Below are 288,358 nucleotides of genomic sequence, written 5' to 3' on the forward strand. Positions count from 1 at the left end.
TACCCCAAGATCTTACCCTCAAGGACCTCCTTACCAGTACCTGCCCCCAAGAACCTGCTCCCTAGTTCCTACTTCCATTGACCTTGGAACAAGAACCTGCTCCAGTGGACCTGCACACAGGTACCTGCCCACAGGATCCTTTCCCCAAGGAAAGGATCTGCCCCAAGTACCTGCCCCTGAGGACTGCCCATGATTACCTACCCAAAGGACCTGCCCTGAGGACCAACTCCCAAGGACCTGCTTTCAAGGACATTCCCTGAGGATTTGCCCACAGACCTGACCACAATGACTTGTCCCAAGCAACTGTCCCCAATTACCTGCCCACAAGGACCTGCCCCCAAGGCCTGTCCCCAAGGACCTGCCCAAAAGAACCTGCCCCCAAGGACCTGCCCAAAAGAACTGACTCCAAGAACCTCCCCACAAAGGCCTGGACCTACCTCCAAAGACCTTCCCACATGGACCTGTCCCTAAGAAATTGCCCCATGATTTTACCCAAGAGGACCTGCCCTCAATGACCTATCCTAAGGACCTGCCTTCAAGTACCTCCCCACAAGGACCTGCCCCTGTAGACCTGCCCACAAGGACCTGCCTCCTCAGACTTGCCCTTGGGAATCTGCACTTGAGGACCTGCTTACAAAGATTTTTCCCAACGACCTGCCCCCAAAGACCTGCCCCCAAGAACCTGCCTCCAAGAAACTTCCCCGAGTTTTTGCCCACAAGGATGTGCCCTCAATGACCTGTCTCAAGGATGTGTCTCAACGACCTGACCACAATGACTTCTTGAAAAGAACCTGCCTCCAAGGACCTGCCCTCAAGGACCTGACCACAAGGAGCTGCCTCCCAGGACCTGCCCACAGTGACCTACCCCTAAGCACCTGTCCTAAGGACCTGCCCACAAGACCTGCCCACAAGGACCTGTTTCAAGAACCTGCCTCCTAAGACCTGATCACAAGTACCCATGAACAAGGACCTGCCCCTGAGGACCTGCCCAAAATGACCTGCCCACAAGGACCTGCCCTGAGGAACTGCTCCAAGGATGTGCCCCAAGTATCTGCCCACAAGACCTGCCTCTAAGGACCTGCCCACAAGGGCTTGCCCACAAGAACCTCCTCAAAAGAACCTGCCTCCAAGGACCTGCCCCCAGGACCTTCTGCTGTGGACCTGCCCACAAGGATCTGTCCACAAGAACCCGCCTCCATGGACCCGCGAACAAGAACCTGCCCCTAAGGACCTGCCCACAAGTTCCTGTCCCCAAAGACCTGCCCAAAAGAGCTGACTCCATGGGTCTGCCCACAAGGACCTGCCCCCAAGAAACTGCCCCGAGGTTTTACCTACAAGGACCTGCCTCATTGACTTGTCCTAAGGATGTGCCCCAAGGACCTGCCCACAAGGACCTGCCCCAGAACCTGCCCAAAAGCCCTGACCCCAAGGACCTGCCCACAAGGACCTTTCTCAAGGATCTGTCCCAAGGATCTTCCAACAAGGACTTGCCCCGAGGTCCTTCACTAGAAGACCTGCCCCAAGTATCTGCCCACAAAACCTGCCCCCTAGAACATGTTTATAAAGACCTGCCTTCAAGGACCTGCTTCCCTGGATCTGCCAACAAGGACTTGCCTTGAGAATTTGCCCATAAGAACCTGCCCCCGAGAACTTGCCTTCAAGGACTTTCCCACAAAGACCTGCCCCAAGGATTTGCCCACAAGAACCTGCTCTCAATGACCTGTCCCAAAGACCTGTTCCAAGGACCTTCCCCCAAGGACCTGCCTACAAGGACCTGCCCACATGACCTGCTTCCCTGTCCTTGTGCGCAGGTTCTCGGGGATGAGGATGCAGGTCCTTGTGGAAAGTCCTTAGTGTCAGGTCCTTATAGACAGGTCCTAGAGGTAGGTCCTTCGGGGCAGGTCCTTAGTGGAAGGTCCTTGTGGATAGGTCCTAGTGGGCAGGTCCTTGTGGGGAGGTCCTTGGGTTCAATTCCTTGGGAAAAGTCCTGCCCCCAAGGACTTGCCCATAAGATCTGCCTCCAAGACCTGCTCAAAAGGACCTGGCACAAGGACCTTCCCCCTTGGGGCTGCCCCCAAAGGACCTACCCACAAGACCTGCCCACAAAGACCTACCCCAAGGATTTGCCCCCTGAGGACCTTCACCAAGGACCTGCCTGAAAGACCTAACCACAAGACCTACCTTCAAGGACCTGCCCACAATTACCTGCCCACCAGGACCTGCCCACAAGGACCTATCCCAAGGACCTGCCCCCGAAGAACTTCCCACAAGACCTGCCTTCAAGGACCTGCTCACAATCATATGCCCATGAGGACCTGCCCCTGAGGACCTGCCCCACACCTACCACCAAGGACCTGCCCAAAAGAACTGACTCCAAGAACCTCCCCACAAGAACCTGTCCCAAGGACCTGCCCCCAAAGACTTGCTCACAAGGACCTGCCCCCAAGAAATTGCCCCCAAGGTTATGCCCAAGAGAATCTGCCCTCAATGAACTGTCCCAAGGACCTGCCTTCATGTTCCTCCCAACAAGGACCTGCCCCCCAAGGACCTGCCTTAAGGCCCTGCCCCTTGGAACCTGCTTCCCATGAGGACCTTCCCACAAGGACCTGCCCACAATACCTGTTTCCATCAACCTGCCCACAAGGACCTGCCCATGAGGACCTTCCCCCGAGGACCTACCCACAAGACCTGCCTTCGAGAACCTGGCCATGAGGACCTGACCACAAGGACCTTCCCCCAAGGACCTTCCCATGAGTACCTGCACACAGGTTCCCTCAGGTTTCCTGAGGACCTTCCCCGGAGGACTTGCCCTGGAGGACCTGCTCTTAGGACCTTTCCCAAAACCTGCCCCCAAAGACCTGTCCATAAGGACCTACCTTCTTCAGCTAGGCTCCCATTTCCAAAGTTTCCAGAATCTCCCCCAAAGAGTTCTATATGGGAACTACACACACACACACACACACACACACACATACACACACACACACACAGGAACAGAGAGAGAGAGACAAACAGAGGGAAACAGACAGATGGGGAAGGGAGGGATGTAAGATGTGTAAATGTGTTTATATGCTGTGTGTTCACATGCTTGTGTGTGTGAATGTGGGCACATGCATCCCTGGGATGGACTCTACCCTCCAACTGTGGGAGCTGCTCCCTCCTTGATGAATTAGCACATGTGCTGATGAACATTCGTGGAGATGAGAGGACAGCCTTAGATGTTGGTCCTTACCCTCTGCCTTGGGTCTCTCTGCTTCTTTGTGTGCCAGGCTGTCTGGCCTATGAGCTCCTAGAGACTCCGCCTCCCATCTTAAGGTAGGGACACTGGGAAGATAGACCCACAGTCTCATGGCTGGTTTTACTTGGGTGCTGGGGATCTCAGGTTCTCACACTTGTTTTACTCACTTAGCCACCTCCCCATTCCAAAAATCAACCAACCAACCAACCCACCAGCCAACCACCCACCCACCCACCCACCAACCAACCAACCAACCACCAACCAACCAACCAACCACCCACCCACCCACCCAGCCAGTCAGCCAACCACCCACCCACCCACCCAGCCAGCCAGCCAGCCAGCCAACCACCCACCCACCCACTCACCCACCCACCCACCAAACAACCAAACAGCCAGCCAGCCAACCAACCAACCACCCACCCACCCACTCACTCAGTCTTTCATAGCACAATTTAAGTTTCAGGATGTGACTGCTTCCAAGGCCACATAACTGTCTGTGGAGCTGTGAGAAACTTAGCTAAGGTTTCACAATGCTTAATTGCTAATTCAGAATTAAATGCAAAGTAGATCTGATTCGTGTTTAGCAGCCTCCCCCACGTTGGCTGTATCATTCCACCACACTGTTCCCTGGGTTCTGAACGCCTGTGCTGTCACCCCCTGCATGACGGGCTCAGACTCTAGACTATCATACGCTGTCAACTGCAGTAGCTTTACTGTGCATACACAATGTTTTCTGCTCTTGTAGAAACAACATAATTGGGTTATGGAATATGGCAACCTTTAATATTGCTCTTAATGTTACTTCTCTGCATATAATTATGAAATGATTGTATCTTTAGATCATATGGTGTTAGAATGACTGACTTGAGATTGCTAAAATAAAAAACCTTTTTGAATCAGTTTTGGCTTGGAATTCAGACAGAATTAAAAAAAAATAGAAATTGTCCTCAACATAACTGCCATTTTGTCCTACATATGTAAGCGAAACAGTGTTCTTAGGACTGATGACTATAAAATCAAAGTGTCATCAATGCAGACAAATATGAGACACTCTGTGTTCAGCAGTACCAACTATTCAATCAAAAATTAATTCTTTATGTAAAAGTAAACAATCCACTTCATCTGTATGCAAATTTGCTTTTACCTTTGCCAAATAAAATTATATGCATACCAAAGCCTTGTTTTTAAATTGGATAATTTATGATTTATTAACAGTAAATGTTTGACACCACCATAGGTAAAAGTTGGGAGTGTCTATGAGAGTGTTTGCGGAGAGGTTCAGGGACTGTGGCTCTGTGCCCTGGTCTGAGGTCTTGGGTTGAACAAAGGCGGGGTTGGGGACTGAGGGAGCATTGCAGCTGAGAGCTGGCACCCCTGATTTCTGCTCTGTCTAGATGTGAGGAGGTAAGTGGCCCCAGCGGAGAGCTGTCCCCCTCCCCCCCCGTGATAGACTGTACCCTCAAGCTGTGGGAGCTGCTCCCCCTGTGATGAACTGAACCTTTAAACTGTGGAAGCTGTTTCCCTCAGGATGGGCTGTACCTTCAAATTGTGAGAGATGCTCCCTCCCCTGGGATAGACTGCACCAACTGTGAACCAAAGAAAATGCTTCCCCTGCAAGCTTGCCCAGCGTTTGATCACAGCATTGAGATGAGTAACTAGTTACAGTATCCTGTAAATACAAGATGTATGTTATAACTAAAGACCAATGGGAAGCGTACATGCTTTAGAAGAACCGTCTTCAGAGCCTGAAGGTCTTCCGGAGGTGGAGACTATAGTGACTGTCAACTCACGGTTTCAGAGCCTGGTAAGCACGTAAGCCTGGGAGCAGAAACACTTTGATCAAGGAGAGAAGTTGGTTGGTTTTGGAAAGCTGCCTGGTCCATGTCTGTGGACTTTGGGGCTTTCATCTAACTTAGGGGGAAAGATGTCCCCTTCTACATCCATCCTAAGAAGGCCCAATCTTCGCTGTTTGGAGGCACCTTGAGAAACTCTGAGGTCACCACACCGCTTTTTCCACACACTTGACTGTAAAGCAAGAGATTCTGGGCCATGTCTTTCAGCAAGAACAGGAATTTGGATGGGTAGAAACAAGTCTGTGCTTGCTTGGAATTAAACTGGGTAACACTTTTCTGACAAAGCAACTTGAAGGAAGAAATGTTTATCTTGGCTCGTGGTTTGATGGCGCACAGTCTTCAACGCAGGGCCAGGTGGAGCGAGGGAAGTGTGAGAGCCATCGTGGTCACATGGCATTCACGGTCAGGGTGCAGGTGTTCAGCTCACGTTCTCCTCGAGAAATAGATTTCTTGTATTATTTTAATATGTGTGGGTGTTTTGCTTGCATGTTGTATATGTAGGACATCTGTCCTTGGGGCCAAGGAAGATCAGAAGGACGCATCAGAGCTCCTGAAACTTGAGTTACAAATGATTGGGAACTGCCTTGTCTGGTGCTGGGGACCAAGCATGGGTCCTCTGCAAGAATATCACGTGCTCCTACCTGCTGAGACACCCCTCCAGTCCTCCTTCCTTCCTTCCCTCCTTCCTTCCTTCCCTCCTTCCCTCCCTCCCTCCTTCCCTCCTTCCCTTCTCCCTTCCTTCCCTCCCTCCCTCCCTTCCTCCTTCCCTTCCTTCCCTCCTCCCTTCCTTCCCTCCCTCCTCCCTTCCTTCCTTCCCTCCCTCCCTTCCTCCTTCCCTTCCTTCCCTCCTCCCTTCCTTCCCTCCCTCCTCCCTTCCTTCCTTCCCTCCCTCCTCCCTTCCTTCCTTCCTTCCTCCCTTCCTTCCTTCCCTCCTCCCTTCCTTCCTTCCCTCCTCCCCTCCTTCCTTCCCTCCTCTCTTCCTTCCCTCCTCCCTTCCTTCCTTCTCTCCTCCCTTCCTTCCTTCCCTCCTCCCTTCCTTCCCTCCTTCCTTCCCTCCTCCCTTCCTTCCCTCCTTCCTTCCCTCCTCCCTTCCTTCCTTCTCTCCTCCCTTCCTTCCCTCCTTCCCTCCCTCCTCCCTTCCTTCCTTCCCTCCTCCCTTCCTTCCCTCCCTCCTCCTTCCCTTCCTTCCTTCCCTCATCCCTTCCTTTCTTCCTTCCTTCCCTTCTCCCTTCCTTCCCTCCTCCCTCCCTCCCTTCCCTTCTTCCTTCCTTCCCTCCTCCCTCCCTTCCTTCCTCCCTTCCTTCCTTCCCTCCCTCCTCCCTTCCTTCCTTCCCTCCTCCCTTCCTTCCTTCCCTCCTCCCTTCCTTCCTTCCCTCCTCCCTTCCTTCCTTCCCTCCTCCCTTCCTTCCCTCCTTCCTTCCCTCCTCCCTTCTTTCCCTCCTCCCTTCCCTCCTCCCTTCCTTCCCTCCTTCCTTCTTTCTTTCCTTCCTTCCCTTCCCTTCCCCTCCCTTCCCTTCCCTTCCTTCTTTTCCTCCCTCTCTTCCTTCCTTTCCTTCTCCCTTCCTTCCCTCCTCCCTCCCTCCCTTCCTTCCTTCCTTTCTTCCTTCCCTTCTTCCTTTCTTCCCTCCTCCCTCCCTTCCTTCCTCCCTTCCTTCCTTCCCTCCCTCCTCCCTTCCTTCCTTCCCTCCTCCCTTCCTTCCTTCCCTCCTCCCTTCCTTCCTTCCCCCCCTTCTCTGCCTCCCCCCCCATTTGTGCCATCACACTCAGGATTTTCGCTCTTTATTTGAATCTTTCTGCACACACCCTTTAGACACACCCAGAGCTGTGTCTACTGTTTGGTCAAGTTTCAGGTGAAGATCAACTGCCACAGACGCTTAGTTAACTTCTTTCTTGGGTAGTTCAGATGTGTTGGTTTGTGCTGAAAGTTTCAATCTTCCTCTTTTAATAAGTAGCCCAGGTCTGGGGATGTAGCTCAGCATAAAGCCCTTACCTAGCCTTGTGTGGCAGATGCCTGGCCTCCATCTCCAGCACCTATGGAAAAGAAAATAGTGGCCTGTGTGAGAGTTTTATTATTGGAGGAAGTTTAGGAAGGCAGCCTCGGACAAAAGGGCAGCTCTCTCGCCTGTGCAGAAGGAAGCTGATGTAATATTTAACCACCGAAGAGGGGCAGTTGCTTGGACAAAGTCTATCCAGGAAAAGAACAAGACCAGAGTTACTGTTCACTGGAGGGAGAAGTTCACGGGTCTGTTTGGATATTGTATAGTCAGTCATAAAAGACAGATAATATCATTGGTGATCAGGCTGTCTTCTTTACACTAGTCTGGTTTGGTTGTGAAACAGGGTAGGTTCAGAGAGACAGTGTTTGCCTCACCTCGGAGACTAGGAACTGTGCAGTCACCAGAGACAGGACCCAGGCAACATCTCACCATATCTGATGCTCACACCGTCAGATGTGCACCAGCAGGGCGGCACACAGAAACTGCTCCCAGGGTGTGGTCTCCTTCCCAGCACTGACATGTCCCACAGATGCAGAGAACTAGGAAAACATGTGCCCCAGGCCAGGGCATAGCAGAGCCTCAGGGCTGTGGAGAGAGCTGACATTAGGATTAAGTGTTGCTGTGGCTTGAGTGTGACTCCACAGCTGTGAGTTACTCGTCCCCTGAATTCACGCATCAATGGTATTTGAAGGTCAGGCCTTTAGGACACAATTGGGGACAGATGAGGTAGGTAGTCAGGGTGGGACTCATGATAGCATTAGTGTCTTTCTGAGAGGAAGAGAGATGTGGTCTGGTAGACTATAGTGTTCTTATATTGTGTCTGGGGATGGGACAGAAGGAAGGTCTTTACTAGATGTTAGCATGTTGATATTGGCTCTAGAAACCTCTGGAACTGTGAAAAAAATAAGTCTTTTCTGTGTAAAGAACTTAGTCTGTGGTTTCCTGTTAGCAAATGACCTAAGCGGTTCATCATCTGAAATGGAGAGTCTTTATATGGTTAGACTAAAAATAGTGTGTGGACCTGTTTCTATCCTAGCAACTTGAAGCCATCCTAGCAAAGTCGGGCTTCAAGCAGGTGGTAGCTATGCCAAGACTCCCTCCATATTTTGGGCAGTGCTGCCCTTTGCACAAACCTTGTTTTGGTAGGACAGAAACAGGACCACAGTGCAGTGTCATGTGTGACTATAGAAAAGCAGCTCCCCACATGACCGTGGCTTGAGAAGTGTGGACGTCGCTGTCATCATCATCATCATCATCATCATCATCATCATCATCATCATCATCTTCGGTCTGGAAGAATGAACCTAAAATAGAAAGACAGCTTGTTATTGTTCCATTAAATAGAGACTTCTACTTTCTGGAAACCTACAACCAAACTGCAGGCTTCATTTCTTGGACCTTTATTCTTCTAAACAAAGTTCAGCCCTGTGTATGTTATACTCTGTTAAGCACGGAAGCCCAAAGGTCCTTCTCTAACTAACCCGAGCCTGCATTCCCTACACTCACAGGCTGTTTCCTCTCATGTGGGACAGTCGTGTGAGGAGCCATGGAGCACAGCAGTAATCGCCCAGAGGACTTTCCGCTTAACGTGTTCTCTGTCACTCCGTACACACCCAGTACCGCCGACATCCAGGTGTCCGACGACGACAAGGCGGGGGCCACTTTGCTTTTCTCGGGCATCTTTCTAGGTCTCGTGGGGATCACGTTCACTGTCATGGGCTGGATCAAGTACCAGGGCGTCTCCCACTTTGAATGGACCCAGCTCCTCGGACCCATCCTTCTGTCGGTCGGAGTGACGTTCATCCTGATCGCTGTGTGCAAATTCAAAATGCTCTCCTGTCAGTTGTGTTCAGATAACGAGGAAAGGGTCCCGGACTCGGAGCAGACTTCCGGAGGACAGTCGTTCGTTTTCACCGGCATCAACCAGCCCATCACCTTCCACGGGGCCACGGTGGTGCAGTATATCCCCCCTCCCTATGGTTCTCAGGAGCCCCTGGGAATGAACGCCACCTACCTGCAGCCCATGATGAACCCTTGCGGTCTTGTACCTCCTAGCGGAGCAGCGCCTACCACGCCAAGCCCCCCTCAGTACTACACCATCTACCCTCAAGACAACGCTGCGTTTGTGGAGAGCGAGGGCTTCTCTCGGTTCGTGGGCTCTGGATATGACAGGTATGCTGGGCCCTGCGACGCTCCCCTCCCCCTCCCGTTCTGCATCACAATTGTGGTCTACGGCTATGTCTGGACTTTCCAGGCAGGCCCTAGGGACCGTAGATCTTTGTGCAGTCTGCCACCGCAGGGTGGTGGCAATGGATCGTGGCAAGTACACCTGTCCTTTGTGCTCATGTTTCAGGCCCGGCTCGGATGCTGACCAGCCTGAAGGGACGGAGATGGAAGAGGAGGACTGTGTATGCTTTTCTCCTCCCCCCTATGAGGAGATATACTCCCTACCTCGCTAGAGCCTGCAAAGCTGGCGAACGGACCTTTAAGCCCTGTGACATGATACTTGGAGAGTTTTATACTGTGATCCACAGAAGTTAGACGCCAAAGCAGCTCAGGCGCGATCTTAACAGATGTCATTCAAGGTGGGAAAGAAGTGTCCTGAGATTGCTAAATTGAGCTGCCCTGGGTAAATTCCCCTGTGCTCCAGTTTTGAATTTCTGCTAAGAAATCCTCTGCAGCTGGAAAGTCGCTCTGTGGTAGAGTGATTTCGTAGGATGCTAAATGCCTTGGGTTTGATCTCTAGAGCCAAAACAGGAACCAAAACAAACAAAAACAAAACAAGACCTCTCTACATAAAGTGAAGGAGGAAAATGCACCCGTTTCCCCATCCCCCATCAGATAGCAGTTTGAAGACCTTAGTGTCTTAGTTTTAATCCCAGCAGTCATGGCAGCTTTCAGACCGGTGAAGGGGGGCCTGGCGAGCAAGCAGGGAAGATAGAGCAGGCTCAGGTAGAAGTTTCCCTGCACCATGCTGGACCTTCCACAGCGGAATGACTTATCCTCTCTCCCTTGAAGCCTTTGGATCTTGAAGAGTATGTAAAGGAAATAACAAAATCCATTAAGAAATAAATGAATAAATGAGTCTCATGTTAGAATAGCGTTGGATGGATGCCGAGGCAACTGTGGAAGAGGTAACAGGATTTATAATGAATAAATCCATAGGCTGTCACCAAGTTACAGTGACCCGGTTCCTGATGTTTTTCTTCTGCAAGGCTGAAGTTCAAGGTGTAATGTACACGGGTGAGCGCCTGCTCCCCCCTCCCCCACCCGCCCCCAGGCTCTGGTTCCCAGGCATGAGCTAGCTTAGCCCAAGCGGCTCACCGAACACAGGTTGGCCTCTGTTCAGGTCCACAGAGCCACACTGCCTTGTAGCTGCCTTGCAGCTGCGCATGCGCAGTCACAAACCAGGGAGACAGAGACGCTCAGTCTCCACTGTGAGTGGCACTCACCCTCATTTGAACAAAGAATAGCTGGCAGCCTCCGGCTTCCTAAGTCTGAGCTGTGTCTTCAACCACATAACAAAGCTGCAGACTTTAGGAGGTGTCTAAAGAGTTAGAAGGAGAAAAGAGTTTTATAAAGATAAAAGGCCACGTAAGGTAAAGGTGGCCGCCCCCAAGAATGACACAGGAATGAGCAGGCCTTGAAGGCTTTGGTACTGTGCTTACGGGTGAGGTTTCTATGAGAAGAGCCCAGTTTTGGTTCTGTGCTTACAGGTGAGGTTTCTATGAGAAGAGCCCAGTTTTTTCAAGGATATAAGTAAAACAATCTTGGTTTATTATTGTGATTCATATTAAGCCTCGGGGACATTTCACATGGATGATAACTAGTTTAAAAAAAAACCTAGACATCGCTATACTCAGTATATTGAGTCTCCATCCAATGTGCTCATGAAACCCTGGATACTCACTCTATAGACTGTCTTGGAATTCACTATGTAACCATGTAGACTAGGCTGGCCTCAAAATCCCCAATCCTTAGCTAAGGGTATCTTAGCTAAAGGCCACTGACCTTGGGGAGGAAGTTAGGACACAAGGGCATGGTAGAGCGTCATCCTTAAAGGCATGCCGACTGACAAACGACACAGCCCTTCCTCCCTCACCCCTTCTCTTCCCATCCACACCTCCATTTATATTCATGACTTCAGCCATAATGCGCACCAAAAGGGAAATGTCAGAACAGGGCATGTGCCCCAAGCTGGCTCAGACAAGACAGACAGTTGTTTTGGTGTTGCTGAGAGTCATCTCTTCAGGAGTGGCACCTCTGGGGATCTTAGCTCCAGGCAGCAGATTATCCAACAGCACTATTGCAGACGCTGTGCCAAGATGTCATTTATGCCTCTAAAGATGCTGCCTCGGGACGAATGTCCTCTGGGCTTCAAGGTGCATGTGAGGTTTGCAGTAGTTGGGGGATCAGACGGCTGGGATTTGGGAGTCAGGGATGACACTCAGTTGATGTAATGCTTTGGCATGCCCAGAGCCCTGGGTTTGACCACCATCGCCACATATGCTGGGCATAGTGGTCCAAGCCTGTGACGCAAGCACTCTGGGGCAGAAGCAGAAGGGTCAGAAGTTCAAGGTTATTCTCTGCTAGAGACCAAGTCTGAGCCCAGCCTGATATACCCAGACTCTACTGCCAAAGAAAGATAAGGGTGGGAATTTGTTTTTACAAGCCGTGCTTACTGGCTAAGCATCCATTTTGTGTTGATGTGACAGCCAAGAAGCCAGGAGACACTCGAGAAAAAGCAAATCAAGAAAAGGGCAGATACAACTCTGCTCTCGGATCGATTCCAGGCTAGTGGGGGAAGTACACAGTGCTGGCTTTTCTCTATTATGTATATCTTGATTATTCTCAGATTCTATGAGGGATCCTAGAGAAGTCAAGTCAGGACTGTTGCCTTGGGTGACCCTGGGGGGCGCTGTTCACCAGTCAGGCTACTGGTATTGGTCAGGGGACGAGGAGGACTACGCAGAAACCCAAGGGAGCATTCGTATTCGCTAGAAAAGGAAGAGGGGTGGCACAGAGAGAGAAGCCTGGGAAAGCGGCAGAGGAGGCAGCAGGGGAGGCACCGTGTGGGCTGGGGAACCGGTCTCATCTGCTCCAGCCTTTAAAGGGAACGTCCCTAATCTTCCTGTGAGAATCCCACTCTGTTTTTGTATTTGGGAATGGCTGAGGCGAAATACGGGAAACTCACGGAGGGACACGGAGCCTGTGACCCCCAGCTCCTTGTCTGGACTCCTGGTCCACCAGGATATGTTCCCAACCGTTTCTGGTTGCTGTCTCCATCACCTTTGATCTCTCCCTGTCTTATCAAGGGTGACAGTGAGACTGGTCTGGGCACAGGGGACTGGAGCCACTCTCTTGTTTTGCTGTCTCCTCTTAGGATGATCTGTTGGGAAGGCAGGCAGCCTGGCTCCTGGCAGACAGTGAGGAGTCCAGTGTCCAGCTTGCCAAGGATTTAGGCTGTGTGTGAAAACACATGGGAAGACAGGAATATTTCATTTGTATCTTTTTGGAAGAAAACCACTTTATTCTAATGAACTCACAAATAATAGCTTTAAACGGTTTAAGGAGGCACTTGGTTTTCCAGACCGGTTTAACTTGTAGCTTGCATCCTATACTTTCATCAATGATCACATTTTTTGAGATGAAATAACTTGGTGGTTAGGGACAATTTTCCATTTCTTCAATTTGAACCTAAAAAAAAAGTTACCCTCTCTTATTGCCTTCCCACAGTGCCACTGAAATCCTCTTTCCCACCAAGTATGTCTCCTACTGTGTGTGTGTGTGTGTATTGCATGTGTGTGTTGTGTGTATTGTATATATGTGTTGTGTGTATTGTATGTATGTGTTGTATGTGTGTGTTTTGTACTGTATGTGTGTATTATATGTGTGTATTGTATGTGTGTATTGTATGTATGTGTGTGTTGTATGTGTATATTGTATGTGTGTATTATATGTGCATGTTGTATGTATGTGTGGTATATGTGTGTTGTATGAACGTGTGTTGCATGTATGTGTTATATTTGTGTTGTATGTGTGTATTGCATGTATATGTGTGTTGTATGTATGTGTTATGTGTGTTTTTTCTATGTATGTATGTGTTGTATGTGTGTATTATATGTGTGTATTGTATATATGTGTTGTATGTCTGTGTGTGTCATATGTTTGGCCTGTTGAGTTTCATTAGAGTCATTTGTATGAACACCGGGGTGAACTCAGTTACACCAATTCATTTGCAATCTGACATGGATGGGTTCAGCACCTAACTAAAACCATCACTGACCAGGACTCAAAAATTATCTTAGCTCATAAAAGCAAGGACTGCCATGCTGCTCCTTCCCGAGGCTCCTGATGAGAGGGGCATCAGCTTCCGAGGTCTCAGCATTTATCCCTCCACTTCAGCAACTGCGCTGGCCCGTGGGTGGCCCTCTAGCCACACTGGCTGTAATGGCTATGATGTAGGCCATGGGACCTGGCTGCTGTGTGTAGCGTCGGGAGCCAGCTGAGAGGGGGGCTGCTGGAGGCGGCAGAGCAGTAGGGTCTGGCCTGAGGACTCTCATAGCATCAGGGGCCGTGTGGGAACTGCATCATGGGCATCCCAAGCGTGGAGTGACACAGCAACCAGAAATGCAGGATTCCGTGGGAGTGTTTTAAAGAAGAGGGAATTGTGACCTGTTAGGCCAAGACCCAGAAGGCCTATTAGGGTGCAGTGACCTTGCTGGTGCAGTTCGAAGCCAAGTGGTCAGAACACCGTGAGCCAGCCATCCCTCCTCCAGTGGGGTTATGTGGGTGGACCACCTACAAAGAATTCAAAATATTGTTGAAAAGGCTTTTGAGTTATAGGGGAATTGTGGGCTTTTTATTTTGTTTTGTAGATTACTTTATTAGTTGTTATAATCCCACACAGATAAAACTTTCAACTTCATAGTGTTAATTCTGTACAACTAGAAAAAGTAAGTTCAACATTCTTTTTTTTTAAATTTTATATATGTATTGTAGATGTTTACAGACACACCAGAAGAGGGCATCAGATCCCTTTACAGATGGTTGTGAGCCACCATGTGGTTGATGGGAATTGAACTCAGGACCCCTGGAAGAGGCTTCAGTGCTCTTAACTGCTGAGCCATCTCTCTAGACCCCATAAGTTCAACATTTTTAATAAAGCTGTTAATTCCTGTACCTGTGAACTCAACATGGTAAACTTTTTTTCTAAAGTTGGCAACACAGTTAGCTTCTAAAAATTCAACATATATGTTTATGTCTAAATGTATCTATGTATTAAAAGACCAGTAGCAGCAGTTATAGAAACATCCAGAACACTTCACTGAAAAGCACATAGGTCACACCTCACGGTGCAGGTAGGCAGAGGACACCCAGAGGCCCACCAAGCACATGGTCTGCCTGCAGCTGGACCCATTACAATGTGCAAGCGTGTGGTGAGCAGATGGGAGAGAAAGAGAAGCAGACCAGTTTGAGCATTGTGAAGGGAGGTGGACCTGGAACCATGGAGAGGAACAGCCTGCTGTGAGTATCCCGCCCTGCCACCTGAGGCTGTGGTGAAGTCACAGCCCTTGCTGCCGCCGAGGGCCGTTGTCTGGTCCAGGACTTTACAGCAGTGGGCTTGGTGTTGATGTCCACGGTTCATGTTCCCACTAAAGACCACGTGGACATCTCTGGTCTGGGCTGCCGCCTGGGACCACATAGATGTTCAAGAGCTGTGCAGAGCTGGCCCTGCCTCTCATGAGCTGTGACACTCTGGAGAGCGGTCACCTACCTCTCACCCGCAGCAGCACCTGGGAAAGAGATGCACTTGCGGGGTGGGGGGAGGTGGGGGGCATCACCGTGCAGCCGCCATTGGGGTGGAGATAGTGGGAGAACCATCTTTTCACCGCTTGTCCCCTGCAGGAGAGCTGGACTCCTGGTCATGAGAGCTGCCCCTTGACAGCCGTGGCACTTGAGAGAGCAGGCCCTGCGCCTCGCTTGGGCAGTACAGTAGAACTGGCTCTAGTGGCATGGGTGCAGGCGAGCGGGTCCTGAGGGCACGAGAGCGGGAGAGCCGACCCTGCCTCTTGTCAGCCCCGGGTGAACTGGCTGAGGCAGTGCGGGAGAGCTCGCCTGGTGGGGTGGGTGCTGGAGATGCAGTGGGCTGACCAGCTCGGCTACTGTCCAGGCCCAGGTCCAGCGCTCTGAGCTGGCCCGCCCCAGCACCCACTTCATCTATAAACTGCTAGAACATGTGAAGGAACCGGTCCTGCTGATCCAAACCTCAGGGTCTTTACGACACGGGGCGGCAACAGGATAACAGCGAGAAGTATCCAGTGTTGCTGGGGCAGCAGAAGCCAGAGGCCTCCACCAGACCTCAAACTATTGTAATGGCCATTTGCAAATAAAGATGTGTGGACAAAAGGCTATAGTGTGGGACACACTGTCACACTCTGCAGCCTCCACGATGAGATGTTTTTAATGCTTTGTTTTGTTTTGTTTAATTTTGATTTTTGATTTTTTATTTTTCATTGGGGGGGAAGGTTGCAAGGGTAGAGGGTGGATACAAAGGGATGGGGAGATGAGTGGGGGCTGGGGTGCATGAGGTGAAACAAGGAATCAATAAAACGTTATTTTTAAAAGAGTTAAAAGAAAACCCCAAAATACCTAGAAAAGAACATAACCGTAAGGGAACAGAATCAGCTCAAGACCCCAATACCAGAGGAGAGTTATTTGCCCCAGAGGGACAGAGGTCAGGGGTAAGAGACAAAGACAGGAGACAGAGGACAAGGGAGAAGAGAAAGGGTACAAGGGAGAGGGGTAAGGGTTATTTATCTCAGAGGACAAAGGCAGACCTGGCCCATAGGAAAATGGCGATTAATAAAGGTACAAGGGGAAACCGCATGTTAGGATGAGGTGTTTAATTTTGATTGGCATGTTATTTAGCTGAGCCAGTGGGGGCTTTTGATTACTGGACTTCAATATTCTGATATCTGGACCTTGGTAGTCAGCCTTAGGAAGAGGAAGTGACCAAATAAAGCAATAGACCTGGGGGAGAGTGTGAGGAATGTAATGTTAGGCAATTTATTTTTTAGCAAGGCAGAGGGAATTGGGGGTGGGGGAGACCAAGGCCCGCCAGAGCCATGTTCACCACATTCAGGCTGGCTAGAGCCCTTCAACAGTTCTACTGACGTGAGGCCTACACCATTTCTTTCTTATTGCTTCTCAATTATCATCTGGACAGAGAACATTCCGGTAGCACGGCTGAGAACAGTGCTAAGACCCATCACTTCTGTACATGGTAGGGCAGGTCTAGGCTGTTTTATAGGCACAGAGGAAAGGCTCTGGCCTTTGTCTACAGTAATGGGGAGACACAACTCGATGGGGACTGTTAAAGACTTGAGCCTAATTTCCCAGCAGAGGGCCCAAGGATAGCATGAAGAAAAGGCTTGTGAATGAAGCAAGTGCGTTACTGAAGGACTTCCTAGGTGAGCATGGGGCTCTCTCCTGGAGCCTCAACACTTGGGGTGGGGGTGGGGCATTGAGGCAGGGGGATCCCCACAAGTTCAAACCTGGGCTACATAGGGAGTTTTAAGCTGGCCTAGGCTAGGTCTCAAAACAACAAAAAAGGAAGTTAACATTATCCGGAAGCATCGGAAGCAGATGTGGGCTGGGTCTTCTGGTGGCAAAGCTGAGAGCTGTTGGTGCCTTCGGTGAGACAGGCCCGAGCTGCCATGGCAGGTGCTTCCATGAGCCCTTAGGACGCATCCTTTCTCCCCCTAGCCTGGGTGGGTCAGGTCCCTCCTGCAATGTGGGGCCAGTACTTCTGCAGGTGCAGGTCCCCTGAGGTGAGGGGTAGGGATGGGAGGGTGGAGGACCAGTCACCTTCCCTGTCACCATCCTCTAACCTATTCCCCCACACCTCTCCTTTCTCCCATTGAGCCAGGTATGCAGCGACTTTCCAAAGTCACCTTGTGTTTTTCCCCCCACAAAAACAGCCCTTTCATCTTTCTCCTGCCTTTTCTTGATTCAGTAGAAAATAAAGCCTCTACTGTGTGGAGTTCTGACCTTGGGTGTCTGCTTTCAGCCTTCAGTCCTGTGGGATTCCCTTCTGCCTTGTTTATTGTTAGATCAGTGGCATAAGGTTTCACCACGCACCTCAATACCATGGGGTGGCTGTATCCCAGATAGGTGCCCCTCTCCGCAGGCAGGACATGGAAACCTTCTCTCACCCATGAGCTGAGAGCTCCCAGCGTTCATCAGATATGATCTGGACTAGATCCCAGCATTGCCCACACCTGTCACAAACAGCCTGCATGCTATCGCTGTCTGAATGAACACGGACCAGCATGGTCCACAGAGGCCCCCCTCACCAGCCCTGCATGTTGTTGCCAAGGTTCTGTCCTTGTTTAGTAGCAGGTGTGAGGTAAGTGTCTGCAAAAGGCAGAGCATCGTGTTCGAGTCACGTGACACCCCCCCCCCCCTTTTAGCATTGTATTAGATATAACTACAGTAGACACCCTCATGTCTGGCTTCTGGAGTTATGTCTTGTGTGTGCCTGCACATGCATGTGTATGTCTACAGAGGTCAGAGGTCAATCTCTGATATTGTTCCTCAATTGGCATCTGCCATATTTTTTAAAGCAGGGTCTCTCCTTGGCCTGGATCTCACTAAGTAGGCTAGGCTAGGTGGCCAGCAAACCCCAAGTGTGCACCCGTCCTTCCCTCTCTGGGATTAAAAACAGCTATACGGCCAAGCCAGCCTTTAAAACATTGGTTCCGGGGCTTAAGGCTCAAACCCAGGGCTTCAGGCTTGTGTGGCAAGCACGTTCTCAGCTGACTTTTCTACTTCCTTTTCTTTCTTTTTTAAAAACAGGTTTTTATAATGTAGTCATATTGTCCTCAAATTCACGATCCCTCTGCCTCAGCCTTCAGAGTGCTGGGATTATATGTACGCACCACCTTGTCTGGTCTGTTCATTTTTTTAAAACATGATTAACATCTTCAAACAACCAGAAGAGTGGTGATAATAATTTATGAAATTCATGTGGCCATGACCCAACCTCCATGATTATCAGCTTACAGCACCATGCATGGTCACCTGGATATTTAAAAAAATTTTTTTTGACAAATTATTTCATCTAAATATTTCATTAAGCTGGGTGGGGGTGGGTGGGTGGGTGTGGGTGTGCACACCTTTAATCCCAGCACTCTAGAGATAAAGACAGCTGATCTCTGAGCTCAAGGCTAGCCTGGTCTACAGAGTTTCAGGACAGCCAGGGCCTCACATAGAAACCCTGTTTTGAAAAACTACAAAAAAAAAATTTAGTAATTTTTATTGTGTATCTTCAAAGAACAGACTCATAAACTATCACAGCACTGTAACACCCCTCCCCACACTTTAGATGCGTAACTGCCTCAGATCATCAGACATCTAGTCCTTAAGCTATTGCTCCTCGTTTCTCTCTAATTCTTACACTTTCCTGGATTTGCATGCACCCCAATACAATGAGATACTTTTACTCATTACCTACCCACCTAAACCTCTCCTCTAGCCTTTTAGACTTCATCTTGGGTGGCAGTGGGGGCAAACACATTTTACTTTCCAAACACAAATGGTTTTTGGTTTTCCCATTTCATATCTCTCTGTCAGCCTTCCGGAACTGTAGGGTTTCTATGGAATCTGTAGATTTGGACCCTACCTTAAATACATTACTGGATTCCCTGGCTCAACAGAGCCCTACAAGATCCATGATGAGAGAAGGGATCTGGGTGTTGGAGAATTATCCTCCACAGAATAGTTTGGGGAACATCTGAACCCCTGGACAAGCTTCAACATTTTTTGACCTGGTCAATACAATGCTTTTTCTTTAAAAACCTGTCTGGGAACCATGCAAACTCCTTTGAACACCTCGAAAACATGAGCTAAGCCTCTTGCCCACTCATTCACCCTTTATTAAAATATTGCCCTGTGTGTTTGCACTCTCAGGGTGCGCACACATCCATCCACCTGTATTCTCTTATTATGCCGTCTGATTGATAGATTTCTTCCCCACATACTGCTTGTAAATCATCAGAATTTTTTATGTCCCAAGCAGTCAGCAGTTGGCCATAAAATCAACAGAAGGCTGCAGTAAATAAAACTTTGCTGTGGAAAAACCGAGGACAAACCAGAAGGCAGCAATGCCTCGGGACCGTTCTCACCCACGCCCGGAAGCCGCAGAGGTCTCAGACTAGGAATTTTGTTTGTCTTGAGCGTTTAAGAAGATAAATGACCAGATGAACTGGTAAGGAAATCCGTTCCCTGGGTTTCTGAAGTTTTCCTCTAACAAGGAATCTGCCCTGTATTGCAAAACCTACCCGGCTGTAAATCACAGCCTCAAACAAGAATGTGCTCCCCAAGTCCACGTTCATACATGAGGTAGAAGGAGAGGAGAATTTACCCAGTCCAGCGCTCATACCTTAGTTTAAAAGAATAACATTTTCAAAATGGACCCAAGAGTGATGCATGCAGGCCATCTCAGTGCTGAGAAGGCACAGGCAAGTTTTAAGCCATGGAAGCTAGGCCTACACAGAGACACCCTGCCTCAAAGGTACGTAATGGCACACTCCAGTAGATATGTTGAAGATGCAGAGGCAGGAGGATCATGAGTTCTCAGCTATCTCCCCTTGTGAGTAAAAAACCCAATACATACATATACATACATACATACTACATACATACTACATATATACCTGCATACACAAATATATATGCACAAATACATACATACATAGTATGACAATATACTTTTGTATGCTTAATATTTTTATACACGGGAAAAATCTCTTAAACCATATACAAAAACTGATGATTGTTTCTGGGGTGGAAAATGGAAGATTTATTTTTCACATTACTCCAGTGTGACTGCTGACTTTTTAAAATCACATTCATCCAACATCTATTTATAGTCATCTTTAAGATAGAAGAGGAGGGCCAGCGAGCTGACTCAGTGGGTGAAAGTGATTGCTGTGGAAGGTTGTGGACCTGAGTTCAATCCCCAGAGCCCACATAAAGATGGAAAGAGAGAACCAACTCCAGGATGCTGCCCCTGGCCTCCACATGCACACCAGGACATGCGCGAATCCACACACATTTATCCAGTTAGGTGTGTGTTGCTGTGAAAACCACCGTGACCGAAGGCAACTGGAGGAGGAAATGGTTTGTCTGGCTTTCATGCCCATTGCTGGGGGAAGTCAGGGCAAGAACTCAAGTAGAAGCAGCGGCAGGAACACAGACACTGCTTACTGGCTTGTTCTTAGGGCTTACTCTGTTTGCTTTTTTATTTTAGATTTAGTTTTATTCCTAATTGTGTGTGTGTGTGTGTGTGTAAGTGAATGTTGAGTGTGTCAGGTCCCCCTGGCACTAGAGTTACAGGAGTTTGTAAGCCTCCATGTGGGTACTAGGAATTGAACTCAGGTCCTCTTCAAGAAACAGTGCCTCCTCTTAACCACACAGCCATTTCTCCAGCTATTAGTTTTCTTTTCTATGCAGCCCAAGGCCATCCACCTAGGGATGATACCCCCGATAGTGAGCTGGGCCCTCCCATGTCAACCACTAATCAAGAAAATGCTTCCACAGATGCAATCACAGTCTTGCTCCCAGGAAGCATCTTCTCAGTTGAGATAACCTCTTCTCAGATAACTCTAGTGTATGTTGAGTTGGCAAAAAGCTAACCAGTGCAAATAGTAAATAATTTTTTTTCATTTTTTTATTGGTTATTTTTATTTATTTACATTTCAAATTTTAAATAAAGACAGAAGAAGAGAAAGAACGGTACCTCTCTGCAAATACCCAGTGTTGACCTGTGGCTTCCGTCTGGCTGCTGGAGTGTGTGAACTTTGCTTGGGCAGATGAAACAGGAGGGTACTGGGCTACATTCCATCCTCGCCACCAAGGGTTGTGGGGTAGTAGGACCCAGCCTAAGATGGAGGCCCCCAGCTCCTCACAGGGACATCAGACCTTAGCCCCTGAAACCTGTCACCTTTAACTTGTTTGGGAAAGGAGTCTAAGCAGATATGGTGGCTCTAAAGTCCTCAAGACTGGAATATTATTTATCCTGGGTCTCCAGTGTGAGTCCTACCACAGGTTTCCTTATACAAAAGAGACAGAGGGAGATTTTCTCAGCCAGAGAAAAGGCCAACTTGTAATGCTGGCAGAGATTGGAGAGGTGTGGCTATCAGCCAAGGAATACCAGCAGCCACCAGGGATTGAAAGAGGAAAGAACAGACTATATCCCTGGAATTTCCAGATGAAGAGGGCCCTACCGCCATCTTGATTCCAGACTGTTAAAGAATAAGTTTTTGCTGTTTTAAGTCTCCCAGTTTGTGGTAGTTAGCAATAGTAAACGCAGGAAAGTAATGAGTATCACATTGCTAAGCAGTAGCTATATTCTTAACCAAGCGTGTTGGTACACACCTGTAATTCTAGCACCTCAGAGGAAAAGGCAGGAATACTGTTAAGTTTAAGGCCAGTCTGGGTTATATGTGGGTCTGGGGGAGCCACGGAGTCATGTAGAGCAGGTTTGGAACAAGAATAGGATTGAGGCATGTCCAAACTCTGAAAATCTCTTCCTGAGACTGGCAGGAGTAGGACTCCTCATTTCCTGCCCTGGGCCTGGCATGTCCCACACATGTAAACCCGTGTCCCCACCTTTGCCCCACCAGAGGAGGTCAGTAAGCCTGGTAACCCTGTTAAACTTCCTTTTCTCTTATAAGATGATATCCAGCATACCTGAAATTCCTCCTTATGCAAGTGAGGCCCCCAGCCAAGGACCAGACTCAACTTGGAGAGGGGTTTTGAAAAAAGGGTTGAGAGCAGAGAAACAAATGACTGGAAGTCAAATCGTGCATTCACACTGAGAGTCTATGTTCTGCTTCAGACAGCTTTCCAGAGATGATGCTCTCTCTCTCTCTCTCTCTCTCTCTCTCTCTCTCTCTCTCTCTTTCTCTCTCTGTGTGTGTGTGTGTGTTCTACACAGCTTTTTAGACTGCTCTCTGTGTTCTTCTCTGCTCGAGACAGCCATTTCTTGGTAATCTAAAAACTCTCTGGATAGCTCATCTCTTACAGATCAAAAACCCAGTCTTTTATTTACATATCAATTGAGTCATTACCTCAGGTTTCCTTTTAATTATCTCATGAATCAGCAACCCGTGATCCCAGCCCCTAGATTCTTAGGAGACAGCCAGCACACATTTTTTTTTTAATTGCAAAAGAATTCAAAGATCTGTCTGCCTTTGTTAAGCACAGATGACTAGTTAGCTGGGTGGGAGGCCCCCCTGAAATGACTATTTTTTACCTTGCCTAGATCTGTACCTGAATTCCCTCTGTCCCAGATTGACTTGGAACTGAGGAATCTGTCTGCCTTTACAAGCATAAAAATCTTAGCTGAATACAATCTCCTGAGACCACCACTCCCTAAATCTCTTTATCTTCTTCCTTAGTATCTTTCTGACAAATTAGCTCACAGCACAGTTGCTTTTGTTCCTTTAGATTCATGAAGCTCCTCAAATAATTCATATTGCATCCTTATATTTTGCATGCTTGAGAAATGATATAGTTTTGAACTCATGCTTTCAGAGTTCTTTCTCACAGCCTTAAGGGCTATTCTGAAAGTCCCAGCATTTACCGTTTTCCTGAGATGTTAGACACACCCTTGCCTCTTGGACTTATATTTTCTGACTATTGTGGAGTCATTAATGTTAGCAGTAAGGACATTCCTTGAAGGAATGTAAAGATGTACATTATTATGCAAACAAGCCTTAGCCCAGAGTAGCCACTGATACTCACGGAGGCCCATGCCTGCTGGCCCTGTCCCAGGGGTAGGAGCCATGTCATTCCATTTCTATGAAGGCCATGCTGGTCCTGGCAGCATCCCCAACATCCTGGCTTGGACCACTGATATACACTCACCTCATAGCTCCTACTTCCCACAAGAGGTTTAAATAACCTGCCTCCTGAGAAGTCTGTTTCTTGTGCTCACAGTGACCTGAAATCTCCATCACCCTTGGCCACATCTCGCAGTTCCTCTCAGGCCACTGATGACAGGCAAGCAAGCTGTTAAGAGAAGGGGAGCAGGTGGGAACCACAGTTATGCATTAAGACCTTGTCTCAAAACCCAAATAAACTAACTAAATTACAATAAAAAATTTAAAAATAGCTATCTTCTTTACCAGCTCTTACAGTAAATACAAAGAAAAACTAAACCTGGCCTGTACTCAACTCACAAAGTTGAGACAGAAGGACTAAAAGTTCAAGATCTGTTAGTAAGAACCTGCCTGACAATATAAAGTTTAAGAAAAGCATTGGAGGTCCAACTGGGTAGTACGGTTGTGTGCACATGACTGCCTTAGAGTCAATCCCCAGTGAAGAGGGATCCAAAAGGTAGCTTCACTACAAAATGCCTTACTGAAAGGGTTAGCTATCAAGAACATATCTTTTTAGTAGTCTGGGAGAAGGCAAACACACACGATACACTTCTGTTGCATGTCACTCTGAGTCAACAGAGTCTCTCTGGAGGGGCATTTGGACTTAAAGAATGTTGACTGGGGTGTGTCAGCTCATGTTTGTAATTCCAAAACTCAGAAGGAAGAGGCACAAGGATCAAGGGCTCAAGTCCAGTCTGGTCTGTGTGGTAAAAGCTAGTTTTAAAAATAAATGCAGCTCCTAGTGACTCAGACTTGTGCTTGGAGACACTATGAGCAACGAATTTGTTCCTTCAAGTGAAATACCTGTCAATGTGTGTGACTAATCACAGTTCCACCTTTCCATGAGAACAAGAATGTCAAAAAGTCATGCTTGCCATCAGCTTGACAGCATCCCCAGGCCTGTCTTTGAAGATCAGTAGTGACTTTTTAAATGTGATTTAAGAAATAGTATACCATGAAATGTGTCTGTTCTGAAATATAATATAGTGAAGGGGTACCTGGTGGCCCTGTACCAAAGGGTGATTCTTAGTAATCATGCCATGCAACAGATCTGAAATAAAGTGGGTTTATTAGAGAAGGGGGAGGAAAGGGGAGTGAGGACCTGGAGAAGGGATAGAGGTAGATGAATAGACATGTAGACAGACAGACAGACAGATGGGGCAGAGCCATGGGGGTGGCAGAGAAGGACATAAAGTAGGAGAGAGAGACTGCCAGGTACACACATACACACACACATACACACACACACACACACACACACACACACACAGAGAGAGAGAGAGAGAGAGAGAGAGAGAGAGAGAGAGAGAACAGGGAGGGAGGGAGGGAGGGAGCCCACACCAGACACACCTGGTGGTGTCAGGTGATGACATAACCTGTTGCTAGGTCTCTGGGAGAAGCCTGGTAGAATAGCCAATAAGCTAACATTCATCTCTTTTTGTTTAATTAAAAATGAGGAACTCAGAAGGGGTGATGGTGGGGCAGGAGTGAGGGTGTTCTGTTCTTTAGACTGCTTCCTGCTGTCTTGGGTGACGTCATCTTTGGGAACCCTAAGAAAACTTGAATGCTGGCCAAATGCTGGGAGAGCGGGCTGCTTCACTGCTGCCCAGGACCTGTGACCGCAGACCAGCATCTGTGGCTAGGAAAGTGCAGGCCCAGTTGAAGCGCCTGTGAGGGCAGACTGGACCACCTGTGGGCAGCTGCTGCTCTGGAGCCTTCCTGGATGCTGAACTGGAGGAAGCCCCTGGACTTGGCAGGATACTGGAATATATATGGAATATGTGCATCAGGCCTATGGTCTTGGTAGACAGAGGAGGGAAACTCAGGCTGTTGATTGACAGGAGCACTTATCTGGAGTCCATTTGACCCATGAGATGGGAATCTGAGTAGATTCCTGAAGCTTACAAGAATCTTTTTAAGTTTACAAAAAGAGAAACATTTTAGACACCTTAGCATTACCATTGTTTGTAATATGTACTGAAAACCACTTTGTACAAAAAGGCAGTAGCATCTTTGTGTCATAGTAAAGATCAGACACCATGACCAGGCAACTCTTTTAAGGACATTTAATTGTGGCTGGCTTTCAGGTTCAGAGGTTCAGTCCATTATCATTAAGGTGGGAGCATGGCAGCATCCAGGCAGGTATGGTATAGGAGGAGCTGAGAGTTCTACATCTTCTTCTGAAGGCTGCTAGTGGAAGATTGACTTCCAGGCAGCTAGGATGAGGGTCTCAAAGCCCACGCCCACAGTGACACACCCATTCCAACAAAGTCACATCTCCTAATAGTGCCACTCCCTGGGCCATAGACAAATAAAGGAAATTTGAAATCTCAAGCTTGTGACTATGAAAGTGGAAGGCTTTACCAGAGTTAGACTAATAATTTACCAGAATTTCATTGATCAGTGTTAAAGCTCTGAACTTTTGAAGTCCTAATATAATATTAACACAGCAAGGAGAAGAAATCTGAAGCATTTTTCATCTTTTTACCCCAAAATACTTTTTTTTAATCATGCTTTATGTTTTCATTTACATACCAACCTTAAAGCACCCTTTAGACCCTAAAACACTTTCTTAGATCCTGGTAACTTAAGGTTCTGAATCCTCACAGTTTGCATAAACTTTACATGTTTTCCTATCCAATTATTTATCATGAGACATGGGAGGTTGATTATTGGGAATGGTCACTGTAAAGTGAGTTCCTTTAGATAAAGGAATAGTAAAAAGTTACATTTGAAACCTGTTCATCTTTTAACATGAAATCTGTGAGCAAGGTTAAAAAGCTTGTTTGCCTTTTGAATAAGAGTTCTAAAAGTTTTAACCAGTAATGACTTGATTAATGAACTAACATGGTGGTGGATTACCTTGAAGTAAGGAGCTAGCTACCTGCTGTTCTCTAACTGTTAAGCTGTAGTCTTCTTAGCTCATCAATATGATCAGAGACTTGTAGAGCACAAATTACAATCTAATGTCCTATATGTAGGAGTGGTTCTGATACTAAGGTCCTGTTCCCTGATTGGTTCTTGACTTGTCAATAAAGAAGTCATGGGCCAGTGGATTTGAGAGCAGCTGCAGCAGCAGAACATGGGTGTGTGCCTGTGTATGAGAGTGTGCATGCCTGTGTGTGCATGTGTGTGTGCCTGTGTGCCTGTGTGTGTGCCTGTGTGTGTGTGTGTGTTACAGTCCCTGGTCCCACCTGGTCCTGACCTGTTGCAACTTACAGACAAGATGTTTAAGCAGCAAGGGAAGAACCAGACAGAGAGAAATGGCTTGGAGAAAAGAGAAATAGGGAATCCCCTCTATTTCCTCATTAATTATAGTATTTTAGAGGGAGAGGGAGAGAGAGAAGGAAAGGGAGAGGGAGAGGGACAGAGGAACACCAGCACCAGGAGAGCCTACTGAGTCTCTCCATCAATGTTCTAAAATATAATGGGGTGAGGGGATACCTCTCAGGCCCATGCTAAGGTGCCCTCCTGAGAAATTATGCCATGCAACAGATCTGGTATAAAGGGGGTTTATACCAGACATGACACTGTACGTGCAGGAGAACACTGATTCAATGTGTAAATGCATTTTAATGTAGTGAGCGCCAGAGGGAGAGGGAAAGGAAGAGGGAGGGAGAGGGGGATGGGGATGTGGAGGGAGAGGGGAGGAGAGGGGAGGGGAGGGGGAGGAGAGAGGGAGAAGAGAAGGGGAAGGAGAGGAAGAGGGGAGGGGGAGAGGAGGGGGAGGGAGAGGGAGAGAGGGGGAAGGGGAGGGGGAAGGAGAGGAAGAGGGAGAGGGAGAAAAGAATGTGGGAAGAGAAAAAACCCATGGGAACAGAGATCGAGTGGGCTGGGATGGTGGGCAGTCCTTCTATATGCAGTCCACATCTGGTGAGCCCGGCAGCGGCAGATGCTGATGTAATCTGTTGCTAGGTCCCTGGTAGGAGCCTAGTGGACTCACCTGTAACCTAACAGCGTCAGGATTTGAAAGATCTGCACAGCTTGAAGTACAAATATTTTCCACATGACTGAGACATGACATTGTACATGCAGGAGAACACTGATTCAATGTGTAAGTGCATTTTAATATAGTGAACGCCAGTATTTTGGTGTCAAATTAAAAAAAGAAAAAGAAAAAAGTTCCATATTATCTAAACAAACAAACAAACAAAAAAACCCAAAACAAACAAAAAAAAATGGTAGCCTTGGATGTCCTAAAACTCTTTCTGTAGACCCAGGCTGACCTTGAACTCAGTAACCCGCCAGCCTATGACTTGGAGTTCTGGGACAAAGGCATCGGACACCATAGCCCAGCTACAAAAAGGCTTAAAAAAAAAAAAAAACACTTCCCACTGAGGCCCAGCCTGGCAGTTTCGGGTAGTGGGAAGGAGATCCAGTGGCAGGAAACAGACTAAGAGAGTCCCCCTACACTTGTTGGGGGACCCACATGAAGACTAATATTTGAGACTAAATGCCCCAGTGTGGGGTAGAACCCAAGGGGAGTTCCCCTTCTCTGAGGAGAAGAGGAGGGGATAATGGGAGAGGGATTTGTAAGGGTGGGATAGGAAGGAGGGGGAGGGGGCTCTGATTGAGATGTAAGGTGAATAAAAAAAAATAAACAAATTATTGGGAAAAAAACCACTTCCCTGTTTTCCAACTATATATCTACAAGAGGTCTGAGTTTATTAATATAATTTAACCAATACAGCATCGCAACAGATTAAAGGTAGAAACAGATGTAAGGGTCTTTGACTCCTGTTAAGTCAAACATTAAATAATTTTTTCCCCTTCCCTTTCTCCCTCTTGCTCCGGCCCCGCTCACTCTGGGCCCCATAAATTTTCATTTTAAAAATAACTACTTTCTCTCTTTTTTTATTTTTTGTTCTAAGTTCTGATATGATAAATACTAGAAGGTTATTACAAGTAAAACCTCTTGGAAGTCCCCAATAACTTTTAAAATATTTCTAAGACCAAAAGATTATGGATAGGAGACAGGCAAGAATGTGTCAGGTTAAAGACAACATTTCCTGCTGAGTGGTGGTGGTACACCCCTTTAACCCAGCCCTTAGGAGGCAGAGGTAGGCAGATCTCTGAGTTTGAGGCCAGTCTGATCTACAAAGTGAGTTCCAGAACAGCCTGGGCTACACAGAGAAACCCTGTCTTGGAAAAACAAACAAACAAAGAAACAAACAAACAAATGGACTACATTTCCCAAACACCTTTGCAGCTGCACTTGGCTCTTTAGATTAGTTCTGGCATCTTCAGATACAAGGTGAAATGTGGGGAAGAGAGTTCTTGAATGCCCATCTAAAGAGCTGAGAAATTTTGCTTTTGCTGAAGAATACAGGGCTTGCACGTGACTACCTGTAGCCAAGTGACTATTGCTAAGCCCCAAAAGGAAGAAAAATAAACACCCTTTACCTCAATGGTATTGACTGTGCCCGATAGCCTATCTCAGGCTTCTGATGAGTTAAAGAAATACAGGCTTGTTTATGCAGTAACTCTTGTTTAAGCTGCCGTCATTTTATTCTTTACGCTGCACTCAGTGGAGCTCAGTTGCACTGTTTCCCTTGAATGTGCAAATGTGCTCAGACCAACTGCACACGACCTAGTTATTTTTCTGTTAGATCCCCTCCTCCTCCTCCTCCTCCTCCTCCTCCTCCTCCTCCTCCTCCTCCTCCTCATTCTTCTCCTCCTCAATTAGTGAGTGTTTCTTCTGCATGTATGCTTGTGCACCACATGTGTGACTGGTGTCTGCAGAGGTCAGAAGAGGGCATGAACCTGGAACTGAAGTTATAGAAGGTTGTGAATCACCATGTGGGTGCTGGGAACTGAACACAGGCCCTTTATAAGAACAACAAGTGCTCTTAACCACTGAGCCATCTCTTCAGCTCCGGGACTCAGCTTTATATGGTCTGTGTAGCTGTTTCTTATGCATTTTTAAGATTGGATTTTATTTCCATAGGAACCACCCAGAAAGTCAAATTCTCCAAGCAAGTGTGAAATTGTGTGGAAGCTCCGTGGCCTCATATAAAATATTTAAACCTATCTCCATCTAACTTTAAATAAATAAGATTCAACTATGATATTTATTTAATAGGCTCTGTGCAATTACTGTGGAATTATCCCTAAACAAAATCAATGCTAGTCTAGCTACTGGCTCAACTGTGCTCCCCAAATACTTGCTGTTTGCAAGTCTCTGAGTTATTTCTGCTCCAGGAGTCTGTTGTCCTGGGGAGGCATATCATTCTGGCACCTGCCATTAGTTCATCACAACTCAGAGGCCTACTCTTCTCCAGTCTTCTCCGTGCTCCCTCTCTCTCTCTTCCTCCTCCTCATGGTGCCTACCTGTGACCTCAGCCTAGTAACTCAAACTCCACCTCTCTCTATTCCCCCCTCCCCAGTAACTGGCTGTTACCAGTTTTAATTAATAGTTTTAACCTTGGGAGCAAGGTTTATATAGTATCACCTGGTATATATGAGGATCTGCTCTTTGGAGGCAACCAGAGCTTGGGAGCTAAGACTTAGCATTTAAATACAAGCAGCACCGGACCAACCCCTACAGCCTCATCACTTCTGATTCATAGGAGCTGCTACTAATGAATCAGGGCATTGTCTTAGTTACTGTTGCTGTGATGAAACACCATGACCTAAAGCAAATTGGGGAGGAAAGGGTTTCTTTGGCTTACCCTTCAATATCAGTCCATTATTGAAGGAAGTCAGGCAGGAACTCAAACAGGACAGGAACCTAAAGACAGGAACCAATGCAGAGGCCATGGAGAAGTGCTGCTTATAGATAGCTCCTCATGGATTGCTCAGTCTGCTTTCTTATAGAACCTAGGACTCAGGGGATGACACTGCCCACAGTGGGCTGGACACTCCCTGACTGGTCACTAATTAAAATGCCCTACAGGCTTGCTTGTATTTTCTTAACCTGTATAGACCAATCCATTTGGTGGTTTCATATCAGCTATGTATATTACAATTCATATCAGTAACAAAATTACAGTTATGGCACAGCAACAAAATAACTTTATGGTTGGGGGGTCACCACAGCATGAGGAACTGCATTAAGGGGGTCTCAGCATTAGGAAGGCTGAGAACCACTGCTCAGAAGGCATTTTCCCCCTTGAGGTTCTCTCCTCTCAGATGACTCTGTGGCAGGTTGACGTAAAAACCAGGCAGCATGGGCCCCATTGGTGAGAACTAGAAGAAGAGATGCCCGAGAGTCTGGTTCAGACCCGGGAGGGAGATCTTTGAAAACAACCAACCAAACCCATAAAATATCTATTCGCTGCTTTAAATTTGTATGGGTTTAGGGTGACTCTAACCATTACACACAGTCTCATGAGAACTAAACATGATAGTAGGCGTTTGTGGAACCGGGAAAGGTAGCCTTGTTCCTGGTTGAGCTAAAGCTTGAAACCCCGATGACCCTAAAGGGACTGTAGGCGGTTTACCTGTTTCCCGGGCACCATGCCCCTGTCACTAGCAGCAACCCTCCATAGATTTGTGGCCATCAGTCACATAAGGGCAATGTCCCAAGTCCCTCCACAGGTAGAGGATGTGACTTGTGGTCAGGTAGGCTCAAGACAGATCTTCATTTTAATGAGGTACCTAAAGGCCTGGAGGCTTAGCCAATAAGATTTCCTTCCAGGACACTCCTCCCTGCAAAAGGTATTTACTCTCAGGCCCACCGTGAGAAAGGGGGTGTGGTTTTACACATCCACTTTCTGCCAGGACAATAAATGCCTTAAAACCATGGGTCTTTTCATTGGGATCCAACGTGGGAGCCACGGAGGTCTTCACCTATAGAGCTGCTGTCTAGTCTCCCATAGAAGGCCTCTCTGCACTCCCAGCCATGACCATCACCTGGCCAAACACAAGCCAAAGACTCCCGCACACACATCCCCTGCCGTGTGAGACCAGCTGGAGTTCTCCCCCTTTTCCTCCTTCAGCCTCAGGCTAGATCCAGCCTGTGGGTCCCCACTCTGTTCTCAGCTGTCTGGGAGACAGCTCCCAGTGGTGTCTGGATGTCCAAGAGCCTGAGAACCAGAGGGCACCGGCCTCCTTGCAGGCTCAGGGATCCCTGAGCCAGCTGTCCCCAGCACCTCAGACTGTGCTACCACACCCGTGGAGAGGTGTCCCTGGGCTTCCTTCCCATCAACCATAACATCTGCCTGGTGACAGCATGGGGTAAGTGTGATCAAACTCGCCAGTGGCCCACCTCCATAGTGGCCTGCCCTGTGGTGGAGTGGATGCAGGACCCCATGACCCTACATGTGTTCACTAAAAACTCAACTTCCTCGGGGCTATATATATGCATGTCAGCTGCAGTTATCCATGCTTTTAAGTAAAATTCAAGCAAATGCATAGGATGAATTATAGTTTAGCTGTTTCTCTCTTTAACTGGGTGACTTTAAGCAAGTCTTACTGAACACGAGAAATAATTGTGTGCGTGAGTTTAAAGAAGCCTGTTCATTCTAGCTGACCCAAGTAGAAATATATAAGAGATGGCTTTAAAAAAAAAACACATGCATATTTTTAATTGAAATAGAATTACCTCACTCCCCCTCCCTTTTCCTCTCTAGCCCCTCCCATGCTCTCCACTATCTCTTATCTATCTATCTATCTATCTATCTATCTATCTATCTATCTATCTATCTGTCTATCGTCTATCTATCCACCTATCTATCTATCTATCTATCATCTATCTATTTATCTATCTACCTATCATACACATACATATGCACAAATATATATATACTCCCTGTTGAGTCTGTTTTTGTTGTCTGTGGGTTTGTGGTCTTAGGGCTGGCCACTTTATGTTGGACCATCAATTTGGGGGCTCATCCTTGGGAGAGGCTATTCTTCTCCCAGCAATCATTAGCTGCCTACGCTTCTTTGTATCAGTATAGAGTTCCACAGAGCTTTCCCCCTTCCACACTGGTATGTCCCTTGATATTGCCAGTGTTCCGGCCTTGTTTATGTAGCCAATTCTAGATTCTAGGAGAGGCAGTTTCATAGGAGACTTCCTGGTTTTCTAGCTTTTACAATCTTTCTGCCCTCTCTTCCTTGTGGTCCCTAAGCCATAGATGCAGGGACTGTGATGTAGATACATCCTTTGGGGCTGGGCTCCCCAGGATCTGTTGATCTCTGCACTGTATCCAGTTGTGGTTTTACGCAACAGTCTGCATTTGCTGTGAAGAGACATTTCTTTGAGAAGTCGTAGCTACATTTATCTGTGGGTATAAGATTTAGGATGGAGTAAGAAGGGTCCCTGCTCTAGCAAAGTGGCAGCAACAGATTCTCCACTAGGATTTGTGTTCTCACTGGCCCTGGGGAAGGTGGCTAGGTTTTTCAGTACCGGGCATCATTTCCCTCCTGTTGAGAGGACCTAAGTCTGGTCAGATAGCTGTTGGTCATCTTACCTTATGTGAGCCTCTTATTGAACCTTTACAGATATCTTGCCATGCTGGTCCTTGTGGTCCATACATGCCGCAGCTGGGTCGGAATATTGTCTGCTTCCTTCTGTTGGCAGCTTGCATAGTATTCTCTGGTACTGTGGAAATTTGAATGCAGGAAGGATGCCTTCAGGTCAGTTCTAGCTCCCAGCCTGGGTCCGGAGTATTGGGTGTCCTCAGCAACAGGAACCCACCCTCAACCCGAGAGGCCAGCAAGGACCACAAAAATAGCGTGTATTGTTTTGGGAGTCATTTGGCTTACCCTGATCAACCATACAAAAGGAGATTTCTTATGCCCCTTACTGTGGTTTTGCTAGCCTGTATATAATCTGTCTAAATCGATCCTCTCTCTCTCTCTCTCTCTCTCTCTCTCTCTCTCTATATATATATATATATATATATATATATATATATATATGTGTGTGTGTGTGTGTGTGTGTGTGTGTGTATGTATATGTATATATATGTATATATATACATATGTGTGTTTGTGTATGTGAATGTGAATGTGTATGTGAATGTATATGTGAATTTGAATGTGTATGTGAACGTGAATGTGTATGTGAATATGTATGTGTATGTATTGTGTATAATTTTAGGTAAATATAAAATAATAAGACTTTTTTTAAAAATAAAATTTACCCTAAAGTATCATTTGGAATTTGACGTTTGTTTGTTTGTTTTTGGTACTAGGGATCAAATCCAAGCTCCGTGCATGCCAGGCAAGTACTCTCCAACAGAGTCACACACCAGGCCCTCAGGTTTTTAATGCAACTAAAAGCCTCAGATAACTTTAAGTGAGAAGACTTCATTTTTCTGTCACATGTAAGAAGTCAGAGAAACACATCACGAGTTGGCTCTTCTGTCGCCGGTGGCTCAGGCTCCTGTTTCTTTTCTACATCCTCATTCAGCATATGGCTTTCCTCTTCAAAGCAACTTGGTGGTCTGAAACAGATGCTGAAGTCCCATTTTAAGTTATTGATGAGGAAAAGGGTGGGCCTTAGAGCTGAGTCAACTCTGACAGAACGTTTCTGAACGTTCCACACTATAGATGTGCTCTATGTGTCTGTCAGTGCTATAACCCTTGAACCAATCACAGCTTATGAATATGTTTTAACTGTATTCCTCGTGATCATGGGCTGTTTGTCTTGCTATTGTTCTCTAAACATGTCAGTAACTGTATATGTAGGGTGTATGTCCTAGACAGTATAAGTAATATGAGGTGATTTCAAGTATGAGAGCAGAGAGTAGTTGTAGGTAAGGCTGTGCTATGGAAAATAGGAGGCCTGAGCATCTGTGGATTTTGACAATCATATGGTGTCCTGGAATCAGTCCTCTCTGATACTAAGGAATGATTACACTGGGTTTGGAGAAACAGCTCAGTAGTGAGGACCACTTGCAGAGGACTAAGTTTCAGAACCCATATGGTTGCTTATAAACACTTGTAACCACAATTTCAGGAATCCAGAACTTTCTTCTAAGTGCTTAAGGCACCAGGCAGTACACAGAGCACATACATACATACATACATACATACATACATACATACATGCAGGCAAAATATTTATAGATATAAAATTAAAAAGAAACAACACCTCTTTCTCTTTTTCAAGAGTAATTGTACTTTCATTTTCATTATTGATAGAGCTGGACCATATTAAGCTGCAAGGGAGTCTGGAAAAACAGTGTCTTGTTACTGTTCTGCTAAAAAAAGTTGATTGGGTAGGTGTTGAATAGTCTCTCTCATTCTTAGCATTCTCTCTTCTTCCCCATCTCTGTGTCTCTTCACCTTCAGTCTGGATTCAAATATCTGCTCCAGGATTTGGAACTTAAAATGCTTGTTTTTAATACCACCACTGAACCGAAAACAGTGGTTGAGATGCCAAATATAAACAGACATGCCAGATGCGGAGGCTTTAGCAGAGAAGGTTCACCTTGTACTTTCTGAATGACAGCTTCACCGACCAGCTTAAGGACATTAGTGAGTGACAGAGAAATAAACTAAAATGCCAGCTCTTGACTCAGCACAACACTGAGGACTTGTTTGTGTCACGTATTTGTCTTGTTTTGCTGAATTCTTGTGGGATTTTGGTCTCCTCCACCTGCCCATTCGAAGGCCATTAGCATCCCTGTGGTAGCATCCGATGATAGACACATACAAAGACCATTCCAATGGCTGAGATCCAATGGGCTCTGATTTTCCAGAGTTTAACTCCCTCCTTGGGTTGGGGAGGTGACAGGATCTAAGGGCAGGAGATCAGACACCTTGGGGAAGCTGCCAGGACTTCACCAGAGCTTTAGGACTGTGTTTGGTGCAATTAAATTGCTAATTCAGTTTAAAAAAAAAAAGACACAGTTCCCTCGTGGCCTGAGAGGAAAATGCAGCCGCTAAAGTGGCTGATTTACAATGACCTGAGTACCAGGGGAAATGAGCCAGATTCTTCCCAGAGCCTAAATCACTCTCGGCCAAGAAATCAAAGCAGCATGTTCACCCTGGGCAGACCATTGGAACTGGGCCACCTCCAACATGAGGCCGGAAACGATCCCGGGTTTTTAGCAGCCTTTGACCCTCACCTGCCTCCCTGTTGTCAGAAGGGAGCAGGAAGCAGAGGAGAGCCTCTGAGGATGAGGATCCAGAGCTACACTGTCTTCAACCCCAACTCCAACTCCAGCCCAAGGGGAGAGACAGGGAGACCAGTCTATGATCTCAGGCATTCAACCTGTGATCTCCTAAGTCACTGGGGATTGTACAAAGTCAAGGGGGTGGGCAGGGACAACTTGAAGGACTGCACAGGTCACATACTTCACATCTCAAGGGCGTGTCTCTCATAACATAGCTGGTTGTTGACCACATGACCCCAGTGGGTGCCATTCATAACATTGCTTGGCTCCGTGATTCTCAACTGTGACTGATCGTTAGAACAATCCAGTCAGCTTTAAAAAAACATCCAACCAGAGTGTATCTTAGATCCACAAAATTTCACTATACGGAGGGGATGCCAGAACACTAATAATGCTTGAGGGCACCCTATATTTCCTACCTGCAGCTTTGAATTCACAGAACCAATCTTCGAATTCACAAGGACCCTGGTCTACTTTCTGCTAGACAGCTGTGTAGTTCTGAATTTGGGGTAAAGAAGCAAAGAGTTGGCAGATGACGGTAGGAGAAAGAGACACCTTCTAGAAAGAAAATAAATCGAGAAGAAACCCAGAAGTTGGGACTTGATCAATATCCTCTGATGAGGGCTGCCTATAGAGTAACTGACTGAAAGATCTAAGCCCTGGACAGACACATGGTTTGAGTTCTGCGGTTTGCATGATTTCAACTTTCTTCACTCTGAAACTTCTCCCATTGTATGTGTGTGTGTGTGTGTTTGTGTGCATGTGTGTCTGTCTGTGTTTATTTATGTGTGCTTCTCTGTATGTGTATCTGTGTTTGTATTCTCTCTCTTGTGTCTGTCTGTCTGTCTGTCTGTCTGTCTCTCTTTGTGTGTGTGTGTTTAAAGATAGATAATTTATATAATTGGTGGACTGTGGATATGACTTACTTGGTAAAGTACCTACTGTGCTAAGCATGAGGACCTGAGTTCAGACCCCCGGCATCCATGTAAACAGCTGTAAACAGCTGGATGCTGTGGTACTGCTCTGTAATCCTGGCACTGGAGAGGCAAAGATGGGCAGATGATGGATCTCTGGAACCCAGCTTAGCCTAATCGAATGTGTGAGCTCCAGGTTCAGGGAGAGACAGCCTCAAAAACAAACAGCAAATGGACAGCACAATACGGAAGAAATCACATAAGATAGAAAGCAACCGGGGAAGACACACGACCTCAAACCCTGGCCTCCACGTACACACACACAACACTCCAACCCCCAACTGTGTCCTCTCTGTAACTGAAACAATAGCCAGGGCTCAAGCCTCCCTCCAGAGTCTGTACAGCATTTTCATGTCCATTATCTTCACAGGGTTGTTCAGCTGGCAAAGCCCTTGTCCCAGCCATGGAGCCAGACACCGTCAAAACCGAGGTTTTCCATGACTGTCTACACAGAGCTTTCTCCTTGGCATCTACGGAGATTTTTTTTTTCTCTTTCTTTGAATCTCCAGTTCCTAGGGGAAGACTTGGAGGAGGGGAACAAGGATGAAGTGAACATCTGTGATGTGGTCTCGCTCTTGAACTGCACCATCAAGGAACCCAACAAAGGCTTTGAGTGTGTCACAATGGGACACTCAACAATGCTCAGTGGAGCTGATACAGAGTGAATAGTGCATTAGGAAAACACACTGGGAGGTGGCGGGCAGAAAGATGATTCCAGGGACTGAGAGAGACTTTGGCCATGAGAAGATCTGAACACATGATGCTTGTGAAGTTTTGAGTCTCTCTTCCCCTACTCTCTCTGTGCTGGGGATGCAACCCTGGGATTTATGCATGCTGGGTTCCATCACTAAACTCCAGCCCTGTGTGTTTCTATGGTTGATTCAGTAGAAGTTCTTTGGCCTGCCTCCAACTTATCCAAAGCCAGTGGAAGGGCCCCTGGTGGATGTGGATGTGGCCTCACACTCAGCTGCAGCCACTGTGTACACATCTGTCTTTATGCAGTGGAGCAGGGGAGACAGCACATGGCTGCTGGTAGCCAAGAGAGTCTGCTCCGTGCTAGTCAAATGATCTGAAACATGTCCTTGGAAAGAGTCACATGTTGGCTTCTGTGATCTATCTGCCAAGGGGAGTCAATAGTTGCAGCCTAGAGCCCAGGTAGGTGAACCAGAGAGAAGCAATGGTGTGACCTCGAATTTTATTGCCACCACATTTGAAAACAGAGCCTGGTCGCTGGTTGCCTGGGTGCCTGATCTGATGGGCCCTCTGACACCAGGCCATGTTGTGAGATGATTGTGACATTTGATCACTTATCTCCCCACATGTAGCTGATAGAATCAGGGCTGTGGAAATGGCTCAGTTGGTGAAGAGTTTGTTGTGCGACTGTGAGGACTGGAATTCATATTACATACAAGCCACATGGCATGGTGGTCTGCCTTTGATCTTACCTTGTAAGACAGGAATCTCCAGACCAAGCTGGCAAGCTAAAGTAGTCTAATACAGCAAGCTTCAAGTTCAGCAAGATGGAGAATGGTAGAGTTAACCGTGGGCCTGCCCACACACAAGCACACAAGTATGCCTGCACATACACCTACACATAGATGAACACATATATATACATGCATAAACACCTCATATTTACACATGCAAGAAGTAAATTAACAAAAAATTTTAATGCTGGAAGCATTTCAAGTTATATTTCTGCTCTGAAGTGGAAATTTCTGGTTCTGCTGGAGACTCAGTTGTGTCATGTGATGTTTTTGTCTGGAAACTGTCTTATGGGAGGATGTTTTGCTGAAGCAGACATGTGAGAGGTTATTTTTGCTAAGAACAGACAGGTGGTGTTTCTCTGGAAGCTGGCATGTGATGTTTTGCTGGAGCAGATTCTTGGGAGGACACCTGATGTTTGGAAAGGGTATAAGTATAACCAAACAGACAGTGGTCAATGCTGTGGCATTGGTTCACCTTGCCACTCTTTACTGGCCTTTGTTGGGTTTTGCTGACACTGGTCTTCACTGATGACGCCGTGGAATTGGTTTACCTCACCGTCTTCACTGATCATCACTTGCCGTGACTTCGTAGAAACACACTAAAGAACTTGTGATAGTCTGGCAGCTTCTTGCTGCTTCTGCACAGACTTGGGCCGATTGGCAGAGCCTTGAGGTTTCTTCTGGATTGAAGTGCCACTGTTGCTGATTTGTGAATGGAGTTTGCGAGTGAGTCGAGCTACCAATGCTGATTTATGTGAACTAAACAGCCAATATCCTGACAACGCAGATTAGAATTGCCCCAAAGAACTATTTCTAAACAGGTCCACATCCCCCTTTGCCAGATTAACCTTTCCTTTCCATTACCACTGTTGGGTGGTGGGATAGAAGGGAGGTCAAAGCATTTAAGAACCCTTATTAAAGTAGGTTTTGAAAAATCTAAGCCTACACTGCTCTGTTCCCATGTCCACAGGGGTAAATTGTGTCTTATTTGGGCCCATACACTCATTCCATGCTGCTTCTGCTACTTAAACACACATTTCCTCCTAAGCAAGCCGTCCTGCAGACTGCCGGACTATGTCATCCAAAACACAAAGCTTGCAAGGGGTGACCCACACAGCTGGCACCTCCTAGACCCAATAATAACTTGCGCCCTGTGGGATGAACTATTCTGTGTTTATTCATGGCCTGAGCCCCACCCAAATCCATTTGACATCAATGTTTCCATGGCAAATAATAATCTTCAGATGTAGTAGAGCAGGGGCTGCGGTCGCACAGAGCACAGCCAGATGAGATGAACATGTTGCTTAAGTGGCGGGCACAGTGGTGCCGAGCGGCCGGCAGCCTGTGTGTTCGTGTCCCAGCGGGTTCACATCACAGCCCCGAGGTTGCTCCACTAATGAGGAATGAATAAAATGTGTAGCTCTGCACACTTGACGATGCGCCGCGACATCCCACGTCCGGTGGGAGTGTGTATTTATATGGCGAGGCGGGACTGTCTCGCTAAGACATATGGATGCAGCCCCGCATCTGGAGCATGTGTTCACCTTCCGCGTTTCAAAGTCATCATTTGGGCCGCAGTTCTGTACAGAATTTAAAATAGACTCTGGAGTCTTGCTCTCTGTTGTCTGCAACCCTCACTTAACACCCAGGTCTGGCTTTGTGTAGGCGTCTGTACTCGAATGTTAACATGTCAAATACAAAACTCCATAAAACCAGGGACCCCATGCTATGATAACAAAAGCCATGATTTTGGAGAAGCACCAGAGGAGAGAGGACCAGACACACTGAAGTAGGGGGTTCTTGTCTCCCGAGGGACGGGCAACGTGCTACCCAACAGGGACAAAAGTCCAGAAGAAAAGTTACTACATTTGAACAGGCTCAAGGGTACATTATTCCTGGAAATGCTGAAAGGACGTCTAGGTATCATGGTCCTCGTGTCTCCAAGTGCCCTGCTGACCTGCAGCTGGTATCACCCAGAGCTTGTTGGGAACACAATCTCAGCCTCCTTCCCAGACCTTTTGAATCAGTGTCTGAATTTTAACAAGGTCCTTAGGTCATTCACACACACACACACACACACACACACACACACACACACACACACACACACGAGTGCTGGTTTCTCTGCAGCACCGTGGTGTGGAGTAGATAATTGAAACTGGTGTGCAGGAAGGAAGAGGAGAGAGGCAGAGGATGAAAGAGAGGTGGGGAGAAAAGAAAAAGAATGACAAGAGAAGAGGGGAGAGGAGGAAACAGAGGGTGCAGAGGAAGACGGAAGGGAGAACAAATAATGATGGTTGACATTTGTTGTGTTTGTTGCAGCAGGTGCTTCCTGACCCCTGAGTCCTAGGTAAAGCCTGTGAGGTATGAACTACCACATTTCACTTTGACCAGCCGGCAGCATGGAAATGCATTCAGACTACAGGACACGCGCTTGTCATACATGCTTGGAGCTGCTGAAATCTCGCGGAGATCACCGTTTCTTTAATGGTTGTGGGAATCAGAACTCGCTGTCAGGTATCTTTGGTACATGAAGCATCACTCACATCAGGTCGACTCTGGGCGACCTTCATTCTTCATCCTTTAAAGGAAGTGTTGCAGGAGTGCAGGCTCACTTCAGAGCTGTTGGAAAGCACGGGCGAGCTGTTGGTGATTGTCAGCAAGGTTGCCGATGGCAGCCAAGGAAGCTTGAGTGCAGGTCTGGTGAGTGGTGGATGGTACCTCTGTTTACTCTAGGAAAAAAAAGAGTCTGGAGTTGTGTGTGGTGGGGGAGAGTGAGTGTTGGCGGCATAGCAGCAACTGTGTGTGTTGGGAGGAATGCCCCAGCCTCTTGCTTCCTGGTCCCACTGTTACCTAAGTCCCCACGCCTGGATGCACCAGCTGGTACTCAGGTGCACGCAAGACCTATACACCTCCAGAGACCTCACACTGCAGCGACACGAGCGTCCCAACATGGAAAGAAGTATTCCCACTTGTGTAAGAGCCCAGGAACAAGCGGCGCAGACACCATAACCATCTGGACCTTCAAAAGGAAATTATTCAGTCCCAAATATGTACAAAGACTTCAGACTGACTCACAACTCCTACAGATCTGGGCAGATGAAAGACCACAGAACAAGATGGTGCTGTCACTGCTGGGGAAGCACCCCAGTGCTGTGCATGCTGGGTAAGGGCTGTTGCTGGAAGAAGATCAGGCATGCTGTGATGCTCACGGACCTCTCAGGGCTCCTTGGCACTTTTAGAGTTCTTGTTACTGGATTGTACCCAAAAGTGGCCTCAGGAACAGCTTTGTTTCCAACTAGGTCACTTTTCACTGTGCACTACCATGTGATTTGTTCTTAACATTTCGTTATTGACCACTATGAACAATAGTGACTTATGGAAAAGAGTTTAGCTGGGGTAACGGCTCCAGAGCGATAAGATTCCATCTGGTCGGGACAGCATAGGAGCCAGTGGCAGGCGTGGCTGCAGGAGCAGAAAGCTGAAGGCTCACACCCCAACCTTAGGAACTAAGCTGGAAAGGCCAACAAGTGAGGTGAGCCTATAAACTCTCAGAGCTCCCTGCCCTACCCCAGTGACACGTCTCCTCCAGAAAAGTCACCATGTCACCCCTCTGAAACAGCACCACACTGGAAACCAGAGGTTCAAACACCTGAGCCTGTGCAGGACAATTTTCATCCAAAATGCCACATTCTTCAAACTTAATTTCATAACACATATTGCTTTATATTTTGCTCCATTTTTGTGGGAAAAATGTATTCAGTACCCTCTGGGTGACAAAGCTTTTTTCAAATACAATATTTAGTCATGTTGTTGTTACTATAACAAAATACAAGTCAGCTTTAGGACTGAAAGGTTCATTTGGTGAAGAAGGAACAGGAAGGCACCTGTTAATACAATAATAAAGATCCTTCTTTATTAGTAAAGATGCCTGCAGCCAAGCCTCATGCTCTGAGTTCAATCCTTAGGACCCACATAATGGAAGGAGAGAGCTGCATCCCTCCCTCTGGTTGTCCTCCAAGCTCCAATCATATGCCATGACTGTGTTCTCCCTACACACAAATAAAATATAAAAGAGGACAGAGCCTATGATGGCAGAGAAGGTCTGGTGACAGGTGTATGAGACAGCTGGTTTCATCGTGTCTGCAGCCAGGAGCTAGGGAGGGGGATGCTGGTGATCTGTGGAGGGTGTGTGTGCTGGTGCTCCGTGGGGGGGGGGTGCTGGTGCTCCATACATGTGTGTGTGTGGGGGGGGGTGCTGGTGCTCTGTATATGTGGGATGCTGGTGCTCTGTTTGTGGGGGGATGCTGGTACTCTGTGTGGAGGGATGCTGGTGCTCCATGGAGAGTGCTAGTGTTCCTTGTGTGGAAGGATGCTGGTGCTCCATGGGGGGTGCTGGTGTTCCCTGTGTGGGGGATGCTGGTGCTCCCTGTGTGTGTGTGGGGGGGGTGCTGGTGCTCTGTATGTGTGGGACGCTGGTGCTCTGTGTGTGTGGGGTGCTGGTGCTCCATGGAGGGTACTGGTGTTCCCTGTGTGGGGGATGCTGGCACTCCCTGTGTGTGTGTGTGTGTGTGTGTGTGTGTATGTGTGTGTGTGTGTGTGTGATGCTGGTGCTCTGTCTCTGTGTGTGGGGGGGTACTGGTGCTCTGTATGTGTGGGACACTGGTGCTCCATGTGTGGGGTGTGCTGGTGCTCCATGGGGGATGCTGGTGCTCCATGTGTGTGTGGGGGGGATACTGGTGCTCCTTGGGGGGATGCTGGTGCTTCATGGAGGGTGCTGGTGCTCCCTGTGTGGGGGTGCTGGTGCTTCCTGTGTATGGAGGGTGTTGGTGCTCTATATGTGTGGGACGCTGGTGTTCCGTGTGTGTGGGGTGCTGGTGCTCCCTGTGTATGTGTGTGTGTGCTGGTGCTGTGTGTGTGTGTGTGTTGCTGGTGCTCTGTATGTGTGGGATGCTGGTGCTCCGTTTATTTTCTCATTTTTGTGCAATCCTGGATGCCAGCCTGTGGGTTGGTGATGTTCATGCTCATTCTGGGTCTCTTCTCCTGGGACAAAGCTCTTTGGAAACAACCTCACAGATGCGCCCAGAGGTCGTGATAAGGATTAGTGGTCACACATAGCTTGAGCCATCCCAGGCAAGCTTGTTTGTGAAGAGTGCTGTGGACTTAGCACCTCCACGCACATGCACAACAAAACTGAGGTGCCTGTTCAGACGCAACGAAAGCTTCAAGATGGAGCCGAGCACAAAGCTCTTCTGAGTGTGATGACGTGAGTCTGACGGCCATGCAGTCAGCTCTACCTACCGAACCACACAGCCAAGTTCTAGAACTACCAAGCTGCCTTACATTTACAAAACAAAATCTAGCCTGGGGCTGGTGAGCTGGCTCAGGGCTCTGGTGTGGGCACACCCTTCTCACAATAAACAAAAACAAATAAATATCTTTTAAAAATCATTGAAGAAAGGAAAGAGTACTGCGCCACCATGTACAAGAAATTATAAATAAGTGAAACGTAATTAAATATTTATGAAAGGTCAGCTTGGAGCTGGTGAGGGGGTTCAGCAGATAAGAGTGCGTGTTCTTGCAGAGGACCCAAGTTTGGTTCCCAGCAGCCACAAGGCAGCTCATGACCATTTCTGGTTCCAATTCTGTGGATCTAACAAGCTCGTCTGGCCTCCTTGGGAACTCTAAATGCAGACGGTACACATACACGCATACAGGCAAAACACCCATAGAAGACGATTTAGCCTGAAAAGAACTGGGTCACTCTCTCCACTGTCCTGGGAGCCTGCTGGGTATGTAGTGCTTTGTGTCCCTGGTTGGGTGACTGTCATGGTTTGGATGTGATTTGTTCTTAAAGGATTTACATACTGGAGGCTTTATTCCCATGCTGTCATAGAACCTTTAAGGAAGAATTACTGCTGATATTATGGAGTGAATGACTTGTTGCAAGAATGAGCGTTTGCCATAGAGAGAATTTGGTTCTTGAATTCTCTGCTTCCTGTTTCAGACTTTCAGGTCCCCACACTGTGGGTTAAATAAACCTCTTAATCCAGTGTCTAGCTTCAGGCAACATAAAATGGACTAACACATTGTGCTGGCTAGTTTTACATCAGCTCGATATAGACTAGAGTCACTTGAGAGATGGGAACCTCATGGAGAAAATGTCTCCATAAGACAGGCATGTAGGGTGTTTTCTTAATTAGTGATTGATGGGGGAGGACCCAGCTCATTGTGGGTGGGGCCATCCCTGGTCTGGTGGTTCTGAGCTCTATAAGAAAGCAGGCTGAGCATGCCATGATGCAAACTAGTAAGCAGCACCCCTCCATGGCCTCTGCATCCGCTCCCCAGGCTCCTGCCTTGTTTGGTTCCTGTCCTGACTTCCTTTGATGATGAACTATGAGGTGGAAGTGTGAGCCACATGAACTCTTTTCTTCCCAAGCTGCTTTGGTCATGGCATTTCGACATATCAATAGCAACCCTAACCAGGGCATGCATGCTCCTTGGGCTGGGTGAAGTTTCAGGTGGCACTGGACCTCATATCTTCTATCTTGGATATCCCACTGGGCTCAGACAGGTCCTCAAAGCTCTTTTCCCACATTGAATGCAGCGTTGGCATTCAGTGATGGCCTGCCATCTTTGCCTTTTCACGTCCTCTGACTCTTTATCCCCTCTTCAGATGTAGGAAGACTCAGAGCCTTCCCCTAGGACCTGGCTGCTACTTTCCATCAAGGCCACTCCCTCATCTTCATCCTTCTGTCATTGTCTCCATGGTGACTCCCCTGCTCCATCCCGAACAGGGCCTTCAGGAGGATTCTGCTGCAATGTCTTTTGAGATGGGAGATAGAAGGTAGATGTCCACATCAGAAGAACAGATGTTTTCTATACATGTTTCTACTGCATTCACCCAGCTTTTGGTGACGATGGAGTGTCATGCTTCCTGCATGTTCAAACCCTCTGTGATCTTTGGATTCCACAGAAGATGGGGGCAGGGAGCACATCCAGGTGGAAGATAGGCTGTGTGGAAGGGAACTAAGTTATGTAGAAGAACCAGAGGCTTTCTTGAACTCCACCATCATGGCCCTCTGAAGCTCTGACCTTATGCAAACCGTGGCTGCCCTTGTGTCCCAGGAGAGTTGAGATGAGTTCAGATCTAGCACGCAGGACACTCGTCTAGACTCGTTAACCACTTCTCTCGTCCCTTCCTCTCAGCTTCAAACATAGAAGAAACTCCAATGCAAAGTAAACACAGGTTTCATAGTCTTAGAGGACTGTGTCCCATGTTCCTCACATATACCACTGGGCAAAAACGAAGATTGGAGTGTAGCAGAGACGGACTCCATGTATGGGACACACTCCCGGCCACTCCCATCAGGGATGCTTGGAAGGCGATTATGGTTGTGCTAAGTGACTCTCAACTCTTTGTTCCTTCGGGAATTGTTTTGTGATGAATATGGTATTTTGACCAAAAAAGACCTTACTGATTAAAAGTGTTGTAAACTACAATCATCTGGGACGAGTGTGGCTACAAGTGTGGGACGCTTTCCATGAGGGAAAGGCCACGGGATCAAAATGTGAGTACACACAGGAGCTTTTTTAATTAATTAATTAATTAATTAATTAATAATTAAAGAGAGCCAGGCGTGGTGGCACACACTTTTTTTTAAAAAGTTATATTTATTATATATAAGTATACTGCAACTATCTTCAAACACCCCAGAAGAGGGAATCAGATCTCTTTATGGATGGTTGTGAGCCACCATATGGTTACTAGGATTTGAACTCAGGATCTTCAGAAGAGCAGTCAGTGCTCTTAACCGCTGAGCCATCTCTCTAGCCCCACATAGGAGCTTTCAAATAGCTTTCTAGCAGTAAACACTGGTCTGGCTCTTTAAGAGCTGTATGACAGAGGTATATGGAGGGCTTGGAGGGAGGACAGGGAAAGGAGAAATCATGCAGTTATAATCTCAAAAATAAAGTTATTTTTAAAGAAGAATCCCATGACAGCATCAAGGAAAACCAAACGTCCTTATTCCTTATACCCGAACAGTCCATCTCTATTGCTCCGGTTCGTTCCTAGAGCAGCCCTTTGCCCAGGTGTCTGAAAGGTATCACCTCCAGCACTGAGCCTATGAGAACTGGAGGCAATGGCGCCCTCTACAGGTATAAAGATGGTAAATGTGCTACATCCTTGGGATGGGCTGATCACAGTGAAACTGAAATACGCGTAGCCACATATCCTGTGGGAGATCTTAACATTTAATACTGAGCCAGCACTAATTAGCAACTGTGCCTGGGTAGGAAAGAGCACAATGAGGACTCAGTGGGAGCACTCCTCCACATCCCGTTACCCCTGAGGACTCAGTGGGAGCACTCCTCCACATCCTGTTACCCCAGGGCACAAGAGTAGGGTCACTTCTGGACACTAACAGTAGGTTAGTGTTGCTGGGAAATGGGGAATACTCTGAGATCATAACATTTTATTTAATTTCTCAAAAGGGATGGGCGGAAAGCTGGGTGAGGTGGCTCATGCTGTAAACCCAGCACTGAGGAGGCCAGGGCAGGGGGAATCACAGCAGGCTCAAGGCTAACTGGATCTGTACAGTGAGTTCCAGCCAACGATGTCGCAAACCAAGCCAAACAAAAGGTTCACTTTTAAGCAAGCAAACGGTGGGGACGGTTCACAATTGTGGGTGGTAGAGCTGGAGTGTTGATGGATTTGTTGTTATTGTTGCTATTTTGAAGGTGTATGCGTGTGTGTTGTTTTGCATTTTGCATTTAAAAGCACGGAGAGGAAGAAGAAATAGCAGAATACCGTGTCTAACAATAGACACACGCCCACATGGCGTCATAGGGCCACAGACCTCTTGGCTCCAGCAGAAAAAGTCACCTGTGTTGAAAAAATTATTAGGGGCTGATAACTTACCTGAGCAAACCAATTGTCATCTTCTGGAACATTCCAGAAGTTCTGCAATCTCCGCATCAAATGCCTGCATCTGGACTGGCTGGCCTTGTTTTTCTGATGAGCAACCATTCCTATGTTGGATACAGAGTAGAGTATCAAAAGGAAAGTTACATAAAACAGCTTTTTGAGAAGCCCAGTGGGGATCTGGCAGAGAAGTTACCTGTGCCTTGATGTGACTGCCACCCATACATCTTGCTTCAAAGCTCCCATGCTCTGTTGGCATTTGAACCTGCGTTAGATCTAAGTTGTGATTCTCATAGCTCAAAGCCCCTTAGTGTCAGCGGGCTAAAAGCTCCTCTTGGTTTTGGAGTGGCAGACACTGTTTCAAATGCTTAGTGATGCAGTTATGGTATGACCCAGACCCTACCTCCGTCAACAGAAGACAAACGCCAATGACCCTGTCATGCTCGAATCTGGCTCTTTTTCACCAGTCTACATGATTGACAAAAGTGGTGGTCCAAGTGTGGGCTCTGAAGGTTTCCCGAGCCCACCATTTACTGACTCAGTGACTTTATGCACGAGCCTCAGTTTCTTCATCTGTAGTTAGTTTAATATTGTTAGCTCAAACTTTTTAGATAAGTTAATTTGTTAATTATTAGTAACCATTCGCAAATTTATACACACACACACATATATAATTTCATTTATATTCTCCTTTTATTTTTTCTTTCTTAATTATTTTTTTTGCCAACTTAAGGTTTTGTTTGAGGATGAAATAAGTTAACACACAATGTGGCAATGTTGGGGTTGATAGAGCCCGCCCTGTACACCGACTGCGGTGATCTCAGATTATAAGGGACTGGAAGATTCCTGTTCCCAGTAGTAACATAGCCATCATGCCAAGGAACTCATTGTTAGCATTTTCTTAGTGGTGTGGTGCTGGCATATAAAATACAGCACATGTAATTATATCCAGCCCATAATACTTCACAATGATAGGAAACATCTATGTTGCTGATATATGTATTTATTATACTTGATTTTGTTTTTTTTTTATTTTTCCTTTTTGTTTGTTTTTGAGATGTGCTTTTAATGTGTAGCCTTGGCTATCCTGGGACTTTAAATGTATGTCAGGCTGGCCTTAGACTCACATAGACACACACCTGCTTCTGTCTCCTGAGTGCTGGGATTTGAGGCTTGTTGTCTACCATGCCTATTCATGGCCGTTCCACTACAGTTTGCTTGTTACAGAGGTTGATGCAGCCCTTCAAACTCATATCAGAGGAGGACATTGAATTCCAGACCCTCCTTGCCCTCAGTCACACACCATGCCAGGTTTCTGGGTGTGTGCCACCACACCCAGCCACTCCACCACAGACCTTTAGTTGTTATTCAAGCATGTCGCCCCACTTACATTTTTGAAAGTGGATTGTAAAGCAGTGTGCTTTGTCCTCCCAACAGCAGCTCCGTACACCTCGTGATTACCAAATCTCTTGATTGTACCAGGAGCCCATGTCTCATGAGTGACCTGTGCCTTCTAGGTTGTATAAGTGCATCCCATGATGTTTGCCGAGTGATGAAATTACCCAATGATTCAGAATGATCCCAATCCCTGTCGTTAGGTGACTCGTGACAGTGCATCATTTAGGACCGTGACTGACAGACCAGAAAAAGCTCAGAGTTGAGACTGCAGTGATTCCTGCAGACTAGAGCATGGCTCTGGTTGATGAGGAAAACACATCCATCTGTATTTGACCATCCGTATTCCGATTGATTCAGAGGAGACAGTAGGAAACTGGATTCTTTTCACCAGTGGATACAAAAGCATATAATTAAAACCTCCTCCTGCTTTGGGGCACTAAGAGATGTCCATGCAAAGCAGAGAATGAAATCCAGCAATAGAATCTCATGAATGAAGACAACAGCGCCCTTTTGAATGGGAACAAAGCTAAGTGAACTTCTACTGCTTCTGTGCTTGAAACGTGGTCATGTGTGGCTTTGTCTAAACAGGGAATCATATTTGTGGTGTGTTTCCCATTGTTTTAAAAGGGCTATAGAACCTTGTAATAACTCTGGGTCTGTTTAATAAGCTCATTGGCATGCAAAGACAGTACATTCTGAACATGAAACTTTTTTTTTTTTTTGCCTAAGAAATTGGTTTTCTTCCAGACAGTGATGATATACATTTACGGCGCTCCTAACTGACCTGGACCAGTATGGGATCTTTACATCTGATCCCACACTTCCTCATTGCTGTCCTGCTGGGGAAGTTCCTTCGAGTCCCCCAAAGTCCATGCCTATTCTAGGCAGGATTTTTCCCTATTTTTTCCAACATCTACCATGACAAGTTCAGCCTTCTTTTTTTTTTTTTTTCTTTTTTTCTTTTCGATTTGGTTTTTTCGAGACAGGGTTTCTCTGTGTAGCCCTGGCCGTCCTGGAACTCACTCTGTAGACCAGGCTGGCCTCAAACTCAGAAATCCACCTGTCCTGCCTCCCAGAGTGCAGGGTTTACAGGCGAGCGCCACCACTGCCCGGCAACCTTCTTTATTTTTAAGTTAACTTTCATGGGTTGCACATTGTTCAGAGCACTGCATATATCTGTAAGAACACTTGCCTTGGGTCATGGAAACTCCCTGCCTCCTTCAATCCGGAAGCTTCACATCATAGTGCCAGGTTCTGCTCACAGCCAAGGATGTACTTGTACAGCTGAAGAGAGCAGATACGAGTCTGAGTCTGAATACCTCTCAGAGTGGCAGTGCCAGCCGGACTGTGGCCTCTCCTTACAGCATGGGTGCCCAACACCATGCAGATGCCCCATTCCATATGACTCTTTGGAGCCTATTGTATGTCATGAGACCCTCTAAATTATATTGCCTCAGCCACGCTCCAACAAAGCTCCGGTCCTGCTCACCCAAGCTCTCTCTGGCTCCTGGGTCTGGATAGACCTTCACCAGGCTCTGCTCTCCCTTGGCCCTTGGCCCTTGGCCCTTGGCCCCTCCTCTGGTCCTCTGGGTGTCTTTCCTGGCTGGTCTCCCAGCAGAGTTTATTCCCTATTCTCCACCCTGGAAAGACTCAGAGACAGATCTCAAAACTGTAGTGGCTCCCCCACAGGATAGAAGAGGGAATTCTTAGGGTCCTAGAGCCCTCTCAAGAGGGACTGACACACACACACACACACACACACACACACACACACACACAACACTTGCACAGACTTCTAGCTGCTCTATAGTGGGTATATGTTGGGATGAAGGAACAGAGGCGTGCAGTGTTCACCTCAGATCCCACTCCTGAAAACCACTGCAAGTTTAGGCTTCTGCTGTCATCAGCAAGCAAGAGAATCGACAAGTGCACCAACTGGAAAATGCATGCACGTACACACACGCACGCAGGCACACATGCACGCAGCACCAGAGCGCAAAAAGTCTACATTAATTATCTACCCCAGTTGCTCTCCACCTTATTTTCTGAGATAGATTCCACTAGAGTCGCTGAGGACCAAGCCCTAGAAATGAGCACACCCCCCACCCCCAGTCTGGTGTCCTTGCTTCTGGGAAAACAGGCCCGCGCTACCACATCTAGTTTTTATGCTTTAGCACTGGAGACCAAACAGAGGCCTTCATGCCTATCGGTAAGCACTCCGGTTTGGACAAGAAGCACTTTGCCATCTGAGTCATCTGTCCAGACCCTCACCTTTCATCATTGTTAGGATTTCCATTGCTGTGATGAAGACCATGACCCAAAGCAACTTGGGAAGGGAAGGGTTTATTTAGCTTATAGTTCTACATCGCAGTCCATCAGCTAAGGAAGTTAGAAGAAGAACTCAATCAGAGAGGGGGCGTCTGGAGTCAGGAGCTGACGCAGAGGCCACGGAGGGGTCTGCTCACTGACTTGCTCCTCACAGCTTGCTCGGCCTACTTTCTTATAGAACCCAGGACCACCAGCCCAGGGGTAGCCCCACCCACAGAGAGTTGGGCCACCTCCCATCAATCAGAAATCAAGAACATGCTCAATGGACTTGCCTACAGACCGATCTTAGGAACATTTTCTCAATTAAGACACCCTCTTCCTAGATATGACTAGGTTCAGTCAAGTTGATGAAAACTAACCGGAAATTTCTTCCTTGTATTTCTCCATAGTTTGTAGTTTGTTTTTGTGTGTTTGTTTGTTTTTGTTTTATGGACTTCTTCCATAAAGTGCAAGTTTTTGTTTTTTGGGTTGTTTTATTTTTAAGGTTTTTACTCATTTTATGTATATGAGTTTTCTATCTACACATACACCTGAGTGCCAGAAGAGGGCATCAGACCCCACTTTAGATGATGAACCACCATGTGTTTGCTGGGAATTGAACTCAGGACCTCTGGAAGAGCAGCCAGTGCTCTTAACCACTAAGCCATCTCTCCAGCCCGAGTACCACGTTAAGAGGTTGCTACCAGAGTCCTCTCTGCTGTACTGAACTCAAGTGAAGCTTGGCTCATCCCCATCTCTCAGTCCATGCCCCCCTCCCCCCTCCTCCCTGCCCTTCCCCCCCCCCAGCACATTGCCAACCCTTGCTGTTCAGGTCTTGAGATAAATGCCTGGGCCTCCCCTCATCTTCCCCTCCGGCGTCTGTAGCAGTTCTCAGGTGCTCTGCATACAGGAAGTGTTCAAAAGCTCCAAGTCAGGCAGTTGTGTATGGACACCCCAAAGGCCTGTCCTCCAGAATGGTCATTCTCACTCTGAAGGCCTCGAGAGGGCTTAGGGGGGCTCTGCAAACCCTCTGAATTGTGCAAAATCTTTGACACGCACAATTTTATGGTAAAAGGCTTTAAAGATTTCTTTCATCTCCAATGAGCCTATGACCTAAAAACCGTGGAGAAGCCCTGACCCCTGGATCTGCTGGAGTATGACAGATAAGCAAATGAAAGCCCAATTGTCTCAAATGCCTGATGACAGGCCCTTGCTTGTGCGCATGCTCAGTAAACGGTCATCATTGCTTTAGTGTCCCTGTCCTGGTTTCAGAAATACTCACACTCTTGGCCCCTGGTCCTAGGTCCGGGGGCGGGGGGGGTGTCCAAACTGTCCCAGGGAAACTCCTTTTAATTTATTTACTTAGTGTGTGTGGGCGGTGTGCCAGAGCATATGTGTGAAGGTCTAAAAACAACTTGCAGTAAGTAGCCAGTTTTCCCATCCTGCCACATGGGTCCCAGGACCTAACTCAGGTTGTTAGGTTTGGCAGCCAAGCCCCTGTACTCAGTGAGCCATCTGGATGGCCCTGGAGAACGTTAGAACATGCAGATCCCTGGGTCCCATTTCAAGGACAAAAGGACAGAATGACCAGGAGAGGGCCCAATTCTCAGCCCCTTTATCATGTGTCCTTAGATGGTTCCAGAAAGCAGCAAGGCCTGGGGGTCATCATTTCGGGGTCCTTGTGAGCTCACAGGTCACAGCGTCCACATGAACGGTCATGCTCACCCCATCCTTCGTGCTCCGGGAGGTACCTACTCTGAGAGTTGAGGCAAATTGCCGAAGCCTTTGAGGGACTGTGGGCTGCAAAATCTTTCCGAACAAAGGATGAAGTATCTTCATAATTATATCCAGGCCTAGATTTAGGCTACGGCTCATGTGGCCTCTTGAACTTTAAATAAATACCTATTCTGTTCCTTGTTTAAACAGGTGTAAGAGCATCGGCGCAGACTGGATTCATCTGGGCAGGAAGGCAGCTCTCGCAGCTGTCAGAAGCACGCTGCCCTTTCATTTCTTACCAGAGAGGAAGCTAATTATACTGTCACTGAGAAAAATAAATGTACAATTCCTACTGAAACTCAATGAGCAGGGAGATAAACCTTCTGTGGGGTGCTCGGTGGCATGCCTCGGTGGCTCAGTGTCAACTTAGGTGGCCACGGGGACTTTGAGGTCACTGCAGTGGAGAGACTGTGGGCTGGCAAGACTGTCCCCAGAATCAATTAATTCTCTCTCTCTCTCTCTCTCTCTCTCTCTCTCTCTCTCTCTCTCTGTCTCTGCCTTTGTGTCTCTGTCTCAGTGTCTGTCTGTCATTCTCTCTCTCTCTCTCTCATACACACACACACACACACACACACCCATTCATATCCATCACTGTCATGTATGTGCACACACATATAGACATTCTCACATTCTACAGTGTAACTCACACATACCATCAACACACATGCCTTTCTCAAACACACTCTCACGCATGCGCGCATGGAGAACTCATCCACATCCACATAAATACACGCCCCTGCCCACCTCTGATCCCAGAGTGCCTTCAAACGCAACCAAGTTTTTCTTCCCATGGGCTTCTGTTTTGTAGTTCCCTATTAAAATGCCTGGACAGTTCCAAGCTTTAGCATTTACAAGCCTCTGACTGCTCAGAGGGGCACTGGGGAACTCCACCACCATGGCTACTAGGTCAATGCATTTCTTCACCCCACAGTCGGGACCCACCTCCTGGGGAGACTGAACAGGGCTGGATGCCTGGGCTTCACCAGGCTTCATTGGCTGCGGTAGACCCTGGCCACTGACACATGCTTCTGTGGTGGTTGCGGGGGGGGGGGGGGGGGGGGCGGGGCTGAAAGTCACTGAATAGAGCAAAGGGTCCGTGAATGAGGTCCTTTCCTGGGGACTTCCTTTCCCTTTGAAGAGGTGCCTTCCCATAGCAACACAAGGACCTCTACCATGTCACAGCAAGGAGAAATTTCCCCATCCTGGCCTTTGAAGTGGAGGAAAACTAGCAACCACACACAGACCTGTCCATTAAGAGAGCAGTTCAATGTGTCAGTAATTTCCCATGATGCCACTGGCCTAGAAACTTCCAACGGAAACCTTGTTTGCAGCCTAAAGCAGTTTTTATAAGCAGCAGTAGGCAGGCTGTCTCCATAGAGGACTCAATCCCCAGGGAAAGGGACCCTTCTGACTGGGAGTGGACTGGGTGACTAGGACTTCCTGTGGGTGGCCTGGGGGTGCTGCTGAATGTGTGCGCTGCTCTCTGAGAAAGGAGATGGAGACCCGCTGAGGAGGCACGTGTGTCTGAGGGTGCAGCTTCAAGGGAGCCGGTTAACCATTGTAAGTCTCAGCTTCCTCCTCCACATGAAGTTCCTCACCATAGGTCCTCAAACAGATCTCAGTGACGAAATGGCAGAACTCTTCACGGAAGGGAATAGCTGGGGACACGGTTTTGTTCTTCATGTTGTACCAGTGTCCCCTTCAGATCCAAAACAAGGATGGTAGTTTTTTTTCCTCAAGCTGTGTTAACAAGTTAACAGACATTGTGACTTCTTACTATTAAAAAAGCAGCTACCAACTCCAGTGGCTTAAAATAATGCAGATTTATTAGCATACGGTGCCAGAGGTCAGAAGTCTGAAATGGGTCTCACTGGATTCAAATCAAGATGTTGGCGAGGCTCCTGCAGGAGCCTCTCAGGGAGAATCCATCTTTTTGACTTTTCCAGCTTCTAGAGGCTTCCTGCATTCCTTGGCCCTCAGCCTCTCCCTTCATCAAAACTAGCAATTTGGCATCTTCAAGTTTTTCTGTCTGTCACTCTCCTGCCTTCCTCCTGCACTCACAAAGGCCCTTGTGATTACATGGGGTCCACACAGATCATTCAGGAAAACGTCCCCATCTCAAGATCCTTGACATAGACACACCTGCCAGCCTTCTTTGCCAGCAAAGGTAGCAGCCACTGCTCTTCATTCGAATGTGGACCTGCTTGCTGGGGACGCCTACTTTGTCAGAGAGTGGAGAATTTAAAGGTTTTACTCTTTCGACCCGGGACTTGCTCAGTAACAGATGCTGGTAGAGGGCGAAAGAAAATATTCAATAAATACACTTGACCAGGAGATTCACAAACTGCCAGGTGGGGAATTTGGTCATTTCCCTCCCAGAGACAGGAAGGTGTGAATCTGTTTTACTTGTGGCTGTGATTTTACAGCTCTTGACACAACAAGGTCGTAGTTTTTGCTTGCTTGTAAAAAACCATGCCTAGCATATTTGAGAGGGACTGATGGTCTCCATGGCAACCTGAGGTGATGACTAACTTCGCAGGTAGTTTAATCTCTGGGGAGTCTAAGCCCTGGGGGTTAAAACCTGACTGAGACTTGGTCCTCCTCTGAGACAAGGGCAAACAGGGAAGAGAAGACTGCTATGCAACTCACTTCAGAATATGTGACTTTTAAAATGCTTTTCCAAACCAGTCGAGAGCTCAGATGTGGAGTTTGGACTGGGAACTGGAACTCAGTGGGAGGTCTGTGAGGGTGGAGGATGGGGGTGCTCCCGGCTTCCACAACACAAAACAGGTGGTTTCAGCAGTGTGTTGGTGGGGAGGGTGGGGAGGCAGGAGGGAAGAGGGGAGGGGTAAATACTAAGTGGGGGTGCTTCTGGGAGGAGGGGACCCAGCCTCCTAGACCTGCTCTGGACAACACAGAGTAACAGATGAGACTGTGAACCTTCCCGGGTGTTGCTGGGGACAGCACAGGACTGACCAGAGGCCCAGGGAGGAACCCAGAAGATGGTCTGGCAAAGGCATCTCTGTAGGGGCGAACCAAAGCATATAGTGCAGAGGCTTTGGAATGAAAGACACACGCACAGAAAGGGAAGTCTAGCCAAGCAGGAACTTCCCCCAGAGAAGACCAGCAAGTCCAGTGGTAAATCTTCCCTCCTCGACTGTGATGTGGAGTCCAGCCACGGGCAGGGCCAGCCGAGCCTGTGACCGGCTTTAATTATTTTAGGGTAAGAAATGTGTGCTTTGTGAACACGCCAGATGTCTTTCTTTTGTTTATTTTAATTTTTTGTTTGTTTTACTTTTTGTTGTCGTGGATGTTGTTGTTTTAGTAGAACTTTAAATATGGAATGGGTAACAGGGTCCTTATCCTTCTTTGGGAAGGCGCAGCTGGAGACTCAAAGAATCTTTTTTTTTTTACAGCTCAAGACTCTGGAGCGGTAAATCATGAAAATGTGATAAATCAGGATCCCAGAAGTGGCTGTTCTGGGGTCCCCTGGGGGGGGCTCTTAATAACCTCAACACATTGTGTGGATGGGGGAGACATTGGGGTTGTGGAGTATAGAGGGGAAGCACCCCTGTTAGTCATCAAAACGGACAAATGACCCAAGCTACACCTTCTCTCACAGGCCCAACACCAACCTGGTTACAGAGCTTCCTGGGCAACAGGAAGTTGCTCGTGGCTCTCCCAATGCTGGAGTTGACCAATCCCCCTTTCCACCAAGAACACAACAAATCTAAGTCTGTAGTCTCTGCAGCAGAACTGCCTGGCATCAATTAGCACCAACTTCTGTCAAGTGGCAACCCTTACCCAAGCATGGAGACGTTCTCAGTGCGAGTATTTAACATGATCTATAAACGAGCAGCCATGACTTGCCCTCACGAGGCAACGAGACAAGAGGCAAACTGTGACCCTGTTACCCGGGGATAAGCCTGTGACCAGAATCAAGTCCAAGGGTCCCATCTCCCTCAAACTTTCCAGCCAGCCACACAAAAATAGATTTCCCAGGACTCACAATTGACAGATTACATCCAACTGCTCTTGTTCAAAGATGTCTTCATAAACAAACAACAAACAAACACCAACCAAACAAACAAACAAAACCCCATGACTTCCCTGTTCAGAGTGGAGGAGAAGCTGAGGGTGTGGAAGTAGAGGGGGTGGGGAATTTATTCAGGAGCTGGGAAGCTGAGAAACAGATTTGAAGACAAATACTTCAAAGCCCTCTAGAGAACTCACATAAAACACAAACCATCGAGCGAATGAGTCAAGCCCACTTGGAGTTTCTAGGGAGGGGAGTTTACCAGCACCACGAATAATTTTTCATCTGTCACGAGATCCTGAACCAGCAGAAACCTGGATGGCCACAGGGAAATGGGTCTCCATCTGATCTTTGCTTCCCAAGCCATATTTGTCAGGGGGCAGCAAAGACAGGAAGTCCGCGCTCTTCATTCCGTTTTGACCTGTATGACAAACGGAGAATAGTATATATATTTTTTTAGGCAGCTGGAACCCAGAGGGCTGATGTAACCACGAGAAAGACCACACACCCACACTGGACTGGATGTGGAAGTCCTTTACAGGCAGTAACCTTAGACACCTTCTTGCGCCTGGCCCTGCTAAAGGGCAGCCAGGCTGGTTCACCTGGGTAGAAACTACGCCCCTGTCCATCTCCTAGTTCCATACTGCAGATCCACTGTCCTCCCACAGAAATAACGTGACTGCCCAGAAAGCCAGCCAGGTCAACTGCCTTAGATGGCCAACTATGGAGGACCTTTCTCTCAGAGCTCACCGGGTCTCCGTACCTTAGCGTCACCCACCCACATCGACAGTTTTTCTGCGCGGTGATGCCCCGCCCTGCACTGACTCAAGTGTCTCCCATTCGAAATGCAGCAGAGGCAGCACTGGCCAGAGGTGACCGAGAGATTCACGCGGTTTTCCCTGAATGGCCACGAGGGGGCAGGAAAGAGGCCAGAAGCCACGGGTCAACCGGCTTGCTGGTGGCGCAAAGAGGCGCGGAGCAGCGACAGCGCTGGCGGCCAGGAGGCGGCGGGGGTCCCCGGGAGTCTCTGGAGGACAGTGAAGAGACGCAGCTGGGTCCGCACCCACGCCAGCCGCCCTGCGATTGGTCCGGGCACCCGGGTTCTGCTGGCACGGTGACTCGACACCGGAGTTCTACAAGTGCTCGCCCGGGGGCTCGTGGCTCTGAGTTGGGAGGAAGAAAGGTCCCTTCATCCCTCACGCGGACATTACATCCTGGGAAAAAGGATGTACTTCCATTTCTTCCCGCCTTCCCTTCTGCCTCTGGGAACCTACCTGCCCCGATCCTGGTGACACTGGTACCCTTCCACCGCGCCCCCACCCCCGACCCCGACCCCACTATATTTTTTGTATACACCGAGTGCAGAGTCGCTGACATTAGCCGATTAGTCTTTGTGACTCAGGAGCCAGCTTTTGATAATGAATTTGATGGGCCACTTCCTTATTTCCCCGTTCCACACCGGCTCTGTCAGCTCTTAGGACTGATTTCCACACGTGTCGGTCTCCCTACCCCAAGAAGATGCCACTCAACGGGTTCTCCTCTCTTTGCCAGCCTCTGTCCATTTTCCTTCTCCCAGATTCTGAATCCTTGGAACAGGAGTTAACCAATGGATCTGGTCCAGCAGGGTCAACAAAATTTAAAAACATATCGATCAACTTTCAGTGGAATCTTTACGAATTGTGTGTTTTGAGTGGATATTTTATTCTTTAGTAAAAATATTTTCCCAGTTTTCTCTCTTAAGGAGAAAGAAAACTCTCGGCTTTAAGAATATTTGACAGTGCTTTGTTTCCCAGATGATAATTATTTTGAATATCTAATAAGATTATGTACCTAATAATATCCAATTAATATCTAATAAGATTATGTACCTAATAATATCCAATTAATATCTAATAAAATCATGTAGAAATTTTATTGTTTTTTTCAAATAGACCTGGCTCGGGGAGATTTGGGAACTGTTCTGATGCTAATAAACAATCGAGTAAGAAAAAGATTTTAAAAGCCTTAACAGCAAATCCGAAGAAAGCCTGCTTTCCTCCTCGGGGCCTAGCTATCTGAAGGTGTGCTCAGTGGGGTCGGGAGCAGGTGGGCCCCTCCCAGGGTTTCAGGTTCCACTCTCTCCCACCCCCTCCAGGAGGAAGCTAGTCCAACTTGACAGAGAGCAATGACCTCAGTGTACCAGCATCTAAACGAGGGACAGCGACAGCGAGGCTCCCTCACGACACTGTCGCCCAGGGCTCCTAAGATCTGCGCATGTGGTTTGCTTGTTTTGGGCCAGGGCTGTGGCCTTCTGTTACTCAGCGTCTAGTTCCCCAGCAGGGCCGTGGCCCAGGATTTTCCGCGCTCTCTTCCTCTCTCTTTGGCTGATTTTCGCCCTCCAGCCCTCGGGAATTCCGCCATTTGTTCGCATCTCCAGCAGAGGGTAGGCAGGAGAAAGAAATGCTGAACAACAAGGCAGTCTTGGGTTTCTGAGTTGACTCTTCCAAGGTTGATGGGAAAAGAGCCATGCTGTTGGCTAAAATGGGATTTGGGGATTATCAGTGGACTTAATCTGGTTTCACATCTACCATCTCCGCAAATAATTAGAGATTACTAGTCACATTCAGAAGTTGCATTAACCTCAAAGAATTCACAGAAAATCTCAATAGGCTTAAATTCCATCCTGGGATCCAGAATGCGAAGTGCGTGTTACCGCTCCAGATAATTAACATTATAGGCTCTCCCCCCCTCACCCGGGGGCGGAGCTACAACACCTAGGTGGGTGAAAAGACTTGAAATACAGTATGAAGGGGAGAATAGCCCATGTAGGAAGAGGAGAGGCTGTGCAACATTGTTTCCTTCCCTGGTCTCCATGGGAATATTCTGATTCCGGAGGTCTTAGAAGAGCCTTGTTTTTAGCACGCGTTGGAGGCCACCAGGCAGAGGTTGATTCATGAAGACCGTTCTGGACACAGAGGCTCCCCGTGGGGTCAGAGAAGGGGAAAATAGAGAGCTTTAGTCCAGAGTTCCTGTGAGAGCCCTGCATTGGCAGTCAGCCGAGAACGCTGTTGGTCCTACAGGGTGCTTAAGGGGAGAGATTCGAAAACCAAGAACAGAGCAGAATTGGGATCTCAACCTGATGACCCTTCCCTTCACCTGACATCCGATTTTATAACACACTAACTTCTTATTAGGCTTCATTTTCATCCTTGCTGTACGTTGTTTTTTTGTTTGTTTGTTTGTTTGTTTTTGTTTTTTTAAATGGCCACTACCCTAAAATGAGCTCGCTTATACTTGTTTAACTACATCAATTCTACTCACGAAAAGGAAGTCAGTGCCACATAAACATTGTCTCTCCTTTGGAATTCAATCCCACGCCTTCACTTGTACCCGTTGACTGAGTTTCCCCACTTAATAATCAGCAAGGCTTAGTCTAAGCGTGTGGGGCAGTTCCCAAGGGACTGATGAAATGCCACCCAGAAGCCACCTTATTCTCTAGGGCTTCCGTTCTATGCCTGGAATTTGAGTGGAGACTGGGGATTCTCCAAAGAAAGGATGAAGCTTACCCAAGGCTCCCCAGGCATCAATAAAATATTTAGTGTGTAATAGCTTCAAATTGTTACGTCCGTTCATAGTTTTAGAAAGATTGGTTTTTTAAAAAAAAGTACTCTGACATACCTCACAAGCTGATCCACGCTTAAAAAAAAAGTCAGAACCAATCAACACCGTTCATACAGTTGTGGTGTAGAGACCTCCCAAAAGTGTTTCCTTCAACTTCTGCCAGCCTGGAGGTGGGGGTAAGGAACGACAATATTATTATATAAATATCTGCAATGAGTTCTTGGATAGAATTGCATGATGACCATATATGGTGAAAGATACACCCCCCACCCCAGACGTTGCTGGTGGAATATGTTAAAATGCACATGTCTCCGTTCTGCTCCCAAGAAGCTGGTGTGCAGATGTGAGGGGCTGTGGTTGTGGAAGCGCTGCTGTCTACAGCTTACATGTTGTCTACCAGGCCTCCAGACTATGTTTAAAAGGCGCTGTGCAGAATGAGGCCTGGACCTTCTTTGACGTAATTGTCTTTCTTTGGAGAGACATCTTGAAGGAAAAGATGAAGATTTGAAAAGGGAACTGATTTTCTCAGAGAGATTTGTAACTTTCCCTGTACTTCATAGGAATTCTTTAAACACAACAATAACCACAGCAAAGTCCTCTCTTTGTGGGTTCCTACCTGAACGGTTCCTGCTTACGGGCTGGACATCCCTCTCTGGTTTCTGACCCCACCAAACAAGTTCAGTCTAAGCTGGAATGGAGAATAGAAGCCCAAATTGAGAGTTTGTTCTGGAGTCTCCATTATAAAATCTGTGCTTGGGTAGCCTGCCATAATTCAAATATAATTTCCCCTCTATTTTCTGTGCTCAATGGGCTGTAACTAGCACAATGCATTTTGAAATGTGGTACGGTGAGGTGAGGAGGGGAGGAAGTTCAGGGGATTTTAAAAGATCCGGGCTCTTGGTACGTAGGCCGGACAGATGTCACAGCGGTTAATAGGTTTGTACCTATCTTCTAAATGCAATAATCTCTAACCACCGCTTGATCGTTACAGATTTACAGTCGCTATAATTTATGTTAACTTATATCTGGGATTCTTCTCCCCCTCCAGTGTTTGTGGCCAGCTGCTGGGGGAGTGGCATGCTTCCCATTAGTCAGCAGACTTCTTAAATCATTCCTGTGAAGTGATTTATGGCGGATTACAGATTCCTAGATGGCATTTTAAGTTAATGATTAGGCAGAGAGATATATCAAAAGTGTGGCTGGTCATGTTATGTATCTGACTTGTGTGGCTCAAACTCTGTGTGTGCGGCCTAAGAATTGCATTAAAAAAAAAAAAGACATTTTGGGGCTTATGTACTTCTCCAGTGAAAGACAAAATATTTTTAAAGGAAAGCGGAAGAAAGATGGGCACATTCTTCTAGGCTCTCCCCTCTAACGAAACACTCGTAAAATTATTTTTTACTTCATGAGAGCCGTTTGTAAGAACTGTTGAGCAGCGTAAGCTCACAAGAGATCATGGAAGCAATCTGCTGCTCTCTATTTAAGGTCCAGTGTATAAAAAATTGTTTAAAAGATGAGATTTTTATTGATGATAATAAAAATGTCTCCCACAGAAAAGGAGTTGCTAATGAGACAACAGGCTCCTAACACAAGAAGCGAGATAGAACTCCTTCTTCCACACTCCCTTTATCCTTTCCCTTTATCCGAGGTGTGAAGCCTCTCTGTGTCCAGTGTCATTTATTACCCAGGAAAGACATACCCTGGAAGGGCGCCCCCGAGGGCTTCCCTACTATTTTGCCTCTGTGAAAGGGACGCCGTAGAACCTCTTTGCATCAGAGGCACATATTTCCTTCTTTTCTCCTTCTCGGCTTTCCTTTGGCTTTAACACAAGTATTTATGATTCATTTCATGAAGGGCTGTTTTCTCTGTGGCCCTAAAATGTCTTAAAGTTGTTTTAGAGACAGGCAGCAACAAGGACCCATCTCTTCATGCCATAAAACAAAGTCATTGTCAATCGTCTACAGCCTGCAATAAACTATTAAAAAAAGGAATTTATGATGGCTGGCCATTATCCTCCTGAAGAAACTTGTTCTGAGCGTGCTCTTGTTGGCCATCCACTGGAGTTGTGTGTTGAACCGCAAACAAAGAGAGCGGTCTGCACCCACACAGGGTCTCAGGCAAATTGCCCAGGGAAGGCTTTGTCTGATAGTTCCTTATGCCCTTACTCCCCATCTCAAAACCAGGAAATAATAGCTACAGACATACTTTGTACTGATTGCCTGAAAAAGCACCAGTTTGCCAGGAAGAAAGTAGGTTGAGAACTAGCAAATGATTTGCATAGTTGGTGGCAATGGGTGGTGTGGAAGGCCTGGAGGGAGAGGGTGGCAGATATGATCCTGCTTTATGTCCGGAGAGGCTCTCTCCTGTCTTCTCATTACTTGCACTTTGATGACGCTGTATCTACTGCTGAAACTATTGGGGAGTGGAGAAGGAAGGGGTGGGGCTTGCGGCGGTGAAAGACTGAATCCTGTGGCTTTAAGACAAAACAACCGAAGGTCTACTCATCTTAGAGACCCCTGGAGTCAGAGGGGTCACCTCAAAGCAGATGTTATGAACAGTGACTTCCAGGGAAGGGCAACTAAAGTGCATTTGGTAGAGTGGAGAGTAAATGGACTTGCAGGAGACGGCCGGGCAGGAAGAAGCGGGTGTCTGAAGAGGACCAAAGACCTGGCTTTCTTGGATTCCAAAGACTGAAGATGTAAAAATCCCTTCATAAAATCACATCTTCAGTTCCCAAAGGTTTCCTAAGTGCTGTGTCTAATGGAAAACCTGATTTCCACTTAGTAGTAGAATTTCGAAGTGAAAGGCAATACAGAGACATACAACGAAACAATAAATGCCCAACCAATGCAAACTTATATTAATATGTTTAGCTTGTGGAATTCCAGAGCAGGTCTTCTATATTTACCTTTATAAAGCGAATGCTCAGTTTTCAGAGAAAGTTACAGAATCTCACTGGCAAACTGATAGTTTTCCTTATTAAGAAGAAAATACACGTTGTGTGTTTGCCCGTGTGTGCTACAGGGGGTGGGGTGGGGCTCCTCGAGACTTAAACGGACACTGCTTAACTCTGCATGTGAAAACAATGGAAACTGATTTTAAAATGAGACTAAAAATGGCAAGTCCTACTCTTTTACTCCTTGGCTATTAATTTAAACCCTGTTGTGTGTGACTGGCTTCAGAAAGGTGTCCCTGGTATCAGTGGGCTGTGGCTTTGAAAATCGGACTGTAACGCCTGCTGGTAGTTCCCATGTGAAACTGTGTGTATACTCACTTAAGCCCATTGTCTTTGAATCTTAGAAAAGACTTGATATCACCTGGAATATTCGTGTAAGGATTTCAAGTGGAAGACAAAAGAAATACACGTAATAAAATAATAAAATATGGCCTTCCAATAATGGTAATTTAGGTGAGCTGTTTTGTTGTTGAGACAGGCTCTCATTGTGTAGCTCTGTTGCAAGATCTTTCCTATCCATTCACATTGAGGCAGTGAGAGGCTAGTGATTGGAGGGGAGAAAAGGGGAGGAGCTAAGGGAAGGGAGGGGCGGGGGGGGGAGAGAGAGAGAGAGAGAGACAGAGAGAGAGAGAGAGAGAGAGAGAGAGAGAGAGAGAGAGAGAGAGAGTCCAGACAAGCGGCACAGAGTGGAGCCGCTTATCCAGATGGCTTCAGACATATTTCTGGTGTTTTGGAGAGGTTAGAAATGCTGGGATAAGACTTTATCATTGTAAATTGGCATTATGTAATTGGGAGTTTTGCATACATAAATATATTTGGTTAACTATTCAAGTTTAAGAGTCATGCTTTACCAGATACTTAGAAGGAGTGGTACAGAGGCCTGGCAGGGTGGTACTCTTATTAATTATTACCCACTACATAGCCCTGGCTGGCCTAGAACCCACTAAGGAGATGAAGCTGAGACTCACTGAGATCAGAGATCTGCCTACCTCTGCCTCCCAAGTGCTTGGATTAAAGGCCTCCACCAACGATCAGCTAGGTAGCTTTTTATACAAAGATTCAGAGCATTGTCTATGCCCTAGTATTTAGGGAAAGTTAGCCAGTGTTACCACCCCGCCCCGTCTACATCACACGCACAGTCCACGTTAGAATGCTTTCCACAGCTTTTATCAAGAGTCATTTTCAAAAGATTGAAACTATCAATGGCAGCCTTTTAATGAACTGTCTACTCTTGACCAAATGTTGACTTAAAAGTTACCTCACTGAAGTGGCATGGATTATACCTGCAATTATGTTGTCAAAACAAAATGCATTTAAGATATGCAAAGAAGAGATTTTTTTTTGTTTGTTTGTTTTTTGGTTTTTTGGATTTGGTTTTTTCGAGACAGGGTTTCTCTGTATAGCCCTGGCTGTCCTGGAACTCACTCTGTAGACCAGGCTGGCCTCGAACTCAGAAATCCACCTGCCTCTGCCTCCCAGAGTGCTGGGATTACAGGTGTGCGCCACCACTGCCCGGCTAAGAAGAGAATTTTTAAATTAGATTTTAGCAAAAACAAAACAAAAAACAACGCTAGACAATGGTCACTTTCGTGAGACCGCCTATTACTTGGTATTCTATAAATAAGCAGAGCAAAAGAGGCCTGAGCCAGCAGTTCTCTGGTCAAATGATGGAGAATCTGATCTGTTTCACTATTGAAAACTTACCAGAACTTGTCACTGTGCCAGAAAAATAAAAATCCAATAGAATATGGTTTTTCTAAAATATTTTTCCAATTATCACCTTGGCGTTCTGTGGTTCTGCAAATACAAATAAGTAAAAAGTGAAGTCCTTCATTTCTTCCCAGTTCTGAATGTAGCTCAAACAGCACTGAATGAAAACACAGCTTTCTGGAGCTCTAAGATGTCAGTCTATGGAACAACAGCCACACCAAGGCTTCTGGGGAGGCTGTGGGGGCTGCAGGGCAGGTGGGGAACAATTTTGGGTGTGCGGGACAAAGCCAGTGTTTCCATTTCTCCCCCACCCCCAGATGCATTTGCAGCGGTTGGTAAAGGGCCATTTTTGTGATGTGGCCCGGCATACAGTGTTTATTATCAAAAGAAACGCTGTAGCCATTATGACCAGGGTTACCATAGCCACCTGGTAGCAAGGAAGTGCGGAATCAATCAGAAGATGTTGAGTGACTGGAAGACACATTGAAAGAGGCTTCTGGGAGCAGGGCTTAGTCAGTGATGTGGTACTTGTCTAGCCTGTGCAAAGTCCTGCACTCCATTTCTAGCATTAGAAAAAGGGAAAGAGAGAAAGCAATCTTTCTGGGTACAATTTTCACCTCACAATGGGACACTCATAAAAATGCAGTGATTGAGTATCAATTCACAGCTGTTTAAAATGTCATCAATAGGTGAAACATTGTAACATCCATTGTGAGATTTGTATAGAAATATTTAATTAATTAATTAATTAATTAATTAATTGTATTATAAAGTTGATACCAGCTCCCCAGAATCTCAAATTAAGCTTGTGTCACTTTTCCCCCCCTATCTAAACCACAGACACTAGTGCTGTTCAATAGAGACACACACAGTGGGCCAGCTATAGACTTTAAAACTTTCTTACAACCCCATTTTTAAAAACTAAAAAGAAACAGGCAAAATCAGTTTTACCCTTGACTTTAGCCAAAGGCTGAGAAGTGCCTCAAAATAAACCCTTAGAAATAGCACATTCCTTATATGATGCTCCAACAATTTATTTCAAAACTTCTCTATAAAGCCTTCACGGTTTGCCTGTGAGTTAGCCACGCCTGAGTGTCTGAGCTTGGCAGTCCTGGCTCAGGGGTTCACCTAAGTCTGCAGTCACACTGCGGGCTCAGTGACAGCCTTCGAAGCACTGGCCAGGACATGAGCGTCCTTTTGCAAAAACCTCCCTCCCTCTTATGAAATCTCACTCCCATGGCATAGCCCTGCTGCTGGCTCTCTACGAAAGTGCCTTGTTTCTCTTCCACGTGGCCTTCAGCACACAGAATTTTAGGTGGCAATCCAAAGCAGTGCCCTCTCCGTCTGGCATCTTCAGCATGGCATTTCTTTCTGGGTGACTGGGATAGAAAGATAAATAGAGAAGGACCCGAGGTAAAACTGCAAGAAAGAAAATCCAAAATGGCCACACCCTCTTTATAATCTGAGCTTGGAAATGATAGGCCATAAATTGCACCTTGTTCTATACTAAGATGGCGCTACTCCACAATCCAAGAGTAGTGACTCAGCACTTGATAGGCTGAGGCCAGAGGATGGCTGTTGTGTTCGAAGCTAGCCTAGCGTACACAGTGAGTCTGGACTCCATCTCAAAATTATGAAAATAAATAGGAGATGACAGTCAGAGGAGACCCCTTAGATGTTACCAGCCACAGGTTTATTTTATCTAGCTAATACATCAAGGAATTATTTAATATAAAATTATTGAAATACATTATAATTTTTCTCACTGTCCTTGCCATGGACTGTATGTCTCCCCTTCCGTACTTCTGTTCACATGTTGAAGCTCTAATCCCTAATACTAAGTGAGTCATTTGGAGGCAGTTAAGTAGACACAGACCGAGTGGTGGAGCCCTCAAGATGAGATAAGAGCATTCTGGTATGCTAATCTTGGACTTCTGAACTTCAGGCTTCTGAGTATCAATATTTGTGGCTGAGGCACCCAACCTGTGGTAAATATGTTAGAGGATTCCAAACTGACTAGCCCAGGCCACAGTTCCACTTACACCCATAGCATGGCCTATTGCACAGGCAAGGGGTGTGCTGGGCACATACAGGCGTTACAGAATGTGGCAGTGGAGATGACCCCCTGATCCCAGGAGGATCCAATCACTGTCCTGATCCACTCCAGTCTGCTCCTCTGACCTATTCTCTCACTAGGTTCTTTCTGGCTTCCCTTAAGTTCCAGGAAGTGTGCGCCCTGCAGGCTTATCCACAATGACAGAAACCAATTTCTTCAGGCACCAGTGGGGCCCATAGAACCAGAACTGTGCCATACAAACCAGACTGCACTTGACCCAAAGCCCTGGACTCTGGGTGTCTATTTCTCCTCTCAGCGTTTTGCTTCCTTTGTATAACCACAAAGATCTAGAAAGCTCCTTGAAGACAGGCCTTGGGATGTGGGTACCCCATTTCTTCTACAGAAGGTCTTCTGTAATGAATGACCTTCCTTCTTGGTTCACCCATCAACTCATCTTTCTGATTGGATGGACCACGTGTAGTCTGTGGAGACCCCGAGAGTTAGGCCTTTTACCTTAGACCCCAGTAGTAATATTGTTGCCTGTATGTTCCAAAGGGACTCAGATCAAAACGTTACCTTCTGATTCTAGATCAGCAATGCAGCGAGACCCCAGAGAGCTCTAATCTGGAGTGCATTCTAGAATGAAGCAAAGGTCGGTCCCTCCTCTCTCCTTGACCCCACAATCCGCCTGGCCCATTTGGAGCCTTTGCTTGTGACTGTACACATCAGTCACTCCTGGACCTGACCTGAGTCATGTGCTCTCGCCCTGAACTGAAGCCCATATGTCGCCCTGAAAGCTGATTTGCCTTGGATGTGGAACAAGTGAAATATTTGCTTAACTGAGTACATTGTACGCTATACGCTTTTTTTTTCCACAGGCAAGGCTTGTGCAGAAGGCCTCTCTCAGGGTTCCCTCCACCCTTTCAGGCTTTTTCTAATGCACTGGAGGAGACTACAGAAATAGGAGGACATGTCACGTTGCGCCAAGCTTCAAACCCACGATGAAACTAATGTGGGAAAAATGCCATTAATTATGTCACCAGCTACAAACGGCTTCGGCAAGAGATGTGACTGTCAAATTGATGGCCTTTGCTTTGACAGAATGTGACAACGTATTTGACTTGTATCTTTTCTCACAGCCTGTGTTCTGAGTGGTATTTACAGAGAATTATAATCACTATCAAAGTCTAGCTGTGTAGCCAGCATGCCCAGGACCCAGCTGAGAACATGCTTCCTTCCCAAAAGCATTTAAATGCTACTCACACCCCTAGCAGTCCTGTTAAAGAGTTCTCGAGTTTCATGCGAGGAAAACACAATATCCTTTACATTAGAAGGGGAGTGGAGTCGCTTTCCTAGTGTCTTCCCCTCGATGTAAACGGTAGCCATTTATTTAAAGTCAGAGGAAGCACCGTGCCTGTCAAATGGGAAGACATTTATTTCATTCATGTGGTGTCTGGAGAAATGGTCTCAGAACCTTCTTTATGAACTTTTGTCCTTACAAAAACACGGTTTGTAAAGAGGTAACGCAAACGCGAAGACAATGTCAAGTAGAAGACTACAAAGAAAACAACCAGTCTTTCTGACATGTAGAACTGGCTCCAGGATTTTTATTTTATCTTACAGTCACACACAGTTCCACCAGTGTTGCGGCTGCTGTCTTTAAGAGACAACATCTGGGCCCCACCATGTGGACACAGCTTTAAAAAAACACATGACGACACACATCTCATTTCTGTGTGACATTTGGGCTCCTCTAGACCTGGGCTTAGCCACATAACTTGGAAAAACACTCAAGAGGGGTCCGGAACATGGAAAGCTCCCCAAAGTTGCCTGCTTGGAATGCCAGGGGTGAGAGGAGGGCTTCTGTTCTGTGTGAATCTGTCCAGATTTATGTTCTACAGAACCAGGCAACTTGGTGCCAAGCCCTGGCTCTGCCCACAAGCCCCCTGCCCTGAAGTCAGGTTCCATAAAGACAGAAGTGAATTTCCAGCATTCCACTCTGGATACAATTTATGTCTGTCGTGAGTGGCTTCACTCTGTCATAAAGTTTGCTATTGCTCTAGAGGCCCTATAAGAACGATAGTCAAGGAGCAGTTTAAGGATCCCAGACACTGTCAATTTAGGCATGCACAGTCATGACATCAAATATCTTTCAGTGTATCAACTTCTTCTTGAGGCGTTTTAGAATGTAAATTTAAAACTACAGCCCATATTTCACATATACACCTGCATCTATCCTTATACACATAGATAATACTTGATTCGTTTATAGATACATAGGGTCACATCTCTCTAGGCATCCACTTCCGTACAGACCCTGGGAAAACCCGAGTCTCTCTTTTATAATTCGTTTCTATCATTTGGCATCTCATGCAGAAGACCCACAGCCCGAGAGTGAAGCAGCCTCCGTGATGGGAGAGTGTGCAGTTCTCTGAATGGAGAGCGAGACTCCAGAGCCAGCTTTGTCTAGCCGTGTTTTGCATTGCTTCTTAAAAGGAATGTGCTTGAGGTTTGTCGTGATTGCGATTTCATTGGGAAGGCTGAGGCAGGAGAAAGAAGAGCTCAAGGTCAGCTCAGACTCAAGAATGGTCTGTGTCTCAACACAAAACCTGGGACAGCCTCCAGGAGTGAAAGCCCAGCTCCTCTGCAGACATCAGAGCCTGCAATTCGCTCTAGAATTTAATGTCCTCCATTTGTGGGGGGCAGGTGGCTGCCAGCAGTCCCCCAAGGCCTCTAACTCCTCCTCGGCGGGTATTAATCTGGTTTTAGCCTGGTTCTAAGCCATGAGGGTTTCCCTGTCCCAAGGTCTTGTTTGAACTTTCTTTCTAAATCTGGTACCCTGCTTGCCTTATGAAGCCAGAGAGATGCATGCTGGGTAACAGGCAGTGACTCTCTCAGGAGGCTGGTCTTGGAGTTGGGACCTGGGGGAGGGGTGTGGCGGGCAGACTTCTCCCACCCCCATCAGGCCACCTTTGTCTACAACTCTGGAGCTGCTGCTGGTGGTTGGGGAGGCTGCCTCCCCCAATCCCTCTATTGCCAAGATTCAGCAGCTCCTGGTTGCAGGGGGTGGGGACTAAGGCCTAGAAAGGGACCTTAAGTCCCGTAATTCCTGGGACATTTGTAATGATGCTTAGTGTTTTTCATTTCAAGGCCAACACGTGTCCACTCCTAGAACCACCAGGCTTCCTTTGCCAGAGGGGGCAGTTCAGGGCCACCCTAAAGCAAACTTGCAGACAAAACCCAATAATACCATTTTCTAAACAAGGAAAGGTGACCCAGGCCTGTTAGTCTGCATTTGACAGACAGGGAGAAGAATCAAGAGTTCCTGCACAGTCTGTGAGACACGCCCACCCCGGTTTAAAAAACAAAACCAAAGGAAACAGACAAGACAAGCTAAGTTTAAAACTCTGAGCTAATTTATCTCCAACTTCACGAAGCCTTATTTCCCCACGCCTCACTTCCCAGAACCCTGGCAGTTTTGGAATGACAGTATTCAAAAGGCTGGCCAGGCCCTCCATTGTGGCCTCTCAGGCTCTGTGGGCCCACCTCCTGGACACATCCTAAGATCCATACTGGGAACGGCTGCGCTCCTACCCAGCATTCCTTGGTGACCAGTCAGGTAGAGGTGCGGCCTAAGGGCTGTGGAGTAACCCCGGCACACCAAGCTTACTTTTGGCAGGGCACAGATCTTGCATCTTGTTTACCCCTTCCTGTGGAACTGGCGCACCAGGACCTGGCCCACACAGCAGCTTAAGTAAAAATGTTATAAATCTGATTTGGTATATGTTCTATGGGAGTTCTTGCTACTTAATGCACTCAAGATACACACACACACATACACACACACACACACACACAATGACATAATAAAGAATTCCATCTCTTAGCCAAAGCTCTGGAAATGAATATTACATTTTCATCTCTTGGGCCAACACTCTAAAATTGAATGTTAAATTCCATGGCTTTTAAAAGCTGTTGAAGCCAGCGTGGCGTGATGAAATATATGTAGTATTAAATCTCAGAAACAAAACAAACCCAAAAACCCAAACCGAAGCCCTCTCTTCAGTACAGCCTGATTAAGGCAGCTGGAGAAAGAAGGGAGCTGGCTGTGGAGTCAGGACAAGGGAGTGAGGAGGTCTCTCTTGCTGTCATCAGAGTCTTCTGCCTACCCCCCAACCCCAGAACAAATAAATAGAGCACTGATTGTCTCTAAGCATGAGCTAACCCCAGGAAACGGGAACCGTGCCCGCCCACCCTGCAGCCTCAGTACTGCCCATTTCTCCACAAGGAAACTCTCTCAAGATTTTGAAAATAAGCAATTTATAATTTCCTGAATTTTACTTTTCCTGGACAAATTACATTTTTTCTCATCTAAAAACAAGATCTTTTCTTCTTTCAGATCTTCCCAATTATTCTAAAGAAACCAGGAACCTACAATTTAAAAAGTAAAACCAAAGGAGAAAAGGAAAAAAAAATCCATCTACAATTATACACTTTATACTGTATTTTAATTTGTAACTGCATTTCAATCTCCAACGGGATGAGTGTATTTTAATAAATGCTGCTGATTAGAGCTATGAAAAGATATATTCAGAAAATACGATTTTCTTTCTATTCTTGGTAACCAACCATGCTACCCTAACTGGTTATTGTTGTTGTTGTTTTAAACCCATGGGTGGGACTACAGAGGGGGAAAGAAGCAGACACGTGGGCATTTGGCTGGATATCTTTGTCTTGACCGCGGACCCCCCTCTGGGGGAATGCAAGCTGTCTTTGCTCAGTACAGGAATCTTGGCTATGTTCTGTTGATCCTCAATACAGCCAGTGCAGTGACAGTAGCAACTGATCCCAGTGAACTGGGATCTGGTATCTATAGGCAGCCAGTAGCAGGCTCGGGATCACCCCAGTCCCAGGCCGCCTTGGAAAAATTCGAAAGCTAGAGTTTATTGAAAGCCAGAAAGCCTGGTCCCCTCCGCCGGCCAGGAGGCCCTAGGGTGCGTTCACGACAGAATGGGGTGGGCCTGGCGTCAGCTAGCTGATCTGTCTGGGACACAGCTGCAGGGACGGGAGCCCTTCTCGGACTCGGCTCCTTTCAGAAAACATTTCCCCCCCTCGGATGTGGTTTTCCGTTAATTAATCACTCATGGCCCCGCGTCCGCGGAGCCGCTTTCCCACTCATCCTCAGGCATCGCTACAATCATCGTTTGGAAAGGGAGAATTGGCTCATTTCTTAGGGGTGGCTGGGCTGAGGATTCTAACAAGGATCTGCTCTGTGGCTACTGTCTGCACATTGCCAAATGACCTTCTAGAAGGTCCTCTTCCCTCTCCAGATCTTCCAGTCTGTATGCCGTACTAGTCTTGAGCCTTCTCAGGTCTAGTCTGGGGCCTGGGTGGTTCAGGTGCTCAGGGTGGTCTTTGCCCAGCACCGTTCGCCTGTTCCGCCCCTCCCCTGTCTTCCTCTGAGGACCTCTCAGAGCCTGTCTTGGCCTCGGGCACTAGAACATGCTGAACTAGGCAAGACAAACTAGCCAGGCTGCTGACTGTTGGGTACCCGGAGGCTGTCTTCCCCTGGCCTTGGCTGTGTGATGTCCTCTTGGGAAAGCCTGATCTAGGCCCCAGCATTCTGCAGGACGGTGTTGGAGAGTCCCCACACAGTGGGAGAACGTTAACTCTGTTCTCTATTTGTGTTTTAATGCTCTCGCCGCTTCCGACCCACGAACAGAAGCCTCCTACGCGGGCCTCAGCTTTAAGAACGCATCCAGATGTGGCTGGGACCACCCTGTGCCTCGGGTGTCTCCAAATGTGGCGCAGGCCACCCCACGTCGAGCGAGGTGGGATCGGATATTCCCGTGTGTGGGTGTTGGTGGAGATTTTGGGCTGCTGGGCCTGTGAACTTGACTAGTCTAAACGCAGGGTCTGCGGCCGTAGGAAACCTCTGCGCTGGCCGCAGGCTGCCACGCACAGCCTGCCTGGTGGCGCAGTGCTAGCTCGGGGTCCTTGCACTGCAGCGGGATTCCCTGGCCGCAGTCCCTGGACGACAACACCCGCAGTTTTTGCAATCGCGGGATGGGCGAAGCGCGCTTACGAATGTCGTGCGTGCGCGGACACGTCCCGCGCCCATCCCGGAGGGTCTTCTGCCCGCCCGCAGCCCGGCTCTGCGCGGTTCCCACCAGCCAGGGCTAGCGCTTCCTCTCTCGGTCAGCGATCCAAGCCGCTGGTCCAGCTGTCAAAACAGGGGGTGTCTCTTTCATTCTGGCTCACAAAGTCCCAAAGGGGAACAAGGGGCCCTTAATGCTTGTGTTTGGACACAAGCAATTATCCCTAATTATTCTTTTTCTTTTGAGCCTGCCCGTCCTGCGGGCGAGCCCGCCGAGGAACAGGCCCCGTAATCCTCCCCGGCCGGCGGAGCTCAGTGGGTTCTGTGCGGCCCGAGGCCCGAGCGCTTTCATGTCATTGCGGGTTTAGAGCTGATTCAAACTCATTGCGATGGGGGAATTAACCCCGAGGCCCTGGCTTTCAGGGGCCTCTGATAAGAGATTATACGTGTTGATGGCAAGCTTTTCCTGGCAAAATGTTTTCAAAGGACTTGGAGTTGTTAAATCAAAGCGCTATTGAATTGCTTCAGGGGCCGCCCCCTCCCCCTCCCCCCCGCCCTTCCCCCAACTCCATCTCTTTCCTCTTCATCTGTCCGCCGCCCTCGTCACAGCCCAGGACTGCCCACAGTGAGCAGCCCAGCCTCCGCAGAGCTGTACACCACCTTCTTTAGACAGTTTCCCTCCGTGTCTCACCCAGGGAGGGTTGTTTTTGTAGGTGCAAACACCCCTCTCTCTTGAGGTTCCCCCACACAGGCGCAAAGCTCTCTGGCTAAGAAAGCCTGCCTCAAGGGAAGAACGTTTCTCCCCAAACGTGTGTTTTGTAGAAAACGGAGGTGACAGGGTGGGATGACAGGAGAAAGGAAGGGAAATTTTCTTCTCCCAACCTCTACCAAAGGTCAGAGGAGTCAGAGGGGAGCTGCGGGGTTAAAATGTGCTGTGAGCAGAGTTCACACGTCCCAGGGAATCTCCTGGTCTTTTTAGGAATGGGTGGCAGCTGATGACAGAGGGCTAGGGTTGGAGGACTTTGTGGATGTGGATTCTGACCTGGAGTAAGTCCATCAGCGAATCTGTTCCAACCGTAATATACAAAGGGTTGATTTGTACTTTGCAGCTTCGCAAACTACAAATTGCAGTGTTCTGGGAGATAAAAAAAAAAAAAAAAAGCCTTCCAGGGGCTCAAAAAGTGCTACAGAGACCAGATAACTGTACCTTTGAAAAGGAAGTACTTTAAAATGTCTATATTTAAATACGTAAATATCTACTTAGGTTTATTTACTTTGTGGTATGAGTGTTTTGCCTGCATGTATGTATATGCGCCACATGTGTGCTTGGTACACACAGAGCTCAGAAGAATGCTTTGGGTCCTCTGGAACTGGAGTTGCAGATGGTTTTGAGTCACCGTGTGGGTGTTGGAAATCAAACCTGGGTCATCTGCATAGGTAACAGGGCTCTTGGCTGCAGTGCCCCAACAAAGCAATTTTCAGGGCCAGATCTGACATTGTCTCTCTGCCCACAGCCCCATCAGTCAGGACTCTCAGCTCTGGTCTCCACTGGCTGTGTACATCCACTAACCTAGTGCAAGGCTTACCTTGTGAAAGGCTTGCTGCCTGCGTGCTCCCTGTTGGTGCTCCACCCACTCCCTTCCTGTTTACTTTCTTCCTGGAACTCTTCACCACTCACACTCACTATGCCTGCGCATGCGCTGGCCCAAGTTATTACGAGGTTTGGTGTTGACCTGGCACCCATTGTCTCTGGCAGCTTCCAGAAGAGCAAACGGATTCCTTGGTAGTGTTTGCCTGCTTAAGTTGATGGCCTTTGATGGGCCCTATAGGAAGCAAATTTCAGTTGGGGTTTTTTGTTTTACACTGCTACCGGGTTTTTGGCGGTTCTCCTCCTAGCAGCTGGGGTGTCCTCCTTCCTCCAGTCCCTCCTCATCTTCTTTCTCCTCCTCCCCATTTGTGTTATTTCTAAGGAAAACATTTTTGTAATTTTGATCTATTTAAATAATGTTTAAAATTTTGCATCGCACAGGCCCCCAAACAGGCGAGTAGGGTTGTGTCAGACTGAAGAGCTTCTGCACAGCAAAGGAAATCAACAACAGTGAAGAGATAACACGTCAAATGAGGGGAAATATTTCTAAAGCACTCGTCATAATATGGGAGTGATAGCCAAAATACACAAGGAATACAAAATACTCAATAATAAGAAAACAAATAATACAGTCAAAAAAGATGGTCAATGGCCTAAAAAAAAAAAAACCCCATTTTTTTCAAAGAAGATATATAAATGAATGGTCAACAGATACATTGTTAGGGTTCTGTCTAAGCTCCACCCCACAATTACCTGGTAACAGCCAGGTATGCCCCTCCCCACAATTGCCTGGCAACAGCCAGGTAGGCCTGGCCTATAAAAGAGGGTGCTAGGCCTCTCCTCTCTCTCTTACCTCTTGCTCTCTCTTACTCTCCTCTTATCTCTCTGCCCTCTTGGGTTCTCCTCCTCTCCCCCCTCTCTCCACATGGTCATGGCCGGCCTCTACTTCTCTACTCTCTCCCTCTCTCTGCCTTTCTCTGTCTCCACTGCCCCATTAACTCCCATCCTCTGCCCTGAATAAACTCTATTCTATACCATGTCTGTGTGTGTATGGTCCCTGGGGGGTGGGGAGGAAGGGATGCCTGGGCCTGGGCCGGCTTAGGCACCCCCTTCCCCCACACCGCTGTATGCCACATTCTCCTAAACTTCTTTCTCTTTTTATAATCACAGCGTTGGTGCTGAAACCATAGCATATATGAAAAAAATGAAAATTAAGCTTATACTGTGAGACCTTCCATTCTGAAACTCTGTCCTCAGTTCCAGCACACAGGAGGAGCCAGCCTGGGCTACATAAGGAGTCTCCAAAAACCCAGAAAACAAGCAAACAAACAAAAAGATGGTAAATCAGTGTCCATGGGGCATGGAGAAGAGGGGACAGTATACACATTCATATTGTAAAATTGGTGCAGATGCTGTGAGGAATAATATGAAGATGCCTCAAATAACCAAAAACAGGGTTACCATGAGATCCAGCCAACCTATTTCTGAAGTTCCATCTAAAGGATTTGAAACTGCTGTGTCAAAGTGATGACCGGGCTCTTATGTCCATCTGTAGCTGCCTTATTCACAATGCCAACTACAGAAACAGTTGAAATGTTTGCTCAGGGCTGGGAGTAGGGAATCTGAAAGAAATGGGAGTGGATGATTACAAAGAGGTTTCTTTTAGAGACAACACTGTGTTCTAAAATGGATTATGGTCGTGGATGCACAAGCCAGGGAAGATATTAAAAAGGCGTTGAATCTAGTGCTCCATGGATGAACTGCATGGCATTGGGTTGTCTTAGTTTGTTTTGTGTTGCAACAACATTTGAGATCTGTACAACTGTGTAGAGCCTTCTTTGGTCATCGTCTAGAGGACAGGAGGTCCTGGGACTTGGTTGCATAGCATCTGGTGCAGGCCGGCCTTCATTTCTGATTAAGCTCTTGCATAACAAGCCCCACAGGCATCTGCAAAGGAATGCCACAGGTAGAGGAAGCAGCCACAGCTCTGGGTACCCGTTGCATAGCTTGTCTGGCATGAATGGACTAAATTGATGGAGAAGGAGGGAATTGTAGCAGAAGACAGAGCTTAATGAGGAATGAAGGATGGAGGTTGAAGAGGGGATGCGATGAGCTTTCTACCCAGTGAGGTACAGTAGAGGAACGCCATGTCACAACTTCTTTTAAAGACCCTCTAGCAGGGTACAGTGTTACACGTATGTGCAAATGTCACAAAAACTGCGTTATTTTGCATGCTCACTTAATTAATAATAACAGCTCTCAGAGAAGCGAGACAGGGAGACCAATCATGAGGCTGTTGCTGGAATCCAGTCAAGAAACAAACACTAAGAGAAAAACACAACAAATGAACCTACCGTATTTTAAATTTCCTGATGCGATTGGCAGGGTGTGGAACATAGGAGAAAGAGAGGGGTAGTAGAAGGGATAATTTAGTTTGGGATGTGTCAAATTGGCGGTCTCTATTAGCCAACCAAGTAGAGATAACTATCAGTCAGTTGGATGGGTGAATCCAGAGCACAGGGTAGAGGTGTGGACTAGAGAAGTGTACTGGCTGGTTTTGTGTGTCAACTTGACATAGGCTGGAGTTATCACAGAGAAAGGAGCTTCAGTTGGGGAAGTGCCTCCATGAGATCCAGCTGTGAGGCATTTTCTCAGTTAGTGATCAAGGGGGGAGGCCCATTGTGGGTGTTGCCATCCCTGGGCTGGAGAGCAAACTGAGCAAGCCAGAGGAAACAAGCCAGTAAGGAACATCCCTCCATGGCCTCTGCATCAGCTCCTGCTTCCTGACCTGCTTGAGTTCCAGTCCTGACTTCCTTTAGTGATGAACAGCAGTGTGGAAAGTGTTAAGCTGAGTAAACCCTTTCCTCTCCAACTTGCTTCTTGGTCCTGATGTTTGTGCAGGAATAGAAACCCTGACTATGATAAGGTGGAGACTTGGATACTGTTGCAGGTTAATTAGCAGCGATGTGAAGTCATGAATGTCTACATAAGAAAAGAGGCAGCAAGTGCAAGTGGAGGAGGGTTGAAGCATGGAGTACTGAGCGTACTGTAGCTCCGAGAACTCAGAGAAGAAGCTCCAGCCAAGGGACTGGGCACGAAGGTGGACATCAGGAAGAAGAAGAAGAACTGGGGTAAAGAGTTATCGCTGACACAGAAACAGAGTCAGCGGGAAGGAGCCCTTTGGAGGGACTTGAAACGGAGGTTAGGGGTGAGGTGCAGGTGAGTTACATCACAAGCAGAATGAGTGGCAAGGACAACTGATGATTCTAGACCATTCTTTCAAGGAACTTTGCCATAAAGATTAGCAAAGAAATTGAGTGGGACAGTCAAATGGCTTAGAGAGTGAAGGTGCTTGCTGCCAAGCCCTATGACCTGAGTTCAATCCCCAGGACCTACATGATGGAAGGAGAGCACCGACTCTGGCAAGTTATTGGCTCTGATCTCCGCAAGTGTGCCACGACATACCCATACATGTTCTCTCACATGCAGTAAGTAAAATAAAGAGTAAATATAAATAAAGTGAATGTAATACTAAATTGTGTGGAATATCAGAAAAGTGTGTTGAACCAGGCACAGACAAATACTTCATGTTGTCCCTGACATATGGAAGCTAAACGCTGACCTTACAGTTCAATAGTGGTTACCAGAGGCTGAACAGAGTCTGGGGAGGCAAGGGTGGGTAGTGGGTACCAGGGTGCAGGTGGGAAGAGTGACTCTGTGTTGTAAGTCCCAGTAGCATAACACAGACACAAGAGCGGATGGTACATTTGAAGCTTCTCACCCTGAACTTAAAGTCAGCCAGTTAGATTAGCTGTGGGATTTTTCTTCTGCAGGTTCAAAATCAGTGGAAATTTGGATTTAAACGCAATCCTTGTGTGGTCAGGAGCCTCCGGCTAAGGTAAAGGGGACAGAGATGTTGGAGAACTGAAGAGGAACTTCAAGTGAGGGCAAAGAGCACTGGGCTTTGAGGGGTGGTGGGGAAGTAGGGGGAGGAATGGAGCAAGGGCTCTGATAGGCAAGAGCGTTCCCTGAGCCCAGAGCAGGAGGAAGAAGGAAATGGGAAGGTCAGAGCAATGGCGGAGGAGCGAAGGGCGGAAGGGCGATTGCTGAGGGCTCCCGTTAGAAGCAGATGAGAGCAGAAGGGATGTAGGAGAGGAACTAGGGAACAAGCGTTTACTGCATTGGAAGGGGTCTAATGGCTTGGAATCACTAGGATTTAGGAGAAATATTTAAGAATATTCCCATTCATCATGGCACACCTGGAGATGTCTTTATTTTGAAATACACTTTGATTTTTGAAACCATTACTGCCTTTTATAACTTTTAAAAAAACTTTTCATCTATTGTCTTGTTTGTACAAAATAACTTTTTGTGCACATATGTGTGTATGTCCACGCTGAGGCCAGAGACTGAATCAGGTGTCCTTCCTCACGCATTGTCTCCCTTGATCTTTGAGTTTGCATCTCTCACTGGCCTAGCACTTGCTGCTGATTAAGATGGTTGTTCATCATTTTATTGACCGAATTCCACCTCATCCCCTTCCTAAGCTTTCGATTGAGATGTATGTCACATTCCATAAACTTTAAGCATATATATTCATACCAATGACCTTAGGATGTTCATAGTCACATGACCATCACCTCCCAGTGTCTTGGAATATTGTTTACCCACCATCTATTTTTAAAGGTTTTATTAGGTTTTTAAATTTTTTATTACCTTTAAAAACTAGTGTGTGTGTGTGTGCATGCATACATGCATGTAGAAGTCAGTAGACAACTTTTAGGAGTTGGTTTTTTCCTTCTACCAGGTGGGTCCCAAGGATCAAATTAAGAGGAATTTTAATCTAACAACATGGCTGCTCTTGCAAGACATCACACCCAAAGAACTTCTAGGTCTGTGCGAGCTGGCTGGAATACAGATATTTCTTTAATCCCAGGAGTCAGAGTCAAACAGATCTCTGAATTTAAGGCCAGTCTGGTACAGAACAAGTTTCAGGTAAAGAAAATCTTAGGTCCAGGCATGGTGGTACACACCTTCAATCCCAGCACTCAGAAGATAGAGACATGCAGATCTGAGTTATTTTCAGTCAGTTGGGTTGCAACCGTGAATTATAAGGCAGTGAATTACAGTGCAGTGGAGTGGAGTCTGTGGCATTTCAGTTCGTGGAGTTGAGAGGCAGTTTCTACAGTGCCAGTTGTACTGAGATAGGTTGCAGAGACAACAAGCTAGACACAGTTGAAGACAGAATGAGCCAGAGAATGAGAAGGAGCCAGAGAATGAGAAGGAGCCAGAGAATGAGAAGGAGCCAGAAGGTTAGAACAAATTGCCAGAGTTAGTTTGAGGCCAAGCAGAGCAATTTAGCCAGAAGCTGAGAGATACCAGATTGGAACAGTCAGCTCAGAGAGGTGTTGGGCCAGAACAGCTGAGTCAAACCAGTCAAACAGAGTTCAGAAACAGGAAGGATGAGCTTATTCAGCAGTAAACCTCTGAGAGTACAATTAAACCAGGAGAATAAATGTTACTTTTCCAATCAGGGTTGGTTGCCGGCCTCTTTACCTACTAAGCCACCTCACTGGGCCTCCATGATCTATTTTATTCTGACTCTGGCGTCCCGTTAAAGTGTGTGCTACATTCTTGGGATTTGAGGGAGCCTACCATATAACACCCTTTCCCTGCACTGAAAGTCAGAATTAATTAAGTTTGTTAGGCAAGGAAATTAGACAGATGGAAATAAAAAGAACAGTTTTATAGCTAATAAATGCAGGATTTGAGGATGTGGCTTGGATGTGTGGCAACCACGGGTTTCTCACAAACTAAAGCTTAGTTAGAATTACCCATGCTCTCTGCCACAGACAGCACGGAATTGCCACATGCTCTCCATATGGAGGTGCCTATGTAGCTGTATGGCTGAGTTGTAAGTTGGGAAGCATGTTCTGTGTGGGTAGGCTGGCTTCCAGGAGGAGGTGAGGAAACGTGGGCCTGCTTTACCACAGCTCACCAATAAGGCAAGTCACAGTGACAATGAAGAGTTCACACTGATAATGTCACCCCTATTCCCCCGTGTATCGAAGCTGGTCAGAATAATCTATGAAGCAAGCATAATTCTGACACTAAGTCTAATAAATGCAAACAAAATATCATATTATTTCATGATTTCATAAAAATACCTATAATACATATCTTTGTATGCATGTATATAGTTTAAATGAAGTTATGCTATTCATTACAATGTTCCACTCAGAAGCAATAGACTAGTTAATAAAAATCTCCAGAAGCAGGGATAAGAAACCTCTTTTCAAGCTGTTGGTCAGGGGAGCATACACAATATTAATGTCACCCTTGGTTGACTCACTCCTGGGAACTGAAAATAAGTCCCAATTGCTGAAGACACCGTATATCTCAGACACAAGACTTCCTGGAATCCATTTGGATCTGAGCTTTGAAAACAATAGTTTTCATAATACCAGAAAATGGTATGTAAATTGCCAAGGGAGAAAAGCCTTTGGTAGTTCTACCCAGCTGTGACCCTGTAAACCACGATGATCAGCATGGCAAGACATATAGACGTGCAACAGTGGCGCCTCTGCCTTGGTGATAACTAACAGCTGTCTCATTGGACGTAAGGCCTGGTTAGCAGGAAGGAAACCATGTCTGCTACTGGAAACTTGCCTTTCATCCATAGCCAGCCAGCCCTTACAGATATCCATGGAGAGGCTACTACTGCCACCTTCCTAAACCAGCACAGCTCCTCCTTACTACACTCTAAATGCTTGCGCTTATATGCATGGGCAAGTGCAGTCTCACTACTCATCAAAATTGTTCTTGTTTTCTTCAGCAGACAGAGACCACTACAGAGAGCCACAGGTAATCAAAATGCAGAGAACACCTGACTGTTCTAATTAATATTCTACAACACAACCCCCACACCCAAGGCTCAGGGAACGTCCTGGGAGAGGGGACAGAGAGACTGTTAGAGCCAGAGGACCAGGTGACTACACAAGAGGGTGTCTTTTAGATAGGACAGGAACTTAGAGAAAGCACAACAAATGAACCTAGTGGCTGTTATTTTTAGTTTCCTGATGGGCAAGATGAGGAACACAGGTGAAAAAGAGGGATGGTAGACGCTTGTCTTTGCTGGAGATGGGCACTGTTATGGTCATCTAATGCAAACTGGTCAGCCCTAAAAAGTATACACACAAGCAGCACTAAGTGAATCCAGCAGGCTCCTGGATTACACACACACACACACACACACACACACACATGCACTCACAAACACTGACACACATATGCACTCATATACATTCATACACACATGCACTCACACACTCACTCACACACATATGCACTCACACATACTCACACAGACACACACACATGCATTCACACACACACTGACACATATATGCACCCATATACACACTTACACACACATGCACTCACACACACTCACACACAACACCTACACATGCACTCACACACACATTCATGCATATGCACTCATACACAGATGCACTCACACACTTATACTCACAGATACTCTCACACATGCACACACTCACATACTACACATACTCCCTCTCTCTCTCTCTCTCTCTCTCTCTCTCTCTCTCTCTCTCTCTCACACACACACACACACACACACACACACACAGCAGTTTTTTAACTGGCCGGGCCCCATGTAATTTTCCACATCCACACTGACAAGTCAACTTGGTCTTATCATTGCCCAGGTCCTATTTAAGCATCCATATTGTTGAGATTTCGAGTGTAGCTTTCCTGTCACATCTAGAAGACGTGTGTGTGTGTGTGTGTGTGTGTGTGTGTGTGTCTGTGTAAAAACAATAAAGAATAAAAGGTCATAGATTTGAAAGGGAGCTGGCAGGAGGGGAGAAGGGGGAGGAGGTAATTAAATTTTAATTAAATAATAAAAGGGGGAGGGGAAGAAACTGTAAAGTCTGGGGAAGGAGACCAGGGAGGCAGAGGCAGAGAGGTGGTAGAGGACTTTCCCAGCAGAATGAGGCCTTAGACTCCACCCTCAACACGGAACCAAAGCAAAAACAAACCAAGTCAGTAGAAAACAGAAGACTATCATATGTTGATTATAAAAGCCGGTTACATAAAATATATAAAAAGTTCAAGGATATTCCAACTTAGATATATGAAGATATAAATAAATAAAAAGGTGGGTGTATTTGTTTTGTATTGGGTTGGTTTTTTGTGTTGGGGATAAATCCCAGGGTCTTGCGCATGTTGAACATGAACTCTACCACTGAATTAAATCCCTAGCTATCAAAGCTGTACATTAGTGTCACTAAGGGACACTATGACAATGTCAGCATATATTTAAATTAAAACTCACAGAGGCAACAGAAGAGGAGGATATTTCCTTGGGCCAATATCTAAAATTATCCTGCAGTACATTCAACACAGTTCCTTAAAAGTCTACAATGACCTTGACCTCGATAATGTTAAGATTATTGAAACATTTTGAATAATGCAAGATAAGTAATACAACTGAGATAAGTAAAGTCATCAATCAAAATATCATTTATGGTAGATGATTGTGTACCAAGAAAAAACTAAGGAAGTAACAAGAAACCACTTCGTAGAAGAGTCAACAGAATAAATGTCAATTATCCCAAAATTAATATGTAGTTTCAGCACAATTCTAGTTTTAAAAAAATCCATACTTTCCTAATACTGTGTGAACTTTTAGCAAATTTGGTGAAAACATAAATGGGTTAGAAAATCAAGCCATTTTTATTTTATTTATTTGCTTGTTTATTTAGAGACAGGATCCCACTATAGTTAGTCTCAAACTTACTATGTAGACCAGGTTAGCCTCAAACTCACAGAGAGCTGCCTGTCTTTGATTCCTGCGTGCTGAGATTAAAAGTATGAGCCACCACAACCCTGCTCAAATCATATCTTAAAAAGAGGAGCTCTGGACATATATTACTGAAACAATAATAATGAAAATAAGACCCAAATATGGAAGTAAGACTAAACACAGTTTTCAGTTAAACAGAACAGAATGCTCCCAAATAAATCTTAGCATCCCTTGCAATGTGTAAAAGAGGTAACAAAACAGAACAAAACAAAACAAAAAACAAAAACCCCACACAATGGTTTAACAGAGCAAACCCTTTTGAAAACAGATTGCAAACTGTAGGGGAAACTGTGCTCCACTACCCTGCCTGTGGTGTTAAGTGTTAGGTAAAGAAGTGGGGTAAAAAGAAAATCAGAGATCAAAAAAAAATCATATGCATGATGGAGTGCATACCCAGCTCCTTGGGAATTTGAATATGTTACCTGCTTTGAAGGAACTGAAGAAATCACAGAGACAATGAATGGATTTAATTTTACTAACAAGCTTACAGTTCTGCAAAAAAAAAAAACAAATAAAACAAACAAACAATGGAAATGAGAAGACACAGTGACATACATTGCTTCACAAGCGTGCTTACTCAACCCTGGCCAGAAATAGAGTTAATATGTAACCCTCCAGAGGGTTCCCTCAGAGGGGAAAAATAACTTGTGGTGTGTGCATATAGTAGGCTTCGATTTGGCTATCCCAGTGAACAAACTGCATCTCACAGTTTGTCAAAAATATATACTTCCGAGTCTGAAAAGAGCTGGGAATTCTAAGTTTAGAAAATGATCAGGCAGCCGGGTGGTAGTGGTGGATGCCTTTAATCCCAGGACTTGGGAGGCAGAGGCAGGCAGATTTCTGAGTTTGAGGCCAGCCTGGTCTACAGAGTGAGTTCCAGGACAGCCGGGGCTACACAGAGAAACCCTGTCTCGAAAGAAACAAAAAAAAAAAACAAAAAACAAACAAACAAACAAAAAAGGAAAAGAAAATGATCAGGCATATGAAAATGGAGAAATCTCAGATCAGTACTTTAGTGTGTGTGTGTGTGTGTGTGTGTGTGAGAGAGAGAGAGAGAGAGAGAGAGAGAGAGAGAGAGAGAGAGAGAGAGAGACTAAATGTAGAAATATTACATTTACAAAATACTTAGGAGCACTGGAGGGTGGAGCTTAGGGATGGTATTTGCCTATCCTGAAATTTTAAAAACCAGGTGGCACATGTGTAATCCTAGCATTCTGGAGTTGATAAAAGGAAGAAGTTGTTCAGGGCTAGAGAGATGGCTGTGTGGTTAAGAGCACTGGCTGATCTTTCAGAGGACCCAGGCTTGGTTTCCAGTGCCCACATCAGTGGCTGCTAACTCTTGTTCCAGAGTGACCAAAACCTTCTTTTGGTCTTCTTGAGCACTTCATGAATCTGGTGCATATATTTATGCTCAGACACAATAAATAAACAAACAAAGAAAGAAACTTAAACATTAAGAAGTTTGCAGTCATACTATGTTATCTGGTGAGTTTAGAATCAGCCCCGTAAGATACATGAGATCCTGTCTCAAAAAATATATACTTATAAATTTCAAAAACAAGCAAATCAACCTCACAAAACCATCCAAATTGTGTATGTGATGGTCCCAAAAGCAACCCGTGAAAAGGAAATACACACATAGAAAAGATTTATAACCTTTCCAGCTATCAAAAATTATGATTAAAAGGAATACAAATAACTTCTAGTAAGTTAATAAAGAAATGCATTTCTCAAATGGTTTAGAAATCAGTATGGTCCTTTAAAAGATGTATGTGGCATGTGGAATCTTTAAATTTTGGAGATCCCATGTGGCTGGCCAGAGCAAGACATCAAGTGAGCCGCAGTTAGGGGTGTGAGTCCTATGTGTGTCCTGTAGTGTCCCTCTCCAGTCCTGTCCAGTTCTCCCCACACCCACTTAAGTCCTTACTCATCACAAGTCTTAAATCTCAGGAGCGAACTTCTCTTTGAAAGAGCTTCAGACTTCAAAACAAAGGAGATGGGTGAGAAGCGGCTGAGAATGGAGTTTGGTCCTTAATGTTTCCCAAATAATCAGCTCTTAATCCGTAAATGCCCCTCAAATAAAACTTCTAATTCTCAAATAGCTTCCAAATCCTTAAACTTCCCTCAAAACATTCAAGACAATTCGCAGTCCTACAAATCAAATCCAGACTTTTGTTGAGCTCCAACTCCAGTTCATCCATTAGCATGTGGGGCATGCGCATTAAGTGTGTACATGTGTGCGTGGACACACACACACACACACACACACACACACGTTTACTTGTGGCTTTTTTTTCTTATTATTTGTAAGGACTTGTCAGTCAAGACAGAATTCGTCTTTTGTGAACAAGCAGGCCTGTTCTAACACCAGGGGCCACCCCTCCCCCGCTGCAGTCCCCAGCGACTGTCATCACAGTTAGCTTTTCCCATTTGTTTTCAAAGAGAGTGGTGGGGGGCATCCGCTGGGAAGGAGATGTGGGAGCAGCCGCACGCATTCTTATTTTTGTTTTTGTGTTTTCACAAGGGAGCCCTAAACATATTGAATTTCTGACTCACCTCAGTTCCTACAGGGCTTCTTCTTCGGGGACCCCAGTCTTCTATGGGGTTCTTTAAGGAGAACCCTGCAAAGGGAGAGGGGTTCTTTATCACCTACCCTTCCAAGGTGCCTAAAAGGAGAACCCGGAGATCGTTGAGTGTCCTTTCAAAGTCTAAATGTTTGAGTTCATGAGTAAACCGTCAGGTTTGAGCGGCAGGTCGCACCAATTGACGCAGAGTGGTGTTTTCCTGTGAAACTTAAGGGGAGGCTGGCAGATTCAGGTTCAAAGATGTCGGAGAGAGCTCTCAGGGTCTATTTACTATACACTGATGTACTGGGAGGCCGAGGGTGCCACAGGGCAGCAAGGCTTAGCTGGAGCTAAGGCAGGCTGAACTTCTGTCAGCAGTTCAAAGCAGGTGCTTAAGGCGGTGCGTGCGAGCGCGCATGCGCGGACACCCCAGCAAAGGTAAAGTCAGGAAAGGACTAATAGGGACCCCTTTCCCCCTAAGCTGCACACTAGTGTGAAGTACCACTCACATTTTACAGTCCAGAAGACTGAGGCATGGAGAAATTGATCAAGACCACACAACTAGGAAGCTACAGAACTGTGCTGTCACCAGGTGTTCAAGTCAGTTAGCCCAGCTCCAAAGACTTGATAAGAAACCAGATGGGAATTGGAGGAGGGGATTAGGTCGGATTCCACACTGTTCCGGGGCGGGGCTGCACAAAGCTCCTGCTCTGTCCCCACAGGGCCCAAGGGTTCTGGTGATAGGAGCTCAGGACATGATGGCACTGGATTGGACCATACTGGCCGTAGGGGATCCTCTGTTGTGTATTCAGAAATATGTTTTTTTTAAACATCAATCTCTTGTTTTAGAATAGTTTTAGGTTCATAAAGAAATTGAAAAGATAGCAAACTCATTTCCATGTGTTCCACAAGCAATTTCCCATTAACATTTCACATGTTAATAATTGGTATATATTACATTTAATAAACCTGTATCCATACGTTATTCTTTAAAAAAATTTTTAAGCTAGAATTCAAAGTAATGGACATCATAAATATATATATATGTATACATATATGTGTATATGTATATATTGTTCTTGCTAAGTCCCCTCTCCCATTGCCGTCTTTCTATCTCTCTCCCACAGTTTTATTGTTGTTGTTGTTTGGCTTGTTGTTGTTTGTTTGGCTTGTTGTTGTTTGTTTTGAGACAGGATTTCTCTAGGTAGCCATTATGGTGTAGTTCAGGCTGGCCTTGAACTCACAGAGATCCACCTCCCTCTGTCTTCTGAGTGCTGGAATCAAAGGTGTGGGACACCACGCCTCGCCCACGCAGCGTTTTTTTGGTGGAAACCCATGCTTCCTTTCCTTAGTTCTTACTAGTGCTCTTTTTCATGGCAGACTTGCATTCATAGAACCGCATTGCACGTAGTGATTATTTTTCCCTAGACAACTGTGCTTACTCTGGCTTTACTGGTTTGAGATCATTTTGCTTTATGTGTATGGGTGTTTTGCCTGCATGTGTGGTGCAGTGCCTGTGGAGGCCAGAAGGGGGCATTAGATCCCATGGAAACAGAGTTATGGATCCTTGTGAGCCACCATGTAGGTACTGAGAATGGAGCTCTGGTCCTCTGGAAGGGTGGCCAGTGCACTAACCATTGAACCATCCTCTAGACCCCAATCTTGATAACAATGAGGAGTATTGGTCAGTGTTTTATACAAAGCCCATTAACTGAGATGTAATGTTTATCTTACAGGTCAGCTTGAGGAATGAATATATGTTTGGAGGAAGAAGATCCCAGTAGCGAACTGGCTTTGTCATAATATAGTAGTAGCCTGTCATAGCTACAGGTGCCAATGTGACTCATGACTGCAGAGGTAAACCTTGAACACCTCACTGAGGAAGTCGGTCTCCTCACCATAAAATTGCTCATCTTTCACACACTTGGAAGAAAGCCATTAGCTACAGGCCACACCTCCAGAAAATAATCAGGTGACTTAGTACCTACATGGCGGGAGGGTTACACCGCAGTGGGCAGCAGACTTAATGGACCAGGGGTTGGGGGAGAGCTAGTTCCCAGGCCACCGTGTGTATGGCTTGTTCTCACTCCTAAGAGATGACTGGCTAGACAAGCAGAAGAAAGGGCATAAGGTCAAGGGGCGAAGGTGAAGGTGCTGAACTTGAGATGTATTAAGGCGACAAGGCTTGGCATACAGAGACAGCTCTAGAAACCCAACTGAGACCATTCCCAAAGATTTTACTGGGCAGAAACCTTGACTGACCTACTCTCCCATTTCCCACAGCAGTTAGTGATGGCTACCATCTACTGACCACTCCCTCTTTCTGGCTATTCTTGTATATCAGGCTGCCTAATTTCCACAGATCCCCATTTTACGTATAAGAGACCAAGCGGCTTATCCAAGGGCAAGAGCAGCAAACTGCCAAACCAAGATCTGACCCTGTGACCTCCAGCCATGCTATCATCTGTTTCCTTTACCTCCTCTTGCCTGGGACCTAAGCTGCTCCTCAGATCCCTTTCAGGAAGGAGGGATGATGGCTGTGGTGAGCTGCAGGACTTGGTTAGTTGAGGAGTGTGTCACCATTTCCTATGCAAAAGGTTTCAACGTGGATCCTGCTCATAGAAATGCGTAAGAACTGGGGCTGTAGGCTCCTGAAGTTTCTCTCTGGGCCAGGCAAACTGGGCTGAAATTTTACTATCCAGTCCTTCCAACCAAAATCCCTCTCTTAATAATATGTTCTTTTCCTTTTTAAAAATATGAGTATCTTGTAGGGGAAATTATGGGTCCCTAAGCCTTGGAGATTGATTGAGCTCGGTGGTATCATTATGATTTAATTTGATGCATGACTTCATTCTTTCTCCATATCAATTTTTAAGAAAAAGACTTATAAAAACTTGGCACTAGGGTTAACCAGTAGGCATTGGGGAAATTCTATAAGACTATACAATCTGCATGAGCAAAATGCATATAAAAATGCAGTGTAGTTCACTTTAAAACCCAAATGTGAAATTCACTTAGACTTCCTGTAATATCTAAGGCAAATGAAGTACTAATTTATCTGTTTTCATTTCAAAAATTCATGATGCTTAAAGTTTTTTTTTTATATAAATAACCTGGAACAGGGTCAGAAATTTAGAATGGGACCTGTCTGAATAATAAAGAACATTATTTAGCCGTAGTAAGCCTAAATTACTATTTTTAGCTGAGATTTCATTGACTTATTAAAGTCTGAACAATATTCAGAATTGTGCTAATGCTCTTTGAGTTTTCTTCTCTCAGATCAATAAGACTCCTCAAATAGAGCTATTCATGATCTGAATTCTGGTGTATGAATCAAATTATGGTACACATTAAAAGTCACGAGGTATTTGTTTTATAATAAATACGACAGTAAGTAGTATTAGTTATTAGTAGATATTTAAAGATAAGCTTTCCCCTTCTCAATCCTAGAGGGCATCATTTCAGTTTCAGGGATGTTAAGCTATCAGGTCTGCCCTTTCCCCTTCTCACTTCCAGAGGGTATCCTGTTTGTTCCAGGGGTGTGCTTTTTGGGATTCTCCCAATCCTCCCTCAGGGCGTCCTCTCCGCCCCCATGCCTTTGTTCTTGTTGGCACTTGTGTAAGAGAATCCAGTGCCTTGACCTATCTTCCACCCAAACAGACCCTGGAGGTTTGCTGCAGGCTCCAGCTGCCTCCCGTTCCCACAGTGTGGCACTGGGCACACTTCTGAACAAAAGTCTTACTTTTCCCAATATCATCCATTCGTAATTTACTCCTGACTGTCTAATACCACGAATGCTTTAACCCATAGACTGACGTCTGCTCTCCCAGTGTTTGTCTTAAGGAAGGCTTGAGAACTGAGCCAGGTTCAAGGTAGGTCTTACACCTTTAATACCAGCACACTCAGGAGGCAGAGGTAGGTGGAGCTCTGGGCGTTCAAGGTCTGCAAATTGAGTCAGGACAGCCAGGGATACACAGAGAAATCCCATCTCATAATGAAACAAAACAAAACACCCGAAGTAATTATACATTTCTAAAAATTTAATGCATAATTATTTTATTAAATACATTGTATCTATATACTTTTTGTTTTTAAGATTATAATCTATGAATATTCAAAGTCATGGACTTCATAATGTCCAAGCGTGCCATATGCTCTATTGTCAGCTCCATTTCCTCCTTCCCTTTCTCTTCATGCCATGCATATGCATATACACCACACACACACACACACATACATACACACACACTTGCACATGCACACACACACATGCACACACACATGCTTACATGCACAGGCACAGACACACACACACACATACTCACATACATACCTGCCCATGCACAGACACACACATGCACACACATGTACAGGCACACACACACTCGCATACACACTCTCATATGCACAGGTACACACACAGATGCACACACACACACACACAGTCTAGGTTCCACATATGAGAGGAGAAATATATTTGTCTTTCTAGATCTAGCTTCTTCACCTAATACATTAACCCTCCGTTCTGTTCATTGTCTTGAAAATGACAGAGTTTTGTTCTTTGTGGCTGAAGAAGACATGATTGATTATACAACCTGAGCTAAAGTGGTTGACAGCCCCTCACCAGCTCTGACCTTGCCTTTGACAAAACCCTGGTGTCATAACAGAATTCGATGGCCTTGAGCATTCTATGACCTTGAGCCAAAACCTGACTGAGGGGCCCAGGGGTCTCCTGAAGAAGAGCAGAGGCAGATGCTGCAGATACTAGGGAGGGGCACTGGGCGAATCTTTCTCAGCATGCACGAGGCCTCCGGGAGGCCTCCAGATTGCCATCTGCCAACTCTCCTCCATGTAGGTACATTAGTACTCACATGCATGTGCATACATGCAGTAGTGCTCACATACATGTGCATACATGCAGACAGGAAGCAAAATAGATCATTCAGATTTTAGTCACTACCCCGGCCTCCTCAAAAGTAGACTTAGTGTTTACATTTTTGAGCCAGGACATCAGTATGCAGCCCAGGGTGCCCTGGAACTCCCCAGTGCTGGGATTACAGGTGTGGGACTTTTATGTGCCTGGAAGAAATCATTGTGTTGCCTGGCCCTGCCTTCCAAAGGGCCAACCCGAGCTCCCTTGCCCCAATGTCGAATGTTGTCATTGGCTCTCTGGAGTCTGGCTAGCTCGTTTCTGAGCATTTTCAGAATTGAAATGAATTTTCAGCATTTCAGGTTTGATCAACTTCTCATGCTTTCTAACTGCGCGCTCACGAGCTTTTCCCAAGTTGCAGACTGAAATGCCCACTCTCACGTTCAGCTGCACTCCCACACTCAAGGAAAGCATTTCTTCTCTGTTGCTTTCTTCGCTTCCCCAAGAGAAGCCCCTGCATCTATTTATGGACAATGTTCTAGAACTTACCCTGCCAGAATAATTTTCCTAATGGGAAATCTAATGGGGCCTCCCACGGACAGAGAAGACCACCCCATCTGCAGCTAGGGACGAGAGACACTCCCAGCCCAGATGTAAAGAAATGTAGCAGATCCTGGCTTGGTGTGTATGCACTGCTTATTTAATATTTGAGCATCGTTTTTTTTTTTTCTGAAGATATTTCTATTGAGCTCACTGGTGGAGTCAAGCATCTGGAAAGCATCAAGCCTCACCCCACTGAGGTAAACCCCTATTGCGTATTTCCTCTTTCATGTGAGCCCAGTGGGCATGCAGTGTGTATCTCTATGTTTAGCACGGTTCCTTGCCAAAGCAGTTCTCAAGCACATGACACTCTCTAAATAAATCAGTGTTGTGCAGACCCAGTGAACACCCCTCCTAATTGATGCTAACAGAAATTTAAATGGGGCTCTGAGGAACCTCCTGGCTCCCTGATGTGAGGTCCCCTTCACATTCTGAGGCAGTGGATTGCAGCTGAAGGGGATAAGCAGAGGGAAACATTGTTCCTTGGCCTGCAGTGCGGTGCAGCTCAGTGGCAAAGTGGAAACTAGGTAAGAAAGATCTATGTCTGCTCCAGCGTCCTGCACAAGAAAACCCCCTAAACCAACTCTTTAATTTTTATTAAATGCTGTTTTTTTAAAAATTTGACCCAGACATTTCCAAGATATAGAATTAAATTGGTCTAAGTCCACAAGCAAAAGGTTCAGCCCCTTCTCGAGGACATACGATGTACCAGCTGAATACTAATATAAATTGAAAAGCCATCTATGTTATTCAAGATAGATGGACTAAGATGAAATTTTATACTTTAAGGAGGAAAATGCTCATGTTTCTTTATCATTCTCATATTCCAAAGGGTCAGTACAGTTAATTTCCACCCTCTGTTTAGAATGTGGATGAGTTAGCCGATAGTCTGCAGATACAGCAAAACTAACCAAATTTTTATTAAATTCTTCCAGTTATTGTGGTTAGCTTATTGATAGGTGGGTGATGTAGCTACTGGAGAACACTTGACCCTGTCACTTCTTCCCGAGAACATGCTGCTCAGTACATGGAGAGGGGTACTGGGCACCGCGCTATGCTTGCACCTTACAATAGCATGCTTCAGGCCACTGCATTTAAAAATTACCAAGTAATGTGATGATAAGCTAATGTTCCCTCATGCTCAGCCAATATTGCAATAGATGTGTTGAAAAACTGACTCTAAGTAGAGGATATAGAAGTGAGATTACCTTAAAGGGAGAGCCAGGTAGTGAGGCACACGCCTTTAATCCCAGCATTTGGGAGGCAGAGGCTGGTGGATCTCTGAGTTCAAGACCAGCCTGGTCTACACAGTGAGTTCTAGGATAACCAGAGAAGACAGGATTATTCTACTTTTTAGAAAAATATTTCTTTTTATTTTATGTTGTCTTAGTGTTTTACTGCTGTGAACAGATACCATGATCAAGGCAACTCTTATAAAGACAACAGTTTAATTGGGGCTGGCTCACAGGTCCAGAGGTGCAGTCCATTATCATCAAGGCAGGAACATGGCAGCCTCCAAGCAGGCATGGTGCAAGAGGAGTTGAGAGTTCTACATATTCATCTGAGGGTTGCTAGGACAAGATTGGCTTCCAGGCAGCTAGGCTGAGGGTCTTAAAGTCCTTGCTCACAGGGACACATTTTCTTTAACAAGGCCACACCCATTCCAATAAGGCCACTCCTCCAAATAGCGCAACTCCCTGGGCCAAACGTATTCAAATCAACATACATATATATGAGTGTTTTATCAGCATATATGTCTGTGTACCATGTGTAGGCTTGGTGCCTGTGGAGGCCAGAAGAGGACATCAGATACCCTGGAACTAGGTATAGATGGTTGCAAAGCACCATATGGGTGCTGGGAACCAAACCCCGATCCTTTGGAACAGCAGACAGTGCTCTTAGCTGTACACCCATGACTCCAGTCCCGTCTTCTACTTTGCATTTGAATCAACAGAAGTCATGATGCCGTTATGAAGAGGTTTAATTTCAAAAGAGCAGTAACTCTCCAGAGCCACAGGCTTCTTTTCCTTAACCAGTGGCATGGCCTTCCTATTCCAAGGTTACAGGTAAATCCTCCTTTTATGAGAGCAACAGACAGGTTTGCCTATATAGGAAAGACATCAGTGAACACAATTATTACACAATGCCTCACATTCCATTCTCATTGTCTGTTCTCCTCTTGTACACTAGCATCATTCTCTGCCTTTCTGGCTCTCTCTGAGAGGCCCCACCCATGCCAATACATGGTCACTAATTTTGTCATTTGCAACAATGTCCTTCTTTGTCAGGCCGTGTGGCAGTTCATCTGTGTGGAGCTGAGCAGTAATTTACTGTCAGCACGAGGTTACATAAAAGCAGTTTGTTAATGCTGGGACTGAGACAATGTTCGAATCCAGGTGTAACAGTATGATATGTTTGCCCTATAAACCTGGGAACTGACTTCTGCTGGTTTTCTTGCTGTTCCCTATGATACTTAGATAAGAACAAATGAGCAGATGTTGTCTAATCACCGATTCTGGATGTTTATAAATACTGAAGTAAATATCTTGAAAGAGAAGTGACCCAAGAGAATATTAATTTCTGCTTTTCTTCAGAAGGAAGAGCTTCATTTGGGAAACAGTGAGGGTTTCTTTGGAGGAGAAACCTGACCCACTCGCTTCGTGAGTGAGTATACACGGTCAATGAACACTCTGGAGTTTGCTTGTGGTGGGCAAGGTGTTGAGTACCTAAACTAGGGGAGGCTGAGCCATGCTTCTCTCTGCTCTCAAGGACCTGGAAGACCAGAATAGTGACAGACAAGCCACGTTATGAGTTTGTGAGGAGTGTGATAGTGTGCCAGTGTAAGGCAACGAGAGCAGAATTGTGTGTCCGTGGAAAATGAGGCTCTTAAGCCTTGCAGCGTTCCCAGTTTTTAAGGGCGCTTTAGGATTTCCTAAAGACACAACCATGCTATCCACAATGACTATCTCATTCCTTCTGATTTGTAGGTCTTTTATTTGTTTTTCTTGTCTTATTGTGTTAGCTAGGACTTCTAGTACAATGAGTCCTCATTACCTTCATTTTGATCTTAGGGGATTTCTATGGTAACCACTAGGATGTTGGCTATCATCATTTGGTAAATGTTCTTTAATCATTTATGGAGGCTTCCCCATTCGCTGCAGAATTTATATTTTGAATGGGTTTTTGAATTTTGTTAAATTGAAATAACCACATGGGATTTTTCTCCCTTAGCCTGCTGGTGTGGCTGGGTGCTGTGATGATCCTCATGGTTGGCTTGGTTAGGTCGAGAGACACTCAGATGGCAAAGGACATCCCCAGGTGCACCCCTGATGACATTTCCAGAGACCAGAAGGACTCTGACTTATAAATGATTTACCATGGGCTCAGAATGTAAACAGCCTGCTGGGAGGTGCCAGGATTGTAGGAGGCAGGGACACGCTGGAGAAACAGAACAGAGGGTATGCCTTTGAAGGGCGTGTCATGGCTATGGTCTACACTGTGACATCACTCTCCTCCCTGCCCATCGTGAAGTGAGCGGGTCTGTGTGACCATATGCTCGCTGCCGTGATGTTGAGTCTCACCATGGGCCTAGGAATGCCGGAACCAAGCACTGTGGCTGAAAACCTCTGAATCCATGAGCCACAGTAAAGGTTTCCTCCTTCTAAATTGCTTCTCTCATGTGTTTGTCCCAACAGAGAACGACTAACACAAATCCTTCCGATGGCTTTTATTTATTTATTTTTATTGATTTATACACACACACACACACACACACACACACATAATTTTATTTATTGGGATAAAGCCTACTTTAGCATAGTCTGCAGGACTTACCAAATGCTGTTGGGTTTGGGTTGTTGCTTTCCCCCCAAGCAATGCTAAGGATCTAGCCTGGTTCCTTGTTCATGCTTGGAAGCAATCTGGGATGGAGCTTCATCCACAGCACTGGTTTGCTAATGCATACATGTATACATACATACATGCATGCATGCATACATACATACATAATACATACAGGCTTTTGAATCTGTGTTCTTAAGACACACTGATAATACTTGCCTCAGGCTCTTATAAAACATAAGTTCATTTGTCAGCTCTTGATCTTAGAGCATAAGCTATGGGATCTCATAAAGTTACAAAGTTTCTGTAAGGCAAATGACACCGTCAAAAGGACAAAACGGCAACCAACAAATTGGGAAAAGATCTTCACCAACCCTGCATCTGATAGAGGGCTAATATCCAATATATACAAAGAACTCAAGAAGTTAGACCCCAGGGAACCAAATAACCCTATTAAAAATGGGGTACCGACCTAAACAAAGAATTTTCATATGAAGAAATTCGGATGGCCGAGAAGCACCTTAAGAAATGCTCAATGTCATTAGGCATTAGGGAAATACAAATCTTAACAACCCTGAGATTTCACCTCACACCAGTCAGAATGGCTAAGGTTAAAAACTCAGGAGACAGCAGGTGTTGGCGAGGATGTGGAGAAAGAGGAACACTCCTTCACTGCTGGTGGGATTGTAAGATGGTACAACCACTATGGAAATCAGTCTGGCAATTCCTAAGAAAACTGGACATGACACTTCCAGAGGACCCTGCTATACCTCTCCTGGGCATATACCCCGAGAATTCCCCAGCATGCAATAAGGACACATGCTCCTCTATGTTCATAGCAGCCTTATTTATAATAGCCAGAAGCTGGAAAGAACCCAGATATCCCTCAATGGAGGAATGGATACAGAAAATGTCATATATATACACAATGGAGTACTATTCAGCAATTAAAAACAACGAATTCATGAATTTTTTAGGCAAATGGATGGAACTGGAAAATATCATCCTAAGCGAGGTAACACAATCGCAAAAGAATACACATGGAATGCAATCATTGATAAGTGTATATTAATTAGCCCTGAAGCTCTGAATACTGAAGATACAATTAGCATATCAAATGATTCCCATGAAGAAGGAAGAAGAGGGCCCTGATCCTGGAAAGGCTTGATCCAGCATTGTAGGGGAGTACCAGGACAGAGAAAAGGGAGGGGGAAAGATAGGAGAATGGATGGAGAGAAGAGGACTTATGGGACATATGGGGAGGGGGGAACTGGGAAAGGGGAAAGCTTTTGGATTGTAAACAAAGAATATAGAAAAAAATATATAAAAAAACATAAGTTCAGTCAATTCTCTAAATACTCCTGGCATGTTTTGAGTCTAGTCTTAATTTCACACACTTGGTTATGAAACCTATCACTGCTCACTTGGATCATCACAAACACCTCCAATCTATTGGAGCGGCGATAGCTGACCGAGAACCAGGAAACCATGAGCTTTTCTGAAGTTTTTACCCCACTTGAAAACCAACACGTTAACCTGGATTCTAGGAGCTTCACGGAAGTGGACAGAAATCAGATTCCTGGATTTCTAACCCCCAGAATAACAACCCAGGAGGCGTTCACATTCTCTCTGTCCTCCAAGTGTCACTGAGGCATTCTGGAATGACCCCGGTAGGTGCCACACATTTACGGATGTTCTGCCTCTGCAGAGAACCCCAAGCCTAAGGAACCCAAACCATTTCAGGGGTTTACGCACAGTGGCTTTCCCCTTGTTCTGGAGACTAGACCTCTGTCCTCTAAAGATGTTTGCCATACAAATGTCACAAAAATAAACTGGGACCAAAGGGCGATTACTATCTTAAGCTCCTGCCAATAACCTGCTAAGTCCAAATCAGGTCAACCAGCAGGCCTTCACACCAGTAGAAGGAAGTCAGTTTCCTGGGTCTGCACTGCCTTCTCCTCTTCCTCCTTCTTCTTCTCCTCCTCCTCCTCTTCCTCTTCTTCCTTCTCCTCTTCCTCGTCTCCCTCTACTTTGTCTACTTTCTCTGGCCTCTCAGATCACTCCTCCCACCTCACAGCAGGGACTTGAAGTGACCTGAAACCCCTCCTGCAGTCTGTGTCATTCTGTCCTCAGGTCTAGCCTTGGGTCATCTTTGCCTGAATCTCTTGCCAGAGACAGCAGCTTTACCTTACACTTTCCAGTCTCCAGAAACATGAGCCAAAACAAACCCATTTTCTTTATAAATTACTCAGTCTCCAGCATTCTCTTATAGAAACAGAAGGCTAGGCTAATACACTATCTAATTTCACTTCTCTTCCCAAACAGACCCAAAGGGAATGGGTCACAGAACAGTATAGTTTGATATGATACAACTTTCCCAAAATGCTGTGAAGAGCTACTAATTCATTCCAGAAACACTCCGGTCATTTGATTGTTTGTGTGATTCATCAGCTTTGAAAGAGTCTCAGGAGTTGCTCCTCTCACACAGGCCCCAGTTTTTGGTTTTGTTTTCTGTGAAACGAAGTTAATAGCATTAGCCACTGATCTGGCCTAAGAAAAGAAAATGAAGAGAAATAGCAGGAGTCTCACCACGCACTGGCAAAAACACATGAGAAAATCTGAAGCAGACCAGGAAGAGGGGAGTGGTCCCACTTGGCATCTCCTTTATTGGTTGTGTCATGTTTTGAACTCTGTGCCTCGTGGCAGTGGCACAACTTGTAGGTTAGCATTTAGGTCTCGTATTCATGGAGCGTAACTCTGGCCCCATCTTCTACCGCTCAGGGCTCTCCCTATGCAAGCCATGTGCCCACTGTGCAGTCTGAGCAACCCAAGTGCCCACTGCGCAGTCTGAGCGTTCCGAGGGCCCATTGGATACTTGTTGGATTGAGGTTTTAAGGAGAGAGTCCTCCTAGGCTCGCAGCTGGACCTGCAATGTGGACATCAGAACTGTGGGCAGTGTCTCTCGTAGAGACACTGGGGTAGGTGTGGGAGCCTCTGTCAGATACCTGAGATAGTCTGCTCATACAAAGAAAAGGTTGTTTGCATTCAATTTTGGAGTTTCCCATCTGCGGCCAGTTGACCTTGATGCTTTAGCCTGAGGTGAAGCCACACATGGAAGAGCAAAACCATTTACCTCATAACCAGGGAACCAAAGAGAGGAAGCAGTTGGTGCCAGAGTCGCATCCCTAATGACATAGCCTATCCCAGTAGGTGTCACCTTTAAAAGTTCCACCTTCTCCCCACAGCAACTCACTGGACACCAAACCTTTATCACATGGGCTTGGGGTGGGGTGGGGCATTGGGTACCAAGCAGTAGCAGCTGGAAGTAGAGAGAAACATCTGGAACTCGGTCTGGCTCCCACTGACTCTCTTTCTCCCAACTGGGCTATAAACCTTTTCTTTGAAAAGTTTGTCCCTTGCTTACACTGTCTAGATTACTAGTTCACAGTGCACAGCAAACCTGGAAGTTGACATGGAAGTAAAATTCCAGGCGTGATTAAGTGGAAAGTGAGTCTCTCGCCACCAGTTGTCACAGACCTCAGATGGGCTGTGACCTGTGGGAAATCCACAGTGAGCTTAGTCGACAGTCACCCCTTCTCTCCCACCCATCTGGGCTCACAGGCATGTTCTGACAGTGATGTATGGTCACTGGAGGAGCACAGTGGGGGACATGGCATGGTTAAGCAATAAAAGCCCATTTTCTACAGAGATGTTGGATAATGTGATACAGGAAATGTCATGGTGGCTGTATTGGAGGCTGACAACCATGGTCCCGATGGATTTTATTCTGCTACCACATGGTAGAAGCAAATAAACACTATTTTATGCCACCATTGACCCATGGAGGCACATAAAATGCATTACTACAGCGTGGTTAGGGCAGGGATACGGAGGGACTATAGGAGCTCGCATACAGTTGTGGCCCTGCAGCCCAGCCATGGTGGTGAAGCTTTCTTCAGAAGGTAACATGCTGTGTTCCATGTTATTAAGAATTAACTTACTGAGGTTTAGCTGGTGACATTTTGGTGTTACAAACCTTAACTTTGAGTGTTTGCAGGATGTCTCTTAAGTTAATATTAGGAGTGCCAGCCAAAGAATTCATATAGCAGTGTGGAATACAGGGTAGTCGGATGACCGTAGAAAATTCCAGATAGAGACATTTCCTTGAACCACACCCAGCATAGGGTTTTGCCAATACTAGTGAGAAAACTGTAAGTCAGTGGCTTTGGCTAAAATCAGTCCTCTCTGCTGTACAGGTCGTGGAGGAAGCAGAGTTTGTTTCTCACCCCCCCCCCCCCGCCCCCTCTCCCCAGGCCCCACTCATATTTCCCACTCAGGTCCAGACTGAAGGGGGAGTCCCTGTCTGGGCTGCTGCAGTCATGGCAGAAGGTGGAGGAAGGACAGAAGGACAGCACAGCATTATCGCTTCACTACCAACAGCATCCCCATTTCTAACTCACATCTCAGCAGCCCAAACAAATTCAAACCCCACCTACAATGGGGCACAGAATTCGGTCTCCTGGGGACAGAGCCCTAAGGTTGGAGTTGAAACAGGTGGGATTTGACAATACAATACACCGCAAGCCAATGTTATAGAGAGATGGCTGCATTTCTAGGACCACATCTTCTATTAATAGCAGTCAAATTGCCTGGGTTTATCACAGCATGTGCATTCAATGCTTAAGTGAACTGCAAAAACACTGTACAATCTCATCCAAAGTGTGGGCAGTCACTTCTAATTACTTTTTTTGTGCTTTGAAAATTTCGGCATTAGAAACTCCTTTAGGAATTGAAGGGATCTAACAGAGACTCCTGGGGGATACTTACCAGGCCATGAGATGCTTACTACACAAGCATGAGGACCTGAGTTTGATCCCCAGTACCCACAAAAAGAACTGGGTATGGTAGCATGTGCTTGTAGCCCTAGCACCAGGAATGCAGTGGCAGGAGGATTTGCTGGCCAGCCAGTCTAGCTGAAGAGAGTTCACAGAGAGAGATTGTCTCAAAGGTGAAGGCGGGCATGAATAAGAGAAGAGATTGGACACTATTCTACAGCCTTCACGCACACCCCTTGTGATATTTTGTATGTGCTTGGCCCAGGGAATGGCAGTATTCAGAGGATATACCCAGCTGGTCTCCCAGGAGTGTTGACACACCTGAGTGTACAGGTTAGAGTACCACTTCTGCTCAGAGGGACCCACCTGAAGCCCTCAGGACACAGGAATTCTTCCCGACTCCATCTGTGCTTGGAGCTGACCCTGTGCCCCAGCTCTCCATACCCAAATTCCACCCAACACACTGGAAAAGCAAGACTCTGATTTAAAATCACATCTCATGATGGTGACTTTAAGTAGGATGTAAATAACTCCCTTAAAGAAATACAGGAAAACACAGCTGAACAACTAGAAGTCCTTGAAGAACAACTAGAAGTCCTTGAAGAGGAAACACAAAAAGCCCTTAAAGAATTACAGGAAAATACAACCAAACAGGTGAAGGAATTGAACAAAACCATCCAGGATCTAAAAATGGAAATACAAACAATAAAGAAATTACAAAGGGAGACAACCCTGGAGCTAGAAAACCTAGGAAAGAGATCAGGAGTCACAGATGCAAGCATCAACAGCAGAATACAAGAGATGGAAGAGAGAATCTCAGGTGCAGAAGATACCATAGAAAACGTTGACACAACAGTCAAAGAAATTGCAAAAAGCAAAACGCTCCTAACCCAAAACATCCAGGAAATCCAGGACATAATGAGAAGACCAAACCTAAGGATAATAGGTATAGGAGAGAGTGAAGATTCCCAACTTAAAGGGCCAGTAAACATCTTCAACAAAATTATAGAATAAAACTTTCCTAACCTAAAGAAAGAAATACCCATAAACACAAAAGAAGCCTACAGAACTCCAAATAGATTGGACCAGAAAAGAAATTCCTCTTGTCATATAATACAAAGGAAGAATATTGAAATCAGTAAGGGGAAAAGGTCAAGTAGCATATAAAGGCAGACCTATCAGAATTACATCAGATTTCTCAACAGAGACAATGAAAGCTACAAGATCCTGGGCAGATGCTGTACAGACCCTAAGAGGACACAAATACCAGCCCAGGCTATTATACCTAGCAAGACTCTCAATTTCCATAGATGAAGAAAATAAGATATTCCACGACAAAACCAAATTTACATAATATCTCTCCTCAAATGCAGCCCTATAAAGGATAATAGATGGAAAACTCCAACACAAGAAGGAAAACTACACACTAAAAAAGCAAGAAAGCAATCTTTCAACAAACCCTAAAGAAGATAGCCACACAAACATAATTCCACCTCTAACAACAAAAATAACAGGAAGCAACAATTGCTATTCCTTAATACTCTTAACATCAATGGACTCAATTCCCCAATAAAAAGACACAGACTAGCATACTGTATATGTAAATAGGACCCAGCACTTTGCTACAAAGAACTCAAGAAGTTAGACTCCAGAGAACCAAATAACCCTATCAAAAAAAGGGGGAACAGAGCTAAACAGAGAATTTTCACCTGAGAAAACTCGAATGGCCGAGAAGCACCTAAACATATGCTCAACAGCCTTAGTCATCAGGGAAATACAAGTCAAAACAACCCTGAGATTCCACCTCACATCAGTCAGAATGGCTAGGATCAAAAACTCAGGTGACTGCAGATCTGTCGAGGATGTGGAGAAAAAGGAACACTCCTCCACTGCTGGTGGGATTGCAAGCTGATACAATCACTCTGGCAATCAATCTGGCGGTTCCTCAGAAAACTGGACATAGTACTACCTGAAGACCCAGCTATACCACTCCTGTGCATATACCCAGAAGATGCTTCAACATGTAATAAGGACACATGCTCCACTCTGTTCATAGAGCCTTATTTATAGTAGGCAGAATTTGGAAATAACCTAGGTGTCCTTCATCAGAGAATGGATACAAAATTGTGGTGCATTTACACAATGGAATACTATTCAGCTATTAAAAACAATGACTTCAGCCAGGCAGTGGTGGCTCATGCCTTTAATCCTAGCACTTGCGAGGCAGAGGCAGGCAGATTTCTGAGTTCAAGGCTAGCCTGGTCTACAGAGTTAGTTCCAGGACAGCCAGGGCTATACAGAGAAACCCTGCCTCGAAAAAAATCAACCAACCAACCAACCAACCAACCAAAAAAAAACAAAAAACAGAACAAAAACCAAACAAACAAAAAAATGACTTCACAAAATTCACAGGCAAATAGATGGATCTAGAAAATATCAACCTGAGTGAGGTAACTCAGTCACAAAAGAAGACACATGGTATGTACTCACTGATAAGTGGATATCAGGCAAAGAGCGTGGAATATCCACAATACAACTCACAGACCACATGATGCTCAACAGGAAGGAAGACCAAAGAGTTGATGCTTCAGTCCTACTTAGAAAGGGGAACAAAATAATCAAGGGAAGTAGAGGGTGGGAGGGACTTGGGAGGAAGAGAGGACGGGGGAGGGGAAAAGAGGAGCAGAATCAGGTATGGAGGAGATGGAGATGTGCAGAGGTCAGGAAACTGAACAGAGGTGAGTAGCAATGGGGGATGGGGAACTGAGGGTAAACAACCAGAAAGTCCCAGATGCCAGGAAAGCAAGAGCCTCCCAGGACCCCACGGGGATGACATTAGTTGAAATACCCCACAAAGAAGAGGGAGAACCTGTGGAGATCATATCCAGAGGTTAGGCATGTCCCACTCCCACTCTGATTGAGGGATGGGGCCACCCACCTATCTCCAAAATTTTAACACAAAATTGCTCCTGTCTAAAGGAAATACAGGGACAAAGTATGAAACAGAGGCTGAAGGAAAGGCCATCCAGAGACGGCCCTACCTAAGGATCCATCCCTCATGCAGACACTAAACCCAGACACTATTGCTGATGCCAAGAAGTACTTGCTGACAGGAGCCTGATACAGCTGTCTCCTGAGAGGCTCTACCAGATCCTGACCAATACAGATGCAGAGGCTCAGGGCCAACCATCAGACTGACAAGGACCGCAATGGAGGAAGGGCTGAAGGAGCTGAAGAGGCCTTATCTGGCATCAAAGGGAGGGGAAACCCTTGTTCCTGTGAAGGCTTGATGCCCCAGTGTAGAGGAATGCTAGGGCGATGAGGCAGGAGTATGTAGGTGGGTGGGTGAGCTCCCTCACAGAAGCAGGATGGGGAGATGGGATAGGGGGTTTGCAGAGGGGAAACCGGGAAAGGGGGTAACATTTGAAATGTAAACAAATAAAATATCCAATTAAAAAAAAAGAGTTTCCTTGGCCATGGTGTCTTTGGGGTCACAGATAAGATATTCTGCTTATCATATATTTGCCTTACCATTCCTAATAGCAGCAAAATTACAGGTATAAGATAGTAATGAAATAATTTTATGGTTGGGGCCATCACAACATGAGGAACTGCATTAAAGAGTCGTAGTGTTAGCGAGGCTGAGAACCCACTGTTCTACATACATATGAACCTGCCTGCACACATACGTCACACACATACAACAAACACATGAACCTCAAGTGGCACTGGCCGGCAGGATCCTGAAAGTGGGAAAATAACCCCAATGTTGAACACTCTTCAGAGGAGTATTCCAGGAAGTGGGGTTGGGTCCACGCCCCACCAGCTGTAGAATGAGCTAAAATGTAGGTGCATTGTGCATGCTTCTGGGCTTGTCCCTGGATACACGGAACTGTATAGCGGCAAGATCTCCAGTTAACTCGCAGTCCAGACTCATCCCCCCCCCAGCCCCGCCCATCCTTCTCCCCAGCCTTAGGGTTTTGCTACATAGGTCAGTCTGTTCTCACATTCAGAATCCTTCTGCTTCGTCCTTCCAAATGCTAGGATGACAAGCGTCCACTACCGTGACACGTTCTAGGTGGCTCTTGCGCAGGCTGGCTGTGGAGATCTGCCTCTCCGGAAGCTGCAGGCTTCAGCCGCGGCCACCCCTGCCAGCATTTACCCTGTTTTTATATTTGCCTGTGCTCTGGTCCCCTAGGACTCCGTAAGCAGAGCCAACACACATGCGCAGCCAGCACAAATGCTCTCAGTACCGGACCACGAATCCTGCTAGGCCTTGGGGTTTCCTGGCAGGAATAGGAGTGCGGGAACTTTCTATAGAATAGTTTCTAATGAGGGGCTCTTTCCCCCTTCAACTACATTTTAGTTTATATACTTTACTATTTTTCTTGTAACTCGACATCTGCGAATCATTTTATTTGTCTATTTTTAGAAAGAAAATGTTACTACATTGAACAATGTTCTCATTAAAAAAAATCCTCTTATAATAGCAACAGTTGTTTAAAAACATATATTAACTGTTTTTACTCAGCACGGGATGGCTGGAACCAACTCCAGTGAACAGTTAATGGTGAGTTTTCAAGCCCGATTTTTGTGTGATTTGCAGTTGGGGGTAGATATTACAGTAGTTGGCTCCTGAGATAAAAATGAAACCCAAAAGTTACTGTCTTCCAGGGTTCTGCGTGGGTCATTCCAGAGTGGCTGCTTGGGACAGGACAGCAGTGCTCCCTCGAACAGTCTTTGGAGTTCTCTTGCAATGACAGAGGCGCCACCTAATTCCTTAAATCCAACATACTTTTGCTTCCAAAGGAATTTTCCTGTTCTTGCGGGGGCATCCCTGGGCCTGACTTGGTGTCAGAGGCTGTCCTGATGCGGTAGGCTGACTTCAGGGTAGTTCCAGCCCCTTTGCTGTGTGTCATAGTCATGTGGGGTGATAATGACTTTGAGTCCAAGCCCTTCAGAAGCCTCAGCAGGCAGTCTCCTGTCTCTGCCCAGGCAGGATTCAGCTGGAGGAACTTGTGAGGGTGGAGCATTTGGTAATGAGGAATGGCGTCTCTCCCGCTATTGAACTCCCACCTCACAACCCAGGCACTGCCTCGGTAGCCAAGGTTCACAGCTCAAGTGCTGTTCGGAAGCTGTTTCCTTCTTTATCAAGCCACACCTGTGGTGAAAGCAAGGAGTAGTCAAGTACTACATTTAGCTGAGGAAGAAGAAAGCTGGGAGAAAGGAGAGAGAGAGAAAGAAAGAATGAAGGAAGAGAATTGAGAAGTCGGGTGGGAAGGGAAAAGTTTGAGATGGGAAGACAGGAGAGAAGGAGAGAAAGAGAGAAGGAGAGGAGGGGAAAGAGGGAAGGAAGAAAGAAGAAAGGGATGGGGGAAAGAGAGGAGAAAGGATAGAAGGAAGAGATGGAAGGAGGAGATGGGTGGATGGATGGACGGATGGATGGACGAATGGACAGATGGACGACAGAAGGGACGAAGGGCAGACTATGGAAGGATGGAAGGAAGGAAAGGGGGAGGAGGGATTGGCAGAAAGGGAACATGTTCCTCACCCTCCTCTCTGCCCTGCAGTGCCAGGTTCACAGTACTCCCCAGCCCATTTTGAACACCCCAGGTCTATGTCTCCCTGACATCCGGCCCTTTTCATTCTGGATCTCATACTCTGTGAGTTGAGCACAGCTAGAACTTTGTCCCAAGAAGAAAACTCGCAGGCCCAAGGAAGTTCTGGATCTCCAGAGGGTCGGTTCTGAAAGGACAGGGCAGTGTGAAATCTCACCTGCCCCCACCCCCACCCCCACCCCCACCCCCATCATGTCATTCAGCTGTGAGGTTCACTCCCTGCGAAGGGCAGGCTGCCTCTGCCCTAACCACAGAACAGGCTCTCGTTAGCGTGGTATCCTGCGAGTCATGCGAGCGGCAGCTACCCTGTGCCAACCGCAGGCTCTGGTTTATATCCAGTTAATGGGGGCTTCGTTTGGTTTCTTGGGATTAGAATGTTTCAATATTGCCTTATAAAAATATTCCATTCTGGTCCGTGGGCAGAGCTTCAGGCCGGAGAAGCTGTGAGGCAGGGCTGCCAGCTCCCACATTCCTGTTATTGTCTGTAGTTTCTAAAGACCAGTGAGTAGACATGTCACTCTGCAAATACACAAAGACAAGGCCCTGGCCTTCCATCAGAAAAACACGCCCTAATGAAAATACTCCAAGCAGAAGCAGAACAGGCCGTCTGAGGGGGCAGGGAAGGGGGAGACGACATTTAGAGCATTTCTGTTTTTGTTTTTGTGTTGAGTTGGGAGTGATTGGAAGAGGGGGAGCCAATACATCCTGAGTTTGCTCCGTGTTTAATCTTTCCAGACTCTTGGTCTCAGGAGGTCACCGGATTCAAAAGCCAAGTTGTTCAAACTGACACCCTCCCCCTCCCCCTCCTGTCCCCTCCCCCCCAGACCCTGCAAAGACATTTCTCCCTATGGCAGGCAGCTCCTTTTTTTCCAAAGGCTTTGTGGCTGACCTCAGCTCCCCAGACAAGTGTAGGCTTAAATAAGATAATTACTTTCTAAAGCACTATGCCTCCCCATAGGAAAGCCTCTAGCACAGAGAACACAGCACCTCTCCGTGGAGAGGACCACACCTGACGTTCCATCCCCAATCTCTCTTTCCTTATTTGCAAACTGTCCTCACTGCACAGACCCAGTGCCAGGCCTGGACCTTCCAGAGACCCGCCAGCTACTTGGCACCGTGGCAGAGTTGGTTCATCAAGACGCATTTTTATGAAAACCTCAAGTTATAACCCACATGTGGTGGCAAATCGTTATCCTAAGACTCTAAATTGAAGCAGCGATGCACTTGGAGGCGGATCTATCATAATCTGGACATTTTTTCTTTTACTGGTCTATTTTAACAAGTGTAAGGAGGAAATCAAACTCGAAAAGCATAAACTGTTTTACGTTTTGAATTGAACTTGTATAAAAATGGAAACCCTCCAAGATAAAGGAGTATTGGCAGAAGAGGAGGGAAAGATGGGGCGGGAGATGGGGAAATGAAAAGCTTCTGTTACGGCCTTTACATTTCCTGATTTAGCTCGGTGGAAAGGGGCAGGGTGAGTGAGTCGTTGGACACAAGATCCCTCGTGAGAAAGATATGACACAGAGAGGAGGGGGACATTCATAAAAAGCAGGGGTGGAGATGGGCGTGGGGGGCAGTGAACCCTAAGACAAAACACTAAATAGTTCCCAGTAACCATCTCTGTGAAAGGCCAGTTAGATTTACAGGTCATTTATTTTATCTTGAGGCCTTTTTTATGTTTTCCAGATGCTCAATGGAAATATTTTTCTTAATCCATCAAATGCGTTATTATTTGTTGTGGTGGTATAGTCATTTTTAAAATGTATTTCTTGACAATGCCGTGGGTGCGTGTAATGTATTCTCATTTCTCTCTGTCCAGTCTGCTTTCTCTTATGCCCCATCAACACCCCGCCCCACCATTCGTGGCTGTAAGTCCCTTTTTACATGATGTCTTCTTGTGTTCTGTGAGCAAGCAAGTTGAATAGAGCTCATTTGTGTGGCCATGGGTTTGGGATTACCTAATGGAAGATAGTGGCTCTCCCTCTCCCATAATCCATCAGGAACCTGTAGTCACCCAGGAGATAAGGACATGCATTTTTAAAAGAGTTTTTTACTCCAAATGCTACAACCTTGACTTCTGAGCCTGAGCCCACATGGTGGATAGCGGTCAGGGTCATTAAACAGGGAGGTTTTGTGTGTGTTAGTGTGTGCTCAGGCCCAGAGACTTGCAGTGTGCTCACACCGTCATACGTTTTACACACAGCTCACAGGACTGTTTTCTCTAGACTACGTACACTTTAGTAGTTTCTGTGCCCGGGGCTTCGGTGACCTGAGAAAATGTATCGATGACTCATCGCCGAGTGTTACTATCACCGTGTGTAGCCACCATTCACAAGATCAAATCCAGCTGCATGTGAGGTATTGCTTTACACCTAGGTGTAAACTCCACATAGTATGGCCTGCTCTGCTGAAGAAGAAGCCCCGCTCACCTTGGCTGGGGTTGTGAACTGCAGTGGCCTTGTTAGGATTATCTAGACTATGAGCCACATGTCATGGCCTGGCTTGGGAGGGGAGAACATCTTGAAATTTCCATACCCACCATACAGCTGGCTTCTTGCCACACCAAGGACTGTAGAGAGTCTTGCCTCCTTGACATTGGTCCTTGGGTCAGTTAGTGGGCAAAAGGTGCCCTCTGACATCTTGTTTGTGACTCTTCACAGATTTCTACCCTTGCTCACAGCCCCTGAGCTAGCCACTCTGTTCTTTGGTCCAAAGCCCCTGGAATTAGGGGTTGAAATGGCTCACATTGAGTTGTGAGACATGGGTCAGAACAACCTTACCATTAGCCTCTGTTTGTGACTCTTTCTCCCTTGGCTTCTTGGGTCTGGATGTTCTTGGGGAGACACATCAACTGTCCACACAAGCCCGCCTCCAGTGTCTGTGCTCAGCATGGGGTTCCTTGCTAAGCTACACACCATGTACCAAGTCACACACAGGTCGCTACATCTCACCAATATAGGAGGTAACATTTTCAGAATGGAAACTATTTTGTCTCTTCCAAGAAGGACTCCTCCCATTCGTTCCTGTCTTAGTTGGGGTTTTACCGCTGTGAACAGACACCATGACCAAGGCAACTCTTATACAGGTCAGCATTTAATTAGGGATGACTTACAGGTTCAGAGGTTCAGTCCATTATCATCAAGGCAGGAACATGGCAGTATCCAGGCAAACATGGAGACAGAAAAGACTCCAGATGTTCCAGGGCTGGTGAGCCTGGCTTACACAGGGAAGAGACCCTGTCTCACACAGGATGCATCAAGGACTGGTACCCCAAAGTTGTTCTTTATCCTCCACATGTGTACCATGGCATGAGTGTGACTATGCCTGGACAATCTCACGTATGCACATGCACACTCACTGATGCACACACACAATTATTGGAAAAAATAAACAACCTATTTTCAACCGACACCCAGGGCTCAGAAAAAAACAGGGCTTATGTAGGGACCAGGGATCTCTTCCCCTCCCCCCCCCAGTTCCTAACAGGTTCTTGTTCTAGGATCCAGGATGCTTTCTCAGGTGAACAATTCAGCTCAGCTGCCAGGAGAGCAGCCCTGTGCACACCCACCTTGGCCATCTTAGTTAGGGTTTTATTGCTGTGAAGAGACATCATGACCATAGCAACTCTTTTTAGGTTTAGTCCATTATCATCATAGCGAGGAGCACTGTGGCATGCAGACGGACATGAGGCTGGAAAGATAGCTGGGAGTTCTGCGTCTGGATCTGCACAGACAGCAGGAAAAGAACTGAGCCACTAAGACTGGTTTGAGCTTCTGAAACCTCAAAGCCTTCCCCCTAGTGACATACTTCTTCCAACAAACCACACCCACTCCAACAAACCACACCCACTCCGGAAAGCCACACCCACTCCAGCAAGGCCACACCCACTCCAGCAAGGCCACACCTCCTAATAGTGCCACTCCCTATGGACCTATGGGATCATTTCATTCAAAGCACCACACTGGCCCTTTTCGCACCCACATGTCACAATTTATTTCTATGAAAAGATGTATTTGACCGTTTAAATGCCAACTCAAAACAAGCTTTTGTAATATTTTTTTATGGTTGAGGACTGTCTCACATATCAATATACGTCATTCAGCACACAGTGATCTAGGCTGCTTCTTTCAGTAAGACAAGCCATCTTGCCATAAGAAATTCTTGAAAGTGATTTGGTTTAAGTCTGTGTTTTTGTTTTCCTTTTTGAAGTTTAACTTCTCAGAAGAAAAATACTGCCTAATTTAACTCCAATACCATCACTGAAAAATGTGTTTCCCTAGTGCAAAGGGTCAATGGTAGTTCTTTTTGCCTTGGCTCATTATGAAGGTTTTATAGGTCCAAATGCATATCCTTTGATGCTTTAATTAATGCTCCTGGGTAAATTATGAAAGAAAGAAAACATTTTAATCAGTTTATAGGAATGAGTCACATGATTTTTCCCAATTGAAGCCACAACGCACCGCCCTGTAGGCCATCTGACTGTGTCTTTTCACTGGTCTATCCCAGGATTCGAACAGCAGACTTGAAAGTGACAGAAATAGGTATCAAACAGTTGCTTGGGCTGTTTCTTTTTTGTTTGTTTTTTGTTTTTTGCTTTTCTAGACAGTGTTTCTCTGTATAGCCCTGGCTGTCCTGGAACTCACTCGGTAGACCAGGCTGGCCTCGAACTCAGAAATTCGCCTCCCTCTTGGGCTGTTTCTTCGTAGTCACTACAGCAAAGAATGACAGGATACCCAGCATATTTTTCTTGGAGTGCGGATGATGTTTTAAAGCAACGATGGACAAGGAAACATCCTGGTCTCTTGGCCACAGAAAGGGGTTCATCCTGAGCAGAATGGGAGCAGGGTAAAGAAAACAGAGTAAGTGCTCTGCGACTGCATAAGTGATCCTTGTTCTGTTTGCTGTTGCTGAATGAATTTGCTCTTGGCTACCCATCCCCACAATGAAGTTTTCTAGGGAGCACCTCATAAATGCTCTCTAAGACAGTGCTCTTTAGGATGGTGCTCCCTAAGACAGTACTCCCTAGGACAGTGTTCCCTAGGACAGTGCTCCCTAAGAAAGTGCTCTCTAGGACAGTTCTCCCTAGGACAGTGCTCCCTAGGACAGTGCTCCCTAAGAAAGTGCTCTCTAGGACAGTTCTCCCTAGGACAGTGCTTCCTAGGAAAGTGCTCTCTAGGACAGTCCTCCCTAGGACAGTGCTCCCTAGGACAGTGTTCCCTAGGACAGTGCTCCCTAAGAAAGTGCTCTCTAGGACAGTTCTCCCTAGGACAGTGCTCCCTAGGACAGTGTTCCCTAGGACAGTGCTCCCTAAGAAAGTGCTCCCTAGGACAGTACTCCCTAGGACAGTGCTCCCTAGGACAGTGCTCTCTAGGACAGTGCTCCCTAGGACAGCCACAGACTCACCACCTCGGTCTTCTGGGTGCGTCACTCTTTGTGTCTCGTGTTCATTTCCAAAGGGCTGGCTCTTGCCCTAATCTCACTGTTTCCCATATTTGTTCTCTGTTTGGAAGCTAGGACTGAGACTGGCACACAGCCTCTGTGGATCCAGACCCTGCCACCAGCTGATGAAGAAGGAGGACACCTTGCGTGACACCTCACACCCTTAGTACAGTAGAGCTAGCCCCACCTGAGACCTTCTTAAAGGAGCAATCTCTGACCGCTGCTAACCCTGGAGAATCAGGATGGCTGAGGTCTGGGCTCTGGGTCCCTATTTTAATAGAGTCTCCAGGTTATTCCGACAGCATAAGCAGCGCCATCTCCACTGTATGTGACAGGAAGGGAAGGGAGACTGTCACAATCTTTGCACGAGCAGGGAATCAGCATCTTCACTGTAGGTGATGAGGCAGGGCTGAGGGAATACAAGAATCTGCTGAGTACTTTCACCTTGATGTTATTCATTTTAAACTAAAATATTAACTTAAAGCCGTGTTACAGAAATAATTATATCTATACCTGAGCCCCTGTTATTTGAGGTAAGCAAGGGCCCTAGCAAGGGTCCAAGGCTCTGTCCCTGGGCTAGGACACATCAAGTTCTGAAGTAGGCAGCAAGGAATATGGGCTGAGCTTCACCAGCTGAGAGCAAAGATCTGTTCATTTCTTGCACAGTATCTGACGTCCCTCCCATATAAACACGTCACTACAACTAGCCTGTGCTGTCCATTGGCAGCTGGTGTGGTGGATTCTTTGCCCCGCTCCTTGATGGGATTCTGGTTTCATGGCAACCTAGAACAGATCTATAAACCTCCTGGTGCTTGGCTTTTCAAGTTAATGGGTACTGATTGGCTACGAGATGCCCAAGAGAGAAGTGACTGCTGCCTTCCTTCAAACCTCCTGAGCCCACCGCTGCCCTGCAGTGGCCCTGTGGAATTCCAGTCTTGTCGATTCCTGCTTCACAGTAAATGCTCCACAGCGGAGGTTGCTTTGTCTCTCTGCCCTGATGCCTTTCAAACATTTGTGTAATATAAACCATGTTGGGTGACACACCCCCAATTAGATAAACTGTAGCTCATTGCTGTTAATACCTTTTGAAGTTAGGGTGAAGTTAAAATTGTAGGCTAGCCAGGAACTCTAAAAAGGCATTTTAATAACTTCCCAAAGTGGAGCAGACAGATGTGAGCAGTCAGGTTTGCCTCTGTGTCCAGTGTACTTCTGGGATCTCTGGTTGCGCAATGTTGGGAAACATCCTCATTTGGATAATGTGTTACACGTGGTTAAGACAGGTTTTTGTTGCTGTTAAGATAGCTTTCTTTGCAATCTTAGCATTCTTTCTCTTAAGCAGCCAGCAGGGCAGTTTTATCTGGAGCTATGCATGCAGGGTTTACACAGCAAAATGTGGTACATGACATATTTGATTGTATCTCTTGTTCCTTTATGCATTGCAATTTTAAAAAGACAAAGACATTTACATTAATGGGGGGGGCAACTCAACAAAATCTTTGTTGCTCCTCAGAGCTGTCCAAAGTCACTTTATGGATGAAAGTCTAAGATGATATCTCTTATGCCTGCCCTTTGACCTTGAGGGTCACAGCCTGCTGCACCATGCATATCCCAACGCTGTTGTTTATAGTTTACGTGGACATCAAGATCTCCAAGAAGATTCCAAGAGCCTCTTGTTCAGGATAGAGAAGCAGGAGTTCTGTTTATCCTGCTTCAATGAGTTACAGACTGGAATCTCCCCAGAGCTATCATCTCCCATGCTCAGCGGAAGGATGCCAAGCAGAGAGCTCTGGGCAACGGTGAAGAGCCACTCAGCCTCATCCTGGTGCATGTCTATAAGTGGTCCCTGGAGATAACCTGGCTTTGCTCCCTTAGCCAAGGCCTGGCATTCGAGTGCAGCTTCTCCCAGCGTTTCTGTTGTCGCGTCTGCTCCCGGAAAAACAGCTGTTCATTTGGATGAACCATGATTGATCTTTTGAGTCTGGGTTACCTCACTTAGTATGATATTCTCCAGCTCCATCCATTTGCCTAAGAATTTCATGAATTCATTGTTTCTAATGGCTGAATAGTACTCCATTGTGTAGATATACCACATTTTTTGCATCCACTCTTCTGTTGAGGGATACCTGGGTTCTTTCCAACTTCTGGCAATTATAAACAGGGCTGCTATGAACATAGTGGAACATGTATCCTTATTACATGGTGGGGAGTCTTCTGGGTATATACCTATCTTGAAATCGTTTCTCAACTGGGAAAAGTAAAAGACTCACAGCAGCTGAGCAGGGTGGTGTAATCTCAGCATTTGGTAAGTAGAGGCAGAAGGATCAGGAGTTCACCACATAGTAAGTTCAAGGCTAGCATGGGCCACATAAGACTCTGAAAAAGAAACTAATAAATAAAATCTTTTTTGGTTGTAACAGCATTTGGGCTTCCTGAAAACGTAGCTAAATGCAATTCTAATGAACACTCTTTCAAAACCCAAAGATTGATTCATTACTGTGTAGCATCTCATTTCATAGTTGGAGGAAAAGCTCACAGAGATCCTTCTGCTGAGTCACATTCTGCCTGAGTCCTCGATCCTTGGACGTCTGATCCAGCCAGCCACGCTTCTGTCTGCAGCTTTTCCTGCCTCTCTTCCTCCAGAGTCATTCTGGTTCCAAGCCTGTCTTCCATCTTTCTGATTTCCTTCCAGTCTCTCTGGTGGAACCCTCTTCCTTCTGCCCCTGAAATGCAGACGTCCCCAGGGTCTCCCATGCCCTACTGGGTGGTAATATTGGGCCCACTAATGGCATTTACTGTCACCTAGGCTTAAACACAAATGGTATCTATTGACACTGGAATGTCCCGTTAAGAGAAAACAGCAGCTCCCAAGGCTGGATGGGCTGTCTGATCCTATTACAGGGAAATGGGAGGAGACAGAGAACAGACGTACTAGAGGATATACAAAGAGGATCTGTGAGTGGGATGGTAACACTCATGGGTAGCATAGCTAAGGTTTTAAAATCCTTGATAAATAGGGCTGGAGAAATGGCTCAGTATCACGAGTTTGGCTCCTGACACCTACTTCAGGGAGTTTGAAACAATCTGTAACTTCAGCTTCTAGGGCTACAACACCCTCTTCTGGCCTCCCAGGACACCTTCACAAACATTCACACACACACACACACACACACACACACACACATAAACAAAAATAAATCTTAATTTAAAAAAATGCTGACTCAGCCAGAAGAAGATGTTCCCATGATTTTCATCATTTCTGAATTGGTTTTTCATCTTTACAGATTCCTCTTGTCCTACATTCATTCATTCATTCATTCATTCAGCAAGCTTTGGTTGTGTGACAGCCATGTGTCAGGCGTGGTGTGAAGGGATGTAGATGAAGCAGCACAATACCAAAGAAGGTTTATTTAAAATGATGGGACACAATTTAACTTTCCTATTGATAGAGGAAGGGCATGAGCTACCTGCTGCAGTGGAAGGACATTGGAGGGGAACACAGAGGAGTTACACAGCAGCCCTCTCCCCAGACCCCTCCCCACTGCCATTTTCTCCAGCTAAACCCCAGACTCTGCGTCCAGGTCCAGGCTGATATGACCCCTTTATGTCTGTAGAGACTTTCATAGGCTAAGAACAATTCGAGTCCAAAGTCCCTAGAATCTGGGGCATCTGACTCCTTTACGTCCTTGAAGAGGTCACCCCCAGGATGTTTTCTTGCTTCTCTGATTAAAAACTCCAAAGCAAAAGGTTTAGAAAGGTTCTGCAGACCATCAGTGTCAAGACACTGGGGGTGGTGTTGATGAAATCTGAAAACAGACCAACAGAGCTTCCTCAGACAGCGGAGATGGACATCACGGCCGGTATTTAACGTGACGGTTACTCTGCAGGGATGAGGTGGTAAGTGGAAGGCTCTAGAACTCAAGTGCTCAGACTGAGAGAACGCAGCCTGGCTGAGGGTGTGGAACATTCCGGAAAAGGGCTGGGGAAGGATGTGCTTTAGGCAGAACCAAGTTCTTAACCCAGACCTGCTGGTTGGGATGTGAAGTGGGTTTTCTGTGTAAGCTAACCATCCTGGACTGAGAAAAAAAAAAAAACAATGTGAAGAGAAATAGTGCTCACACTAGTTTCTGACCTGGACTCGACTGGGCCCAGGAGGAGTCAAGGGCTGGGGTGGGGGTTGGGCTACCTGAAATAAGACCCTTCCCGGTGGTCACAGCTCTAGTGGAACCAAAGAAGTCACCTAGCCCATAAGATTGGTCTTCTTCCTGCCTGCCACACAGAGGGGACTCTCTTCCTGTGTAACATAATAAATTCCCCTGTAACCTCTAGATGCAGGTAATGGCTCAGCTCTGGTGAGAAATGACTGGCTTCAAGTTTCCCCCCAGTATGATTTCCTGTTCATACAGAGAGGGGCCTGCCCCCCAGCCCCCCGCCAGATACCCAGAAGCAAAGAACACGGCTGTTTCATGTCTGTGATTAATGCCTCCCCCAATGCTGTAATCCCAGACACAGAACCCACCCAGCTCCAGGGGCCTGGCTGAGATCTTAGCAGCAAGGAAAGGGACTCACGGGCGGAAGACTCTTCGCCAGGATGGGCCCCAGCCACCCGCCCGACACCCTTCTCCGTGGGCCGTTTCTCAAGCACGATTCATTGGGGCACCTTCTATTTTTACCTCTGGTTCTGTAGGCTCTTTATGATTCAGACAGCTGTGTTTCCCTCCCTCTTTCATGTTCTTGCCCCTCCCTCCCTCCCTCCCTCCCTCCCTCCCTCACAGAGATGTCCAGCCTGTTGACACTGCAGAGCTACCCCAACACTGCTGTTAACAGCGTTTGCACCCGAGAACCGTGCAATCAAAAATTAGCAAATAGCAACACATATCTGATACCATCTCAGGCTGGTTTAAAAGCTCGTGTTGGGTCCCACTCACAATTATCCCGAGTTGCAGGTTGAACAATGTATGTTTAAGATCATCGGTGGATGGCAATCGTAGCCTCCTCTTTAACCCTCCTCAAATGCTACCTCGAATGCCAGGCTAGGTTTAGAGCTCAGCCAATCACAGGGGAATGACCTCATGACAGGAGACCTCCCTAGCACTAGAGAGCAAGGAAAGTCAGAATGAATTCCAGTCCTGGCCGGCAGCGCACTTGTAACCCCCTCCGGCTTCTCTCAACAATAATCTCAGCTCTGTGTTATGATAAACTGCCTGCTCCCTGCTCGGCAGTACATTCAGGAACTGGACCGCAGCCAGGGAAAACACAGGCGCAGTGGTAGGACTATTGAAATAAATTAATGGCCTATGATTAATACAAGAAAACAGCACTGGTTAATAAGCTTAACTGCCCCCCCCCCCCCACACACACACACACAACCTCACAGGTTATTTAAGAGGGAAAGGAATTTTTAACATAAATGCACATGGTTTTCACATAGAAAGGCTAGTTTCAAAAACATTCTGGTTCTTTAAAATTGGTATACAAATGTTGGAAAGTGTCAACCGTCTGAATTGTCTCTATTTTTTTTTTCTAGAGAGCCACAGAACAGGCACAGGAGGAAAATTAGATGCATTACTTGGTGACTGTGCTTTTTGGTTTCAAATCCCAAATGGTATCCGCAGACTCGGTTCCTGGAGGGGATCACCAGCTTTGGCTATGAATTATTTGTGGCGAAATCCCCAAATTAAATCCACCGTCAGCAACACAAACCCCCTCACTATCCCTCAGGCTTTCGAGAGGGTCTAGTGGGTTACGGATTTCGAGGGGAAATGTCTTCCGATCAAGGGAAGTGTCTATGCTGAGCCTGCAGATGACCACAGCACGGATGGCTTTGTTAAAGAGCTGTCACCCCACTTCAGTGTTCCTCCTAGCCACTCCCCACAGACTGTCATCAGCTTTGCTCTGTACAAAATAGTTGACCCGAATCAAGGAATTTCAACTTTAAATACCAGGGCAGCCATGACATTCGGATGAGTGGGAACCTTCCCAAATCAACATGAAAACCTCAGCCCACACCGGTGTCTCAGCGCTGGCCCCCCAACAGGAGGCACATGCAGTGAACTAACTGGAAGCAGCCGGTTTTCCTCCTAACCTGGCATAAATCACTGGATTCTATTTCCATGGGATGGGGTTGGGCATGGCTGTGCCCAGCCCAATGGCTGGTGGCTCAGTAAGAACCTTTGTGTCCTCAATATGCTATTGAGGGTCGGTTTGCCTTCCTGACAGATCATCGGAACCCACTTGCAGATGACAGTCAAGGCAGCCCTACCAGGTGAATACTGGGTAATACAAAGCAACCCCTTCCAGGCCTCCTGTGGAGGAAAGGCTCCACTGTGACGTACACTGGGAAAGGGCTGCTCAGAAATTCCTGCTACCCAAGACTTAATTCATGTGTCCCAGGAGGTCCTGTTCTTTCTGTCTTGCTCCTGCTTTCTCTGTCCTAAGAACCATCAGTAAGAGAAAGAGCAGTGATTTTCTGTGTAAATCCTGCTTGATTTGTGAGGCCCATAAGCTCCGTCTCCCACCCCACCTGAGGCAGCAGAATAGTACAGCCAGCCTCCCCAGTGCCTGGTGCTCCAAGGTCACTTCCAACTGCAAGCCCCTCAGCCCCGCTCTGCTCCTCTACAGCGTCTACAGTTTAGACTGAGTTCTCCAGCACCATAAGGTTCAGTTTAAGGGCTTTCAGGTTAGGCAAACTCCAGCTAGTATAGCTTCTGCCACGTCACCGCTGACAAACATGCGTGCATGCATGAATTCACGCACACATTCACAGCGGGGAGGGGGGGGGGAAAGATTCTGCTGCTTTGTTCGTTTGTTATGAAGTAGATCAGCAGGGATCTGTGGCAAGGGGCGGACAGTGAAGAAAGCTCTGTGATGTGGTTTGCACCCAAAGGCAGCTTGGCCACAGTAGATGATAAGGGTTCAGGACCTAAATGATAACCTAGTCAGGGGTGTGACAAATCTAGACTGGCGACGCCCTTTAAGTGATGTCTGAGACTCTTGCTGTCCATGGGTTGGATCTGTGGGAGTGGCAGAGAATGTGTTCCTTGAGAGAATTTCCTTTGTGATGGTTAAAAGCATAGATTCTGAAACTAGACTTCTCGGGTTTGAATCCGGACCCTAGAGCTTGATTTTGGACAGATAGACCTACAGTGTGACTTTGGAAAATACACTCAATTTTACTGTGCCTCCATCCTGCCTGCTGCACAAGGGGTAATGGAACAGGACATGACAGTCACTGTGACTGCTAGACGCATTATCCAGATTTGTAACAGTGTCGACCATGAAGATTGTTTTGTCCTCCCTCTCCCCCCACCAGCTGTTATGATTAAGACACTAGTTAAAGGTCACAGCCAACAAGGACAAGGGTGTGGATGCCGTGTACTGTGGGGCTGCAGAAGAGACTGGAGTCAGCCGAGTAAGGTTCCTGGGGGACTGGTTAGTGGCAAGAGTGCTTTATCTGCAAGTTTGGAGAGCTGCTTTCGAATCCCTGCATCCCTGTAAAATGCCAGGCAAGGGCTGTGCCCCCGAAACATTACTGCTACAGGCAGTGGAGATTGGAGTGTTGCTGGGGTCCGCTGGCTGCCAGCCTAGCTCCAGGCTTAGTGAGAAAGCCTGTCTTAAGGGAATAAAGGGAAGAACGATGTAGCTGTACACCCAACACCCTCCTCTTAACCTCCATGCCCTCACAGACATGTGCAAGCACACACGCGCATGCGCGCAGCGCGCACACACACACACACACACACACACACACAGAGGCAGGAGGAGGACAACACATTAACAGATGCAGTCAGCAGAATAGGCTTTGTGGGAGTGGTGGGGAAGACCTTGAAGCTGGCACAGTCTGCTCTTACTCAGCCTCAGACATTGCCTCCTAAGCCTACAGCAAAAGCCTGCCCAGAGCCCTCCTCTCTCATTCCCAGCTCTTGTCCTGTTATTGCACTAGGTGAAAGATTAGAGTTCGGGTCAAACTTCAGAACCGACCCTGTTTCCATTGAGGTGAGTGTCGAACAAAAGCAATATTGCCCTCAAGAGTAATCTCAGTGACAGACAGGGAACCCTGTGTGTAATTCTGTGTGTTGAGAATGGTTGCTATGGGAACAGAGAGAAGGGCTTGGCCCCATGGCATCCAGAGGTCACAGAATCTTAAGGGTGTATGTGACAGGATGAGGGGCACTGGGAGTGGCTGTCCAGACAGGAAAAGTGTTTGAAGTTTAGTTTGGACTCCCACCCTACCCCCACTCCACCCCCCAGACACTGAGATACAGTGTCATTTATCTCTCTCAGAGGGAGAGGGCCTCCATGGAGAAGACACACTTGGAAGTTCAATGGAGCTGTAGGCACAGAGCCCTCCACTACGTGGCCATGACATCTGGAACAAGCAGTTTTGCCTCTCTAGGTTCTTTAACCGTGATAAAACAGGCAGAGTATATTTGGTAGAGTGGGTCGGGGATGGAGTGAAGAACTTGAAGAATAGCTACAAGCATTGGCTAGGCACACAACTGGGAGGGTTGTTAGAAACACAACCCTACTCTCAAAGTGTGCGTTCTCACTTGTGGAAAGTGATAAGGAATCATGTTAAGTCTGAGCAGCGAAATGATTTGCTTAAAGATGATAAGCAGCACGAACGACCACCCACCGAGGATGTGACAAGCACACAGGGAAGTGCAGAACTCTGTGTGCAGCATGACCAAGTGTAAAAGTCGCTTTTATTTCCTCAGATGAAGTGACAAGATGAGAACTATACCCAAGCTGTGCAAATACACATCTTTTCCTGAGCTCAGAGTATTTTCTTCTCTGATCTAACCATACCCAGGCCTACGTGTGGAATCTTCTAGCGTCCATACAATCTAATCTTGTAATAGTAACTTTTACTTACCAGACGTAGTTGTCTTCTCAGAAGCTTACCGCTGAATAAGTTCACCCTCTCTGGCTCTTTCTGAACTCTGCCTGGCTGGTTTAGCTCAGTTGTTCTGGCCCAAATGCCTCTCTAAGCTGACTGATTCAAACTACCTTCTCTTGGCTTCTGACCGGATTGCTCTGCTCAAACTCAAACTAACTCTGGCAATCCATTCTAATCTTCTGGTTCCTTCTCATTTTCTGGCTCTTTCTGTCTTTACTTGTGTCTAGCCCATCTCTGTAAAACTGTCCACACACATACACACATACACTGTGCTTGTGTCTAGCCTCATACATGAGGCTATTAAGTAGCCTCTCTTTTCTGCTGTACTTGAAAGAGTTGGATATTTCCTGTCCTGACTCATTCAGTCAAATCTTTCTCTGATTTGTCACTATGTCCACCCCTGAGTTAGATGTCATTTTCAAACATGGTTGCTTCCTTCTCCAAACTAACCTTACCTATATTGTTTGGGATTAAAGGTGTGTAATAAGGACATGTCTGTGTTCTAGCCAGAAGGATTAAAGGCGCATCATTCTACAGGATCATGCAGGCCTAGAAGGTCCTTGGATGTGATTCCTTGCCAGAACAGCCATGCTGCTGGGTTAAAATTCCTCTACACGCAAGCACATGGGATGCTTGATTTTGAGTCCACCCGAGGAATTGCCTAGACGGCTGGTAACATATTATATGTCAATGAGGGTGTTTCTGGACGAGATTAGCATTGGGATCTGTCGTCTGAGTATCGAAGCTCAGCATGAACTAAGCTCACGAGTGAGGGCAGACATCTCCTAGCTGCTGTAAGCTGGAATGGAACAATAACAGAGAAGGTGCAAACTGCTTCTGTGCTGGGCTGGGAGGCCCATATTATCCTAGCCTTGGCTCTCAGGCCTCCTGGTTCATAGGCCTTCCTGTGCTTTTGGGCTTGGACTCTTAGCTACACTACCAGTTTTTCTGCATCTCCAGCTTTCAGAAGTCAGGCCACAGGACCTCTATGCCTCCAGAGTCACATGACTTGATTGCTGGTTATGACATGTTATACATGCACACATGCAATGAGGAATGATACTCAAAAATTGCCTTCTGACATTCACACGTACACCACTGTACACCTGTGCCCCTCCCATCAAAATAATAACAAGATGGCCCAGATGATAAGATTTTATGTGTGTTTTTATCACAGACTTAAAAATAAAAAAAATAATTTTAGAGGCTTCTGGAGAAGATGGAGGACTAGAAGCCTTACTTCTGGAACTCCGAAGAAAGCAGTCACATAATACAAATGAATTAAAAAAAAAGTTTAAAAGATGGTCGAGATAGCACACAGTAAACTCAATCCTGCAAGAGACAAGGTCTGTAAATGGGTTGTTATTGTGGGAGATCTCTGCAGGGAAGCCAGCTGGGGAGCGGAGAGTCAGTCCAGCTGCAGGCCCTGAACTACGCCACCAGGGGGAGCCATAGAAACTGCAAGGGAAGCACTGCTCTCTCTACACATTGGACCTGAAGGCACAGAGGAGGCCATGGTGCAGGGGGTGCTGAGAGATGAGGGAACTACTAGGAAATGACTTACAATCCCCCCTTGCACATGCTCCAAAACCACCCAGGACATGGGCGCTACAGAGATCACTGCTTTACTTACCATGATTTCTTTACAAAATTAACTCAATACTTATCCCGAGCCTAGGCCACCCCATTTCCCTTCCAAGACTAATCTTAATAACTAAAATCCCAGTATACTCTATTTTTGGTTGTTGTCTTAAGGCTTCTATTGTTTCGAAGAGACACCATGACCATGGCAACACTTATAAAGGAAAAGATTTAATTGAGGCTGGCTTACAGTTCAGAGGTTTAGTCCACTATCATCACGGCAGGAAGCATGGCAGCGTGCTGAAGAAGGAGCTGAGAGTTCTACATCTGGATCCTCAGGCAGCAGAGTAAAAATGACACTAGGTTTGGCTTGAGCATCTGAGATCTCAAAGACCATCCCACAGTGATGCACTTTCTCCAACAAGGCCACACCTCCTGATAGTGTCACTCCCTGAGTCAGGCATCCAAACACAGGAGTCTGTGTGAGTGTGTGTGTGGGTGTGGGTGTGGGTGTGTGTGTGTGTGTGTGGCATTCCTATTCAAACAAGTGTAGTTGTTTAAACTCTAACAGCTATTGAAACAAGGAGGCCACTGTTGTTAACTAGTAAGTATGACATTTGTATAGTGACAATGTCCAGCAGCTGTGGCTGTTCATATTCTGCTCTTAGACAATACAGAGACCACACAACCTGAGACAGAGGCGGGGGTGGGAGCGGGGGTGGGGTGGGGGGGGTGGGGAAGGGGGGACTATTTTTTGAACTATGTATTTCACCTCTGCCACACCCAAGTACCAGTGAAAAGTTCAAATGTGTCCTCTAAGAGGATATAGCTGATAAAACCCCAAGCAACGAAACAACTCCAAATACATGCATCTCAACACAGTAATATAAGAAACACAGAAAAACAAAGGCAACATATCACTCTCCCCAAACGACTAATCATATACTAATGACATCTAGCACGAGTGAGTTAGATGAAATCTAGACAGAGAATTCAAAAGAGTAAATTGAATTAGGTTCAAAGACATGAAAGTAAGCTCCTGATTGAGAATTCAGAATTAAACAACAGAATAAAAAGGGAAACAGTACAAGATATGAAAGGAAAAAAATTTTAAATAGAGATAGTGGAGAAAAAAAAAGAAGTCTTTGTGGGTTAGAAGAGAATGAGTCAAAGAGAAGATAAACTATCTGAGCTTGAAGACAAGGTAACTGAATTCATCATACACAAAGATAAAGTAATGAGCAGTCACAAGTGGAATTTCCAACACATACATTTCACCCTGAAAGGACCTGATAAATGGACTGTAGTCATGGAGGAAGAAGAACATTGTTCCAAAGTTATAGAAAACGTTTTCAAAAGAATCATAACAGAAAATTCTCCAGAGTTAGAAAAAGAGATGCCAATGCAGATACGGGAGACAAATATACAAGACTGGAAAAGGATCTCCTGTGGTGAAATAACAATTAAAATACTAAATACACAAAACAAAGGATGTATCTTACATGTGGCAAGAGAGAAACACCAAGTCATACATGAATTCAGGCCTAACAGGGAAACAGGTTAAGTTTTGACTGAAACTTTAAAGGCCAGAGGGCTTAGAACAACGTATTTAAGTCCTGAAAGACAGCTGACAACCCAGACCATTTCCCTCAGCAAGTATCTATCATTATTGAAGGAAGAACAAAAACTCTCCATAATAAAAATAGACTAAAGAGTTTATGACCACTAAGTCAGCTGTATAGAAGATACCTAAAGGAATCCTTCAGACCAAAGAGGAAAATGAATCTACCATGAGACCACAGAAAAGAATGAAGCATGCTAAAAATAATACTTAAAGCAAGAGAGAAAAAAGTACAAAACACTATAAAATGGAAGGAAATAATAAATAACTTTAAATAATAACCCCAAACCTTAGTGATTTAATTCCCCCAGTCAAAAGACTCAGACTAGTAGGCTGGACAAAAGTCAGGAACTGTCTATTCGTTGCCTCCAAGAACTGTGCCTTACCACAAAATCCAGACACTGCTTTAGGGAAGAAGGACAGAAAAATGTATTCCAAGCAAATGGACCAACGAGACAAGTAGGTACAACTCTACTAATATCCAACATAAAAATCAAACTGAAACTAGTGGGAAGATCTGAAGAAGTCTACATTATGTTAAGGGAGCAATACATCAGAACGCTGTGATATTCTACATATATTCCCTCGATAGAGGAACAGTGAACTTTATAACACTAATACTATGAGATGAGAAGTCACAGATTAACCCAGCACACGTATAATAGGTACTATGACTTGCTCAATATCCTATTCTCATCAACTGGCAGGTCTTCCTGAGCAAAAAACAAACAAACAAGCCAGGAAAAAAACTGGCTTAAGTGGCATCATAGATTAATGTATAGACTATTCCATTTAAACCCTGCAGAATACATATTCCTCTCAGCAGCTCACAGAACTTTCTCTAAAATAAATCATATGCTAGGACATGGAAGTTTTAACAAATACTGAAAAATAGAAAGAATTCCTTGTATTCTACTTGATTATAATGGAACAACAGTAACAGTAATCCTAGAACATGCACAGATTAATGGAGATCCAACCACACACTATCAAATCACTAGTAAATGATAAATGGGTCTTAAAGAAACTAAAATGGAAAGTTTAAAAATGTGTAGAATCAAATGAAATAAAAGGGAAATAAAACATACAAGCTTATGGGATTCACTAAAACTCAGTCCTAAGAAGAAAATTGACAGCTCCACGTAGCAACATTAAGAAGTCAGATAGAATGCTGGGTGGTGGTGGCACACGCCTGTAATTCCAGCACTCTGGGAGGCAGAGGCAGGCAGATTTTTGAGTTCGAGGCCAACCTGGTCTACAGAGTGAGTTCCAGGACAGCCAGGGCTACACAGAGAAACCCTGTCTCAGGAAAAAAGAAAAGAAAAGAAAAGAAGTCAGATAGACTGCAAATAAATAACTTAATGACATACTTTAGAGCCCTAGTAAAAGAAGAATATGTCAAACCTGAAGCTAGTAAAAGAAAAAAAATCATCAAGATCAAGGTAGAAATTAATGGCACAGAAACAGGTAAGGAGGCAAGCAAACAAAACTAACACAAAACAAAGACCTGGTCCTTTGGAAAGATTCGCAAGATTGACAAGACCTTAGGAAAACTAACAGGAAGAAGAGTGAAGACCCAAATTAATAAAATTAGAAAAGAAAAGGGAACCATTACCACAGATACCAATGAAGTCCAGATACTCCTTAGGTCTTACCTTAAAAAACAAACGTCCAAGGAAATTAGAAAGCCTAAAAGAAGTAGGATGGATTATTACATGTATGTGAACTATCAACTTAAGTAAAAACAAGGCAAACAACTTAAACATATTGATAATTTGTAAGTAATATAGTGTACTCAGCCCTAAATAAAACATGGATAAGTCTCAACCCTTCTAGGGCTCAGAGAACGTTATGGAGCTATGAGGTGGCAGAAAGAGAGCCTGATTTAGAGCGTGGGGCCATAGTTCTGAAATGCTGTCCTCAGGACACAACACAGCCATTACACTCGTGGATCCATACCTGTGGTCATCTGTATATGAAAATCCTCAAGCCAGTCAATATTACACATGGATGAGGAGGGCCCAAGAGGCTCTGCCCATAGCTCAGGATCTGCTGACAGCTGGTAGCTGCTGGGGAAGAAGCAGTCATTTTTTCATCCCTCTGGTGGATGGCCCCACACTCGTGTGCCTGAAGCAGCACTGCTTATAACCAGTGAGTTTCTTAAGAGAAAAAGAGAGAGAACATAAAAGGGGGAGTGAGAAGAAGAGGGGAGGAATTTAGTGTAGTTTTGATCAAGGTTCAGTATACATGTGTTCAAAACTGTTCAAAGAATAAAGGTAAAATATTCTTAAAAGTAATTTTAATTCAAGCTTCTCAAGGAGGTTGATTCTGTCATCCCACTAATGGCTGCCCTACTTGAGGCCATACTACGTGAAGCATCAAGAGGCAGTGGTCCCTGATCTGCCTGTTGCTTCCTTCCCAGTCAGGCAGATTATCTATCTGATGGCTCTCTGCTTTTGTTTTTAAATCTGTAAGCTGGGAACGTGATTTTCCAACCCTGATACCTTAATTAGATTACTGAATATTTCTGATCTTCCACTTAGGGTCCCAGCCTTGATGATAATATCTTCCCGTGTGATCGCCCAATCCTTATTTTGTGAACCCTCCTCCCCCTTTAGGTTTTGAAGAAGACCTAAAATATACATGGTATATCTGAAGCACTTTAGGCCCTAGCTTTAATGAGGGTCAACAGCAAAGGATTCTGTGTATTGGGCACGCCTGACCACAGATTGCTGGACACCTCTGTGACAGGCACGCCCACACAAATCAGGGGCACAGAAACCAGGCATCCCTGGAACATCTGGACAAACCGAGGCCTGTCCTTCAGTGAGGCAGCTGCCACAGTTTGTCCTGAGATTTCCCACCCCAGGTCAGCCGGAAAGATGGCACCAACGTGACAGACATGTGCACAAAAGGCTACAGTTTGAGTTTTCTATGTCCCTGCCAAATATCATGGAACATTTTGTTCCAAACAGGCCCAAATACTGTACACACCTCTTCTGTGGTTAAGCACACGGGGAATTCCTTGAGACTGACTTGAAAAGAGAAACCACCACGGGTTGTTTTTTTGCCAACTAGGTAACATACCCTCTGGTGAAAGGTGCCGCTACTCTCAGTCTAGCCAGAGAAGTGGCATCATGCCGGGATACACTCCGGGCTGAAGTGCTCCTGTACCAACCCCAATTAAGAGCAGCCACTCCCCACCCACCAGCCTTCCTTCTTTAGAGCAAAGAGGCTCAATGAGAAAAGCCTTTTCCTTTTTTTCTGGGCTGAGATGATCCTAAGCAGGATTTAAAGACTGGGCTCTATTCTTTCCTGTGTGTAACTCCCTGTGTTCTACCTCAACCTGGTTCCCCTTCCTCAATAAGGCCACCCCACCCTACAAGGCAAGCCAGGCCCGCTGCTGCCTCCCCCTGGGAGCCCTCCTAAGCCCCACTGAGCTTCCCCCACAAGGGCAGGCACAAGTCCAATCCTCTACCACCCCAAATCCATCTTTTCCTCCTCTGACTTCCGACTGCATTTATAGTTAGCCCTCTACAATTTACCAGACCACCTAATTACATGCTAGCAGGCCCCACTCCATAATTAGTTCTTACATTTGACTCTGGCCTCCCGAGTAGATACCGAACCCTTGTGGAGCAGAAACCCGACTTGACACATTTTTATTGTGCCCACAGAGCGCACAGCGGGGTTATTCATTAAGCCTTTATGTGCACTATGCACTTCACTCTATGTATGCTACCAATGAAGTGCCCACAGCATGGCGATGACGGCTTGTCATAGCTATTTTTAAGAGGAGAAAAACAAAGGTCACTGTCATATGGACACAGAGCAGGTAAGGGCTGGGATGATTCAGGCCAGTGGCTCCCCAAAGGCTTTATCCAAACCTTTTGACAGTTATAAAAATGCAGAAGTAAGAACACAGATCCCTAGAATCATCTGGTTATTAGGAAGCTGAAGAAAAACCAGTGCCTTTAAAAAAAAAAAAAAACAAGTGGTAAACAGAACTGTAACTTTCACAATACAGCTAGCTCCCCAAGACTGAGCCTTTTGACTTCGATGTTTACATGTAACTCAGCTCTTAGAACTGAGGGAGACTCGATGCTCAGTGATGCTCAATGCTGTATGAATGAATGAATGACAGTCAGCCGATGTGCCTCCTGTGCCCACTCAGTATAACAATCTGCTTGGGTAATGAGAAAAACATGGTAAAGGCCTTCTAGTTCTCTTGACTCCGCTCTTCGTAGGCTGCATGGCCCAGTCTCCCTTTCTCCACCAGCAGAGCCCACTCCTTCAGATCTGCCACTCGGGAAGCACAAGTGCTTCCCAAAATGTTACTCAGTCTGTGCATGATGAGTTCTGCAATGGGGCCCACAATGGCTGCATCTTCACTGAATATGTGCTGACTTTTTCTTGACCCTGAACACCCAGATGTGGTTGTGCATGTTTTTAAACTCAACATTTGTGAGGCAGAGGCAGGTGGGTGTCTATGAATCTGAGGCCAGCTTAATCTGCATAAGAGAGTTCCAGGTTGGCCAGGGCTACAGAGCAATGCAGGCTTAGATTTATCAAAACCTACTTTAATAAGGGCTCTTAAATGCTTTAACCCCCTTATAGCCCACTATCCACCAGAAGTAGTAGAAAGGAAAGATTAATAGGGCAAAAGGGGGTATGGACCTGTTTAGAAAGATTTGGGGGGTGGTGATTCCAATCTTCATTGTCAGGATATAAGCAGTTCAGCTCACGTGAATCAGTGGTAGCTTGATCTACTCAAAAACGCTATTCGCAAATCAGCAATGGCCGTTCCATCCAGAAGAAACAGTAAGGCTCTGGCAACTGGCCCAGGTCTGCAGAATCAACAAGAAGCTGCCGGAATATCACAAGAAGTTCTTTGGTGCATTTCTCACTATGAAGTCACAACAAACAATGATCAGTGAAGGAGGCAAGGTGACCCAAAGCGGACCAGCATCAGCAAAGCCCAACAAAGATAAAGAGTGGCAAGGCGAACCAATGCCACAGCACCACCCACTGTCTGTTGGGTTATACTTATGTCCTTTCCAAACATCACATATTCTCTCAAGCATCCACTCTAGCACACTATCACATGCCCCTTCTCCAGGCAGCTTTCAGAAAAACAACACATGTCTATTCTCAGAAAAACATCCTCTTATAAGACGGTTTCCAGAAAAATCTCATATGACACAACTGAGTCTCCAAAGAAACCAGAAATTTCCACTACAGAGTAAGACTCTTTCTCTCTCTCTCTTTCTCTCTCTCTCTCTCTCTCTCTCTCTCTCTCTCTCACTCTCTCTCTCTCTGTGTATGTTTCTGTCTCTGTGTCTCTGACTCTATCTTTCTGTCTCTCTATCATCTATCTGTCTGTTCATCTATGTTATTTACCTATCTAAATATCTATCATCTCTCTATCTCTTATCTATCACCATCTCTCTATATCTATATCTATGTCTCTCTCTCTCTCCATATATATATGGAGAGAGAGAGAGAGAGAGATAACAGAAACAGTAAGGCTCTGGCATATTCTATTGATCATCTACCTATCATCGCTCCAGCCACACACACCAGCCACCTTTAGCCACCTTTACTTGGTTTGTGGATACCCAAATCTCTTCCTTTCCTATCAGCTCTTTTGAAAGCCTTTCCTAAGCACCCAAGATGAAATCTTATGCTAGTGTTGCTTTATAGGGGTTTTGTTTTCAGCTCTCAGGCTTTATTCTTCTTATCCACTCCCCAGTATATGGTGGAGCAGCTGGACCACCTCACAAGGGAAGAGAAGCCTCCTCTGCCTCTGACTACACTGGTTCCTGAGAGCATGCTTTTGTGTCCACACACAGAGGGGTCTGGTGGAAACCACATGTGAAGGCCTTTGGCTCTCAGTAGAGATTGCTGGCCCCAGCTCAGGGAGTGGGCTATTTGAAGACCGTAGTGTGTCTGAGTCTGTAGTGTAACTGGTGAAGCCAAATGCAGGCACAGACTTCCTTTTTATGACCAATTAGATAGCTGGAATTGAAAAGCCCTCTCCCACAAAAGCATGTGTCTTGATGAAAGCGATAGAGTAGCCAAATTATCTGTTTTCCTTCTTTTGAGGAAAGTTGGCAGTCTCTGCTGCTGCCAGTACAACTGTTCTGGAAAACAAACAGAAACCAGGGCTAAAGGAGAAGCAGAAAGACATCAAGGGTGTCGTCCAATCGCTGTAGAATGGCCTGGACCTTCAGTACTAGGAGTAGGAGACATTCCGTGCCCCCTGTGCACTGATGGGAAGGGAACATCTGGCAGAGAAGATAAGTCAGAAGAATGCAGGGCAATGTGGGTCCCTGCCACCTTTTGAATTAAAATGTGGGGGGCTGGAGAGATGACTCAGCAGTTAAAAGCAATGCCACTCTTGCAGAGGACCCAGTTTCAGTTACCAGCACCCACAGGGCAGTTCATAACCGTTGGTAACTCTAGTTTCAGGAAATCCAACATCCTCTTCTGACTTCCATGGGCACCAGGCCCAGATGTGGTGTACAAAGAGAGAAGCAGGCAAAACACCCACTCACATAAAAGAACTCTTAAAAAATTATCAGATATATGGAATACAGAATAACAAAGAATACACTTGTGTTGGCGGGAGCCCTGGGGGGATAAAGACAAGCTCATTAAAGAGAATGAGACTTTTCCAGTTCACACTCTTCATATTGCTTTGATTCTCAAGCCATATAGTGTACGACGACATTGCGTTTTAAAAGCCAAACTAAGACTTTTAATGACTCTTTCATGTATTCACTGGCAATTGGTTCCTTTCAGCTCAATGACCATTTCACGTGGTTCAGTATGGACACCAGGTTTCAGCTGAGGGGTTACATAGCCCTCCTGGCTTCACACGTGAGCAGAACTGGAGACTGGGGAGAGGTTTGTATTCTGTAGGTAGACTCTTGCCGTGGTTCTGTTCGTAAAAGCATCGTCCTGTGGATGATAAAAGCTAGTCTTTGTCCATGTATGAACAGTGATCTGAGAAGTGAATTTCCTGAGCCACAATACCCTGGGAAGCCCTGAGCCTTGAACTTCTTAATCAGGAATATCAGTCTCTGGATGACTCTGCTCCATTTTGGAGACGGTGGGAGGGGCAACAAATAAGGACCCATCTGTGGGAATATGGTGTGAATCCAGTGCATGACTTGAAAAGGATTCCACGTGGCCACTACAAAGGATGCCTCCTCTGGCAGTGTCCACTGAAAGTGAGCACACACCCCGTGGTCTAGCAACTCCATCCCTCCGGATACAGCCCAGGAATATGCGTGTGCATTCACTACAAAACCACATCCAGTGTCATCCGCAAGCAGCTGCATCCAAAATAGACCCAAACCAGAAACTTCACAGGATCAATAGACGAGATAGATGTAATTCAGCTCCATAGCATTGAACATCATACAGCCCTGACGGTGGGTGGGCATTACACACATGCAGTATGAGTGATGATCACATGTGGAATGATAGAGTGCAAGAAGGAACAAGAGTATGCACTGTAGGTTTGCAAAGTTCAACCCCAGGCCCAGCCAACTCCAGGCTATAGGGAGTCCAGAGAGTGATCTTGGGGAAGGCTAGGGGTTGCAAGCGGACAAGGGGTAGGTGTGGGTGTCGTGAAGGCTTGTAGCTGCTCTGTGTCTGTTTGGTAAAAGCTCGTTGTACTAAACATGTATGGCTTGTGCACTGGTGTGTGTGTGTGTGTGTGTGTGTGTGTGTGTGTGTGTGTTTGAGACAGGTTTTTCTGTGTAGCCCTGCTGACCTGGAGCTCATTGGTGGCTGACCTCATTGGTAGACCAGGATGACCTCTGTCTTAGTCAGGGTTTCTATTCCTGCACAAACATCATGACCAAGAAGCAAGTTGGGGAGGAAAGGGTTTATTGAGCTTACACTTCCACGGTGCAGTTCATCACTAAAGGAAGTCAGGACTGGAACTCAAGCAGGTCAGGAAGCAGGAGCTGATGCAGAGGCCATGGAGGGATGTTTCTTACTGGCTTGCTTCCCCTGGCTTGCTCAGCCTGCTCTCTTATAGAACCCAAGAGCACCAGCCCAGGGATGGCACCACCCACAATGGGTCCTCCCCACTTGATCACTAATTGAGAACATGCCCCACAGCTGGATCTCATGGAGGCACTTCCCCAACTGAAGCTCCTTTCTCTGTGATAACTCCAGCCTGTGTCAAGTTGACATACAAAACCAGCCAGTACAACCTCAAACTCACAAAGATCAGCCTGTCTCTGCCTAAGGAGGTGTCTTACCCAGTGCTGGGATTAAAGATGTGAGCCACCACCTGCCAGCTGATTATATGTGTTTTATATCAAAGAAAGAACAAAGACAGACAGACAGAATAAGGTCCTACCAGGGAGGGGTGAGCTCCTTGTAGTTAAGTACCTTCTCTTTCTGTAGCCCTATGAATGGTGAGTTCTAGATACCTATGCATGTAGAAAATCATAAGCAAATAGTTCTTAGGAATGTTGTCTTGTTTACCTCTGGGTAGGAATTTGAGTTTGTCTTACTATCTTTGTATTTTTCTGTATTCCTTTGGATTTTTACATGGCATATAGACCCCACTCAAATAGCAGCTTTTATAGTTTACAACTTCTTGATTTAAAAAGTAATCTAATCTTGCTTTGGTGGTCACAGTGGCTCCTGTCTGTAGTCTCAGCTACTCGAGGGCTGAGGCAGGAGGACTTGGAGAGGTCCCTGGCAAAGAATGAAGTAAGCGTAAGCCTCCAAGCCTAGGCCAGGGCATAGTCACGTGTGCACTGAGTGTATTTTACAGTCACCCAAGGCTTCTGAGCATGCCCAGCTCTGGTTCTCAGCAGAACAGACAGCATCGTTCTCATCCACAGAGAACATGCTCCTGCGGCAGAATCTGACAAGACACAGGGGCCAGTCCCTGATGCAGCCAAATGTCCACCTTTCTCATCTCAGAGCCCCTTCTTTTTTACCCTGACTCCTGATCTTTCCACATGAAGCTTCCCATCCACCATCTTACCCAGGAGTCTCTTCCCTTAGGATCACAAAGTAGATTTATTAAGTAAAAAAAAAAACCTTTATTAATTAAATAAAAAGTAAAAATACCCTCCATGCCCCTTTTCTTTCTTCTGCTTTTACTGTATAATCCCCACACGACAGGCTACATATCATTGGTGCGGGTGGTAGAATTCCTATCACCAGACCCCCAGCTCAGCCACCTCCATAGCTTAGGAGAGAATTTCCTGTTCCATCTCAATTCTCCTTCACACCAACAGCCTCTTCTGTATGTCCACATACTTGGAATTCTTTTAATGAGGATAAATTGCTTTCATCTAAGAATCAAAGCCTAAACTTAAAATGTAAATAACTCTGGGTGGTTTAACACATGGCCTTCGTAGTCACACTGGCGTGTAAATGTCTACTCTCTAAGGAGGAGAAGTGGCGAAGAGAAGACAGCTCTTGCTTCTAGTTGGGCGGCTTGCGGATGGTGCGGGCTTCCTCTGATTCTGGAATCCCCAGGCCCGCTCTCAGGATCCTGAGCCACCCAGAAGCAGAAGGCAGCCGCGTTGCCCGACCAGCTGTATATCTATTCCAGACTCAGGATTACAATAATTTGGGAGAGGGTCAAACACGTCGGAGCCCCAGATGGCGGAGGAGCTGCGTTAACTTAAGACCCTTAACTCTTTCCCCAGGGCAGGAGATGGAGACAGAGAAGGATGAGGCTTTCCAGGCTCAGGACTCAACCTTGATCCAAAGCTGGTCATGGCTTTAATTTTTGTAAATCAAAGCCTTCAGTTTCTCTTCACTCGCTTAGCGGAAGACATGTTTCCCAGGATGCATGACAAAAAACAATAAACAAAAGGTACCAAATTAGAGATCGTATGACATTGTGTTATCACTTAACCCATGTGTAAGCGGGCACATCGTTTCCCAATTCCCAGCCTCTGTCCTCCAATGTTGTCTTCATAAGATCATCCAAACCTTGGGAAAGATTTGTCTAATTATCATCACACACAATGGGCCTATTGCCAGCTGCTTTTTATTTTAACTGCAGATTCGTTCCAGGGTGTGTGTGTGTGTGTGTGTGTGTGTGTGTGTGTGTGTGTGTTTTCCATGGGTGGGGAGCCAGAGAGAGGAGCATATGTCTGTTTTTGCTATTACACAGAACTGATCAGATTTCCTTTTATAATCACAACTAAACTTCCAGACCAGATCGTATGAATATTTCACATTTAGAGGATCTGAATGAATGTGGACTTGGGCAATCTCACAAAACCTTCTAAGTTTGGAGGTGAAATGCTGAACCATAAGATTGAACAAAATATCTAGAGACACAATGGGCACCCAGGGACCAGCGTAGCTAAAGATGGAGGGGCCCGCCCATCCTGAGCCTGAAGACTGTGGAGTTAAGCCCCAAGGGCATTTTCTATTTTGTCTACAATAGGTTAGTGAAACCTGTAAAAGTAGGGTCTTTGGCCATTTCCTCTCTCACTGCCATCTTAGGACCTCCTTTATCAGTGGACAGTTAACACTGGTGCCATGAAGGACAATCCTTTGACACTTGTCCCCTATGGTGGTCAAGATGGGACACATTTCATAGACTCTCTGTGGAAAGCAGGACTGTGAAGCATCAAAACCAGTCAATCCAGCTGTGGTTCTGAAAAAACTGATCACTGACATCTGGCTGGAGGGAGGGCCAGGACTTAAAAATGTCTGGGCACAGGCCACACGTCTTTGCTCCTTTTGAACTGAGTGGCAGAGATCCCGTGGCATCTTCTGGTGTGTGAAGCTGCACTAATGGGAATCTAAAAGGGGGGTAAATGACCACAAAGATGCTGGGGAATTGATAGAGGCCTCCTGCTTCTCCCTGGAGTCTGCTTTCCTGTTCTGCAAAGCAGAGAACGTAGAGTAATGTCCACAAAATTAATTGAGTGGTTCCCTCATGACTCAGAGCTTGAGTAACATATGTATCTGTCCCAGGCTGAGAGATCTTAATTGGGCACCCCAAAACCATCAGAAATGGACCCCTAAATAACCACGCACCACTCTGCTGCTGTAAGTCACAGCCAGTGTGTCTCCTGTCACCCACAACTGTGAAGCTTCCTTGGAATAATCTGGTCCCTTTAAGTTCCCCAGGGAAGCCTTTTGAAAAAAAACAAAAACAAAAGTTTACTTTTAAGGTAATTTTATATATGTATATGTATATATATATATGTGTGTGTGTGTGTGTGTGTGTGTGTGTGTGTGTGTGTGTGTGTGTGTAAAAAGATGCTGTTGCGTTAATTCTAATTTTGGGTTGACTGTCTACCACCACTGGGCACACAGCTTATCCTTAAGACTAGTTTGTTTCCCTAGTGAGACTCCCTTGGAGGAAATGAAATTTTCATTCTCAGATGGTTATCCATTGGAGACAGTTCATGGGGAAGGGATAGGGGGTGTCCTCTTCTTTTACCTCTAGGACCCCATCTGGTGCAGACCTTTGCAGGCCCTGTATACGCTGCCCCAGTCTCTGTGAGCTGATGTGCTGACCAATTGTTTTGATTGATTGTTCCTTCCTCCCTTGGCGTCCTCCATCCCTTCCGGTTCTTTCTGCCTCCTCTCCCTTGGGATTTGCTGAACCCTGAGGGGAAGACTTTGGTGAAGACATCCAGTTGGGGGCTGAGTGAGTTTCGAGGTCTCTCACTCTCTGCCTAATGTCTGACTGTGGGTCTCTGGATTTGTTCCCATCTACTGCAGGAGGATGCTTCTTTGATGACAACTGAGCAAGGCGCTATCTATGAGTATAGCAGAGTGTCATCAGGAGTCATTTTGTTGCTACCTTTTGCTGTTGTATTTGTTCATTTTTTAGAAGAAGAGCATTTGGGTTTTCCCTAGGTCGCTTACCAATCTAATCTCCCGTTCTTGGTCACCCAAGTAGTTTCAGGTATGGGTTTTACCTAGTGGATGGGCCTTAAGTCAAATCAGATGTGGGGTGGTTACACCTACAAGCTTTGTACCACAGTTAGGCTAGCATATCCTGCAGACAGAAGGCCACTGTAGATCAAAGGATTTGTGGCTGGGTTGGGGTTTACATCGCTCCTTTGTATCCTGTAGAGCGCTCTCCTGTATCAAAGCCACTAGTACACAGGTGTGCAGGACCTCCATAGTCAGCAGCTCAACTTCTCCAAGTTCAATGAATGAGTCGTAGAGGTGCTGTCTGCATCACTGAAGCTTGGCATCAGTTTGTGGCAGCAAACTTTTAGTCTCCACAATAGCCTGGAATGTTTGGGGTTCTCATGTGATACCTTTAGCCATTAACTCAATCCTGGTAATGGAAGCTCCAGTTGGTGACCAGAGGTAACCACTGGGACTCTGTCTCCAGAGTCATTTGATTGAAAGTATCATTATTTGATGACGTCGGTTACATCCCCTTCATATAGGGATTATTTGAGAAAATTACTCTTACTGTAATACCTTTCCATACCTCCCCTCCATGGCCCTTCCTTTTAGCTGTCTCTTTCCTGTACCTTCTCCACCATTCCTCTCCGTGTCCACTCCCTCAGCCTCTCTCCATTTGCTCCTCCCTCTGCCAATCATCCATAACTATTTTATTTCTCTTTCCTGGAGATATCCATCTGCCCCCACCCTGCCCTAGTCTCTTACTCTGTACCTAACCTCTGTGTTTGTAGCTTTTTTTTTTCATTGATTTAACAGCTAATATCCACACATAAGTGAGTAATACCATATTTATCTTTCTGGACCTTACTCAGGATGATTTTTCTTCTTAGTTCCGTCAATTTACCTGTGAATTTCATGATTATTCCTTCTTTTTTAATGACTGAGTAATATTCCATTGGGTGAATGTTCCACATTTTCTTTATCCACTCCTCAGCTGAGGGACAGTTAGGTTCTTTCCAATTTTTGGCTATTAAGAATAAAGCAGCAACAAACATAGTTAGCAAGTGTCTCTATAGCAGGATGAAGTAAGTGTCTTTGGGTATAGTCCCAAGAGTGGTACAGCTAGATCTTGAAGTAGATCAATTCCTTAAATCCTGAGGAACCACCACAGTGATTCCCATAGTGGATGTACAAGTTTGCACTTCCGTCAGCAATGGATGAGTGTTCCCTTCCTCCACATCTTCACGGGCAGGAGTTGTCACTTGGGTTTTTGATCTTAGCTATTCTGACAGGTGTAAGATGGAATCTCTAAGTAGTTTATTTATATTTCCCTGATGACTAAGGACATTGAACATTTCCTTAAGTGTGTTTCTGAGCCATTTGATTTTCCTCTTTTGAGAATTTTATGCTTATATCTACACCCCATCTTAAATTGGACTATTTTTTCTTGATAATTATTCTGTTTTTAGTTCTTTGTATATTTTGGATATTAGCCCTGTAACACAGTTGGTAAAAAAAAAAATCTTTTCCCATTTGGTAAGCTGCTACTTTGACCAATTAACAGTCCTTTGCCTTATAGAGGCTTCTCAGTTCCATGAGATCCCATTTATTAATTGCTGATCTTCGTGCCTGAGATATTGGTGTTCTGTTCAGAAAGTCTTTTCCTGTGCTAATGAGTTCAATATTTCCCACTTTCCTTTCTACCGGGTTTAGTGTATATGACTTTATGTTAAGGTCTTTGATCCATTTGGAGTTGAGCTTTGTGAAGGGTGATAAATTTGGATCTATCTGGATTCTTCCAAATGCAGCTCCTTTGAACAGCACCATTTGTTGAAGATGCTGTCCTTTCCCGGTGTGTCTTTCTAGCTTCTTTATCAAGAGTTAGGTGTCCATAAGTGCGTGGACTTACGTCTGGGCCTTAGATTTGAGTGCATTGTTCAGTCTCTCTCTCTCTCTCTCTCTCTCTCTCTCTCTCTGTGTGTGTGTGTGTGTGTGTTTCCATATGAATCTGAAAGTCATCCTTACAAGATGTATGAATAACTATATTGGAATTTTGATGGGGATTGCATTGAATCTGCAGATTGCTTTTGGTAGGATGGCCATTTTTACTGTACTGATCCAACTGATTCGTGAGCATGAGAGAGCTTTCTGTCTTCTGATATCGTCTTCAATTTCTTTCTGCAATGTCTTAAAAGTTTTTATCATACAAGTCTTTCATTTGCTTGGTTAGAGTTACCACTAAGATATATTATACTATTTGAGGCTATTGTGAAAGGTTTTGCTTCCCTGATTTCTTTCTCTGTCCATTTGTCTTTTGTAGATAAGATGCCTATTGATTTCTGTGTGATTTTGTATACAGCTCTTTTGCTGACAGTGTTTATCAGCTGCAGGAGTTCTCCGGTGGAGTTTTTAGGGTCACTTATGTATACTATCAGATCTTGTGCTAATGAAAATACTGACTTCTTCCTTTCCAATTTGTATTCTTTTTATCTCCTTCAGTTGTCTTATTGCTCTAGGTAAGACTTCAAGTATTATTTTGAATAGGTGTGGAGAGAGCGAACAGTCTTGTCTTGTTTCTGATTTTAATGGGACTGTTGTGGTCTCCTGATTCAGTCTACGTGGGCAGTGATGGGGATGGGGTTCAGAAGCCCCGTGAGTACATACGATGAATGGCCACACCCAAACCAGCTATCAGGAGGCAGATCAACTTCACTTTGGGTGATTTCAAGGCTTATAAAGCTTTGGGAGACTGAGGGTAGGGGCATCCAGGATAGACAGAGATCATTGGCTAGGGACTTAGAGTATCAGAAATGCCTCATTAGCATGGGGGAAACATCTTAGAAATCTTAGATGCTAGCTGAACAGGTTTTAGTAGGAGAAAGGAAATTGATCCTGAAATCTTTTTTTTAAATATTTTTATTTTTTATATTCTTTGTTTACATTCCAAATGATTTCCCCTTTCCCAGATCCCCCCTCCCCATATGTCCCATAAACCTTCTCTCCACCCATTCTCCAATCACTTCCCTCCTTTTTCTCTGTCCTTATACTCCCCTCCAATGCTAGATCAATCCTTTCCAGGATTAGGAACTTCTCCATACTTCTTCATGGGAGTCATTTGTTATGCGATTTGTGCCTTGGGTATTCAGAGCTTCTGGGATAACTAATATCCATTTATCAGAGATTGCATTCCATGTGTATTCTTTTGTGATTGGGTTACCTGATCCTGAAATCTAATTGAGGCTATGTGACATTTCTCCGTAGAGGTGCATGTGGGGGCTTAAAGTTCTCCAGACAAGGTCAAAAAGGAGAAGCTCCTATAATGCAGGCACCAAGCCCTAGAAGATAATCCAGCCAATGGTAGACTTTGATCTTAATTAGCAGAGTTTTCCTACAGGACTGTTTTGAGTTCTCTCCATTTAAATTGGGTATGGACTTGCTGTAACTTGCCTTTGTTATGTTGTGGTATGTCCTTGCATCTTTAATTTCTCCAGGGCTTTAGTCATGAAAAAATGTTAGGTTTTGTAAAAGGCTTTTTCTGCATCTAATGAGATGATCATATGATTTTTGTCTTTCAGTTTGTTTATATGGTAGATTACATTTATTGATTTATGTATGTTGAACTATGTCTGCATCTATGGAACAAAATGTACTTAATCATGGTGATCTTTTTTATTTATTCTTGGATTCAGTTCATAAGTATTTTATTGAGAGTTTTTGCATCTATGTTCATAACAGAAATTGATCTGTAATTCTCTTTCTTTGTTCCTGTTGTTTGTTTAAATTGTTTGGGTGCCAGGTTAACTACAGCCTCATTTATTGGATCATGTTCCTTCTGTTTCTGTTTTGTGGAGTAATTTGAGGAGTATTGGTGCTAACTCTTCTTTAAAAGTCTGGTAGAATTATGTACTAAAATCATCTGGCCCTGGACTTCTTGTAGTTGTTGTTGTTGTTGTTAGGCTTTTAATGACTGCTTCAATGTCAGTAGGGCTTATAGGCCTATTCAAATTGCTTTTCTGATCTTGATTTAACTTTGTTAAGTGATATATATTGATACAATTATCCATTTCTTTTATATTTTCTAATTTGATAGAGTGAAGGTTTTTCGTCCCTATGATTCTTTGGATTTCCTATGTGTTTGTTGTTATGGCCCCCTTTTATTTCTAATTTTCTAAATTTGGATATTTTCTCTCTACCTTTTACTTAGTTTGGATAAGGGTTTGTCAGTTTTCCAGATTTTCTAAAAGAATTGACTCTGATTCATTGATTCTTTGCAGTGTTTTGGTTTGTGTGTTTGTTGGTATTCTATTGACTTCATCCCCGAGTTTGATTATTTCTCGCACGCAGTCCATTCCTTGGGTATCATTTCTTCTTTTGGTTCTAGAGCTTTGGGTGTGATGTTAAGTTACTAGCATGATAGCTATTCAATGTTTTTATATAGGCACACAATGCTATGAACTTGGCTCTTAGAACTATGTTCATTGAATCCCATATGTTTGGGTATGTTGTGCCTTCATTTTCGTTCAATTCTAGAACGTCTTTAAGTTCCATGAGTACTGAGAAGAAGGTATATGTACTAAAATCATCTGCCCCATCTTTTCTGTTTGGGTGTAAATGTTCTGTTAGGTCCATTGGTTTATGACAACAGTTAGCTGCAGTATTTCTGCTTTTCTTTTGTCTGGGTGATCTGTTTAGTGGTGAGAGTGATGTACTGAAATCTCCCTCTATCAGGGTGTGAGGGTCAACATGTGATTTAAGCTATAGTGATGCTTCCTCTGTGACCTTGTGGGCCCTTGTGTTTGGTGTGTAGTTGTTAAGAATTGTAATATCCTCTTGGTTTTTCCTTTCATGAATTCGTAGAGTCCTTCGCTATCTCTTCTAATTAGTTTTGGTTTGAAATTGATTTTGTCAGATATTAAAATGGCTATACCAGCTTGTTTCTTTGGTCAGTTTTCTTGGGGTATCTTTTTCCATCCCTTTACCCTGAGGTAATATTAAGGTATTAATGTTAAGGTATTCTTCTTTGATGCAGTAGAAGAATGAGTCCTGTTTAACATCCATTCAGTTAGTCTATGTCTTTCTCCTGGGTAATTGAGACCATTGATGGGTGAGAAATATCGATAAGCAGTGTTCATTGATTCCTATTACTTTGCTCTCTCTCTCTCTCTCTCTCTCTCTCTCTCTCTCTCTCTCTCTCCTGTCTCTCTATTCCTGTGTGTGTGTGTTTCTCTTCTTCTATTTCTTGTGTTCTCTTGTGTGTGCTTTACTTCTTTAGGTTGGAATTTTTCTTCTAGCACCTTCTGTAGAGCTAGATTTGTAGGTAGATACTGCTGAAATTTGGTTTTATAATGGAATGTCATATTTTCTTTATCTATTGTGATTGAAAAATCTTACTGGGTATTGTAGTCTGGGCTGGTATCTGTGTTTTTTTTAGAGTCTGTAGAACATCTATTCAGGCCTTTCTGGCTTTTTAAGTCTCCATTGAGAAGTCAGTTGTTACTTTAATAAGTCTGCCTTTATGTTTTTACCCCTTACAGCTTTTAATCTCCTTTCTTTGTTCTCAATGTGTTGAAGATTGGTTCCATGCTCTAATTTAATCGGAAATCTTCGTGTTCAAACGCTGAAGGACCTTGTCCCCTATTGGTTTTTGATCTATCAATAAAGATGGCAGCAGTCAATGGCTGGGCAAAGGGAGACAGGGCCCAGACCTTTAGATTTGTGAGGTGAAGATGCAGGGGAAGAGAGGAAAACCGCCATGACTTGGGAGAGAACAGATCAGATTTAGAGCTGCAGAAGGAAGAGCATCCAAAATGTAGTTGGAAAGGGAAAGTGTCCCCCTGAAGCATCTTGGGCAGCATGGACCAATGGGTGTCACAGAAGGTAACAGGGCAGCAAAGTTAAAGGTAGGTTTAGAAGGGGTTGAGCCAGGAGTGGGCATGGGGTGAAGTATGCTAGCCATAGGATGATTCGAACTTTGAGTAGCCAAGGCATTTAAAAAATAATCTAGTGTGTGTGTGTGTGTGTGTGTGTGTGTGTGTGTGTGTATTTCATTCAGGGACCCAAAGGTCTTCGGGGTGTGTGGCTGGAAGCTTGACCTGCCAGGAGTATAAGGCAGAATGGCTAAGCTCCACGCTATAGTATGTTTAGAGTTGTTTCATTGTTATGTGCCAAAAGAACTTTCTTTTCTGGTCTACTCTATTTGATGTTCTGTATGCTTCCTGTACCTTGATAGTCATTTCCTTCTTTAGGTTAGGGAATTTTCTTCTTTAGGTTAAGAAATTTTTCTTCTGTGATTGTGTTGAAAATATTTTCTGTGCCTTTAACCTGGGTTTATTCTCCTTCCTTTATTCCTATTCTAAGATTTGGTCTTTTCATGCTGTCCTAGATTTTCTAAATGTTTTGCACCAGAATCGTTTTCAAATAGGTTGCTTTTTTTTTCTATTGTGTCTTCAGTGCCTGAGACTCTTTTCCATCTCTTGTTTTTCTGTCGATTGCCTCTGTGTTTCTTGTTTGAGTTCTTAATTTTTTCATTTCCAGATTTCCCTTTGTTTGGGTTTTCTTTATTGATTCTATTTCCACTTTCAAGCCTTGAACTGTTTTATTCATTTCTTTCCACTGTGTTTTCGCAAAATTCTTTAATAAATTTACTCATTTCCTCTTTGAGAACCTCTAATTATATCCACAAAGGCTATTTTAAGGGTCTTTTGCTTGCGCTCCAACCCTGTTGCAATACTCAGAGACCACTAGGGCAGGGCCGCTGGGCTTCAGTGGAGACATATTGTCCTAGCTATCATTGATTGTGTTTTCACACTGGCATCTAGACATCTGAGTTTGGGAATATTGTAATTGTAGTTGCTAATATCGAGTCTTGTCTTTTTTGAATGGGTGTTTTGTTCCTTGGTTTCTGTTGCTCTCTCTGGTTCTTAGGAGAGTGTGGTGGCTGTGTGTTGCTTGTTGCCTAGTAGTCAGTTCTTCTGGGAACCTGATGGAGTGGCCACCTGGCTTCCAGGTAGAATGTGTTTCTAGGCATTTGGAGCTGACACTAAGGAATGGGGATGGGCTATGAAGGCGTGGCTGAGGAAGTCCACAGGACAGAGGAAAGCAGGGGCTTCCATGGGATCACTGAGTCCCCAGGGAAAGGGGACTGGGAGTGAGGAGAGACCACAGCAGGTGGTCTTCTACAGAGCTGGGGATGAGACTGAGGGATTGGATATGGAGGGGAGGAGGGGGAGGGTAGATGGGAAGTTCACCTGCCCCCTCCACTGGCCTTCTTGCTTCTCTGGCAGGTTTGACCAGCTTGCCGATTCCCAGAGAAGGCCTGCTAGAGTTGGGGGCTGCCATAAGAGGCTCAGTGTCGAGGAAGGTTGGAGAAGGTCTGGGAGGTCATAGGGGCAGAGAGGAAGGGGAAGTCCGAAGCAGGTGGTCTGCCTCAGAGCTGGTGTGGGGTGGGGGAGAGTCGGGGAGGGAGACAAGAGCTGCAGTTAGCATGTCTGTTTCCCTGGTGTTCTTTATGGTGTTGGAAACTGGGACGAGGGGATGAGAGTGGAGAAGGAAGGCTGGAGGAGAAGTTCAGACAGGAGACAGTGGGGCTCAGCGAGACAGGGAGACCATAGCAGGTGTTCTGCTATGGAGCTGGGCATGAGACCAGATTGGGGATTGGGCTTGTAAGAGAGGACAGAGGGGTGAAGATTTGCCTCCCCAAGGGTTCTAGAGGGCTTTATGCTATGAATTAGTCAGGCTCCAATGAGATTTGTGCTACTACCAATATGACCCTAAGTAGTAATGGCATTTGAGTAAGAAGGTTGTCAGAGTTTCCTTTTCTTCATCATGGTCTTCGGGGAGAGAGGGAAAGTCTGTTAAGGATGCCAACAACAACAACAACAACAACTAAGTGTTCCCGTCTATGTGCTAAGAGTTAACTGTTTGAGATCTAGCAGGGGAGGTAGGACAAAATCCAGAGGAGTCTTCAAACTTGACATAAGTGCTGTCAAAAATTATTTACCGCTGAGCGCAGAGAATGAACTGATTTCAAAGGACTGGGCCTTGAAGACGTGTTGACCAAAGTGGCAGAATATTTGGCCAGTGATCATTGCAAAAGGGTATTCCAAAGCATGAGAAGGTTCCAGAGAGACCTATGGAGTTAAATGAGGTAAGTGCTCTGGAGAATGGAAGGGAGCAGACTTCTGGAGAAGAGAATGGAACGAATAGTGCTTGAGGTGTTAAATGAGGTAAGTGCTCTGGAGAATGGAAGGGAGCAGACTTCTGGAGAAGAGAATGGAAGGAATAGTGCTTGAGGTGGGGGAGGGGTTGGAAGCAGTGCTTCTGTGGAGGAAGTGTAAGGGAGACAGGCAGAGTGACAGGTACTATCAACCCACCCATCAAGTAATCACTAGCAACCAAGCTGACAGCTAACCAACTGGAATAACTGACTACCCCGCTAATGCAATGGATGTCCACAATGGGTGAGAGTCTCTTCGATCATCTGCCTGGTTAAGTATCAGCAGAGGAAGGCCAAGGAAAGTTGGAGCAGAAGAGGTCCTCCCAGCAGCGTGGGGGCCTGAGGTAACACACCGGTGTCAAGGCAGAAAAACAAAGCCCAGGACAAAGCGATGGGTTGGTCCTTTAGAAACTGTTCTTTCTCTAGAATTACTCGCGGAAGACAACAGTTGCCTTCAGTGACAAAAATTAGGGGGGGCCCGAGGAACAAAACTAGAATATTTTCCTATTCTACTTCTTTCGACTCTTTCCAATAATTCACCTCCTTGTGTACTAAATAAAATCTTAAAGTGTTGTCAGTCGGGATCCTAGTAGCTTGGTGTGGTAGTGAAAACTCTTGTCTTCACAGTGTGAAATTCAGGCATTTCAGCCTGGGATTAGGCTAAAATATACTGACAGTTCCTCCCTCCAATCTACGATCGCCCAAGCAAACTGAAGCTCCTCCCCCCACATCCACTTTTCTGTGGTTTCTCACTGGATCGCCACTACAGACTTATGAGACGCCTAAGGAGCGCGAGCATTTTACCTAGGCCAACTCTTGGCTGGCACCAAGCACAAACCCGAAAAGCCAAAGAATGGCAGGAAGTAGAGGAGAAAGTTCCCGGTTCTCTCCTGGTGCTGGGCTATCTTCTTCCTTGCTGCCTCAAGCCAAGCAGCCACACCTCCCGCTGTGTCCAACCCCTGGGGTGTCCCTGGGGCCCTTTAAACTTGGGGAAGAGCCTCCAGTGGGTTTGGTGGCACTCTGTGGCCAGGGATGAACTAGCCAGCTGGACGTATTCCATCTGACCTCACCCCACCCCACCCCTGCCCTCTTCCACATTCCTGCCCCCATAGCTATTTCATTAACTATCCATTGATTTCTACTTTTTCTGGAAGATTCCACCACTGTCTGGTTTCCCTAAAGCGTGTTGGGGGGGGGGGCTTTTAGGTCGTGCCGCTGGTCTCCAGGGCCTGTCCTAGGTCGCCTGCCTGGGCTCTGCTAACCGGAAGCTTGGTGCCCCCTGGGACCAGACTGCGAGCAAGTGGAGGAGGCCTGGAAACCCCCAGGCTAGTCCGGGGTGCACGCCCAGCATCCTTGGCTAGCTTCTTCCATCGGGTGGGTACGAACTAGAACTGTCCTAAATGCACCCCCCCACCCCACTTATAGTCTGTTAAATTGACTAATAAACTCAACACAGCGTTCTCTGTGCGGCTTCAAAAACCTCCGTAATTTCGTTAGAAAACGTTGAAATCCAATCCCAAAGTATTCAGCCCAAATGTTTAGTTAAAGTAACCCCGTGGGTTAATAAACTAAACAAAGTCAACCCATGCAAAACTGGAGCAATGAAAACCAGGCTAGATAAACGAAGGGAAGTTTATAAGAACCCTTTCGGAGGAGAAGAAGGGGGTTGGGGTGGTGGGGGGAGCACGAAGGCACCGGGCACGGAGCTTTAATGTGAAGCATGTGAGCCAGGCTCAGCTTACAGGTACTCGGCCCGTGGCGAAGGGCGCTGTCAGGCGGCATCGCCCAGCGCGGCCCGGGAAACCCTACCCCGCGGCCGCCGGCAGCGGGGCGGCACCGAGCTACCCGCCCCGCCGTGCGCTCCGCCTGCCCGCCCGCCTGCACTGCCCGCGGGGACCCGCGGCGGCGCTCCCTGCTGCAGACCCGGCGGCGCAGGCTGGCTCCCCGGGAGATGCTCTGTGCAACCCTAGAGGCTGAGCCCCGCTGTCCAGCGCCGCGGGGTGAAGGGCCGTGCCTGCCTACCCTCCGCCCTCCTCGGGCGCTGGCAGAGGAATGACAAAGGCGAGCCGCGCCCTTGACCTCCCTTCCTCCCTCCAAGGAAGCTCTTGGGAAGAGAGGGGCGGGCTGTGGATCGCCGAGTTACAATTAGTTGCTTTTGCTTGACCGTTTTGGAGCTGCAGCTCCAGAGGTGGGAGAGAGAGGGACCTGGGAACGCAGGTCAGAAACCGGGAGGCATTGTGTCGCTTTGGGGGCTTGAGATATGAAACCAGTTCACTCTCTGGTCCACCTCGCCCTCCTAGCTGGATGAGCCACCAAAAGGGAAAAGGCAAAGGTGTGTGTGTGTGTGTGTGTGTGTGTGTGTGTGTGTGACAACCCTCGCCCCCCCCCATCACTCTAACTTCGCTCGCCCCCTGGCCCTCGGAATTTCTAGGAGGGGCGGTCCCAGCCAGCCAAGCCCATTCTGGGAGTTCTGCGAAGAGATCAGAGGCAGTACAGGTTCTCGGTTAAATGAACCTTCAGGCGGGGACAATGGCGCGGACCTCACACGGGGGCACCGTGCCTCCCCCAAGCCCCGCTCAGCGGCCCCGTTCCTTTATTCCACGTAGTGAATCCTCCGGAGCCTCCCAGGGCCGCCGAACCAATGGGCCGACCCGGGAGAGCGCGGGACGCTCAGGAGATAGTTTGAAAGGAGGTGTGGGTTTTAATTTTTTTAAAGCGTATAATTGGAGGAGAGTTTTTTTTTTTTTTTCTTGGCCAAGGAGGGGCAGAAAAAAAGGGGAAGAAGAAAGGCAGGGGGGAAAGTCAGGACAAACAGAACGCATTTATCTATCAACCGCTAGACAAGACAAAGAGGTTTTAACAACAGTTTGAAAAGAGCGGCCTGTGAATGGTTACTATTCAATTTGTATTTTATTCCCCGCTGGTCATGGAATTGAGATCAGAAGAAAAAGTGAAAACACATGGCCGAGGTCAGGGGATCAGAGAACCACCACACACAGCAAAGGGACGGGGAGGCAATGGGAACTCGTGTGAAGAAATGGATTATATAAACAGAGCTTACCATCGCCTGCGCCCCATTATCCTGTAATTTACCCTGCATGGGAGCATAGAAATATATTAAACTAGTGATGGCTTTTACCATCTCTTTACAAGCCAGCCTCGTGCCAATCAAGACTACTATATACTTTGAGACATGTTTAGAATTCTTGAACTAATGTGTTTATTTTAAATATCACAGGGAAATTATTACATCACCAGAAAATAATGCCAGAGCGGGGGTCTGCCGCCCTTTTGAAGTCCTGTTTCAACGAAACATGATTTTAATTACATAATCACTTTGAAACTATAATTATACAATAAACTATGAGGATTAGGCGGGAAGTATAGACTACATTAAAAATTGCTTAGGTCTTGAGAAAACAAAGTGAACACGAGGGGAGAAAAGAAAGAGATGAAACCCGAGGTCCTGGGGAGGAGGTTGGTAAAGTCTGCCACGGCTTTCCTCTGGGCTGTCGAGGGATGGGTGCCTGGGACTTATGGCCTGGGCCACAAGCAGGCGAGTTTCCGAGTAAACGCGAGCTAATCCAAGACAGAATCAAAGAGAGCTCCGGGAAGATGGCTCCGTGTTTGCTCGCTAAACTTTCTACACAAGAGCAAATAAAGTTGTTTGACATTCACGAAACGTTTTCAGGGCACCCCGCAGTGCACTGAAATGCCTACACGGTGATTGTTTTGTGGGCCCGGCCCATTGCTTCCTGGAGGAAAAGCACCCAACAGGAAAGGCGCCCGGGGTGCGGCATTGCCCGCAAGAAGTTTATAAACAACTGTCCTCAGCCCCAGCGCGACTGTGAACGCCCTGGGGCTCACACGCAAACCATGCTCTCTGCCTGACACCAACTTCCTGGCCTTCTCTCGGACAATCCGGCCTCCTGTAGTTGCTTCAGGGTTCGCATTAAATTTTCACGAAGGCCAAAGGCACGAACCGGATTTTTCCTCTAAAAGGTAGAAACTTGGCCGCCCCCTCCCTCCCGAGGTCTGCAGACACAGCTAACCTTACTGGTCTTCAGATGCCGAGGCTATGTTTTGGAACCCGGTGACAGGGGTCTAGGCTAGGCCCCTGATTCTGCCAAGAACTAGGAAGCGTAAGAGGAGCAGAAACAGGGGCACGGGACCGTGAATGCCACAGACAGAAGCCAGAAGTGCCTTTTTTCAGTAGAATTCATTTTAAGCGTGTTTGCTTCGCCAGCCTAAAGCGAGGGGGAGGGCGTAAGAGACCTCTAACCTCTTGTTTTAAAGGCGACGTTTTATGACACATTTATTGCCCACATCGTCCTGGGTCACTTTGAAAGCTTTACAGTATATGTTTAGGTGTGGGCAGTTTGGAAGGTAGATGCCGGACCTGACTTCGATAAAGGGTTAAACACTACCACCCCAATATCAGCCGAGAGGGGCACTCCTGCTTTTTGTTTAAGCAGAACACTGATGGCCAAAGAAAGCGGGCGATTAAATGCAAGCACGATCCAGATCCAGGGGACGTTTTCAGCAGAACTCAGAGGTGGGGTTTGGGGAGGCAGCCAGGTGAACGCGCGATAAGCATCCTGCCTTGTTCCTGCTTGGGCCCCATGGCTGCTCAGCTCGGAACCATTAATATTAAGTCACATCAGTCTGCACTGGACCATCAACAACCAAGGAAAAAATAACGAAAGAGGAATAAGATAGTTCAGCCGACGAGTCCTACTGTGAATGTGTTTATTCTTCGCCTCCCTAAGCCCAAGATGTAATTTTCTCACCGCCTTCTTGCAAACAAAAGTGCTGGATTGGCCTGACAATGCTAAGACCCTTCCAAAACCCCAGGGAAATTACTAGTGGGCACTAAGTCAGGGGCTGATTTTTATGGACTCTGAAGGGAAAATAGGCAGTTCTCTCCGAGAGGAGGGACACGTTGAGAACGGGAAGGTTTAAAGAACAGGAGGAGAAAGAGAAGAAGAGACGAAGAAAGAAAAAGATCATAGAGATACAGGAAGGGAGAGATAGACCCCCCTGGAAGGAATAGTGACTGTAGTAGGCATCATTTGTCTACCACTTAATAATACAAGAGATCTTTCTGTATAACCTCAGCTGATGCTTACTGCAGCGTCTACTTGATTAGTAACACCAAACACTATGATGAGTTTATTGTATACTCTCCACTGGGGTGCCTGACAGCCCCCTCTTTCTTATACCATATATATGGGTAGGAATAGCCTAATCCGGTTTTACAGATCAACAACCTAAACTCCCAGAGATTATTTCATCTATCCTAGGCCAGATTACATTGGAACCCAGAGTGGAGTTCTTGGTTAGGACAGCATCCCAAGTGAAACAGAGAAACTGAGATTTATCTGAGGTTCTGGCAAGGGCAGTCTATAAGCAGGACTAGAATCCTAAATGTAGTAATCTCGCCCAGTGAATCACTAATCCTGAGAGCCAGCCATCAGCGTGGACTCCTTGCTACTCTGGAGAGACTGGGCAGATAACAGGAGACACCAGCCAGACCCTGAGCTATTTCTTCTTCTGGGGCCAGATCCACTTCTAGCCGAGGAAGTTCAGGTCCCCCTGACACCCTGTGCAGCCCTCCTGGAAAGGAGAGGGCTCAGGGGCTCAGGGACCCCTCCTTCCAGAGGCAGAGTGTGGGGAGGAGGATGAGTAGGTACAGGATTGATGCGGTGCCCAGACAGCCTGCAGGGCACCCCGCTGCCTTTACCAGAGTGATATCATATGACTCTACTGCTTTGTCAAGATGCTGACAACATAGACTGCAAAATCAGGTGATGGGCGCACATCTCTGAGGGGCACCACATCTTAACCAGGTCACTGCCTACATATCACTCACCCAGTGCAGGGAGAGTTGCAGGACAGAGCTTAGTGGCAGACTTGAAAAAAAAAAAAAAGAGGAAGCCCCCAGGAACTGATCAAGAGGACCAGGAAGGGATCAAGAGGAGGAGGTTCAGCAGCCTGAGACCACTGGTCCCAGTTGTTGGCGCCATCTAAGCCACTGCAAGCTGGTTCTGTCCCATTTCTTCCCGGCAGCTAGTAACTAGCAAGACAGAGGTGACTGTGTCCAGTGCATCTCCAGTAGAAATAATGGCAGTCCCTTCCCATTTTACAGGCAGCCAGGCAAAACCCTTGTAGAAGACCAGTCAGCGTGGGTTTGAGTCTGCTGCCCGGTTCTGCCAGCTAATGTATGGCAGCCTGAGGCCCAGCACTTCTTCTCTAAGGTCTTGGTTCACTGAATTTTATAGAAATCGGTGGAAGCTCTGAGCATCCTGGGAAGGAGGAGGAAGGCCAAAGGTCCTCCCCCTACACCCAGAAGGCCGGAGTCCACCGCCCTCCCTGTAGCCCTCCCTATAGCGTTGTGGTAGGCATGGTGCTTTGTCAGTATTGCCTTAGGGGAGAAGTGAGTCTTTGAGGGGCAAGGTGCTGAGACCTTTCCAGGCGCATTTCCATCTTAGCTGCACGTATGAAGCATTTGGAGGAGTTTTGAAATGTTGATGCTCAGAATAACAGAATCCATTCCTGGAGGTGCTAGACGCTAGACCAATGATTTGCAGTCTGTGGCTCTCGACCCCTTAAAGGTCAAACAACCATTTCATAGGGGTAGCGTAAGAGCATTAGAAAACACAGACATTTACCTTACAATTCATAACAGTGGCAAAACTACAGTTATGAAGTAGCAATGAAATAATTTTTATGGTCGGGGGGAGGGGGGGTCACCACAACATGAGGAACCACTGCTCCACAGCATAGCAGGAGGACAACAGGTCCTAAAAGCCACAGCTTGGGGACAAAGAACCATCTGCTGCCAGGGTCCTGACCAGAGAAGGAGGCAAAATGAGAAAGGGCGAATAGCAGCTTTGGTTTCTTTGGGAATGGCAAGTCCCCAGATACCTGTGCACCGTAGACGGTTCCCCGGGCCTATGGTTTCTAAAGGTGGCATGAGACAAGTCAAGCCCGGTCAGTGCATGCAGTGTCATCTCTTGGAGCAGCTTAGAACTGTGCAGTGAGCTCTGGTCAGGAAAGCCTGCCTGAGCCAGCCGTTGGTAGGTCTCTTAACCCGGTCCTGCCCTGTGAACCAGGGATCAGACAGGAGTCCCTATATGGTACCTTCCTGCTCACATAAGCTGTAACCATTTTAGGCCATCGTAGGAATGTTCAAGTCTGGACTCAGACTGGAACAACACATGGCAATGTGTCATTGTGATGCTATACTGGCTTCTCATAGCTTTCCTAAAGACAGGAGACTATGGCTGTGGTAGCTTCTAGTGCTATCTTCAGCACGCACACACACCCACACCCACACCCACACCCTACACCTTCCTGACATAAGGTCATCCCATGGTAGAGTTTGAAGACATACTTGGCAGAAGATGTGAAGCCCCCCTGACCTGACTCTGGAATGTGAGTAGGATCAGAGTAGGTCAGTGTTGTGACCAGAAGAGTAAAAAATCAGTCTTCCCACACAGGCATTTCTCATTGCCTCTGTTATTTGTCTATCTGTCCGTTCCTTGTGGGTCATAGAGTCACTGGAAATGCCCAAGAGCGTTGGAGGTGTGAGGGCCAGCATGGTGATGTGCTGTCATGCAGAGAAATCTGCCCTGGGAGTCAAGGGAGCCTTAGACCATGTCCTTCCAGTCCTTCCAGCAGGGCTCTGGTTTCTGACTATTCATTAGACTACCTGGGCTTGCTCCTAAACGCAATGGTGTCCTGCAGAGAGGCCCCCATCATGCCCTGAAATAGTGTAAGTAAAATAATGCATTTATATGCTTAGCCTAGCACATATCCTGACTTTGTCACGTGGTGTACTGGAGTATCTGCCGTTTTCCCTGTGACTTCATGACTGACTGGAAACTGCGGTTTGCCACCACTACCCAGGAGCTCAAGACTATTCTACAAGGAGTCACTGGCTTAGGAGAAAAGACAAAAATTGGAAATACATTTTCTACTTTCAAACCATTGTGAATGTGAAATAAAAGCCCTAAGATGAACCATGGTTAAGTCAGGGACTGCAATCTCAGTGGAGGCAGATCTAGATGAGTTACAGCTCAGGTGGTAACAGCCACACAGGGATTAAAAAAAAACAACTTACTGTGACTCGAATAAGCGGCTGAGTTTGGAAGCAGTAGCTGCACATGCTTAAGGGAAGGTCACAGAGAGGCCAGTAGTCAGCTGGAGATTTAAGGAGGGACCATTACCTGGACACCGCGATCTGAGACTGAAGCTGTGCGGATGTGGTGACGGCCGTGGGATGCAGGGGAGAGTAGAAAGCAGCTGGCAGAGAGTCCCAGGAGAGCTCAAGGCGAGCACAGTAAGAGGAAGGAGGAGAGACTGCCAAAGGGACGGAGCTGGGAGAACTGGAGATGCAGGAGAAAGGCCTGGAGGGGTGGTCCTTCGTGGGCATGAGGAGACACATAGTAACGGGCTGGGCCACAGCGCCGGCTCCATCAAGGGGCTGATTTAAGACTGCCATTTCAGAAAAACCCTCCCTGGAGTGGACACGGAAGAAGCCCTGGGTTGCCTTATCAGGGAGGTTGAACCGCAAAGGGCGGAAGGTTAAATGGAGGGAAGCTAAGAGAAGCCCGGAACTCCCTTCCTGCAGCTGCCATGGGGAAGCTCCTCGGTTGAGTACCTCCTTTCCATCCCTCAGGAAGCTCAGAGGGACTCTAACTGGCACTTCATTTTATTTGTAAACTGCAGACTGCCCCGCGAATCTGCCTGTCACCCTTGCACAGGGGCCATGCGAAGCTTGCGTGTATTGTTTCAGAATCAGTGAGTCTGCCAAAGTGAGACCTGGCTGTTCATTTTGATGCTCGACCTGAAATGGGGTTCTCTCTCTCTCTCTCTCTCTCTCTCTCTCTCTCTCACACACACACACACACACACACACACACACACACACACGCACACGCACACGCGTGCACATTCACGCGCACGCACACACTAGTGGGTAAGACACTATACATTGGAAGAAAGCCAAAGCCACACTCACAGCCAGAATATAAAAACTATTTAAAACATGCTTGGTTCTCCCCTGGAACAGTACTCCTCTCGTGCCAAGATCATCCCCTCCAGTCAGGTGGCAAGCTAAGCAAATTCAGCCATGACTCCAGGCCACAAAAATCAGCGGTGTGGCTGCCAAGCCCTGCCGGCCTGAGTTTGTTGCCTAACAGGAAACCCGCGGAGCAAAACAACCTATACACCGCCTCCATGATGGCTGACCACTGTAAGAAAACTCAGAGAGCCTACGATGAGGGAAAAGAAGAAACCACGAAAACACCACAAAAGAAACAGAAGATCAGTCCAACGCCATATGATGTGAGCAGTATGCTAGAAGAGTCTGCGTCCCTCAGCCAGACTCTTCAGGGCAGAGGAGATGGGAGCCCGAGGGTCATCTCAGTGTTGTCACCTCCTAGTCGGTCCTCCAGGCGACACCCACTCATTCAGCTCCTAATCTGATCCCGCCAAGAGCCAGCGTGCAGGAGGAGCTGCCAGGCTCTGTCTCAGCAGCTGAGCTGAGGAAAAAAAAAACTGGAAGGACTGCAGTAAATGGTTTTCTCCGGGTCTCATCATTTGGTCTAGGTGAAAACACAAGGCTAAATGGCAATTCTCCACAACCCCGGGTGGGGTGGCTGAAAATGAACACAAGAGGGCGCTCTCTATCCTGACCTATAATCTATGTTACAGGGCAGACTGGATTTGAACCTTTAGATCACTGAGCTTTTCCATTGGCATATAGTGCTTCCTTTTTAAAAGCTGTGCTCCCCCACCCGCGACCCCACCAGTGATGACTATGACCAGTGGCTCCCCATTGCCAGATTCCAAAATACCACCCTGCCATTTCTCTCTCTTTCTTTGGGCAAGGATCTGCAATTTTCCTCTTTCCCTGCAGCCCCTACTATGCAATTTGCACCTCACTAATTTCCTGGCTGAGGCTTAATGCTGTCTGGTCGCTGCTCAGCCACCCACTCGGACAGCAGTGGCAGTAGCCTGGTGCTGGCATCTGATTGGATGCTTGTGGACACACCTCAGAAATTCAGCTTTGAAGAATCACATAGAAGGGCAGATATTTGAGGAGCACAGAACCCCTGGATTGAGGGTTCCCCCACACCCGTGCTATGAATGGAGCTGCTTTTAGCAAGCAACTTTGCTTGGTTGGAGGGGGTGTCGCTTGGCAGGATCGCGTGATTGACGCTCTTGTGGTCCAATTTGCTGCTCACTGAAGCATTAAAGCGGCAACCCTGAAGTCACTAGAAAGCCAGCAGCCCGCGCCCAGAGTGCTCGGTTCCAGCCTACAAATAAAAAGCATTCGCTCAACTTTCTCATTTTGCCCGAGTTCTCAAAGCGTCTTTCACGTGGGCTTGGCAAATATGTAATGCAGTGGACGGCCAAGGACTTCTGCAGGTGGCAATTAAAACAGCTGAGGTCTTCTCCCTCCGTAATGATGGGTTGGGAAGACTATATATAAGGCCGAGGCCCTTTATTTATGCTTCCTCGTTCTTAAAGGCAGGGTGGTTTAGGGGGAAATTCACTCGAGTTGGATGCCAGGTTTGGGTACAGATTAGTCCCTGACCTCAGATGGCTTCTTTAGACGCCTCGAGTCTTGGCTTTCTAATCTGTGAAATGAGAGGTTAGAATAGATCGTAGTTCAAGGGGGCATTCTTGGCTAATGTTCTGGGAACCCGTTGTATCCTTGCAGTTACATGGACACTATCTGCCTTTATTTAACTTTTTTTTTTTTTTTTTTTTTTTTGGTTTTTGAAGAGAAAGCCTCCTGTCTGGAGGAAGATATTTATTGATTAAACACATTCTTAAAAAATTATACAGAGATATTTATGTGAAAGATACAAGGATGGATGCAAGTAATTTCTTATTCCTTCTAATTCTCTCCTGTCTGTCTGTCTGTCTGTCTGTCTGTCTCTCTCTCTCTCTCTCTCTGTGTGTGTGTGTGTGCTTATGCATGTAAGTGCAGGAGTTGGTGGAGACTAATACATACTGGAACTGGAGATACAGACAGTTGTGACTTGCCCAGTGTGGAGCCAGGAACCAAACTCAGGTCCTCTGCAAGAGGCAGTATGCACACAACCATCTCTCCAGCCCTACAATGAAATTTTTGTTCTTGGGTAACTATGAATCTCCAAAATATAAGCTGGATGTGGTGTTTGCCTCCTTTGAATGATGATAAAAGAATATAAACCCGATCTGAGGGATTGGTGACAACACATACACCCCTGTCCCATGATGGTCCTGACACAGCTGTATTCCCCAACTGTATTATTTATAAGATATCCCCATCAAGTTTTCAAAATACCAATACCTCGGCGGATTCTTCAAATGGATTGATTTACAGAATTGCTCAGTCTGAAACACATGTAAATTATAAGTATGAGCAGGTTGCTCAAGGTATCTCCAGCTATTTTATGCTTTTCCCTGTGCATTGGTGTAAGCGTGCATCAATACACACACACACACACACACACACACATACACACACAGCACTCAGATATATGCAGTGTTTGAACTTTTTGTTAAAACCAACTGAAAGCAGTCATCTGTAGCAATGGTTCCTTTGGTAGCCTTGTCCATGGTAGCTTCCAGTCTAAGTAGCTGCCTTCTGGCAAGGGCCCTTGGTAGAAATGATAGAAGAATGTGTCCAGAGCTAATACAAAATGGAGATGTAGACCCCTTTGTCAGGAAGCTATTGAAAAATTCAGTGTGATAACGATGGAGCATTAAACAAATGGGAGGCTTTCCACAACTGCAAATTCCTGGAGTAGCCCCACCTCCTACTTCCCCGGCCTGTCCAGCTGGCAGAGGGCTGGCTCCTGGTGGGGTGGCAGAGGGCTGGCTCCTGGTGGGGTGGCAGAGGGCTGGCTCCTAGCAAGGCAGAGAGCAGCTGAGGGCCAGGTGTCAATTACCAGTTAGTGTGTACTTCCAGGGTCTCACCAGAGGCACTGGTCCACTGCCAGCCCTGCCTTGAACAAAGAATGGGAAGTAGAAGAAGGGCCTTGTCTCTTAGCAGCAGGGAACGTCATCGCACCCTCGATGTGTGTGTGTGTGTGTGTGTGTGTGTGTGTGTGTGTGTCACATCTAGCCCTCATTTACCAGCAAGAAAACTGGAGCCCAGAGGGGCACAAGGTTCTCTCCAGCGTACAGAGAAAGCAAGAGCTGAGGCCCAGCGTTGGGTGATGCGTGGAGCCTACCTGATAACTAGTATACAGTGACGCCAAACTCTGGCCTGCAGGAGTGGGGCCCGCCTCTAATAAAGGACACTTCCTGTTGTTTTTTGTTTAGAACGCTCTCATGTTCTGGGGGTCCTTTTGCTTCTCTTCTGGTGGGAGGTAAGGACAAGGACCTAGGGGTGAGGTGGTAAAGCGCTCTGGCCCTGACTTCCTGGGACCCCCTTTCCTGTCCTTGCTTTCCCCTCCTTAGGCCTTTGTCACCACAGTGGCTCCCTTCCTCCTCAGCGGTCGGCACCCCCAGCACCCAGTGTGTACCCTCTACCTACCTCCGGTCAGTCTCAGGTGACAGAGAGCATCAGGGAGTTCTAGAAAGATGTGGTACAATGATCACAGGCCTAAGAGGGACTGGTGAGCAAATCCCTTTCTTTTCTATTTGGCAGGACCATGCCCACAGACTCCCAGAGCATTGGATCATCGGGAGGGGATGGCGAAGGCTCAGCCCTCCCTCCCTGGCGATGCCAGATGCAAAGCTGCCAGTTGTCTTACCTGGTTACTGACCCACATTGTGATTCTTGACTTTCACACCACCATCTTTCTACTTTGCCCATTTCCGTCGATGGCGTGTTCTCTTCCTCCCTTGCCTTCTTCTCCCTCCCCACCCCTAGCTCGCTGCTCAAGAGGCAGGGTCTCATTATACAACTCAGATTGGCCTAAAACTCTCTGTGTAGCCCAGATTGAGACATCAGTCCTATTGGATGCTGGGATCAACAGTCATGTACTTCACACCTGGCTTTATACCCGCCCTTTTAAACCTTCTTCTTAAATACAAACAAACACGTAGACAGATGAATGGAAGAATGGACAAACAGACAGACAAACACACACACACATACAGAGAGAGAGAGGAAGAGGGAGAGGGAAAGGGAGAGAGACAGACAGACAGACAGACAGATAAAAACAATAGAGCATTTATCTTAGGGCTTCTTAGACCTTGTTTGAAGCCGACTCTGTTTCTAGCAGGAAGCGGTAGAATACAGCTTTGGCTACCAGGGAATCTTTCTCAGTTGTTTCCAGGGATCCAGGGGCAAACTTGTACAGGAAGTTAAAATCTGGAACCTGGTCTGGCTCCTGGAGGCAAGCCCCCCCTCCCAGCGTCAACCAGACTAGAACACCTCTCCTCCCTAACCCTAACCCACCCTTGGCTCCTCCCACGAGCGTACCACGTCCAGATACGTCACTCCTTCGTTTCCTGGTACATACGGTCATCAGCGGCACCATACCGTGACCTCCTGTCTTCAGCATGGGTTGCCGCATGGCTGAGGAGTTTGGGGTGAAGGCTACCTGACACCCCAACACTGGAATGTGCTGTCTAGGACAGAGCATCTGTGCGCAGCACAAGGCACAGGAGCAAACACGCTAGTGTGCCTGGGAGTCCAGGAGCGGCATCCCCTATGAGGACAATGGGACTTTTATTTCTTCTCGGCCTCTGCCGGCAGCCTCTCTTCCACTCTCTTTCTTGGTCCGCCTTTGGTTTAAAGTTACCCTTTTGGGAATGGCCTGGTGTTTTCTTTTGCATGCCACCGGGGAAGTTTCTCTTTCCAAAGTGGATGGTACACAGATGGGTCAGTTAGTCATAGGCCCTGCTGGACCACAAGCGTTGGTCTTCAAAGGCTTCCCCAGACCAGCCTGACAGACAGAGGCCAGTCAGATCTGCTTCTGACCATTCAGCGAAGCATGATACACGAGAAGTGAATCTTAAAATTGCTATTTTCTGTTGGGTTTATGTAATCTTCACTGAGTACCCTGCTCCCTCCTTACCCCAAGGTTTCCACAGAAATGTCTGCAGGAAGAGTATTTTTTTGCGCAGGGTGTCATCTTTATGGCCCAGTCACCATGTTTCTGGCCACCACAGACAGCTATGTCCCCTTTACTCTGAATCTCAGTGACAAGACAAATCAAATCAAATCATGTAAAGGGCCGGCTGTCCTTTAACCCAGCCAAGGAAGGCTGCATTGTTTTGTTGTTGGTTGGTTGGTAATAAGATCCTAAAAAATGCAGGAGGGAGAGGGTCTGAGATCAGTGACGGTCTTTAGGAACCCCCTGAAAGGTGACAATCCTGCCTTTACACTCTGCGTGGTTATGGTGTAACCTGTCCTCAGTTATCCCCATGGCTAAGTGCTTGGCACTGCAATTTTCTGCTCAGGGAAGCTGTGTCTCATAAATGCACCCGGTCCAGATTCTGAGCCTGGACCTCAGTCATGGGGAGTTTTGTACACTCACTCCAGTGAAGGCCTTCAGTATGATACAAATTTACATACAACCACCTTACATACAGGCAAGCTCATGCTACACACATTCACACAACCACCTCACATACAGGCAAGCTCATATTCTACACATTCACACAATCACCTCACATACAGGCAAGCTCATGCTACACACATTCACACACAACCACCTCACATACAGGCAAGCTCATATTCTACATATCACACAACAACCTCACATACAGGCAAGCTCGTGTTATGTGAGCTCATCTACTTGAGGCATGAGCGATTTCTTTCAGATACTGCTGCCTTCCCCTGGATTTTACTATTTATTAGCATAGTATAAAGTTAGTACTACTTTTAGGAAGGACATAAGGAAAACACATTCTTTCCTCACCTCAGCATATCTTCCTGTCTAGATGGCAAAAGGACACGATTTATTTATTTATTTATTTATTTATTTATTTTTAGATCCCTCACTTCCAGTCATCTGGGGAGCTTTTCAAAGGTCGTGCACTTGTTGTTGAGACCTTTTGTAACTTTTAGATTAGCTATAGTCATATGAGCAGCATACGTACAGTGACACCCATTTTAAGGGCACGGCGGATGAATGCTGACACACAGTTGCAGACTCCTGCCATCCCTTGAAATCCTGACCTAGAACCGATCACCCACCCCTCCCTGGTCTCCTTTGCTGCTCCTTCTCCAGCCCAGATCCCCAGCTTCTCTTCCTGTTAAGGCGCTGTTTTTGCTGTTTCTAGAATTTCATTGAAATCGAATGTAAATGTAAATCTGATGTAAATCTCGTTTTCATAGTAAATGAAATCATATACTATCTTCTCTTTTTGTGTCTTGAAAAAAAATGAGTATGCTGTTTTTTGAGACCCGTCCATGTTAAGGTGTCAACTATTTCCTGTTGCTGACTAATATTTTCTCTTATGGATGCCGATAAATGCTAGCTAGCATCCTTGTTCTGTGAGTGGACTTCAATATCCTCACCCACACTTCAGTTCCTGGATATTTTTGTTCTTCCAGTTTAGAGCCCTTAAGAATGTCCTTGAAAGCTGATACAGTTGTTCATAATCTTAAATCAAAGAAATAAATCCCAACAGTTCAGGCTTGGAACACAGCTTAACAGCTAGCAGGCTTATTTCTAAGACAAACATTGTTATGCCAGCACGTGGCACAGCCAAACCACCTAAATCCCGATTTTAATGGTGATACTTACTAACGTTAGGTGTTATATGTGAAAGAGACACTTCCGGTTTGAAGGCTGTTTCCAAATGTGACTTCCGGCAGCAGCGTGGTGCATCCGTAAGGTCCGGGCTCCCATCCTCCCTCTCTCCCTTGTTTCCTCATGTCTCACAGGAGGGACACGGTTGATTCTTCTGGTCCTTACAAGACGCAAGGGATTCTGAAAATAATTTTGCCCATGAAACATTAGCTTATGAGCCTGCTTACACAGGTCATTTAAGTCCAGGTTTAGCTCGAGATTTGCAGGATTTAACAACTATTCCGAGAGGGTGGCTATATATATACATCCATTAGTTAAAAAAAAATGACTTATAAAAAGAATCCTGAAAAAAAATATCAAGTTGATAGAACCTAAACAGTTTGACTCATTTTGCTGACGTCATGCGGTAATTTCGGTGATGGAAGACGTGCCACCCAGAAGCAATTCACTCGGTATAGTGGTAGAATAAACCTGCACAGTTAGGCTGTAATGTCCATGCTTCCAGCCGCAAGTGTAATTTTCCCCTCTCGAATTATTCATTTCCTTTTTAATAGGTCATGTCTCGTTTCCCGTGATTTAGCACTGGGTCCTTACAGTCATGGCTCTGGGCGGAGGAGAAGAGAGAACAGACAAGAGAGAAACTTGAAGAACAAGATGGCCCTGTTCTTAGTTTTTGAGGCTGCGACTCCCCTTTGACTGTAAAGGGCTGTGCTGCGTTTACAGTCTTGACCGAGTAAGAGGAGCGCTGGACACACCCCTTGAGGAATAGCGCCATTGCGCACGTCAGGAGGAGGAAGTACCATAATGCACATTTCACCACAAGGCCAAGGAGACTATTTTTAAAAGTAAACTCCACTGTAATGTGAAAAATAGACCAGTCCCTACATCTGTCTTCAGGAACAATAAATCATGAACAAATATTTTAACGGCTTCAAGCTACAGTTAAGAAGAGAGCGTCTCCAAGGCAGCTAGCATCCTCGTTGGGAGCTTTATTTGCATTGGGTCTCTGTATTATTGTTATTATTATTATTATTATTATTATTATTATTATGCACCCACATTTATAGTTGTGATGAATTCACAGGAAAACATCACGTGACCACATCTTGTTAAATGACGTAGGTAGAGAAAAACCTACCAAGATGAAGAATTTAGGATACCAGCCAAGCCTGGGTAGGCACTCTACAGCCTGAAGAGGCCACTTACAATGCAGTTGACATAAACAGCTCACTCTGACTTCTTTCCGTAACTTTTGTTTTGATTAAAAGCCTGTAAGATAAGCGTAGCCCTCAATGAGCATTTATTTAGTGAATCAATATTGAGTCTAAATGAGGTTCATGCTTCCTCCCCCCCCCACCTCAGTGGTTTTGGTGGATAGAGCTCATTTGTTTTAGAAGTCAGGAAATCACTGGCCCTGGAGAGAGCACCCAGCGGGTTATATGGGATGCTGCTCTTACAGAGGATTTGTTCAGCTCCCAGCACCCACATTAGGTGGCTCACACCCTACCTCCAGAGAGCTTCTGACCTCTGTGTATCTTTGACACACACACACAAATAATTAAAATATTTTTTAAAGATGTATTTGTTATTTTATGTAAGTACACTGTAGCTGTCTTTAGACATACCAGAAGAGGGCATCAGATTTCATTACGGATGGTTGTGAGCCACCATGTGGTTGCTGGGATTTGAACTCAGGACCTTTGGAAGAGCAGTTGGTGCTCTTAACCACTGAGCCATCTCACCAGCCCAAATAATTAAAATCTTATAAATCTTAAGTTAGAAAACCATCATGACATGACCTTCAGTAATAATGAACTGCTAAGCAATCTTTTTCTGTAGAATCACATATCAGAGAGCTGGTGTATTTTAAGCGAGGTCTGAAACATGTCAGTATCTTTTTAACTGAAACAGTAATAGAAACTCACTTCCCTACACTGAATGACTCAGAAATGAATTGTGCAAAATGAGGTCTTCCGTTCACCCAAAGTCAGGGATGGAGCCCTTGGCTTTGCAAAGTTCAACCTTTTGGTAGCTTTTGTCTCTGCTCTTCTAAATGCATAGACATTTAATATATTAGAACAAGGGGATGGAGAGATGGCTCAGTAGTTAAGAGCACTGACTGTTCTTCCAGAGGTCCTAGGTTCAATTCCCAGCACCCACGTGACAGCTGATCTCTGCTGACTGTAACTCCAGCTCCCCGGGATCCAGCGCCCTCTTCTGGCCTCTCTGCATTCCTCTGGACACCTGCATATATAATAGACTCCACTCAGACACATAATGAAGCATACTTTTTTAAATGAAAGTAAAAATGTATCATAGGATACATATTATTTCCCATTTCTACCCCCATTATTATCTCATTTGCTTTTTGCTCACTGAGTTTGTTTTGAAAGTCACGTGACAGGACAGGATCTCAGGCTTTCTTCGGAAAGGATCTCTTTCATTCAGGAATCTCCTCAGCGAACATCTGCAGACTCTCCATCTCATTGTGTTCCTAGCACAGATCTGGATCCCAGGATGTACATGAGCAGGAGTCTCTGCCTTCCCTGACTGTCTTCCCTGCCTCAGTTTACCATCTACCCTTGAACCTTGGGGGCCACACATTTTGGTCCCTATGTTACTGGCTGAATATCTTGATTGCAAAACTCTCTCACGCTGTGAGAGACAGACCTGAACCTCCAAGGTAGTCCTCGTTCTCTCAGGTAAGATTGGTAGACATCTTAGAGAAGAGCACAGCATGAGAAGCAGGCGGGTCCAGGAGGTGAATGAGAAAGCAGCGGTCACTGGCCCATTCTGGGTGTGATATGGTATGCCGAGGGTGGGGTATTCTGAAGTAGGACCTGTGGGTTCAGGATGTGACATGTTTTATTTAGGGCTGGATGAGAGAAGAGAGGTTGTAATTACAAAGTGTTGATCACTGATCTGAAGGGGATTCAGCTTTAGAGCACTGGTTCTCAACCTTCCTCCTGCTGTAGACTTTAATACAGTTCCTCATGTGGTGGCCCCAACCATAAAATTAATTCTGTTGCTACTTCATAACTAATTTTGCTACTGCTAAGATTGTTAATGTAGGCATCTGTTTTTCTGTTGTCTTAGGTGACTACTGTGAAAGGGTGTTTTGAATCTTAAAGGAGTTATGGATCCACAGATTGTAAACCCCTAGCTTAAAGTAATCAACCCTATGATGCTGTATCAACCCCAATACTGCAGAGGTTTGAGGATAAAAAAAACAATCAACCAAAAACCCGCAGCTCTCTAGACCTGTGTCTTCTGTTTGGGACTCTGGTTATACGGTGAGAAAAGGGTCCACTTGGGAACGAGTCTCGGATGATGACTCTGCTCAGCGTTAGCTTTGACATCGCCTCAACTCCGTTTCTCTGGTTCATGAATTGAGGACAGGATGGAGAGATGGAACAACACGACAGTGTGCAGGTCTCAAGAAGAAGAGTTAGGGAGAATTTGCTTCCGAAACAGGTGCTTTACAAGAGGGTCTGCCAAGGCAGGGTGTCACTTCCTGGGTGCAATAAAGGTGCGGGTGGAGGTAACCCTTTCCCAACCCACAGCTGCCTGGACCCTGGTCTGCCTAGCTGTGCCCAGACTTCCGGTTGCTTGACTGAGTGAAGCCTACAGCCCTGTATGTGAGCTGAGCCGACTCCACGTAGCCCCTCTACCACGCAAGGCTCTGGCCATCCTAGCCTGGGGAAGGTCAGGTGGGGCTCAGGGTCTCTGTCTGCTGTTGTGCTATTTATAGCTGTCATTTTCTCTTAGGTAGTTAATCATCACTTTTATCCCTTATGTCTTCTGAAAAGAATGACTGGCTCAAAAGGCCGGGATGTCAAATATTTATGGACGGTGGTGTGTGTGGCAGTGGAGGCAGCAGGAATTAGAAGGGGCCATGGAGAACTACTGAACCAGGAACGCCGTGACCGGAAGCTTCTAAGGTGCCCTAGCTCTGGGGCTGTAGACAGATGTTTGCAGGGATAGGGCTGTTTCCTAAGGCAGGACTGGAATGGTATGACACAACACCAGGATGTCAGGGCCTCTCAGGGTGGAGAATGTACACCCTTTCCAAAGCAGGCAAATGGCTCTCTTAAGAATAATTTGTTGACCCAAGAAAAACATGATTACAGGTTGGATTTGACCCAGGGGTCAGCAATTCGACATTCTTGGGTGGTCCCACAACTTCCACAGACAGAAAATAAGCAGATCTATGGGGAGGACTCACCCCCTCAGAGAGCAGATGGGCCTAGAACCCAGGTTTTCTAGTTAACTGGCTCGGGGCCTTCTGCTCTGGAGCTGTGCTCCTCTGCCCTTGCCCTCCTGAGGGGAATGTGATGTCAGTTTGACTGAAAACAAATGGTACCTCTTCAAACTATGCTTACTCCAAGAAAAAGCCAGCCAAAGTCATATCTCCACTCCATATGGAACAGGCCGCTGTTGAATGGCCCCCAAGCTACTCATCCACTTCCTGGTAGCTGACAAAGAACCTAAAAGAAATGCCTGGATCTAGAGTGTCTCTCTGCTGCTAAAAGCCCCACCAGAAGGTCCGTGGAATCTCACTCCTCTTTTCTACTCTGTGACAAGGATGTCCTTTCTAATTTCTGTCAACCAAAACTAAAATGAATGCCACCTGCAAAGGGTCCCCCCTAAGATCTAGATGTTGATCTAGAAACATCCTCGGTTCCTGGACTTACATTTGGCCACTGCCCTGTGAGAGAGGACTGAAGCCTGCAGGGAGTCTTTCCTGTGATTTCTTTTGGGTTAGGTGGAATCTATCCTGGCTGTCTGCAAATGTGACTTTCTCCAGAAGCCACATGCCTGGGATGACAGCTGCCCTGGAACGCAGGAGAGAGGTGGGGCCCTGAGACATTCCACTGCTGCTAAGATCCAGAGTGCTGCTGCCACACCCCTGCTCTGTGCTGAGCACCCTTTGCTTCCCTAGAATTCACCCCCAGGCCACTATATCACCTCGTCTCAGCTTGCTTGGGAGCTGTGGTTGCTTCCCACTGTCCTCTCCCGACTACGGGCATGACATCGCCACCAGTGGGATTACTCAGTATTTTCTATATAGCTCAAGTTCCAGCAGAAGTCAAGTTCCAGGACTCTTCTGCTTCCTCCCCAGTGTCAGCAGAAGGAGGCTGGGATCGCTGCAGCTACTGTTTACTGAGTGTTGACTATTCTCCAAGTACAGCGCTAAGTCCTAGAGCCTTCCTTCCTAACCCTAACTCCCTATCACCTCAATGGGCATGGTATTTTGTTTTGTTTGAGACACTGGGTAACCCACGCTGGCCTCAAATTCATGATTCTGTCTCCCAAGTCCTGGGATTTTAGCATACACTACCACATATACCTTCTTTTGTCTGTTTTGTGTGTAGGGTGGTTCAAATGATTCCTGAGAGGTCACCCACTCTTAGGATTTTAGTTTTGAAGATGAAAGCCTGAAGACAGAAAGGTCGAAGAAGGAAGGAACAAGTACCCTGAGCTTGAGGTTAACAAGACAGCTCCCCAAGACTTAGAGATACTGTCTTCTAAAACATAAAGATCTGAACACACTTGAGTCCACCTGCCCAGGTAATAGAACTTGATACCCTGATACACTTTTCCACTGACTCATGTGACCCTGAAACCCTTAATGACAGCCCCTGAGACCAAGCTAACACACACACACACACACACACACACACACACAGAGAGAGAGAGAGAGAGAGAGAGAGAGACACACAGAGAGACAGAGAGACAGAGAGAGACAGAGAGACAGAGACACAGACACAGAGAGACAGAGAGACAGAGACACAGACACAGATACAGACACAGACACAGACACAGACACAGACACAGATACAGACACAGACACAGACACAGACAGAGATATGATTGAGTCTAGGGAAGCCATCTCTTCTAGATGGACAGTGGCCTGGTTCTCAGACAGCCCAAAGGCTGTCTTCCACAAGGAAGGATATAGAACCCCAATAACTGATCCTGGAATTATCAACACCTAGGAGAAAAATACATACACCGGGTTTATTTTATCAAGGAAGAGGAGTCACAGAGAAGTTCATTTTATGTTTGTGTTCAGTCTGTCTCCTTTCCAAGCTGCATTGTGTTTCAGTAAACTTTGAGGTTGCATGCTGAGTGTGCTAGACTAGTCAAGAGGACCCAGGAGGGGATGCAGAGCTTAACCACAGCTGATGTCAGGCTCCATCCCATGATGTAGCTTGGATACTAACACCATGTGCACATTTCTCTATTTCATCCATCTGTGGTCCATTTTCACAAACCATGAATCAAGCTCCTCCTACACAGGAACCAGACCTTCTTGATTTTTTAACTCGTGTCTTAGAATGGTCAGCACAGCACTCAGCACTCAGAGAGTATGCACCGTATGAAGAAAAATCTGCACCATCTTGAATGATATTTGTGCACAGAGCTATTTGTGGGGCTGTCCCCACAAGGACGGGTCTGTCCTCTTCGACTTCTTCTGCACTCACACACATGCACACTCACACTCACAATTAATATAATAAAACAAACCTCAAAAAAAAAAAAAAACCACGGTGTGAACCTTCATTGTCTTCTGTCACTGCAGTGCCCCCCATTCAGCTTGGCTCTCTGTTACTGTCTTAGGGTTCCATTGCTGTGAAGAGACACCATGGCCAAGGCAATGCTTATAAAGGAAAACATTTAATTGAGGCTGGCTTACACTTTCAGAGGTCTAGTCTGTTATCATCATGGTAGGAAGCATGGCAGCATGCAGGCGGGATTGGTGCTGAAGAAGAAACTGAGAGTTCTAGATCTTGATCCAAAGGCAACCAGGAGGAGACTGTGTGCCATGATGGGTGGACCTTGAGCATAGGAGACCTCAAAGCCCGCCCTACAGTGACACACTTCCTCCAGCAAGGCCACACCCCCTATTAGTGCCATTCCCTACGCACATTCAAACACATGAGTCTATGGGGGCCATTCCTATTCAAACCACCACATTTACCAAGCAAAAAACCAGTCCATCAGCAAGTCAAAAGCTCCCAAACAGTGCAAAACTCAGACCAAATAGCTGGAGGTCTATGTCCTGTCAAGGTTGTCTGAGGGACTGTGTTGCAAGGTCTGAGATGATTCAGGGGTCCTGAGCTGAAGTATCAGCATGTGTGCACAGAGTCAAAGAGGCACTTCTAGTTTTGCTGCATTTGCTTCATTGAATCATACACATTCTGTATGATTTAAACACTTTGTAGCCTGTCAGTTGATGGTATTGTCATTATCTAGTCTTACTAACTTCATGTATAGTGTTCTACTAAGTTTTTTTTCAAGGATTTGAGGCTATTATCATTAATCATTTCAGGACCTAAGGTGCTTGTTTGTTTGGACTAATGAAATATATATTTTTCTTAAATAAACAGTTTTCATACAATATTCTGATTACCGTTTCCTTTCTCTCATCTCCTCCCAGATCTTCCCAACCTCCTGGCCCACATAACTCCATGCCTCATCCCACTTTGAGACAAGGAGTCAACTATTATGTAGTTCTGGCTATTCTAGAACTCACAATGTAGACCAAGTAGGCTTTTAATTCTCAGAAATTCACTTTTTTCTGCTTCCCAAGTGATGGGATTAAAGTTATATACCACCATACCCAGCCTTCCTCTCTCTCTTTAGAAAATAAGCAGGCAAATAAAAACACCAAACAAACCAGAATAAACAAAACAAACAAATAGAAAATAAAACAGGAAAAGCACATACACAAAGAAACACACACACCATAAAAATGCAAAATTGGAAACCATAATATATAAGCAAGATACTAGTAAGGCAAATGAAGAAAAATTCCCAAACAACACATTATGAAACACAAACAAATCTCCAAAAATAACTTACAGTTAATTTGGGTTTCCTGTCCACTGCGAGGCATAGAATCTGGCCCTAAGTGTGGTTGGTATAACCAGTGAGGCTCCTAATTCTTCCCTTGCAGGCATCAGGCAGGGCCGTTGGTATTTCCAGCTACAACATAGCATGCTCAGTCCCTTTGGTGCTATCTCTTCTTGGCTCCTACAATGGTTCTATTGGTTGGTATGTAAATATTCCAGGTCGTTTCTCTTCTTAGATTGACACGTCTGTCGGCACACAGTGTCCTCTTTGGTAATTTTCTTTGCTTTACTGTTTGCTTTATTTAAAATTACCATAGACTCCTGTTCCCATTGGTTGATGTTTGTAAAATATGTTCTTCAGACTTTTTTTTCAGACAGACCCTATAATCAAATTTTAAAACAAATTATTTTGTTTATTTTTATTTTGTGTGTATGGCTATTTTGCTTACATATTTGTCTGTGCACTATACTCATGAAATGTCATCCAAGACCCAAGACCCAAAGAAAGTGGCAGACCACTTAGGGCTGATTTTATTTGTGTTTTTTTTTTGTTTGTTTGTTTCAAATGTGTGTGTGTGTGTGTGTGTGTGTGTGTGTGTTGAATCAGTAAAATTATTTCACCTGCAAATTTGAGAAATTACATAATCCCCCTTTCCTGTTCTTTCTTTTTTCCTTCACTGAGGATGTGAAAATTAAAATATTGGACCCACAGGTATCAATGCTGTTCTTTTTGTTTCTTTCTTTCTTTGTTTGTTTTTTAAACTGGTTTTTCCAGAGTGCACAATGCCAATCACTCCATTTTCCAATTCACTAATTTTTTCCTCTGCCCTCATTCTATTGATGAGGTCATCAAACCTTTTGTTTAGATTACTGCTTATTTCAGTTCTGAAGTTAATGCATTTTTTTCTCTATAGTTTCTACTTCTTCACTAAGACATTCTATTTCTTTACTGAGTCCTTTTATTTTTTCCCTTTAAAATGTTATATTTTAAATGTGTTCATAACTCTTTACTGAGGCTTTTTGAAAACTCATATCCGCTTAAAATTATCATCCTAGTGTCAGCCTCTGTGTCTGCTTCCTCACGGATTATGTTTCTTCATACACTATGAGACTCAGGAGAAGTTAACATTCTTTTGAGTTAGTTTTTAAAAAACTTGACTAAGAAATTCAATCCATTATGAAGCTTTTAAAAATCCAACTACAAAGAAAGAATCATGGAGCTATTGTTGGAGGGGAAGTGCTTCCACAAGCCCAACAGCTTGAATTCTTAGTCCTCAGTTAGTGGAACTGTCTGGGAAGGATAGTGGCCTCATTGGAGGAGGTGTGGTCTGTCCTGGGGACAGGCTTTGAGGTTTTAGAAGACGTGCAGCAATCCCAGTGTACTCTCTGCTCGAGGTCTGAGCTCTCAGTGTCCTATTACCACCTCTTCACTCCACCCTCACAGATTCTCTGGAGCCATAGTCTAGTTAAATGCTCTCTCTTAAAGACTGCCTGATCATGACACTTCATCACAGTAATAGACAAGTAACCAATACGCTTGGTTTTATAGGAATTAATAAAAATGATGTTTGGGGGCCAAAACTAACTTTCTAATAGAGAAAGACTTGATGTAGCTTTCACTCAATCTTATTGAAGTCTTCTGACTTCTGACAGGTCTGACATATGGTAAAAAGTTGTCACTGAGCTTCAGACAATCAGATGATGATGAGTGAAGATTTTCTTATATTTAGACACAGACTGAGGTTTAAAGTAACTCCATTGTCTGATGGCTCTGAATGAGAAAATGATTTAGCCCAGGTGTTAAATTGGAGTGATCTGCTCAGTATTGTCACCTATGACATCATTTACATATATGTGTTCATACATACAGACATGTATGCATGTGCTCATACATGCATACATACATGCATGTTAGGAATGCACACTGCAAGTCAATGAAGGTGGGCTACATTCAAAGCTCACGTGGCACTACTTTAAATTTGATTCAAGCTAAAATCAGACAGGCTGACAAGATAAGTTAACGAGGCCCCATGATACCGCCTGAGCTCCAGGAAGAAGAAGTGTTGTTGATTGGGAGAATCTGGTTACATTTTGAGATCCAAGTCAAATATTTCAGAAAGGATCTTATTACTTTTTGTAAGTTTTAAAATAAAATCACTATTTGGAAAACCTTTATCTTCTAAAAAAAATGAAAAGAAAGGAAAGGGGGAAGAGGGAAAAGAAGGAATGAAAAATGGAAGGGGTTAGAAAGGGGTAGAGTGAAGGTAGAGGAAGGGGGAAGGCAGAGCAGGAGGGAGAGAGGGAGGGAGAGAAGAAGGGAGAGAGGGAGGGAGGAGAGAGGGAGGGAAGCCTGGCTGGTCAAAGTCTGCTTCAGTAAGATTTATACATGGGTGATAAAGAAAAAGAAATCGTACTAGAATAATCTAGAAAACATTTTGCTGGTGTCAGTCAGATCCAGACATACCGAATACTTGAACAAGTGTATCTTGGGAGAGGAGAAGGGAAAGGAAATTGAAGAAGTGGTTTCAAACATTCTTCAGAACTGAAAGCAACTTGCCTTGACACAAATCAATTTTCTTGCCCAAACAGCACTGCTGAGGCCCCTTGGTGTTAACTAGATATTCCCAGAGACTGCGTGTAACGCTTCGGCCAGCATTGAGTTCTTATGTCAATACATGTGTTGTTATCAGCAAAGATCTTACTATTTGGAGCGAGCAAAAGTCAAATGTTGTTCAGCTTCAGTGTAGTCAACGCTTACTTCATTTCATCTGCTTCTGTTTTAGAGATCTTACACAATCTTACATCTTGGAAATGCACAAAGCACAAGCTCCCAGGCTCTATATGTCTACTGTTCATTCCCAGGCATCTATAATGATGAACTATGCATTCAATTTAAACATGCATGTGCTGAGTAGGTAGTTTTACTAGAAAGAACTTTTCCCTGTAGATCTAACCATTAGCTCTTGCAAGACTGAAGCATCAAGTAATGGGGTGTGTGTTCCGTGGTTTCAGGACACAGCCCCTTCAGAAGCTCTCGACCCCCACTGCTGGGTCTCTGGTAATGGGACTGTAACACAGTCACAAGGGACAGGGGCAAAATTTGACCAGAGATTTTGTATTAGTTTCTCCTGAAAATAGCTGGATGAGTGAGTGCCCAGTTTATAGAGTAGCAGATGTATAATCTGAAAGATTAGGCAACAGTACCAGATTAATAGGCAGTCAGAGATGGGACTGGGAGTCAAGCCCAGTCCACCTGCCCTGAATATAGCCCAGTGCACTATGAGTCAGAAATTCTAAACTACCACATCCATGGAGACTGTGTCGGTCCCCATGGCCTCGATGGCGTACACAGCTTACAACACTAGGACAGTGGTGGGAAGTGGACGGGGTGAGAGCCAGCAGCCTGGGTTTCTATCTCAGTTCCATTTCTTACAATGTGACAAACTACTGGCCACCTAATCCCTCAGAGCTTCCACTACTCATCTACAAACGTGGCACTCATCCATTTGTGGGACGGTGAAACGCAGCGTGGTCCCTGGTTGAGCTAAGGCTAAAAGCCCCAGAGACCCTGAAGGGACAATAGGAGCTTTGCCTGTTTCCCGGGCACCAGGCCCCTGTCACTAGCCACAGCCTCCCATAGATTTGTGGCCATCAGTCACATAAGGGCAATGTCCCAAGCCCCTCCACAGGTAGCCCTAACATCTTAGACCAAGATAATAGGAAAAGGGCATAACCACAGGTCAAGCAGGCTCAAGACAGCTCTCCATGCTAATGAGCTCTCTAGAGCCTGGAAGACAGAGCCAATGAGCTTTCCTTCCCAGAAATTTCTCTCTGCAAAAGGTATTTACTCTCAGGCCCACCCTGAGAAGTGGGGTATGGTTTTACACATCTGCTTTCTGCCAGGACAATAAATGCCTTAAAACCATGGACTGCCTCTTTTCATTGGGATCCAACGTGGGAGCCATGGAGAAAGCCTTTGCCAATAGAGCCTCCACCTAGTCTCCTGTAGAAGGTCTCTCTGAGCCCCCAGCCAACACCATGCTCAAGCTTAGAGCTGTCAAGCCAAGGACTTTCCTCCCCCATGGGACCCGCCTGAGCTCCTCTCTTCTCCCCTCCCCGGCCCCCAGCCCCAGGCTCTATCCAGCTTCACCTCCACCACCACCACCATCACCACCACCACCACCGCCACCACCGCCAACCCCCCCCCCCCACTGCCACCACTGCCACCACCACCACTGCCACCACCACCACCACTACCACCACCACCACCGCCACCACCGCCAACCCCCCCCCCACTGCCACCACTACCACCACTACCACCACCACCACCACTGCCACCCCCTTTTCAGCTCTTCCTAGGCTTCCAGCAGCGCCTGGATGTCTGAGAGCTTGAGGACCAAACGGCCCAAGCCTCTGCACAGGCCTGGGGACACCCCCCCCCCCAACCAGCTCAGGCTGTCCTAGGGTGCTTTTCCACCCCTGGAGTCAACCTCCTAAGCTCCACCTCCCCGAGCTGCTGTGCCCTTTGGCAAAGTAGACATGGGACCCCACAACCCTACATCTACTTTCTCTGATGTGCACAGGCTCAAAGAGATGACTAGATCCTGAGTCAACCTTCCTAATGTTGCAACCCTTTGATACAGTTCCCCAGGGTGTGTGTCTTAGTCAGGGTTTCTATTCCTGCACAAGCATCATGACGAAGAAGCAGGTTGAAGAGGAAAGGGTTTATTCAGTTTACAGTTCCACACAGCTGATGATCACCAAAGGAAGTTCGGACTGGAACTCAAGCAGGTCAGGAAGCAGGAGCTGATGCAGAGGCCATGGAGGGATGTTTCTTACTGGCTTGCTTCCCCTGGCTTGCTCAGCCTGCTCTCTTATAGAACCCAAGAACACCAGCCCAGGGATGGTACCACCCACAAGGGGCCCTCCCCTCCTTGATCACTAATTGAAAAGATGCCCCACAGCTGGATCTCATGGAGGCACTTCCCCAACTGAAGCTCCTTTCTCTGTGATAACTCCAGCCTGTGTCAAGTTGACACACAAAACCAGCCAGTACAATATGATAACCTCCCCAACCATAAAACCGTTTTTGTTGCTGCTTCATAACTGTAATTTTGCTGCTGTTGTGAACAGTAATGTAAATTATAAATATCTGTGTTTTCTGATAGTCCTAGGTGACCTCTAAGAAAGGGGTCACAAAGGGTTGAGAACCACTTAGGACTTAAGTGACGAACAGAGCTGGGGTTGGGGATGCAGCTGGTTGGTGGAATACTTGTCTGGCACGCAAAGACCTTGTGACTGTGACGTTAACAGAAGAATGTCTGCAGAGCATCCGATATTAAACGTGGTCCATGGGATAGTTTTCTGTTATTTCCTTTTTCTTCTTGAAAAATGAAGTTGTCCTCAAACAAATACTTGTTCATTAAAAGACAAATGATACCTGATCTATCACCAACATTAAGAAAGTTCCAAGAGATGAACCAACTCATACCCCTTAGGAGCTGATCCTGTTGTTTGGAGCTTGCACTCTGACTTGGGGGTAGAGGGTAGTAGGGGTTTAAATATCCCCACCATCTGCCTAGCCTGACTTCCGTCCCAAGGCTGTGCCTTGGTTAATGGTGGTCATCAGTCATGCCAAGTGGTGTTGGGATGGAGAGAAGAAAGCAAGGTCTCTTCCCTGAACCACTGACTGGCCACATGAGAGAACTAAGGAATTCAGTAGATAAGTTTCTTAAAGGTACACCACTGGACAGAGAATTCCCGGACCAGTTTCTCTGTGTCCCTCCTTCAGTGACCGTCAAAATGCCAGCCCTCAAAAACACTTCCTTGTGTGTGAAATAGAGGCCATTCCTCTGTGTCCCTGCACAAGGTTTTGATGACAATCAAATAATGTCACTTGTGTAAAAACCTCTTTAGAAATGTACAATACCAAGCAGGCCCAAGGAGTTAATATCTTCTTATTTCGGGTCTTGGAAGGAAGAAGGGAAAAAAAAAAAAAACCAGTAGAGCGGATGAAAGAGGACTGGGGGAGGAGTGGAGCGGGGCAGGGATGGGGCGGGGTGGGGCGGGGTGGGGTGGGGCAGGACAGGGCGGGGCAGGCAGTGGATTGGAGGCAACCTGGAGCCTCTAGAAAGTGAGAGAAGGAGATGGAAACTGCTTCAGGACTGCAAGGGCCAGCTTCCCCACACTTCCCACACAGCCTGATGTTCCTCAAGACCAACTCGGATACTCTGTACGGATACCAGCCATGTTCTGTTTTGCAAGCAGCCATGAGGGCTGGAGAATAACCCTGCGCCATAAATTACAGCATGAGGTGGCATCAAGAAGTCATTCAAATGCTGCCCTTGATAGCATGACCTACAAGGGGCTCAAGACCCAATCAAGCATTTTAAAAACAAACACGTTAAGATGTTTCTATTTTGTAAAATGACAAAAGCGAAAGCACACAAAGGAAACAAAGGCCTTAAGAGGATGCAGGCCCATCAATCAACAGCTGCACATCATTGTGAATCAGCCCAGGTAACTGTCTTGTCTACGCCTGTGTACGCTCCTCAATGCAGCCTTCAGGGAGCTAGAGTTGCTTTAACCTAGCAGGATCCATATGTCCAAACACAGTCTTTTCTCCCCTATTGAGTCTGGTGACAAAGTCGTATCCAAATAAGTTGTTCCAGGCATCAAAACACTAGTAACCGAGTCAGATTCAGCCATTGAGAAGCAGGTAAGGTTCCATACAAGTCCCTGTTGTCAAAAAGAGACCTGCAACTCAGTTGTAGGGCTACACTGGGATCTTTCTCCTTCTACCATGGACACGGAAGACCTGGATCCAGTCAGGCTGTGTGTCCCGAAACACACCACGATCCTCCTCCTCTTTGTAGTGGTGGCTAGGCTTTGATGGCCAGGGCACCTGAAGAGCTGGGTAGAGTCCTCCTCCTCCTCCTGGTCCTTTCTTCTGAGCTCTGTTCCATTTCATTCCTGTCGTGGGTCTTCCCGAGGAAAAGAGTGAACTGCAAACAGCCTTCTTGTTGACACTTCTGATTGCAGGTTGGAAGTGTCCAGGGAGCTTTGGTCCTAGCTGGCTGAGTGAAGTGTCCTCTCATTGGAGGATTCTTTAGGCCGGAGCTGGCTGTGTTCCCTCTCCTTCCCCTTAATCAAGAGGCCTGGAAGCTGTAGAAGTCCCAGCTGGCACAAGAAGAGCGGCCAACTTTTGGTTGACAGAAGACATCATTTTTAATCAGGGAAAGGCAGAAATGAACACAAAAGCTCTTTTTTTCTTCCTCACAGGGTTGAGTATCTGCCTGTGGGTTTATGCCCATCTTTATCTGGCAGAGCCCATCTTGGAGAAGGCCTGGCATTTGGGACCAAAGGTTCAGCCTCCTGCCTTCTTCAAGTGCCAACTATTCTGATCCAGGCAGAAGTAACTTGCCTTCCCCCAAGTGCTGCCCAGCAGGCTGAGGGGGAACCCATTCTCAGCAGACTGTGGCCCACCAGGCTCCTGGGAGCCACAGGCCGCAGATTTCCTCAGCCTCAGCCTTCTTTCAAAGGCCCTTTATTAAGCCACCAACTATTTGCCGTGGAGACATTTAGGATGAAATCATTGTGTTAAACAAATAAACGCGGCTTCATCCAGAGTTCTGGTCTGGGAGCAGAGTAAGAAAATAATTTCTGTCTGCTTGCCACAAAAGCGGCTGGAAAGGCCCAAAGAAAAATATTATTTTTACTCCATTGTGTGAAATATTGTCCTGGAGGATCTGACGGGCTCAGCTTTTGAAGAGTTTGTGCTGGCAGGTTTCACGGGGCCCCCGGGTCGGCCTCCTGGGATTGTTTTCTGCATTAATAAACTTAGCATGATGTGTGTTAAAAGGAACGTTCTGTTTGCTTTGTAAATAAGGGATGTCAAACAAGAAGCAGAAACCTTACAGACACTGGGTGATGTGTTCTCGGAAAGGGAGAGGGAGGTGGAGAGGGAGAGGCACCCTGGAAAAGCGGGCATCTCCCGGACTCCCTGAATGGAGCGGGACCTTGTTGAGAAAACAAATCAGCGTGTTTGAGTCCAAACCAGGCTGTTTCCTCACTGATCCTGGTGGGAAACCTGCACACTTTGCCCTGAACCAGCAGGATACAGGCTTGGGAAGGAAAGTTCTCAAGTGTCTGTCAGCTGCGTGGTGGGGGAGAGCCTCCGGCCCCCCTCCCCAGCCCCCTGCTTCCCAGAGAACTTTCTGGCTCATCAGGGTCTCCCAGCCTGGGCAAGCGGGGGGGGGGGGTTGGGGGGGAAGGAGGGCAAAGTTACGTCTTAGGGAACCATAATATCTCTCTCTCTCTCTCTCTCTCTCTCTCTCTCTCTCTCTCTCTCTCTCTCTTTCTCCCTCCCCTCCCTCCTTTTCCTCCCCCTGCCCCTCTCCCTCTTTTCTTCCCTTCTCTCTTTTCTTCAGCCTCTTTCTCTCCCCCCCCCCCTCTTCTCTTCAGCCTGGAGCTGGTTGCCCATGTCAAATTCCTGTGGGGCCCTGGGGACACTGACACCGTGGGAGACACATCACCCTGGCCTGGTGATCCTGGCCTCCGTGGGGAGCCTCTGGGGGGCAGGGCAGGATGTGCAGTGTCTCTGGCTCAAGTATTTGCTATTTTCACAGGTGCCTGGAGTTGGCCCCGAGGCCCTCCACCGAGCTATGACGGCTATCCTGTTCGGTCCAATGTTTTTGAAGGCTCCTAGACCTCCCAGGTGGCTCGCCTCCACCACTGCCTGTGATGCTCCCCCGTTCCCTACCTGTCCTGGGTGGCCTCCCAGGCCCGCCATGTCTACTCTGGAAATCTCTGTTTTCTCAATGTTCAAAATCCCACATGGTTCTTTGAGGTTTGTGTGTGTGTGTCAGGGTGGGGGTTAATGGATGTCACAAACTCTGGAAACTGTCGAATCTGGACACAGAACTGAGGCAGGTACCAACAGACCAACAGACTCACCAGGAGCTCTCTCTCTCTCTCTCTCTCTCTCTCTCTCTCTCTCTCTCTCTCTCTTGTCCTCCAGGCATGTGGGAGGATGTTCACATTTCAAGGTTTTCAGCACCAGGGTTCTTCCACTATTTTTGTTAAGACAGGATCTCCCACTGAACACAAAGCTGATAGACTGGCTAGACTGTCTGACCAATGGACTTCAAGCATCCACCTGTCTCCGCATCCCTTCCCGCGGGGATGGGGTTTACAGACCCCTTTGTCCTACAGTCCTTCCAAACTCCAAGTGTCCAAACTCAAGTCTTCACGCTCGCCCAGCAGAGCCATCTCTCTAGCTGTCATGCGTGGTGGATACAATACAGAGGCGGGTATGGGACGTGTAGCATCATCAGTGGGCCACAGCCACTGTCCTGACTTCACAAGCTCATATTAAAGGAGACACAGAGGTGTCTAAGACCCTTGTCTGGGTCTATGAAGGCTGCCATCACAACTGCCTGGGATCAACAACAGAAACCGATTTCCTCATAGGTTCAGAGGCTCAGCGTGCAAACCCAAGCTGTTCTATTCCTTGGCTTATAGCTGCTTCTCTCAACCGTTGCATTGCCTTCCCATGTGTCTGTCTCCCCCTCTGTCTGGGTGTCAGTCCTTGTTTCTCTTTCTAGCACCTGCGAAAGCATTTAGGGTTTCCCCTGTATAAACCAGGATAAGCTCCTCTTCCCCAAATCATCAAGCCTTGCCATGTAATGTGGTATTCATTCTTGTACCATATGGTGTAATCACAGATTCATGATTATTAAGACATGGACTTATCTTTATGGGAGGCCATGACTCTGTCCCAGACTCAGGGCTAGGCCTTAGTTTATGTAATTTCCCACGGACAATGCTGACAGGCTGTTGACTTCTGGCCTCTACACACACACACACACACACACACACACACACACACACACACAAACACCTGTGCCCCTGCACACACATATGAGCACATACACACAAAAGCATAACGTCTACCACAAAGGGACCTCATCTCTGAGAGCAGCCTGAACTACATGCCTTCTTTTGAGGTAGTTTTTATTTTGAACTTATGTGCACTGTTTTGCAGTTAGCAGACTGGAGTCCAAGTGTCAGTATTGATAATTTGCTTTACCCGTGTTTACCTCATCTATGCACTGGGGACTGTCACATGACCTTGCTTAAACTATTAAAGTAATGGATATAAAGCACTTAACTAGTTCAAGTTCACAGTGAAGTTTATAGTCTACTACAGATACCACAGCAAAATGCCACATGCAGGGTTGCTTAACTAATAGAAATGAATTCCCACCCTTCTAGATGCTGGACGCTGGCCAGTGCAGCTTCTCCTGCAGTTCTCCCTGGCTTGCTTGTTGCTGTGACTTCATTTGGCCCTTTCCCTGTCTGCCTCTCTTGGTCTCTCTTCCTCTCCTTATATGAAGTATGATTGGGTGAGGAGTTTCAGCTTTATTCCCCTTGATTTCTTCTGTGAAGGTGGGTTAGAACTTCAACATGTAAAATTCTGGGTGACATAATTCATTCTACAGCAAAGTTCAAGGCCAGTTATCAGTGTTTTATTATTTCTAGCTATTAAAGGGTCTGGGGACGTAGCTTGGCAAACCAGAAGACCTCAGTTCTATCCCCTGTACCCACACATAAGCCAGGCATGGCAGCCTGCCTCAGCACCAAGGGGATGAAGTTGGAAGAATTCTTGGGGTTCCACTGCTGCTCAGTCTACCAAAATCAGTGAGCATCAGATTCAAGTGAGAAACCCCGTCTCAGAGAGACAGTGGAGAGAGCAAGAGACGAGCATCACTTCTGGTCTCCTGGTGAGAACTTGCAGGAGCTGCATGCCTGGAGCTCCCTGCTCAACATGCAGACAGCTCCGCCAGAGAGAGAGTATGCACCCCGACAACTGCTTACAGCTTATGCAACACTGGAAAGGACCTCACAATTTTCATGAGCCTTCCCCTAGTTTTAGGAATCCTTCTTTTCCCGCCAGAAAGGTTCAGTTCAGAGGAGATAGCTTTAGCACAATGAGGGGTAGAAATGAACAACAGATTCATTGGTGACCTAACACTTGCAGCCTGGAGCTAGACTAAAATGCAACAGCAGAGTAAATGGGCTAGAAGCTTCCTCATGGGACACACGGAACAAGTAGCTCACACTGGAACATGGACCAAGACTGCAGAGGTTGACAGAGTAAGTTCAGGGAGTAGCAAAGAGCTTTGGCGCCACAGCCAAGAGACTTCCTGAGCCCAGGCTGCTGTCTGCAACCCTTAGCAGCCCCGCTTGCTGTCCCTCGTTCCTGGCTTGTTTTAATATAACCTACCTGGTTGAGTGGGATAGCCAAAGAAAACCAGGAAAACTTATAAAGAGCTGCCAGAAACGGTGTTTAAAGATTCCGTGTTGTTTTGTAAAAATTCTGACTTACTCCATGCAGTCTTTAGAGAATTCTCCACTCCGAAGCATACTGTCTACCTCGCTGGGGCAGCTGATGTCCCCATCCCACTGCCATTTGGGCAGGCAACAGCCATCTTGGAAGATCTATTTTTTTTATTATTATTTTTAATTGTGTGTGTGTGAAAGAGAGAGAGAGGGAGAGAGAGAGAGAGAGAGAGAGAGAGAGAGAGAGAGAGAACGCACAAGGACTCATGGAGGCTGGGGAAGTCAAATCCCCCTTGAACTCAAGTTACAGCTCATATGACAGATTCTGGGAACTGAGTTCGGGTTCACACACATCAGACATGGGCATCAGATCCCAATACAGATGGTTGTGAGCCACCATGTGGTTGCTGGGAATTGAACTCAGGACCTCTGGAAGAGCAGCCAGTGCGCTTAACCGCTGAGTCATCTCTCCAGGCCCCTGAAGCAGCCACTTTAAACAGTGACTTTAATCTCCCCTCGGTGGTTCCTACTCCCAAGTGCATCCATGCTGCCCGTGGGTTTCCCACCAAAGCCCCAGTGTGCATCTGACACCTGCTGAAGCTGTTACTCTGCAGATGATCTCACTACAGACTGCAGTCTCTCGCCCACCCAGAGGGGACTCCACTCAAGACTCCACTGTGCTCACTAGCTCCAAAATGCAGCTTCTCTGAGGGACATCCCACACCAAGAAGAAACCCCCTCTGTCTCTAACAGCTGTCCTCCTAACAGAACAAACTAAGAAAGTGAGGAAGACACTTAGACAGCTCTGGACGTACTGACAACTTCCCTAGCACATCAACTTCTCTCAGAAATAATCTTGGTCACTTAGCATGCAATGAGCAGACTTTCTCACCCTGCCTGAGAAGAATGTCTCAGACAAAAGCTGATGGAGTTGGGCAGCTGTCTCCATAGGGGTGGAGCCATGCTCGCCCCAGCATCTCTGCAGAGCTCTACACTAGAACGCAATGCAAATCCAGACCCACACCCAGTGAAGCAAGCCCCCTGTGCACAGTGGGTAACCGGAGGAGGATCTACTCAAATCTCCGGACCTTCTCCGGCTGAATGCTTAATGTCTGAACATCTCTTTCCTGCTTAGTGTCACTTTCTGTCCCTCTTACACACCACCTCTACTTAGCTGATTGTCTTTTTGCACAGATTTCGAAAGAGTAACCAAACCAGCCTTTGTACTGCACCAGAAAGAGACTGAATGGTTTCCCCGTCTGGGCAGCTGTCAGTACCATCTTCAGCTGTAGCTCCACACAATATGATCAGCTCAGAATCTGTGTTCCTGTAGAGATGATTTTTTTTTTCAAGCCAGGGTTTCTCTGTGTAGCCCTGGCTGTCCTAGAACTCTCTGTACACCAGGTTGGGCTTGAACTCAGAGAGCTGCCTGCACCTGTCTCCCTTGTGTTGGGATTAAAAGCGTGCATCATCATTGCCTGTCTGTTCCCAATGGAGATTTTAAAAGCATATTAGAATATAATGCAACATCTTACAACAGCTGTACGATCCCCTATCATGAACCAGAGGTTGGTACTGGTCAGAAAGTGCTGTTAGGAGAGAGTGACCCTGGCACAAAGCCATGGATTAAACTGGACCAGTACTGATGGATGTCCCTGTCAACTGAGCTGTGTAGGAATCTGTAAGTTGGAGAGAAGTTCAGATCCATTCCACCTTTGTCTTTCCTAGTTCTGACATACCTGTTTTGAAATTAGTGTGTGACATATACAATGCATTCCCTCTTTATTGTACATTTATACACATTTTCCATGTAGATAGCATGTGATCACCCCTACAACTGAGACACACTCAGCAGCTACACCGTCTCCTCTACCCAGATTTCTCATACCTCTCCACAGTCATTTCCTTTCTCAGCTCTAGTCTCTGACAACCTCTGCCCTCTGCAGACCATCCTCTCAACAAAGCCATTCCATCGGCAGCTGTTTGAGTCTGGTTTCCTCCAGTGGGAGCTACTAAGGCTCAGCCATGTTTATTGGGAAATCAGAAAGCTGTTCTTTTTCTCTCCGAATGTGATGTGAGCCCGCTGGGCGGTTGTACCTAGCTAGCATGTTTATCTTTTATTTTTATTTATTTATTTATTTATTTTTTTTGCCAGTGGAAAGACATTTTCTCCGTTCGTGATGTGATGCGCACGAAGCTGCTGTAAACACTCGCATGTAGACACGCCTTCTTTTCCCTGGGGTATATCACACAGTGAGACCATGGTGTCCCATAGTAAGTGGATGTGTGGCTTTATCCAAATGGTCGAGCTGTTTTCCAGAGTGGCTGTGCTGTTTTGCATTCCCACCGACAGTGGACGAGAGCTTAAATTACTCACCGTCCTTGCCAGCACTTGGCACTGTCAGTTACAGTTTCTTTTGAAATACTGACAGCCTTGTTATTTAGAAAGGAAGCCACGCCAGTAAGGACTTATTTACTTTGTCCTTTGACTCAATACTTGGATCAGAGTTTGACCTCAGAACCCTGGACAGTCCAGATCAGGTTTAGCCTAGTGTTTTCACTGCACCCAAGTCCACTCCTTCCACCCACGTCCACGGCAGTTGGAAAGACCAACAGTTTAGGAAATATGGAAACTGAGACCAGAAATCCAACAGTCACTGTTGCAGATAGGCCTAGAGCTCCCTTAAAAAACATGTCCCCAAAGGATTGTCACTATTCAATGGTTTGGCAGCCTGCCCCCAAACTCCATTCCAAGATTTGCCTTTATTTGGCCTAAATCTGAGACATGTACAAAAATCTTCCCCCAGTGCATCCATGGAAAACAATCAGTTTTAAACAATTGTTTAATGTCACAGATGCCAGAGGCAGCATTTCCTGCCTCAGCCAACAAGAGGCTTACCAACACTCTTTAAATACACTTGGGAAGTAAAGATAGGATAATCGAGTATTTAACATCAGCTTGGGTTACATGAGCTCTTGTCTCTTCCCCGCAAAACCAAGCAAACAAGCAAATAGACAAAAAAGAGAAATGCCAAGAGAGTCTTTCATAGGAAAATTTCAAAAATATTCAGTGTATCTCCTAGAATCTAGTAGGCCACATACAATCATGGGACCTTATAAATATCTAGAATTTTGTTCATGGCAGAAAAGAGCACAAGAATATCATCTACATCAATGGTCCTCAACCTTCCTAATGCCACAAACCTTTAATACAGCTCCTCATGTTGTGATGACCCCTGACTGTAAAATCATTCCATTGCTACCTCACGACTGTTAGTTTGCTACTGTTATGGGTTGTAATGTAAATAACTGATATTCAGGATATCTGATATGCTACGCCCCCCAAGGGGGTCATGACCCACAGGTTGAGAACTGCTGACCTACATGAAACCTATGCTGCCAGATACTGAGCACTCCATCCGAACATACGGGAAGTCTAGTTGTTGAAATAGTCAATGAAATCTCTTTGTCGTGATTAAACTTCTAAGCTTACAAATGGATACTTCGAAGGCCCCATACAAAAACGAATATGTATTGTTATACAAGTACAGGAAAAACGGTAACAGAAGCATTGACAACTGTAGCCTCAGTCACTGGGAGAAGGAAGGATCTGGGTTTGCATTTCACAGTTTATGTCTGGCATTGCCACTAAAACTTAGCCATACAAAGGGACTGGAAAACTGGCCCAGACACAGGTGGTAGGCCGGTCAGTGACAACTTTCTGTAAGGAAGCCCAGACATTGGACTTGGAAAATGGAGACACTGTCAGCTATGGTAGACATGTTCAAATATTAACAACTGAAAGAGAATATGGCTAATGAATTAAGTCTGAGAATGACATCTTGCTAAATAGATGACATCAATAAGAAAACAGAAGGAATCAGTAGAGACTTAGTGTCTTAGGATTTTACTGCTGTGAACAGTCACCATGACCAAGGCAACTCTTATAAGGACAACATTTAATTTGGGCTGATTTACAGATTCAGAGGTTAAATCTATTATCATCAAGGCAGGAGCATGGCAGAATCCAGGCAGGCGTGGCACAGGAGAAACTGAGGGTTCTACATCTTGCTCCAAAGGTAAACAAAACTTCCATACAGCTAAGACCATGGTCTTAAAGCCCACACCAATAGTGACATACCCATCCCAACAAGGCCACACCTACACCAGCAAGGCCATACCTCCCTCAACCATCTTCAAACCACCACACTTGGGATCAGAAGGGAAAAATAATCGAAATAAAAAAAAAATCAGGGACTTATTTTAGTCAATGATATCCAAAACCCAGAATCAATCAATCTAGCTAGCTGTCTGTCCATCAGTCTGTCTATTTATTATTTATGGTTTCTTTCTTTTGCTGTGCCAAATATGACCAAAAACAATTTAGGAAAAGAAATGGTTTATTTCATCTTTTTGTAGAGTTTACAGTCCATCAGTGGAAGATGTCAGGGCAGGAACTTGAAGTAGGAACTATAGAGGAATTCTACTCACTGACTCACTGATACTCCTGCTTAGCCAGTGTACTGATGAGTTTTCTGTCAACGCGACACAAGCTGGAGTCATTTGGGAGAGTCACAGTGAGAAAACTCTCCCAGCCAGTGAGCAAGCCTGTGGGGAACTCTTTTAAAATGTATGATAGAAGTAGAAAGACTGAGCTCACTGTGGGCAGTGCCACCTCTTGGACGGGTCCTCTTGGGTGGATCCTCTTTGGCAGGCCCTCTTGGGCGGGTGCTCCTGCATGCTATAAGAAAGGCTGAGGGAGCCAGGGAGCAGCGGTTCTTCATGGCTTCCACGCCAGCTTCTGCTTCCAAGTCCCTGTCTTGAGCTCCTGCCCTGATCCTTCTAGGTGACGGAGGATGAAAAAAAAAAAAAAACCCTTTCTCACCAAGTTGCTTTCGTTGACGAAGTTTTATCCCAGGAATAGAAGCTCTAAGACAGCTGGATTTTTATACAGCCCAGTTCCATCTGCTTAGAGTTGGTACTGCCCACAGTGGACTGGCCCCTCCTACATCAATTAAAAATCAAGACAATTACCTAAAAACATATTCACAGGCCCATCTGATCTAGGCAATGTTCCTCAATCCATGCTTCCTTCTCTGATGGCTCTTGGATGCATCAAGTTGACAATTAATACTAACTAGGACACTATGTACCATCTACCTCGAGTTTAGAGCTACATCTTGATATAAAATGCAATTTTACCTTTCTTTTACTTTCTTGCTCTATTTAGGACCCTTGACTAACCAACACTGGATAAAGGCAGGTTTCCTTAACCCTGCCCCTGGACTCAAATCCCAGTTGTTTCTAGGTGCACTCTCACAGACATAGAAATAATGTTTTATCAGCTCTCTGGGGAATTCCTTAACTTAGTCAAGCTAACATTTAAAATTAGTCACCACAGGACCCAACATTAGACTTTAGATAACAGAAGAAAGGATCAGAAAAGCCAAAGACTCATTACATGAGACTATCCAGTCCAAGTATCAATACAAACATATAAGCATCAGAAACTTGGAGAGTACCACAAAGCATCCCAGCCCCTGCATCACTGCATCCTTAAGAGAATAGGAGAGAGAGAAGAAAGAACAATCAGACCGATGGGGGTTGAAATGCTTCTGATTGGATTAAATCATTAACCTGCATATCCAAGAAGCTCAACAAACTCCAAGCAGGATAAACTCAGAGTTCCACACGTAGGCAAGATATTTTCAAGTTACTAAAATACAAAGCACTGGCTCCTGACAGCAGCAAACAAAGCAGTTCCTGCATGTGACTGTCACCACTGCCTTAACAGCTGACATGTCGGTGAGTTATCGTGCAAATGGCAGGCTCCCTTCCGATGTTTTCATCGCATACTTTGGACCTTCCTCATATACGCCCCTCTTCCCCTCGCCGACCCTTTCTCCACTCTCACTGGTCTCCTTCCTCTAAATAGTCTGCCTTCGGTTTTCCTACCACCTATCTCAAGCCCGTGTGTATTCAAGCCCGTGCTCTGCATAGTGAGCAGTGTCTGCAATTTTACCTATCTTTCACATACCTGTAGGCTCGGGTATGTGAATGCTTGGCCCCAGTCAATCATGCTCTCAGGGGAGGCCGTGGTTATAGGGTCTTTAGGAGGGAGATGAGGCCTCATTGGAGGAAGCGTGTCCCAGAGGAAGGCTGTGAGAGATGATAGCCTTGCTCTGCTTCCAGCTCGCCCTCTCTGCTTCCTCCCTGTCCTGTGGACCCGCCCTCTGACATGCCAAACCGAATGAACTCTTCATGCCTTTTTGTTCTTGGTGCTTTATCACAGCAAATAATTAGCATATACTAATACAGTATATGAGAGAGAAAATGTGTGATATTTTATGTTATTCTCCCCCATTATGCTCTCTATCTTCTGTTTCCCCATTTTAGGCCTCCTCTTCTTCTTCTTACTCCATAATTCTCTTTCCATTTCCAACACACACACACACACATACACACACACACACACACACACACACGTGTGGGTATTTTGTCTGCATTCAGGGCTATGCACCACATTTGTGTATTGTGGAAGCCAGGAGAGAGCGTTAGATCCCCGGGGACTGGAGTTATGGGCATTCGGGTGCTGGGGGGTTAACCTGGGCATTTGGGTGCTGGAGGTTAACCTGGGCATTCAGGTGCTGGGGGTTAACCTGGGCATTCGGGTGCTGGGGGTTAACCTGGGCATTCGGGTGCTGGGGGTTAACCTGGGTCCACCAGAAGATCAGTGCTCTACCACTAAGCCTTCATTTAGCTCCTCATTTAGGTGAGATAGAATCTCAATACTCTACAATTTGCATTTCCCTGATGGCTAAGATGTTGAACTTTTTTTAATTATTTATTATTTCTTTAATTTAAAAAAAATATTCACTATTCTTTGGATCTCACCTTTTGAGAGCTGTTTGTTTGACTCACTTGCCCACTTACTGACTGATTTTGCTCCAAAATCTTGGGAGAGGTGCTTAATTTTTTTTAATTTCTTTATGTATTCAAGATATCAATCCCTAAGGAGAAGATGGTTTGCAAGGGTTTTAATGTAGGCTGGTTTCTTCTCTGCTGATCATTTCCTTTGCTGTGCAGAAGCTTTTTTAATTCCCTCATCAGTTCTTGGGATAATTTCCTAACTTTTTTTTTTTTTGTCCCCAGAAGGCATGAATGACATGTGGCAGTAGGAGGTCGTATTCCAATGTTAAAAGACTCTCAGCCAAAAATGCTATCTCTGTGAAAGCAACATTTAAGATATTCTTAAATCAACAGCAGTAGAAATAACTCATGGCTTTCAGACCTGCCCTTTGGGTGGAAATTATAGAACACTGGGTAATAACTCAAATCATACAAAGAAATAAAAACCCCCAGTAAAAATAACTACACAGGGCAAATGTGGACGGCAGTGTATAATAGTTTCATTTATAACTCTTTCTCCCATATGATTTAAAAGACAAATGCACAGAGCAACAGCTATAAACTCATTTATGGACTTAAAATGTATATAGATGTAATATGATGGCAATACTAGACCAAGGAAGAGGGATAAACCACCAATGCTGGAGCAAAATCATCCTACATTGTTGAAATGAAATTAACTCGAACCAAGTTGTTCTAAATCAAGGTGCTACTTGTAATTTTCAAGGTAACCACTAAAAAACAAAACCAGACAAAACTTAAAACCACAAGTCAAGGTGTTGAAGACATAGCTCATAAAATACTTGCCGCATACGTGTGAGGACCTAAGCTCTAACCCTACACCCATGTCAAAGGCTAGGCATAGTTTACAATCCCAACTCCAGGGGCATGAGGACAGGAGACTCAGCAGCCTGCCCGGCTAGTTCAATCTGCAAGACTTAGGTCCCAGTGAGAGAATGTGTTTCAAAAAGTAAGGTGGACATCTGCTGAGGTACAACACCCAAGGTGGACCTCTGGCATCCACAGACTGTAAAAGGTGTCTATAAAAGACCTACACATGTGAGCACAAATGCACACGCATGCACGTGTACACACGTACACACACACACACACACACACACACACACACACACACATACACACCTGCCAAAGAAAAAAACCAAGGAGTCAAAATGATAAAATAGAAACTATCTGCCTGTTGATTCAGGCAGGATATCAAGGAATAAGACAGGAAAACATTCACAAACCAAAAATAGCAAATGACACATATAAATCTCACATGATCAGAAGTCACATGTTAAAGCTCCGGTCAAAAGACAGAGATTGGTACAACAAATAAACCAAGCCCGAGCTCTGATCTCCCTGTTATTAACAGAGAAGCGCATTAAACTAAAAGACAGAGTAAAAGCAATTCTGTGGGGAAAGACAGCAGGCCATGATCATTAAAAGATGAGTAGATTGGCTACGATAATAAGAGATAGGTTGTGGGATTCCCCTGGGATGGGTTGTGGGGTCCCCTGGGATGGGTTGTGGGGTCCCCTGGGATGGGTTGTGGGGTCCCGTGGGAAATTAGAGGGAGAGAGTGGGAATGGGTGTGATCAAAATACATTATATACACACAATTTGCAAAGAAGAAAAACTATTATTTAAAACTTCTATAAAATGGAAACAGTAATTCTCTCCAACTCACATCATAGACAACGCTATACTGACAAAAAAATCTAAAAACAAAAGAGAATTAAAGACTAGTATCCCTGCGAATATTGATACACAAATGGCTTTCAGAAATATTACTAAACTGAATCCAGCAACATATAAAAGGGACTGTTACCACAGCCAGGACTGATACTAGGATTTCAAGTTTAGGTCAAATAAAGAATGAATTAGTGTAATATAAAAGACAATAAAGACAAATACTATACAATCATCTCAATAGCTGCAGAAATATGTAATAAAATTCAGTGCTGTCATGACAAAAACAGACAGACAAACAAATAAACAAAACCCAAGCCAATTAGGAACAGGAAAGAACTCCTTCACTCTGATTAAGGTGTCTATAAAAGACCTACATGATATCTAGTGGTCAAGATTAATACTTTTCCTCGAGACTAAGGCAGGGCCATCTGATTCTAAGACTTCTATTCAACAGAGTACTGGCGGTCATGGTCACAGCAGTTGGGCAAAAAAAAGAAATAAACTAGACACAGATTGAAAATGAAAAGTAAGAATATATACATGCACAGACGGTACATAGGACAGTCCTAAGAGGGAGTTGGGGAGATGACTCAGTCAGTAAAGTGTTTATTGCACAGAGTTTGGATCCCAAGAAAGCATGTAAAAAATCTGGGTGTGGCAACCCTCATGTGTAATCCCTGCACTATGTAAGTGGAGGCGGGAAGAAATCCTTGAAGCTCACTGGCCTGCCAGCCTAGCTGCAAGGGTGAGCTTTAGGTTCAGTGAGAGACTGCCTCAGTGAGAGGAAGGATGTCTGATATCAACGTCGTGTGTGTGTGTGTGTGTGTGTGTGTGTGTGTGTGTGTGTGTGTGTGTGTGGTGATGCAATATGCATATGTGCCTTGTGTGTATGTTGTCCCCATGAGTTCAGGGACCTGTGGAGGGCCAGAAGAGGGCATCAGAATCTCTGGAGTTGCAGTTATCAGCAGTTACAAGCTACACGAAGTGGGTGCTATGAACCAAACTCAGGTCCTCTGCAAGAGCAGTCAGTCCTTAACTGCTGACCATCTCTCTGCCCTGTGTTCTAATCCGTACTCCTATCAACAATGCAGAAAGCTAGCTTTCTTCTCTCCATACCTCACTGGCATTTGGTACCATTTTTCTTTTTCTTTTCTTTTCTTTTCTTTTCTTTTCTTTTCTTTTTTCTTTTCTTTTCTCTCCTCTTCCTTTCTTTTCTTCTTCCTTTCTCTCTTTCTCTCTCTCTCTCTTTCTTTCTTTCTTTTTTTTCTTTTTTTCTTTTTATTATAGGTGTCATCCTGACTGGATAGAGATTAAATCTCATTATGGTTTTGATTTGCATTTCCCTAATGATCAGTTATATTAATCTCTTCTTTGAGGAATGTCAGTTCAGGTCTTTAGCCCATTTTTAAAATGTAGTTTTGTTATTGAATTGTAGGACTTCCTTATAGAGTGGATGTTAACTTTTTGTAAGGTAAATAGTTTCAAATGTATTATCTCGTTCTGAAGGTGTCTCTTCTCTGTTAATTATTTTCTCTAAGGTACAGAAGCTTTCCAACTTGATGAATTCCCATTTGCTTAGATGCTTTTTCTCATACATTCGAAGCTTCTTCTTCTTAAATCCATGTTTAGGCCAATATGAATGAGATTTCTCCTCTCATTTTTCTTCAGTAGTTATGTAGTCTTGGATCTTACGCTTATGTCTGGAATCTACATTGTGTCATCTTTGGTTTGATAACAGGTTGACTTTGAGCAAGTGTGTCAGCATAGTTAGATATTGTCAACCTTCTGCTTCAGTCCACAAATACAGTAACTCAAAAAATCTTAAGTAATAATCGTTAGCCCAGGGGGACATACCAATCAAATCATAGTGAGATCTCAATCCAGACTCCTTAACATGGGTGAAGTGGAAGTTTTTGGCTGATTATGAGATTCAGACTCTTGTGTTGTTTCCTGAGACAAGACCTGTGAGGACACGTGAGGTTTGGAGAGAGTATAAGTGGGACTCAACAGTCAGTGGCCGGGCACTTGCATAGCAACACTTCATTGGTCTTGTGTTTTTGCTGATCTTTACCTCCTTGAGAGATGCAAGGCAGAGAGATGCTGGTCCTGGTCACTGGTCACTCCTGCTGACTCATGGTGATTCAGCAGAAGCCTGACTGTTTCTGCCGGATTGTGGTGCTGCTGCTGATTCGTGTTTGGTATCCTGACTCTTCCCAAATAACTGCCTATATAAACATTTGTCCCATTTACCATCTTTTCTCCCCTACCTTTGGACAGTGGGCTAGAAGGAGGGGTGAAGCATTTGAGAACCCTTATTAAAATTAGGTTTTTAAAAATCCAGGCCTACACATGGGCACCATCAGAAATAGAAAATAATAAGTGTTGAAGAGATGTGAAGAACTTGTAATTCTTATGCATTGATCATGCAAACAGAAAACACACTGGGAAACACTTTTTAATTAGTTTCTCAGAGTGTTTAAATACAAAATGACTATAGAACTTTACAATTCCTATTCCTATACATATGCTCGAGACTTAAGAATATGTCTTCATATGAACCACTTGAGTAGAAATGCTTACAGCAGCATTATGCGTGGCAGCCAGCGAAGGGAAACAACCTCAGTGAATGCTGAACACAAAGTATTTATGCAAGGAAATGAAGTTCAGCAGTTAAAAGGAAGGGTCTAACACAGAGTACAACTCAGAGACATTATGTCCTGTGACATATACAAACACAAAAGGCCATGGGGTGTGTGATTCCACTCACATAAACATCTGAACAGATGGAGACAGAAAGAAGAGCGCTCATGGGAACAAGGGGAGGAGAAATGGGCATGACTGCTAATGTGTAGGGGATTCCTCTGGGAGGGGCCGAAATGGTTTGAGGATTACAGAGAGGCTGGCTGCGTGGGTATGTGAGTATACTAAGAACCGCAGGAGTGGGTCTTTCCACAAGTGGACTTTAAGGTAGATAATTTATATTTTAATAAAGTTACCACCGTGAAAGAAAAACCTAAGTACACACAGCCAATGCCCTGACTTAGAGGAAAGTGTGGGGAGAAGCTACAAGGGCAAAAACCAAACCAAACCAAAAAGATCGAAGACCCAGTTCACTCCAACTCTGCTCTCTGACCTTAAAAAAAATAGCAACATAACTCTGAATTCTCAACCCCAGCACTTGAGAAACAGGAGGAAATCTATTCTCTGTAAAAGGTTGTTTGTGCCCTTTCAAATTACAAATTTCAAACAACAAAACATTTAAATGCTTGTTAGCTCAAATGACAAAACATCTAAATGCTGAGGAACTGAGTTGTCTTCTGAAATGGAAATTCTTCTCCTCATACCTGGGCTGTTTAAGAATGACCTCACCACTTCTTCCCAACTTTGGGTGTTTGTGTTGGTCCACCATAACAAACACCTGAGACAAGCAGCTCTTAAAGAGAAAATTGCTTCTGCTCACAGCTTTGGAGATTTCGGTCCATGATTGACTGAACTCAGGAGGAGGCAACACATGGTCACACAACACATGGGAAAACCATTTACCCCTTGGCTAAGACACAAAAGAGAGAGAAATACAGTGTGGTGGTACAGGCCTGAGATCCCCACTACATGGGAGTCTGAGACAGGAGGCAGATTTGAGAAATTTAAGGAGACCTACACAAGCATTGCAAACACAGACTCACAGGGGCTGGGATGCATGTGCTGGGTGTGCCCAAAAAGGGCCCCATTTCAGATAAAAATAGAGGAGGAACTCAGGGAACCCTGCCCCTCACTGAAGGTTATCTGCTACTGATAGATTCAGGGGGAGATGGAATAATGACCTTCAGTTGTGTTCACACTGGTGACACAATTTGTATACACCAGGATCCAGTGGATGGTTCCAATGCAATGGCGTCACTGACGGCTCTGGTTAAATTAAGTGGGTCCCAAAACTAAAGCGGGGGACATGGATCTGGGAAAGGAAGTGCCAGGGATAGGGAGATGGTGCTGAGAGGGACAGGAAAGAGACAAGATGGGGGAGAGTAACGGCAATATAATGTATACCTGTTTGAAATTGTCAAATAACAGAGTTAATTAGAGAAAGGCTTAGCATAACAACAGGAAGGGTATAAATGAAAAACTAGATCAGTGGTAGAGAATGAAAAACTAGATCCCTGCTACTCTCCTCAATCACACCCAGGATGATGCAACGGCCCATAGGCCCAACTTCCTACAGATTCTACCACCTTCTGAAGTACTAGTGGGTCTTCATGGCACATTCCAGAGAAACTGCAGCAGGGCCTGATGCAGTATCCAGCAAAGCAAGTAGCAACAATATAGCACTTGTGCAGGTCCGGGGCAGCATACATACACGAGAATGGACTGCAACTTCAAAGAGGCCGGCTGAGGAGGGTCAGGAAGACACATCCCTAGGCTCATAAGGAAGTCCCTTTACCTGTAAGTGAATGTGCATATCTAAGATGAGACTTGTGAGTTGATCCCATGTGCGCATCTGCCCTTCCCAGCCTCAGCTCCCTGGAGGTAGGAGCTAAGGGCATGCTGGGAGAGGAACTCTGTCCTCCAGCACTGCTCCTCCAGGCTTCCATACAGAGAGAAGGCTGAGAAGCCAGGGGTGGGGCTCAGTAGCAGGGTGCTTTCCTAGCTTATATTGGGCCCAACATTCAGTCACTAGTGTGGGGGGAAATGTGGAACAGGGTTCAGAAGTACTTTTTCTAAAGATTCATGGCATTGGATGTTTTAGTAGATAAAACCATCACTAGCAGACGACTGCTAAGAGAACTTGAAAGGCAACATATTTCACCGCCAACAGCCACTCTTCCTAACTCCCTTTCCTGGTAACCTCTTTATTTTGTCTTAAAAACCCTAATAAAAACACGACGTAATTTGCTCCAACACCACGTTCAAAGCAAGGCTCAAGAGGTTTATTTAGACCAGCCCATGTTCTGCCTATGTTATTTATGGGGCTAATGCCCGACAAGGGCAGCATGAGAGCCCACTTCTCTTAGGTCATATGTTGCTCAGGACGGTTCCTGGAAACAACTGTCTTTTCCTAAGACCCTAGGATGTCGTGAACAAAAATATACATTGTGAAATACCTCCACCTCCCTAGCCCTGTTCCAAAGGAGTTTTCATGTAGCGTTCCATTCTTAATATTGAAATATTTCCATTGATGATTCTTTGACCTGGCAAATTGTAAAACCCTGGGACTTGGAATTGTTTGCTAATGTTTTCTTAAGTTATATCATCTTGTGGGTCCATAAAATCCTGAAGTTATTACAAATAAATAAATGGTTTTCTCTTCATGATGTCAACCCTCTTTCCCTGAGGTCAGCAGGGGAAGTTTGGTTTGGATGGAAGCAGGGCCTGCCAGGGCTGGGCGGCTCTCTACCCAAGGGGCGAGTCAAACAAGCCAAGCCAAGCCTGCTGCTGTGTGTCTCCTTTTAACTTCCAGCGAGAAACCCAAGAGTTTGAAATGTTCCTTCTTCCTAAAATACTCTGCATGTGGAGACAAGGACCCTGACTCCCCAGAACCAGGTGACAAGGAAGGCGGTGTAGGGCATGCCTAGGCCACCACCATTGATCACACTGGACCCCTAAAGCTGAGGGCTGAGATGTAAAGATTGATTAGGAGAGAAGTTGGCTGTTCACGCTATGCTCTGCTGCTGGAAATACTGTTGTGATCATAAAAAGAGAAATAGGTGCAAGAATATGTTCTATGGGGTGTGTGGTGAGGTGTGGGGGAAGGGGGTGTGTCAGTGGGCCCATGCCAAAGCATCCCTTTCCCCTGAGGGACCAGCCACACAATGGTATAGCATAGAATAGAGTTTATTTAAGGCATGGTGGGGGGGGGGGAGTTAAGAGAGTAGTAGAGGCAGAGAAAGGCAGAGAGAAGGAGTAGAAAAGTAGAGGCTGGCCATGACCATGTGGGGAGAGGGGGAAGGGAAGGGGAAGGGAGGGGGAGCAAAGGGGCAGGAGGCAAGAGAGTAAGAGAACAGGAGAGCGAGGAGGGGGCAAGCAGCCCCTCTAATAGTTGGCCAGGCCTACCTGGCTGTTGCCAGGTAACTGTGGGAGTGGAGTCCAGACAGTACCAACAAATACTTCTTGGAAAATGGCAAATCCATGCATTTTCTGGGTAGTCTCCATACCAATCCTGAGACTGAGATTCTGAGACCCATATGTAACCCAGTTTCTGTGGAAGTAAGTCCCATGACACCATGCGGTTTGGGTCAGGACAACTGATGACACACACCTTGTGCTCCTCGGCTGGACGATGTCTGTGTCTGATTCTTTGGGTTCAAGGCAGGATGTTTCCAATGAAGGATGTCTCTTTCTTAATTCTCTGCCCACAAAATATCTCTAATTCTCCTCCTGTAGTCATGTTGGTACAGAAATGTGGTTTTCAGAGAGTGGAAATGGGGCACTTGCTAGGACTTAGAGCATCATTTGGAGTCAGGGTTACAAAATGTCTGTCACTGATTTTGTTGTTGCTCTTGTGAGGTAAAAAAAACACAAAACAACACGAGTTTCAGGTAAGGATTGTGAAAGACAACAAGGTCTCTTATTCATGGGTGATGTTTTAGGCTATGTTTATTTTTAAAATATTTTATGATAATTATTACTTGTGAGTGTATGTGTTCATGTGCCTGTATGTGGTGTATGTGTGAGTGTCCATGTGCTTGTATGCGGTTTGGGGGGGCATATGGCGTGTGTTTTCATGGCACATGTGTGAAGATCAGAGAGTAGTTTGTGGGAGTTGGTTCCCTCCTTCTACTGGATGGGTCCCAGAGATGGAACTCAAGGTTGGCAGCAAGCATCTTTATCCACTTAGCCATCTCATCAACACTGTGAGTAATGTTACAGCTACTTTTGGAGACAGTTTGTCTGTTTCTTCTGAATATATTTTCACCAAATGGATCAGCAAGTGGACTCCTTTATAACACACACACACACACACACACACACACACACACACACCTTTTTGTTTATGGCAATAGCTTCTCTATTCAAAATGACCAGAACAAGCAACGAAAATGACCTTCAAACATGATGGACAACCTGGTACATCAGATGATGAACTGTCATTTAGCCTTTCTCAGAAATGAGCCGTTCAGCTAAGTAAAGACCAGGAGAAGCTGACTGAAGTAAAACAATCAGAAAAAGTCCATACATTGTATATTTTCAACTCTTATATCTGGAGAAGGTAAAACACAGAGTTAAAAAAAAAAAAAGACAGAGGTATGTGATGCCAGAGATATGAGTCCAGGGTAAGAGTAGATGAAAAATGGGGATTCAAGTCAGGGGAACATTTTATACTCGGTTTCCAAAGAGTGGAAGCTGCCTTCATGGGACACAGTAAATGAAAGGAAGGGGGTTTACAACAGCAGACTTTTTAAGAGGGAGAAAGATTGAGCTCCTGTAGGCTTAGATTTGTCTAAGCCTTCTTTAATAAGTATACTTAAATGCTTTAACCTCCCTTCTAGCCAACCACCCTCCAGAGGTCATGGAAATGAAAGGTTAATAGGGTAAAGGAGGATGAGGACCTGTTTAGGAATAGTTCTTTGGGGCAAATCCAATCTTCCTTGTCAGTATATCAGCAGTTCAGCTCACATGAATCAACAACCATAGCTCAATCCACTCGCAAACATCATTCATGAATCAGCAATGGCAGTTTGATCCAGAAGCAACCACAAGGCTCTGCCAATTGGCCATGCAACAGAACACGCCAGAATTTCTTTGGTGTTGTTTCTCTATATAAAGTCATAACAAATGATGACCAGCAAAGAGTGGCAAGGCGAACCAATACCACACAGCTGTCTGTTGGGTTATGTTTATACCCTTTCCAAACATCATGTGTTCTCTCAAGCATCTGCTCTAGCAAAGCATCACATGCCATTTTTCCAGGCTGCTTCCAGAAAAGAAAAAAAAAAATGTCTATTCTCAACAAAACATCCTCCCATATGTCTGCTTCGGCAAAAACAGTCTCTCATAAGAAAAACATCATATGACACAACTGAGTCTCCAAAGAAACCAGGAATTTCTACTTCATACACTGGACAGGGTATAGGATGACTGAATGTAGAACATAGATGTATTATATATGAAAGGCAAGCACAGGGGACTAGGTGAGAAAGGGAAGGGGAAGGGGAAACAAGGATAGGTGAATGAAAGGTGAATATGGGTAAAATATACTATAGCATGCACATTTGAGAATGTCATAGAAAAACCCTTTCTTTTGTATGCCAAAAATGAATAATAAGAAAGAAGCTTTTATATATCCTGGGGTGTTCAGTTTCTCATTTGCTTGCTAGATGTTTTTTACTATACAAGAAGTTCAAGACTTCAGACATTCCATCTCACTCAGCTATATTCCCACATAAGCCAGTATATTCCCAGGGTGGCCAGCCCCCAATGTTTTCACCCCCAGACCCTTTTCCTGGATGCACTCTGGAATTCACACCTAATGGCAACACAACCCCAACAACCTCCGTCGCTCATCTCTTTATCCCTTTACTTTCTAACTCAGATGGAAAGATGATGCTGTAGGTACCATCTTTCCGCAGTTCTCCAGCTTAAGTCCTGCAGTGATCCTAAGCTGGGACAGGTACCTACTTGTTCTCCATCTTTCTTCCAAATCATTCTCTCACCTTCATTCTCAAATATCAGATGATGCCTGACCACCATGGAGACTCAGAAGAAATTTTACACTAGGTTCAATCTCCCTCAGTTTCTGCCTTCTATGTTCCACACCTCCTACCATACTACAACACCTCTAGCATTCACTGACATCTCCCATCTGTATCCAACTTCAGTGCCTCTTGTCTACCACATAGCCTTGCAACTATCAGCCAGTAGGGCTTCACACATGAATCTCAGGGAGACATAAATATTCGATGTGTAACAGCAACCAAAGCCCTATTGGCTGATAGCTACTTCATGAAGGCAGAAATAATTCCTCACTTCTAGATTAGCCTAGTGTCAAGCAGAATATGTTCCCCAAAGCAGTTAGGCAGAGAGAGATAATTGGTCGTTGTCATTGCACCATAGAGAATGGAATGAATGATAATGGGGTATCATGGGACATGACCATCTGTAGTTTCTCCGCTTACTGGTTGCTCTCAGCCTCAAGTAAGACTTTGGAAGTCTCTGAAAATTCTCTTTCATTTCTCTAAGCAACTCTGCTTCTCTCCCTCACCTTTCCCTCTCTGCTTAAGGCTCAAATGGGTCCTCTTCTCACTCTACCCTCAGTCCATGACCCCATTTGCAACTCACTAGAACAAAAGAGAAGCCATCCTGCCCAACATAGCTCCTGCCTTTCCCCCATTCTTTCTGCCATTTTTTTTGATTGACTCTGAATGAATGCGACACATCCAATCATTCTCATCCCTCCTTCCTACTCAAGGACTGCACACTGCTTAGGCCCACCCCGCCTGCCTCACCCACACTTCTAAATCAGCATTCAATCCTGCTGCAGCTTCTTCCATTTCAAAAAGCAAATGAACTGATAAAAAGGTCTAGAGACCAAGCCAAGTGCTGCCGATGTCTTTTCCTTCCTCTGTAGCTGCTGTGACCTGTAAAACTTTAGGATTGACCTGGCTGGGGTGGCAGGAATGAAGAGACAACAGATGGAGAAGAAAAGGGGGTGTTGGGTGGGCTTGCGCTCTGATGACATCACACCAGCAGCAGCCTGGGAGCTCAGCAGGAATGAGGAGGGGCTGGTCAGCTAATCTCAGCAGGGGTCTCTATAGGGGAGCAGTCTCAGTGGCTGTCAGCAGGAAAAAGGAAGCTGTGGTTGGTGTTCTCTGTACACACTGTGAACATCCACACACAGATGGGGGAAGGCCTTGCTATTTCCTATGAGTCTCAGGGGCTCCTTAATATGGGGGTGCTTATGTCCACAGTACACATTCATTTAGGAATTCATCTGCCCCCACATAAAGCAAGGCTCCTCATAAGATCTGTGTATTCTTGCTCTGAACTCCTTTTCTTCTACTTTACCTAATTTTTTAAAGACTTTCCATATTGAATAATTTCAATCATATAAAAAAATGAAGAACAGTGAACCTCATAATCATATCACCCAGAATTAAGAATTATGAACAGGCTGGGCGTGATGGTGTACACCTTTAATCCTAGCACTTGGGAGGCAGAAGCAGACAGATGAAGACAAGCCTGGTCTACAGTGCAAAGTCCAGGCCAGTCAGAGCAAGATTGTGAGATCCTCCCTGCCAAAAACAATCAATCAAACAAAAAACAAACAAAACAAATAAAGAATTATGAGCAGATGCAAGTGGCTTCCTATACTTCTTCTCCTCTTGCTGAAGTATTTTAAAGAAGGTCCCAGAAAATAGGACATTCCACTCACAGATATTTCAGGTTGCAGCTATTAAATTTGAGGGGTTTCTTAGGTAGCTTTAATAACACATAAGAATGAGGTAACATTGTTATAGAACAATAATTCTCGCTCACCCTCAAAGCCGCTCCACTGTGTGCAGGGTTTTGCTCTCACTGTTTCACGTGAGCCTCTCTTACTCGAGTCAGGCGTGAACAATGTGTTACTAAACACATAGGCCATTCTTCCTTGCTGTTTGCTTGGGGCTTGAGAGAGTCCTCAAAACAAGGAATTCTGTTTTAGTCTGTCCAAGTGTCTATAACAAAAATACCACAAACAGGGATGGCTTAAAAACAAGAGAAATGGACTTCTTATAGTTCTAGAAACTGAAGTCCCAGGCCAAGGTGCCAGCAGATTTAGTGTCTAATAGAATGTACTCTCTTCGTTGATATCCCTTTCTTAGTGTGCCAAGGCACGGTGAAGGGTCCAGGCTGCTCTCTGGCATCTCAGTTATAGGCACACTAAGCTCACACTGGAGAGCTCTGTTCTTGAAATCCAGTTGCCTCCCAGTTTTTAACCTTGGAGGTTGGGTGTTGAATTAGAAGTTACGGTAGGGATAACCATTCAGAAGGCAGTAAACGTTCAGAACTGAAGCTGGGAGAGCTCGGGGCAAAGGGAGAGCTGCTTGCTCCATTCTCGGCTTTCATCTTTATCACTTTTCTCAGGTGATTATTTTTCTTGAGGAACAGTCTTTTCTTGTCTTCCGGGACATTGCTATCCTTGGGTCTGCCTTGGCTCTCTGGCCATCCTACCATAGCCTCCTTGATGGATCTGACCTCTGATTTTGTCACACACAAAACAAAAGATCTGTCCTTGCCTTCCCCTCACCTGTCCTTGTACTATGCTTCCTTTCAGTACCACCTGTGCAGTAATGACATCCAGGCTCCTGTCATACTCCTGGCCCCTCATCTGGATGCCAGACTCTGACTGCTACCCACTCCTTGGCACCTTAGACATCTTAAACCCAGCTTGGCAGTCGTGGTGCATGACTTTATTCACAGCACTTGGGAGGAAGAAGCAGGTATATATATCTCTGAGTTCGAGGTCAGCCAAGTCTACAGAGTAAGTTCCTTCCAGGACAGCAAGGATTACACAGAGAATCCAAACAAAAAAGAAGGAAAGAAGGAAGGAAGGAAGGAAGGAAGGAAGGAAGGAAGGAAGGAAGGAAGGAAGGAAGGAAGGAAGGGAGGGAGGGAGGGAGGGAGGGAGGAAGGAGGGAAAAGAAGGAAGGAAGGAAGGAAAAGAAGGAAGGAAAAGAAGGAAGGAAGGAAGGAAAAGAAGGAAGGAAGGAAGGAAAAGAAGGAAGGAAGGAAAAGAAGGAAGGAAGGAAGGGAAGGAGGGAGGGAGGGAGGGAGGGAGGGAGGGAGGAAGGAAGGAAGGGAGGGAGGGAGAAAGGGAAGAAGGAAAGAAGGAAAGAAGAAACAGTATTTGGAAACTTCACCTTTCTGTCTGCTTGGAACCAAACCTTGAAGTCATTCTCAACTCCTACATTCTCAACTTCCTGTGTGTGCACATTCAACTCATCAGCAAATCCTACTAACTCTACTTTCAAAAAGTATTCACACTCCACCCGCTTCATACTGCCTCTGGTGTCTCTATATCTCATTGGATCATTGACATATACTCTTAATTGATCTTACCCCACTCAAACAAATGTAAACCTGTTAGGAGATTTTTTTTCTTTTACATCTCAATGTCAATGCATGGAAGCAAAATGGAAAGAATTATGTGTTAACAGAAACATAAATTATTTTCTTATAAATCTCCCAGAGAAATTTAGTAGGTTACATGTACAATGACTATTTTTAATGCTTAATTTTTTTTTGCAAATAATCCATCCTAGCCAATGTCTAGAGGCCCATAGTTAAGTGGGAGTTTCCTACCTATGTGAAGTGCTATGTCAGCATTTCTCCATTTTTTTTCTTTTTTTTTTCATTTTTTTTATTCGATATAATTTATTTACATTTCAAATGATTTCCCCTTTTCTAGCCCCCCCCTCCCTGAAAGTCTCGTAAGCCCCCTTCTCTTCCCCTGTCCTCCCATCCACCCCTTCCCACTTCCCCGTTCTGGTTTTGCTGAATACTGTTTCACTGAGTCTTTCCAGAACCAGGGGCCACTCCTCCTTTCTTCTTGTACCTCATTTGATGTGTGGATTATGTTTTGGGTATTCCAGTTTTCTAGGTTAATATCCACTTATTAGTGAGTGCATACCATGATTCACCTTTAGAGTCTGGGTTGCCTCACTTAGTATGATATTCTCTAGCTCCATCCATTTGCCTAAGAATTTCATGAATTCATTGTTTCTAATGGCTGAATAGTACTCCATTGTGTAGATATACCACATTTTTTGCATCCACTCTTCTGTTGAGGGATACCTGGGTTCTTTCCAGCACCTGGCAATTATAAATAGGGCTGCTATGAACATAGTAGAACATGTATCCTTATTACATGGTGGGGAGTCTTCTGGGTATATGCCCAGGAGTGGTATAGCAGGATCTTCTGGAAGTGAGGTGCCCAGTTTTCGGAGGAACCGCCAGACTGCTTTCCAGAGTGGTTGTACCAATTTGCAACCCCACCAGCAGTGGAGGACTGTTCCTCTTTCTCCACACCCTCTCCAACACCTGCTGTCTCCTGAATTTTTAATCTTAGCCATTCTGACTGGTGTAAGATGAAATCTTAGGGTTGTTTTGATTTGCATTTCCCTAATGACTAATGAAGTTGAGCATTTTTTAAGATGCTTCTCCGCCATCCGAAGTTCTTCAGGTGAGAATTCTTTGTTTAACTCTGTACCCCATTTTTTAATAGGGTTGTTTGGTTTTCTGGAGTCTAACTTCTTGAGTTCTTTATATATATTGGATATTAGCCCTCTATCTGATGTAGGATTGGTGAAGATCTTTTCCCAATTTGTTGGTTGCCGATTTGTCCTCTTGATGGTGTCCTTTGCCTTACAGAAACTTTGTAATTTTATGAGGTCCCATTTGTCAATTCTTGCTCTTAGAGCATACGTTATTGGTGTTCTGTTCAGAAACTTTCTCCCTGTACCGATGTCCTCAAGGGTCTTCCCCAGTTTCTTTTCTATTAGCTTCAGAGTGTCTGGCTTTATATGGAGGTCCTTGATCCATTTGGATTTGAGCTTAGTACAAGGAGACAAAGCATTTCTCCATTTTTAAGAAGCTGTGTTATATTCAGAGAAGATGATTTGATGGATGCCATTTCAATCCCATCTATAGGAATATGAATTTTAAGTATTTAAGAGTATTTAATAAACTTTTATATAAATGCATGGATGTTTGTATAACAAATCTCTGTAGTGAGCATCAAACAGTAGTTGGTTGAACTCAATTCAATGTTCTGTTTGCTTGCTTGTTTATTGGTTTGCTTGTTTGTTTTTTAAAACAGGATTTCTCTGTACAGCCCTGGCTGTCTTGGAACTCATCTTGTAGATCATATAGACCTTGTGCTCATAGATCAGCATTTCCCTGCCTCCTGAGTGCTAGGGTTAAAGCTGCGTGCCCCCATCACCCAGATAAATGTAACATTTTTTGAAGCCAAGTTTTCTGCAAGTGAAATTTTATAAGCAACATAGCTAGCCCTTTATCACTGATAACATTTCTATCACATGGACTCCTAGATTTTCCAAGCGTATTCTTATCTTTAGCATTATGCTCTTTATTTTAGAAATCTTTCTTTAGAGAAGGAAGCAATCCTTATTCTTTCAGAAATATCCCTCTTACACTAATATGGCAGTTATTTCATTGCCATGACCCCCCAAAACTGTTCCTATTTATCTCTCCCTGCTTTCCAGCAAGCACAACCACGATTATTCATAATTCCTTATAATCAATAAAACATTGCTCAACCTTTTAGCGCTAGGATTACATGCAAAGAGGCATAGCCAGCACTCACCAAGACTCATAATAGCGTGCCTCCTGGAACCACAGAACCAGGACAAGTGCCATGGAAACATATGGCTTCCCTTCTCTCGAAGCCTCAAGGGATTGCTCTGCAAAGAAGATGAGAGTCAAGTCTCTGGAAAACTAGCAGGGAAAGGGCAGCTCCTGGAGGCAGGCTGTGTCTTGCACGTTGCTATCTTCCACTGCCTCAGGAAGAGGAATTCTGGGGAGTGGGAGCACTTTCTGGTAAGAGGGAGCACCACTTACCTCCTCCCTCAGCTGATGATGAACAGACTGTCTTGGCAATTACCCTTCAGGTCTTTCCAATCCCCATGATGCACCTCTGCAGACAGCTCCTCCTGTGTCACTCACAAAAATGATGCTCAGTCTTCCAAACATGTTGAAATACCCATGAGCTCTCCCATCACATCAATGAATTCCTTCCAATCCTCCTGCCTATGAACTCTACCCGGTGTTGACTCAACCGTCTTCTTCAGAGGGTACAAGCTGTAAAATCCGTGGTCCTGGATGGTTCTCAACTTTTGTCTCCTTGAAGCATGGCTCTTCTTTAGCTGCACTGTCCAACATTTTGCCAGAATGAAACTTACATAGGAAGAGAAATCACAGCAGAGTTAAGCATCCCACTTAAAAGCACTGATCTCCAAAAGGACACCCTCTCCAAAGGGTCAGCTGACCAGATCCTCATCTACTGACCCCACAGTACACACTGCTCACTGGTTACTATGCAGTTCTTATTGGCCAACAGCCCATGTGTGGAAATACATAAACTATCGATGCACATTAATTACATACAGTATCTCTGATTGCTACCATTCCACTTGTCTATCCCTTTTCTGACTGCCAAATCACCTGTTAAATATTTTCATAGAAAAAAATGGCTGAAGACACCCATCATACAGGGTTGTCCATGTAGGGTGGGATCTAATACGATCTGGATTCTCTGTATAACTGTCCAGGTTCTAGCTCACCTTATCTGCCCTGGCATAGTCAACTGTGCCCAGCCACACAAGCACATTATCTATGTAGTATCCACTATTCCTTTAGCACATGCCCAGATACCACCTTGGAAAGAATTTCCTAGATTTAGATCCCATTGTAAACATAGCACCACATTCTCACTCAGAGAGAAGCCACAGTTCAATTTTGTGAGTTTAGTTACCACAAACGTAGGAAATGATTGATAGTTTCTAGCCCTCTGATATCTTCCTTGTCAACAACAGATTGCTTTAGTAGGGGGACTCTCTTCCTCTTGTGCAGTGACACTTACCTCCTACCACAGGAGCCAATAGACAAGATATTTTTTTCTTTCTCACGGCAGCAATGGTTGTCAGCAGACTTGTCACAAGACTCGGCCAGCCACATGCACTCCTCAAGACTTTAAATCCAGTGCAACCAAAGACCCAGCTTTGCCTTAGTCAGGTTGCTCTAGCCATGGTCTCTCTCCTCTACCTCAAGCCTCTGTTCTCCATAGAGATCTTGATTTCTTCCTCTCCCTTAGGGACTAAACAATGGCCATAGTCCAGACTAGAGTCACTTGGAGGGTTCTCAACGTATTTGACTATTTGGGAGGGGGTGATAGTTGTGTTGAGCCTCTGTGTTTATTAGTTTCGATGACATGGCTCCATTGAGACTGTCACACTTTAGTCTTGTCACATTTCAGTATGGCTGCCTCTGTGCCTGTGAGTTCCCGTCCCTCCTCCCATGCTCTGTCCTTCAGTCATTTGTTGGTATGTAAATGCTGTTCAGTTGTGCTGATCGGAAGAGAGACCAAGTAGGGGAGGATGGAGATGCTGGGTTTGGTACTTCTGGCAGGAGGAAGGAGCCCAACCTACCTGGAGTGCAGAGCAGGGCATCATGTGTGCGAGGCAGACAGGGAGGGCACCGTCATGTGTGGACACAGCCAGTGTCTCAGCTGTCACTGGGATGAGGCATGGTCCCCGAGTGCTCAAAGCCAAAGAGATTCATCAAGTGGGTGTTTGTGATAGCACCTGCTGAGGAAGGAAACAGGCAGACCCTAAAAGCAATCTGTGGCATCCTCAGAATCCAATGATTGTGGTCCCTCTTTACCCCAAGGCTTTGTCTTGTATCGGCAGTAATGACATCAGCAAAAAATGAGCAGCTCCCAGAGCTGGCATTTTGCCAAGCCCTGTTTATCAGTCAGTCTCCTAAGCCAGCGCCCGGCTGCTTTCCAGCATCTGGGATGTCTGGCTTCCACTGGAATACCTACCGCACAGTGGTGGGGTTGTCAGGGACAGGGGCAGCTAAGTGCTGGATCAACCATGCCTCAAAACCTATTCACAGTCTAGGCTCCAAAACAAACATTCAGAACTGAATACCCACACAAGACTGAGAGAGTGGGGAGTGAAATGTGGTTGAAGAATAGCCTGTCAGTCCTGAAGACAGCTCTAGGGGCTTACAGGTTCCCAGATGACTCCAGAATGACAGATGGCTACCGCTCCCATGAGTTGACGTCAATACTCTTACTTTCTAATTGCACCTTTATGGAGATCATTTATGCAGCATAGAGTCACTTTTCCTTCACTTTTGGCAGTGCTAGGTATCAGCTGTGTTAACCAAGTACTATATCCACTCAGCACCAAATCCACCTTTTTAAAGTATAGAACGTGGTGGCTGGAGAGATGGCTCCGTGGTTAAGAGCACTGACTGCTTGCTCTTTCAAAGGTCCTGAGTTCAATTCCCAGAAACCACATGGTGGCTTACAACCATCTGTAATAGAATCCAATGCCCTCTTCTGGTGTGTCTGAAGACAGCTACAGTGTATTCATATAAATGAAATAAATAAATATTTTTTTAAAAAAGTACAGACCGTGGTGGTTTTAGAGAAATCAACCATCACTAGCCAGAATATGTCACCAGCAGCCACTGCCATTTCCTCCACTGCTTCTGTTTCTATTAATTCACCCATTTAGAAATGTCACATAAGTGAAATCTCGCACTGTATCTTGAAAGCTCATCCATATTTGATCATGTATCAGTACATGTTAACGGCTGAACAATATTCCATCGTGAGAACAAAATGCCTTTCATCATCTGTCATTAACTGACGGCCTTTTCCACTTTCAGTTAGGAACAGCGAGGCTCTGAACATCTGTGCACCAAGATTTGTGTGAGAGTTATCCTCTGCCTCTGAGTACCTGGGACACCAACTTTCAGGGTACCGACTTCATCGTATCTTGCCAATCTGGTCCTGTGTACCAAAGCTTGGAGCAAAATGACCCCAGTGTTGTTCCCCACTGCTGTGCTCCTGAAGTGAGGCTCTGGGTCAGGGAGCAGCCTTAGGTTATGCCAGGACCCTAGACTCTCTCTCTCTCTCTCTCTCTCTCTCTCTCTCTCTCTCTCTCGAGAGAGAGAGAGAGAGAGAGAGAGAGAGAGAGAGTAGGTGTTGTAATAAGGATGCCAGGCCAGATGGGCGTGATCTTGGAGGGCTCTACTGCCCACTCTGTCTGCCTGCTTCCACAATGCATGACCCTGGGTCCTCTGTGCATTCTGTCCACTGATGTCCTTTGTCCTTGTTGGGGGCACTCATCCTGGTTAGCTGGTCAAGAAAATAAGTCCAAACAGTTTATAGGATTTATTTTTAAATTATATCAAAATCAGTTTTATGGGTGTGGATGTTTTGTCAGTGTAGACTCTGATGCACCATGTGTATTCAGTGCTTGCAGAACCCAGAGGGGGCATCAAACCCCAAGGGACTGCAATTACAGATAATTTATGAACTGTCATTTGGGTGCTGGGAATTGAATCCAGGTCCTTTAGAGGAATACCCAGTGCTCTTAACTGCTGAGCCATCTTTCCAGCCCCTTAATAAGATTTTTTTTAAAGCCCCACTGGTAAATGCTTATTTTTTTTAAGCCTTGTTCACACATTCTGAGAGTGAGCCAGGGAACAGCCAGCTCCCACTACGAAGCTCCCTTGGCCCAGCTCCACACTATGTTAGTGGGCTTTATACTGTTACAATCGAAATATTTGGTGGAAACAACATAAGGGAGAGAAGGACTGACTTTGGCTCACAGTTTCGGAGAATTTCGATCACCATAGGAGAGCATGCATGACTGAGGGGCTCTATCCATGTTGGTAGTGAGTAGCGTGAGGTAGCAGCTGTCCATGAAGCAGCGAGCAGATGGAAATCCTGTGACTTACTTCCACCATCTAGACCCCACTTCCTAAAGGCAGCTCACTGAGAAACTTAGCAGCAACGGGGGAACAAGTCTTAAACATGAATGTCGCATCCAGGAAGGTTTGATCCTGAAAAGCTGACTAGGGTGATAGGGGGATGAAGAAAGAACAGGAACATGTACTGAAAAGCCGGGGTCGGGAGGGGTGTGTGTACTCGGATGGAGCAGGACCATCTCATGAAGTACACATGGCCCAGAGCCTCAGGCTATAACAGCCTGGCAGGAGAAACCTGTGGTTGCTAGTTTTTGCACACACTGCCGTCATTTGCAGTCAGACCAGAGGAAGGCTTCATCAGTCCTCTGAGCCTGAGGGCCCAGAGAATGCTCTGCAACTTTCCCATAGCTCTGATGCACTGGTGCTTGCATGGCTGTACAGTGTCAAGAAATACACATTCGCTCAGGACTGTCTGCTCTTCACACATTTGCTCAGAGAGTCCTTGTGTTTCCACACCTGAGCCTGTGGTGGACAGTTACTAGGGTTCAAATCATGACTCAGGTCTTCGTTCAGCAATCAGGAGGGTAGTGCGCATGCTGTCGTGACTCCCTTTCCTGTTGCTTTTTAAAAACACTCAGCTAAAAACTTAACTTAAGGGAGAAAGGATTCCATTCAGCTCACGGTTCCAGATTTCAGTTCATCATGGTGGAGAAGACACAGTCTCAGAAACCTGAAGGAGGTGGACAGAGAGCATCCGTAGTCCGTAGCAACGAGCAGTGCGTGCTTGTGAACGAGCGCTCAGATCACTTTCTTCATTCTTTATACAGTCCAGGATCACCTGCCTAGGGAATGGTGCCACCCACAGTGGGCAAGTCTTCCTACGGCGGCTAATGTAATCAAGATAATCCCCCAAAGGCATGCTCGTAAGTCTACCTGGTGATTCTAGATTCTGCCAAGTTGGTAGTTAACACTATTTCTGGCTAATCCCTCTGGAAAATGCCACCCTGACTAAACAGTATAGCTTTCTTCCAAATCTTTCTCCCTATTTCCTCTTGGGTCATTTTGGGCTCCTCTCTTGGAAGCTATTCGATAGTCAAGAACTCAAAGGGATTCTCATTTTCAGTGCAGATGCTGAGGCCCCACCAGATAGGAAGTCCAATGTTTTCTTCTGTTGTAATTAAGGTTAAGATGTTGGCTCTAGAGTTAAAGTATTTTGAAAGCATTTTCCAAGTACTAGATATTAAATAGACCCTTGGAGAAATATGTCTTGACCTGCACTTGGGACCTGTGTCCACCTGGTCCAGGGGGCCCGTGTTGTAACTATATCAGAAGCTTCCGTATTTATTCGCAGGAGGCCCCAGCCTAATTACACATTCAAGGCCTTCGTTATGTAGTAGACATCATGCTAACAAATGAGGTTGACTAAGGGCCAGTTGTCACCATCAAGAAATCTACAGTATTGGTAGAAACATGAGAAGGAAAGGGGGCAATAAAAGAAAGAGGGCAGAGGTTTGGGGGGAAGGGAGAGCAAACTCTGTAGAAGATTTTTGCCTTATGAAGTAGAACACAGAGGCTTGAAAGCTGGAAAACCACGGCACCGTTGTCCCTTTCGCCTAGATCACCATGCAGGAGCAGGAAGCAGAAAAGCAGTTCTCTGGATGAGTCCATTTGGCCATTCCTGTAGTCCTTAAACTCAGAGGAGTCCCATCTGCAGTCACAACTGAAACCATTCATCAGGCTGGTGTTATTTGCTTGAAAAATAATGGGGATATGAGAATTTCTGCTCCAGAGAAGTTATTTTTTTGCCCTACTCTTCCCACTCCCCAAATGGGTACATTTTATGATTATTTAAATTAGCTTAATTCTTATAGTCTATGGCTAAGTTCATCTCTTCTTATTCTAAAGGCACTATCAGCACCTTTTAGACTAATACATTTAATCCAAGAGGGTGCCGGTGGACAGTGGAAGCAGCTACAAGAGACCATTGTCTCCCAGGCCCGGGCAGGGGCGTGCGTATACAGGAGCCGTCTCAGCATATGCACCACAAAGATTTCTTCTACCACCATGTGGGATTCCAGCCATGCTTTCGGATACTCATTAAGTGTACTGAAGAATTTCAGTCTTGTGCCTGTGTCTGGAATCAGCACCGGTCAAATCAGCTAGCAACTTGGGAGGTAGCAATGCGTACCCAAGAGAAATAATGCTTACTGGGGGACACATCTCTTAGTTACTGTGTCTTTAGGAAAATCTTTTGTGTCCTTCAAAGCCTAGTAAACCTCAGCTTTCTTCTGGCTGCCATGAGATGTATTCCCTCTTGGAGGAAACGGACGGACTCCTTGCAGAGGCCGGGTGGCCATTGGATCAGGACTGGACGGTCTCCCTTCCAGACTTCCGGAAATGTGCTGACGCTGATGCAAATCGCTCCTGCCCCTCCCCTGGGTAGGCGGGGAGCCGAGGCTGGGCCCAGGCCGCTCTCAGTGCTTCAACTGTTAACTCGGATTTTTCCAAAATGTGTTTCTGGTTAGTTTAAAAAAGGATAAACAAGATTTAATAGCTGGCAATGAATCACATTTTTTTCCTCCCTAAACTCTATTTGGATCCACTCAATCGCCTGTCATTCCACTTTTGTACAAATAAATAAATCTCCTTTTCTTTTGTGCATTTTTCTCTGTCCTGCATTTCCTAAAATACAGTTTGTTTGACGGATGAGTTAAGCAGTTCTGAGGTTTGTTTTTGGCTCTGCAGGCAACTGAGTTGTTTTCTCATCATAATTCAACAGGACAGGGTTACCACCCTCTTGAAGGCTCACGCTCGTTTAGAATCAGAAAACCCTCCGCCAGAGAAGAAATGGTCGCTAATGTCCTTAGTGTAAGCGTCAGCTGTCTATAAAGCTGCTTGTATTCACCGCTCTGCTGTGCCTACCTGTCCGTCATGTTGTATCTACACAGGGTGGGTGTCCTTGGAATACAGACAGTGGATGTGACGTCACAAGCGGATGGGAACCAAGCTAAAGCGATCCACAGACTTGGGGACTTTGGCCAAGGGCTTGATAAGCAGAGATCTAAGCTCAAATTAAAAAAAAAAACAAAAACAAAAACAAATAAACAAAAAAATCAAACCACCACAACTGGTTTTTAATGACAAAAATCTGGGAAAGTGCTGAACTGAAGTTAAACCTATACATTTTCTAAAGTGATAGTCTTAGATCGAAAGGGATGTTTTCCAAGTAGACATATTATCTGGTTTCAAGCCCTGAGACAGGGAAGTGACACTAGGAGAATGGCCTAGAATAGTGAAAGATGAGGTGTCAGAGGCAGGAGGGCTGTGATTGTCAGGCTAACCTGGGCTACAGCATGACACCCTGTTTTGTCATTGTTTGTTTTTGTTTTTTCAAAGGCAGGTCTACAAGAAATACAAGTTGAAGGCCTCCTTTAAAGATTTGCATATGGACGCGCTGAGCCTCCGTGAGCCTGCTCGGCGCATGCTTCCTGCGCACGATCGATCGATCGATCGGGAGGCTATTGATTCAGATGCTTAGAGGCCGGGCCTCCAAGGTGGGCCGTGGGAGCAGAACCCGGAAGTGGGCTCAGCTGGCATGGGAACATGGAGGAACAGGCTGTTGTCGGCCAACCTTCCTCCTTCCAACCTTCTCTCTCAGCCACGAAGCCTTGAAGCCACATCACCTCATCCCTAGATTTCTTTTCCTCGGGGATTTAAGATTTTTTTATTATAGAATTAATTATATCTTTTTGTCACTTGTGACATAATGTTAAAAATACCCCCATTTAAAACCTGCAATCATCCTCAGAGCATAGATGTCCCCATCTCTTTGGCTGTCCCTATGTCTAAAACAGCATATTCGTATACAATAGATAACAAAAGAATACTAACTACCATTCAGCAGTCATTTCTTCTCTCAGTTTTCATGCATTAGCAACACACAATGAATGCACATGCTCCGAAGCTAACATGAGCGTGATTTCTAATGTTTTATGAGATGACTGGAAATGGCTACTAAGCTTCATCGTTTGTCCTCTGGAGCCTGGTGTGCCCGAAACTCAAACCGGGAAGAGCCGGCTTAAGCCAGTAGCACTCCCCAACTTTACTCAAGCCCTGGACTGATCTAGAAGACTTCATCGAACAGAGATTCCATCCCTAGAGGCCCATCTGGAAGCTTTGGTGCTGCTTGAGCTCATACTTAGAGAAATATTTGGCCCATTGGATGGGCAGGGACGGTGAATGACCAAGTCTCTGGCTCTGTAGACTCTGCCACTAGCTAAACCATGTGACTTTACCCATCTCATAATAGCAAAAGGACAATGGTTTCTTATGTCCATAGAGTGCTTCAAGGTATACACCCTGGCTCTTGTATGGGGTCAACCTTCTTGATGGAGATGCAAGATGAAGCTGAGAAAGGAAAATGACTGCAGTTGTATTCTGAACCATCAAAAGCCCTGTAGAAGGATGTTGCTTTACCATTCTACTCTTTTCTGTTCTTTGCAACCATAAACTGTTTTTCACTTGGCGCCTTCCTGGGTAGCTTTTCTTAGTATGGAAATCCTGATTTAAGAAAATAGCCTCTTGCTCCACAAACACAAAAAAGTCAGTTCTCTGCATGGAAGATTGTATCCTGCAGGATTTTCTGGGAATTATGAGCTGATACAGCCTGGGCACCTGCTTAGCATCTATCTACATGCTGCTGGTCTCTGATGCTGCAGCCACCACGGCTGTTTCCTGGGGATCAGAGCTCACACGGCCTGGCTGCTGCCAGGGCTGAGTCCAACATTAATCAACTCGGCATCTGGATCCAACCCAAGGCACCCATTGGATTTCCACAGTTGCCTCTACTCTCAACTGTCAGCAGAGAGATCAGTCAGGCGAGGGTGCCAGGTCTGCAGCACACAGTCTGCATGGAAGGCTAATCCATCTATTCGTACATAAGCTGAATAAGTTGAGAAGGTGGGGGAAAGCTCTCCTCAGTAATCATCCAACAACTCAAACCACCACCATGAGCATTTTGCCTGTAGCAGCAAAATCACTGCGGTAGGCAACACCTGGATAGATTGTGCCCACTTTTGAAAGGTATAATCTCCTTGAGCTGACTGTATAGGAACAGTTATGGGCATTTTCAAAACCCTTTTGATTCTCTTAGTTTGTTGGAGTTGAGACTCGTTCTTTAAAAAAAAAATGAGTACACGAGAGTTTGTTCATGCACACATGTGTAAAAGCCAAAGGACAATCTCCTGTGTCATCCTCAAGACTCCTGTCCACCCCTTTTAAGACAGGGTCCTTACTGGAACTCACCAGTTTGACCAACAAGGGGCAGTGATTTTACCCCTGCCCCTTGCTGTGACTGTGACGGTGTGCACTACACCCCACATTTGTCACAAACAAATGCTTTCCTGACTGAGGCACCCCACCCACACCCTGACCCTAAGACTCATTCTTTAGTGACACTGGAAAGGACATCAGAACTTGTGTGTTCAGGTAAGTCCTAGAGAAGGGCAGGCACCTCCAATGGCTGGGCAGTCTACTCATCATCACCATGGCAACAGCATAGCATGATGTTGAGCACGGAGCCCAGTGTCGATTGCATCCATCTTTACCCCCATGCTGTATTTTATGTGTTCAAATATGGAAAGCAAGGCCTGGGACGTTATCCAGGACAGATGCTCGTTAGTAATTGCTGTGATGTGTTAAGAGAAGCAGGCAGTAAAGAGTCAGAATTCACCTCATCAAGAAGGAAAAAGAAAAAGAAAAACAATCTGCAGATAACATTGTAAATCAGCCAGGAGACAAATGTCTGCTTGGCTTGTCACCCACCATTTCACGGCACTGATTTCTCAAAGCCTAAAACCATAAGGAGCCCAAGCCAGAGCGGAAGGGCGGTGTGACCTCCTATGCTCACTGATTTAATTTTCCTCTCTGAACACACGCAGCCCCATAATTAGAACATTTACCGACCATAAATACAATTTAAACTCTGTACATGTGTGTCTGCGTGTATGGGGAGGCTTGGGCTGAGATACGGTTTCAATAAAAACAGTCCTTCCGCACTGATTAGAATGTGTAAAGAGGAAATCTGTTCTTACCACAATCTACTCCAAACTGGTGTTGGCAGCCACACTCTCGGCTAATAAATGTCAATAGCAAAGCTACACCGAGGTATAAATTAAAGGCCTTGCAATCTGGGGATCCGGGGCTTAGCTTGAAACAGCTTGCCCCGCTCACTCTGCTCTACTAGGCTGTGGAGGAATGCAACGGCCTTTGTCTGAATCATGGACTGATGAAAGGGGTGTGTTTAAGGGTACTCCTCTCTGCAACGTTTTAGAAAAATACTTATATCCCGTCTCTTAAAACAGTAGTGATTGCGTCTAGCTCTATGGATTCATTAAGAACTACATTATTTGATTAATTATAAACTTAATTCTTATATTCTGATTTTCTTTTTTTCTTTTTCTTTCTTTTTCTTTTCTTTTTTTTCTTTTTTTTTCTTTTTTCTTTTTTTTGAGACAGGGTTTCTCTGTGTAGCCCTGGCTGTCCTGGAACTCACTCTGTAGACCAGGCTGGCCTTGAACTCAGAGATCCACCTGCCTCTGCCTCCCAAGTGCTGGGATTACAGGTGTGTGCCACCACTGCCCGGCTCTCTCTTTCTTGCTTGCTTGTTTTTTATTTTATATGTGTGTGGGAGTGTTTTGCCTACATGTATGTAAGTGCACTGTGAGCATGCCTGTTGCTTGAGGAGGCCACAGCAAGTGCAAGATGCCCTGGAAATGGCGTTTTAGACTGCTGTGAGCTGCCCTGTGGGTACTGGGAACAGAACGTGGGTCCACTGCAAGGAATGAAAATGTTGCTAACCATTGAGCAATCTCTCAAGCTTCATAAATCCTGTTTCTCATTTCCTTTTGACTTATGAAAATTAAAACCCAGGAACTATCTATAGATTCCTTCCTCTATGAACTACCCAGGCCAACAGCAGCCAGGGCAAGCCCTCCCCGGAGCTGGTGGGCTCAGAAGAAAGAGGAAGCACAAAGAAGAACTACAGGTTCTGGTGATGACCAGTCCTGGGTGAAGATGGAGGACTGAGGTGTGTATGATCTGCCTGGGAGAAGGCCAGTGAGCCACGCCCACTTCTCCTCCATAGACACATCTCAGAGATCTTAAAGACAACGTAGGCATGGCCAGGTAAGAGTCACAGAAAGACCGTAAAAAAACCTCACAGGATGTCCGTTTCTCTCCTTCAGGCTGGCTATGGGGTAAACTGCAAATACTAAAAGCAATAATACCAACAGGATGTCTGCGGTCAGGAAGATTTCAAGTTCAAAGCCAAACAGGAGTGACGATGCAGGATTGAGACCTCATCTCAAAGAACCTATCACATAGCAAGACCCCATCTTAAAGAACAAGCAAAAAAGCAAATGCGTGCTAAGCACCAGAGACTATCCACTTAACCAATCACCGCTGCCCAGCAGGGAGGCAGGATGCATCATTATCATAGAAGTTTCGGGACTTCCAATGGTCACAACTTCGGTCATCTGGCACTTAAGTTGAATCTTTTGCCCTTCTGACTCGCCAGTTATTTATGCTAGGAAGCGGCGATCCGAATTCTTTGTACATGGTTATCCATCTATTCTTCACTGTAGTGTTGCAAAACATGCAGTGTTATGGGGTGCTGAGCCCTGAGATCTAGTGTGGGTCACTGGGAAAAAGGCCCAGGCAGGCAAGAAGGCCTCAGAGCCCCCTGTCAAAACTGTGCTCCAACATGTCTGACAAAAGCTACATGAACCTAACCTGTGTCCCTCCTAGCCTTTTCTTCTGACGCCTTGCACACGATCTAACTCTGGGTAAGTGACTAACCATGCATCTATTTTTCTGCACTGAGCGGCCCATCCTTTTCAGTGTTGCTTGGCCTTTTCTTAGGTTTGAGCCACAGTGGATGAAGACTGTGCTTCTATGCATACCTGTGTAAACACCAGGGGAGAGGAACACTTTTGGGGGAAGAACACTTCAGACTCAAGGAAAGCAAACCAACTTGCCCCAGACATCAATCCATTAAAGTCACAGCTAGGACTCAAAATCTAGATAGCAATGCCACAACACAAAATACTAATCTCTCTTACAGACCTTTACAAATAACAGCTTAAAAATATCTCTCCCCTCTACTTGTAGAGCAAGAAGAAGGTTCCAGCAAGGGTAAGCTGGAACACATGGCTCTTTGGGGGCTATTCACACGACTCGGAGCCTCCACAGTACCTGGGACACACACTCTACTCCCCTTTCGTTCTTCCTCTTCTTCAGTGAGATTCCCCTCCTCCTCCATCCTCTCTAACCCAGCCGCTATGGAAAGGGTCCTCCAGGCGAGGCCTTCCTCCATAGCACATCATTCCTGGGGTTGCCTGACCCTCATTAGCTGATCTTCCTGCACCATGAAAGACGTGACTTTTCGGGTTATTTTCCCCAGGTTAGCTAAGGAATGTCCTGGGCTGGATTTTTAGTGGGTTTGTTTATCTTGCTTCTGTAATGGTTGGCTACAGGGGTGTCGCCATATTTTGGAAACTCCTCTAAGTCATTTTCCATGCACCCACAGGTGACTACTAAAATGACTGGAGTGTTTTATAAACACCCTAAATAAATAACATAAAAACATAGCTTGTGAGTAAGGTAGAGCTAACTTAGCTAAAATACAACGTGAACGTTCATTGGAATCTAAAATGAATGTTATGTCCCTAGAACCCAGTCCATAGAACACAGATGTGCTGTATATTTTAGGATTAAAGCACTTCTATATAAAATGTGATCATAATAAATGGTAACTCTTATAGTTAACCTCTATATCTAGCAGGAAGGAACAGTCAAAAGCTTTAGCATGTACATGATGTGCGCTATAATGTTCTGTCTCTGTTGTGTGTGATTGTCATTTCACTGAATCGGAGCACACAACCATTTTCTCTTCTCCAAGGGCTCACTGTGTATTAGAGGGAAAGACTGGAATCTGCCAAGACATGTTAGAAGCTGGCTCAGTCTTCACCTGTCTCCCCTCTGCACCATCCACCGCCTGCCAGAGTCATGGCCTCTCCAATTACCGGCCTCACTCACTTGCCCATAAACTCAATCCTAGAGCCCCTGGTCATTCAGGAAACACTTAAAAGAAGCTTCCAGAAGGGAGAAACTGATGGCCAGATGTTCTGTGTGCTGGAAAAATTTCAACCAACTAGTGAATACAAACATGGAAGAAATGTAAATCAAGTGCTTAAGAATTTCATTAAGAGAAGCCAGGGGTGGTGTTACATGTCTTTAATCCCAGTACTTGGGAGGCTGAGACATGAGGCTTAGATGCTCAAAGATGGTCTAAGCCTCCTAACATGACTCTCTCAAAAAAAAAAGTTGATTAAAATTGGCATTTTGTTTGTTTACTTCGTTTTTGAATAAAAATTTTCTCAGTGCATTTTGGGAGCAGGGGCTGGGCTATAACTGGATTTCTGCTCGAATCCAGAAGTTTTAAATGTGTGTGCGCTGCTTCAAGTATCTTATTGGAAGGAGAATTTTTGACTCTAAGATGGGGAGGAAGAGGAACAGTAGGCAAATACAGATATATCAAGCCTTCTTGCTGGGTCAATCCAGACTACCCGAACAGTGATGCTGTCTCTGGCCTTGGTTGTTCTCCTAGCATTGGACTGTGATGTTTATGGTTGGTCACCTCATGGGCCTTGAGGAAGACAAGACGACCTCAAATCAATTGGACTTGAATTGGCTGGATTTGTGGTGACAAAATAAATAGGCCATCTGAGTTGTCCTACAAGGTCCACATTACTGAGGGATGGAGACCCCTCCCAGTGCAATGTGCTGTGAAAGCGTGATCGGAGATCAAGCATTTGCCACCTCTAGAACTGACAAGAGTGTGACCACTTACAGGACACAGCTTTCTCTTAGTGTGTGGTCTTATGGTCAAGTAAGAAAATGAGTAGTGTGTGTGTGTGTGTGTGTGTGGTCTATATGTGTGAGTGTGTGTGAGAAGTATGTGTGTGTAGGTGGGGGGAACGTATACGTGTAAGTGGGGGGAGTGTATATGAGCTCATGTATGTGTGCATGTGGAGTGTGTGTGTGTGAGTGTGTAAATGGAGGGACTATGTGTGTATGTGTGTCTGAGTGCATGTGACTATGTGTGTGAGGAGTGTGTGTATGTGTGTGTGTGCGCACGCGCGCGCGCATGGGAGGAGTGTGTATGTATGTGTATGTGCATGTGGAATGGAGTGTGTGTGTATGAGGGTGTACTTGGGGTGGTGTATATTTGAGTGTGTATGTGTGTGAGGGTGTGTGAGTATGTAGGGGGAGTATGTATGAATTAAAACAGCGAATATTTCCCAATTTGTTTGCAACTCAACCAAACTACTTGTAGTACAGCATTAAAAATTTTGTTTTTTAACCAGAAAGAATTATTTCCTTTCAAACACAGACTGGGTAAAAAAAAAAACACTCTCAGAATTGATCAGAAATGCAGTCAGCACTCTGCGGTAGTTATTCCTAATCACATACCAATTTTCAAACACTCCCTGTAAATTACTCTCGGGCAATTAAGCCCGTTAGATTCATCCTGTGATGGGAGGCGTCCTTTTGGGGGCTGTCTGTCTAGAACAATTGTCAAAGTTCTAAAGGGAGGGGGGAGATGTGATGCTTTAGCTCATAATCCACTTAGCATATCTACCAGAGATTGTATGTGAATATCGTGTTGAGACAAAGAGCAAGAAAACGAGGCTCCCCAACGGTAAATGGCAATACAAGGTATATTCTGTTGCTCGCTGCAGGAGCAGAGGTGGGGGGGGGGGGGAGCAAGGGCTAATCCGGGTCCCCCTGGCTTTCCAATCTCCCATCTAATTTCTCTCATTCACAACCTGTAAACCAACTTTTAGGGCCGTGCCTTTCTTCATGTCTGTCTTACAGGGGCAAGCAACCGGAAGCTTCCTCACTTGCTCCCACCGTAATAGCACGGAGGTCCTGCCTATTGCAGGAAATGCCCCGAGCCCTTTAAATCGGTTTCTCCCCAATCAAATGAGAGTGTCCTATGGAGCAGAACACACGCCTTCAATGTTGGATAGACAGTGCTCAGCAAATGAGTTTCTCGGCAAGCTGTGAGAGGTCTCACTGGAGGGGATCTTGCACTGTATTTAAAATTGTTAACTAATATTTAAAACCCTTGTTATATGCGGTATGATTCTGGGAAGGCGGCGCACATGTAGGAAGGAGACTTTTCTCAGCTTTCCTTCCTCCTGGGTTCCCGGCTGGAACTCGGGTCACCTGGTTTGAGCAGCACACTCCTTTATGCACTGAGCCTCCACTCCGGGCTTCTGAATTTTCATCCAGGCAGCTCTGGGCCCTTTTGTACCATGAACTTTACTCATTTGGGTTTGTTCCCCTCGTTCTCTTCTCCTCGAGAGTAAGAAACGTCACTAAGAGCTGTCAGAAAGAAAGGGTTGTTTCTACCAGGATCCAAAGACAATGGACTGCATAGAAGATACAGGTACAAATATCAACGGTTTCATTTCTGTTTTCTGTTTCTGGTCCGTGGGCCCCCTGGTTAGCATCCTCTACTATGCCCCGACTCTGCGTCTGCCCTCCCACGCCAGGATAAGCCCAGCAGTGAGAGCAGCCCGCCTGCCACAAGCCAGGTTTGTCACCTCGGGTGGACGTGGATGAGGTGAAACCGGCATAATCTTTATTTGCACACTTGCCGGGGGCTGATTGTAGGCCTCTCAGCCGGGCCATCCGATGTGAGTTGGGAACAATTTCTCAGATTACTCAATCAGGAGGACTGCCCAGGGGTGCCAGGAGCTTCCAGTGCAGCCACCTCCCAGACCTGTCCGCCCACTCTGAAACAAGACAACAGCCTTCTTCGTGCGCATTTCCACCAGGCGGGCTCTTGGACCTGGCCCTCAGTCTGGGAGCAAGAGGCATGCCTCTTGGGAGAGTGATGGATTTCCTGCAGTCTAGAGATCACAGGATGGCTACTGAACTACCTAAGCTCTGGGGCTATTCTTAGTCTTTGAAATACACCAGGTCAGCAACACGTGGGACCTGAGTTTTCTTGATCTGTCGCTTGAGAAGGCAGGCCACAGCTCTAGGATCGTTCACAGTACAGGGGGAAGAGGGAGGGGACAAAGGCCAAGTCAGCAGAGCTGAAGGCCAGAGTTCCTGGGGTTCCTCACCCATCAGCCTTAGAGATGGCGGGTCCGTGGAGACTTCGCCCCTGTGACCCTACTGCTCTCTGGCCATCGTCGAAGACCAATTGGTTTACAAATAGTTATGATAAACCTAAGGTCTTAATTTCCTTTATGAGACCCACCGTGAAGCTGTGTAAATGTCTCCTGACAGACGTAATGGAGGGTCATTAACAGTACAAAGCCTGTCGGACCCGCAGCATTAGTTCAAGGGAATACCTCAGTGTCCACCGAAATTGCCGCGCATGTAAACCAATTTCCCCCAGCAGAAGGGTAAACACAGACTCGTTTGAACCCCAAGATGAAAACAGATGGGATATCGCAAACAGTTACCCAAAATACAACAGACTTCTGGGCTAATTACACGTGGTTAGCTCTGAATGGCGGAGGAAATAGTTTTCTTTGCTGCTAAATGTCACAAGAGTCACCTAAAGGCTCAGAAAGAGGCTGCTTTGTCTTTGCGAAAATTGCTAAAAATTAATCTATGCTAGAGCCATTTCTAAAACACGGAACAGGCCCCTAGCTCTCAGCCTGCTGCCGGCTACCTAGATGCAGCCATGTGTGAGAGACCGTGTGATAGACGTCAAAACCCAAGGTAACTCAGATCCAGGGGTGCTCTGCATCCTAAGAAGCCGCCCCAGGGGACACCGCGCACACCTGTGGTCACCACATCCCCAGCATCCTCACATCCATGCTCCATCCCAGAGGCAGCAGCAGGCGACTACAGTCCTTCGGCTAAAGCTTGGTACCGGGTGAGGAGGAGGCACCCGGCGAGGTCGCGGGCTCCGGGGCTCCGGAAGTCGGCGGCGCTGGGGCGATGCGGTAGGAGGTGGGGGCTCCAGCCCGGGGAGCAGCCGCGTGCAAGGTTCAGCCCTGTTTCGGTTGCCCTCTGACCTGACCCCGGGCCCACAAAGGCCTCCCGGCTGTGTCGCTATGGCCCAGCTTTCCAGTCGCTGCCAAATTAATGAGCCCACGTCAGGTTGGGTTTACACCCCAGCCAGCCAAGCAGCCGAGTGGAAAATGAGCGCCGGGCAGCTCGCGAGGATCTTGCACGCGTATGGAGGTGACTAGTCCTTTGTCCCCGCTGGCCAGGCCCAGGAACACAGGAAAGTTGAGGATCCACTCTCGTGGGTCCACTCTCCCCTGCCAGTCTTTGTCTGGATCAGGCAAGCCTGTTCTGTGTGAGAAATGCATCTGTCCTAATGTAAATTACTCAGACCGCACGTCAACATCCCTGAAAGTCAAGGCGTGCATGAGAATGTGCCTGGGATGCAGACTCTACATACCTTCTAGGTCTTTATAGAATTTTAGAGTCTTTTTCCAGGGCTCACCAGATTTGGGGCTTAAGATTGTATTCCTGGGGCCACATTTCTTCTAGCTACAGAGGTCCGGGGATTCTATTAATTAATGTGTGCCTGACTGGAGCAGGAAACTCTTGGCTTCTTTCAGAGGCGATCGTCTAGGAGGAAGCCCAGAGGAGACAGTTATAATCTGGGGGGAAGGTTTGAAAGCCAAAGATAAGTTGAAATAAGGTTTGATATGTGTTTTGAATAAAAGTGGACCTGTTGGCCCCTAGTTACCTCTGATTCTCCCCATAGACAACCCGTTCGTTGTCTATGAGAAGACAATCGCTCAGCTGTCCTGTTGCTCTTTAAATATGAGGAATTCCGCTCAAAAGAAAAAAAAAGACTAACTTTAAAGCTGATAATCCTTCATGCATTGATTTATATTATTTATATAAATATTGATTGTTATATAATACATATTTATATTGTATCTATATTTTCTCAAGTGTGTTAAAAGCAAACACTTTCATTTTAAAGCACTTGGAAAAAAATCAGAGCAGTTCTCTGAAACTTGCTGGCTGTTGGAAGGAACTGATGGGACTGTTTACTGACTCCTGTGCCATTCTTGTCCCTCCTCCAAGACCTTCTAACAGTGGAGGCCAGCTCTCCTCTTCTAGTGACAGGTATTGTCACCTCCTAGGGCCCTGCCCTTACTCCTCATTGCCCTTGTCTAGATTCCATTGGCACACAGCCCCCCCGCCCCACATCCTATGGTATCTGATCCCCTTTATAAATATGGCTTCCTTCTCTGAGCCAAGCCTCCCCCTGAAATCTTAGTGTACCTACAAGGTCAAGCTGTGATTTCAAGTTGCCACACCTTTAAGGAGTTAATATCTCCAAGAGTACACATAAGTAAACTACAGCACATTATAATTATCTTTCTGCATGCTGCTCTCATCAAGTACCAAGAGAACTTAGAAAGAAGATAATAAGTTTATTTGGTCTCTGTGCTGTTGTGCCCTGTAGCAAAGCGGTTATAACAGAACCTCGCAGTGAAGAAAAAGCTTACCCCATGGGAGTAGGGAGTAAAGAAAATTAGGTAGGGTTCTGTTCCCATAATCCCCTTCAAGGTTCACCCCAATGACCCCACCTCCCCAAAGCCCCACTACTTCTAGCACGAACAGGCTGGGAGGCACACTGTTAACACGTAGAGCTCTCTGAGGATGGAGAAGAGGCAAACTATGTGCAGTGTCTGGTGAGTAATCTCAACTGAGATTTAAACTCCCAAGGGACAATGATCAAGGTAACATTGCTGTCCCACAGCACAGCGTCAGATGAAGGAGTGCTAACTTTGTGGATTTCACAGCTCAACTGAATCAACACAGTCCCCTTAAAAATTCTAGTAAGTATTGGGACTAGAAAGATGTATCAGTGTTCTTCTGTAAGAGCCTGGTTCAACTCCCAGCACCTATATAGCAGCTCATAGCTGTCTATAACTCCAGTCCCAGGGGATCTGATGCCTTTGGATTCTGCAGGCACGGCAATCACATGCTGCACAAACATACTTACCTGAAAAACACCCATACACATAGAATAATTGAATACTTTTTAAAATTCTAATAAGTGGTGTTTGGAGAAGTACCTACATCCCCAAGTCAGTTCCTGACTCATTCTCTAACTGAGAATAGAGCGAGAGATGGAAAGATAAAGAATAAATCATGGCCAATGCCAAGGACAAGTTCACCTCCTAAGAGGCAGTATAGACTTGTAACTAATAACTCACATGCACTATGGCTATGGTCCTGATATGTATGTGTATATATATATATATCGCCTGGATATGGCTATATGATCCTGGATAGGTTATGTAACATTGTAAGCCTCAATTTCCTCTGCTGTAACTTGTATTACAGTTATCAGCATCAAATCAAGGAATATGCACTTAATAAATATTGATGATTATTGTTCTTAATTTCATCTGGATAAGACATCATAATGGGAGGTCATTCCTTTCTGTTCATGACTAACAGGTAGTAAGTGAAATGGAAAAAGTACATATTTTATTTTAATATGAGAAAATGTAGAACCAGCAGATATTTTAAGAAAAACCATTAACAAAAGACAAAAGTCCATATGGAAAAATAAGAATCCAGGGAAAACAAAAGTAAATAAATAAATGCAACCACAAAATAGTCAAATCTTTGACTATTTTGAGATGAGGAAAGACATCTTTTTCACAAATTAAGAAAAGAATGCCCCTCAAAAGAAGCTTTATAAAGAAAAGAAACTTTAGAAATTAAAAGTATGAACTGAACTGGGTGGTGGTGGTGCATGCCTGTAATCCCAGCACTTGGGAGGCAGAGGAAGGCGGATTTCTGAGTTCAAGGCCAGCCTGGTCTACAGAGTGAGTTCCAGGACAGCCAGGGCTACACAGGAAAACCCTGTCTCAAAAAAAAAAAGTATGAACTGGAAATGAATTCAGTGAGAGAGCAAAAAGTGAAATAGAGAAATATTTAAGGAAATAAATAAAAATGGAAAGCAAAAAATAAAAGCTTAAAGATCAATACAAGAGATGCAGTGGTTGATTGAGTTCTGGGTGGAACGTGCAGAATGTAATTTGTTTTTCAAAGAAACAATACAAAAGTGGCCCAGAATTTACTGATTTCCTGGGAAGTATTCCTAGCCTGTATAGACAAATTAAGTGCGCAACACTAAGAATGAGAAAGGACCTACCTAAAACAGCATCATGAAATTTCAGGAACTCATGCATAAATCAAACTTCAAAAACACTTCTAGGAATACACGTTATCTACCATACCAAAAACATAAATCATAATTACATTTCTTAAAAAATGTCAGTAGAAATGAAAGGACAACAGAGCAACAGCTTTACAGTGTTAAGCCAAACATTCTTTCCAATTTAGAATTCTATATCCAGCCAAACTATGCTTTAAATGGAGAGACAGAATAAAGATGTTTTTAACACATACTATTTTTTCTCCTTATGCCCTGTAATATACTGCTGGGTTACCATTATCATTTAAAGTATCCAACCCCCCAACACATGCGCGCACGCACGCGCGCACACACGCACACGCACGCACACACACACACACACACACACACACAGAGAGAGAGAGAGAGAGAGAGAGAGAGAGAGAGAGAGAGAGAGAGAGTCATGTGCTTCTGGAAAGCCATACTTTTCTCCAGGGATAAGGAATAGTTCAATTAATCTGAGACAATAACTGATAATTCCTTACTTCTTGCCAATGATTGTCTAAGAAATAGGCATTTAACTTGGCTGAAATTAATCAAATATGGGAAAATCTACTAGAACACAGAATAATAGAGACTACTGTGGGAACTAGGCAGATAACAGTGCAGAAAGCATTTGCCTTGAAATTCAAGAGCCCAAGTTGGATCCTCAGAACGCAGGCAAAAGAAAGAAAGGAAGAAAGGAAGGAAGGAAGGAAGGAAGGAAGGAAGGAAGGAAGGAAGGAAGGAAGGAAGGAAGAAAAGAGAAGAGAAGAGAAGAGAAGAGAAGAGAAGAAAAGAAAAGAAAAGAAAAGAAAAGAAAAGAGAAAACCAAACAAACAAACCAGGTTCACACTTGAAATGATCTCAGCACTGGGGAGACAGAGACAAGGAACTCTCTGTAACTCACCAGTCAGCCGTCCAGCCTATTTGGTGAGTTTGAGGCCAGGGAGAAACCTTGTCATAAAAAATTAAGATGGAATCTTGGGCAAGATGAGAAAAAGAATGATCCCAAGATTGCCCTCTGGCCCTCACATGTCCATGCACAATGTACAAATGTGTGTACATGCTCCTCTACACACACACACACACACACCCATACACACCCATACACACATACATATACACAGACACACATAGACACATAGATACACATACATACATACATATACACACATATACATACACACACATACAGACATATATACATATACACACACAGACACACAGCCCCCCATATACACAGACACAGACACACACATACATATATAAACTCAGACACACACAGACATACAGACATATATACACACACAGAGACACACAGCCCCCATAAACACAGACACACACGCACATACATATATAAACTCAGATACACATATACATACACATACAGACATACATATACACAGACACACACACAGACGCACACAGGACTTAGTCCTTTGCTGTAGTGATGCTTGTGAGGACGTGATGCTCCAATTGCTGCATCTGTCTTACGACCCTGAGGGAGAATACAAACGATGGCAGAGAAGAACAATTGAGCACTTACTGGAGCCCAAACCATTGTGTCCATCAGCCCGAAACCGACCAACAGCTAAATGTTTGCTTAGGTGAGGGCCGGGATTCAAAGCCCGCACACTATGCTCACCTCTCAAAGTGACATCAGCAGTGAAAGCACAATTTATAAAAATGCTTACCTTTGTCTGGGGACTTAGGTTCTATTGTGTGGCTGTTTGGTTTGCAGCTACAAAAAGTCCAAGAAGTAACTATATTATTTTCCTCACGTAAGAAACACAGGCTCAGACAACTAGGTGGTACACGCCAGGTCTGTGCTCACCATTCTCCAGAAGAGTAGGTATTTAATGCCAATTCTACACTCAGACCCTGTCACATGATCTTAGATAGATAACAGGCACCAACCTGTGTGGAGGGGACAAAAGGGCCAGACCCACGCAGATCTCAAAGCCGCACTTCATAACCTCTTCCAGGTCACTGTCAGCGTTGTTCTGATTTGTGGTCTCCAACCTTAGGTTGCTCCTGATGAGCCACTCTTTCTGGCCTTTATGCTGTTCACTGTGGTATATAGTTGAATTTTATGAATAATTAGGATATTATACAAGTAACAATGTGTGACTCCCAAGGTTAGGTCATAAAAAGACCTAGTGGCTTCTGCTCGCTTTGGAAAAGGCCAGTCTTTGTGTCATGCACACTGATAAAGGTAAGAAACAGTGCCCCATGTCCCAAGAAACTGCAACCTCTTGACAGCTTTCATGGGAGTTGTCTTAGAAGAACATGCCCTGGCCAGCACTTGAAGCCCAGCCAGCCGGCTAGATCCCTCCTGAATTTTCCACCCACAGAAACCACATGACAATGAATGTTTGTTGTTTTAAGCTCAGTGTGAGGGTGAACTGTTACCAAGCAGTATATAACCCTATAGACAGGGTAACTGAAGAGGCTCCTCCTTAACCTCACGGGCAAAAGTCACCTTGATTTATTTATCACTTTGTGCATTTCAAAGAAGATATGTGGGCCTCTCAAGCCCTGTGAGCAGAGAGAAGCTAATTGTCTCACAGCCCTAGCAGTGTGAGGCCCTCCAGGACCAAAATTAATACGACAGCCTTTAGTATCTCTCTCACCAAGCATTGCCCATGTCCCTGTCTCAATAGGTGTCTTCAACAGAAAGACCCTGGGAATCATTACAAAATAAAAGTAGGGGGGAACGTCCCCAACTATAATTCTTTCTGAGGTGTTACACAACGCTCTGCCTGCCCGCAGCCCCCTTCTCTCTTCTGGTTCTCATAACACACAGGAGTTTATGGTCTTGGCTCTGGCCCCAAATTCTAGATAGCCATCAATTTTGAGAACGTTCATATATTCTGAACAGTGAAACTGTTCATGGTCATGGTGTTTATGGCTGGGGTTTAAATAGGAAGCTAATAAAGATAAAAACTGTTGATAAGGCACTCAGACCCGTCAATGGAAAGTTTCCTGTTGCCTGAGCAAACTCGGGCTCCCCCTCCTGAGGTCTAGGTCCACTTTAAAAAGACACCACTGGGAGGGAGGTTAACGCTAATAGAATTAAAACTTGTTTCTCCTAGAACTAATTCAGAGGCAATAGGTGCTACTCTCAGGTAGTAATGAGTAAGTAGATGGGGGAGCCGGGGTAGGGGAGTGGGGGAGTGGGAGGTGGTAGGGAGTAGGGTGGGGGAGTGGGGGAGTGAGGGTGGGCTGCTGTTTCTCTGTGTAAGCCCCATGGCTCATTTGGGCTTTCAGTTCATTTTGAATGAACAAGCAGACTCCCCTGGACCAAACAGTGCTCTGGCCGGAAAGTCAGTTGATGATGACCTGGGCCTGGGTTAAGGGTAACCCTTAGGGATAAAGTCTCCTCTTTGCTCCAGAAGCAGTCCAGTTGTAATGCACGTGGCTTTGCCAGGTCAGTCATCTGCTGTGAGGGCCCGCACACAGTCAGCCTGGCTTGGTTTCTTAGAACCAATATGCATTTGAGTCTAAAATGGGCTTGAGCATGCATACACATCTGCGGCTGATGTTGCTACAGGTGTAGGATGTTGTGGTTTCTAACATCTTACATGTGTTCTCCAAACAGTACCTCGAGTGTCCTTTTGTTCCTGGCCTGTGTGGTTTCCTGAATTTCCGGTAGTGGGTCTCCAGCAGAAAAGCTGCAATGTATTACTAAAAACATGTAAACAAAGAAACACACACATGGACAAAATGGGGTTGGCATCGACAGAAGCTTGCCCTGAACGTGGGGTGGGATGGAGGCCAGAGCACATATCTGTAGAGCTTACTGAGCCATTTCCCAGCAATGGCCCCCTCCCTCTCCACCCAGGGGTCACTCCAGGTCCTGAGCCCTTGGGCTCTCATAGACCGAGCAATAGAAATTTATCTGGATTAGATCTAGCAAGTAGCCTGCCTGAGGGTTAAGAGAAAGAAAGTCCCTTATAGAAAGGATTGTGCCAGCACATCATGGCCCGAGCAGGCGACTCTGGGAGCTTTTTATGTGATTCATCTAAATAATAAACCTAGGTCTTAACCCTGGGAGCTAAAGATATTACTGGCTTATGTCAGCTTAATAAATGTACAGGACATGGAGCTAAAGATTTAGGTAGGTGGTACCTTAAAATGCAATCAGGGGTCACTGAGATGCATTATTGGGTCAAAGTGCTTGTCAGTCACGCCTGACGACCTGAGACCCGTCGCTGGAATCCACAGAAAGGTGGGAGGAGAGAACTCCATACTTTCTGGAGCTTTCTGACCTCCACACGCTCACCAAGAGTACTTGGGATTGCAAAGTGGAGTCATGCAGAGTTCTGGGAATGGGGGAGTAGAGGTTCTAAGGTGCTCTTTGTTTTCATAGGGAGAAATCATAGATAATACTTAAAGGCACAAATTCAAGGAGTAGAGGCAAAAGCATGAGACGTCTCGCCATTAGCATATTTTCCATTGTTATAACTAAATATGAAGCCGCACAGTTTGCGGAGGGGGGCGGGTGTTACAGCTCACAGTTTCAGAGTCTATGCAGCATGGTAATCGCTATAGCAAGGGGCTTGCCTGGTTTGTCACATTCTAATGGACAGCAGGCGTCATGGCATGATAGAGGCATTCACACAGTGAGACGGAAGCTGATTCTGTCTTTGTCAACAGCCCTCTGTCATGGGTTCCCCAAGTCAGTGACCTGACTAACTACTCCCTGGGGCCTGCCTCTTATTGGTCACCTCCCAAGCCTGCTACACTGAGGACAGTGAGAGGTGTCTAAACCACATCCCATCCATGAAAGATGCAAATAGTAAGACAACCGTTTGCAAAAGTCGGATATGTTCATCTTCAGAGAGTGGAAATAGACAAGGCGGGTGGAGAGGGGTGTTCTGTCCTTCATACATGCTTTATAGAGCCCTAGTAGTAGGGATACATGGATCACTTTGATAAATGTTAAGACTACAGAAAGCACAACCTCATCACAGGCCTCCTACGTCCGTGTGTTTTAGTTCCTGCTTAAGATGCAGTCCTCAAGATTTCCTCGTTCATCACGAAACTTCTCAGTCAGAGGCTAACTCATTGCTGGCAGCACAGAAAGTTGCCATTCTCCGGGTGACAAGAAAGAACCCCCCAAAAAAAGCATTTGCCAAGTACAGTTAGATTCTAGCGACTTTCGTTGGCATTATTAAGAGATAATGAAGGTGCAGACAAAAGAAAACTAAGTTTTTCACGTACTAACATTCAAAAGGGATGTCACTGTGCTGCACCTCTGCCTCGAAGCAGACTATTCCTGTTTAAACTGTTAGAGGGTTGTTTCTATAAACCAGCCTGCAGCTTCTTCCCCTGTCCTCAAGGTCAGTCTATGAGAACCTTTTACACGAGATCCACTTTTGTTCCAAATCAGAAGCTTATGAGCCCCCTTTCTCCGTTAAAAGGAATTTTCACGTATTTATTTTTAATCGGCAGATGAGATAATCAATATGTAATGTAAGCCAGTGTTGCAGAAATAAACTTCACTTGGCTATTTAGCAATTCACAGTCCAGACTCACCCTTTAGGAAGACAGAACGCGGTCCTGTGCTAGCTCAGCCTAATTTGCAGAGGCAAAACTGTGGGCCTTGAAAGCCCAGACGTTTCCACTTGTTTACCTTTCCCTGATTCCCCCAGCTGTGTACTCTGAAGGGCAGCCAGAGCAGAGCCAGGGCAGGGCCAGAGCAGAGCCAAGGCAGAGCCAGAGCGGAGCCCAGAGCAGAGCAGAACCCAGAGCAGCGCCAGGGCAGAGCGAAAGCACCTGGCTCCTTTGTCTGCAAACACAAGTGAAATGAGACGCAGAAACTTAGGATGGGATGTTTTCAGTGAAACACTAGCCCAGGGAAAACAAGGCTTCTTCTGCATGTGTCAGGAGAGATGCCAGCCTCCACAGAGCATTCTCAGTCAGGACCACTGCTCACTCTTGGGGTACAGAGATCTACTACGTGTCCACATTGTAAATGACATGGAACTCTAACAAAAGGGGTGACATTCAGACCCAGGCCTCAGCCTCCAGGCCATGGCCAACATTCCTTCCTTCCTTCCTTCCTTCCTTCCTTCCTTCCTTCCTTCCTTCCTTCCTTCCTTCCTTCCTTCCCTCCCTCCCTCCTTCCCTCTTTCCTTCCTTCCTTCCTCCCTGCTTCGTTCCTTCCTTCCTTCCTTCCCTCCCTCCTTCCCTCTTTCCTTCCTTCCTTCCTCCCTGCTTCCTTCCTTCCTTCTGCCCTCTCTCCCTCCTTCTCTTCCTTCTATCTCTCTTCTTTGACAGGCTCTCTGGATAGCTCAGGGCTAGCCTGGAACTCACAGTCCTCCTGCCTCCATCTCCTCAGTACTAAGATGACAGGTTTACACTGCCACATCTGAAAACACACGGTTAAACTCCAAAACATGGGAAGAAATCTTGGCTTTGTCCTCTCCACATGGAGTTTGATCACGGCTTTTCCACTCCTGGACTTGTCATCTGCAGAGGGAAGATTTTCACAGCAAATAAATGGAGTCAGGAAAATCTAAGATGATAACCTAAAAACTGATTAATTCAGCATTATTTTCTAGTTCATTTTGAAAAGGTAATCAGTCTCTTCAGGTCAATCTTTGCCTGGCCTTATTCGCTTGTCTGAGACAGTCTGGTGTTGGTCAGTGCTGTTTCTAAAGAACTAAAGCACAACTTTAGAAATTCCTCCCAAGGGTGGCTGTCCAAGTAAAGCAAAGTTTTCTTACCTCCACTCCCAGAGCAGATGCGCCGGGGGACTCAGTGGTGAGGGAGGAGAGAGGCCTGTAGGAGATATTCTGCTGACTTGTATCTTAATGGAATGTTAAAATTTAACAGCATTCAGGAAGGAATAAAAAGGTTTTGTTGGGGTTTAACAGCAATTCTTTGGGTCTGTATTCTCAGAAAGAAGGAGCAAGAAAAATTAACAGCAGTAGGAAGCTTCCCGGAAGTACTCCATAGGCATCCCGCAGTAGGTGATATTAACTGCCCGGGAAACAGGGCGCATGCTCTGCTGAGGGCCCCTAACATCCGGTGCCCTAACTACAGTGCCCAGAGTCAGTTTTGCACAGGAAATGCTCTTGCTGTCTAGTAGTTAGTGTTGAAACAAAGTGTCCGTTGAAGGTGGCAGCTTCTACACAGGCCTTATTTCCCCTAGTGATGTTCCACTGCGGACCTTAAGAGGTTGGAGAAGACAAGAGATGTTGCTACTCAACCTCAAAGGCAAATAAATAAAATAGCTTTCCTAATTTAGAGAGGAGTCTCCTGGCATGCCCCCCCGAAGATCTGCTTTGGTGGGATTGTTTTCATTCATTCATTTATTCATCCACTCACTCACTCAGCATCCACTGCATTCCAGACCCCATACACCTACTGTGTATCCAGAAATAATAAAACAGACTCCAGTTCCTGCCCTCACCTACCTCACTGGCTTGACTGTGGGTAATGCCAATGCTAACAACTGTCATAAAGGTGCAGAGGTTATATTACATAATGCATTCAGAGATTATGAGGTCAAATGACTCTAGGGGCCAGATTAGAACTGCAAATATCCAAAGACATTAGGAATCGGTGAAGACACCATATGTCTCCAAATGCATTCAACAGTAAGAGTATTTTGATTTGGTTTGGTTTGGTTTGGTTTGGTTGTTCATTTGTTTTATGATTTGAGGCACGGTCCCGTGTATTAGTCTTAAACTCGATTTTTAGCCGAAAGTGACTTTGAACTTCTGAACCTCTTGACCCTGCATCCCAAGTGCTAAAATAACAGTCATATATGACCAAACCTGTGCTATGTGGTGCTGGGGATCCAACCCAGGGCTTTGTGCATGCTGGGAGAGTATTGCAGGTGAGCTATATCCCCATCTCCAAATACCAAGTTCTGTTGTTGATGTCATTGTTTGGAGCCTTTTGTTTGTTTGTTTGTTTGTTTAGAACAATGTACAATCTAAATTAAACACCTCTGGGCTCCAAGTGCCTCCCATGGCTGCTATCCACTTCCCAAATATCCTCGGACCAGAAAATCAAGACCCGCGAAAAACTGCATGTCTTATCCAAGGTCAAACAGGCAGGCAAAGCCAAAACAAGAACTTAGCTCTCCTGGCCCTAGCCCAGTGCTTTCTAAGTAGATGCTCCTCCCTCTGGTCAGCAACTTGAGGCATCTCAGCAAGTTACTGGTGTTTGACCTGCTCTTGATAAACAGCTCCTTCCTTCTCAGAGCAATTATTTATAAATCTCTATCATGCGCCAAACACCAAGGAAAGCTTAAGAGTATAGAAAAAGTCCAGTGCTGGAATGGGTTTAGCCTCCCAGAGCTTAAGAACAGATTGCTTCAGCAATCTAGACCTATAATTACTAAGAAACAAGACCTTGGGGCTGGAGAGATGGCTCAGCAGAAAAGAATACTGGCTGTTTTCCCAGAGGCCACACGTTCAATTCCCAGCACTCACATGGCGGCTCACAATGGTTCGTAACTCCAGGTCCTGGGGATCCAAAACTCTCACTCAGACACAGATGTAGAAAAACGCCAATGCAGAAAAACAAAAATAAACAAATCAATCAAACAAGACAATTCTTTGCCTATGTTGAGCATTTCTATGGCACTAGCTATAACTCTCCAGGCCCAGAAACATATAATGTTCAACCAAGACAAGAAATAGACATAATGTCACACTATTGATGTCATGCTCTTTAAGATTAATGTAGCCCAACAGCTGGTGTTTTAAAAGTTACAGTAAGAGCTGGAGAGATGCTCAGTGATTAAGGACACTTGCTGCTCTTGCAGAGGACATGGGTTCGGTTCCCAGCACCCACATGGCAGCCCACAACAGCCTGTACCTCAAGTTCCAGGGGATCTGACACCCTCGGGCTTCTGCATATAGGCAGGCACACACATATTCATATTTCTTAAACTTACTATAGTAACTGGGCATCTAAAAGATGTTGGGCACATACTTAGCAGAGTGGTCCTCAGTGTTGCTGTGTTGTGTGATCTCAGATGCTGAGCAGATGCAGGGACTTGTCCTATATTTGACGTCCCTCACAAAGTCCAAACAGTGTGTTACGATCAAGTGACATAACCATCCACTTACTGCTAAATATTTGTGAAATGCCTACCTGCCAGATAGAGGGCTGGCAGAGCAGAACTCGCCTGCTGTAGCATTCAAGGACCAGTGTCTATGAACTGCAGACGAGCGGCCAGGTTTCCCAGAAGTGAGGCAGAATCATGTGGAAAACAGCCGTGACTGAGTCTCCAAAGTCAGAAATCAATTCCTATCACCTGTCTCTGCGAGGAGGAGGAATGGCCACAGGGTGATCTTTGCAGATTCCTGCTCTGTGAATGGCAGCTTAGCAAGTGGCCTTCTCTGCGAGTAGGAGCTTGGCTAGTGCTCAGAATCCTGGGAAGAAGTTGACTGAATGTTGATGACTAGGCGGATGTGGTGAAACACGTGTGAATATGCATCCCTGGAAGGACATGAAGGGGACCGTGAATGCTCAGGGGAGGGTGTGTAGGTGGATAGGCTGGCCCGTTCATCCTCCTTCCTCTGTACCCACTTTTATCATTACCCAGTGTGCTCACAAACAACGTCACCATGAAGGCAAGGATGGAAGTTCTACTGTGGCTCCATATTTAGGCTTCCATTCATTAGCGCTGACCCAATGATAGCCCCTGTATTAGTTTGGGTTCTCTAGAGTCACAGAACGTATGGATAGTCTTTATATAGTTAGGGAATTTGTCAATGACTTACAGTCTATAGTCCAACTCCCCAACAATGATCAGCAGCAGCTGTGGATGGAAGTCCAAGGATCTAGCAGTTTCTCAGTCCCACGAGGCAAGCAGGCAAGGAAGAGTGAGAGAGCATCTTCCTTCTTCCAAGGTCCTTATATATCTCCAGCAGAGGGTGTGGCCCAGATTATTGGCTTGTGGGTCTCCAGCAGAGGGTGTGGCCCAGATTAAAGGTGTGCCTTTAATCCCAAATGATTTTGAACTCGGAGATCTCCTTGTCTTAGCCACTATGCTTCAAGGTCTCCATGCCAAGATCCAGGTCAGAAACTTATATCTCTGAGCCTCCAAATTAAGATCATAGGTGAGCCTTCCAATTCTAGACTGTAGTTCATTCCAGATATAGTCAAGTTGACAACCAGGAATAGCCACTACAGCCCCTGCCGAGTGCCTAACGCCCGCCCACCCTTCCTTGAGCTCCTATGTGATCACAGCTCCCAGACATTGGCCTGCTACTCGCTGATTGGACTGTTTCTGTAGCAGCACTTCCTTCTCATTAGGGTAAGCACTTACCTTTTTTGTCTTCTTTCTGATAATGTTTCTAAGTGACTGCTTGTGCTTTAGAGAGTCATTTCCACTCTGACATTCTGTACAACACTGCTTCTGACCCAGTAATTCATTGTATAGGAAATATGGCTGCAGAAATGGAGCCCTTGCCTACATTCACGAGCTTGAGTTCCCCTCTGCCGTGTTATAACAGTATCCTAGGATACGGCCATCACCCACCTGCTCAAAGCTGAGTCTCTACCCCTACATTTCAGTCAGCTCAAAGAGGCAAGAGGAACATAGATGCAGACCCCAAATCTGGACCCAGCCCTGAGAGTGACATGTCATTTCTGTTCACATTCGAGAGGTAAAAATTGTCACAGTGCTTTACCTGGTTCAAGGAAAGACTTAGAAATAAATTTTCAGGTGGTATCTACCTCCTTGTTGCACTCAGGAACGAAGGCTCTTTGAATCACTAGCTACCTCTAGTTTGTGTGTGTGTGTGTGTGTGTGTGTGTGTGTGTGTGTGTGCGCGCGCGCGCATATCTCGTGCACGTGCATATCTATCTATCTATTTACCTATCTACTTAATAAAATATGAACATGGATGAATATGAATATGTAGATAAACAGTAAGGGTTTGTGTGCACTCGATTTTGTATTCATATGTGCTTATGTGTAAGTATATGTGCAGAAGTGTATTAAAGGTACTATGTGCGTGTAGGCGCTTATAGAGACCAGTAAAAGGCATTGAGTCCCTTAAATCTGGACCTACAAGTAGTTATAAGCTGACTGGGAACCGAACCCAAGTCCTCTGCAAGAGCAGCAAGAGCTCTTAACCACTGAGCATCTCTCCAGCCCTGAGACTAGCTTTACTAGTATGAATATTATTATACATAATGTACTAATAAAGCATATAGATTATGCAGCTGCATAAATCATATCTGACATTCTATTATAGAATATTTACTGAATTAAAGCTAGTCTATATACCATGTATGTAAGTACACATGTTACATAGACATAGACTATCACATACTGTAATGTTGACAGCAAGTGCTAAAAATAACTCAAGAGAACCACTGGAAGTGAGCTGGATTATTCTGCATACCAAAGTCAGGGCAGACCTGTGCTATAAAAACTTTAATTGAATGCTTCCACATTTAAGATGCTTTGTTCCCATAAATAAATAAATAAACTACTACTGTAACAACAAACCCAGGAACTTTACCAATGAAAAATCATAATTGATCACAAGCTGTTGCCTCCTGTATCCAGTTACGCTCTGCCTTCCGATCTGAATGCCTCGGTAGTAAGAGAGATTGCGTTTGAGATTTGCATGGCTTAAATAGCCTGGAACACACCCACCCAAGACTGAATCTAAGAGAGGAGATTTGGTTCAAATGCTCCTTCTCAGCATGTCAGGAAATGTTTGCTCCAATTAAGTAATCTCATTTTAGAGTTAAGTCTGTGCCAAGAAAATAAACAATGTATCTTTCATGCACACATCCACTCTGTTGTATAAAAACTTCTATTTTCTGGGAGGCTGCTCTTGGAATTTGTACTTCTAATGAGATCAGAGCTGGAAAAATCCTGGCTTTTTAAAAACATCTAGCAGCTATGGGAAGTATAGGGAAGCCATGGGACACAGTATAATAAGCGTTCTGTGAGCAAGTAGATAGCAAGCATCTACAGATCTCACCCCCAAAGCTCCAGATCTACAGGAAAACTACATCAGGGGCAGCAGGGTGTTTCCCCTCACCCTTAAGCTAAGCAAAATTGACTTGCCTGTCACACACCACGTGCTATTATGCTTTCAACACATACAAAGAGTTTGAACTTCCAAGATCAAGTAGGAAGATCCAAATTACTGGCTGAGTGATGGATGGCTCTGCGGAAGGCTGGATGCCCCGCCTTGGGAGATGCAGGGCTGGAGTAGGGGTAGCCCTGTGCTACCTCTCACTATCCCAACACCCTCACTGAGCTCGAGCAACGCCAATGTCTCCCCTTCGGAAGACCAGCGATGTTGTTTGCCCAGAAGGTTGCTTGCCCAGACTCTCAGACAGTTGGACACTTGGCTCACAGCTGCTGGTGCTGTTTGGGGAGATTTAGTGAGTGTGTCCTTGATAGGGGAAGTATGTCACTGAGGCCTGGCTCTGAGTATTTAAGATCAGACCCTGTTTCCAGTTTGCTCTCTCTGCTTTGGATCTGGAGATCAAGATGTGAGCTCTCTGTTTCCTGCTCAGTTAGCTGCCGTGTCTTTCTGTCATCATGGACTCTGACTCTCTGGGACTCTAAACCAAAATAAACTCTTATCATCTGTAAGCTGCTTCTGGTTATGGTGTTTTAATACTGTAACAAAACAGTGCCTTAGTCTTCTCTCCCACCAGCTGTTACAGGTGCCATCTACCCACAATCCCTCTGTTGTCCCACAGACCCAGCTCCGACATCCATCACTCCGGCCTTAAAGCTTCCTTAAAGTTTAATTGGTCGGTTTTATTTCTTGCTGTTTTCCCTACTGGTGGGACTCTCAAAAGCAAAACATTTTACTAACATTTTTTCTTACCTCCCTATTCCCTAAGACAAATCTAAACACGGATGTGTGCATGACATGTGTTTTTGAACTGAATAAACGACTGTGAGGGTGGTGTATGGGAACTTACAGTTAGCCCACTTGAGGCTTCCTTTAGGTAAGGGAAGGTAAAGTCTCTCAGTTGGTTGGAGATGGAGGGGTGAGAAACTACTCAGTTTTCTTTCACCATGTCCCCGAAACCTGGATCTGGCTGAACTAAAATGTGCAGTTGGCTCTCAGCTGCCAAGAGTGTATTGATTTTCCTTGATTGCTGCTGGGATACACCAGAAACATTTGCTACAGACTGGGAATGACAGACTGTCCCACACTAAGGGCCACAGTGGTTCTCTCCTTTCAGGGCATATCCCAGGACAAGATTTGTGGTGAGTAGCAACTCAGAAGAAATGTCTCCTGCTCTGCACAGGTTTTCATGCCTCCAGACTGAGTTGGTTTTACTCTGCCCAGATTTATTGAGTACAGTTTAGTTTAAAAAAATAAAAAAATAAAAAACAATGGGAGAAAGCCCAAGGTTTCAACCATAGCATATACACTATTCCATCATTCCCACAACTGTTCCATGGCCTCTCTAGGCAGTGACCAAGGCAATGAGCAAAGAACACTGTGATCAGAATCAGGAAGGCTGTGCATGAGTCTTGGCTTTGCCACCATTTGTGTGACCTGCCTTCCCCTTCATCATCTTGTCTCAGGCCTATTTTGTCACCTTTAACAAGGACTTTGCACTTCCCATCACTCTTGCATGTGCTGCTAAGTTTCGAAGGAAACACTTGCCACAGAATCTTTTCTCGAAGGTGCAAGCAGCACCCCGACAGCTTTCCCCACACTACTTCCCTGTGAGCACACTCCTGTGGGTTCACTGGACTTCTAACTGGTCTTTAAGCTCCTCCATGTACCCCAACACCTTATACATACAGACCACTCAACTTAGTACCTCCATGGTACATGGAACCCCTGACAAAGTATAACAGAGACAAAAGTTCTCGAGATGGTTGTCTCCTAACCTACTAAGAAGCCATCAGAAACCCCAGATGGAGGAACATTTTACTGCCTGTCTGGATAAGATAAGTTGTCAAGATAGCCAATGGCATGGAAATAAACTAAGACAAAAGACTAGAGACTGAAGAGCAGTGACAAAGAACAGCATGGCAGTTACTTGAACTGGACCCAGGAACAGAGAAGGGGCATTACTTGGAAAATTGGATAACACTGGAAAAACTACTTTTCCAATGGCGGATCCTGGAAAAGCCAGTAGAGTACTGGAGAGAGAGATCAGCAGATAAGAGCACAGGTAGTTTTTCTAGAGGACCAGGGTTCAATTCCCAGTACACAGAACACAGCTCACAACCATCTGGAACTCCATCCGAAACCCCAGTAAACCTCTGTCTTCCCCTGGCATTCTAAATCACCAGGTACACACGCAAGGTGCACAGACAGACAGACAAAACACCCATACATACAAAATAACAAAGTAAAAATCATTTCAAAAAACGAAAAGGGTTATAAGGTGTAATTTATAAAACTGAGCCTATATTGGTTTCTTTGTTTCGACAAATGTACCATGAAATGTAAAATGTTAAGAAGGGGGTGGGGCGGGTAGGCTGATGAAGTAATCAAACACAGTAATCCCAGCACTTGGGAGACCGAGGCAGGAGGATCTGAGCTCAGGGTGATTCTTTATCCTGGTGAGTTCAAGGTCAGTTGTGTGAGACCTTGTCTTAAAATAACCAAAAACAAACAAACAAACAAATGAAAACCCTCTTTAAGTCAGGGTGTATGTTGTGTCCTCTATAATAAATAGTCTTAAAAGTCACTGTGTATCTAAACTTACTTCATTTTTTTCTTTTGAAATTATTTATTTATTTATTGAGAATTTCATATATTTTAATCATATTCTTTCCTTTCCCCTAACTTCTCATGTTCTCTCTCTCCCTCTCTGTCTCTCCTTCTCTCTCTCTCCCTCCCTCCCTCACCCTCCCTCTCCCTCCCTTCTTCCCTCCCTCCCTCCTTACCTCTTCCCTCTCCCTCCCTCCCCTCTCCCCCTCTCCCCTTCTCTCTCTCAAAATACATACACAGAAAAAAAACCACACACACACACACACAACACACACACACACACACACACACACACACACACACAGAGAGAGAGAGAGAGAGAGAGAGAGAGAAACCCATAAAATATCTGCTTCCCCTTCAAGCTTCATCCAAATGCATCCTGCACGACAGCCAGTTGAGGTGTAGCTTCCAGACTTCCTTGTGTGCCCTCCATTAGCATCCACAGGTCAGAGTTGTTTACTCTCCCAACCACTCCGTCCCCACCCACAGATGTTAGCAACTCAGAGGTGAGAAGGATTTTTTTTCTTAATCTATAGGGTCTGGTGGAGTTTCTGGCACCTGATAAATATCTTGAACTGTTTCTGAATAAGTGGATGGATAAATTGTAGCAGCCCATGCTGTCAAGTATGGAATCGGTACAGCATGTTCAGTCTATCCAGGCTTAGCTAGAGAAGACATTTCCCCCGAAGAAAATTTATTCTGTGGGCTAAAGCAATGTCTGTTACTAAAAGCACTGCCGTATATTTGAAAAACACATTTCATTCGAGACGTCTAAAGCTATTTAGAAATCACAGTTTGTAAATCCCCACACCCCATCCCCCTTACATAAAATATTCTTGATATATTGGTTGATATACTAAACCAACTGTGCATGCCACAGGGGATTTGGGAATACCTAATTAGGGACATGGTGCTCTGCTCACCTTGTCCTGCCGCTGAAACTGGTGAGCATTGGGCTCAGGAGGAAAAGAATCAAGGCATTTTGATAGCTGAGGATTGTTAAGAGATCTGGGGCATCAGTACTGTAGGCTTCGTTGAGAAAACCGAGGTGAAAATTAGGGATTAAATTAGATACCAGAAGCCAACCAGGGTGTCAGTGTTAGGAGAGACAGTGGCAGAAGCTGCCTAGTCAGGGGTGTGAGGAAGCCAGTTCCGGCGTGGGTCAGTCCAGTTCCAGTGTGGGTCAGTCCAGTTCCGGCGTGGGTCAGTCCAGTTCCAGTGTGGGTCAGTCCAGTTCCGGCGTGGGTCAGTCCAGTTCCGGCGTGGGTCAGTCCAGTTCCGGCGTGGTCGTCATTCATTATCCTGGCCTGTGGGTCCCTAGGAAGCAGAGCTAAGGGCTGAGTTTGCATGGGGACCTGTGGTTAAGAAGATTCAGCCTCTCCAAGCGGCTCCAGGTCAACGGCTCTGGCCCTCCTTCTTCTCTGCCCTTGTGACCAATGTGTAGATCATTTGAAAGAGATCCCTGGGGTGAGTCCTGTGTTGCTTTCACAACAGACAAAACCCAAGGTAACTTAAAGACATAGTCCCAGTATCGGTGCCTTGACCACCAATAACCTGGGTCAAGGTCACTGTACATCATGTTTAACACAAACTGACTTTGTCTTCTCAGAAGTTCTCCCCCGTGAGCAGATTTCCAGACTCTACACTCCATGAAAGAAATAGACTTGGACAAACCAATAAACAAAAAAACGGAAAGGCTCTTTTAGCGGTGCAATGGTGGCACACGCCTTTAATCCTAGTTCTTGGGAGGCAGAGGCAGGTGGATTTCTGAGTTCGAGGCCAACCTGGACTACAGAGTGAGTTCCAGGACTGCCAGGGCTACACAGGGAAACCCTGTCTCGAAAAAACAAAACAAAAAACAAAAACAGACTTGGAAGCTGGTGACCCAGTTTTGCTTCTAACTGGTCACCTGACCACCACAGACTGCTTAGGCCCAGTTTCTAAATCTATAGACTTCAAGTGAAGCTGGGTGTGGTACTACATGCCTCCAAAGCCAACACTTGGAAGGCTGGGGCAGGGGACCTTATGTTCACGATTCCCAAACAAAATCACATGTCTTTGAGCTCCGGCATGCGATGCTATTGGACACTACCAAGACAAATGTCTTCAAAGAGTGTCCTTGTATTATTCCCACCCTCTCATTCTACTTGACCTTCACATGGCGAATATCTGATACTTCACCCTTCCACACCCTCACCAGTTACTTAAGAAAATCCCGGAGGACTGGAGAGATGGCTCAGCGGTTAAGAGCACTGACTGTTCTTCCAGAGGTCCTAATTCTAGAGGTTCAATTCCCAGTAACCACGTGGTAGCCTACAACCATCTGTAATGAATTCTAATGCCCCGACCTGATGTGTCTGAGGACAGTGACTGTGTGTACCATAAAATAAAATCTAAAACGGTAACAAGCATAAAACAAAAAGAAAGGGAAAATCCAGAATATCTCTCTTATAGAAGAGCATGAGCCACATTCTCCCCACATCATCTCCCCTTGCCTGTGATATCCCGGCCGTATCCTCAAACATGAGCAGGACATCGGAAAGGTGTAGGATGTGTTTCGCTCTTCGAATATGGTAGCACATTTGTTTGTTCCAGATAACCTTTACTTTTTGAATCAGCTAATAGCAATCTAGCTATTCACCTCTGGCTTGAACAAAGGAAATTACAAGTTAAATATTTCTTACAGGGAGAAATGTATCTGGGGAACTCCCTGGATCTTTCTGGTCCCCCAGAATTTCAGTGTGCTATGTATGGATGGAGTTGTGAACTTACTGTCTTAGTTAGGGTTTTACTGCTGTGAACAGACACCATGGCCAAGGCAAGTCTTATAAAGGACAGCATTTAATTGGGGCTGGCTTATGGGTTCAGAGGTTTGATCCACTATCATCAAGGTGGGAGCATGGCAGCGTTCAGTCAGTCATCGTGCAGGAGGAGCTGAAAGTTCTGCATCTTCATCTGAAGGCTGCTAGCAGAATACTGGCTTCCAGGCATCTAGGGTGAGGGTCTTAAACCCACACCCACAGTGAAACACCTACTCCAACAAGGTCATGCCTCATAATAATGCCATTCCCTGGGCCAAGCATATATAAGCCATCACACTTACATATATATATATATATATATATATATATATATATGTAAATATATAAATTAAACTATTTTGTCATGCAGTTATGCAAAGTGTGCTGAGTCACGGTGGTTAAAATCAGACCTTCTATACCCACCTTAAGGTTAAAATCAACTGTGTAATATGCCTTGCTCCATCTACAATCCACTAAAAATGTGAGTCCTGACAGTACTGTGCCCGAAGACACAGTGTACTGAGAATGCACCTTGGGATGATTAAGCTCTATGTGGCTTCCCTTTGGAAACCATAGGCAACCGCATGGTTCAGTTCTGGCTTGTAATATCACTTGCTGTGTAGCTGATACGGGCCTAGGTTATTTTTCTGACTTTGCAAGAACAAACACCATTATTAAAATTACTCCATTTTCCCTGGGATAGCAGCGGTCAGCAACAGAGCAGAACAGTGAAAGTTCAGCTTGCTCCTCTGCTTAGAGATCCTGACCACAGGGCTCTTTGGATGAGAGGATGATGGGTAAATGCCAACATTCCCAGACCTCAGGACCAGGAACTCAATATGACAGCCCATGGTTTTTTTTTTTTAGACATGTCCAAATTTAAAAAAAAAAAAAAAAAAAACAAAAAAAAAAACAGTGTGAGGTCTGCTTCAAATCCAGTTATGTCCAGAAGTTTCTTCCAAATGCTTTATTTGGCTCATTTATAATGCTGTAAAAGTTTCTTTTCAGTATGTGTGGGAAGGCATTTCTCCTTGGTTAGACCCTTTAAACTTGATCGCAGTTGAAGTTTTGACCTAGAGAATCCAGACTCTGTTCTTAGCTCTGCTTCTGTGGGCAAGTCCTTTATTCTCCTAGGACCTTATTTTTCTAACCTAAAAGCACAAAGTGTGGACTAATACACAGTCACAGAACTCTCACAGTCACAGAACTCTCACATAATGTGACATAATATGCAGGTCCAGGACCAAATAAAATCATGAGACCTAACTGAAAGAAAATATTAAGAATTTTATGACAGCAACAACAGTTTCCAGGCATGGAGATACCGTCTGAGTTCCGTGCCCTGCTCAGCAGCACAGGTCACAAGTATGGCTGATTGACACACCTTGTCTATTACCAGCAGACTTGGCTTTGCTCCCACATAGCCAGTTCTTGTCATGTAAAAATCAAACACAAACCAAAGCGTATCCTAGAGCTCCGTTTTCTGGTTAGAATCTCTCCCTTTCCCTTCCCTGGCCCTTTGACCACAGGCTGTGCCTTCTCCCTTCCCAACTTGTATTCTCTAAGATGGATTTCTTCTTTCCTGTCTAAAACATTCCCAATGACCTCTGTTTTAAGCTTTCTCTAAATCTCCATATGTTAGATAATTGTGCCCTAAGGAATTGCTTCCAGAGTGGTCCAAACACAAAAGAAAAACACACAGCCAACTCTTTCTCTAGAGGAGAGCAAACATTTCCTTAAACCCAAGTGTCTCAAGAGGAAAACTGACAGAATAAACCTTTCACCCAGAGAGTCCATTCCACGACTCGCTTGTGCAGAATCCTGTTTGCCTTTTTACAGCCTGATTTATCTACTGTTTGCCAATAAAAGCAGTCATGGTCTTTGATTTAGGTTTTTCCACATTGGAAAAGTGGCCAGAGAAAATGACTCAGTTGAGTGTTTTATTAGCATAAAAAAAAATGTGCATGCAACACCGTGAGCTCACGGCCCTTTCTCTATGGAGGTATGCAATTTTGTGGCACCCCTATGAAAAAGTAGGGGGTCGAAGTTCAATGCCAACAAATTGATGGCTTTCTAGATGTCAGGTTCTCTAAAAGGTGAACAATCAAAACAGAACTTTACTAGTTATACCTTAGCAATTACAAAGTGGTTACCCCCCTCCCCCACAAAAAAAAAGAGAAGTGCTCTTAGTATGCCTTATAAGGAATTTCATCTATGAATTCTCATCCAGGTCTAATTATATAATAGATAAACTTCCTGTATAAAAATATCAGCATCACTTCAAAATAGTGGAAAATCAAACTTGTTCTTGAAACTATTCAAATTTTAGAAGGAAAGATTAACTACAAATGTATTCACAACTAACAACACAATGACAAAACAAATTTATGGTCAGTTATAAAAATCTGAAGCATTCTGTTCATTATTAGTAACAAGTATATTTACTTTTATAATCTCAAAAATTAAAATACCATCTAATCTACACACCTTGTCTATTACCAAAAGGCTAATATTTAAAAACATGCATGTTCTAGTTATATTTTGTATATATATGCTGGAGTGGGACTCAACACCTCATGCATGCTAAGCAGACACTGAATGTATGTACAGGCCACATATTATAAACTTTTAGGGACATTTTAAGAAAAGGATGTTATAAATAATAACAAACCACTTACCTATTTTAGGACAATTGTAAATAGTTCAATACCCACATTCTTTAAAAGGTAAGCAAACAATAGCCAAAGTGGTGGTGCAAGCCTTTAATTCCAACACTCTGGAGTCAGAGGCAAGCAGATCTTTGAGTTCAAGGCCAGCCTGATCTACAAAATGTGTTCCAAGACAGCCAAGGCTACACCAAGAAACCCTGTCTTGGGAAAAAACAAATCTAAAAAAAAAATTCTATGAAAACAGGTTTATAAAACAATAGACGCTGACTTTGAGAACTTAATGACCTCTCTGCCTGAATCTACAGCGGCGGCGGTAGCCTGGTCTACAGAGTGAGTTCCAGGACAGCCAGGGCTACACAGAGAAACCCTGTCTTGGAAAAAAAAAAGAGAGAGAGAGAGAGAGAAAGAGAGAGAGAAAGAAAGAAAGAAAGGAAAGAAAGAAAGAAAGAAAGAAAGAAAGAAAGAAAGAAAGAAAGAAAGAAAGAAAGAAAGAAAGAAAGAAAGAAAGAAAGAAAGAAAGACAAAAGAAAAAAAAAGAAACACGTTCTCTCACGGCTCTGGAAGCTGCACACCTCGAATGAAGCTGTCAGCAGTGGTAAAACCTTTCCTTGTCTCTTTGTCATTTCCTGTGTCCACCAGCACTCTCAGTCCATAGATCCATCTCTCAGACCTCAGCTCAGCTGTCGCATGGCCTTTTCCCTGTGCCTCTCCAGCCGTCTTAGGCCAGGAGCAGAACCACTCCAGTATGACTTCCTCTCAACTAGGTACTGTGAAATGGCATCCTCCGAGCATGCCAAGGCCGCTGCCATCTTAAAACTGTGCGCTCCTGTGTGGAACTCCCCCCCCCACTACATTCCCTGATGGAAGGGGAGGGGTAAGGTCATCAAACCCACACCTGAGATTACAGCCACGTGTTCCCTCATGCCTCCCTCCAGCTGGATAATGTGATCTCAGGCTGCTAAGGAACATAGAGGTTAAAGGCCCACACAGCTCTGGAGAAGTCACCACCCAGGCAACTGGGGTTTTCCAGTACGGAATCCCTTGGGGGGGGAGGGGGGTCACCCATATTCCCTGTAAGGAACCCTTCACCTATGTACCTGTAGGTAAGATCAGCAACCTAATTGGCTTACCATCTGGACTGGAACTCTTTTCCGTGGTATGTCATTGGGGCCTTACTCAAGGTAAATTTGCATCTGCGCTCATCTTCCCCCAGGAAAAGTTCTGCAACACAGAGTCTACCACCAATGACCTCCTTCCACGTGGTGCCATTTTATAAGGTTCTGAGAAGAATGTGAATTTGAAGGCATCAGTCTGTGATCGTATTAAAGCTAGTATGCACTCCCAACAGACAAAGAGTTCTCCTAAGGTAAAATGAAATAGAAAGAAACATGGGATAGTCGAGGGAAGGGAAGCTCAGTAAATCCCTTTAGGGCCCAATCCATCCCATCTCCGTCAAGGTGATCAAAGTGGGATCTAAGAATGGATCTCCTCCATTCACCTTGGAGGGCGAAAGCTCATTAAAATGGAGAAATCTGGGCTAGACTCCAGGCGCGCTGGGTCTGAACGGCTAAGCCAGGAACCTCCATTTTAAAGAAGCATGGGGAGAGTTTGTACACGTGGAAATTTGAGAAGCAGTGATCTACAGTGTCAGACAGGCCTGCCTTACAGTTCCCTACGGAGCCTCGCAAATCCATCCCTCATTTTCCCTTCTTTTCAGGTGAAATTGAGAACAGCTGGTCAACAAATTTTCTCATATTTGAGCATTTTATATAGGTATTCCACATTTCTTTTCTCCCTGTAGACCAAACCATATAAATTCAACTAATGTTAATTCTTTAGTCCCAATAGGATATATTTTCTAATCATTAAATCATTTACAAACTTGGTTAAATGCTTTTCATCTCCAAGACCATAGGCAAACCTTTGGTCATGATCAAGGAGTATCCCAGTCTCACATTTCAAGTTAGAAAAGCCTGAGTCCTAAAGAAGCCACACTAAAGCCATCTGTATTAAAATGTTCCAGAGAACAAGATCAGTAGCACACAGACTTGGAAGTCCCACCGTCTGAGGCTGGAAGGCCAGAGAAGCTGGTAAGATGGACTCCAGTCTCAGACTGAAGAACCAGGAATGGACCTGCAGGTGCTATAAAGACCAGTCCAAGGGCCGAAAAATACCACCACCACCCCCAGCTCATGAATGCAGGCGAGAAAGGGTACATTCCTCCTTCCACCTGCTGCTGTAGTCGGGCCCCCAATACAGAGGATGAGGCCCACCAATTCAAATATTAATCTCATCCAGTAACATCCTCAAAGATGCACCCCAAAACATCCTTAATCTGACCCCCCTCAGGTCAGTTAAGTCTATATGGAATTAGCCTCAACACCTTTCTCATCGAGGTTCCCTAAGGCCCTGACAGAAGCATACATTCATCGGTGAGGACAGCTTTGCAGACAGTGGCTGCCTCTCCTTACTCCTGTAGGCTTTGGGGTTTTTTTTATTTATTTTTAATAAGGGGTTTAAATGTTTTAATGCCTCTTTCAGCCCACCATCTATCAGAGGTTGTGGAAAAGAAATGTTAATAGAGCAAAGGAGGATGTGGACCTGTATGTATGTGTGTGTGTGTGTGTGTGTGTGTGTGTGTGTGTACATACATATATACATACATATATATAACATATAATATTATATAATTAATTGTATAAATCATTATATATAAATATATATCTATAAATTATTATATTTATATATAATATTACTGCAATATAAATATATATAAATATAAAATTTATACAATTAATTATATAATATCACAATATATTAATTTATAAATATATGAATATATCCATATATGTTTACTACAATATATATTGCAGTAAATCTAATCTATGTTGCTAGGATATTCAGTCACGTCAGTAGCGGCAGCTTTATGAATCAGACTTTATGTCAGGACTTGTAAACACCACTCACAAATCTGCAATGGCAGGTTGATCTAGAAGAAACTGCAAGGCTTTGCCAATTGGCCCCGAGTCCATGGAAGCAGCATGAAGCTGACAGAACACCATCAGAAGTTTTGTTTTGTGCATTTCTCTCTCTGAAGTCATGACAAAGATGGCCCACAAAGAATGGTAAGGCGTATCGATACCACCCAGTGTCATCAGCAAAGACCAGCATCAGCAAAGACCAGCATCAGCAAAGCCCAAGGGTGATCAGTGAAGACTGGTAAGGTGTACCAATACCATCTAGTGTTGTCTAGTGCCCGTTGGATTATACTTATATCCTTTCTAAACATCATATGTTCTCTTAAGCATCTGTTCTAACAAAATATCGTATGTCCTTTTCCTTAGCTGCCTTTAGAAAAACACCACGCGTCTGTTTTTAGCAAAACATCCTCTCATGTGTCTGCTTCAACAAAAACATCTTCTTGTAAGACTGCTTCTAGAAAAACATCACGTGATAAAACTGAGTCTCCAAAGAAACCGAAACTTTTCACTTTGGCCTCCTTCCTTCCTGGCTGCCCTTATAAGTGTTAAATGTTTTCAGTGAGGAGACTAAGAAGCCCCTTCTGAACTGTAGTACCACCCCTGCTGAACTACAGAAGGACTTGAAGGAGATAAAATGGGGAGCGCATGCTTACAGGTAAGCCAGAGCTAGTTTTCATCTGAACTTAAGCTCTGACAAGTCTGAGGACCAGCAGGACCTTCTGAGGAAATTTAAAACCTCAGGGAGTGAGGCCTATACCAGGCATCACACCTCCAGAGCCAGAGGCTCCTAGGAGCCTGCTGCTGCTGCTGCCTGTTTCTTCCGTTACTTTTGTTCTCTCAATACATAAGAAGAATATCATGCTAACCACTCACATGTGGGTATGCAGTCATCATACATGCCCGACAGCATCTTTTGAGTATTCACAGTCTAACTGCAGAAGTAACCATAATAAATAAAACCAATTATAACGTACTATGAATGAGAGAATTCCTGAACAGGAGAAGGTTTAGGATCAGGTGGGAAAGGACAGAACTAGAAAAGTCCTGTTTAAGTCTAGCAACACTGATCAAGTGAATATAAACGATGCAAGGAAGCCACTGTGTGTGCAAGTGCAAGGGAAGGGAGCCAAGAGTGTCCCTAGGTTGCCCGGACTAGCGCCATCTTGTTTTTCTAACAGATTGATAAGTGCTAGAAACAGGGAGGAAGCTATTAACTCAGTCCCAGGTTGGTTTCTCTGTATTTTGCAACCACAGTGTGTGGTGTCTTCCACAACAGGGTTTATCAACTAATTCTGGTAGATAAATAAGAATATCAATAGTCTTACTGTTTTAGGGGACTCAGAGGCCTCTCTGGGAATTGTTCAAGAATTCACAGCTTTTAGGAACAGCATTGCCTAGCCTGGCAGAATATCTATCTTCTAATGCTTTTTTAAAGCTACATATTTTTTTTGTTTTTGGTTTTTTGGTTTTTGTTTTTTTTTTTGTTTGTTTGTTTTTGTTTTTGTTTTTTTGATTTTTGGTTTTTTTCGAGACAGGGTTTCTCTGTATAGCCCTGGCTGTCCTGGAACTCATTCTGTAGACCAGGCTGGCCTCGAACTCAGAAATCCGCCTGCCTCTGCCTCCCAGAGTGCTGGGATTACAGGCATGCCCCACCACCGCCCAGCTAAAGCTACATTTTTAAGAGCAGATTTCCATGTGGATTTTTAAATTTTATTTATTTTCATTTTATGTCAATCAGTGTTTTGCCAACATGTATGTCTGTGTGAGGATGTCAGATCCCCTGGAACTGGAGTTACAGACTGTTGGGGCCTGCCTTGTGTGTGCTGGGAATCGAACCAGGGTCCTCTGGAAGAACAGCCAGCTCTTAACTGCTGAGTTATCTCTCTATCCCTTCACATGGCTTTTCCATAGACCCTTTGTTTCTGCCTCTCTGGCCCCTCATCTTCCCATCTCCCCACCACATCCCAGCTTAGAACTTTTCCCATCTAGTGCCCCCTTCTCTACTGTCACCTATAGCCTGATATCCCCTTCGCATTAAGGCATCCCCCAGTAAAGGGTTTTTTTTTCTTTTATTTCAAGAAAAACTTGAATATGTAGGCATGTTTATTAATATTTGTATTTGAAATTATTCCTTATTGTATATTATGATTCATAAAGTCCCACTGTTTTATATGAAAAAAAAATAAATGCAGAATGTTTTCTGCATTTGTTGAACTATTGACTTGCTTAGAAGGAGGGACTGAAGTCCTGGATGTGGACGTGGACTGTTTGGCCTGAGCATGGCTATGTCAGGCACCCCAAAGCCTCAAACCCACAGGGAAAATGCAAAGCCCTCCTCAGTCTCTGCTCAGGAAACTGGCCAACCTTCCTTCCTGGTCGGAGTGAGACACTGTGCAGAAAATGTCCACCGGAACTTTCTCTATCCCATAAGTTTCAAGCCGGGAAGACTGCTCCTCTACAGTAGCCACTCCTACCGAGGTTAAAAAAGCCCACCTCCTGATTCAGCTATGGGCAAGAACCCTGCCTCTCTAGGTGTGGAGAAAGAGGAACACTCCTCCACTGCTGGTGGGGTTGCAAATTGGTACAACCACTCTGGAAAGCAGTCTGGCGGTTCCTCTGAAAACTGGGCACCTCACTTCCAGAAGATCCTGCTATACCACTTCTGGGCATATACCCAGAGGATTCCCCACCATGTAATAAGGATACATGCTCTACTATGTTCATAGCAGTCCTATTTATAATTGCCAGATGCTGGAAAGAACCCAGCTATCCCTCAACAGAAGAGTGAATGCAAAAAATGTGGTATATCTACACAATGGAGTACTATTCAGCCATTAGAAACAATGAATTCATGAAATTCTTAGGCAAATGGATGGAGCTAGAGAACATCATATTAAGTGAGGTAACCCTGACTCAAAAGGTGAATCATGGTATGCACTCACTAATAAGTGGATATTAACCTAGAAACCTGGAATACCCAAAACATAATCTACACATCAAATGAGGAACAAGAAGAAAGGAAGAGTGGCCCCTTGTTCTGGAAAGACTCAGTGAAGCAGTATTCGGCAAAACCAGAACGGGGAAGTGGGAAGGGGTGGGTGGGAGGACAGGGGGAGAGAAGGGGGCTTAGGGGACTGTCGGGGAATGGGGGGCTAGAAAAGGGGAAATCATTTGAAATGTAAATAAAAATATATATCGAATAAAAAAAAGAAAAAAAAGAACCCCGCCTCTCTGTTCACCAGTATATAATAAACACGCTGAGTTTCCGGGCAGCCATGGCCTCTCTGTAAGAGAGTCCAGTCCACCCAACCCCAGCTTCTCTGTCGCCTATGCGTATTCGCTTTCTCCTCATTCCCTTGCCACCGTAGACATATTCAAACCAGAGCCATGCTGGGAACAGCAGGCGCGGTTTGAACAAAGATCAAATGATGGTGTCCTAAATAAAGTAGGAAGCATCTTATGGAAAAGATGCACGAGGGTAGCACAGCAGAGCTTGCTTCTAATGTGTTGCTCTGCCATCGTGATAAATGTTGCCCTCGCCACTGTGCCACGTCACAAGAAAAAGAGAGTGTCAAGAACGGCATGTGTTCAGAGGGGTCACACTTACCCCCACTTACCCCCGATTGGCCAACTCTTGGTCACTTAGCCAAACCTACCTGCAAAAGATCCTGGGAAGGGTAGACTTTCGAAGTAACCTTAAGCTCAGCTAATAGATTCTGCTATTAAAAGGAAGCATGGAGCAATAGATATGCAGCAAATAACAGTCTCAGTCCTAATGGGAACTTAATGAGAAAGCCTTTTATAAAATTGTTTTGGAAAAAAAAAATCCCAGATTTTTAAATATTGTGTTATTCAGAACTACCGTTTATTTGTAAAAGGGAAACATACAAGAAAATACTAAGACCATTCTCCAAAACTACAGTTTAGACTCTGGGTTTTGAACTAGTAAACACGCCTGGAAAACGTTGATGAACTGTGTGGGCAAATTACTTGTCAAACCTTCAAACTGAGCTATTTCTTTCCCTGGAATTATCATACTCAGACCCCAGCCGCCACTGCCCTGGCTAGCCTCTGAGAGGACCGGTTCTTGATTCAGCGCATGCGCAAGTACCCACAATTGCTTTAGCTTCCATTTGTGCAGTAAATCTAAAAAACTGCATAAGAAAATTCAGCAGAACTGAAGGACAATAGAGAAAGCAGCCGCACCACTGGCAGTCAGGTCTCCGTGCGCCGTGTCCCCATGTTGGCGACAGAATTCTGAGCTTGTGTTGACAGCAGTAAGATGAGTGTAGCCGCGCAATGTCCTCCTTGCCAGGTGGCTTCTGGCCACAGCTTGTTTTGCCAACCTCTGGCAGTATGGCCTGCATAGTTCTGCCTCTAAATTAAGAGCAGACTTTCAACTACCAAATTGGGGTTCCAACAGCTAACCCAAAGATAATAGAATCCTAAATCAGGAACTGGCTGTTCTTCCGGCTTGCTCCCACACCGAGCCGGTACAGTAACTGTCACCAGCTGAAGCTCAGCACGGTGTGTCTTAGGTCAAAATCCAAAGTGTGGGGCTGGAGACACGACAGAGTGCACACTCCTCTTCCAGAGTACCAGAGTGCAGTCTCAGCACAAATCAGGTAGCTCACAACCAACTGTAACTCCAGCTCTGGGAGACGCAGTGCACTCCTCTGGACACATACACACACACCCCGAACACATACATACACGTGTGTGAATGCACTCATACATTTTAAAACCTTTTTTTTAAAAAAAAAAATCCAAAGTTTTTCATTATTCTCATGATTTGAGCAATCCAAAACTTCCCCCACTTGATGCTAATTTGGCCACTGAAGGCCATTCTTGTGAAAGCTACAGATCTGAGAGGAAAAGCTTCCCCAGTGGAAGTGGTACAGCTCTGAGGGGGGAAGGCATCCTGGTGACTGGGAACCAAGGAATACCACAAAGTCACACCACACAACCAACCTCACACAGGAGACATATTGGGAGGGGAAAACCCAAGAGGGAACATGGCTGCCTCTGCTCAGGTAAGGAAGCAGCTGTGAGCTGAGCTGAAGGTGGAGTTTGTAGAGGATGCTTTGCCTCCCACATCCCTAAGAGTTTTCCAGGGTAGGATTGGAGGGTTATGTGGCCTGCTCTGGGGGCAAGACCAGGGACTAGTAGGATTTTCAGCCCAGGGATTGGTGAGTTTGGGCAAGTTTTTTTTTCCCCCAAGTGGGCTTGGACCTTTTACTCAACAGTGCTTTCTTCAGTTTGTTAGGATTGACATGATGATCATGCTGAATCATGAGGCTGTCAAGTCCCAGGTTACCTCCTCTGCCCAACCCCACATACTACAAAACAAGAGAAATAAGGGACACAGAGGTCAGCAGACCAACCACTTCATTTCAAAAGGAGAGGACGGAGAGCCCGAGACCTGGGTAATTTACCTGGGTTCCCAGCAGCTCAGCAGCTGAAACACACCCAGAGTATTCAACATCTTGTGTCCCCTGGCCACTCACCTGGGCTTTTCTTTCTGTCACTGTCACTACAGCCTTGACCTCTGAGAAGTTGCAGGTGACTGACAGCTGCCTCCCGTCCCTGTGTTCAGAGTCTGTGGTGTGCATTAGCCATAGAAGCTTCCTGCTTCGTTGTTTGTACTCCTTCAGACCCAGGCCTGCTGTGGTTTGGTTGCCTGTCCTGCAAAGGTCCACATGCCAAGGAGTGGTCTTAGTAAGTGCTGTCTTTGGGGGGCTATGTCTGCAGGATGTCCTTAGGTCATTGGAACATGCACACACAGGGGACTTCCCCTCCCTAATCTGTTAGTCTCCTCCTTCCCAGCTTTGGATGTAGCTGCTAAGTTTGACCCACTCTCCCATGGTGACATTCAGCTCTTATCAGAGTCCTAACCCTGGGATTCTCTAACCTTGACCTAGAACCTCCAGGACCTGGGAACTAAAATAAACTTCTTTGTTGTGGATTTGGTTTATTGCTTATATTATGTTAATTGGGCTCCCAATTTACACAAGGATTCGCACAGATTCTGCAAGTAAGAAGCCTCAGGTCCCTGCCCCCAGTTGACTCTAATTGGTAAATAAAGTTGCCGGGAGGCCAGTGGCTGGGCAGAGAGACAGAGACAGGACTTTAGATTTCCTGGGCAAGGGAACCCAAGAAAGAAGGATGTAGAACTGCCATGCCAGGGAGGCAGAAAGACCAGGCCTCAGAAGTGCAGGACAGAGAGACTGCCACCGTGTAAGAGTCAGGGACTGTAGCCCAAGAGGGCTGCAGGCCTGTGTCCAGGGTGGCTAAATAGAATACAGGATTTAGTTAGAAATAATTCAGGAATATCAGAGGTGGGAAGTGTGTAAGCAGAGAGGAGATTTGGAAGTACCCAGCCATTGCACTGTTTTCTTTTGGGAATCTGAACACTGGGTGGGAGGCAATTTGAGTAGCATTAATATTTAATGTACCACCTCTTTGTTTTATAAGTAACCTATGTCAGATATTATTGTTTTGTTTAGTTTAGTTATAAACATTTTATTAAATATGTGTTTGTTCATTTTTGTTTGTTTGTGTATATGTGCCTGTGTAAGTTTATGCTCACCACATGCACGTAGTTTCTCTTAAAGGTCAGAAGAGGGTATCAGAACCCCTAGTACTGGTGTTACAGGCAGTTATGAGGTGCCTGATATGGGTGCAGGAACCAAGCCCACATCCTTGTAAGAACAGTAAGTGCTCTTAACCACTGTCTCTCCACATCTTCCTTATTTATTTATTTACTTACTTACTTACTTACTTACTTAATTTACTATTTTGAGGCAGGGTTTTGCACTTGCTGGCCTACAGCTGTCTGTGTAGAACAAGTTGGCCGTGAGCTTGGCAGTTGTCTGTTCTTTGCCTCCCGAGCACTAGGACCACAGGCAGGCACCACCATGCCCGGGTTTACTGTCTTTCCCTTGAGCATCCTGAGGATTGAATCCAGGATTTATAGGGGCCGAGCAAGAGCTCTCACTAAGCTAGACCCCAAGCCCGAGAGACCGGGGCTCACGCCTCGGCTCATCTGTGGAGCCTCTAGGAACTGAGGACAGCAGGTTTGCTCCCAGGGGTCTCAGCTTGGACCACAGACATAGAAAGAGTCTGTTGAATATCATGGTGAGCTATTCCTTTTCAAATCATATGCTCATTTTATCTACCATATATCACCTATCAATCTATCTATCATCTAGCTATCTATCTATCATCTATCTATCTATCTATCTATCTATCCATCTATCTGGCTATCACCTATCTACCTCTCCTTGCATAAACTGTAGACTGTGTCTGAATTCTGGAATGCCTGACACCCGTTTCAGACATATAATTAGAAGAGGCCTGGGCCACAACACTCCATGACCTGAGGCTTCCTTCACTCAGTGCTTTCCACAACTTGAGAAACTGATTCAAACATAACATAACCTTTTTTTTTTTTTGTTTTTTTGGATTTGGTTTTTTCAAGACAGGGTTTCTCTGTATAGCCCTGGCTGTCCTGGAACTCACTCTGTAGACCAGGCTGGCCTCGAACTCAGAAATCCGCCTGCCTCTGCCTCCCAGAGTGCTGGGATTACAGGCGTGCACCACGGCCCAGCTCAAACATAACCTTTTTAACATTAGCATTACTTGACTCTAAGAATAGAATAGATTCTTAGATTAAAATCTGGAATGAAAAGCAGAGATATGGAAAGAATGTTTTAGAGGTACAACCCCATCATCATTAATAATGTTTTGGTGTTATTTCTTTTCTGCCAAATTTTTTTCTTTGGTGTATATACACAGAGAACTATCATACAGTTCTGGCAAGCCGAATAATGCTTTTTGTTTGAGAGAGCATGCGTGTGTGTGTGTGTGTGTGTGTGTGTGTGTGTGTGTCAGGGTTGTTGGTTCTTAGGAGTCATCCACCTTGTATCATGAGACGTGTACAACAAGCACATTATAGACTGAGCCACTTTCCATCCCCCCCTTTTTTGTTTTTTGTTTTCAATTAAGTCTTAAGTCTGAGCAAATAAAGAAAAAGCTTACATATCCCAGGAACTGTTAAACACAGTGCACTTAGACGGTAATAGGCTCAAAGAAAGCTTCCCTTTCAAATGTGGCAATCACACATGCTATCCATGTTAGTGCGATAACAACTCCTTCTAGTAAAGAAATTTTATGATTTAAAAATGTTTTATGCATTTTGCCACATGGTAACTATACATACTTACAGTATAGCATTTCACCGTATGCAACTCAGTAGGAAAGATAACACATATTAAGTACTCTGTTGGCCAGAACTTAGTTGTATGCTGTAGTTTGTGTTCCCTTGCTGAAGCAGAACGACACAGCGTGTCTGTGGAATGATGCTGCAGCAGAGGTAACAGCAGTGATGTCTGTAGCAGGAGCAGTGGGGACAAGCAGAGCACGGGGTCCCATTGGAAGGGGAAGCAGCTGGCAGAAGTGTGTTAACCTTTCCTCCACGTCATTGGGTTTAATACGTTAACTCTCTAGTCAAAGCTGCCCCTTTGAGGCCAGGGTTCATTAAAAAGGGTTACTGGTCCTTGCTGGTCCCAGTTGACGATGGTAAGGAAAACAGAAACCTGAAAGCTCATATTGATGGGGACAAAGCTGGAGGGTCAGCACAGCGCCCCAGCTCCTCCCCAGCCTGACAGAACTGAAGAGCTATTCATGGCTGCTGGAGGGCTTCCAAGCTGGGAGTGTAAACGTACGTGGATCATCTTTGCAGAGAGGAACTGCACAGTCCCCAGTGCCTCCTGCTTGATTCGGATCGACTGTTTATTTGTTTAGTCCTGTAATGATATTATCCACAGGGCTAGAGCCACACAGGCAGGAGGAGGAATTCCTAGAGGAGGGAGCCTGTGAGTGTTTATTGCCCTGTCAGCCTTTCACGACAAAAGACAAAAGTTGTTGTAGTGTGTGTTCCCACACACCCATCCATATGGACAATATCGAGTGTGGGTGCTGATGAAGAAAACGGCTCCCCAGAACTCAGGGTGCCAGCCGCCTGGCTGAAATGTGGAGACATGCTCTCCCGGGGAGCCTCTGATTAAGCCCACTGTGCAGAGCAGAAAGGAATTCTGAGATGTTATCCATACCAGAGGTAACAAGAAAGTCCAGCTGACTGGCTCAGGCCTTGTGCTTCTTTGGGCCTTGGGCCTCTTTCTTTTCTTTTCTTTCTTTCTTTCTCTCTTTCTTTCTTTCTTTCTTCCTTTCTTCCTTTCTTCCTTTCTTCCTTTCTTCCTTTCTTCCTTTCTTCCTTTCTTTCTTTCTTTCTTTCTTTCTTTCTTTCTTTCTTTCTTTCTTTCTTTTTTTCTTTCCTTTTCAGGCCCAGTGGTTTCCTGTGGCAATGCATATTTGGGGGGACCCATGATTCCTTTCTCCTTGGTGTGTCTATTTATAACTTCGTACTGAGGCCGTTCTTGACCATGCATGTATGACCAACGCCAGTTGTAGCTCATCTCCTCAGAACCACACGGCCACCAGCTAAAATGTGCTGCCAATTGCTTTCTGATTATTTTTCTGGAAGCTTGCACTCCGAAAAGCATTTTCTAGCTCAGGACCATGTCATCCACCCAAAAAATACACAACCGGAAAGAACAGGCCAAATGAACCAACAGAGCCCCGCATGTCACTCCACTGGCTGGGACACAGGGTTCTACTCACCAGTGGTTGTGGCCCTGACCGTGGGTCTGGGGGTGGGGGTGGGGTGCCACATGAATGCTGGGCTCCTGACTGTGGGTGTGCCACCCAAACGCTGCCATCACACGGCTTGATCAGTGCCACCTGCGAGTCTCACACAGTCCACCATCGCCAAGGCAGCCAAGGGTACTGGAAAGTAAACTCAAGCAGAATGGCTGGCTGGCACAGGCTCTGAGAAACAGCACTGGGGGGCACGCCCAAACCACCCCAAAAACATGATGCCCTGCTGCCAGAAGCCAGGGAGGAAAGATGGGCTGGCCAGGAACCTCAAGGAGAACCCCCGGGGCTCACTTTGTGTACGGAGGCAAGGTGACCACGGTTGGGTCAAGAATAGCAGTTATCTCAGAAACTAGCCATTTCTGGTTGCCAAACACTGGAGACATCTTCAGGATGAAGGCCACAGAAAGGAATCTGAAGAGCCCTATCCAACCCACACAGATCCCCAACCTCTATTCTAGTGAGAAGCCAAACTGAACAGCCTAAATGTTATTAACGTTTGTATAATGGGATACAGACAGAAACCGCTTAGCAAGAGAACTGGAGGCCCATTTATAATCCCCCATGCCCTGGGTTTCTGGAGGAGGCAGTGGAGGAGGCAGAGGGGCAGGGGTTGCTATGATTAAGTCTTGAGCTCAGTCTGATCTCCACCTTCTCAGTTCATCTAACTGGGAAAGAAAATCGAGAAAAATTCCTTCACAGGGGTTGCCAGGCACTGATAGGCAGAGACAGAGCAATGGGAATTCTTCGCCCTATTAGAAAGCAGCCCATGCTACAGAGGAGCTGTAGCAAAGGCAATCTACAGACAGCCTGGGTGTTTTTCATACCGGGACTAGTGTGCTCTGGACAAACACAAATCGCTCCCAGCCTGCAAAGGGGGTAGAAACCTTCCAAGCATGAATGAGTTCCCTGCCACCACCACCCCTCCCCACCCCCTCCTAAGGGTGCCTGGCCCTGCCAAGAAATCATTTACAAATAAAGAACTCTCAGAAATGTGCCCTACCTTCGGCCAAAGAGAAGAACCTCTTTTCCAATAAATATTTGGCCAGGAAAGGGGGAGAGAGGCCAAGAGTCACAGAGGGAGGGGGGCAGCGGCCTGGGTTTGTTTGCATTGCCCGGCCAGAGCGGGAGCAGCCGGGCGCAGCTGACCACGGGTACAGATAGGTTAATTTCCACATGGAGCTGCAGAAACCCTATCCGCGGGTTGCGAAGCGTGGGTCAGCCAAGGCATGTTAATCTGTTTAGCATGTGCGCCGCACGCAGGAGCCAGACCACCGGGGCGCAGGAGGCGCGGCCGCAGCCGCAACCGCAGCCGCAGCCGCGCTCCTCCGGGGGAGTTAATAAAGAGCTTAAGGCAAGTAAGTGTATCGAGCTTGCGCGCGGCTCCGGGCCGGCGGCCTCGGGGAGGGCGAGGCTGCCTGCGGCCGGCCATCGCGTCCCCGCAGCCCTAGGAACCGCGCTCAGCGAGCCCGGCGCCCGAGCCTCCGGGGCGCCCGCGGGCCGGACTCCCATCGAGCGGGCCGGGTCGGGAAGCGCCGCGGTGGGGAGGAGGGAGAGCGAGGGTCTAACCATCTCGAACATTTTTAACTAATCAAAATATTTGCTGATGAGTATTTATTTTTACAAGAAGTCGGTTTGGCTGGAGACCTCCCGAGCAACAATATGGGCTGCCGTATTAGGTTTGTGTCCCAGCCAAGTGCGGTTGGGTTTATTGAATCTGTGCGCACAGGGATCACTCGTTCCGGAGATGTCTCTGTGTTTTGGGGAAGGCGTTTTTTTTTCCCCAAGACCGTCTTTCTGCAGATGTCCCTTAGAATACAACCACATGTCCCCCTAAAGCACGGGAGACTTCTTGTATTGTATTTGGGCTCAATGAAAAGATCGCACGCCCTTTCCTGTCCAAGTCAACAAAAGAGAGGAAGAAGAGAAAAAAATCCGTCTTAAGCAAGAGGGCCAGAGCTAAGAGGTCCCAGCATAAGCACAAACAGCACAGGATTAATCCAGGCCAACACCCCACCACACCCCTTGGTCCTGCTAAGCCTTTTCTTCCTCCTGCCTCTCCTCAAAACTCACCCAAGAAAGCCTCATTTCAACTTCCCTCCAGTAAAGTTGTTGAGTTTGGTCCAAAAGCGATTAAACAGCTGTTTCACTGAGTCATTTGCAAAGCCACTGGCCACTGTCTAGGAAAAACCCAAGAAAGCTTAAGTCGAAGCGAGGTCTGACCATGGGCACAGGAGGGTTTCAGAGTGAAACCCTTATCTATAAAGATGTCTGGGAAACACTAGGCCATAACTCTGGACTGGTTAATAACAGAACTGGGTGAGACTACCCTGGCTGGTGGTGGCAGCCTGAAGAAAATGGTATTCGGTCATTGTGATGACTCACAGGGGACCGTCGTTAGCCGCCAAACCTGACAAACTAAATTCAGTCCTGGGCGAGAACCGACTAGCGGACAAGTTGTCTTCTGATTCTAGATGCGCACTGAAACGCGCGCGCGCGCACACACACACACACAGAGAGAGAGAGAGAGAGAGAGAGAGAGAGAGAGAGAGAGAGAGAGAGAGAAGGGAGGGGGCTGCTGCTAAGGGATGGGGCAGTTCCCTACCCTCATCCTCTGACACCCTCAGCTGTGTCTACTGAAGTGAACTTTTCAGTGGTGCAGTCTTGGGAGAAAAATGAGGTTGGGCTAGACTGGCTTGCTGAGGAGGCCACACCAGGAAGTCCCTGCAGGAAATGTAAATGAGCCAGTATTGGAATCACCCAATCTACCAAGGGGCAGGTAAACCTACCCATCCTGAGAAGAGTTCCCATGGGCGGGCTGAGATCACTTCAAATACACAGGGAAACACACATCTGAAATTGTGGGGATTCACTGGAAGATGCAATGTAGCAGCTTCCAAAAGCAAGCAGAGCGGAAGAGACGTTCCGATTAGAAACCGTGAATCCATCTCTCCCTTTACTCTCTATCAGAGGTTGTTTTCCTTGCCACAAGGGAAGACATCTGAACTAACGCCTACCCCCACTGGATCTACCCTGGAGTTGCCTAGTGTATGGTAATCTTTATTGCAGTGACTTCGTGAAGGCTGCCACCGTATGATGTTGCTCTGTATTTGCCCCCCCCCCAACTCAAAACTAAATTGTCTGCGACTCATGAGAGCATGGAGGGGGTTTGTGGTGTCTTTCACTCAGGGAGATCGCGGCCTTGGGTCTAAAACAGAAAAGGAAAGACCTAGTGAAAACAGCCTGCTCTTCTATTATTCTGAAAATGGTTGGCAGAGATGAGGGAACTGAGGAAAGTAAAAACTTTCAGAGCAGCCCAAAAATCATAACTGGAATTCAATATCTTTGGAGCTCACCAAGTGAATAGTTTTGATATTTCAAACTCAGATTTCCGTGAGCCAGCAACATCTGGGCCTGCCACTCAAAAGGAAGACAGCAGTAGTGCCTGGTGTCCAGAGGACCTGTGCAAATGTCTGCTTGGAGGGTGGCATCCTTTGCAGGCGGGGCCCAAGGGTCCATCTCCTGGGAAAGCAGCTTAGGTTGCACAGGTGTCAATAATACAACAGCTCGGGTTGGGTCGTGTAAACCTCAGGTGCTTGCTGCTTCCACCTCTTTAAAGTCCAGAAATGTAACATCAGGGATGGAAAGATTTGATGCCTGGTGGGGACTCTCTTCTGGCTTGCAAACGCCACCTCCTTGCTGTGTCCCCACGCAGCAGACCAACTGCTACTAATAGAGCAAGGCAGCTCTATTAGAAAGGTACTCATCCTTGAGCCATACCTATACGAGCTCATCCAACCCTGATACCTCCCAAAGGCCTAGCCCCCAACGTTCATCATGTTGAGGGGCAAGATGATAATACATAAATTTAAGAACGGGGAAGATAAGCCTGGCTTGGTGAGGCATGCCTTTAATCCCAGCACTAGGGAGGTAGAGCCAGGTGGAGCTCTGAGTTCAAGGCCAGTCTGGTTTCCAGAATGAGTTCCAGAATAGCCAGGGCTATACAGAGAAATGCTGCCTCACGGGGCAGAGGGAGGATGGGAACGAATGCAAAGATTCCATCTATAAAATAGGAGCACCCCTGTATCTGTGTGATACTGTCTCCAGTTGTGGAACTGGAGACAAGGGACCCTGAATGACAAGTCCCATCTCATCCTGAAGGTGCAGACAGAGGTCCTGCAGGCTCACACCCTCCCCCATGAACCTTTTTCTTTCTTACGGGCCCTTAATCCTTGTGAGCGTTTTTACAGCGTCTACTTTGCCATGCTAACTTGTAAAGAGGCATGGCAACACCAGTGTGTCTTAGGCTGCTGTGTGCTGCTGTAACAGAAGAACTAAGATTGGGCGATTGGTGAGAGCAGGAAGTTATCTCTCCACCATTCTAGGAGCTGGGAAGTCCAAGATCAAAGAACCGGCTCCTGGTGACAGTGTCACATGCATGAGAAAGAGGTGAAAACTAAGCTGAATTTGTGAGGAGCCCATTCCCTTGATAACAAACACTCTTGCTGTTGCAGTGTTGTTAGTCTGTGTGTGTGGGTAGAGCCATCAAGACCTGAATGCCTCCTGGTACTAAACACCTCCTGGTGAGGAGTCAACTCTCAACACCACTGCACTTGAAGCTGGAGAGATTGTTCAGTGATTAAGAGCCTTCGTTGCTCTTGCAGAAGACCTGGGATCTCAGCCCCTACACGGCAGCTCACAAGGACATGTAATTTTATTTCTAGAGGACAGGATGCCCCCCTTTGGGCCTTTCATGAGCACTCTTCCTGCATATGATGCACAGACATGCATTCAGACAAAATACTCATGCACAGAAATAAAAACCGAATAAATCTTAAAAGTATAAAAGAAAAAACAAAAAAGACTCCGGTGCTTATTCGGGGAGAAACACCTTAAAGTCACAGATAGTGATAATAAGATGCTGACCACAGCTAACACTGATTTAGCCTGTAGTGTGTGCTTTGTAGCCAGATTGCTACATGGTTCTCGCAATACAACTGTGAAGTAAATGGTATCATTCGCCCACTTTACAAGAATCCTAAGGCCGGAGCAGGTTAAGCAGCTCCTTTGCCAAGTTAATTAGTGGCAGAACTGGTATTGAGTTCTCAACTCCCAAGCTTGTGATCTTCTTAAACAATGGAGTGCCATGAGTCCCCTTTAAGAACCAAAAGCCCCTCATCCCTGCAGTGTCTATGAATGATGATAATGTAAAATGTTCATGTCACTGGCCCTGGAGCCAGAATTCTTTTAGTAGAAACCCTAGTGTTTGGGGCATCAGCGTGCTTTTTACTATGTAGAACTGTATTTCCCATTCTCTTGAATATATCAACTCTTATGTCCCTTTCTTTTCTCTTTCCTCCATACTTCCCTCCCTTCTTCCTTCCTTCCCTCCCTCTCTCCTTCCTTCCTTCCTTCTTTCCTTCCTTCCTTCCTTCCTTTATATACTTTATATGCTAGGCAAATGTTGTGCCTCTGGGCAACATCCCCAGCCCTCTCTTTACTTTGTTAATCTTTTGACACAGTGTCTTGCTAAATTTTATAGGTGAGCCATAGACTCAATTAAATAGCCAGGTAAGCTCTGAATTTGCAATCCCCCTGCTCCATGATTATAGGCCTGTACCATATACTTGGATTTTCCCCCTTTCTTTTAAATCCAGGTGTTTTTTCCATCCCTTCTGTTTATATTCTGTTGTTTACCTTTCCAAGCTGGTGTCCTTACTGTTGCTGCAAAGAGATGACTGGTGGTTTTCCTTTGCATGTAGTTAGTTTTCAAATGCATGAAGACACCAGACAGAGATGTCTTGGGCTGCTTTTCCATCACTGTGTAGAGACCATGACCAAGGGAACTTATAGAACGTTGGAAGGTTATTGGGACTTATGGTTTCCGAGTGTTAGAGTTCATGACCATTATGACTCGGAACATGGCAGCAGCATGCTGCTAGAGCAGTAGTTAAGAGATTACATCCTGATCCATAAGCATGAAGCAGAGACAGAGAGCTAACTGGGAATGATGTGAGCTTTTAAAGCCTCAAAGCCTACCCCCAATGACACACCTCCTCCAACAAGACCACACCTCCTAATCCTTCCCAAACCATTTCACCAGCTGGTGACCAAACATTCAAATATATGAGCCTATGGGATCCATTCTCATTCAAACCACAACACTAGGAAAATGTGCTTGTTCCATTTGTGCCTCTATATAATAAAAGACTGAACTGGGAGTAAAGTTAGTGACAGAGAGCTTGCCTAACATAAGGGCCTAAGTTAATTAAACTCTCAGCACCACAAAAACGAGTAAATAAACATGAAAAGGTTTTAAAAATTAAGATAATGTAAATTTTAAATGGTATGGGTTTTTTTTTCTTGTTACGTGTATTACTGTTTCACCTCCACCACGTGGATGCTGGCAACTGAACTCTGTAAGAACAGCCAGTGCTCTTAACCACTCAGCCTCCTGTCCAGCCTCTAAGGTGATTTAAAGGAAAAAAAAAAACAAAAAACCTTAGATTTAACAAAAACTGAGTTTCCCAGGCTCCATAGGCAAGTAGAATTGGGCAGAAGGGGAACATGGAACCTCTGACAAGTTTCAGAAGAAAAAGAACAAAACTTCAAAGTGCTAATGGCCTGAGTTCATCCTTTGATGATCCTTAGAATAAGGAAGAAGAACCGCCCCCCAGAGCAGTGGGAGCAGGTGGGACACTTAGGTTAATTCAGTGGCCTCAGGCATGAGATGGAACTGGGGGTCCTGCCACCAAAGGGAATGTGGCTGAGGCCCCTTGGGGGTTTCTGAGGAGGCAGCTCCAAACAAATGCCTTTTTATTCTTTTGCGCTCTCTTTCTCTCTCTCCCCCCCTTCCTTTCTTTCTTTTCCTCCTTCTTCTCCTCCTCCTCTTCCTCCATTCCCCTCTCTCTTTATTGACACATGAGTGTATGTATTTGGAGGGTAATAATTTGGTGTTAATTTGTAAGGTGATATCTGTTACATATTATCTATTTAGGAAGGACATGTATATACTATGTATAATTTGGTATTAATTTATAGAGTGTATTTTGTTTTATCCCTTATTTATTGGAGGGCATGTATGTGTTATGTATGGCCTATGAAGGCCAGAGGGACATTTCTTTCTATCATGTGGGTGCTGTGAATCAAACTCAAGTGTCAGTCCTGGAGCAAGTGACCTTCCCCCTCTGAACCCTAAAACATAATAATTTGAAACATGTAGTCAATGCACAATGATTAAATCAGGGTGATCTACATCCCCCTCTTCATTTTATTTTATTTTTTGAGGCAAAGCCTTTGCTGTGCAGCCTAAGCTAACCAGGAACTCCCTATCAGGCATAGTTGGGTCTCAAAGTTGAGTCCTCTTGCTGCTGCCTCCCGCATGCTGGGATTTCCATCTTCTTAAACATATATTGTTTCTCTGTATTTGAACTTCCAACTTTCTCTCTTCTAGTTCTTTATAAATAGATAACAAATTGGTGAGAGTTGTAGCCACTCTGCGTGCTGTGGGACAGTAGAGAGTGCTCTTCCTAAGTGGTGCTGTCTCCCTCACTGCATAGCCAGAAAGAATTTTTTCCCCCAAATAACTCCACTGATGGACCAAATAGCTTTCAAAGCATGATGGGCCCATGTTTGTTTAGATAAGCCATTTGTCTGGTGTTCCGGATAGAAAAGAAGATCAACTGCCCCACAATTCCTCAAACAGCAGGTGCCCTTACATGGGCCAGACTTGCCTAGAAAAGACACCAGAACGACGTGGCCCAGTGAGTCCCCCGGGGCTTCGCGTTCTAAAAATATCCCATTAAATGAGTCCAAGCAGTTGCTTCTGAAATCATAAATTCCAAAAGACAGTGAAAGTTGCAATCACAAGGGGTAACAGAAGCCAAACACATTAGGAACATGTTCCTGGAGCAAACAGTGTAGTCCAGGACACGCGGGAACACATGGTTTGGCTCAATCGTGTTTCATTTACTCATCGCACTGAGTGTGCAGTATTTCTCTTTGGGTGCAAGAGTGATTGATTTCCTTGGGAGAATTGTTTGTAAGAAGGTGGAAGTTGCCAAGGCAAACACGTTGGAGGGAAGTGCAGAGAAGGGGAGTGAGACTATTTGGAGGAGATTTGGGCTGGGGAAGTTCACACAGAGGTGAGACAGTGAAATACAGAACAAATAAAAACATTCCGCACACTTCATCTACATAAATTATGTTCAGAAATTCACTCGATGCAGACATTAGCTGTGCAGCTACAAGCCTCCCGAGCACACGGCTCAAGGGTGGGCATGGAGCCAGAGTTTAAGTGAATGATTTGTAACTTTTCCCCCATATAAATTAATCTGTTCGTATTTCGGTCACTCTAATTTGAATCCACAAAAGTCATGTAGTCTTGGGGGGTGGGGGGATAATGACAATCATTTATCTGTCTTTTATGATAGAATGCTATTACTGACATATAAACAGACTCATTTCAAGATATATTGATGGAATATGAAATATTGGGTGTATTTCCCATGGTCTTTTTCTCTACTATAAAAAGGAACCTCTCCAAATACAGTACAGCAGGATTTTCAGTCTCATATATTTGGAACATCTCTTTTGGTCATTTACATGTTTACAGTTGTGCTAAAGATAAGTTTTGTTTAGTTCGTATCTGCCTATAGGCTTCTAAGAGATGCAAAATGTCATTAAATACTCACGATGCTTAGATACTTCGATACATTTATGTGTGGCTGTGTTTTGTTGTTTGTTTTGGTTTTGGTTTGAGACAAGGTCACCCTATGGAGCCCAGGCTGAGATAGAAGGCGTTTGGCAGGAGAAAACGTCTGTACTAACATCACAGGCTAACAAATGGAACTTTTGTTTATTCTATTTGGATTTTGCTTTGCCTACAGCTGCTCTTAGGTGTAGAACGAGAACTTCTGAAAATTAGCCATAGGATATCTGATTAAACATCTCTATTTAATGGTTATCTGTAAGGGCTGGAGAGATGGCTCAGTGGCTACGAGTACACACTGCTCTGGCAGAGGATCAGAGTTTGTTTCCCAGCACCCACATTAAGTGGCCCTCAATGCCTGCAACTCCAGCACCAGAGAATCCACACTCTTTTCTAAACTCCGCAGGCACCTGTATCCATGCGCACAAGTGCGCTGCACCTACACATTTAAAAATTAAGAAGTAAAACATTTTTTAAAGATGATATTCTAAGTACAAAATAAACAATATAAAGCTGTAATAACAAAGGCATGGCCTGGTCATGTACTAATAACCAGCACAGCTCACTGTGTGCAGGGGTTCAGCATTCACACTCAGACTCCAGGGCCCTATTTTCCTGCTACCAGCTAGTGCCTGATGGGAAAGAGCATGTTTGTCTCAGCTGTCTTTGCTGTATAACAAATTAACCCAAACACAGGAGTTCAGAGCAACATCCACCCAGGCGACAAGGCTAACCTAGTGTGCGCCAGCCCGGTTGGGGAAATCGGCTGCCCAGCGGAGTGAGCGGAGCACAGGGGAGGTCACAGCAACATTCACCTTCGGAGCTCCCTGGGGGTGCACACGGCTTCCACCTGGTCCACAGACACAATCTGGGGCAAGGCCTCAGGCAGAAGCCCCCAGCTCAAATCTCTCCGCTTCAGATCAGCCTGGGTGGCCGCCACATCTCCAGGTCCCTCAAGAGGCTAGTGGGGGCTTCCGGGCGGCCAGCTGGGAAAAGTCGGTGTGCTCCGATAAATCCTGCGGGCCCCAGCGGGAGCCTTCAGGTGCCTGCTTTGGGATCTGAACAGCCTGGAAAACAGCACCCTGTCTATAGGCAGTGCAGAGTGTAAGCTGTGCACCAGAGGCCAACGGGGAAGGGGCAGCTTGCACTGGTGAGTCCAGCACTGACAAGACCAAGTAACACCAGTGAGAGCTAGATGGCAAAAGGCAAACGCAGAAACGTCACTAACAGAAATCAAGGCAATATGGCAACATCTGAACCAAATTCTCCTCTACCAGCAAGTCCTGGATACCCCATCACACCAGTAAAACAAGATTTGGATTTAAAATCACTGGTCATGATGCTGGTACAGGAACACATGAAGGTCATTGAGGAGAAAATGGATCAAAAGTTAGAAGCCCTTGCAAGGGAAACACAAAAATCATTGAAAGAAATCCAGGAGAATACAAAAGCCAACAAGGAGGAAATGCAAAAAACACTTAAAGAAATACAGGAGAACTTTGCTCAACAGGCTGAGGTCATGAAAGACGAAACACAAAAATCTCTTAAAGAAATACAGGAGAACTTTGGTCAACAGGCTGAGCTCATGAAAGAGGAAACACAAAAATCTCTTAAAGAATTACAGGAAAACACAAACATGCAAGGGAAGGAGCTAAGCAAAACCATCCAGGATCTAAAATCAGAAGTAGAAACAACTAAGAAAACTCAAAGGGAGACAACTTTGGAGATAGAAAGCCTTGGGAAGAAATCAGGGGACAGAGATGCAAATATCTAGGAAAGTTCTTAAACTCTATCCACTCTCAGTTGGGGCTGTAGAGATTATCAGCAGCTAACAATGCTTACTGCTGTTGCCATAGGACCCAGATTCGGTTCACAGCACCTGAGAGGCAGCTCATTACAGCCTGTAATTCTAGTTCCAGGGGAGCCAACATCCTCTTCTGGACTCTCCAGACTCCTAGATCCATGTGGTGCACATAAACTCAAGCAGACTCTCACGTTCACAGAAATATAAACAAACAAACAAACGAATAAATAAATAAAAGGTAAATAAATAAATAATAAAATGTTAATTGCCACAGGTGTGTTTTCAGAGGTACAAGAATCCCTAATTCTGTGTGCTACAGTCTTCTAGTAGGAATGTATACTCTGAGATAGTGAACATCATCCCCATGAGGGATATAGTGGTATATAATGCAGGATCTGAATTCTTCCTGACTATATCCCAATCCGTTCCCTTCCCTTTCTCTGTAGTATTGCTATTTGTTTGTTTGTTTGTTTCCATTGGCTTTTGAGACGACCCAGGCTTGCCTTGAACCCTCAGCCCTCTCACCGCAGCACCCTGAGTGCTGGGGGTTACAGCTGTGCATCCCCATGCATCGTTCCTTCTACTCTCTCTTCCACACTTTCAGCCTTGCCTTCGAACGTCATCTATGTTACTGTAGAACAGAATGAAGTCTTGTGGGTGGAAGCTTTGACTTCAAATCCAAACTCTGGTGGAACCCATGTAGCCTCAATTTATTTATTTAACCTCTTTGAACTTCTGTTTCTATTTTGGAGACCAGCCAAACACATATCTCCCAGATTTGACATGAAAACGAAAAGCAATGCCATGCAAAAGTGCTTGCCACACAGTAGCTGCTAAATAAATGTTATTTCACCCTTCCTTTTGTTTACACTCCCCGTAGGGCTTGGAATGTCATCTGTGTATCTCAGGTCATCCAAAAATATTAGGGCTTGCCAAAGTCCAGGGCTGTGCCCCAAGACTAGCTGGACATTTCAGGAGCAAACAGTGGGACCCTATACTGCAATGAACAAACTTTCTAGTTAGTGGTTCATGCAGAGGACGTAGGATGTCACCCTTCCCTTCTCCGCATTAGGGAGATTTGTTCTTGTTGTTCATAGGATGTATTAACTGTTGACCTGAGCATGCAATACAACTCTGTAATTGGTCTTACACCCTCAGTGCTATAAGAGCTAATATATCTATTGGCTTCTCAATGCTTGAAGACCTCAACTGTCCCTTTGGGCACACATGATGAATATGAGAAATACATTGCACTGTTATAACTAAACAATTGTTTCTCAGATTTCTGTTGGAATCACCAATAGAGAGTTTGCCCACTTCGCCTTGGCAATTCTGTGATCAATGAAAGAAAAAGTCCTTCATCGCAACTGTCTAGCTCTCTTAATAGTTACCTGCATGTTAATCAATTGGTTGTGTAAAACACTTTGGAGTGTTCCAAAGTCAACAGTTTAAAGGGAAATAGACCCCTGGATCAGTTTAACAATACACTGTAATTTTTTTTAACACTGTAGTACCAATTTCTTGCATTTGTAAGTACAAGTATATACATTTAATAACAGAGATGTATTTTGAGAAATGTATTGTTGCTGGGTGACTGTCTTTTTATCAGCATGAGTATGTATTTGGTAGTTAAGCTATCTAAGACAGTCGTGACTTGTAACTAGATAGCTTGGTCCAAAGGGGCCATATCATTTTGAGGAACATCACTGTACAGTAACCCCCAAGTTATATAGGAAATGGTTGTGGCTTCTGTTTGTTTTGTTTTGTTTTTATTTTATGTATGGGTGTCATGTATATGCACTGTGTGTATGCAGTGCATGTGGTGGCCAGAAGAGGGCATCACATCCCCTGGGGCTAGAGTTACCAATCCTGTGAACTACCATGCGCGTGCTGGAAATCTCACCTGGGTTCTCTGAAGAGCAGCCAGTGCTCTTAACTGCCGTGTTGACTCTCCAGCCAGGGAGTGGTTGTCTTTTAATTATAAATTGTTGAATAGATGTATCTTTTACTCATAAAGTACAAATCAAGTTTTAGGGCCAAGCCAGTAAATGAAAGTATAAAGGAAGTGTGTTATTTTGAATCATACTCAAGAATTATAACCAGATGTTTTCTCTTATTTCAGATACTTGGAGATTATAAATATTACTCTATGAACTCTGGTCAGGCCAAGCAATAGTTAGTAGAACAATGCAGATGTCGTTCATACACATGGAAATGTAAGCTACTATACCCTCTCTGTGCTAGTTGGACAGATTCATTAATTAGGCTGAGAGAGACGGTTTAAACAGTTCCTTATCTTTACTGTTTTGCCTTCGGATAATTACCAAAACCCTCTTCTCCAAATTATTTTACCCACATTGTTCATCTGCCAGGTTGATGACTTTATTCAGTAGTCAGAAGATATTTCTATAGCTTTACTTCCTTTATTTATGTGTATGAGTGCTTTGCAAGCATGTGTGTACATGTATCATGTGCTTGCCCTGCTCCCACTGAGGTCAGAAGAGGGCACCAGACTCCCCTGGAACTGAAGTGATAGGTGGCGATAAGTTTGAGTGTTAGGACCCAAACCCATATTCTTTGCAAGAGAAGCAAATGTTCCTAACCATTGAGCCATCTCTGGAGACCCCAGAAAAATCTTCAAACCAATTGGATATGAAGACAACAACAGTAACAACAAAGAATTATTAGGTATGGTCTTATATTTAAGCAGATTGAAGTATGGAGGAAGTGAATTGTAAATACAGTAAAGATGCAGTTCACAAGAGTCTTTAGTCAGACAATGTCAGATAAATGGGACAGGAAATAAGTCCTCAGGAATGGGGTACACGGTTTCCACTGAGGCCGATGCGATAATGAGGCCTGGGCTCTCAAGTGAGGCCACCTTGGGCTGGATCCTGCGTGTTAGCTCATGCTTGATACTGACAAGCTACCTGGGTTCCCTGAGCTTCAGTGTCCCATCTGAAAATCTCCTGTGCCTGGGAGGATGACTGTAGGAGTCAAATGACAGGATCTCTGTAACCTAATTCACAGGCAGCCTCCTCAGAAGTATTCCATGCAAGTTAACTTATACAGTGATATGCTCGTGAGGTAACAGTGTTTCAAAAGAAGGTTAAAAAAAAATCTTAGCCAGGTCTGTAATGACAGCTACAACCTTACAGAGGTGAGAGGAAAAGACACTCTAGTATGGACTCTGAATATCAATAGTCCAAAACACAGGACATTGGCTGAGCCCACTTGTACAGTAAATTTAACCCTACTATAAAGACCCAGATTAACAGGACAGTGGTAGAGTAGGCCTTTCATCCCAGCACTCAAGAGGCAGAGACAAGTGGATCTATGGGTTTGAGGCTAGCCTGGTCTACACAGTGAGTTCCAGGTAGCTAGTGCTACACAGAAAAACCCTGTCTCAAACAAACAAACAAGCAAACAAACAGTAAATGCATGTTCAGGTTAGAATGGAACAGTTTATAGCAACTAAGAAGTCACTTTCAGTCCTTGAGTATAAGTAGAGCAAGACAGGGAACTTTCTAGAAGATAGACATGGGGTGGCAAACCTGAAGCTTAGAGCTAGAGGGGTTCCGCAGGAGAACCAGAGCTTAAGGTCAGCTCTGGTTAATAGTGAGCCCCCGGTCTTGAAAAGTTACTTTGTAGTGTGTGCTGATCAATGAGCAGACATGAGGTTGAGACTAGAAGAGATAAAAGCTACCCAGTACCGGGTCCAGCATCAGTAACCTCTGTCTCTGAGCCTACTATTTCTTCTCTCTCTCTCTCTCTCTCTCTCTCTCTCTCTCTCTCTCTCTCTCTGTGTGTGTGTGTGTGTGTGTGTGTGTGCTTGATTTTTCCAGACAAGGTTTCTCTCTGTAACCCTGACTGTTCTGGAACTTACTCTGTAGACCAGGCTGGCCTTGAACTCAGAAATCCACCTGCCTCAGCAATTAAAAGCACTGCCTGCTCTTCCAACGGACCCAGGTTCAATTCCCAGCACCCACATGGCACTTCACAACTGTCTGTAATTCCAGTTCCAGGAGATCCAACACCCTCTAACAGATACACATGCAGGCAAAACACCAAAAATAAATTTAAAAAAAGAGTCCACATGAGCCAGGCAGCGGTGGTGGTGCATGCCTTTGATCCCAGCACTCAGGAGGCAGAGGCAGAGACAGGCGGATATCTCTGATTTGGAGGTCAATTTGGTCTGCAGAGCAAGTTTCAGGCTAGCCAAAGCTACAAAGGGAAACTGTGGAGAAGGAGAAAAATGAGAGAGAGAGAGAGAGAGAGAGAGAGAGAGAGACAGAGACAGAGACAGAGACACACAGAGAGAGACAGAGAGAGACAGCGAGAGAGAGAGAGAGAGAGAGAGAGAGAGAGAGAGAGAGAGAGAGAGAGAGAGCACACTGCGCTTGGGAGGTGGGCCTGAGAGCCAGCCCTAAATTGACCATTCTTCTCTCATTTGAACAATTACGTTTCTCATAGAACTTTCCCACTTAGGAGTCAATATGACAGGAATGTGTTTGGAGAACTAAATATACTTCAACAGTTAACCACACGCTTGACTGACAGGCCCCAGTGCATCCTGTTCCCACTGCTCACACGCAAGTTACTTCTCTGCACTGCTAAAGAAACTCTGGACTGTATCAGGCTAGAAAACCCCACTGCTCCATTCTAGGATGAGATGCCAGTGTTGCCCATCCCCCACCCCAAGCTGAAAGCACCCTGCTCACTCACTGTTCTGTTTCCATATGTAAGCTCTGTTCCTCTCCAAAATTCATCACAGACCTTGTCCTCCGAGAAGCCTTCCTGGGGCCTCCCAGATAGCAACTTCTTTCGCTGTGATCTTTTACTAATCAGTTCATATTTATATTGACGTACTTTGTATAATATTTTAATTACCATGTGTGCCTTCTCTCTCCCTCCCCAAGCCAGATGTTCTGCCTTTGTTTGTTTCCATAGCAACACCCATCACGCCTGGCATACAGTAGGTGCTCACTCAGTGCAAGCAAGATGAATCAGTGAGAGTAAATAGAAAACTAAATATAGGTTTTGGATTTCTGTGAATTTCTTTTACTTCCAATGTACCTATTTTAATGTAATCTTTATTTGTAATTTTTTTTCAGTTCTTATGCTATTTTGTGTGCATCGTGTTATGTAGAGCTAAGACTAGGGTAGCAAATTTTCAAGTTTGCCACTCCTTGTAGTGTTTTTCCCGTATTTTTATTGTCTTTTTTAAAAGTAAACATGCTCTTTTGTTCCTCCAAGAATTTTTTTAAAGGTTTAACAGAGCTAAGTCATATAATCTGAGATGCCCAAATTTTTACATGAGCTGTTTCAAGCAAATCAAGAACTAAAAAAACACAAAACAATCCAGTTACTAGAGGTTTTTCTACTCCCCCACCCCACATACCCACACCATGATCCAGCTCTTCTGCTCAAGTTTCTTAGAGTCTGTGTGGTCCCTTCTGAACTCTAAACAGACAGGGGCCTGTCTGTGTGAGCAGGTAGACGAATAGTGGAGGACAAGAGGCCTGTCACGTTCCCCCACGTCTCCGAAATTAATAGGACACATGTGTGCAAAAGTGGTAAACCACTAATAATATTTAGAACTCCACAATTCCTAGTGGAAATAAAGTAATACAACAGCCAAGGAAAAGAATACGCCCAATAGCTAAAACATTGGCACCCAGGTCTAAAATATCTGAAAAGCAGTCCCTGGTAATTTCAGCTTCTTACAGTAGTTCAGATTGCTTATACACCATGATCCACTTACAGGTAGACAGGCCAGATTGTAAGGGAAGGAGCCAAATGAAAATTGTTCTATAATTGTGCACCGCCTGAACAAGTCATAATCAAGGCACATTTTTACCTGATTAACTAATTCTTGTTGAGTGGCCCTTTCACAGAGGGATTATGGAAGCCACAACCATGACTACAATTCATAAAACTTTCACACATAAGGCTGTATAAGCCAGGGAAGGAAGCATGTATTGCCTTGTCTTAGAAGAACAAAAGAAGACTAAAGGCTATACCTGAAACTAGTGCTTCTCAACCTCCCTGATGCTGGGACCCTTTAATACAGTTCCTCATGTTGTGGTGACCCCCAACCATAAGATTATTTTTATTTCTACTTTACAACTGCAGTTTTGCTATTGCTATGAATCATAACATAAATATCTGTGTTCTCTAATGGTCGTAGGAGACTCCCGTGGAAGGATCATTCTACACTCCCCCAAAAGGGTCGAGACCCACAGGGTGAGAACCACTTCTTTAAACACTTGCTGTTTTGTTTAAGAGACTGTTTCTACTAGTCTTGCCATGGTGGTGCAAATGTCAATCCTAACACTTGGGAAGCTGAGACAGGAGGATAACAAATTCAACAGCAGACAGGACTGCGTAAGTTCCAGGCCACTTTGTGCTATATAGCAAGACATTATCTCATAGAAAAATTAGGATAGTATTCTTAACCAATTGTGAATTTCCAAGAGCCGTTTTCAAGTATGAATGTAGAAATGAAACAATGTGTGTTAAACCTTCACCAGCACTAATGCATACAAATAGATTTCCCCTCTAATGTTGCCCAGGACCCAAACTAATATCAAAGTCTTTCTGTGGCATTTTGAGATCACTTCTCCTGTTACCAGCTCCTAATTGTGTATGAGAAAGGTCTTCCAGTTTTGTCAAAAAAAAAAAAAAGAAGAAGAAGAAAGAAAGAAAGAAAGAAAGAAAGAAAGAAAGAAAGAAAGAAAGAAAGAAAGAAAGAAAGAAAGAAAGGAAGGAAGGAAGGAAGGAAGGAAGGAAGGAAGAAAGGAAGGAAAAAAGAAAGGAAGAAAGAAAGAAAGGAAGAAAGAAAGAAAGGAAGGAAGAAAGAAAGAGAAAAAGAAAAGAAAAGAAAAAGAAAAAGAAAAAAAAGAAAAAGAAAGAAAGTCTTACTCAACTTGGTCAGCTACCTAATTTACCATAGTTGACTCTTTTTTTTTTTCATAGTTGACTCTTAATGACGTTGGCAATATACAAAGTTAATCTAGTCCCCAAAGAATGAAGACTTTCAAATAAATGGACAATATTTTTGATGCTCTATAACCTTTTCATTTTCAATATTGGAACTATCCACAGGAAACACAGTGGGAAATTATCAAGTGTGATGTTAGTAAATCTATTATAAACACTGCTTGTGGAAATGTATATTGCTCTTATTAATTACAAAAATCTACTAAGGAAAGCACTTGTCATCGGAAGACATGCTCATAATGAGACACTGAATAATCTTTTTCTTTTTGAAATAAGACTCACAGCGAGTAACAAAAAAAGAGTCCACAGTGTTCTGTGTGCCCTTCAGCCTCCTTTCCACAATGGTGACGTGGTGGTGTATAGCTGTAGCGCCTTAGCAAATTCAGGACAGTGACGCTTATATAGCATTATTAAGCACCTTATATATTTTTCTCATTTTTCGTATGCATTCATATGGGGGAGTTAGATCTACACAGCTATAACAGATTGGTTGAGACTGGGAAACAAAGAGCAGGTTCTCACAGTTCTAGAGACTGGTATTAGGTGCCAAGATATGCAGGATATGCTAAGGATCACCCTCCTCCTTCCCCTCCCTCCTCCTTCCCCTCCCTCCTCCTTCCCCTCCCTCCTCCTTCCTCTCCCTCCTCCTCCTCCTCTTTTGGGATTTCCACACTGGGTCTATACTTCTGTATCTGGCTTTGAACCTACAATGGTCTACGTACCTCAGCCTCTAGAGTACTAAGACCAGGGAGCACGGGAAGACATGAGCCTGGCTAGCAAGGCTTTCTTGCTGCATTGTCCCATGTTGGCAGAAAGTCAGCAAAGTACAAGTCTCCATTCTCACACGGCAAAGGGTGGAAAAGAACTCAGTCACTCTCACCAACCCTTTTTACAGTGAACCTAGTCAGCAGCCGAGACTCTCCACTAAGCTCTACCTGCCAACACCAGTGCCCTGGGAATGTAGTTTCCAATGAATGTGTTTGGAGGACACTCAAACCACAGCTCTGTGTGTGTGTGCGTGTGTGTGCGTGTGTGTGTGTGTGTGTGTGTGTGTGTGTGTGTGTGTGAGAGAGAGAGAGAGAGAGAGAGTGTTGTGCCTTACCATATACAACTATATACCATGTATATATTCATACAGCAACCCCCAAATTAAAGTGCATAACTAGGAAAACTCCGCTTTTCTTTCCACTCATACCTTCTCCCCAGCTTTCCTATTTCTTGGCATTAATAATCTGTCCTCATTTCTGTAGTATTGTCCCTTCAAGTTAGGCTTGAAAGAAATGACTCATCAGTTAAGAGCACTGGCTGCTCTTCTAGAAGACCCAGGTTCAATCCCTGTCACCTACATGGCAGCTCACATTTGTAACTCTAGTCCCAGGAGAGTCAATGTCCTCTTCTTGGCTTCTGTGAACATTAGACACATGTGTGGTACACATGCAGATACGTGTGTGGTACACTGCATGGACATACATGCAGGGTATGTCCTCCCTCCCTCCCTTCCTCCATTCTTCTTTCCTTCCCTCCCTTTGTTTTTCCTTCCCTCCTTTTTTTTAAGATTTGTTTGTTTATTTTATGCATATGAGTACACTATAGCTCTACAGGTGGTCGTGAGCCTTTATGTGGTTGCTGGGGATTGAATTTAGGAACTCTGCTCACTCCAGTCAACCCCACTCTCTCAGTCCCTGCTCGCTCCGGCCCAAAGATTTATTTATTATTATATGTAAGTACACTGTAGCTGTCTTCAGACACACCAGAAGAGGATGTCAGATCTCATTATGGATGGCTGTGAGCCACCATATGGTTGCTGGGATTTGAACTCAGGACCTTTGGGAAAGCAGTCTCCCAGAGCAGTCTCTTAACCTGCTCAACCATCTCACCAGTCCCTCCTTCTGTTTTTTTCTTTCACAAATGAATCTGCTACAGACATTTGCCTATATGTTTTTCTGTGAACATAAATTTTCATTTTTCTGGTATAGAGGCCCTAGTCTAGAGTGCAATTGCTGGACATGGTGGTAAGTGTATTTTTAGTTTTATAAGTCATTAGCTTTCAGGGTGACTTTACACTCACACCAGCAGCGCTTGGGAAATCAGCATCGCAGCATCCACAGTATGTGGGTAGTCTTCCTATTTCTGTTCAGTCGTTATAATAGACATATAGCTTTCTTGTTTGTTTTGGTGTCGAGGGGGCATGCATGTGCTGTGGCCTCACATGGAGGTCAGAGAACAGCTTGTGGGAATCAGTTCTCTCCTTCCACCGTGTGGGTCCTGGGGATCTGACTCTAGTCATCAGGCTTCGAAGCAAGAACCTTTATAAACGGAGTAATCTCAGTGGAGAGATGGCTCAACAGTTAAGAGCACTGGCTGCTCTTCCAGAGGCCCTGGGTTCAATTCCCAGCACCCACACGGCAGCTCACAACTGTCTATAACTCCAGTTCCAGGGGCTCCGATACCTCACACACAGATATTTATGCAGGCAAAACAGCAATCAATGTTCATAAAAAAATAAATAAATTATTTTTAAAAAATAAATGAACAGCAATTTTCTAGCCCTTGCTATTTTGAAGTGATTTGACTTATGTATCTGATATTATAATTCAGCAAGGTTGTTTTATTCTTAGCCCCATACTGCCTTCCTTAGTGTAAACTCTATGCCTTATTGTAGGTTTATATTAATTTTTAGATTTGAGATTATAAAATTGACTTTTCCCAACTTTGATTTTACCAATGTACAGTTGAAGCCGTCAAAAATGCATTTCAGGTTCCTCGAGGCCCTCTCCTTTCTCCTGTGGATCCAACAGACTTGTTCTTCCTGGAGGAAAGGTCCCTGGGTTGCATGCTCCTATTTCTGTTGAGAAGTGCAAGGACTCACAATGGCCTTGCTGGCCTCTGCTCTGCGCATCAGGACACAAACTCAGGAGCAGGCTGGCTGGCTGGGTAGATTGCTGAGAGAGAGGCTGTAGGCAGGACAATCGGACAACCATAATCCTGCAGGTTTGCTGTGCTTTTCTCTGTTTGAAGTTAACTGGTCTGTGTGGTGACCCACAGACAGGGTAACTGTGTTAGTTGCAAATTGGAACACTTTACTTTCAAACAGAATTCAAAGCACACTTGACAGGCTGCAGCGTTAAGTACTTACATGTCTGAGGCAGAACAAACTGGATACAATTCACTTCCCCTCAAGTTCAGGCCATTCTTTGTGAAGAGGCCCAGAGTACTCACTACTAGTCTTAGGGGGATGAAATGGCAAGTAGGAAATAGAATCCAATTACAAAAGCAGCCTGCGGCTTCTGCTCGCCCCGCAGCTACCCACAATTGCATCTTGAAAGGGATGCAGCCCACGGCTGCTGTTGCTACATATGGGCGGACTGTTTTGGTTTCCTCAGTTGTTTTAAGATTACCTTTCTGGTTGATAATGGAACGTTGAGGTTTTATGGGGAAGGGCATCTAAACTAACAGTGTTTGTTTCTCATTTGTACCTGTGTAAATTGTTTACACCCTCCACTGATTTATAGAGAGATGGATTCATGCAACTTGTAAGCACGATGATAAAGAAAAGAGACAAAACCCGATTGGTCCCCTTTATATGAAATTCAAGAAAGTGTGAGACCCATTTGAGGGCATAAAAGCAAGAGCAGTGGGTGGAAGGAGGTGTTCTTTATTACGAAGCAGCTGGGAGACTCTTCTGTCTTGTTTTTCTTTTTAATCCTGATCTAAGAACTCTTAGATAGGTACATATCCACCAACCTGCAGACTTAGGGGGGTTGTACACGTGACCATATGTATGTTAATCTTTAATTAAAACTCAAATCACCAGCTGAAATGGAAAAATAAGAGGTCTGTGATAAAAATCACAGATGGCATGGATTAGGGGGTTCTTATTCAAAGTTTCCAGGAACTGGAAATGTTTGCAAATCGTCATTTTCTCCAATGTAAATGAGCCACTTTTTTTTTTTAATGAGCCACTTTTTTTAAAAAATTACTTTCTTCCTTTTTGCTCCTCCCAATGTCTTAACAGGCTGGATTTATGTTCCAATGTCATGCATATTGTAACTGTTAAATTAAAATATCGTGAGGTGGGGTGTGGAAGCAATAAAACTCTATTAAGATCAGTTTAGGCCTTTAAAAAAATTCCAGGATTCCTCTCACTCACATGACATCTTTCATTTTTGTTTTTGAAGTTTGGATCCAAGGAATTCTGCACACTGTGGGTTGACATTTAGTTAATAGCATCTTCCTCCAAGGTTCCATTTTCTGAATTAACATGATTAAGAACAGTGACCTGATGATATTTCTTTGCACATCTGGCTCTTTTCCAAGAGAAGGGGGAGGAGGAGGAATTAAAGTAAAAAGAAAGCAAGAAACCAAATCTCCTTTAACTTTGTTTTAAGACAAAGCGTTTTACAGATTTTTGTAAAAGTATCAGACAACACCTCACCAACAAGATGAACCAACAGCTTTTCCTTCCATACAAAAATCTGTATTTGCAAATGACTTCTCTTTTAATTCTCTAATAGCTTGTGTCTGGGAGTCTTCCTATTTATTAAGCATCGGGAAAGAGAAATAGAAATATGTTGACATATACAGCCATAGACTAGCTTGCTCAAGGAATCAAGTTAGGTTTTAATTAAGATGTTAATTGAGGATGGGCTGAGAGGAAACTAAGAAGGGTGAAGGGTGTGTGTACTAAGACCCTCCGGGCACATAGTTGGTGCTGAAGACATTTTTCTGGGAGGGAGGGAAGGAAGGAAGGAAGGAAGGAAGGAAGGAAGGAAGGAAGGAAGGAAGGAAGGAAGGAAGGAAGGAAGGAAGAAGGAAGGAAGGAAGGAAGGAAGGAAGGAAGGAAGGAAGGAAGGAGGGAAGGAAGGAAGGACTAGTAACAAAATGTAAGAATTATTTCTTCTTGTAAGGAACTCTGTCAGCGACACAATAGACCAGGAGAGTGTCCCGCGTAAGCACCAGAGCCACTTTCTGTCATCCATAAATGCTTTCTCTCAGAATCTCAGGTTAAAGGGAGTGTGGGAGTGTGGAGAAGGGACGAGGTAAGTAGGAAGTGAGAAATTTGTGAAAACGTTGAGAGGGAGCCCGCCGCCTTGCTTTCCACTCTGGTGCCCCCCAGCACCCCGGCTTGCTGAGTCTTCTAGTGCGGCTGGCTGGGCCTTCTGCTTGGGGCAGGGTCTGGGACTCTGAAAGGATGGGAAAGCAAGGGCTGGGCAACAGGTGGGAAGGTGGCGGACTTTTGTCTCCTGAAAGGAAAACGGTTGCGCAGAAAGGGCGGAAAGCAGTGGTGCACAGGAAGGAGGTCTGCAGGGTCCCCGAACCCTCGTCATCGCCCCCGGTCCCTCTAATTAGAGAAGGGATGCAGGGTGGCATTAGTTCCCAAACGTTTTAATCGAGCCTCTTTTCAATGGCTAGGGATAAATGTAGCCACTGTTACTCTGTGGTGAATGAGTCGCAAAGGCCCCCGCCCGGCCCCCAGCGTGGCCATTCAGGGCTCTTTTCACAACCCCGAAGCCGTTCAGTCCCTGAGCCTAGCGACACTGCAGAGTGCTCCTAATTAGTCTAATTAGAAAGGTGGATTGATAGATGGAAAGAAGACAGAGTCGGGTTAGGAAGATGCTCAATGCTGCCAATCTCCGCTGGCTTGCCGTTTATTCTCTCCAAAAAGAAAAGGCCGCCAAGGAGGAGGTTGGAGCCGAGGCTGGGCTGCCTCGGCTCGCGGGCTGGGCGGTCTGTGACCCCGCGCCTCCCGCCCACAGCCGCGATCCGCAACGGGAGCGCGGCATCTCGGGGCCACGCCACCGCATCCCCGCCCGCATCATCGCGGGACCCTAGGGCCGCGAGCAGGAGGTCCACGCGGGGCCGCTCGGCGCATCCAGACACCGGCTAGTCCTCCCGTGGTTACTGAAGGCTAGCGCTTGGGGGTTGGGGTAGCAGCCCAGGAGGGCCCCGGCTGCAGAAGCACCTCTGTAGTGGCTGCGCTGTCGCCCGCGCAATCCTGGCAGGGAGGGAAGGGAGCCGCCCGGGTGGCGCGCAGAGCACTGAGCCTTTAATTAGGCTATAAATCAGGCCAGGGAGTGAGGGGGAGTCTGTGCAGGTGTAAAAACAGCCGGGAGAGCCGAGCCGAGCGGCCGCTGCGCCCCGGCAGGTCAGAACCTCTAGCCAAAAACACCTCCAAAGTCCGCTGACAACCAAATAAACAGCCCAGGGCCGGGCGGGCAGAGTTGCGCTGTGCGCCGGAGGCTGCTGCGCGGCTAGACTGGGGAGAGCGCAGCAAATTCCTCGCCCTTTCGGTCCTCGCCCATCCCGTTCTGCAGCGTGGCCTGTTGGACTGTAAGTGTTGGGGACCGCCACGACCTGGGGCTGCCGGCGACCTCGGGCCAGGCCTTTGCGCAGCCGGCTGCAGCCCTTGCGGAGCCAGGAGTGAGGTCCCACTGTCCCCTGCTAGGCCCAAAAGACACAAATCGCATCCTGGACGGAAAAGATAACCCGGTAGAAAGGATGATCGAGAAGTAATTCAGTGCACGGCTCGGGAGCAAAACACACAGAGAGAGGGAGGGGGGAGGGAGAGAGGGAGGGAGGGAGGAAGGGAGAGAGAGAGAGAGAGAGAGAGAGAGAGAGAGAGAGAGAGAGAGAGAGAGAGAGAGAGAGAGAGAGAGAGAGAGAGAGAGAGAGATTGAGATTGGCCTCCTCGGCAGACCGACCAATTCACGTACAAAGGAAAACAAAAGAGTCTCGTTAGATCATTTTTCTGGACATTGTTTAAGTTCTGAAAGGAACCAAATCGTTTCAAAATGTTGCCAGTAAAAATTATCCTATGTGGAATGCAACTAATCCTTTTAGGTTCCTGTCAACTGTTTCCACAAAAGGAATCCGATTTTTCAAATCAAAGATCCAAAAGTCTTTGGGGAGAGATTTATTACATGCCAGAGCTTTAGTTACAGAATAGAGTTACAATAACAACGGTCACCCACTAACTCCCTAGAATAAGGGGTCCTATCCCACATAATTCTAAAGACGTGTGGGAGACGGTGTTTCTGGAGCCCTGCTATGTGTGCAGCTGGAGGGGGTCGAGGGAAAGGGGAGGAAAGCAAAGAAATATTAAATTCCTTAAATAGGAAAACACAGCACCGTGTCCTTCTCGCCTTATCCTCTGTACCCCTGGTTACTGCTGAAGAAGAAAACAAGATCCAAACCGGGTGACTTGGAACAAGTTCTGTGGCCATGACAACTTTAAAGGTGAGGTTGCTTCAAAAGAAAGTGGAGGCAAAATTCTTGGGGGACCGTGTACCCTCGAAGGTCCAAAACTTGGACTCTCTGAAAGCGTTTGCAAATTTCATATTGAAATTTCTCAAATGGAGATTTTTAATTTTAAAAAAGTATTAAAATTATTATATAAGAAAATACTTTGCGTTATTTTACATTTTCTTCTATCTGTAATAAAACGTTTAAACGTGGGAAGAAAAGAAGTGCCTTTGAATTTCACAACTTGGTCTCTGAGTGTAACTCTTCACAGACCCATGTGAATGTAACCTCAGTTTGTGCAGGGTTAGGGTTCACAGTACAGGAGGGCCTGATAAAAACCACCACCACCCCTCCCTTCTCATTTGAAGAACGCCTTCTAAAATGGGGAGGGAAAGACTCATGGCTCTCTGCTTGACAGAGTTTGAAGCTGGGTTACCTCAGTATCCCAAAGCTACTTACACAAATTTGTAAAATTTGTATTTTACAAATAAAGTAGCTACTTGACAAAGATATTATCAAGGCAATGTCATCAGTTTAGTTTATGTACTATTGACATTTTTAGTAATTTAAAAAAAAAAACTGTTTTAATGGAGAAAGAATTACATACCTAACCTTCTCCTTGCCATAGTTTCCTGCCAAAATGGCTTGTTCCTCCTGTTCACTAAATATGCTTAGGTAATTAGAGGTAGCCTAGTGTCAGGAATTATTTAATTTGTTTCCTATATTTAAAGGGATTTGCAATATAGCAGGTGTTCCATAAACAGGGCAGCCTAATCCTACTTTTCAAAGCTTAGGGGTTAGATGATCAGGAGATGAGCTAGTTGAGGGAAGGAACAGAGCGAGAGGCTAGAAGAATGAGTTTAAAACACTCTCCATTTGTTTATTTTAGAAGAGGTGAGAAAGTTATCAGTCCAAATACACATCTGACTGCGGTAAAGGCAAACCTTTTATCTTCATTATTTCTTCATTTTTATCTTCATTATTTCTAGAAAGGACTGAGTAATAACTGATTTCATAGAGAGACAGAATTTTTTTTTAAAAAAAAGGTAAGTGTGCAGACATTTATAATTCAGGGATTTAGTTTTCTTATCCCATAGTTTGGAGATTTTTCTTCTCCTTTTATTCCTGAATGAATAAGATATAGGAAGAAGACGCACAGAGACCATGATTCTTTATGTTAATATGTTTTTTTATTTTCCAGAACATTTTCATATAAATTATTTTACTGTTAGATGTCATCTTCTGAGAAAAGAAAAAGAAGGAAAACATGAGAAAAGAGGAAGACAGAAAGCTACTCAGGAGAGCAGAAACTGACGTAACAGTTAATTTCCAAGTGGCCTTTGTTCTATGGCTTTAGAGATTGTTTGGTTGATGATTAACCCCTTCCGTGTCATCAATTATTTAACAATGAAATCTTGCAGCCATTTTCATGCCCTCAAAACTCTACAGGAGTAAGGAAAAGTAAAATGGAGTAGCTTCCATTCACAAGTCTTTTCCTGTAGACTGTTCTCAAGATATGTTATTTTGATTACTGAAAACATTTTCCTGTTTTAATAGGAATTGTTAGTTAAGTGTGCAAAGTAGGAATTCATCTGTGTCCTCCCCTGTGTTTGCTTGCCAATCTGTGATTGATCAAGTTACAAGTGAGAGTGAGCTAGAGGTCTGTGCTCCCTCTGGAGCAGTGAGACTCAGGCAAAGCATTCTCCTCCTCTTTACTGCTTCCCTCTGCATCAGCTGGGCCTAGCTTGTATTCGACTTAACAGACTAGAACAGTTCTGCACATAGTTCCAACACGCTACACACAAGGAAATTCCCTATCTTGAAAAAAAAATATCCTTGATAAGAGTGGAAAATATCTTTCCATCCCATTTCCATCCCACCCAATAAGTTTCTGGGATTTAAAAACAATAACTTCTTTTTTCCCCCAAAGGAAAGCCTGTCATTCGTGATTGCGTTCTGCAACTCACAACGTGTTGTTGTGTTGTCGTCGTGTCAAGCCTAGCAAGTGCTCTACTGCTCGCTCAGGGTGGGATGACTCTTTTAGAACTCCAATCCCTGCCTGGGAATGCTGTCCGTTTTTGAAGCAAGGGCTAACTGGCAGCTAGTCGTTCCGACCAGAGCTTTAGGGAGAACTCTGCCAGGGTAGGTAGGAGACGCCCATAGGCTCTCAGCTACGAGGCTCCTTTGCTGTGGATTAAGCCTCTGGGATTTGACAGCAGCATTACCCAGAGCTAGCTGTGCAAAAGGAGGAAAGTCTTCAAAGGTGTGTTTTCAGCAAGGAGGGGGAACATTCCCAAAACCAAAAATGGAACAATTGTGGCCTTGTAAGACTTGCTGAGCAGTGTAGAAAAGTGTTCTCAACTGGCAGGCTTTGACTTTTAAAAATCTACAGAAGGGGCTGGAGCGACGGTTCAGTGGTCCATAGCGCCTGATGCCCAGCACCCACGAGATAGTTCAGTTCAGTATCAGAGAAACCAATGTGCTCTTTTGACCTCCATAGGCACCAGGCATGCATGTGGTGCACAACATGCACACATGAAAAACATTCATACACATGAGATAATCCGTTATGATCTACAAGAGATAGGGAAGTTACAGGGGAAGAGGACAACATGGCCTGTTTGTGATGTAGTCAGACAGAACCACTCCTGGAGAGATCTTAAAGAAGATTGTTGATGCCAAAAAAGAAAGAAAAAAGAAAAAGAAAAGTGAAAAGTGGGTTACTACGGGGGTTCCACGTAGAACTGGGGGGGGGGGCTCTGAAATAATCAGCTGTTCATTCTAAACACATCTAGAACACTAGGCTTCTCTCTCTCTCGTGGACACGGTAGAAGGGAGTACAGCGAGCAGGCAGCAATGCAAGAAAGGATGGTCGTGCCCTCCGAGAATCTTTGCTTCCACTATGGGGTTTAACAAGTCACAGTAATAAATTGGCAACAGGGTCTTATGAATATAAAATGGGGTTTCCGTAGTCGAATCCCAGTAGCTATGACCCTGGGCAAGTCATTTATTCTCTTGTGAGCCTTGGCATCTGGTTTGTAAAGCGGAGTCCACCATGATGCTTTCCCTCACTGTTTCAAAGTGAGGCTCCTCTTAGAAGGCTGTCGGTGGCCTGGGGGCGTGGCTCCTTGGTAGAACACAGGAGAGCAGCACACTGAGTTCAGCACCCACACCGCCAGCAAATAAAACTTTCCAAAATTAAGACATTGGTGTAGCCGGCGGTGGTGGCTCACGCCTGTAATCCCAGCACTCTGGGAGGAAGAGGCAGGTGGATTTCTGAGTTCGAGGCCAGCCTGGTCTACAGAGTGAGTTCCAGGACAGCCAGGACTACACAGAGAAACCCTGTCTTGAAAAAAGCAAATCCAAAAAACCAAAAAAAAGAAAAAAAAAGACATTGGTGCTGAAATATTAGTGAAGATCTTTCTTTGAAAGAAAATCCAAAGTTGGTTGAAGGTACGAGGGCTAGAATAAGAAAGTGAATCCTGGGATGCCCATAACATCTGATCGGGTTTGTATCCAGCTGGGAAAGTGATGTCCATACTCTTCTGTATATGTTTTACTCTTAAAAGTTAGAGTAGCTCAGAGTAGACATTGCTTGGTTTTGGAAACAGGGTGAAATGGGTAGTCTGGTTACGCAGCTCAAGCTGACCTCAAATTCCTGCCCCAGATACCAACATGCTGGGTCAAAATATTTTTTTACAGTTAGGATGCTGGTGGAAAGGACAGATCAGCACAAACCTTATAACCTACCCCCACCCCATCTCAGCTCCTAGTCAACCTGCCACACCTAGAGGCTTGGAAGGGATTCACTGGTCATCAGCTGTTATTTTATCCTCCTGGACTTTGCTTGCTGGTGATTTAGGGGCGTTTTCTTGGTAAAGAAATGGACCAGGAAGCTTCCAGACCACCAGAAGGGTCTTCAGTAAAAAAGTAACCTAAGCTGGTCACATAAAAAACTAGATGCGACTGGAGAGAGGTGCTGTGCAAAGACACGAGCCAGAAAGTGAATCTGGTCGGGAAAGCACAGTCCCCAGCAGTCCCGAGCAGCTGGCCAGGATCAGAGGCTCCATCTCCCTGTCAAACGTGAGTGGATCTGAGTTGGCAGCCTATTTATTGCTAAAGTCAAAGAGCTAGATTTTACACTAAACATATTTACACATTTACATTCGTGGCCCTATAAACACACCACATTTCACTGGCCGTGACATCAAACACGTTTGCCCAACAGAAAACATATGCCTAATTACAAAATCATAGAGGGAGGGAGGCGAGAGGCGAGTGGTGGCTGACAGGGCCGCGAGCCTCCATGCCCCTGTGTGACTCAGTGGTACTACAAGGAAGCTGGCAGACAGTTGAGCAAGGACACGGTGTCTCCCTAGGTCCATGCCCGTCTGGTTCAGTTCTAGAAGGTGTTCTAAACTGGGGGGTGGGGATGAGATATGGGGGGGGGTGTCTTGGTATTCCAATTAAATGCACACCGAAGTTCTCTGACAAAGCCAGATGAGACCAGTGCGGTTCCCTGGGAAGATTTGGTTTGGGTTGAATTTGATCCTGATAACACCGTTTAAGTAGCCTCCCACGTGACTTTGCTCTGTCAGTAATAAAAGCAGGTGCAAATAGAATGTCTGGTTAGCACATACTTTAAAGAGTGTAGCCCGGAGTCCTTGATTTTAAGTCTCAGCTGTGGGCAGTAGGGTCCTTGAGTCTTAGCTGTGCATAGTAGGGTCAGATCCCTCCCCGTCAGCAGCAGGTTTAAAAACACCTTTAGCAGCTCCCAGTTTGGTCTTCCTTCATGCAAGGAAAGCAGAGCTTCTATGGCCAGAAAGAGAAAAAGGAAACAGGCACCGCCTCAACCAGTGGCCTCGGCCAGCCTTTAACAAACTACAGGGTCTGGTATTCCATCAAAATAATCACCTTCCATCAGAATGAGCACTACACACACACACACACACACACACACACAAACGCGCACGCGCACACACGCACTCACACGCACACGCACACATACACACACACACACACACATTAGTCAAGCTACAGGAAGACATGTGGGTTTATGAAAAAGAAAATTGTTCAAGTGGCAGAAGCCTTTTCCCTGAGATGCGTGCTCACTGCAAGAGAAGGATGCTCACTGCAAGAGCTTGAAGGATGTGCGTGTCCAGAATTCACCCGCAGATCCATCGGCAAAGTTTGGGCAAAGAGCGTTGCTGGGGGGGGGGGGCAGAGGAGCTTAGATGGGTGCACATAAAGATTGCTCAGCAAGTAAAAGATGGGGCAAAGCGCCCCCACAGCTTCCCCCTCACTTCCTCGGTTACATGTTTCTTTCTTTTTCTTTTTCTTTAATAGGAAAGGAAGTGCCTCTTAATAAATGTGTGGGTGGGAATGGAAAGGAGCCCGTTGTCCAGCAGAAGCACTAGTGTGTGTGTGTGTGTGTGTGTTTTTAAAGACATAAAATAATTACCCGATAGAGAAAGAAATCAACCACGAAGCAATCTGAGGTCATGACACCATGTGTGGTACAAGGAGCGATTCAGCCCATAAGGGCTTCATTACCCCCGCAATAGATAACATTTGGCTAAATCTAGCTGCAGATTAAATCCCCGCAGCACAACAGAGCCTTGAATGGGGAGGCTCCTTTTTGTGTGGTCCTTCCTCGGGAGCTGCCTGAACCATTAGCCCCAATATATCCCTCTCCCCATTAACTGCAATTCCCTCCCGACAGCGCTTCGGTCATTTGTCTCCAAGCTCTACGGGGGCGTTTGATGAGTAAAGAAACAAGGAGAGGAGAGAAAGGCGTCGGGTTAATGAGTTGTAGCAAATCCACACTTTGTAGTCAGGAGGAGGAGAGCTGGTGGCCAATGTTTGTCCAACTGGTTTATTTTTCGAGACCCAGGCTATTGAGGAAGGCTTGTTCGAGCAGCCTTCTTGCCTACAAACACACAAACATCCTTCTGTTTGCCTTCAAAGAAAAGGGGTAGGGGGAGAGAACCAGCACTGGATTTGCATGCGAATGAGGAGCCCCAGGAGGAGACATCCTTGCCCTTCAAAGGCCTGGGTAGACCCGCTGCCTTTGTTCCAACACCTGCTTGTCAGCACAGCCTGGCCAGGCGTGCCCCACACTTGGGCTCACCCGCCCAAGGCCCACGGTCCACTCCTCGGCCCACACCCAACGCCCTTACCACTCTGGGCCCATACTTTAGGGCCTCTTACTACCCCCAAGCACCAGCCCGCCAAGCAGGTTTGCTGAGTAAAGGCCACCACAAACACCCAAATCTCAGAAGGCTGAACCTGATGGGATGCTACAGACTAAACAAGCTCACTGCACCCAGCCTGATCAAAAGCAGGTTTGTGCTCTGCTGCCTGCGAGGATGATGCGGGAGCCAAGCACAGGGGACACCCCCCCCCCCACGCCCAGAGCCAGTACCGGGCCACCCTGAGCCTCGTGTAATGAAAGCCTGGGGAGCCCGGAATAGAGCTCCTCTTTGCACTTTATTAAGATCTTAAGAAAAGGCATAGCTGTGATTCCCTGCTTTCAGGGCATCTATACACTCATCCTGGGGGGGAAAAAAAAAAAAAAAGAATCACACGGTTTTGTTCTTGACTTTCTTCGCAATAACTTTCAAATCTAAAAGTCCGTTCTGAGTCTACCTATGCGCATGCCTTGCCTCTGTATGGTTTGCCTTTGGAGCCCGCCTGCGAACACCTCTGCAAAAGGGCTCCTGGGATACAGATGGTCTGAGGCCCGGGGTCTGCTTTCCTTTAAATCTATATTAGATAGTACAAGAAGCTTTTGAATATAAGATGTTCGTCCACAACTTGCTATATATTTAGTGGTACGTTTCAGGTGTAAATATCTTTACTCTAACCTCGAGTTTACCTTCCTCTACACATCTCTTAGGGGGGAAAGCAAACAAACAAAATTTCATCTTGAGGTTTTGAGTCTTTTTCTTCTTCAGAAGAGACCAGGCATCAAATGTGGTCAGCCCTGCACAGTACTGGCCCATAATGAAGACGTCATGAACTGAATAGGTTCAGTCTGTGAGTCTTCAGATACTAGTAGTTTGTACACTTACCACACTTTAAAGAAACCAAGTAAACAGATCTCTACTGCAACCTGCTGACCCAAAGCATTTAAATTATGTGTTGTTACATATGCATCCGCCACAAGCAGGGATCACAGTACCATCTGCACTTAACCAAGATTAGCCTCAGCTTCCGTAAGGAACTATAAGTTAAATGTAATCAGCAATGAAAGCCTAAAAATTCGAAAAGGGCCACCCCAAATCGCCCAAATTGTTTATTTAGTTCTGTAAACACCCAGGTAGTTTCATCTTTAAATCTTTGAACCACACACTCTGCTAAAGTTGACAAATTCTCTTGCCCTTCGGTTATCCATTTAAGCCAAAATCCCAGTCAATTTGCCTTTGCACTCAGAACTCACTTGTGTAATTCCTGGACTCATTTTACCTTAAATCCCAGAACTTTCGCATACAATTCATGTTATAAATGTAAATATTTGCTTATCCAGGACCTTTAGCACCTTTAAACAGATAATCTCCTCATCTCTTTTTGCTGTTAAAATTGTAAATTAGAGACCAGCCCTGCCTGAGTTTAGCAGAGTGTTTGAGAGTCCTTTTTTTTTTTTTCTGAAAAGTGAGCAGAAATTAGCTCAAGAATTTCCAAAATAAAACCGAACACTCCTGCTAAATTACATTAGGGTGACTAAAACTTCAACTTTTAAAATGTCTTCCTGATCTTAAAGATGGACAAAGCTTGGACTTAGAATTATCTAGCAAAGTAACAGCTTTCATTTGCCCGTCACTAAAAAAACAAGTTCTGAGCAGCGAATGGTTCTGATTTAGAAAGTTTAAATGAAGAACTATGGCAGCGTGGTCTCCTGGTTTTGTTAGGCTTTCTTTGAAAGTACTGTTTAAGTAGATCCCGTACTGAATTCAGGCTCATCTATAAAACCCTTTTTCTTCTTCTTAACAGAAAAGAAACTAAGAAAGGGACAATTCGGCCAATTACTTAGGTGGCTTTTCTTTGAAAATTAAGCATTTTATTTCTGAAAAAAGTGTAAAAATCTTACATTAGAATAGTACAATAATAATTGCCAGTAAAATTTACAATACTCCTTGCAAAGAATACGTAGTAAGTACAAAATAAAAATTCCGCATGTCCATTATGATACAAAACACAGGTTAAAAATAGGAAATGATAAGTTTCGACTTGTTTCTTGTGTAAACATGTTAATCTTCTTTTTTCCTTTCCATGAAAAAGTATACCAAACAAGTGTGAACAAATAAAGGCATTTCTTGGAAACCTTTACTGGTTTTGTATAAGCTGCATTTAAACATTACTTTTTGTTTGTTTGTTTTTAAACGCCTGGACCTGAGAATCTCTACACTTCAAAAAGGTTTAGTTTTGATGATTTTGCTTGGTTTTTCTCAATTTGTCAAAAGTCAAGGAAATTCCTAGTGCCAAGACAAGGCGACTCCCCACCTTCCCACCCCAAGTCAGGGTTGCAGCATAGGGCGATTTTGCATAAATAGATTGACCCTCTGAGCCAAACTGCGCGGCGCCCCAGCTGTCGCCCAACATGGTCTGGTCCAAGAATCCGAAGCGGGCGAAAATGGGGACGCGAGATCGCCGAGGGCCTGGAGGGGCGAACAAAACCAACCCCCCATCCGGAGAAAGGAGCCGGGGGTCCTACCTTCGCTCTCTCCCGCGCGCTAACGGCGTTTCTAACAATTGGAAATCCTAGCAGTAAAGTTCTCCACACTGGACAGCGCAGTCCCTTGGTGCAGAGTCCCCAGAGCGGCGGACGACGACACGGAGGAGGCGGCGGCCGCGGCGGCGACCACAAGCGAGCGAGTGAGCGCGACTGCCGGAGCCGCAGCCGCCTGCACCGCGCAGCCTCCGCCCCCGGCTCCCGGGACGGTCCCGCTGGCGGCCCCGGGCGAGGCGTGCGCACCGGGGGCCGCGGGACCCCGAGTGCGCCCGATGAGGCTCTCGATGGAGAAGGGCGAGCGTGCGAGCGCTGCGGCGCCAGGGCCTCCCGCCTTGACTGCGGCCGCCTGCAACGGGCCGGGCAGGGCGGCGGCCAGCGCGTGCGGCCGGTAGCCGAAGGCAGTCCGCGCCAGCTCGGCGGCCGCACCGGGGGGCGGCGGCGGCGGCGGCGGGGGCGGTGGCGGGGGCGAGTGCGGATGGAAGGCGGCGGCGGCGGCGGCTGCGGCGGCGGCGAAGAGCGCGGAGGGCGGCGCGCAGGGCGGCAGCTGCAGGCCGTAGGCGCAGCCGTAGGCTCCGTAGCCGCAGGCGGGCGGCGGAGGCGGCGGCGGGAAGAGCGCGGCGCCCGGGTCCCCCGCGCCCGCCGCCGGCCCCGCACCGCGCAGCAACAGCGCCTCGGCCGCCGCGTGGGGAGCGAGCAGCGGCTGGCGCTTGAAGCGCTTGCGGCGCCGCAGGAAGCTGCCGTTGTCGAACATGTCTGCAGACTCCGGGTCGAGTGTCCAGTAGTTGCCCTTGCCCGGGTTGCCTGGCTCGCGCGGGATCTTGACGAAGCAGTCGTTGAGCGACAGGTTGTGACGGATGCTGTTCTGCCAGGCGGGGAACTTCTCCCGGTAGTAAGGGAAGCGGCCGCTGATGAACTCGCAGATCTCGC

The 288,358-nt window shown here is 45.6% G+C and overlaps 2 protein-coding genes across 2 annotated transcripts in view; one reads left to right on the forward strand and one right to left on the reverse strand.

Annotated features, from left to right (window-relative positions):
• Window positions 1–8,634: 8,634 nt before the first annotated feature.
• On the forward strand, window positions 8,635–9,547 carry Tmem174 (transmembrane protein 174). Its single transcript, XM_052159428.1, has 2 exons — window positions 8,635–9,260; window positions 9,442–9,547. The coding sequence occupies exons 1-2, from the start codon at window positions 8,635–8,637 to the stop codon at window positions 9,545–9,547; spliced, it is 732 nt and encodes a 243-aa protein (XP_052015388.1).
• A 277,897-nt stretch (window positions 9,548–287,444) lies between these two features.
• The window catches only part of Foxd1 (forkhead box D1), a 1,374-nt gene continuing 460 nt past the window's right edge, over window positions 287,445–288,358 (reverse strand). Inside the window, exon 1 of the mRNA XM_052160062.1 lies at window positions 287,445–288,358. This exon is cut by the window's right edge and continues 460 nt beyond it. Coding sequence (XP_052016022.1) covers window positions 287,445–288,358 — 914 coding nt within the window.

The sequence above is a fragment of the Apodemus sylvaticus genome, chromosome 16 (assembly GCF_947179515.1).
Source record: "Apodemus sylvaticus chromosome 16, mApoSyl1.1, whole genome shotgun sequence".
Taxonomy (NCBI): Eukaryota; Metazoa; Chordata; class Mammalia; order Rodentia; family Muridae; genus Apodemus; species Apodemus sylvaticus.

What these genes read in the sequence shown, in the direction of transcription:
- Tmem174 (XM_052159428.1), top strand. Translation starts at nt 8,635, where the DNA reads ATGGAGCACAGCAGTAATCGCCCAGAGGACTTTCCGCTTAACGTGTTC. An exon ending in GTGGGCTCTGGATATGACAG is followed by an intron (nt 9,261 to 9,441) that starts GTATGCTGGGCC and finishes CTCATGTTTCAG; the next exon opens with GCCCGGCTCGGATGCTGACC.